The sequence below is a fragment of the Prionailurus bengalensis genome, chromosome C1 (assembly GCF_016509475.1).
Source record: "Prionailurus bengalensis isolate Pbe53 chromosome C1, Fcat_Pben_1.1_paternal_pri, whole genome shotgun sequence".
NCBI classification, from domain to species: domain Eukaryota; kingdom Metazoa; phylum Chordata; class Mammalia; order Carnivora; family Felidae; genus Prionailurus; species Prionailurus bengalensis.
In genome coordinates, this window is record NC_057345.1 from 54054878 (window position 1) to 54272173 (window position 217296).

A 217296-nucleotide genomic window follows, 5' to 3' on the forward strand; every position below is an offset into this window, starting at 1 on the left:
ACCCCTTACTACTGCTCTACATAGACATTCAAACATTTATAATTAGAACCCATAGTGAAAAATACATTTATGTCATTATTGAGGAGAAACACAAACATACTTTCACCACACAAACTGAAAACAGTAGTTCAAGAAACCATATCTTACCATATGCCAAAAACCAATGTTTTCTGACCTGTTTCATTTAATAATGGTAATGAATTGCTAAGTTTATTTTATAACCTAGTAAACCACAATGTACAGTTTTTAAAAAATCACTAGACTAGGTGACACAAATGCATTTTATTTGTTAATTTATTCACTACTTTATTAATTCAGTAGATATTTACTCAATCTCTAGTGAGTGTGAGGTGCTCCTTTAGACATCATGAGGGATACAGACATTAGAAAACATGGATTTTGTCCTCAAGGAGTCTGAAATCTAATAGGAAAGAGATGCATAAAAATATCTAAAATGTCAAGGCAGAACAATTTCTACATTATACATAACGTTTTTATATTAGCCTAATTTTACAGATGGGAAATTACAATTTTTTTTAAAAAAGTTACTTATCCTTGGGGTGCCTGGGTGGCTCAGTTGGTTGAGCATTAGACTTCGGCTCAGGTCATGATCTCACGATTCATGAGTTCGAGCCCCGTGTCGGGCTCTGTGCTGACAGCTCAGAGTCTGGAGCCTGTTTTGAATTCTGTGTCTCCCTCTGTCTCTGCCCCTCCCCCGCTCACACTCTGTCTCTGAAAAATGAATAAACGTTAAAAAAAATAAAAAAGTTACTTATCCTTATAAAAACAGTAGAATGATAGTGATAGCAGATAACATTTGTTATGCACTAACTATATGTTAGGTACTGATTTAATTCTCACTACAGCCTTATTCTGATAGTACTATTCTTATGCTCATTTTACAAAGGAGGAAAGTGAGGCAGAGAGGTTAAGTACTTTAGGAGATACAGCTAAAAGAGTCTGTAGAAATAGGGTTCAATCCTAGGAAACATGGTTCTAGAACCTCAATTTTAACCGGTATGTTATACCTGGAAATTTAAAAGCACGGATCATATTCCCAGATGGGTCATGGCATATATCATCTTCTACTCCCACCACAAAATATTGTGACATCTGTTGTGATGGGAGAGTATTTTGAGGGGGTGGACGTGATGGGCAGGAATAGGGCCTGAACATTCCTCAGTGTGGATAACCTTTACCAAGTTAGTAAAAGTGACTTACTAAGTCAGCAGTAGAAAAGGCAAAGGGAAAGAATGCTACCCCCAGATCCCTGAAGAGGGCATCTAATTCTTTGGCTCTGTTCCATATGTGAGGTAGTATTGTCGAGATAAAATAAATTGTGGAGCAATCTTGCTTTTGGAAAAGCAGGAAAGTTTGGCTCTAAATGTTCACCTTGGATTTTACCAGTGCCATCTCCCTTCCTTAAGCACAGGTCCTCATTCAGAATAACACAGACAAATTTCCATTAGTATAATCCTGGAAAAAATAATACTGTCCTTTATTGAGCATCCCCTCAGGGAAGAACTAGGACTATTGTGCACTGAGGACACAGCCGTGCCCAAGCCAGCCCAATAATAGTGATAATAGTGAATATTTGTTAAGTACTTACTCTCTTTGTGTTAGGTACTAATTTCTTACTTCAACTATACAGTGATGGTGTTTTTACTATGCTGTATTTTATGGAGTAGAAAAGTAAGCTCCTCATGCATAAGTGAACTCTTTATGAATTTAATCTTTAGGATAGTAAAGACATTTTAGTGTCAAAATTGGTGTGTATTCCAATTTAAGCCCCAAACTAGTTTTTAGACTGTTGTAAATTAACATAGTTATTGTATTTCCCTGCCTTTGTATGTTCTTTATATCCTTAATTTTGTAGGGTCATTAATAGTTACTCCTTTAAAAAAATGTTTATTTATTTATTTAGAGAGAGAGAGCAGCAGCAGAGGGGCAGAGAGAGAGAGAAAAAGAGATCAAGGGTTTGGGGGGGGGGCAGAGAGAGGGACAGAGAGAATCCCAAGCAGGTTCCATGCTGACAGCATGGAGCCTGACGTGGGGCTCATCTCACAAACCATGAGGTCATGACCTGAGCCCAAATCAAGAGTTGGGATACTTAACTGACTGAGCAACCCAGGTGCCCCAACAGTTATTCTGATTAATTTTATTTATGTTAAATTAATGTCAAGAAAAAAATTCAGTGGTCCCTTTAGCCCATTCATGTTTTTCTTTAAATTTGCAAACTGGGGAGATAGATATCCAAAAATACAATGGCATATGTTTCATCTTAATTTCTTCCAGCAGTATGTCTGGAACTCTCAAAACAGTTGAACAAAAAGAACTGAGAGAGCTCTTTTTGAAAATAATTATTTTTCACTTTTGAAAAGTGGTCATGTCTAAATTCTCTTAATCCAGTGATTATAAATCCAGAATTTGCCAAGGCATATGATGGATACTAGGTATTTACTCTCCCTGTGTCTCAGTAATGAATTAAGAGAGAAGGAAAAGTGCAGAAAAAGATGATTTAAAATGTTATTGGAAAATATGTATTTACTAGACTTCATAGAGTATTACTTTAGTCAAGTACATAAAATAGCTCAATCTGACAGATTTGGAAAATTAAAAGTATGAAATCTGTGTTTAAAATTTTATTACAGTTTTAACTGCTCTCACTCAAATTGTTTGATCTTGTAAATGAGCATTAACTGCAATTTGTGATTTGGGTCACACCAGACCTTTTTCAGGTACTGCACTTTGGAAAGCAACTGGTCAGGGAATTGAGGTCTTCCCAGAGGGACTGGAGGAATCTGCAGCATTCTTGGCCTCTACTGATTCGTCCTATTCTTCTAAGACTTTGTGTTTGGGTGGTCCTTGAATAGGCAAATGTCTTTCAATACAATTAATTTATTTTATGTAGATCCATGTAGAGCTAGAGTTTCTTGGAAACTTAGGGTCCCAAGTCATTTGGACCCAAGCCTCTTAGATGTTGTTTGATTTCATGTCCTTAAGTGATCAAAGTAACAGCAAAAGAAAGCCACGAAAGGTGAGAAGGCAAAAATGCCTTTGTGTATGGGCTTAAGCAAATTTTATATGCATGCACTTTTTTCTTGCTGATCCGTGATGAAACTCTGCCAAGTGACTTTTGAAAAGCTCTTTACTTAGTCATTGCAAGTCCTAACAGGGAAAAGTATCATTTTAAACCAGGATTTTACTTGAAATGATAAAAATGAGAGATACTTCTGCAGTATTAGTAATTCAGGTGAAAATGAACATTTGGTAATTGCATTTTGAGACTTAGAGTTATGTCCAGGTTTTGCAAGCCATGAAACATATAATGCTGGGGTTCTCTTTAAGAATAAGAATATAAAATCACAAATATAAAATTAGGTGCATAGCCTTGCAAAGGGCTTCTGCAAGAAAGGGGCTCTGACCCTTCAGCTTGATTAACTTTGTGATTAATTCTGCACTGATAATGAGTGACTGCTTTCTTTGTTTTCTGAAAATTATGAAAGAAAAAAGGGGGAGGGGCTAGAGAATGGAAAGAAAATCCTTGTCTAGCTTGCTTCCTAACCATCCCCTCAAGCCAACTGAGTGGTATAGTCCTTTCTCCAGGTCCCAAGGTAAATGATGTCAGAACTTAAATTGCACCTGATTCGACCTCCCCTCCTCCCCCAATTATTCGTTCAACAAATAGTTCCTGAGACAGTCACATCTACTCCCAAGGTGGAATGGACCCTGTCTCGTACTTAGAATATCCAGCTTTTTGAAATCTCACTTAGGGATCATTCCCATTATCCTAAATGTGCAAAATACTGCTGTTTCTTTCTGTGTTAGCATACATATAACTGGCATTTAACATGCGTTCTTTTTCCGTTCAATTAAGTTACAAGTCAGTCCTCCAGGACGATAACCTTTGATATGCCGAATCTTCCAGCAAATATAGGCTAAGTTATACAAAATGGGCGTGTCGGGATTTTACCAAGAGACCCCCTCGTCCCCAAAGCTTACCAAACACAGACACCCAGCCTCTTTCTTCTTTACCTCGCGCGCGAAAACACCCACTACCCGGGTCGTAGTAGTTCCCTCCCCCTTCCACCACGCCCCATTTTCAGCCCTCAGCCCCCCTTCTTCAGAGTCTCCCCTCCCTTACTCTGTCTCTTTTCTTCCCTCCCCGTGGGCCAGCCGCGCTTGGAGCTGCCCTGCTGCGCGGCGGGGCGACGCGGCGACACCTATAGGATTGCTTCCGGGCACTCCCCAGCCAGAGGGTGGCTGGCCCGGGTCCCGGAGCTCGGCAGGGCCGGCGGCTCCGCGGCGGCGCCGAGGACGCGCGCACCCGCTAGCCCTCCCGCCCGCGCCCTCTTTTTCAACCTCGGTCGCGCCGGGCGCCCAGAGCCTCTCTTTGCCCAGGGCGGTGGCTTTGCCGCGCGCCCCGCCAAGCTCCTCTCTGGTGGCCGCTCCCTCTTTCACTCATCTATGCGTCATGTCGGACACTTGATGGTTTTTTTTTCTTTTTCTTTCTTTCTTTCTTTTTCCTTCTTCTTTTTTTTTTTTTTAAATTCCTCCTTCGAGCCCTTTCCACCTTCCACCTCCCCTTCGTTTCCCAGGTTGATTTTTCCCCCCCTCTTCTCTGGGCTTGCCCATGAGTCTCCTCGGGAGCTACCGGAAAAAGACCAGCAACGATGGTTACGAATCCTTGCAGCTGGTGGACAGTAACCGGGACTTAAGTGCGGGAAGCGGCGCGGGTGGCGGCAAGCAGAGAGTGAACGCCGGGGCGGCGGCGACGCGGAGTCCCGCCCAGCAGCCTCAGGAACGTGCCAGCACCATGGACAGCTCAGGTAGCGCTGGCGGCGGGGTGCGCCCAGCTGAACTCCACTGGGTCCTCCAAGAGGCGGCCCACTCCACTAGCCCGAGGCTCCCAACTCAGCCTTGGCCTGGGAGGGGCCGGGATGGAGCGAAGGCATCTAATACCACCAGGGTGTCGCGTCTCTAATTTCTCTAGTTCCTGGAGCTAGGAAACGTTAGATCTGTCTTGAGGCCCAGTGACTGTAGCGAGCGCCCCTTAATCTCGCTAGGCTGCTGAATACACCAGCTGGAGGCGGGGAGAGGAGGGGAAAGGGGAGGGAAGGGGTGGAGGCGAGAAGGGAGAGGGTGGCGCGAGGAGCCACTGGGAAGGAGGGCAGGGAGAGCAGCTGCCTTCACTACCCAGCTGGATGAGGGGGAGAGGTGAAGGAGCAAGTGCGTTGAATGTTTTTGCAGCCTGCAGACGGTATTTATTCCAATTATTATTCTCGTAATGCTGATGTCATTTGCAATTCTGTAAAGCTGTGCCTCTTCTCAATTTGGCTGTCTGCTAGGGTTAATGCTGTTACCTTTCTTGAGCAATTTTTACCTTGAGCAAATTTTTATCTAGAGATCTTTTACACAGCTTTAGGCTTTGTACGATGAAATTTATTTCATCGGCTATTGACTTTGATCTTATCTTTTTTGCATTGAGTGTACTAATATATCATAAACTTTACATGTAAGGAAAATGAAAATGCCTCTAAACTTTGTATCTGGGCTTGCAACCTTCGTTTATAAAGCATTTTGACAAGTTGGATTTCTCTCTGTTGGAAATGCTCTTTTAGTGATTTCCATAGCAAAACTGTCATTTAATATATGTATGTTGGACCAGGGGTATTATTATAGCTGTTTGCTCACCTTTTCAAGGAACCAGGATCAGAGGATTGTTTACATAGAGATAATTTATAATTGAAGTGCTCAGTGTTTTGTTCTACACATGTAACTTTAATATATTGGACAACTGAGGAATCCAGAGGAAAGATTCATGTTGGGTTTTTTGGGAAGTAATGAAAAGAAACTGAATTTAATTCCTGCACTTTGGAAATAAATGCTTGTTTCTTTCAATCGTGTAATGGCTCTCCCTGGACTACCATTTTCTATTTTCCTCATCCCATAGGTGGGATAAAATATTGTTTACAGATGTTCAAGTGTCCTGGCCTGAAAACATATTTTACCCATACAAGCTCTTACTGAAGTTAAATAAGGTGTTGGTGCAGTGTTTTCTCAGGACCATTTTAAATTAAAGCTAAAGTTACCCGAAGGGACTAATGGTTCTAACAGCTTTGGTGTTGATGTTGTACACGGGTATTTAATTTATGATTTTCAAATCTTTGATAAAGTCCAGAGCATCTTTTGCCTGGATGTGATCTCTTTTAAATCTTAAAAAAAGATTCATGCATTCCAAATGATGCCATCATAATCCTTTCTGGAACATAGTGGACAAGTACACGCATGACTGAAATGGAATGAACAGTTTTCAAATGAGTGAGGGAGAGCCCCACTTCTGGAAAATGAAAGAAATATGAAATTTTGTGTAGTTTTCACTTTTCATAGGGATTTTTGTTTTAAGAATTGGAATTTGTTTTTAAAGTTTGTTACATCCTAGAATAAATTTAACACCTATTTCCTGAGTCTGTTATATGCTAGGTACTGTGCTAAGGACACTTCTGGCCTTTAGGGGGCTCATATAATAGTAGTAGTAACTCAAACACACAGCAGCCTATATAGTAAGTTCTGGATTTTTGAGGATTGTCTTTTTTACCAAATCACTTTTTCAATAGGTTTAGAGAATAAAAATGAATTGATAAACTTTTATAATGGGAAAACATTTTATTAAGAATATTGTTATCTCTAAAGCGCTTTGCTGGGAGTTGATTCTTCAATTTGATCAAACTAGCCTTGTATGAAGAGGTTGCAGGGATTCCTCCCTTTCCCCACTCCTCTTTCTGCTTAGGGGAATGTTGTGGCTGCCTTAGGTTAGTACTATTTATCTTCTGACTATTTTGATGCATAATTGCAATCGAGCGAAGTCTGGGAGGATGCTCTTTGTTCGGTTTGGATGAACGATTGGGTCCTGAGAGTGGGGTTTCTTTTAGTGGGTAGCAAGTTTCATTGACTAGTGCAACTATATCTATCTTGTCTAATTATAGTTCTTTCTATTCAGATCCTCAAAGAGTGGCCTTGTGCAGTGTAAATGTATCCATTTGTTTAAGACATTTAATTAAACTCATGGATCATTTCTAAAGCAGCAGTGATCTACCCATTTATTCAACTCATTGTACTGTGACATGCTAGATAGAATAGGTGGTTCATGGGGCTTTTGGTCTAATAGAAATGTTTATGAGTAGAAAAAGTATGTCTAGAGGATTTAAAAATAAATTTAGAGGACTTAAAGCTTAGTTTTAATAATACCCTATGCTTGTATAACTATTTATAATAGGTAGAACATTTTATCTTTATCTTTCTATCTATCCATCTATTTATATCCAAGTTAGTTGGCATATAGTGTAAAGATAGTTTCCAGAGTAGAATTTAGTGATTCATCACTTACATGTAACACTCAGTGCTCATCCCAACAAGTGCCTTCCTTAATGGCCGTCACCCATTTAGCACAATCCTCCACCCAGCACCCCTCCAGCAACCCTCGGTTTGTTCTCTGTATTTAAGAGTTTCTTGTGGTTTGCCTTTCTCTCTGTTTTAACCTTATTTTTCCTTCCTTTCTCCTGTGTTCATCTGTTTTGTTTCTTTTTTAAAATTTATTTGAAGTTTATTTATTTTTGAGAGAGAGAGCGTGAGCACATGACGGAGTAGAGGCAGAGAGAGAGGAGAGAGAGAATCCCAAGAAGGCTCTGTGTAGAGCCTGACATGGGGCTTGAACGCACAAACTATAAGATCATGACCCAAGCTGAAATCAAGAGTCTGACACTTAACTGACTGATCCACCCAGGTGCCCCATGTTTCTTAAATTTCACATATGAGTGAAATAATATATTTGTCTTTCTCTGCCTGACTTATTTCGCTTAGCATAATACATTCTAGTTCCATCCACATTGTTGCAAATGGCAAAATTTCATTATTTTTGACCACCGAGTAATATTTCATATATATATTCACACACACACACACACACACACACACACACACATCACATCACATCACATCTTCTTTATCCATTCATCAGTTGATGCACATTTGGGCTCTTTCCATACTTTGGCCATTGTTAATAGTGCTGCTATAAACGTTGAAGTGCATGTGCCCCTTTGAATCAGCATTTTTGTATCTTTTGGATAAATACCTAGTAGTGCAATTACTGGGTTGTAGGGCAGCTCTATTTTTAATTTTTTGAGGAACTTCCATGCTGTTCTCCAGAATGGGTGCACCAGTTTGCATTCTCACCAGCACTGCAAAAGTGTCCCCCTTTCTCCACATCCTTGCCAACATCTCTTGTTGCTGAGTTGTTTATTTCAGCCATTTTGACAGGTGTGGGGTGGTATCTCATGGTGGTTTTGACCTGTATTTCCCTGATAATGAGTGACATCAAACATCTTTTCATGTGTCTGTTAGCCATCTGGATGTCTTCTTTAGAAAAGGTCTGTTCATGTCTTTTGCCCATTTCTTCACTGGATTGTTTTTGGGTATCGATGAGTTGGATAAGTTCTTTACAGATTTTGGATACTAACTCTTTATCTGATATGTCATTTGCGGGTATCATCTCCCATTCTCTTGATTACCTGTTAGTTTTATTGATTGTTTCCTTCTCTGTGTGGAAGCTTTTTATCTTGATGAGATCCCAGTAGTTCATTTTGGACACTTATCTTATTTCGTTTCCCCAGAAATCTATTAGGTAGGGTAAGTGGCATATGTCTAGTCTTAGAGATTTGATATCAAACATCTGCACTATTGTTACTAGCTGTAGAACCTAGAAAAATGTTAAGCCTCTTCCCCATTTATAAAAGAATCATAATAGTTGTTCTTAAAATAGAGCTTTTAGTTTGAGGCTTAAAACAACATTAGGATACATTTGCAGTTTTTCTTCATGTTGCTGTCAGTGTCTTTCCAATTAGATGAGGAAGCTTATTCTTAGAGATGGTAGGAGACTTGTTCAAGGTAAAATAGCTACTTAGTTGACAGCAAGATTCAGGTTTTCTGACTCTGAGCTTTAAGTTTTTCTCCATTGAACGGAACTGTTTTCCTGTGTAGGTAATAATATCAACTAATTATTGAGATGGAAAAAATATTATCTCCTTGGATTTCCCCTCTGTTTTTGGATGAAAGAGTGACAGATGTTCACAGAAGTATAATGACTTTCTAAGTCAACAGACTCTCAAGTGGTAGATTCCAGAGCAGCCCCTAAGCCAGAACTGTTTCTAGAGCTGTCTGCCTGCCCTGGCTCACTTTTCTCTTCATTTGAATTATTCTTTAGAAAAGATTGTCATCCAAAGGTCATCCCAGATGGCACTGCAGCTTTCCCAGTTCATTAGCTCAGATAGCCCATATTTCTTTTGTGCAGAATCCACAAATGTAGAACTCCCAGTCTTGAGTCACTCAATTGTTCCAACATTAGGCTTACCTACCAAGTTTGTAATGACAAGCCATAAAACAGAAGTCCAATTAAAAACTGTTTCCAGATTTTAATGGGACTTAAGAGTATAAAGATAATGAAGAATGCTAAAATAAAATACTTTCCTGTTTAGTATAAATCTGATTGAAAGCAAAAATTACCTTTAAAAAATCCTATTCTGTAGGATGTAGTGTTTAAACACAGCATCTACATTTTAAATCAGGCTTTCAGGGCTCCTGGGTGGCTCAGTCAGTTAAGTGGCCAACTTCAGCTCAGGTCACGATCTTGCGGTCCATGAGTTCAAGCCCTGCGTCGGGCTCTGGGCTGATGGCTCAGAGCCTGGAGCCTGCTTCCAATTCTGTGTCTCCCTCTCTCTCTGCCCCTCGCCCGTTCATGCTCTGTCTCTCTCTGTCCCAAAAATAAATAAACGTTGAAAAATAAATAAATGTTAAAAAAAATCAGGCTTTAACATTATGAAGTATTTATTTGGATAACTTCATCCTCCGTTGAAATAATATAAGCATATATGTGCTAATATCCCTTTCTTAGGAATACCTGTGCATTTAAGGGTCTTGTAAGGTGAAGGGAAAGTGATTTACTAATTTATTTAATGTGTGGCTAAAGTTTGAATGTTTCTGGATAGCCGTTTAAGGATGCATCTGTGTCAAAGTTCAGATTTGCTTGGAGACTGCCAGGTTTCATAGACTTAAAAGGGGAATCTTTTGAATCGAGTTTTAGAAAGATGACCATATAGTCTATGATATGCACCTTCTGTGATGGAGCTATCACTGCCTTTGAGGCTATACGTTTCCACTGTTCTCATCCTTTTATTTAAGCAAAATTGGACTTTTTGCTCTCTAGATACAAAATAAACCCAATCCCTTACCCACATGGCCACCCTTAGAAAATTAGAGAACATATCCTGTTTCTCTTCTTAGTCCAGTTTATTTCTAATCATACATATATATGTGTGTATATATATACGTGTATATATGCGTGTGTGTATATGTATGCATGTATATATGTATGCATACATATATACACACATATATACATGCATACATACATATACATATATACATGCATACATATACACATATACATACATACACATATACATATATACATACATGCATACACATATGCATACACATACATGCATACATATATACACATACATACATATATAAACGTGTGTGTATATATAATATATAATTTTTTTAACTTTAGCAAGGTTTTTTAGTCAATTTTTATTATAAAAGTTTTTATTATATAGGTTTTCCATGCTCTTGTTAAAAAAAGAATTAAGAGTTACAGAAAAGAATGCAATGGAAAATATAAAAATAGGGGCACCTGGGGCGCCTGGGTGGTGCAGTCGGTTAAGCGTCCGACTTCAGCCAGGTCACGATCTCGCAGTCCGTGGGTTCGAGCCCCGCGTCGGGCTCTGGGCTGATGGCTCAGAGCTTGGAGGCTGTTTCTGATTCTGTGTCTCCCTCTCTCTCTGCCCCTCCCCCACTCATGCTCTGTCTCTCTCTGTCCCAAAAATAAATAAAAAACGTTGAAAAAAAATTAAAAAAAAAATAGGGGCACCTGGGTGGGTCAATTGGTTAAGTGTCCAACTTTGGCTCGGGTCATGATCTTGCAGTTCGTGGGTTTGAGCCCTGCATCAGGCTCTGTGCTGACAGCTCAGAGCCTGGAGCCTGCTTCAGATTCTGTCTCTCTCTCTCTCTCTGTTCCTTCCCCACTCATGCTCTGTCTCTCTCTGTCTCTCAAAAAAATAAACGTTAAAAAAATTTAAAAAAATAAAAATAAATGTCCATAGGATTGCAAATGAAGAATTTAGTGGTGAATGTTTCTGTTTGCTTCTTTCTCTGCAGTAAGGAGAAATAGGGGTGTCTGAGGTAACTGAAATGAATATAGTTGTTTTTCACTTTGAATCTTATAAATAAGATATCTCTCTTGACTTACATATAACATAAAGAATTTTAAAATGCTAGAAGTAAAGGAAAGCAGAAAAAAAAAGCAGTATTGACTAAGACTGATTACATCCTTATATGACACCAATATAGAGATTGGAGAACAATATAATTGGTACCACTTTATGACTTCATGGAATAATATCTTGCCAATGAAAATATATCCCCACTGCTCTCAGGATAAAGCCCAGAACTGGACTTTATCTTAACTGGACATCGGAAGCCCATCATGGTACCTCTGCAAGCCAGCCCAGTAGAACTTCTTGTCCTTTCTCCCCTGGTGGGTCCTCCCACCCCCATTTCTATGCTTTCATGTACACTGTTCTCTCAGGTTAGGCAAGCTTCTCCCATAGCCACCTAGATGTCCACTTTTCTAGGTTATTTTCTACTCATTCTTCAGCTCCTTTACCCCTGGAGGCTGCATGGGATGACCATTCTCCCTGCGCCTCCAGCAGCTTGTATGTCCCTGCCATACCTCTCATCACACTGGTTTGTGATATGTTGCTTGGCCTATCTTTCCCTCTAGACTGTAAGTAAAGTTCAGAACAGGGCTGCGTCTTACTCACCTTTGTCTTCTTGTCACTGCGTGGCACTGATAAATACTCGAATGAATAAAAGCATGAACTGATTTTGAATTTTTAAAAAGGGCATTTTTAATGAAATGTACCCATCCAACTCAAAAAATAAGCATACAGCTAGATTTTAATAGAAATGAGGCCAGACTTAATAGAAATGAAACTGTTGGCAGAAAGCTAGACCAACTCAGTAATGAGCATTTTTCATATGCAAGGACACTAGAGGGGAGAGAAAGATAATTAATACATAGTCCCAGACCCCCAAGAGATTTCTAATGCGGAAATGTAAAGAAATAATAAGCTTACCAAAAGACTGCTTTTTTGACCAAAAAAAAATGCATTGTATTATGCCATTCATCATTAAGATAATTTTTTAGCAGAAAAAAGACCAAAACTAAATGTGTATAATTTTTTTTAATGAACTAACAATAGATGATTTTTATCTGTAGATTTGTGTGTTTCTTCATCAGTATCACAAGTTTGGAATCTTCACTATTTTCAGGTTTATTATTAAAAATTTTTGGGGTGTCTAGGTGGCTCAGTCAGTAAGTGTCTGACTCTTGGTTTTGGCTCAGGTCATTATCTCACCATCATGAGATGGAGCCTTGTGTCGGGCTCTATGCTGACTGCGGAGTCTGCTTAAGATTCTCTCCCTCCCTTTACTTCTACCCCTCCCCTGCTTACCCTCTCACTTTGTCTCTCAAAGTAAAAATTCTTTGTTTCACCTTTGGTCATCTGCAGTTGTAGGTAAGCATTATGGTAACCTTTTATAACCTGTACTCACCATTTTGAACTCCTTTTGGAAAGAGTCTATAATTTTGAGGTGAATTAAAGAATCCTGGGGTTTATTTTTTTATGTTTATTTTATTTTTGAGAGAGAGAGCACAAGGGGCAGAGAGAGAGGAAGACAGAGCCCAATGCAGGACTTGAACTCACAAACCCATGAGCCGTGAGATCATGACCTGAGCTAAAGTCAGATGCTTAACTGACTGAGGCACCCAGGCGTGCAAGAATCCTGGAGTTTAAATTGTAAATTTCCTCATTGGCTCAGGAGAAAACTAAATTATAGTTATTGTATACTAAACAACATCTCTTGAAATTACTTAGAAGCTTTTGACAGAGCAGTTCAATGTCTGAATAATAAGTTCTTCATGGCCCAAGGAATTAGGAAATTTCATGACATGTGCCAAGAGATCTGGCAATTTCTACTTCGTTTATTGGCTTTACTTGACATCTACAGGCCATAGCCTAGTCCAAAATAGCTTTTTATTTCAGTAATACATCAAAACATAATTTAAAAAGGTACTAAGGATAAAAAATTAAAATTCAGCTGTGTGTGATGTTAACAATGCAAATAACCCCACAAGGAAGCAATCAGATGATTCAGTGCTTGCTACGCAGGTTGGGTTTGCACATGCAGAAAATTACTGTTGACATGTTCAAGTGTAGTACTATACCTGGTGGCTGGCGAGTTTGGCACATGTTACAGCCACTTTCTGATTTTAGAAATGTTATGCTGTAGCCTGGGTGGCTTGGTCAGTTAAGCGTCCGACTCTTGATTGGCTCAGCTCATGATGTCACAGTTTGTGAGTTCTAGCCCCACATTGGGCTCTGCACTGTCAGTGCAGAGCCTGCTTGGGATTCTCTCTCTCTCTGACCTTCCTCCACTCTCTCTCCCTCTCAAAAATAAATAACTAAATTAAAAAAAAGAAAGACACATTATACTGTAAAAGAAGTGCATTCCAGAATTGGGTATATTTGGCAAAAGGCAGGGCGAATAAGTGGTATAATAATAGACACATATAGTGCTATGGAGTGCAGGAGAATGATGCTTACTTTCAACCAGTGCGACTAGGGAAGGCCAGAGTAGAAAGTGCTGTTTGAGCGGGAGGTCAGTAGGTAGACAAGGAAAGGAAAATTGATTTGGGCTGAGAGCTAGGGCATAGTGGCATCATCATACATGCATGGTGTGTTGAAAGAACTACATTTAGACCTGGAAGCTGGAGCCTATATGGGTTGCAAGAGCTACAGTGGATGGCGTTGGGAATACAGATTGAATCTAGATCAGGGTGAACCAGCTGAGACGGTTGGACTTTATTCTGTAGGCAATGGGAGGATCCTGCAGATTTGGGAGAGGGGCTGAGGCAGGGCTGAGTTATCCACAGGCATAGCACCTAAGGATAAGAATAATTTTAAGGCCAAGAAAAATGTTTTAATTTCTTTTACAAAGCAGAATAAAATAAATGAGTATAACTGTAGGGAATTAAGGAATTCGTTTTCATACCAGTGCAGTGCGTGGGTGCCTGGGTGTCTCAGTTGGTTAAGCATCTCACTTCGGCTCAGGTCATGGTTTCATGGTTTGTGAGTTTGAGCCCTGTGTTGGGGTCTGTGCTGACAGCTCAGAACCTGGAACCTGCTTTGAATTCTGTGCCTCCTTCTCTTTCTGCCCCTCCCCCACCATGTTGTATGTCTGTCTCTCTCTCAAAAATAAATTAACATTAATGTATATATTTAAATATATAAACATAAATATATATTTAAATATATATATATATTTTTTTCTTTTTTTTTTTTAAATGGAGGAATGAGCACACGGGGGCAGAAGTGCCTAGGGCCCACAAAGGTCTTGCTGCAGTTCCAGATAGAAGACTATAATAAGTGAGCACTGGAGACATTCTGCAGCTGCATAAAAGATGGACCCCATCTGTGGTTCCCAAGTGTGTCCTGCCTGCATTAGATTTTCCTGAGATGCTGGTTGAAAACACAGATTCCTGGGCCCCAGGGATTTATGATTTAGGGAGGGGGCATACTGACAGAGGGGGTGCATGTACCTGGGGGACAGGGAGAATAAGTAAATGCCCATTAGGCTGATGACCTGAGAAATAATGACAGCCCAGTGAAAAAAAGAAAGAAGTAGGTCTGGAAAGCATTGCACAAAAGAATGGACAGACTGACAGCTAAAAAGTGGAAGTGGAAAATGTGACCAGGGGTATTCTATGCATCGTGAGCATACTAGAGAGAGGGCTGGATATGCTGTCAGGTTGGCACAAGGTTTCACCAGGCTTTCAGCTTTTTGGTAGGCTGCCCATTAGGCTGTGCAGATCTCCATGGGAGTGCTGTGGAGGAGGTAGGAGGCAGGAGGAGGGCCTGTGTTTGCCTAGCGGAGGAGTAAGGTAATCGGTGGAAATGCTAGAACTGAAATTCTGCGGCACTGGGCTGACTCCAGGCCAGTGGCCAGAGGCCAGGATGGTGTAAAGTAGCCAGCCTGCCCTTATGCCCATTCTCAGGGGCAAGCCCCAGGCTCTGGGCCCTTTCTTGGTGATGGAGGCACGGGAAGAAAGCTCAAACACCAGAGAAACTTGCAGGATGATTATTGAAGCAGGAATTCTTGGAAACAGACAAATGCCTGAAAAAAAACAACAACACCCTGACCCCCAGAAATTCTCAAGGACTGCCTTGTGTCAGCCTTTGGTCACTTGAGCATCACAGCAAAAATCAGCAGGCTGACATTTCTCTTTGCTGCTTATTCTCCCTTCGCTGTCTCTCTCTTCTCTGATCCTTCTTCCCAATATTCTCTTCCTTCTGCCTTCTCTTCCTCCTTCTCCTGCATCTTTAGCTTCCTTGCCCCCCTCTCTCTTCTTCCCCTCTCCTATCTGCATGTCCTCCCCTTTTCCCCAGTAAGTGAGTCAGCATATTGGGGAGACTTGGAACCCCATGCTGTACGAAGGTGTGTGGATGACTGTAGTTCGGGGGGTATTTGTGTGGGGGTGTACATGTGTGACTTAGATCCCAGGCTGCTTGCTGCTTGTGATCCAATGAGTGTGAACACTGGTGTCACTTTCCAAATTGGGTAATTGCATCTGACCTACCTAAAATTTCACTTGCTGTTTCAATTAGCCAAGTGTTCTGCACTGTGACTTGGTGATGAGAAGTTTCATAAGCCTCCATCCCAGAGGTAGCTGCATTTCATTCAGATGAAGGAAAGAATTTTACTTACTAATTTGCAGCTAGGGAGTGCAAGATAATAACACACCATTTCTCCCTCCCTGTCTCTCCTATTTCACCCCTGCAGGAAAGCAGATCTTTCTCTTCCCTTCCCCTATTGCTAAAGCCTAGATAAATGGCTGTATTTTCAACCCTTTCAAGTCCAAATTTGTGGATGCTATTGAACAGTGGGGATATTAGGGAACCATGAGTTAGAAACCCTAGATGTAAGGTCTGGCTTTGTCATTTATAAGCCAGACGTTGTTGTCATTTATACCTGTGACGTTGGGCAGGTAATTCAAATGAGAAAAATCAGACTGACCCTGCCAGTTTCATAGGCAAGGGGGAAATGTGGGAATGTGGAGGAAAACACTTTGTGGTGGGTAAATTCTGCATTCATTCATTTCATAAATGTTTTCTGACCGCCTGTTATATGCCAGCACTGTTGTAGCCATGGGGATACAGTGGAGGACGAGACAGATAAGACTTCGGTGCTTATGAGCTTATATTGTAGAGCACAAGACATACCATAAACCAGTAACCCAAGATAAAGGATTATAAGGTATGCTAAATGCCACGGAGGGGCTAGAGTGAGGGAGAGAAGAACTCAAGGTGGTGGTGGGGAGGAGGGAAGCCTAATTTACAGAGCACGATCCAGTAAGGCCTTTCTGAAGAGGTAGTATTTGAGGTGACATCTGAAGAAACAGACACAAACAGGAAAAAGAGACAGAGTGAGAGAGAGAGAGAGAGAGAGAGAGAGAGAGAGAGCGCGAGAGCTGTATGTAGAGCATTTCAAGTACTAGGTTCAGCAAATGCAAAGAACTGGAAGAGGGGCCAAGGTCTGCAAAAGGATATGTGACTGTTAAAACCAGCACTTAGTGAGCTGGGAGGGAAGGGGGACAAGTGAAGTGTGAGTTGTATTTGTAAGAGACCATTTTGTCTGCTTGCATCAAGAAAGGATTTGAGGTTCCTTCATAGCTTCATAGGTATTCGAGACTATAGACAGGATTTATATGCCAGAGATGATATCAGTGACTATTACTATTCAACATTAATGGTCAACTTTTTAAAATTCAAATGAACTAATGTTCTCATAGCATCTTAGTGTTGACAACATGTTTTTCTATACTCTATCCTACTTAGTTCTTAGAATGTTGAATGTCCCAGTGAAATCGGTGGCATTAACAAGATTTTAGAGATGGGAAGCTCTGTAGAGGTCAGTGAGCTGATGTGCATCTAAACCAGCAGCAGGCTCCAGGTCTTCTAACATACTGAAGAGTGACACATTTGCAGAGGAAGAGAGTTGAGGTCTTGGGCACCCTGTGGCCAAGATCTATCAGCTACTTTAAACGGAGACAAGTTGGAGGAATATAACGGTAAAAACTGGATTTTAACTGCTAAGAAAATTGGCTTAGGTTGCCTTGAAATGGATAGCAGTGGGGCACCTGGGTGGCTCCATTGGTTAAGCATCTGACTTTGGCTCAGGTCATGATCCCACCGTTCTGTGAGTTGGAGCCCTGCATCAGGCTCTGCACTGGTAGTGTGGAGCCTGCTTGGGATTCTTTCTCTCCCTCTCTCTTTGCCCCTTCCCCACTTGCACATGCTCTCTCTCTCTCTCAAAATAAATAAATGAACTTAAAAAAAGAGAAATGTGTAGCAGCATTTCACTTTAATTATTGGTATTAAAATCCAGCCACTAAATCCCCTAATGGGGTAGGAGCCTGGCTTTGTCTCTCAGTGTGCCAGGAGAGAACTGTCTCCATTATGCCTCATTGGCACACAGAGCCTGGGAGGCTTTCACACACTGTCTTGTTTTGTGATCATTTGCTGTTGTAACAGAGGACAGTTCTATTTCATATGTTGCTTTGTTTTCAGGCCATTGCATGAGAGCTGGGCTTCTTGTCTCTTAAAAAGCAAAACCAAACCCAAACAAAAGCTCTATTTTTGTTTACAGCAAGATACATATTTATGAAGAAAAATTATAAAACAATTTAGTAAGTCGTATAAAAATGAAAATAAAAGTTCATTTCCTTCCTTCCCACCTTTTAGTTTTACTCTCCAGGTATAATTAATATTAATGGTTTCTTCTATGTACTTACAGAACTTTCTATGCATTTTAAGCTTATACACAACCACATAGACACATGCAGATTCCTGCACACTGACACATGTTTGCATACATATTCATACATAATAAATGCCTGTATATTCTTGAACCCTTCCATACATGCTATTATAGAACTCGATGTTTACTTAACACTATGTATTGGATAATTTTGTGCAATAGTATCTAGGGATATACCTCATTTTCTCTAATGACTGCTTTTAACCCACTGTCCCAATTCTATTGGTGGGAAGCAAATATCTTTTGAGTATATATTTATGTATATGGTATATGTGGTACACCCATGGGATAAATTCTTAGAGGTAGAGCTGCTAAGAAAAAGAGCACACACACACATCACATTATGATAGATCTTGCCAGGTTACTGTCTGAAGAGCTTTGTACTAACTTAAAATTCTACTAACTTAAATTTCTACTAAACGTATATACAACTACTTGTTTCCCCAGAACCTTGTTAAAACCGAATGTTGTCATGAAACTTCTTAATCATTGGCAGTCTCATAAGTGAGAAATTGTGGTAATGGTTCATTGAAACTGGCATTACATTTTGATACTTCCTTGAGTTATTTTTGTCATTGGAATTGGGTTTTAATTACTTTTTATTACATAGGTAATACATTTTTAGAGTGAAACAATTTGGAAAATGCAGAAGAGCACCAAGGAAAAAATAACTGGTAAGCGTGTTTTCTGTAGGTGACCACTATTGACATTTTGAAATATATCCTTTTGTCTCTTATCTGTGCATAAAGTATAAATGAAACGATGGTGTTACCTTCTTTGTTCTTCACTGACTGTGGCTACTTGTTTTCTTGTGAAATATTGCAATACAGCACTGGGTTTGGAGTTAGTGCTTGTTCAGACTCAAGTTTTGACATCACTGATGAGTTTTGTGACCTTGGGCAAGGCATTTTACTTCTCTGAGCCCCTCTGCAAAACAGATAATGTCTTTCTTATCAGATTGGTAGGAAAATCAGATGGGGTAAGGAGTAGAAAAGTACCTAGTGTATTCCGTGCCCTATAGTAGATGCTTCATAAATGTTGGCTGTGTCAAGATGTTGGCGTGAAGTAAGAAAGTAAGACCATGTTGGAGTATTTTATTATCCTGGGGTTTCTCCAAGGTAGATCATGTTTCTGTCTTCATTCTACAAGGTTCTGAGCATTTTCCTCATTATATTCATATTGGGATTGTTTATAAGCTTTGAGTCAATTTTTGGTCACCATATAGTCCTCATAAATGTGTAGCGTATTTCTTACTACAACTCTTGGTTGAGGCAGTTCGCAGGCTTGATACATGATGGGGTGCTCAGAATAGCCCAGTTTAAGGAGAATTCCTTTGTTGGTGGTGGGGTAAGGATGAAATGAGGAACTTTCTAAGGATGAAAGGAAATTACCACTTATGTTCTAAGTATAACTAGGCATTGCTTATTTTTATCTTTATTTTTTCTCCCCAGTGTTTCCACAAAAGCTAATTCATATAATGACATGGTTCCCAGTGAGGGGCTAGTTTATACCTCCCCCAACATGGGACATTTGGCAATGCCTAGAGACACTTTTAGTTGTCACACTTGCAGGGGTGGGTGATGGGTTGTTACTGGCATCTAGTGGGTAGAGAGGCTGCTAGACATCATACAATGCACAGGACAGCTCCCCACAGCAAAAAATTGTCTGGCTCAAAATGCCAATAGTGCAATGACTGAGAAACCCTCATACAAAAGAAATGAATATATTGATTATGAGTTGAAGATGGTGAACTTGGTGAAGTATGTGTCCATGGACCCATCAGGTACTGTTCAGCACTACATATTAAACTGTATCTAGAAGGAATTCTTCCTGGCTTCAGGGAGATCCTTCACTTTTCAGAGAGATGGTGTGGAAAAGGTCTAAGCTGTGAAATAGTTCTTTGCCTAGGGCTATTCCCTAAAAACCCCTGAAGTCCTAGAGAGTTCAAGTTCCTGTCTCAGTTTTTTCAGAATCCAAGATACAGTTCCTTTGTTCATTCAAGCATTTATTCATTCAGAAGACACTATTAAAGTAACTATTAGCCCAAGTAGTGTGCTCTGAGATAAAAAGAAAAAGAAACAAAACCCATAGTATCTCCCCTAAAGGAGCTTAGAAGACATTATTGTGTTTAAGAACTCAGATCTGGATCTGTGATTCCTAGGTTCCTGCCTCTGCCATCTGTAATCTACGTGATTTGAGTCCTCATTTTAGGATGAGGTTAAGAATATCTACTTCATTTTATTGTTGTGATGATTAAAATGTTGATAAACTGGGTATTTTTTTCCTCAAATTTTTATTTAAATTCTGGTTAGTTAACATACAGTGCAGTACTGGTTTCAGGAGTAGAATTCAGTGATTCATCAGTTACATACAGCACCTAGTGCTCATTACAACACGTGCCCTCCTTAGTACCCATCACCCATCTAGCCCATGCCCATGGCCAACTCCCTCCATCAACCCTCAGTTTATTCTCTATCTTTAAGAGTCTCTCATGGTTTGTTTCCTTCTCTTCTCTTCTTCCCCCCCCCCCATATGTTTATCTGTTTTGTTTCTTAAATTCAACATGTAGGTGAACTCATATGGGATTTGTCTTTTTCTGATTGACTTAATTTCACTTAGCATAATACACTCTAGCTCCATCCATGTCATTGCGAATGGCAAGATTTCATTCTTTTTGGTGGCTGAGTAATATTCCATTGCATGTATACCACATCTTCTTTATCCATTCATCAATCAGTGGACATTTGGGCTGTCTCCATAGCTTGGCTATTGTTGATAATGCTGCTATAAACATTGGGATGCATGTACCCATTTGAATCTGTATTATTGTATCCTTTGGGTAATTACCTAGTAGTGCAATTGCTGGATTTTAGGGTAATTCTCTTTTTAACTTTTTAAGGAACCTCCGTACTGTTCTCCAGAGTGGCTGCACCAGTTTGCATTCCCACCAACAGTGCAAGAAGGTTCCCTTTTTTTCCACATCCTTGCCAACACCTGTTGTTTCTTGTGTTGTTAATTTTAACCATTCTGACAGGTGTGTTGTGGTATCTCATCATGCAAACTGAGTATTTAGAACAATGTCTAGCTCAATAAAATTTTAGTTGGTTTTGTTATATTTATTTTACTACTACTACTGGAATCTTGGAGCTTTATGGATTATCTAGTTTAGGATTTTCAAATTTGATTAGTACTAGATTCCTTTTCTCAATAAAGCATTACCCAGACTACCAATATATGAAATATGTGAAAACAGAGCAACTCTTTTTAAAGTAAGGATGGGAGGCTGGGACACTGCTTTCTTGGGACCACTCTCCTCTCTCTCATAACTGCCAAAGCTGAGGCTGTGGAGATTCCACTTTGACAACCACCAGTCTCAAACAGTTAACTCATTTTTAAAAATTTTTATTTAATTTTTTTTAACATTTATTTATTATTAAGAGACAGAGCGTGAATAAGGGAGGGCAGAGAGAGAGGGAGACACAGAATCCAAAGCAGGCTCCAGGCTCTGAGCTGTCAGCACAGAGCCCGACACGGGACTTGAACTCACAAATTGCAAGATCATGACCTGAGCCAAAGTTGGATGCTTAACCAACTGAACCACCCAGGCACCCCAAACAGTTCACTCATTTTAAGAGTGAGGTACCTGAAGTCTGGAGAGAAGAAATGATTTAAATGAAGCATGAGGCAAATATACGAATAACTTTCATGTACATGTGTCAAGCACAGAAACAATGTTCTAAGAGGGAGTTCAGAGAGGGCAGAGACAGGATCCTTGGTTAGGTTGTATTTAGAGTCAGTGTAAAGATTGGGTAGGATTTTTAAATTTTAGATAAGGTAGGAAATAGGGTTTCAGGGGAAAAATAGAGTGATAAAGGGATGGAAGAAAAAGCATTGGAGTTCTTACCCATATCTTAGTAAATTGTCTTTGGTTGCAAGTAATAAAAGCTTATTTCAAAACATCTAAATTGAAAACCAACGGAAGGGGGCTGTTGAAAATTCACAGGGTACCTTCTGGGTCCCAGGACCAGGATGTGAAACTCAGCTTTACTTGCTGAGAGCCTTCTGACAGCTTCTCTCTTTCTTGTGCTTCATGGTTCTTGTTTTACCCTCACCTGTACATTTGCTTCATTCTTCTTTCTCTCTCTGTAGACCAGTTTTCCTGTCTTCTTTGTGTACATGGATACCCCAAACATGACAAGTTTATACATCACTAATTCAAACAATCAGTCTCTATGGACCATCTGTCTCTGAATCTCAAGCTCTAAATTCCAAGAGGGAGAATCCAGTTGGCTTAGCAGGTGTTACTTGTGTACCTCTCATCCAGTGGTTGTAGCCACAGTAGGGGATGTGAGCAACCTGTCTTGTCATGTCAACATGGTTGGCGAAGCCCTACTCAAGGATGAAAAAGGAACAGAACTGACCCTCGCATTGTTCCTTTAACATCAGTGCAGACAGGCATCTAGGCAACTATAACTAAGTATGAGCAAGAGAGAGCAAGAGTGTGCATGCACTGGGAAGGGGCAGAGGGAGAGAGAGAGAGAGAGAGAGAGAGAGAGAGAGAGAAAGAAAGAGAGAATCCTAAGCAGGCTCCACACTCAGCACTAAGCCCAGCATGGGGCTATATCTCACGAACTGTGAGATCATGATCTGAGCCGAAATCAAGAGCTGGACGCTTAACTGATTGAGCCACCAAGGGGCCCCTAGAATGTACCAAAGTCTTAGAAACTTTTTTCCTCTATAATTTCTTCATTTATGCTTTTTCTACTTTATTCTTCAAGGTCAAAAATGATTTAGAGCAAGGTTGGTGGCTCATTTTTTTTTTCTAAGCAACTTTTGAAATTGTACTGTGTCCTTGCTTCCTAAAGTGAGAATAGGCACATAGTTTTCATAATTATAAAATGATTTATATGTGACTGTGTGTTTGTCTTAGGAGGACTGTTTGGGCAGATGATTTCTAAAATGCTTGCTGATTCCAACATTTTGGTATTTAAGGACTTGTTCTCGTTCATCTCAGTAATGTCAGCAACCAGTCAGATTTAATTTATTGTAGAATTACTTATAATAGGAGAAATCTAAAAACAGCCTAAAATGTTCCAAATAAGGGAATTGGTTCAGATAATTATGATATGCCTATATGGTATTACTAAGTAACCATCAAAACATAATTGTTAGGGGTGCCTGGGTGGCTCAGTCAGTTGAGCATCTGACTTTGGCTCAGGTCATGATCTCATGGTTTGTGGGTTCAAAACCCACATTGGGCATTGCACTGACAGCATGGAGCCTGCTTTGGATTCTCTGTCTCCCTCTCTTTCTGCCCCTTCCCACCCCTCAAAAATAAATATATAAAAAAATTTAAAAACAAAATTGCTTAAGGAATTTTTACTATAATGGGAAGATCTTTTAAATATAAAATATGTGGATTAACAAGGAGCAAACTATGTTAATTAAGCTATAAAACCACATATATATATATAAATATATATTTATATATACCTACAGGAAAATCATTGTAAGGGTGTATACTAGTCTAAAAATGAAAGAACAAGATCAAAATATTACAAAAGGATATTTGGGTCATAGGGTACCAGTAATTCCAACATTTTATTTTTTATGCATTTTGCTAAAGTTTCAATAGTAAATTGATATTTTGTAACTGCAATTTTATATAACTATATTCTTTTTCTGTTGCTACTTTCATAACTGAAATTTGTATTGAAATAATTATAGATTCACATGTAGCTGTAAGAAACAATACAAAGAGAGCCTTGCAAACTTTGCCTATTTCTCCCAACGGTAATATTTTATAAAACTGTAACATAATATCACAGCTAAGATATTGACGCTGATACATTCCATCTCATATTTCCTTGGGGCGTGTGTGTGTGTGTGTGTGTGTGTGTGTGCGCACAACAGGGAGCCCTCCTGTTGCCTTTTGTAACCACATCACACCCACTCCACTACTAGTCTCTTAAAAATGTGTGCAGAGCATGTATTTTATTTTGCTTTTTCATCTGAAGCCATAATTGTGGAACCTTAGACTAGGACAATTAGCAGTCCTGTAGTCACTCAGAATGTGGGAGCTTTGTAGGTTTGAAAGGTTTCATGATTCTCCACCCTTCTTCAAATATATTATCAACCTGAATTCTTTCTACCCTTTGCCCCAAACACCTTTTCCTCAGTAATGTCCATCTTAAGTTAGCTATAATTTTCTGTGGAACCCTTATCTGACCTCTGGGTCAGATGGTTCTCCTCCATGCCCCGATTATACTCTGTGTTTAACATCTTGTGATACTCTTACCATCTTATAATTGCTTGTAGATAATCAAGAAATTTTGGATGGGTGGATGAGGCTTGGATAAGAGTTCTTTTTCCATTTCTGATGAGTCTCCAACTGCCAGCTGCCCTTCCTCTTCTACTCTTTGCATTGCGTTTGATCCTGCTTGCATGACACATCATGTCACACCAAGTCCTGGCTAATTTGGGCTGCGCAACTATGCGCCCTGTCCACTACCCTCTACCAGCCCTCTACCTACTGGTCCTTCCACCAGGATGACTGACTCCCATCTTCTGTACTCCTCACATTTTTCTCTTTTCTTCCTCCGTTTCTAAAGCTAATGGGATACTCATGATAACTGCTATAAAGAGCTGGGGGCCTAACACAGTGCTCTGTGCTTGCCCATATTATCTCTTTTCCTACAGTATACTTTAAGTTATGTTTTACTATTCCCATTTTTTAAAATGAGGAAACTGAGACTCAAAAAAAAAAAAAAAAGGTGAATTAAGGCACCTGGGTGGCTCAGTCGCTTAAGCGGCCAACTTTTGATACTTGCTCAGGTCTCGATCTCACTGTCAGGAGATTGAGCTGCTCATAGGGCTCCACACTGGGAGGAGCCTGCTTAAGATTCTCTCTCTCCTTCTCTCTCTAACCCTCCCCCACTTGCTCGTGCACCCCCCCCATCTCTCTCTCAAAATAAATAAACTTTGAAAACAGGCAAATAACTTGTCCAGGATCATATAACCAAGTAAGTGACAGAATTGGATTGAGATACAGGACCGTCTACTATAAAGCCTACTGGCCTGACCAATCTGTAAGAAGGAGCTGAGTCTGTTTTAACTCCATGGTCCTCCCCAAACTCAGCACTTCCTCTGGAAACCTATCTACTCTCTGGTTGAATCCTTCTAGTCAGGTAACTTTGGACTTTGGAAGGCAGCCATTCTATTTCTAGATGAGGAGCATTGCTAGAAAGTTGTCTTTTTTTCTTGTTAAATACCCTTTATTTAATTTTTAAAGTTTTTTTTTTTAATTTTTTTTGGGGGGGAGGGGCATAGAGACTGGGAGAGAGAATCCCAAACAGGCTCTGCACTAACCGTACAGACCCCGATGTGAGTCTTGAACTCATGAACCATGAGATCATGACCCGAGCCCAAGTCAGACACTTAGCTGATTGAGCCACCCAGGCACCCCTAGGAAGTTGTCTTTTGATGTTCAGTGGAAATCTGTCCTTCACTTTCACAGTGTTGTGTCCAGGTGGGTTGTAGTTCTGTCCTGTGGTACAATGTAAATTCCTTTGAATCTGTAGATCCCTTGTGGGATGGCCAGAAGGTATTTTAATGATTTTCTGGTCTTATCTGTTACAGATGAGGAAACTAGAGTGCAAAGAGAGGAGCCCTGTTCAACTTACTACACTTGAGTTACTTGAAATCTAATTCTGTTGCTCTGGGTTACCTTTCTCCTTCTTGATCTTACACTCTTTCCTCTTGAGATGGGTTTTTCTGACCTTTCATTGCCCTAGTCATTGTCTTGTGGACACTCCTCAGCTGACCACTGTCCTCTTGTTTCTGGAACTGACCTCAATATTCTAAATTTGAGTTGATTGCCTAAAACCCTAAAGATTAATTCTGCAAGTAATTATGAGAACCTATTCTGTGGGTTACTTTTACATTTTCCACTGAGATCTCTGCCGCAAACATTTTTGCCACATAACTAATTGGCTATAAGGCAATTTTTCCATAAAAGACAAAAAAATTACTGGCTGACAGTTTGGTTTGACAGTTTGGCTTTTTCATCAAACTGGTTGACAGTTTGGATTCATTTCTCTATTGACACATCACTCCCATTTTCATATCATATAATTCTTAGCTCTTATAATAGTCTATATAGTGGCATAGAATTTTGGTCCTACATTTCCCATAGAGTTCTGGAATGTCTATAAATAGATTTGTGACAGTATGCCAAAACAAACAACAGTATAGAAGGCTTTCACAATGCAATAAAAAGCTTGCTTACAAATAAGCATCCTAATATTGGGAAATGGGTACCTCCCTTAATGAAGAAATTTTAGCAAAAAAAGAAAACAGTGTGATGTCAAATGAAGAGATGAGTCAACAAGCAAAAAAATGTATAAATGATGAATGAACAACTTCAAAGGCAAGTGCTTAGGTGTAGTCCACGAAATAAAATCAGTTACTTGCGCAGTATTGACATGAATCTACACACATCTTAAATTCATTCAATTCTTTTGTATTTTGCAATGAAGTCTTTTTGTTTTTCATATTTCATTATGTAATTTTAAGTGAATGTCTTTTATTTTTCATGATTTTATATTTTACAGCAGAATTGCCTTATGGCCAATTAGTTGTATGATGAAAATGTTTGCAGCAAAAGTGCTTGAGACAAAGAAATCTGTGGCAAAAATGCTTATGGTGCAAATATCATGCATATACTTTGTGCCAGGCACATTTCATAACTCTCCACCACATTCTGCCATTATTCTTCCTCTCTACAATATTTATGAGGTGACAGAGCTTTGGCTGCATGTAACAAAGGCCATCATAACTATGGCTAAAACTGATGGAAGCTTATTTCTTGCAAATATAAAAGCCTGATCTGGGATGGCAGCTCTACTCTATGAAATAATGAGGGTCACAGGCTTGTCTGTCTTACTATGTTTTTTAGGATATTACTCTTTTCCTCCTTCTCCAAGATAGCCAACCAACACGTTTGTTTTCCAGCCTACGTCTTCCCTCTAAGAAACACCCTGGAAGTTACATTCTCACTTCCATTCACATCCTGTTGGGTGGAACTTAATCACATGGTCACGCCTTGCTAAAGGGAAGCATGGGAAATGTAGTCTTATTTTGGGAGGCCCCATGACCAGCTAAAATATATTACTAAGGAAGGGGAAGGGGAAATAGATACTGGTTTAGCAGATAGCAGTCTCTGCCACCCCTTTCCTCATGTTTCAGCTCCAGGAAAACAGGCCCCAGGTTGGTACTCCAAAGCCACTACCCTTCCGGGCTTTTGAAGTTCCATTTCTAGGAAAGATGACAAAGCAGGACTCCCCCAGTGGAATTAAGAGAAATTCTCAGGATTTCATGAAAAATTGAAATTCAGTCTTTGGTGAGGAGGTCACAATGGTAAAAATGGCTATAATTATTCAAACTTACTAATTATTTGCTATGCTTGTGTCAATGCTTAACATGCATTATCTTCTTCAATTCTCAGAGGAATTTTGGGAGACAAGTACTGTTATTAATCCCTAATTTACAGATCACATTTTCAGAGAGATGAAGTAACTTCCCCAAGCTTGCATAACAAATATGTGGTAAAACTGCCACCTCTGGTGGTGTGCTGGTGGCCCGAGGTCATTGCCCTCCACTTTGATGCCCGGCAAAGCAGAGTTGCTCATTAACACTTCATAAAGCCCTCTCATGTTCTTCATAATAATCAGGTACTTCTAATTATAACCTGAGCAGGAACTGTTGTTTTAAATAGGTTATGAGCCTCATGTTGAAGGGATGGGTCTTACATCCTTTTGCTGAGTCTGAGCTCAGTAAAGAAAAAAAAATTGGTGACCAAATTGGCAAAGGCTGTTGTTCCTGTGCTCCATCTTGATGTCAGTAGTGTTCCTTGGGATATTTTCTTTTGCATGAGGAAACTGAGGTGCAGAGATTACAGGATTTATTACCTATGGTAGGGCTGGGATTTGACTCCACGTTGGTCTGAGAGGACCAATCATTTATTCCTTACAATCATTTAAAGAACCAGAAAGAGGTTCCTGAAGGAGGAATAGCAAAAGCAAATGCCCTGAGTGAGACAGAGGCAAAGAAATAAACTGGGATCTTGTTTGAGCCTTATATATTTTAGAGTTTGTTACAGAAGGGGAGATAGAAGCTAATTTTCAGTGGTACCCCCAACCCACCCCCAGGGGAGAGTCAATGGCTATTTTGGAGAGTATCCTCAGTGATGTTGGGGTAAATGCGATCGTGCTTGTCAAATTTTACTTTCCTTAGGTATCTTCGGAAGAGTGATCAGCAGTTTCCTTGATGAAGTGTTGTTCGTTTTTGCTTCATTGAACTCACCTTTGGAGGTAGTTACATTGGCAGTGTTCCTTTCTGAATTCTTTAGGGATCTCCCAGGGGCTTTGAACATAGAAAGCAGTGATGTTTTTGATACTAGCAGTGGTTCATAAAAATACTTGGATCGCCCTTTGCTTTAAAAATGCACTCAAGCCTGTAAAGGATGGAAAATCAGATGATTACACCAGAGCCTTAAACTTGTGACTTATAGAAAAGTGGAGCGTACTCAAAGGGTGTTCTATTGGCAGAGGTGCTGAGCTGCTCTGAAAACAATGGCAGATTCTTTTATTTACAGTGACTAGAGCCTCACAGATGTGCATCAACTGGCAGCAGTCCATCCATTGCTAGCAGATTTGCACATGGTTCCAGTTTGGGCACTTAGGTTCTTAACATAATGTTAATTCAGTCATTCGTATTAAGGTTTGTAACATACCGAAGAGTTCTTAAGCAAAAAAGCGAGCAAAAGCCCTCCACAATCCCAGTAATTAATTGTGGGAATTTGATAGTACATTCTAGACTTACTGTTTGCCTAGGCTCAGCAGAAATCCTTTTGATGTACTTCCAATAACAATAAAAATAACAGCTTGGTGAAATAAATGGACTCGTAGGTGGAGAACTGATGTTCTGGGAAGAGCTCTATCTTCTAATCGCATTGCTCTTTGGCATTGTCCATGAGTATAAACCATCAATGCCTTATTTTTGGTTGATGAAGGGCTTCCACAGACATCATTTTACTTTATTTTTACAACTGCCTTGTTTGCTGAGTATAATTATTTTCATTTTGTGGCTGGGGAGAATGAGGCTCAAAGGGGTAAGTGACTTGCCCAAAGTCACAGCATAGCTAGCAGGTGACAGAATCAGGACTACAAACCAGATGTTGTGTTTATAGGCACAACTTCTAAAAAAAAAATGTAGCTTTAAAATCTTAAAAAACATCAGTGCCACTTTTAGAACAATGGCTTAAGGATTTCTTTTCTCCATGAATATTGCTTCAAATGTTTTAAGGAAATAACTGCAAATTCTGTTCCATACTAACCTTGATAACACTTTCTATAATGTTCCTGGGTCTAGAATTCCTCAGGACTATATGATTTTTCCAAAGCTTCGGTCTTTAATATTGATACCACATTAAAGGCAGAGCCTGGAGAATCATTATTATGGATTTGTTGATTGTTTACATGGCATTTTATTTTTTATTTTATTTTATTTTTTTGGTAGTTTTATGGTTTTATTAATACAGTTTTTTTAATGTCTACTTATTTTTGAGAGAGAGAGAGAGAGAGAGAGAGAGAGAGAGAGAGAGAATGTGAGTGCGTGAGGGGCAGAGAAAGGGAGACACAGAATCGGAAGCAGGCTCCAGGCTCCGAGCTGCCAGCACAGAGCCTGACACCAGGCACGAACCCATGAACTGTGAGATCATGACCTAAGCGAAGTCAGGTGCTTAACCGACTGAGCCACCCAGGTGCCTGTGGTTTTATTAATATAAATACGATGTGCACATAAGCTGTCTATTCATTTTATTTGCTGTGCAGCCTGGCATTGGGGTTGGTGACTCTGATGGCCTGCTGGGCTGCTCTTTCCACAGTGGCTTTGCGGTTCTTGGAGGAAACATTGTGAGCAGTCTCTGTACTGTAAGATTTGTTGCACATCAGCAGCACTTCAAGTCCTTGATGTTGTGGACTAGGAACTTCTGGAAGCCACTGGGCAGCATGTGCTTTTTCTTCTTGTGGCTCCCATAACCAATGTTGGGCATCAAGATCCAGCCTTTGAATCTTCTGTTCACTCTATCGCCAGTGCCTCTGGGTTTCCATAGTTGCACTTAATTTTGAGATATGGGTCTGACTGGTGCCAGATGAACTTCTTGATCCTCTTGGGCTTCACCAGAGGTCTGAGGGTGGCCATGATGCTGGGTAAGACAAGGCTGCCACTTGTGCAGGCAGCACTGAGGAAGAGACGGGAACTGCATGACCTAAAAGAAGACTCCCAGATGAGATCATACTTGCAAAATTTTCTAGGCAGACAGGAAGACTGCAAGTGTAAGGTGCAATCATGTTTGACGCTAGAACTAGGAGAACATAGACTACAAAACCCTTAAGGCTGACAGCCTCTGGCAAGGTGGTAAATCATGTGAGGTCTCTTAGAATGGCTTTTTTTGGGATAAAACACAAAATGTAAAATATGCAGAGTTGTTGCCGGAGAGAAGACAGCAAAATACTCTCATGACAGCACAGGGAATCTCTAAAAGCATGTACAGTGTTCAGAAGAAAGCCAGAGAATGGGCTATTTGGAGAACCGCATGTGGATTCCTGGGACTAGAGCAAGGAGCTGGAGAATTAGGGAGGAATGTAGGAGGTGAGACTGTATGAAGCTCCCAGGTCATTCGAGCTGCTGTTTCCTGGAGCACCTACAAGTTTCTAAGAAGGGCTGTGATAAGATTAAGTTTATGTTTTAATGATGTCTCTCTGGAGAGGACTGAAAGGGTTCCAGACTGGCAGTAGGGAGACTGCTTAGTAGGACACAGGCTGGGGATGGAGGTGGCCTCAACGAAGGCGCTAGCCAGCTGTGGGTTTGTACAAGGTGGGATGGATTTGGTGTCTGCCTGTAGGAACAGGAGGAGGAGACAAGGTTCCGCTCAGATCTCTTTGTATTCACCCATTTTTGACATAAAACCTTTGTTGCCACTGGGGCTTTTGCAGTCAATCAACAGAGTTTTGTTGATTCTTGAACAGAGTCTTTCCAAATAACTACTCCCACCCCAAGCTGCTAATGCCCTTGGGGCTTTTTTAATTCACAGAACCTTGTGGGCAAATGATGGCCTTATTTGTGTATGTCCATATCTCTTTATGCAGGGACATTTTATTCTAATCCAGGAGGAAACATCTATCTTAAGTGACTAACTAGAAGTATAGTGGTTCAGCTTTAGAAGGTGATAGACCTTCTAATGTATATACCATAGAAACACCAAATCACATGTGTTTCTTTAAAGATAATAACAAAAGTGGTAAGGAGGTCTATCACTAAAATTTGAAGGCCTGTTATATATAATTTGAGGCTCCCCATCACCTACATGACAAAATTCAAGTGTCTTAAAGGGGCATACAAGCATTCCATAGCGTGTTTCCTACCTACCTCACTACCCTGTGCTCAACACTCAGTGAAATATTGCTGACTAGTTGATAGTTCAGAAATTAAAAACAAAATTAACATGTTCATTAAGCCAGACACTTTGGGAAATAACGGTGTCCCCAAAAACTATGTCTATCCTTTTATGGAGCTCCTTTTCTAGTAGGCAGAGACAGAAAAAAAAATATATATATATATACACACACACATACCAGGAGGAAAAATAAATTAGAATATGGAGATTGGGAGTGCTACTTTATTTAGGGTGATCTAGAAAGTCTCTCTGAAACAAAAGAACATTTAAGCAGAGACCTGTAGGAAGTGAGGAAGCACGCCAGGTGCATATCTGGGGGAAGAGTGGAATAGTAAGTACCCAGGCCCTGAGACAGCTCTATGTTGAACAGAGGTGCAGTGTGGCTGCAGCAAAGAGACAGGGAAAGAGACGTTGGAGATAAAGCTGGAGGGTGTGCAGAACTCCACTTACAGAGCCATGCAGGCCATTGCAAGAACTTTGATTTTTACTCTAAGTGGGGTGGGAAACCAATGGAAGATTTTAAGCAGAAGAGTAACATAATTTGCCTTATTCCTTAGAAACTTGTTGCTCTTAGTTTAGCAGACTGCAGGGGGGCGAGGGTGGAGGCAAAGACACCAGTTAAGAGGCCACTGTAGTAATTCAGGTAACAATTGATGGTGACTTAGGTCTATGGTTGGTAGCAACATAGGTAGTGAAGAAAGGTGGATTATTTCTTTTTCTTTTTTTAATTTTTTTTTTTTTTGAGAGAGACACACACAGAATGTGAGCCGGGGAGGGGCAGAGAGGGAGACACAGAATCTAAAGCAGGCTCCAGGCTCTGAGCTGTCAGCACAGAGCCCTACCTGGGGCTCGAACTCACAAACTGAGATCACGACCTGAGCCGAAGTCAGCCACTTAACTGACTGAGGTCCCCAGCAGCCCCTTTTCTGTATTCATGTGTGTCTATAAAATATTGCATTATAATTATGGCATGTAATGTATATAATACGTAAATACATACAGCTTCCTAACTGCAAATGTATATAAAAGTAGGAAGGGGAAAAAACAAAAGTAGAAAGGGAAACGCATGTCCTTGTCACTTAGCTTCAACAGTTATTGACTCATGATCAATCTCATTCTTCTCTACCTGTACCCGATTCTCTGGATTATTATGATGTAAATCCCAGCTGTAATGTCATTTCATCTTTAAACATTTCAGTGTGTCTGTAAAATATAAGGTCTTCCTTTAAAAACATTATCACAGTGTCCTCCTCAAATCTAGAATGTTAATAGTAATTCCTTAATATCATCAACTATCCATTGTGTTCAAATTTTCCCAACTCTTTTAAGTAGGAGTCTTATTTTTTCCTTTCTACACTTGAATAAGGACCCAAATAATGTCCACGCATTGAAGTTGGTTGACACATCTCTTGGTTTTCTTTACCTTCTGAAATTTCTTCTCCATCTCTTTTTTTGTAATGTCTTTGTTGAAAAAACCAGGTTATGTGCACTATAGATTTGTTTCAACACCCTGATTTTACTGGCTGCATCCGTGTGGTATACAACCTATTCCTCTGTCCCTGTGTTCCCTGATAGTTAGATCTAGAGGTTTGATCAGATTGAGATTCAGATTAGATTCTTGCAAGACTGTCTCACAGGTTGTGTTTTGTATTTCCATTGGGGGTACATAATGCGTGGTTGTTTCTGTTTTCCTGATCACTGTCTAGTTCCATTTTCTAGGAGTTGTGAAGAGTGAATTCTATCATTTCTTCTCTATTTGTTCGCTGGCATATATCTATGAAAAGAAACTCCCCTCATCAGATATTTGGTGACCCTGAAATACAGTTCATTCAGCAAAGGCAGGAAAAGGCTCAATTCTTTCCCTTTATTTTTCAAAAATAAAGAACTGGTTCCCTAGCCTTCTCCAAGGGTGATGAATGAAGTTTTTCTCTCTCTTTTCCTCTTTATCTTACTGTTATGAACTCCTGTTTGTAAACATATGATGTTTCCATCCATTACAGTTACTGTTTTTACTGATGCTCAAGTAGACCCATCTTTGGCCAAAGCCAGCCTCTTATGTTGGTGTCTGAGTCTTTTTGACACACTGTGGTAGTCATCCCCTCTTTCCTTTCTTTCTAATATCACAAATCAGGCTCATTGTGTACATTGTCCAATCCTCGTTTTTTTGTTTTTTGCTCCAATCTTTGAATCAGACATTTTTCAAAGGGCTCTAGTTCCTTTTTTTTCAGTAGGATTTCCTTTTTAAAAAATTTATTATTAAAATTTTTTTTCAGGAGTAGAATTTAGTGATTCATTACTTACATATAACACCCAGTGCTCATCCAACAAGTGCAAAGGGTCTAGTTCTATATAGAGGGAAACGATGTTTCAGGACCACGTTCTTGTAATGGATGCTCACTGCTACCCAGTTAGTCGTCGTGTCTAGCCTTCTTCAGTGGACAGAGTTAGAAACAGATTTTTTAAAAAGATAAAACACATCATGGATTACTTATGATATTTCCAACTCAAATTCAGGATTGTGGAATTTTACTTAATTCAATCAGTTTTTTACATCATTATGTCTTACGTCTGTATCTCTTTTCTCCCGTTCAAAAATCCTGGTTCTCAGTTATACCAATATAATTACCTATTTTGCCTTTTGCCATAATTTACAGTCACAGAATAACAATACCAACACTACCACCAAACCAGTTTAAGGTTGTAAATGGTTGTTTGGTTGTTTTGTCTTGTGTTTTGGTCTGGATATATTTCACTTTAAGACAGTTACTTTGTGTCTTCAAGTCATTTGAGGTAGTTTCTGTCTGTGTGGTTATTGGGCTCATTTGCCTCACTTTGCTCTCACTTTTTAGGGGTTGCTTTTAAATTCATGTTTGTAATTATATATTTACTTAGTTTCAAATTCAAATCTATCAAAAAAGTTGTATTCAAAGAACTCCAGCTTCTATCCTTGCTCCTTATACCCTGTTTTCCGCTCCATAGGTAGTTTTGAGTTTATCTTTTCCTTTGCAAATATGAGGCGTGTGTGTGTGTGTGTGTGTGTGTGTGTGTGTGTGCATGTATTCATTATACATCTATATATAGATATATAGATATATCTACATACATATCTACGTATCTCCTGTGTATAACATTGGCCTTCCCACGTGGTATATACTCTTTTTGTTTATGTGATCGGTAGACTGGCAGCAGCTTGATGGCAGAGGGATCATGCTTTCTTCTGTTTTCCCACCACCCAACACAAAGCCTTTCCCTAAGTAGCAACTTAATAAATACGCAAGTAAATGAGTAGACTGGGTGCGACACTAGGTTCTTTTATGGGTTTTGTGTCTGATTTTCAGAATAACTCCACAGGGTAGATGTTGTTATCCCCTTTTACAGATGAAGAAACTGAGGCACAGAAAGGTTCAATCAGCCTATCTAAAGGAATAGCTAGTAAATTGCTGAGCTGGAGTTTGGACCCAGGTCTGTCTGATGCCAGAGGCACGCAGCCCCACCTGTTGTCTAGGTCTGGATCTAGGTATATTCATTCAAGAAATCATTGTGAGACACTGTCAGCACTTTGCCTTTATTAACTGTGTGACCTCAGCAAGGAAGACTGCCTCTTTCTGTTTCCACATCTACAGAACACAAGATGGTAATATTATGTACCTCATAGGGTTGTAAAACTTTTAGAATAATCCCTGGCACATAGTAGGCACTCAAATGTTAGCTGATTTTGTTACTGTGTATTTTTACTAGCAGGATGCCAGAATATTCTCTGCACTGTGTATGCAGTCTTGTGTAACCCACCCAGCTGGACTTCTAGGAGCTTACAGTTAGTTAAAAAGGTGAGATGCAGATGTTTAAAGGTTACAAAAAAGGGCACCAAGGGAATGGTCAGTTTGAGATTAGTGCCAAGTGCAGGGAAAGAGCACAGAAGGAGCTAGCAGCTGGACAGTCTGTTACATAACAGCCCCCAGCAGGGCCTCCCAGACAGAAATAGAAAACAGGAGCCAGGATCCAGATTTGAATGCTTTTGTTTGACCAGTGCTGCCCCTGGTGGCAGTTAAATTTCAACTCCGTGTCCAATTTGGTAGTGCCCTACTGGTTCCTTGCCTGGTAGCGAATTGCACACTCATGTTGTATAGAGTCTGTGAATTATGGAGTCACCAGTGTTACGAGACCTTGTGGAGCAGCTGGTCCCATCTCCTGGTTTTACAGAGGAAGAGATTTTGTCCAGAGAGAGTACGCTGTCTGCTTCAGGGCACACTGGTATTTGGAACTTGAACTCCTTTGTTTCTCCTCCTGAGCCAGAAAATACAGATTCCCAAATGCCTGGGTTCAGGCCAGTGAGGGAGTGGACCCTGATGTGGACGTGCATGGGAGAGTGTTGGTTCCACCCCTGTGCTGTGCCCATCATCCTGTCCTTGGCCAGTCCAGGCTTCCACCCCTGTGACGAGCCCAGTGACAGTGGCTGCTGAGGGAACAGTTGGGAAGCCCTAGGGTGTAGCCATCTCTGGTGCCTGGTTTGTGTTGGACAAGGTCTTCCTGGGGCCCTTTCAGATGTACCTCCCCCAAGCACTGTTGGTGATGGCACTGAGACTTCTACTCTTGTGTCGAACAGGGGAAATGAAGAATGTGGTAGTAAAAGGATGTGGGATTTAGAGCCAGGTAGACCTGATGCGTGTTCTTATGCTGCTGTTTGTTCGATGTGTGACTTTTATCCAATTATTTAACTTCAGTGAGCCTCGATTTTCTCCTTTTTGTTTGTTTTTTTTTTTTAATTTTTTTAACGTTTATTTATTTTTGAGACAGAGAGAGACAGAGCATGAACGGGGGAGGGGCAGAGACAGAGGGAGACACAGAATTGGAAACAGGCTCCAGGCTCTGAGCCATCAGCCCAGAGCTCGACGCGGGGCTCGAACTCACGGACCGCGAGATCGTGACCTGGCTGAAGTTGGACGCTTAACCGATTGAGCCACCCAGGCGCCCCTATTTTCTCCTTTTTGAAATGGGTATGATAATATCCCCTTCAGCAGGTTGCTGTAAGGTTTCACATATGGTAGCCTATTTGAAGCACCTGGCAGATAAAAAATGCTCAGTAAATGATAGCTCCTTCTTCTCTCCCCTCTCCATTTCTCCCTCTTTTCCCTCCTCTCCTCCTTCCCTCCCCCCTCCTTCTCCTTCTCTCTCTTTCTCTCTCTCTGTGTCTCACTTTCTCTCCCCCTCTCTTCCTGCCTCCCTTCCTGCCTCCGTCTCCCCCAACCCACCTTCATTTAAAGCTGCTTATCCTCAGTGAGGAAGTTTGGCATACTAGGCTTCTTATGTTGGGCAGGTTATGTAACTTTTGTGAGCCTCATCTCAATACCTGTAAAGTGGGATCAACTCAGCCTTTTTTGTAGGGTCCCTGTAAGGGTGAAATGAATCGGTGTGTGTGAATCATGTGGCTTAGATCTGGGACACAGGGGGAGCCCAGTGAAGATTAGTTTCCCCCAGGGTTGCCACATTTGCATGTACCACTGTGCTATATACAGGCTTTTGCCAGTGGTCAGGTGGGGACTGAGATCAGATAACAAAAAGCTGTTATCACCCTTTTCCAACATGTAAAGGTTTTGTTTAAGCTGGCTGTAATCTCATTTCCTCCTTGGAAAGAAGGAAACCAAACCTTTCAAATGCATCCACTAACCCACTCTTTTACCATTCTTTGGGTTTTGCGGAGGACATATTATTCATGATGGAAGGCCACCTGCTTTCAGCCTCTCATGTTGTCCCTCTTTGACCAAGACTCTTTTTTTGTGGTTGTCAGTGCCTGTCTTTGAAATCTCAGAGCCTGTGAACTCTGATTATGTTATCTGGGATCTAAAAGGCACCAAGGGAGACCAGGCACCGCTAATGATTTATCCTCTCTCTCAGCCATAGCCTTCTCAAAGAAGGCTGTGACCATGGGTTTGCTAGTGCTAATGTGCTTTTATACCTCAAAGCACCTTGACAATGGGTAGTGCTAATGTGCTTTTATACCTCAAAGCACCTTGACAAAGTCTGTAGAATGGTTCTCTGGGGAAGATAGAGAGCATGTTTGCAGGTTAGCTCTTTGAGCTCTTACTCTTTCCCTTTCTGGGTGCCCTGGCTGCCATTTCTGGAACGCTTGTGCCATGTGGTTGGTGAACACAAGAAGCAAAGTCTGAGTAGCTTTTGACCCTGAACACTGTGTGTGCCTGTAGGGTGAGTAGCATTAGGCGGCTAGAAGGGGCTATTTAAGAAAGGGCATTTTTTTTCATTGAAATATATTTGACATATAACATTATGTAAATTTAAGGTATATAGTATGTTGACTTGACACATTTATATATTGTAATATGATTGCCATTATAGCCATAGCCCTTGTATCATGTCACATAATCATCATTTCTTTTTTGTGACTGAAATAATTAAGTTCTAGTCCCTTAGCAAGTTTGATTATAATAGTGTCATTGTCTATATTCACCATGCTGTGCATTAGATCTCTAGGACCCACCTACTACTTGTTGCACGTTTGTATCTTTTAAACAACAAATGGAAGCATTTCTCTACCTTCTCTACCTTCCTGCCCCTGGTAACACCATTTTACTTTCTGTTTTTATGAGTGTGGCTTTTTTTAGATTCCACATATAAGAACATCTTTTTTTTTTTAAGTTTATTTATTTATTTATTTTGAGAGAGAGAGCAAGACAGGCAGAGAGAGAGGAAGAGAGGGAATCCCAAGCAGGCTCCGTGTTGTCAGTGCAGAGCCTGATGTTAGGGCTTGAACTCACAAACGTTCAAGATCATGACCTGAGCCAAGTCAGGCACTTAACCAACTGAGCCACCCAGGTGCTCAAGAAAAGAACATCTTAAACCACTGCCAGCATCCCTTTATATGATCACCAAGGTCGCATGAGAGACCATAAGCACAGCTAGACCTTGGCTTTCCTCTCCTATCAAAGTCTCAGAAGGCAGTTTTCATTTATTTGTGCCTTTTCAGCACCTGATCTTTCTCAGTTTTTTCCTCCTGAGTATCTGGTGTTAAAAGATATCCTTCGATTATACCAGAGCACACATCAGGCCTGGATCTGGCTTCTCTATTCTCCAACAGTGTTTTCCGGTTTGACCATTTCCTTTTGTGTCTTATGCTTTTAACAAAATATCATGAGATGAACATGGGCTTTGGAGGAAGGCAGACTTGGGGAAGAGCTGTGGCTGTGTGACCGTATTTCTGTCTTGGGTCCTCAGTTTGCACATCTGTAAAAGGGGGATAGTAAGGTTTACCTGGCAACATGATGTGAGCAATAAATGAGATAATGGATATAACGCTTGTAGGACCAATTCCCAGCAATCAGAAGGTGATTAATAAATGATAGCTACTGCCATTTTTTTTACCTTGCAGAGCTTCAGAACAATTGCTACAGGTTTAAGAGTGAAGTGGAGCTCTTGATTTCTTGATAGACTTAATTCAGTTTGATTCACTGGCCTGTTTTGCACTGTTTACCCTGGTAGGTGTCTTACTGGGTGCTTGGTACAGAGATACAAGCTACGCACTGTCTATGTTTTCACTAGGCTTTTCTTGCTGACTCTCAATTAATTTGTCTTGTTGCAGCTTCAACAAAGGTATTCCCCCACCCCTCCCAGTAATTCTAAGCAACTTTGTCTGCTCCTTTGAAGGTTAATTTGACCTTCAAGCCTTTGGGGACACTTGAGGACCACTCACCTTCCAAGTCTCACCTCCCACCCTCTAACACACCCTCCACATCCTCCCACTTCCCCAAGGAAACAGCATGATATCCTGGTTCCAACACATACCACAGTTGGTGCCTTAGTTAGTCACCATCTTAGAGTCCCCTCCTTCTCTTCTATAGAGGAGACTATAATGCCCATCTCTCAGTGTTGGGTGAGGATTCATGCCTGTAAATCTTTGTCCTAAGAGCAGATGGACTCACATAGACCAGACTGCAGGAAAGAGATATACAAGAAACCGCAGCTGCCAAATGCCAAGCAGAGACAGAAGCTACTTTGAACTCAGGAAGGTCCTGGGTGTATAGTGACTTGTCTGTGATGTTTGTGGTGCCTTTTCTGCAGCCAGCCAGCAGAAGAGAAGCACATGGCTCTTTCCCGTCCCCTCCAGGCTCCTTATAGTAGTGGATGGTGGCAAAGATGGGATGATGGTGGTGGTACTTACTGAGCATTTCGTGTGTGTGTGTGTGTGTGTGTGTGTGTGTGTGTGTGTAGCAGTTAAAATTATTATCTCAAAATTAAGGTTCAGAGAGGTTACATAGCACCCTTGAGCGTGTAGAAGACAGGGAAGGTAGCTGAAATGATGCCTGTGGTTCCTCCAAACCTGACTTGAGACTCTTTTCATGGTTGGGTAGCTAGTATGCCAGGGAAATACCAATTTTATGTCTGTCTTCTAAGCAACAGCCAATGTTTGGCTTAGTTTTCACTGGTGTATTTCAATTGTCTTCCTGCGGGTAGAGAAACATGTCTTGGAAAATTTAATCTAGCTGCCAGCGCTATGCCTAGAATTCAATTAAGTCCATAATTTCCAATTAATGGGCCTTTATGCCAAGATTGAGGTCATATCATTAATCTTGCTTTTATCTTCGGCTTTCCACTGTCATGATTTATAGTGAAGTTCAGCCAATCTTGTCAGGGTTATAGGAGCATAATTAAGCCAGAAAGGCAGCCAGAACAGCTAGTTAAGTTAATAGTTAATAGTTAGTTAATAGCTAGTTAATAGAGCCAGGAGGGACCCCTTCCTTTGCTTGGTAAGCCTGTCTCGGGCAGCATGGATTTCCAACTGGATTTCCAACCATTTCCTGGATTTCTGATCTTTGTTTAGTTCAAATCCCCATGTGGTAAAATCTTCAGACAGGGAAACGATTCCACTGTCCCAGTTGGTGATCCATTGTGAGCAGTGTTCTAGTTAATTTAATGCCACCACATATACTTCCACCTTAAGTTACCATTTAAGTGTAATGAACAGTAGGCTTTTACAAATGGTGGCTTTAATCTTTGTGATGATTCTATGAGGAAGGTGTCATAGGCTTTTTCTTTGCTTAAAGTTTAGACAGATAGTAAATGGCCTTTCCACTAAATTGGTGGAAGAACTTGGCAGTTCCTACATGCAGACCATTCCTAAGTGCCTGTGTCTCTCTTTTTCTCATGGTTGTTTGCCCAGTAGGATCTTGCCCACTTTCCCCTATGGGAAAAAGAAGATAGGCATGCATGGGCAAATACTACTTACGATTGCTTTCCAAGTGACAGATGCTTTAATGACATAATGTCATTATCTCATTTAAACCTCATAACACAAATTGAAGGAAGATATTATCTGCTCCCTTTTACAGTTGAGGAAACTGGGGTTTAGAGAGATTAATTAGTCTGCCTATTGTTACACAGGAAGTAAGGAAGGTCAGTGTCATGAATCCAGATTTGCAAAAGCTTAGCTCCTTTCAGTCACATCATTTGTACCAAATGCTTCTTCATTTTTCCTTGTTCTCTAGGAGTGCTTATTGTTGGGTTGACACTCTTTGGGATAAGTAGCACATAGAGGGCCATTTTTTGAAAGCAGAAGGTCCAAAGAGAGGTTTGGAACCAACCTACTGTCTAATAGGTAAGCGTGTGCTCTTGAGATTTAACCCACATCTGCTGTGTGTCAAGTCCAGACCCAGGTCTGTCCAAGTACTGGAAGCCAAGCCCTGTCATTGCCTTTGATTGAATTTGCAGTGTTTGGTTTTCCTACACGAGAGGGGAGTGGTCAGACCTTTATGAGAATGTCTTCACAAGCCAATTCCATGCCAGGTGCTTTGTCCTTGACAGTAGTGAGACAGAAGCGTTGTGGGTTTTCTTTGCCCTTAGGTAACAGATGTTCCTCCCAATGCTTGCTGTGGTTTGGTTTTGTTTCTTTGCCTTTTTTTTTTTTGCTTTGTTTTGTTTTGTCTTTTGTTTGTCCCAGGATTCACCTTCAGAATGTTTCTGCATTCTCTATTTAGTTAGCATTTAGATGTGTCCTTACTCTGAGTTCACGTTAGCCTCATTGAGCGTCTTTATGCTTGGCACGACTTAACTACAGAGGTTCCCACTAACATATTTATTTGATAATTAGGTGCCGGAGGTACTGCTCTGAAATTTCCTTCAGGTGCCCTCAGACAGAATTATGGCTTTTGAAATATGTCCTAAAGGATGTGCTATCCCTGGGGGATTCCACTTGTCTGAGGCAATATTAATCTGCTCTGGGAACAGCTTCTTGGCCATCTGCTGATAACTATTTTTTATCATTTGTTATGTAAGTGTGAGGACCAGATTCCATAAGCAGCTATACAGAGAGCAGGTAAAAGTTCTTGCTCTTTAGCTTGACTTTCAAGTATTCTGGGATCTCAGCACCACCCCCCACCCCCCTTCCCAGTCTCTCCTCCCTCTGCCTCTGCACACCCTCCACATCCTCCCAGCTCCCTGCAGGATGTCCCCGTTCCAGGACTTGCCTCAGATACGTTACTCACCATCTCACAGTGCCCCTTGCTTCCTCACTGTTTGGTGGACCCTGGGATACCCCTGTCTTTGTGCTCTTAGTGTGGATCCCCAGGTCTGTTATAATTGGTGCCCAGATAAGATCCACTTCCTTTTTATCTATGTCCCTTTAGCCCGTTTCCACCCAAACTGCAAATCAAATACCACATCTTCCATAAAGCCTTCTTCTTTCCTACTTCCAGTGACGAGCATCCCTCTCTTCAAGCTGGGCATAAGCACTTCTGAACTCCTGTCCACTTTATATGTATATATATAAATAGTATTTGGTGAGTCTGAGCAAGAGACAAGCAGTTAACAATTCTGGTGCAACTCTATGAGAGATATTAGAGAAAAACACATTAATGACTTCAAGACTATGTTTCAGTGTTAAGTGGAAAAAATGGCGGTCCCAAAATGCAGATAGTATGAGCTTACTTCTGTGTACGTGTATACAGAACATACAATATGTATGTGTGCATGTACATAAAAATGTAGAACTAAAAATGCAAGGATACACGGTTCTCCAAAATGTTAACAGTGGTTACCTTTATTTGTTTTCTTATTTTCCCCTCTGCTTTAATTCTGTTTGTTTGGGTTTTGTTTGTTTGTTTGTTTGTTTTTGTTTTTGTTTTAGTGGACCTCGGGTGCAGAGAAGTGAATTAATCATACTGCTTTGTGGTCTTTAAACTGCACAGATGCCTCTCTGGTTTGACTCTAGATTCTAGATTTCTTTTTTTTCCCTCCCCATCCCATCCTCATTTTTTAGCCATCTGTTCTTTTTCTAATGCTCTGGATATGTGTACCTTGCGTGTACCTAAATTTTCCATGTTGACTATGACCGACCTCTGTATTACATACATCTTACATTATTATGTAATTATATATGTATATTTTGTATGCTATATAACAAAATACAATATAACATGTCTTTTATATGCTATATAAGAAAATGCAATATAACAAAAAGTTATATATATAACATATATACGATATGTATATTTAAATCTGAATGAAAAACTTCGGAAACTGAAATTCACATCCTCTGTCTCATACCTTTTTCCCCCTTTCCCTCCTTTTCTTTCCACCTCACCATCACGTACACACATGCAAAAGAAAATTTCTTGAGCAGTTGTACTTCCAGCTCTAAAACCCCAGGATTCTTTATCCTGCATATTAGTTGATCCCTCCCTTGAGCTCTGTGCTACATGGTTAGGCATAGAATTCTCACTCTGACTTGTCCTGAATAATTGAGCATGCTTCCCTCCCTACTTCTTACTACAGCACTGCCCTTGAGAAGAGAATGGCCATGGCAAGGCAGATAATCCTATGGGACCAAGGATAGTATTTTGTGGTGATTCCTTATCTTTTTCCAGACAGTCTGGATGCTATTCAAGTATATGGCAATGGGGACATAAACTTTAGAGCTAAAGGGGTGTGTGGTGTGTGTGTGTGTGTGTGTGTGTGTGTATGCATGTGTGTACATCCACACACATATACATCAAAACTTATTGAATGTTTACATTTTAAATATGTGAAGTTCATTGTATTTCAATTTTATATATGTCAGTAAAGCTGTTTTTTTTAAGTTAATTGTAATGGTGTTTGGAGAAAATCATTTTATCTTTCTGATATATCTATTTGAGGCATGGGAATACATTGCTAATATCTGAATTGAGTACTGAAATATTATGAGTGTAACTTGCTTCCTTTCATGGCCCAAGCAGGACTTCCACTTATGTTCTGATGAAATGAAAAAATCATGGGTATTGTCATTAGATAAACATTTGTATACCCTAGCTGAGTAACCCTCTGTGAATGAAAATGCCTCTTTGAGACACATTTTCTTATCTGAAAAACAAGAGCAAAAATATCTCTCAGTATTGCGTGGGATAGTGTACGTTCCTAGCCTAGCGCTTAGATTGTAGTAAGGTTCCTTTGGCTATGTGTGACATATGTGTGTGTTTTGTGTAGTGTGTAGTATATACACATCGACCCTGATTTTGTAAACAACAGACAATATCCATCTACGATAGTTGCTGTACCTCTGGAGAACAATGGTTGGATCTTTGTTTAAGAAGTCCACTTGCAGTGGGAACTCCAGGATCTCCATCCAGGGGGGGCTAAGATGAGACAGCCTCATGGGAAGGAAAGGGGTTGAGAAACTCATCTTACAGTTGCATTTGAACAGCAAACAATGCTTTTCTAAGATTCTATGAATATCTGGGGGTTATTTGGGAGGACTGTTAGAATTCTCTTAGCCACCTTTTGAGATTTCTGTTGTCTTCCCTCTTTCCAAAAGGAGAACTGAAATGTTGATTTCAGTGTTGTTTGACTTTTGCTTTGCAGTATTCTTCAAGCAGGCCATCAGTCCTTTGCTATCTCTGTCCTCCCTCACAGACAGGGTCAGATAACAGTGAGGATGTTTTCTCTGTCTCATCAAGAAGGCTAGTCATTAAGGGAAATGTCATAGTCCATTTAATGCAATTTTAGCTCTGACCTTTTGGTTAGAGAAGGGAGAAAAAAATTGATAACCCCTTACTTCCTGGAGTTGAGATGCCATGTGGTAAGCAGAACCCTTTCTATTTCTTCAGAGTTCTTTTAGAGGTTCTGATCTTGCTAAATAGATTTGATCGTTACTATTTCATAATGGTGAACCTCTTTATTTGGTTCAAGTAAGTGTTTGAGAGTAATAAAACAAAATCTTTCACATAGATCTCTTTTTCTGGCACACCGTAATTAAAATATTTGTTGAATCAAATTAAGCAATATCCACGTATCCGTTGTTTTATATGAGAGTATATAGAATTTGGACTGACAGCTGTAGCCTGATTCCAGTGATCCATGCGGAACAAAATGTGTTACATCCATTTAGCCGGAATTTCCCCAGCATCAACCCTGTGCCTTGCTTTTATTCTACACAAAGTCAATTTTGGTTTCATGGTAGTCTTCATTTTGATTGCATTTCTCATTCTTTCTTCTCTCATCATTCTTTCTTTTATATGTTGGATTTTTTCGGTAAAGAGTAGCTAGTGATGATTATTTAATTATCCCCCCTTATCTATCTGAAGATAAAAATTTCTCCTTGGCCTTTTTAAAAAAAATTTTTTTAAGTATTAGCCTTCCATACAGTAAAGCTCTTGTTGAGTTTCATGAAATTCCCATCTCTCAGGCAAGAATGCTCAGTGGGTGCTTGAAGATACGTTACTGCAATCAGAAATTCAGAGAAGTGTGAGGGGACAGTAAAAGCATTTGGTTTTATTTGCTGTCTACATTTAGTCAAAGGCCAAGTCTCTGCCAAGTTGAGCTGCTTGGTCTTTCTTGCCACCCCTTCCTTCTTCTTTCTTATTCCTGTATTCCACAGCAGCCCGGTTTCATATACATTTATTGAGTGCCTTCTGTGTATCAGGTATTGTGCCAAGATTTTAGGGGGCTGTAAAGAAGTGAAATATTGTCCATGTTATTGAAGACTCAGAATCACTGGGATTGAGTGTGGTGGGTCAGACCCACTCATAAATAATTCTTATTTAAGTCAGACTGCCTAAATTCTAGGATGGGGGTCCAAAGTGAGGTGGGAGAATGGGGCCATGAGAGACAAAGTTCTTTTAAAAAATGTCAGGATGGGAGGTATATAAGAGCAGAGGCTTTGTTTGGATCCAGCCAAACTTGGGTTCCATTTCATTCTGCCACGGCTGGGACTAAACTTCACCAAAGCCTCAGTTTCCTCAGTGGGACTCCTACCTGCCACTGTGCTTAGTGTGAAGGTCTAACTCCATAGTTTATGGAAACTGCTCAGCAGAGTGCCTGGAGTATGTGTTTAATAGACGGCCTTTTAAAAAAATTTCAGTCTAGTTAGCATACAGTGTTATATTAGTTTCAGGTGTATGTTATAGTGATTCAACACTTCTCTACATTATTCAGTGCTCATCAAGATAAATGTGCTCTTAATAGGTCTTCACCTGTTTTACCCATCCCCCCCCCCTCCACTCTAGTAACCATCAGTTCTCTATAGTTAAGAGTCTGTTTTTTGGTTTTGTCTCTTTTGTTCTTTATTCTGTTTCTTAAATTACACATATAAGTGAAACTATATGGTCTTTCTCTAACTGACATTTAATTTAGCACTACTCTCTAGATCCATGTATGTTGTTGCAGGTGGCAAGATTTCATTCTTTTTTATGGATAAGATTCTACTGTGTCTGTATACCACATCTTCCTTATCCATTCATTTATCAGTGGACACTTGGGCTGCTTCCATAATTTGGCTATTGCAGATAATGCTGCAATAAACATAAAGGTGCATGTATCCTTTTGAATTAGTGTTTTCATATTCTTTGGGTAAATATCAGTGGAATTACTGTGTCATATGGTAGTTCTATTTTTTGGGAGGCCCTTCAAACCTTTTTCCACAGTGGCTGCACCAGTTTACATTCCTACCAACAGTGAAGGAAGGTTCCTTTTTCTAATACATGACCTTTTAAAAATGATGATAGTGTCTGGGCTGTCTGGGTGGCTCAGTCAAACGTCTGACTCTTGATTTAGGCTCAGGTCATGATCTCATAGTCATGAGAACAAGCCCTGTGTTGGGCTCTGTGCTGAGCATGGAGCCTGCTTAAGATTCTCTGTCCCTCTTTCTCTGCCCATCTCCCCACATGCATGTGTGCACATGCACATGCTCTCTCTCTCTCAAAAAATGTTTTTTTTAATGATGATAGTGTTAGAGTTTTAGAATTGGGGGGGGGGAAGTATAGCTCTCTTTTATTTTCTAAACAAATATGTGCACATATAGCTATTTAGCAGGTGATAATATTTATAACACAAATCATTCTAATTTTCATTTCTTTGTTGTTGATTTTGGACATTCTCTAGAGTGTCCCTGTCGCTAAATGTTCACCGTTGCTGAGCCGCTGTTTGACATAGGGAATGGCATCAGATCCTTCCAGCGGCTTCCCAATTAATTTGATTGTCGTAAGAGCCCCAGGACCTTATTCTGGTCAACGAAGGGCTGGGTGTACCATTGATTTGTCAGGGCCGTGATGCAGGTGGATACTAGTGCTTCCTACACGGTCTGGGCCCTCAAAGCCAGAATTGTTGGCACCACCTGTTCTGTGGCCTGTGTCTGCCAGCGCTGAGCTCTCTGGAACTGCTAGTAGGTGCTGCACATGCCCAGGCCTCTGCCCCCATTCATTAAAGCAGCTGCCAGATCTGTCCATGTCTAGGATGGCTGCCGTGCAGTGACTTGTAGTTTTCTAAGTGACTTACAGTTTTAATAGTTCATACTGTGTGCCAAATAGTGTGGAAGTATTTCAGTATTTCAAAAACCAGTACCACTGAATCTGTGTGAACCTGGATATTAGCATAGCACATAGTAGTTTCCCATACCAGCCACCAGATCACTTCAAGATGAGACGAGGAAACCCCAGAACTACGAAGAAGTTCACCTCTGTTAAACATTCAGGATACCGAACCACTGCGAGTGAGGAGTTTACGTGTGCTGTAGCTGAAGCTCTGGAAAGAGGTTCTGTCCTTGTTGTCCAGTCTGGCTTTATCAACCCTGACACTGAACGGCATGATCTTTTTTTGCTGAGCCTGTGAAATTTTGCTGGAGACAGCCTTTTTCACCGCTTAATTCTTTCCATTCCCCAGAGCCGCCTGGTAGCTATCATTTACTAAGGGCATACAACACAGCAGGCAGTATGCTAAGGGCTTATAGAACTTTCTTGTATGGTCCTCACCACAATCCTATGTGATATTCTCTTAATGCTTTCCGTTTACAGATAAGGAAACCAAGACTTTTATTAGTTGCTTAACTTCTGCAGGCTACACAGCCAGCTGTAGCAGAAGTTGAATCCAAACCAGGTCTAGCTGCTTAAAGCCCATATTTGACTGTGGTGGCTTTGTTCCATTCCTAGCCTCTTGTTGGCACAAGGAATATTGTTTTTCTGTTTGTTTTTGCTTAAAGTTATTTATTTTTCTGTGAAATTGCTATATTTAATTGGATTCTTGTGTATTTTGTGGCAGGCAATCCAATGACTCATTTACATGAGAGCTGAATTTCTAAGAATTAAAATAAAAATTCCTGGTTGTTTTAGAAAATCTCACTATTTAAAAATCACATTGGGGGTGCCTGGCTGGCTCAGTCAGTAGATAATGTGCCTCTTGATCTTAGGGTCATGAGTTCGAGCCCCATGTTGGGTGTAGAGATTACTTAAATAAATAAACAAAAAAATCATGTTGACATGCATGGTCTCACTTGATCCTTTTGATGCCATGAGACATGTAGGAAAGTTTTTGTTCTCAATTTGTTCCCATTTGCAGAGGGAGAAGAGGTCTGAGAGGAGTACAGTATCATGCTTAAGGCCACAGAGTTTTTAGGTAGAAAAGTGAAGTGTTCAGTCAAGACCTGTCTCCCCAGAGTCAGGCTTTTTTCTAAGCTGTCCTGAATTAGGGTGTAAGAGGAATAAGGTGTAAGCAGCCTTTGATTCTGGAAGCCAGGGCAGTGGGCTTTTTCATGGTAGATCTAGTTATTATCCCCTATGTGATCCATTTCTCTAATTGCAGGAAGCCAAGAGCTGAAAAGTCTGCTATAAACAAGGAAGGATGAAGCCTTCTGTGATGATGACACTGGTTCTCTGCTTCTTGCTGAGTGTCCCGGAGAAGGAATAGTGTTTTCCTAGGATAGGAGCTAATAGTGCATCTCTGCAAGGTCCCAACTTTGTAGAAGGTGGGAAAGGACATTTGTGGCATTATAACAAATAAGTACAGAAAATCATGTCCCCTTAGTGAAAAGGAGCATGAACACGAACAGATAGATCATCATGTCAAAATTCAGGTTTATCAGTCACCCCTCAAATGGGCTGAACGCCATGACAACTCAACATGACTAGACCTGGATGACAAAGGTGTTCCAGAATTGAGAAGGTGATGCTCTACAGGATTGTCTTTGTGGAGGCTCAGAGGACCTAATGAGAAAGGCTGATAGCCCAAGAACTTCAATTTTGCCAAGGGTCCTTTGCCATCTCTTTCCTGTCCTGATGTATTGGATTAGCTTGAGTGTTCTCACCAGAGCTGAGACAGTTACTACCCTGATGAAGCAGGGTCTTGAGTCTTAGAAAAAAAGTCAGGTACTGAAGGATACTCCTGGCAAGTTTCCATCCCACTTGGAGAGTGAAGGCTCCACACAGGGCTCTTCGAGGGCTTGTGGACAGTGTTGGCCTCCATCTTACAGGCGGGGCTGAGAAACCGTTTTGTGGCCATGAACTCTGATGAATTGTACACGGAGGATGGAGGTCTCCACAGCCACTGAGAACTGACATACTGAAGCTTAACAGCATAGCATTTGGCTGTTGTCTTTATTTTATGTAGCTTGTTTTTTGCTGTAAAACTTATTGATGTGAATTATAGAAAATTTAGACATTCTAGTTCAACAACAACAAAACATCACTTATCATTCTCTTACTTAGATATCATTGCTGTAATTATTTTGAAAATGTAGCAGCTAAGAGCCTAGACTATGGAGCAGCCTGCCTGGGTACAGATTCTGGCTTTACTATCTCTGGGACCTGGGGTGGGTCACTGATGTGTCTTTGCTTCAGTTTCCTCATGTGGAACATAGGGACAGCAATGGTATCTCCTTCATAGGGTGGTTGTGAATATAAAGAATTTCGATTGGTGCCTGATACCTAGTAGGCATTCAGTAAGCTTGACTTGTTATTTTTATTTTATGTTCATTGAATTGTCTAAATTCTTTCTCTAAGCTCAAATAATCTTCTTTTGCAAAAATGAGATTTGACTTTGTGTGTTTTGTATCTTGCTTGTTTTTTACTTAATTCTTTGTCATGAGCCTCTGTACTTTTCTACAAAGTGGTTTCAATAGCTAATTTTGTGGCATTGTTAGAGGTGCTCACCCACTTCTCTTACTGTGGGAGAGGTACATTATTTATAGTCTCTCGCCTTTATAAACAATACCTCAGTGAATATCTGGTTTGCTAAATCTTTGCATACCATCCTTTTCTTTTGATGGCAGTACTTTATGGGGGAGCCTCCTTTCTTGGGGGTCACTAAGCAAAGTTGTATGCAGCCTAGGGTGCCATGGATACATATTTATGTGAGCAGTAGGAGCATACACGGAGAATGTTCCAGGGTTCTAACGAACAGTGCGTGCAGCCTTGGAGATGGTGAGAGTCTGATTTTTAGATGATCAAATATTTGTATCTTTTAATAGGTTGGTACCATGGAGCTCTGTTCTAGCACATAATACAGGTCTAAATTTTCTATAATTTATATTAATAAGTTTTACAACAACAAAAAAAGTTACATAGAATAAAGAAGTTCATAATACTTCTCATAATAGTATTTTCTTACAGCTGACAAATCATTAAGATGTTAATGAAAAGTAGCCACGCTTACTTATCCTATTTCATAAAGTCAGTTAAGACCAGCCTTAACGCTTGTGCTAGTCTTCTTAAAAATATATTCTATTCCAAATAAGTATTAAACCAGCTCAAATATATTTTGGAATGAAGCATGATATAAATACAGACAAATAGCTAACTCACAGTCCAGTGGGAAGCAGAGATTCTCTCCCAAGAGATACAAGCTTTGTGTCACTCACTCTCCAAGGGAAAACCACTCAGATTCTACCTGTGGTGAGTTCCCATGACTTGGGAGCAGTTGGGATGCTGTGTCTTGTCTCCTAAATTAGGAATCCTAGGAAAAACTTGTGTATCCTTAGAAATGACACGGGGACAGGGTGCAGTTTTTTTTTAGCGCTGGTCTTCGGTGGGTTTACATTTTAAAATGACAAGACAGCATAGAATAAGAATCTACTTGGAGCCTTCCAGGCACAGACCTGGATCTTTCTCTTTGGATGGCACTCTCATGCTCTATCAGCTCTAACCTTGCCACCTCCCACCCTCTAAGACCCACAAATCCCTGAGGAACCTTTAGTAAACTCAGGGTGTTTTCCCACTAGTTGCCATTTAGTCATAGCATTTAGAAGTATGTTGGAGGTGGCAAGGTTTGGGTTCCTCAGAATGCAAGTATTTTCAACCAGCTAGTGCAGGGATTAGAAAACTTTTTCTAAAAAGTGCCAGATAATAAATACTTTAACTTTGTGGACCATGAGGTCTCTGCGACAGTGACTCAACTCTGCCATAGTAGCATGAAAACAGCCATAGACAGTATGTAAAGGAATGAGTGTGGTTGTATGTATGAGTGTAATAAAACTTATCAATACTGAGATTTGACCTTCAAATAATATTCACCTTATTAAACATTTTCTCCTTTGACTTTTTCCAACCATATAAAAATGTAAAAGCCATTCTTATTTCACAGACTGTACAAAAACAGGCAGCAGACTGGATTTGACCCATGAGCTATAGTTGGTCAACCCCTGATCTGCAACAGCCGTTATTTTTCTTCTGCCTTCTGTGTATTGCTTTCTGATTTCACCATTTCCCTCTACTGTGCCTTTTTTTTTTTGAAGCCCCTCTGTGCTTTCTCTCAGCTGAGACTTACATAGCCTTTGGAGAATCTATTCTTCTGGCCCTCATGTAGCTCATCAGGGAAAGCCAGAATACCTACCTAAAAGAACCATTAGGGAAAATTCAGATAAAGTCCTTCTTCTCTTTTTTGTGTCCTAATTTGACATATAATATGGGTATATAAAGGCTACAGGTATATTCTGCCAAGTGGGTCTGGTTTCTGCAGGGCTCTAAGGTTCTAATCAACAGTGGGTGCAGCCTTAGAGATGGTGAGAGTCTGATTTTTAGATGATCAAGGATATTTATATCTTTTAATGGGTTGGTACCATGGAGTTCTGTTCCAGCACAAAACAATAAATTATATTTAAAAAGAAAAAAAAAAGAGTCCAAGAGAGGTCTGAACAATCAATTTGGTGTCATCTCTTAGAACAATGGTATATAACAAGGGTATTCAGGCTGGAGTAGAAACTTTTGATGGAAATGGGGGAATTACAAACAGTTTATACCACTCTATCCTCAATATATTTAAAATAAAAACACAGTACAGATTTTTTATGTGAGGATGTGTTTAAAGGGAAATAATATGCTCTATGTCATAGAGAAACAGAACCCAGGAGGACATTCTCTGATGTGTAGTTATAGTCCTAATCTGTGGGGCTGCCCATCAGATCAATTGCTGGCATTTTATATAGGGCCGTGAAGCAGTGGGGGCGACACAGGCTGTCTGCCTAAATAATGAGATTGGTTTGGTTGGTCTGACAGATGCCATGATTTATGGGAGTGTTTATTGTGGGGACATCTGCTGCCGAGGGCAGCCAGATGAAAGGCATACAGGCGGGAGGTGGAGGAGGGCAAGGAACAGGGGAGGGGTGGTTGTGTGTAAGGCAGGTAAAGACCACCCCAAGTACAGCTGTTAGAACGGAGCTGCTATGGAGCTGTAAAATAGTGGGAGATAGTAGAAGTAGCCTGGGCTTTGGATTGTGCAGATCTGGCTTTGAATCCCTGGCTCTGCCACTAGTCAGCTGAGATTTTAGGACAGTTGCTTCCTTTCTTTGAGAGTTCATTTCTTCATCTATTAAATGGGGATAGTAAACATTCTACCTCTTTCCCACTATGTGAAATTGTGCTAACAAAAAAGTCCAGAGTTCCTGTACATAGGGGAACTCAGTTAGTGGTAGACATCATTCATATTTGTCCATGTGTCCACTTGTTTGTTTATTCACCAGCATCGATTGTTCTTTGCAATTTCTAATAGAGCCGTATTTTCAAGCAGATGCCTAATGGTGACTTAGGCATTAATGGCTTTTGTGATGAGGATGAAAGTACACAATAGTCAGCAAGTATTTATAGGTATATGTATTGCCATTCAGATGGCACATAAGAGTTTAGTGGGAACCTGAAGTATGATTTAAAGAACAGCTGCCTGGGGCTGCCTGGGTGGCTCAGTCGGTTAAATCTGACTCTTGATTTCAGCTTAGGTCACGATCTCACCGTCCGTGAGATCGAGCGCTGCGTTGGGCTCCATGCTGGCAGTGTGGAGCCTGCTTGGGATTCTGTCTCTCCCTATCTTTCTGCCCCTCCCCAACTCACACTCTCTCTCAAAATAAGTAAATGAGCTTAAAAAAACATAAAGAACAGCTGCCTGGCCAATAAACACAGTGAAAGATACACAACTCACTAACTGGGGAAAAATCATAAAACAAGACCAAAATGAGATATTGCTTCACACTCACCAGGTTGGTAAAATTATAAAGTCAAACAATAACCAAGTGTTGTACAGCACTACTAGTAAGAGTTTAAACTGATATGACTACTCTGGGAAATAACTGGTCAATATCTAAAAATCTAAAAATGTGCATATCCTTCTTGCTAGTAAATTCTACTCCTACATATAACCTAGAGAGAATCTCCTGTATATAATCAAGGCAATGTGTTCATAACCACATTGTTTGTTATAGTAAATGACCCGACCGTCCATCAGTGGGGTAATGGATCATACTTTAAGTGAGATAAAGTTACAGGTAGCACCATCATAGAATAATTTTAAATCATAGTGAGGAAAGAAAGAAAATTGCAAACACAAAACCATTTATAAACAGCTTTAAACATGGAAAACAATATTAATATATTGCTTATGGATAACTACATATATAATAAATGTTTAAAGAAATTTGGAATGATACATATCAAAATCAGAATAGTATTAGGGAAAGAAAGAGGGATGTGATTGGAAGGGTTGCCTAAGGCTCAAATCCAAACCCTACCATTTACTCACTAGCTGTGCACCCTTGAACAAGTTTCTTAAGCTCTCTGCCTCAGTTTTCTGATCTGTGAAAGAAAATAATAATAATATCTTCTTCACAGGTATGCTTTGAGGATTAAATGAATAAATATTGGTAAAATGCTTAGAATAATACCTAGCAGATAGTTCAGTGTTACATGAGCGTTCGTAATTATGGTTCTCATTACACGAATCTTTTATCTTTTATTTATTAAAAAAACCTTAAATATTGCAATTTTTCATTTATAAATGTTTCAGTATTTATTCTGGTAAGTGAGGAATGTTGTTGAACATAACTACAGTATTATTACCCCTAAAAAAGTAACAGTAAACCTTTAATATCAAATACTCAGGAAGTGCTCAAATTCCAGTCACCCCATAAATGTGATTAATTTTTTACAGTTTGCTTGGATTAAGTTCCAAACAAGATCTGATCTGTCTTTAAAAAAAATTTTTTTTTAATGTTTATTTATTTTTGACAGAGAGAGAGAGAGAGAGAGCGAGCGAGCATGAGTAGCGGAGGGGCAGAGAGAGAGGGAGACACAGAATCTGAAACAGGCTTCAGGCTCTGAGCTATCAGCACAGAGCCCAACGCGGGGCTCGAACACACTGACAGTGAGATCACGACCTGAGCTGAAGTTGGATGCTCAACCAACCAATTGAGCCACCCAGGTGCCCCATTGGCTGATTTGTCTCTTAATATATTTTGATCTATAGATTCCTCCTCCAACTTTCCTTTTTCTTCCAATTTATTTTTTTCTAGCTTTATTGAGGTATAGTTGATATATAAAAATTACACACATTTAATGTATACATTTTGATGACTTTAAATATGTGTGTATACCCGAAAAACAAATAACCCAGTGAAGAAATGGGCAGAAAACATGAATAGACACTTCTCTAAAGAAGACATCTGGATGGCCAACAGGCACATGAAAAGATGCTCAACGTCGCTCCTTATCAGGGAAATACAGATCAAAACCACACTCAGATATCACCTCACGCCAGTCAGAGTGGCCAAAATAAACAAATCAGGAGACTATAGATGCTGGAGAGGATGTGGAGAAACGGGAACCCTCTTGCACTGTTGGTGGGAATGCAAATTGGTGCAGCCACTCTGGAAAACAGTGTGGAGGTTCCTCAGAAAATTAAAAATAGACCTACCCTATGACCCAGCAATAGCACTGCTAGGAATTTACCCAAGGGATACAGGAGTACTGATGCATAGGGGCACTTGTACCCCATTGTTTATAGCAGCGCTCTCAACAATAGCCAAATTATGGAAAGAGCCTGAATGTCCATCAACTGATGAATGGATAAAGAAATTGTGGTTTATATACACAATGGAGTACTACGTGGCAATGAGAAAGAACAAAATATGGCCCTTTATAGCAACGTGGATGGAACTGGAGAGTGTGATGCTAAGTGAAATTAGCCATACAGAGAAAGACAGATACCATATGTTTTCACTCTTATGTGGATCCTGAGAAACTTAACAGAAACCCATGGGGGAGGGGAAGGAAAAAAAAAAAAAAGAGGTTAGAGTGAGAGAGAGCCAAAGCATAAGAGACTCTTAAAAACTGAGAACAAACTGAGGGTTGATGGGGGGTGGGAGGGAGGGGAGGGTGGGTGAGGGGTATGGAGGAAGGCACCTTTTGGGATGAGCACTGGGTGTTGTATGGAAACCAATTTGACAATAAATTTCATATATTGAAAAAAAAATGTGTGTATACTTACGATACTATTACCACAATCTCCAAAAATCTCCTTGTGAAGTATTTTTTTATGCGAATACTTAACATGAAATCTGTCTTTTTGAAATATTTTATTTATTTTTTATTTGAGAGGGAGAGAGAGAGCATGAATGAAAGTGGGGGAGGGGCAAGGGAGAGGAGGAGAGAGACTCTCAAGCAGGCTCCATGCCCAGTGCAGAGCCTGAAGTGGGGCTTGGTCCTGTGACCCTGGGATCATGACCTGAGCTGAAATCAAGAATCAGAGGCTTGGGGCGCCTGGGTGGCGCAGTCGGTTAGGCGTCCGACTTCAGCCAGGTCACGATCTCGCGGTCCGTGAGTTCGAGCCCCGCGTCGGGCACTGGGCTGATGGCTCAGAGCCTGGAGCCTGTTTCCGATTCTGTGTCTCCCTCTCTCTCTGCCCCTCGCCCGTTCATGCTCTGTCTCTCTCTGTCCCAAAAATAAATAAACGTTGAAAAAAAAATTAAAAAAAAAAAAAAGAAACATCTAAGTAAAAAAAAAAAAAAAAAAAAGAATCAGAGGCTTAACTGACTGAGCCACCCAGGCACCACCCCCCTCCTTAACATATTTTAAAGTCCATTATAAATATTACAGTTTAAAATAAAGTAAATAAATATTACAATTTTTAAAAAAGAAAGATGTCATCATATAGTTGAAAAGTGAATAATGATTAAAAATAACATAAGAATTTCGGGGTGTGACATAATAATAGTTAGCTGCAGTCTGTTGGCCCCTAAATATATTAGGTTCTATGCTAATAGTTTTATATGCACTTATTTAACCTTTCCCTATGAAGAAGGCACTATTTTTATCCCAATTTTAGAGTCAGGAAGAAAGAGGCTTATAAAGACTGTTACTTCCAGGGTGTCTGGGTGGCTCAGTCAGTTAAGCCTCTGACCCTTGATTTCAGCTGAGGTCATGATCTCACAGTTTGTGAGTTCAAGCCCTGGCAGTGCAGAGCCTACTGGGGATTCTCTGTTTTCTCTCTCTCTCTCTCTCTCTCTCTCTCTGTCCCTCCCCTGCTCTCTCTCTCCAAATAAATAAATAAACTTAAAAAAAAAAAAAGACTGTTACTTCCTTCCCAAGGTCACACAGGAGTAGCAAGGCTGAGCCAGAACCCAGCTGAGAATGACTCCTGCTCTTGACTGCTAGGCTGAAGAGGCTACCTGGCCATTGTTTACATTAGCCTCCTCTATGCAGGTTCCTTCTTTCTTCCTGTATCAGCCTTTGTAAGCTAAGTTGTGTTATGATGAGGAACATTCCCAAAATGGAATGGGGGTGCTTCTAATAATAAAGGGTTGGTCATCACTCATCCTGCATGTTCATTGAAGGTCAGCTGGGAGCTCTGCCACACAGTTTCCTATTCCAGGACCTGGGAGTCCTGGACAGAGCAGCCATGATCTCAAACCTTGCCAGTCGCTAGGGCAAAGAAAGAGAGAGACAGGGACAGAAACACAGAGAGGGAATGAGAACTATGGGGAGTTTCACACTCACAGTTAAGTGCTGTATCCTGAGTGACACACAGTACCTACCTTCACTGACATATCATAGACTAGAGTGGTGGTTTCCAACCAGGGGCAGTTTTGCCTTCCAGGGGATATGTGCCAATGTCTGGAGACAATTTGGGTTGTCCCAGCTGGTGGCAGTGGGGTGCTACTGGTGCTATCTAGTGACTAGGAGCCAGGGATGCTGCTAAATACAATGTACTGGGCATCCCCACCCCCATAGCAAAGAGGTATTTGGCTCTAAATGTCAATGGTGCCAAGGTTGAGCTAACCACAAGGGACCAGAAGGTACAATTTTGTGAAGCTGTAAGGAATGAAAAACTGAAATACTTGATAAATAATACTGATGATCACCATGCATCCTAAAAACTGTTAAAAGGCCCCAGAGAGGTTATTTTCCATGATGGACGTGAAGAATGACTTAGCGGGAGAGGCATGAGATGAATCTTCTAACACATTCAACTCCCTCGCAGGGCAGAGGAGGCCCCTGCACACACTTCTAAGCTAAGCTGCTCTTCCTCTGATGTGGGCATTGTCTCAGAGAATTATAATGAAGGCCACATGGACAATTACATTTTTTCTAATATTCATGTTAAAAACTGTGAGACTTAGCAAAGCGCTTCCCTTGGTCTCCCAGGCCCAGCAGCACTGCAGTAACCCAGAGTCAGTAAGTTCTGAGAGTGAGCGTAACTTACAGGAATATCTTCCCTGGTCTGCGTATGTTATGGGAATGAAGAGAGATCGTGTAGTCTGTGTATCAGCTCCATTTCTGTTTTTCATTGGCAGGTGCCTCATCCCCAGACATGGAGCCCAGCTATGGGGGAGGTCTCTTCGACATGGTGAAAGGAGGTGCAGGGAGGCTCTTCAGTAACTTAAAGGACAACTTGAAAGACACCCTCAAAGACACATCTTCCAGAGTTATACAATCTGTTACCAGGTATGTGCATTCTTCCCAGTTAAGTTAATGGACCTCCGTGCCTCCAAAGGATCTGGTTACCTGGTTACCAGCCAACTGATTTTCTGGCTCAAGGACTGTCAATTGTGTGATATAATTGCATGGAATCTGATCAACCAAGCAATGTCACTGAAGCCATAAAGTTGAGGCCTTCGGAAGCTACAAGCACAGGCCAGGAGGACTCAGTGCATTTTTATATTAAAATATACTGGTTGCCATCCCTGTCTTTTGAATCCAGCATCCTGGGTTCTAATGCATTATCTGCCCTTGTTAACCATGTGATCTAGGCAATTTAATTAACCTCTCTGAGCTTGACTTTTATACTCTGGTAGGATTCATATCTTTGGTTGGTTTGAGAATTAAATGAGAAGTTAAATGAGATAATAATGCACATGCAATCTGAAAAATACTCATTGGATTATAATGGAAACATTTATTTTTTGTATCTTAGTAGCTCTTTGAATCTTGTTTAGTGGAAGACATTTTCTACCCTTCTGCTGTATGAAAATTCTTACAAGCAGGCCATATGAATTCTATTTTATTCTTAGGTATTAGAAAATTCTAAGATCACTTTAGGTTGTAATATGCAGTTTTGAATCATAAATTCAAATGTCAAGCCCAAAAGATTAATCAAGATTTTAATCTTTGTTCAAAGGCAAAATTTATCCCTTACCAGCAATTGCCAACCAGGGCCTGGTGGACAGAGAAAAGATATCCCTTGTTGTTTCTCCATCACTTCCTTACCTACCTTCTCACTGTTCACACTTACAGGAGATGTTCGAGTAGGCAGAGAGGCTGGAATAATCAGTGTTAATGAATAAGCACTATTTTCTATTCTGAGATTGATTCTGTTCAGGAAGTGTCACCTACAAAGGGTATTGGGGTACATCAGTTGGAGTGGTAGATTTACGCTCCTGAGGGTATGGGTTGCTTCTCTCAACAATTATCCTTTGTTAGAGAGAAGGCCTTGAGCTAAGTAAAAACGCCTATTGGATGAAGTGTCCAAGTCATGATGGGCAAGTGATCGAGAGGGGGATATCCTGGCATATTTGGATCACTTTAACGAGCACCCTTTCCTGTCTTGCTTTTAGCTACACGAAGGGAGATTTAGACTTTACTTATGTTACCTCCAGAATTATTGGTAAGTTTCTCATGTTTATTAACAGCTCAGCTTTCAGTTGCTGCTCATTGCAACCGCGTACCCATTTAACCGATATTCTCTCTCTGTGATCCCTCCTAGTGATGTCCTTTCCTCTGGACAACGTTGACATAGGATTCAGGAATCAGGTGGATGACATCCGAAGCTTTTTGGATTCCAGACATCTTGACCATTACACGGTGTACAATCTGTCACCCAAGTCTTATCGAACTGCCAAGTTTCACAGCAGGGTAAGGGGTTTTAGCACTGGGATGCCATGGTTGAAGATGTAACAGGGTATTTTTCCCTTTAAGAGATATCCTCAAAGCCTTTGTCCTCAGACACACAAAGCTGATAAACTATACACTCTGGACACTTCTAGCCACGAAGTATTTATTAGGCTGCTACAAAATATTTTGAAGATTTTCCTTGGGTGAGGACATTTGCAGGAAAAGTTTATCTGTCAATGAGATACCATATAATTTGGGGTCTCAAATCACTTGTGGCTGTTTGCTTAGTTGTTAGGGCACATTGCTCTGAGGCTCAGTTGGAGATGGAGCTGCTATGGAGGGCAATTGGTGACCCTTCTACTGTAACACTAATTATGCCCTTAACCTTCCCTTACTGCTACTTAGGCGTCATGATGCATCAGTGTCGCTAGACCAATATAGACACCACTCAGTATAATGGAAATAGCTCTCTGACATTCAGTAAAGGTGCTTTTTTCATAAGTAGAAAATAGCACACAAACAGTCCACACTGTGGGTTTGGTAATACTATTACTAATATTTGGAGCTTTTACACTGTCCTCTGAGGTGGATGGAGACCTGGGGCACAGAGAATTAAGGTGACTTGCCCAAGACCATTACCACTAGCAGGTGGTCTAAGGCTTGCTTGTGTTCTTAACCATTGCTCTGGGACGACACTATTACTTGGGAAAGCTGGCTTATCCTCCTAAGGAACTTTTTGAATAAGGCAGGGAAATATTCCTAGTTTCTGACTGGTTGAGAAGCCATGAGTGTTGGCTTAGGTTTGAATCTGATGTGAAGTCTGATCTTTCTGGCCAGAGAATTCTCGATTTATTCACTGAATTAAGGCTTTTTCTCTTTCCAGAACATTTTCAAATATTTTGATTTAGCCTTATATGTGATTGGTTTTGCAACTACATCTGGGTCTCTTCCTAAATATAAAGGGTTTTCCACACAATGGACCCTTGAAAAGTGAAAATTTATTTTAAGTAAGCAAAATTATAGCTGCCTGTCCATCCTGTGTATCTCAGCTTTGATGCTAGAACACATTTTGCTCCAATTTTAGTTGCCATTGATAATCTTTGGGTTTCAGCTTCCAGATCTGTAAAAAACACAGGAAGGTTGGTCTATATGTTCTCTAAAGCCTCACCTGCCCTAATGTTCAATGACATAAGGGACAGTTTTGCTAAGGACTCTCTTTTCCGTGAAGGTTCCCAGAATAGGCAAGAGGAAACCTGGTGGTTCTCAAATGTTAGTGAGCAGCAAACCACCTGGAGGGTTGGGCAGACACCCAGGCCCAGAGTTTCTGCTTTAGCAGCATAGGAGAGTGATGGGAATCTGCACCTGCTAACAACTTCCTGGGCGCCACTCCAACTGCTGCCCTGGGGACCACTCTAGAGAAGCACTGATAAAACCATTCTGAAGCAGTTTGGTCTAAATTGCCGCTCTATAATGGAGACTTTAAATGCAGCTCTTTTAAATTCCCTATAATTAACTACCTTTCCCACTCTTATCCCATCTATTACCTGATTCAGAGCAAGTGAATTAACATCAAACAGAATGTGGGTAGATATTCCATTTCTAACTCAGATGCAAATCTTTTGGATTGATTTTTATTGTTTGAGAGTCAATGTCATCATTTTCATAACTGAAGAACTGTGGAACACCCTTCACAATATTCCATAGAAATTTTATTTAATCATGGAAGATCTGTGATAATCTGGAAAAATTTCCCTCTGAAAGTAAATAAAGATATAATTATCATTGTAGAAACATTCATATGTATGAAGATGTCTCTTTGTGTAGTATTTGTTTTTTCTTTTTTTTTTAAAATTTTTTTAACGTTTATTTATTTTTGAGACAGAGAGAGACAGAGCATGAATGGGGTAGGGTCAGAGAGAGGGAGACACATAATCCAAAACAGGCTCCAGGCTCTGAACTGTCAGCACAGAGCCCGATGCGGGGCTCGAACTCACAGACTGCAAGATCATGACCTGAGCCGAAGTCGGCCACTTAACCGACTGAGCCACCCAGGCGCCCCTGTTTTTTCTTTTTAAGTTTATTTATTTTTGAGAGAAAAAGTTCAACTTGGGGAGGGGTAGGAAAAGAGAACGAGAGAGAGAGAGAGAGAGAGAGAGAGAGAGAGAGAGAGAGAGAGAGAATCCCAAGCAGGCTCAGCACTGCTGGCACAGTGCCTGATGCAGGGCTCAAACCCATGAGCCATGAAATCATGACCTGAGCTGAAGTCGGATGCTTAACCGACTGAGCCACCCAGGTGGCCCTTTGTGTAGTATTTGTAAAAGCAATCTCTATAAAGATATTTAAAGCAAGGCATCTATTAGTGCAACTGCATATTTTGTGACCAGTCTTAACAGTCTTACCAAAAGACCAGGACTATACATATTGAACATCTGTCCTGGGCTGCCCTCATTTGCTCTAGAAGAGCAGGAGGGATGTTTATTTTATTTGCTACCTAGGAGTGTGCTTGGCATGGCTAATACAGGTTTCTCAGAAGAATGAATGTGCCAAGAATTGTTAAACATATAGATATAAAATAAATATTTGGTTCTTGTTCTCAAGACACTTAAGCCTAGCTGAAAAAGAAGCCAAGACATGCTAAAGACAAATGCAAAATAATATTTACAATCCATACTGAGAGAGTTTGGGGAAAGGAGACAGCAGTGAGAGCTGGACCTTAAGGCATGAATAAGTCTTGCCTACTTATGAGTGTAAGTGAAAGGAATAGGGTTATTTCCTCTCTGTGCAAACCGTAGAATGTGTCTTACATAGCTCTTCATGATCTTGTCTTAGCCCTGCCTCTCCAGCTTCTTTTCCACTGTTCTCCATGGCCTAAAAAACTCTATACTCCAACTAGGGAAGACACATGCTGTCTCTTTGCATGAGCTGCTCCCTCTTCCTAAGAGGCCCCCATGCGACATCCCTCACCCATCCTAACAGCCTAACTTTGCTAAGGGGAGGGTTTCAGTATACCACAAGTCTTTTCCAATTCTTTTCTCAGAAACACAGGCTTGCACTACCTCTTTAGCCTCTCTCAGATAGTTCTAGAACTTGGCAGAATGCAACTGGACCCTCCAACCTAACTGGTTCTCTCAGCCCTCAGTTGTATCTCAGGAAGACAGCCCCCAAACCTTAGTATTTTCATCTGAGCTGTGTTTTGGATTTGGCTACATCTCTTTTCCAGGCCACAGTCCTTCCCCCCGCCAGCACTAATGCTGTGAATTGATTTGCATCTCATTACTGCATTAGGTTCTCATCTTCCAGTGCATGAGGGCTAGAACCATTTCTTCCTCCTTCCAGGATAATGGAGTTCTAGGTCTGCAACTGAATCTTATTTTATTTTTAAAATATTTTTTTAAATGTGTATTTATTTTGAGAGAGATAAAGTGTGAGTAGTGGAGTGTCAGAGAGAGAGAGAGATGTCCCAATGTCCCAAGCAGGCTCCACAGTGTCAGCACAGAGCCCAACATGGGGCTCGATCCTACAAACTATGAGATCATGACCTGAGCCAAAATCAAGAGTTGTACCCTTAACCAACATAAAGCAAATCTTATTTTATTTTATTTTATTTTATTTTATTTTATTTTATTTTATTTTATTTTATTTTTTATTTTTAAATTTACATCCAAATTAGTTAACATATAGTGCCACAATGATTTCAGGAGTAGATTCCTTAGTGGCCCTTACCCATTTAGCCCATCTCCCCTCCCACACCCTCTCCAGTAACCCTCAGTTTGTTCTCTATATTTATGAGTCTCTTCTCTTTTGTCCCCCTCCCTGTTTTTATATTCTTTTTGTTTCCCTTCCCTTATGTTCATCTGTTTTGGCTCTTAAAGTCCTCATATGAGTGAAGTCATATGATTTTTGTCTTTTTCTGACTAATTTCACTTAGCATAATACCCTCCAGTTCCATCCACGTAGTTGCAAATGGCAAGATTTCATTCTTTTTGATTGCTGAGTAATACTCCATTGTGTATATATATCACATCTTCTTTATCCATTCATTCATCGATGGACATTTGGGCTCTTTCCATGCTTTGGCTATTGTTGATAGTGCTGCTATAAACATGGGGGTGCCTGTGTCCCTTCGAAACAGCACACCTGTATCCCTTGGGTAAATGCCTAGTAGTACAATTGCTGGATCGCAGGGTAGTTCTTTTTAGTTTTTTGAGGAACCTCCATACTGTTTTCTAGAGTGGCTGCACCAGCTTGCATTCCCACCAACAATGCAAAAGAGATCCTCTTTCTCCACATCCTTGCCAACATCTGTTGTTGCCTGAGTTCTTAATGTTAGCCATTCTGACAGGTGTGAGGTGGTATCTCGTAGTTTAGATTTATATTTCCCTGATGATGAGTGATGTTGAGCATTTTTTCATGTGTCGGTTGGCCATCTGGCTGTCTTCTTTGGAGAAGTGTCTATTCATGTCTTTTGCCCATTTCTTCACTGGATTATTTGTTTTTTGGGTGTTGAGTTTGATAAGCTCTATAGATTTTGGATACTAACGCTTTATCTGATATGTCATTTGCAAATATCTTCTCCCATTCTGTCGGTTGCCTTTTAGTTTTGCTGATTGTTTCCTTCGCTGTGTAGAAGCTTTTTATTTTGATGAGGTCCCCATAGTTCATTTTTACTTTTGTTTCCCTTGCCTCCAGAGAAGTGTTGAGTAAGAAGTTATTGCGGCCAAGATCAAAGAGGTTTTTGTCTGCTTTCTCCTCAAGGATTTTGATAGCTTCCTGTCTTACATTGAGGTCTTTCATCTGTTTTGAGTTTGTTTTTGTGTATGGTGTAAGAAAGTGGTCCAGGTTCATTGTTCCGCATGTCGCTGTCCAGTTTTCCCAGCATCACTTGCTGAAGAGACTGTCTTTATTCCATTGGATATTCTTTCCTGCTTTGTCAAAGATTAGTCAGCCATACGTTTGTGGGTCCATTTCTGGGTTTTCTATTCTATTCCATTGATCTGAGTGTCTGTTTTTGTGCCAGTACCATACTGTCTTGATGATTACAGCTGTGTAGTATAGCTTGAAGTCTGGGATTGTGATGCTTCCTGCTTAGGTTTTCTTTTTCAAGATTGCTTTGGCTATTCGAGGTCTTTTCTGGTTCCATACAAATTTTAGGATTATTTGTTTTAGCTCTGTGAAGAATGCTGGTGTTATTTTGATAGGGATTGCATTGAACATGTAGATTGCTTTGGGTAGTATTGACATTTTAACAATATTTGTTCTTCCTATCCAGGAGCATGGAATCTTTTTCCATTTTTTTTGTGTCTTCTTCAATTTCTTTCATAAGCTTTCTATAGTTTTCAGTGTATAGACTTTTCACCTCTTTGGTTAGATTTATTCCTAGGTATTTTATGGTTTTTGGTGTAACTGTAAATGGGATCGATTCCTTGATTTCTCTTTCTGTTGCTTCATTGTCGGTGTATAGGAATGCAACCGATTTCTGTGCATTGATTTTTTATCCTCCAACTTTGCTGAATTCATGAATCAGTTCTAGCAGTTTTTTGGTGGAATCTTTTGGGTTTTCCATATAGAGTATCATGTCATCTGTGAAGAGTGAAAGTTTGACCTCCTCCTCGCCAATATGGATGCCTTTTATTTCTTTGTGTTGTCTGATTGCAGAGGCTAAGACTTCCAATACTATGTTGAATAACAGTGGCAAGAATGGACATCCCTGTCTTGTTCCTAACCTTAGGGGGAAAGCTCTCAGTTTTTACCCATTGAGGATGATATTAGCATTGGGTCGTTCATATATGGCTTGTATGATCTTGAGGTATGCTCCTTCTATCCCTACTTTCTTGAGAGTTTTTATCAAGAAAGCATGCTGTATTTTGTCAAATACTTTCTCTGCATCTATTGAGAGGCTGATATGGTTCTTGTCCTTTCTTTTATTGATGTGATGAATCACATTAATTGTTTTGCGGATACTGAACCAGCCCTGCATCCCAGGTATAAATCCCACTTGGTCATGGTGAATAATGTTTTCAATGTATTGTTGGAGCCGGTTGGCTTATATCTTGTTGAGGATTTTTGCATCCATGTTCATCAGGGAAATTGGTCTATAGTTCTCCTTTTTAGTGGGGTCTCTGTCTGGCTTTGGAATCAAGATAATGCTGGCTTCATAGAAAGAGTTTGGAAGTTTTCCAAATCTTATTTAAAAAATTTTTTTTTTTTTTAAAAAATTTTTTTTTCAACGTTTATTTATTTTTGGGACAGAGAGAGACAGAGTGAACGGGGGAGGGGCAGAGAGAGAGGGAGACACAGAATCGGAAACAGGCTCCAGGCTCTGAGCCATCAGACCAGAGCCCGACGCGGGGCTCGAACTCACGGACCGCGAGATCGTGACCTGGCTGAAGTCGGACACTTAACCGACTGCGCCACCCAGGTGCCCCTAAAAAAATTTTTTTTAATGTTTATTTATTTTTGAGACAGAGAGAGACAGAGCATGAACGGGGGAGGGTCAGAGAGAGGGAGACACAGAATCTGAAACAGGCTCCAGGCTCTGAGCTGTCAGCACAGAGCCCGACGCGGGGCTCGAACCCACGGACTGCGAGATCATGACCTGAGCTGAAGTCGGCCGCTTAACCGACTGAGCCACCCAGGCGCCCCTCCAAATCTTATTTTAATAAATGTAGATGGCATGGGGTGCCTGGCTGGCTCAATCACTAGAAGATACACCTCTTGATCTCAGGGTTGTAAGTTCAAGGCCCACGTTGGATGTAGAGATTACTTAAATCTTTTTTAAAAAATTTTAAAAATTAATGTAGGTGGCAGACTCTTCCATAAATACCAGTGTTGGAAAAGACAAAACATGAGACTGGTTTTATTTGTAGACTCACAGGAGTCCAGCTCTGTCTATATCCCTGTGTCTTGAACCCTGAACTAAGTCACTTTACATCTTATTGTGTGATATGTGTTTGGGAATACGGTGGTAGTGGCAGAGACAGGCTGTTTCCATGAAGATTTCACTTTGCTGAGGGGAGTCATTCTATATTTTGATTAGCTTTTATGCTTAGAAGCCACATGGTTTGACAGGAATTGGATGAAATAATCAAATAGCAGCTTTCTTAGGATTTGCATGTGTAACGGAATGTTACAATAGGATTCATATTTAGTCTCCATTTTTAGCAGAGACCCCAACTCAATATATGCCAGATTGCCCTGCTTTCAAAGCAGTGTGCTAGAGTGTCTACTCAGAACTGCACAAGAGGTATTGAACATTAGTTTTTTGTTTGTTTGTTTGTTTTTTTAGTCTTCTTAGCCAGTTTCCACCTTGAGGAAATAAAAATTACCAATATTGACAGTAAAGTCCTGGAGACCAATGAGATGCATTATCTAAAACAGGTATTCTTGATCTGAGTTAAAGAAATATGGGTCCACCTGTGTATTTAGATCCATGGATGGGCTTCAGAGAGTTTAACCATTTCTTCTAGCACCCCACTTTTTTTTTGATGGTAAACTATACATGACACAAACTTAACCATTTTGACAACCTATAAGAGTACAGTTCAATGACATTGAATACATTCACAATGTTGTGTAACCATCACCACTGTCTATACCCAAACCTTTTCCATCATCTCCCAAATAAACACTGTACCCATCCACTCTGTAGGTGCATGTAAACTGGTTCACTTTCTGCACAGGTTTTGAGCTCTGCTCAGAATATCAGGATATGTGTATCTGCTTTACACATTTCTTGCTATTTCTGTTGGTAAGAAGTAGAAAACCAGGTGAATGGCCACTGCATGTTGCCTGGTCCTAAAGTTCTTATGTTCTGATCGCACTCCAGCACCACTTGGAGTGTCCTTCCTCCTCCTCTCAACCAGGAAGAAAAGTTATGCTGAAGGAGCCCTGTTAATAGCATAAAAAAAATGAACCCAGCTGATTCCTTTAGACTTTTCCTTCATTTTGATTGTTTCTAAACTACATAATCTTGCAGGATTTCTTCCCTTTTGAGAACAAATTGATTTTTGGGAAATATGCTATCAATTTGAACTTACTTAAAGGTCCATCTTTTGTTTGTTTGCTTTCCTTTTCCTTCCAGAGCTCACCAGAGGTCACCAGAGCTCCCAGTTGTTTCTGCTGTGGTTTGCTGGTTGGTGAGAGGTGACTTTACAGGTTATACTTCATCTCTCCCTCTGCCACCATGCTTCAGTTTTAAGGAAACTGAAAATATGGCCATCACTGGAAGCCATAACCACCCACAAATGTGAGGTGGAATTGCAGTTAATAATCACCATCAGACAGTGTGATATAATAGAAAGTACATGAGTCTTATCAGTAATTTTTATTGAGATGACAATTTTAAGCTTTAAAAATTACCCTAGGTTCACATCTCAGCTGTTCCTCTTCCTGGTTAAATCTCTTCACTTCACCCGAGATACCATTTTCTCCTGTATGAAATGGGGATGACAATACGAATACCTACCTTGAAAATACTTAGAAATTCTTTTCTGTAGTTTTGCCATAACGAATAAACTTGATAGCAGTGTCTACCCTATAGTAAGCATTCGGTAAGTGGTAGTTATGATTGATGTTAGTAATACTAAAATGCCACAGTAAATGATTGACTAAAATCCCCCTGTTTTCCAAAAATGGTATAGATTCTTAAAATGTGGTATGGCTCTTGAGTCTGATTCTCTGTAGTACCTTTTGCTCTTGTGCTTGGCAGGTGGGATGCTTCTGCCATCGATGAGCCCATGCTTGTGGCAATGGAGAGAGAAAAATCAAATGGCATCCGGCTGTGGTGCTGTTTTGGCTTCTTTCCCAACTGGGTGGTATCATGGCAGCCTGTAATCCATATGGCATTTTCTGATGCTTGGCAGCTCTGGGAGGTGTTTAGAGAGACTGGAGATGGCATCATGAAGTGTCACATGCCCAAGGATTGTGCTGCTTATTGCCTGAACCTGTGAACCCCAGGGAGACACAAAAATAGCTTACAGTGATTGAATTCCTTAAAAATTTTTTTTGGTTTTGTTTATGCTTTAGTGTTTTTTTCCCTTTTAGACAGAGTACATGCTTTTAAAAAATTCTAATTGTATGTTTGCTTAATGGTGTATAATTATAGATCGAGTAAATATGTAATTATGGAGTACTTTAAATTAATATTATTTACTTGATTGATTTAATGATTCTGGAGCTTTTAGCCTTTTGTGCTGAAAACAATTTAGCCAACTTTTAGCTGAGACTCATTACAGATATTGACATTTAGTGTTTGTATGGTTGACATACAGTTTCTAAAAGGTTTAAAAATACTGTCTGGAAAAGCAATTGTTTCATACTTTTCCATGATTCCAACTTACAACAACAGCTAATTTGATTCATCTGCCCCTTCCTTGAGATATTGTACCTGTAGACAAATCTTAGTATGAGAAGCGATTACCAAATGGGGCTCATTCCTTTGTTCTTTCAATCATTCGTTCACTCAGCAAATACTGAGCATCTTCCATTCAACTAACACAACAACTCTGCGGTTACAAAACGAGTAAGTTATGGTGTCTCTTCTGGTGAGGCCTAGTGTCTAGAGGGGGCGACAGAGGTAAACAATTAATTTGAATACAGTTTGACAATATGCTGGCATTTACTGCGCTTATGTTGCTCTACTTAATTCTCATTACTCTTGTAATGCCCATTTTCACTTTACACACAAGAGATTGGGGCTCCAAGAGAGCAGAAACTTGACTACAGTTAATCAGATCATAAGTGGTAAAGCAAAGGTGAAAACCCGGCCTGTGGGTTTAACCATGGTGCTCTACTGATAAAAGCTGTAATAGAAGAAAATGGACAAGGGCATGGGTACGAAGAAGTAAGGTAACTAATTTCTGCCTCTGGGTGTTAGAGAAACTGTCAGTAACAAAAGAGCACTTGAACTTGGGTTTTAAAGGATGAATATGAATTTACTAAGGGAAGAAAAGCATTGCAGACAAGAAGCAGCTTGTACAAGTGTACATTTTGTAATTTCCCTGATGGCAGAATTTATCTTACCAACTCTTCTTTTTTTTTTTTTTTTTAAACCAATATATCATTTCTGTTCCTTGAGAACACAGCAGCAGGGAATCCATTTGGTGGTAAAGAATGGGCCAGAAACAGTCTTAATTCATGTTGGGTAGAAGGGGCAAGCTGTTCCGGAGTTTAAACTGGCAGAGGCCCAGTAGTGGGTCACCCTAGATTGTTTAGTAGCTGTGTCAAGCATTTCAACTACTTTGTTTAGTAAACCATACCTGTCATTGCCAAAGGTATAGGTAAGTGAGTACCTGGAAGCACCCCTGCCATTACCCTACAATCATTTTGTAGAAAAAGGTACAAATTAACCAAAAAAAATGGGCCCTCTTGGCATCCCCAGAGAGAGAAACTTGACTAGCGATTATCTGGTTACCAGAAAAGGGTGAACCAATAGATTGCTCCTGCCTCCCTTTGCCCACTGTTAAACATTAGGGATTTGAGATATTTGTTGTTGTTGTTGTTGTTGTTGTTGTTGTTTAGTCCAGTAGTGTTGCAGAGTACTTTCTGATGACACCATCCATATAAAATCTAGTCTTTTTTCAGAATTCCCTACATTAGCAACCAGCCTAAGCCGCCATCATTCCTGACTTGGGCTCCTCAGCAGCCTCCTGACTGCTCCCCCCGGCTACTCTCATGTCATCCACATCCATTCTCCGCACTGGCTTAAGAGGTCTTTGGAAAATACAGATGAGAGTCACTCCTTCTTAAATATTCTCCCAGCTGCTAACAGGACCTTGAATGATCTGGCCCTTCAGTCTGCTTTTTTGCCATATGGGATTTTATTCATTTTATTCAAACATAGCTGGCTTTATCTGAACTCAGGGCTTTGTACTGGCAGTTACCGGATTTGATACTGATGATAATAGCTAATATTCCTTAATCACTTTGTGCATGTCAGGTACTGGGCTGAGCCCTTGAAATACATCCTCATGTACTAACCATACCCTATGAGGCGGGTAGGTAGGTGCCACTCACCACATTTTTGAAAAAAAAAAAAAAAAGGTTAAAAGAGGTCACAGAGTTTGTTCAAGTCTAAACTTCTCATTTTTTGTTATCTAAATTAGTAAATATCTAATCATTTGGGACTCATACCTAGTATTTTGAGGCAAATGATAATCTCTACCAGTATAGTCTTGTCTCGCAATGATTTATACTCAGAGGACCTGGGTTGCTCTCCTGGTCCTGACTGGCAGCATGACTCTAGACAAGACAGACTCTGAGAGTCTGTTTTCTCATTTGCAGAATGGACATCATGTTAATACCAGTCTTGTACGATTGTGATACTGCTCAGAACCAAACAGAATTCCAGGAACATTGCCGATGCTCTGTAATGGGTTAAATGAACACGCGTGTTAGATGAGTGAAAATACTGAAGGTTGCCCCATGGTGTTGTTGATTCCTTCAGTAAGACAGAAAGAAATTAGAGCTCTGAGCAAGTGTAGTTTGGCTCACTCTGCAGCTCTTTTCATGTTCTCATGAGAGCTGGAATAAAATTAGGGATAGTGCAGGATTTATAAGATAATACTATAATTAAGTATCCAATAGGCAGGTCAAAACATTGTATTCTTAATAGAAGTTAAATGCATTGTAACCCTACAGTATTAAAAAAAGATCCAAATATGTAGTTTAAATGGTCTATTTTTAATTTAAAATATACCTCAAAATTTGTTTTTATACCTTTACTGGAATGGAATCTTTTAACTAAGAAATTGCTATATTAAACAACTCTTCTTTCTGTGTTTGAACCCTGTTCACACCTCTTCCTGGCTATATTAAAAGAGAATGTGGTATCATATTCCAGAAGTTGTTTAGTGTGATAGCTGCGTATGGAGAGGAGTCACTTGGGGAATTCATTTCCTTTTGCTCTGTTCCCTTAGGTCTCAGAATGCAGTTGGCCCATTAGGCAGGCCCCAGTCTGCACAACCTTTTTGCTGTGTGTCGGAATATGTATAATTGGCTACTACAGAATCCCAAAAACGTCTGTGTTGTCCACTGCTTGGTGAGTAACCTTTGTTGTTGTCATTTGTGGTAGTTGGGTTTGGTTTGGCCAAATACAGCTGGCTCTATAGAGGCTGGTGAACAGGCAACATTTAAGCTGAATAAGCTTTTTGAATCCCTACTTAGGAATTAGGGGATGTGAGGGATATAAAAATGAGCGAAGAATTTATTCTTCTTGCCTTAAAGCTTGAGTAATAGTGAGAGAGGCAGATACAGACACGTAATACAGGGCCTCTACAATGTGCTAAATATTATAAAAGAGGTAGAAACGAGGACTGTGGGTACACAGGCAAAAATACCATTGAGTTCTGTGTGAATGAAATTGATAAACACATTGGAATATTTATCTTTTTGTTTTTGAGTGAAAATGAAGTTAAGAAGACCCCTATGCCTTTGTAAGTAGTCACATAGATTGATTGTATTTTACAGCAATTTCTAGTGAGACTGATGAATTTTCCGACCACTGACTTCTTAGAGTCCCTTCCCCCAACTCTTCTCTGGTGGCCTCTTACCTATTGTTTAAAAGTCAACATCTGGTAAAACTCTTTCTGACTCTTGAGTATTTTCACTGTATGGACATTCCCATTGTAAATCTGAATGTCTTCTGTGGCATCTAATATACTGCATCATCATGATCTGGTGGTGTGCCTGTTTTCCTACTAGACTGTGAGCATCTCACAGGCAAGAACTGTGTCTCCTTTACCTTTGCACCCCAGGTCTGAGAGGCTTGAATAAATGATTGAATACATGGTCAAGTGAACACACAAGTGGAATCTGAGCATAAATACTGGAATTACTCGTTCTTTTTTTTTTTATTTATTTAAAAAAAAGTTTTTTTGTTAAACGTTTATTTATTTTTGAGACAGAGAGAGACAGAATGTGAACGGGGGAGGGTCGTAGAGAGAGGGAGGCACAGAATCTGAAACAGGCTCTAGGCTCTGAGCCGTCAGCACAGAGCCTGACGTGGGGCTCGAACACACAGATCACAAGATCATGACCTGAGCGGAAGTCAGACGCTTAACCAACTGAGCCACCCAGGCACCCCTACTCATTCTTCTATAAACTTCAGGGTGTATTTTTTTTTTTTTTTTGCTATGTGATTACTTGATGATCTTCTCCCTCCTTCTTGAGAGCCAGTTGGCTAAAAGAGGAGGAAAGTGAAAGAACATATTTTCTTCTTTCCATCTCACATCCCCAAACTCTTGGCAACAAAGGAAAAATTTCGTGTCCACGAACGGCCAAAGGGTTTTCCTGTCGGAGGCACAACAGATTGTGCAACAGAACAGATTCCTTTCAGGGACTAAGCAGCTTTAGGCACTTTGGTGATTTTCTCTTCACGCAAGAAATTTCTAAAAGTTCAGAGAGCCAAAGTCTGACAGCTTTGTAAGGGAAGATGGCTCAAGAGAGAGAAGAGGCTTCCAGTTCTTATGATACAATCTTGAAGAATAAAAAGCCAATGAAGAAGAAAAAGAAGCAAAGGATTATGACACCATTGCTGCTCTCTAGCTCACTGAAAAAGGGTACGCATGAGTCAGACATCTGCACCAAGTCTTTGGGAAATGGAATTGAAGCTGGAAATGGGAGCTTTTACTTTTGTCATATATATTTCTGTTTTATTAAAAATAATAAGCATATACTCATCTTTTAATAAAAAACTAATTAAACTGTTGAAAAGATTTGCATGGTAGATAAAAGGAGGGGGACACATCCAAGAACCATGAATCAGTTAAGAGTATCAGGAAGGCTAAATCTAAAAGAATTAAGATGAAGAAAAATGTCTTAAAAAAAAGGAAAAACCTGTCCTTGAAATAAGGACAATCACAAATGCTTGAGGCACATGATATAATCTTAACTCTTTTATTCTGTTTTCTTTGTCAGGGGAGCAAATGTCAGGCTAGGACAGTAGTAACAATGATCATTAAGACAGAGCTGATAGGTAATGAGATAGTAAAGGAGCCTCACAGTACTTTAAAAATAATCCACTCTCTAGACTTAAATTATGTCTCAGAATGCTGAGAGCACTTGGAAAAGCAATCATGGATTCCTTATGTAATATGAGGAAACAGGAAGAAGAGGTGCCAGGCAAACAAAGACAGGAGAGTTTTTCCAAAATACGGAGGAGGTTGATCCTGGAAAGTTACAGCTGGTGAACCTGATGGCACTTTAAGGCAAAAGTCTAATATAAATCTTTGCACAGATGATTTTAAACTCTTAGGAAAAAGGAGTCTTCATTGGTTCATTATGAATGTGCATATCAAAACAGCTGAACTTTTACAAGACCAATAGACTAGTAGGGATAACTTATTGTATTCCTGCAAGGTATTTCCCAATTTCCTATAATCAAGATAGAGAAATTTGGGCTAGGTTATTATACATCTAGTTGGATTGTGGCTCAGTACTTGCTTCCAAAGGTAGGTGATTAATGGATCAGCATCTTCCCAGGAGAAGGTTGCGTTTGGTTGCCCTTTTAATCAAAAGCAGTGATGAGGATGTGAAGATCAAGCTTCCAGTATTTCTCAGAAATGGGAGGGTCATATAATGAATCTGGATTTTAAAAGCCTTTGCAGGTTGGTTGGTTAACGGAAACTAAGAATGTGAAATTAAACACAGGATAAATGTGAAGTCCTGAATCTTGTTGTAAAAGATTAAATGTATTTGTCTCTTAGCTTAACACATCATTTGAAAAAGAACTAGGGGTTTTAGTAGATAGGAAAATCAATAAGAGCTTAAGGTGTGATTTAGCCTGCATATAAACTAATTTGGCCTAGGATTATGTTAGTAAAAGCATAGTGTCCAGAATAAAGGAGATGGTATTTCCTCTCTAGTTGGTTGGAGTGCACCTCATATTTTACATTTCACATCTGGGTAGCACATTTAAGGTTGTTGTTTTAAAATGGGTCTGTTCAGAGAAACTTCACCAAATGATGTTTCTTAAAATGGAATATAAAGTGAGGAAGAATCAAAGAAATTATATATTAGTTGGGGTCCTTTAGAGAAACAGAACCAATATACAATGCATTTATTATAGGAATTGGTTCACACAGTTACAGAAGCTGAGAAGTCCCACAATTTGTTTGCTGTCTGCAAACTAGAGAACCAGAAAAGCTGGTGATGTAATTCAGTCTGAGTCCAAGGCCTGAGAACAGGGGCTCTGATGTCCCAGGGAAGAAGGTAGACATCTCAGTTCAAGAAGATAGAAAATTCACCCTTTCTCTGCTTTTTGGTTCTATTCAGACCCTCAACAGATTAGGTGATGCCCATGCACATTGGTGAGAGTACATCTTTTTTTACTCAGAGTCAAACGCTGATCTCTTAAAAAAATTTTTTTAATGTTTATTTTATTTTTGAGTGAGAGAGTGAGAATGAGCAGGGGAGGGGCAGAGAGAGAGAATCCCACGGAGGCTCCACACTGCCAGCACAGAGCTTGTGTGGGGCTTGAACCCACAAACCTCAAGATCGTGATCCGAGCCAAAGTCAGACACTTAACTGATTGAGCCATCTAGGCACCCTGAATGCTGATCTCTTTTTGAAACACTCTCATAGACAATTCTAGAAGTAATGTTTTACCAACTGTCTGAGCATCGCTCAGCCCAGTCAAGTTGACACATAAAATTAACCGTCACAGATTGGGTGTGCCTTTAACCTGTAAAATGAAAGAGTTGGTGGAAGGGGAGGGTATTTCAGATATGTGAAAGGCTACCCCAGGAAGAAAGAAGTAGGTTTACTCCTTCCTGACAGAAGAAAAAATGAGGATCATTGAGTGGAATAGACTTCAACTCAACATATTCAGGATAAAGAAGAACTTTGTAAGCTGGGCTGGGCTTGGTTTCTTCAAGTAGCAACAAGCCTCTTGTCACTCAGAGTGCTCTAGAAGAGCCTGGGCCACCATCTGTTAGGAATGTTACATGTATTTCTCCACTGAATGTGGTTGAATCATGTGAAGCTTCTTTATTTTGTATGAATCTAGAAACATACTTTGGGTAAAATATATACATAGCATACTCCAAAGAGCAGTATTTGCCTACTCTGTGAACTCTACACCCGGCTTGCAGCCAAGAGACCTCAACTACTAGTTCTGATCCTATGAGTCCAAAGTTACTTTGAAGATTAGACTATTTTCCCATAAATATATGCAGATCAAATTTATGTTGCTTGGTTTCTTAGGTTAGTAGAGAGTCAGTTTTACCCTAAGAATAAGCCTTCCTTGCTACTTTGTGATTTAAAGTGCTTGGGACAGAGTTTGGTTTTCAAGTGAACACATTTTACTTTAAGTTTATTTATTTATTTTGAGAGAGAGTGAGGGAGAGAGAGAGAATCCCAAGGAGGCTCTGTGTTGTCAGTGCAGAGCCCAGTGCAGGGCTTGATCCCACGAACTGCGAGATCATGACCTGACCTGAAATCAGGAGTCAACACCTAAGTGACTGAGCCACCCAGGGACCCTCAGGTGAGTAATTTTGAACTGAAAATCATTCTGTTAAGAAGAATTCTCCCCATTCTCTCTTCCCTCTTTTAACTGCAAGTACAGCCATTCTCTGTGGTGAGTGGCTGACTGGGCCACGTTTGTGACAGGTTTATGTATCTTCCTTGGCAGGATGGACGGGCAGCATCGTCAATTCTAGTTGGTGCTATGTTCATTTTCTGTAATCTCTACTCTACTCCTGGCCCAGCCGTTCGATTGTTATATGCAAAGCGACCCGGAATCGGACTGTCGCCATCCCACAGGAGGTAAAGTAAGCTAGATGCAGGGTAGGCACAATTTCTAACTGATATTGTGCCCTTAAGAAAAGGGAAACCCTTTTTAGGTAATTGACTTATTATACTTCTGTTACTTGCAGTTTCTTCTTTTTTCTTATTTATTTATTTAAAAAATGTTTATTTATTTTGAGAGAAAGTGTGAGTGGGGGATGGACAGAGAAAGAGGGAGAGAGAGAATCCCAAGCAGGCTCTGCGCTATCAGCACAGAGCCCGACATGGGGCTTGATCCCAAGAACCATGAGATCATGACCTGAACCAAAATCAAGAGTCAGACGCTTAACTGACTGAGTCACCCAGGCACCCCTTCTTTTCTCTTATATAATTTCCCCTTCTTACTTTTTTGAGTTAAAAGTGCTTCTGATGATAAATTCTAAAATTTTTCCAAAGCCAGCTTTTAGCTGATAAACCTAACCTGGCAGATCAAATAGGAACAGATATGCCAGTGTGAAGTTAGTATAAAGCTCCCATAAGCCTTTTTCATTTAATAAATTACCCCTTTACCAGTTCTTTGGGGGGGAAATACAGTCATGTCACTAGATAAAAGCTTTCATAAATTGTTGGTTGCATTCTCTTTTGGTAGTTAACGTTTAAGAATTTAACACAGTAAATTGTTATTATAAGTTAGTAATTTACAAGAATAGACTTCATAGCCAAGATTGATTGCTTCTTTGGTCTGACCCACAGAATGTCAATCTTCTGTTTCAGATACCTGGGCTATATGTGTGACCTCCTAGCAGACAAGCCCTACCGCCCTCACTTCAAGCCTCTCACGATTAAGTCCATCACTGTCAGTCCAGTCCCTTTTTTTAACAAACAGAGAAATGGATGTCGTCCTTACTGTGATGTACTGATTGGAGAAACCAAAATATATACGACCTGTGCGGATTTTGAACGAATGAAGTAGGTCATGATACTTTTCTTCACTTCTTCTTAGGAATTGCTCATTTCTTATCTAGGTTGAATTATATTCTTCCTGTGAGGAATACATCATTGTGAAAAGGCTGATATTAAAAAAAAAAAAAGTTCTATGTAGGTTCAATCCTAGAAAAGCGTAAGTAAACCAAGGGATGCTATGGCTCCCTCTCAAATGGAAATATAAGCTAAGGGACTAACATGAATTATGAGGGTTAAGTCAGTGGTGGGGACAGAGGACCTACATGCTTAGTTTCTAGGTGAGCAGCTAGGCAGATGGTGATATAATGAAAGAAGTTACAGAATCCAAAATAAAAAGCAGGTGCCAGTAGGGGTTGGTAGGGGGTATGGAGAGAAGGGAGTAGATGGTGACATAAAATGAAGTTAGTTTGGAATAGGTTGAATTTGGGAATTGGTATCTAAGACCCTCACAGAGCATGGCTTTACAGTTTCTATACTGATCTTGGTTGGACATTTTTGTTCCCTCTGTCTCTGCTTTTACTATTAATTTAAAGTTAAGAAACAACAAGTATATCAGGGCTAAGTGTATTTGAGGATTATGAGATCTGCAGAGTAGGGATGGGCAGTCAATTTATCTGAAGTCCAGATGGGACAGGGGAGGGGGTCTACCATTAGACCAACACCATCCTATGGCAGAACCAGTTTGCACCCATGGCTGTGCTCCTGACTTTGCTTAAGATAGGAAATGGTTCTTGGGCCCAGTCTTGGGCAATAGGTCCTTTGGCTTGAGCCACAGAGGACTATACCTATGTGATCATACAAGATTGGACTCTTTCAATGTATATTTTTGTCTCTGTTTGTAGAGAATACCGTGTCCAAGATGGAAAAATCTTTATTCCCTTGAGCATCACTGTGCAAGGAGATGTGGTTGTTTCCATGTATCACTTGAGGTCAACCATTGGGAGCCGACTACAGGCTAAGGTATGGTTTCAGGAAGAATCATGGCATAAACTCTTCTGAGCCTTCAATAGGGTATTTTATTTTATTTTATTTTATTTTATTTTATTTTATTTTATTTTATTTTATTTATTTTAAAAATAAGCTCATAAGCCCAGCATGGAGTTTGAGCTCATGACCTCAAGACAGAGTTACATGCTCGAAGCACCTGGGTGGCTCAGTCAGTTAAGCATCTGACTCTTGATTTTGGTTCATGAGATGGAGCCCTGCGATAGGCTCTGTGCTGACAGCATCGATACTGCTTGGGATTCTCTGTCTCCCTCTCTCTTTGCCCCTCCCCTGCTCACACTCAGTCTCTCTCAAAATAAATAAATAGAAGTTAAAAACACCAGAGTTCCATGCTCTACTGACTGAGCCAGCTGGGCATCCCTTAATATGAGGAGGATTTTAGAGTATATTCTCTGTATCACTTTGGGCTTGAGTGACTTGTGGTTTTAGAATTAGAAAGAACCTTTAAAGATTATTTATGTCTGTTTCCCTCATTTTATAGGGAACGAGTCTCAGAGAGAATGTGATTTGCCCAGAGGCCTTGGCATGATGACTTTGCCAGAAACTGACAGCTCTGGAACTTGTACCAAACCTTGAGCTTTAGAAGCTCATGCCCTTTTTTATAGTGTCCCATTTGGATCAGTGTGAGAGGAGATATTTCTATTAAGGATGTAGGATTAAGTAATTATAGTTTTTCAATGTTTTATTAGAATAACATTCACATAACATAAAATTCACCCTTTCAATGTGTACAATACAGTTATGTTTAGTATTTTCAAAAGGTTATACAGCACCACCATATCATTCTAGAACATCATCATCCTCAAAAGAAACCCTATACCTATTATCGGCCATTGCCCCTCCCCTCTTCCATCCCCTGGGCAACCACTGATCTACTCCCTGTCTCTAAGGGTTTGCCTCTTTTGGACATTCATGTAAATGGAATCTCATACAATATGTGGTTCTTTGTGGCTGGTTTCTTTCACTTAGCATAATATTTCTGAAATTCATCCATGTCGTATCATGTATCTGTACTTCATTCCTTTGTATGGCCAAATAATATTCCATTGTGGCTATATCACTTTTTATTAATCTCTTCATCAGTTGATGGGCATTTTGGTCATTGCCTCTTTGGGGATATTATGAATAATGTTATAAGTAATTGTATTTTAATTCATCAAATATTTGCCAAGTGCATGCTCTGTGCCAGCCATTGCCTTAGGGGTATAGGATTGACAAGAATAAGACTGTCCCTGCCCTCAGAGAGCTCAGCCTAGCAGGAGAAATTCACCACATGTACGAAGATCCACTCACATAGTAGAGGTAGGATGAGATACTATAATGGGAATGGTCTGCTTTAGTCATTGGTGGCTACAGAGAGGATATGAACTTTCAAGGTGGCCGTTGAAGGATGAGTTCATTAGGTTGCAGCAGGGGCATCCTGAAGAGAAGGAATGGAATGAGCCAAAGTATGGCAGTATGCAAGAACATGGGACATTAGTGGAAGAGGCAATGGCTTGCCAAAGCAGAGTTCATGGAGATGAGAGGCTAGAAATGACGCTGGGCCATTTCCAAATGGGAAGGTCACTTAGTGTTCATAATAAACAGAAGCTCCAAAGTAGAAACAGTTGAAGGTGCATGGCTCCCCAAAGTATAATTTCTTGATGCAGTTAGTCCCCTTTCCCTGGTTGATTGTCACGTGCTTCTCTCATGTATTTGTAGGTGACCAACACCCAGATATTCCAGCTTCAGTTTCATACTGGATTCATACCACTGGAAACCACAGTTTTAAAGTTCACCAAGTGAGTGCTACTTGGACCAAAATCCCTTTTCAATATAAGCAGCTGGGAAATGCTGGAAGCCAAATACCCAAGGTTCCTTTGCTCTGTGCTGCAGCAACCCCTGGAATCCTGTGCTGCAGGACTGTTGAGTGTAGCTTAACAACACAGAGAGCCTGGTTGCATTTCACAGCTTGCAGTTGGGTATAATTTGTCTTGAGTGCAAATGGATCAACGACTTCAAATAGAAAGGTCTAAAATTCCATGTGAGAGAACAAGACTGAACAAAGAGGAAACAAAGTATCAATACTGTGGCCCTTTGCATCTGTGTATCCCTTTGTGTTTTTCAACAGTGATGGCAGTTTAATCAGTGGTATGATATGAGCAATGACCCTTGAGACAGGATGCCAGGCTATAGCACTAAAGCAGGGTACCCTTCTGTACCAGAGAATGAACCTTAGTTGCTTTATTATAATGTGGTTTAGGGAACTCAGAGGGATGGCTGAAGCCAGGGTGATAGGTGGGAGTTGTGGGAGTCAGGGTAAGGGTAGACATTCAAGAGCTCAGGGTGGCAGCTGGGGACTATCTCACTATGTTAACAACTAATTTAGCCTTGCCTGGGCATACTGGCTGGATCTATTGCCCTACTTCCTAACATGCTTTTATATGCAGTAATATCCAAATTCTTTAGTTGTACTTATTATTCTCCCCTTTCCTCTAGTGATATCAGAAGAGTAAAGTACCTTATCTGGTTAGTGATTGATTTTTCCCTAGAAATGAGTCTTAGGGTTAACCTGAGTCAACCTACAATGGTGTCTGTGCTGAACATCATGCTGGATCCATTGTTTTTCACTGATCTTCTTCTTTTAAATTGCTATTTAGACCTGAATTGGACGCATGTGATGTACCAGAAAAATATCCTCAGCTATTTCAGGTGACTCTAGATATAGAACTACAGCCCCACGACAAAGTGATAGACTTAACCCCACCATGGGAACATTACTGCACGAAAGATGTCAATCCCAGCATCCTCTTCTCTTCTCACCAGGAGCATCAAGAAACTCTGGTCTTAGGAGGTATGAGTCACCTGGTGGTTTTGTTTTCAGGACAAAGCCTCTGTGTTATTATCACTTTGACTTATTTCCTATTTCATTGATGCTGCATGGCCTTTTCTCTTGCAGGACAGGCTCCAATAGATATCCCTCCGGACAACCCCAGGCATTTTGGGCAAGGTGGCTTCTTTTCCTCTCTCTGTTGGCAAGGTACTTCTAAGCATTTCCCTAAGTTACATGGTTAGATACTTAAGTCATGTGGTGATTCTGTAAACATGGTTTGTTCTCAAAGCACCTTCAAAAAAAGAAACATTTAGAAGTCACCCCTGTTCTTCCTTACTTCACACTGTCCCTGCTCGTTCTTTTTTCAAATCAGGCAGTTTGAAATTACCTCTCTACTTTGAATTTCATGGATACTCTTAGACTGATGTAAAAGGCCATTTAAAGCTGAATTCTACCTTTTCTTTCTATGCTGTCTTTTGGATTACATCTTTCCTGGACTTATGAATCAATGTGATATTTTCTAGGATTTCCCTTTATGCTGCCGACACACAAATTAACAAAAGACTCTATCTCCTGCCCTTGAGTACATATTCTGAAAATATAAAATCTGGCATTTCCCCCAGAGGGATCTCGCCACTAGGAGGGCAGATCTAAGCTTCCCCTGGTGCAGAAAAGGCAAATACTTTGCCCATATGTCTCTGCTCCATGCTTTAACAGCCATGGCAAAAATTGGTCTCAATCATAGTATCCTTTTCCACCAAACCTGGACATGTTTTTAGAATCTCTCCAACATAACACTTCAGATTGCTGCCATCAGTAGACTGGCAATGGCATTCTATCCATACACATTCGCCTCCTTGCTATAGAGTTTGCTGAGGTTAACTGCAAGATTGAACGTAGAATTGAATCGTAAGGACTTTCTGTAAGAAAGGGGTAGGAAAATAGCTTTGACAACGCTCTGGTTAGAGTTTTCTTGGTTGACCTTTCTTCACTGTGCGAACATGAGACAGTATTCCTGTTGCCTATGGAATTTTCCATGTTTCGTGAAAAAAAAAAGTTCACAGAATTCCTTTGATTTAAAAGCCTTACTTTCAGAATTTCCTCCTGGGAAATGGGAACTCAGAGGGATGGCTGAAGCCAGGGTGATAGGTGGGAGTTGTGGGAGTCAGGGTAGGGGTAGACATTCAAGAGCTCAGGGAATTTCCTCCTGGGAAATGGGACCAATAACATAAAAAAATTGGAAAAACCAGTGAAATCTAGATAACAGGTTGACTCCCCAGTTTCCCCCAGTAACAAGTCCCCTACATCTTCCCTTCCTCACATAAGGGCTTTTAATTAAACTTCACTTTTTCCTCTCCACTGACATTGTAGTAATTTAGAAGTCATTCCTATTAGTAGGCTCTGAAATAGGTTTTAGCAGAAATGCACAATTTCTTTTCTGAACTTCACAGAAGTATTTCAGGAATGCAAAAGTTTTTTAATTTTAGGTGATATGGGATATAAATGATATATTACTCAGCATCCCCAGCGGCATCTCAGACAACTTGTAATGGAGCGTGTTAATGTTTCCACAGTGAAACATGTAAAAATAATCACTTTGGGTGAGATAAATGAAGAGTATACATATGTACATATCAGTTCTGGTCAGATTTTTCCACCAGCCAAATTTGTTCCAGACTTAGGGAAACCTTTCCCTTTTCATAGCTTTTTGCATTTCAGAATCGGGAATTAGGGATGTGGATCTGCCCTTGATTTAGAATGTGGGTCTACCTAACATTAAATAACCAAGTGTCCTTGAAGGATCTGTCTCAAGGAGGGCCTGGAAAGTCACCCATCAGCCTCTCCGTCCCTTCCCCAGAAAAGACCTCTTCCCTGCTGCCCACTTTATGCTGAATGTATCACCGTCCAGGATGGTATAGGGACCATCCTGAGTGGAATCTCTGTGGCTATTCACTGGTTAGGTGTGTGGTTGGCTTCTACTCCTGACTGTGGGAGGAAGGCCTTGCTTTTGGCTGCAGGCCACATGAAAAAAAAAAAAAAAGAGGAATCAGCAAAGGATTAAGAAATTATGGGACTTTTTTTCAAAGCACCTAGAAGAGTATCCGGAAGATGATAATCATAATCATAAACACTTAGTTACTACTTAATATTGATCTGAACACTTTCTGTTTATCATCTCATGTAGTTCTCACCATTGGAGTTAGGTACTATTGGTTACCCCCATTTTGCTGAGGAGGAAACCAAGGCACAGAGAAGTAAAGTAACTTTCTCAGTGTCACAGAGCCAGTAATTAGAGCTGGGATTCAAACCCACCCTGTCTGGCTCCAGACTTCCTGCTTTTCCCTGCTCCATGATACTGCCTCTCAGCTGCTCTACAAAAGGTGATTGGATGATGGGAAATACATCCAGCAGTTTTCTATTGGTAAGGGTCTGAGAGCATTGTTTGCTCAGGGCTGCCGCTTCTCTCTTTCAGAGTTATGTACCAACTCTAGCTCACAAAAATCAGTAACGCTGGGGCCAGTAACTAACTATTTATTGGCATATTGGCCTTCCTTAGATCAGAAATCGGAAAAATCATTCTGTGAGGAGGACCATGCTGCCCTAGTGAATCCAGAAAGTGAGCAGTCGGATGATGAACTTCTGACCCTTTCCAGTCCACATGGCAATGCAAGTGGTGACAAACAGCATGGAGCTAAAAAGCCCAGCAAAAAGCAGCAGGAGCCAGCTGCCCCTCCACCCCCTGAAGATGTGGACCTTCTGGGTCTAGAAGGATCTGCAGTGAGTAAGAACTTCTCTCCGCCAGTGGCTCCTCCCACTAATTCTGAACTGCTGAGTGACCTGTTTGGAGGTGGAGGTGCGGCGGGGGCTGCCCAGGCTGGACAGTCAGGGGTGGAAGACATGTTTCATCCGAGTGGACCTGCGTCTACCCAGTCGACACCACGCCGCTCTGCCCCCTCCACCTCTGCATCTCCAACCCTAAGAGTGGGAGAAGGTAATTTTTTCCATGTTATGCTAAACCTCTCAATTTTGAATTGGAACCTTTGGGTGAAGCAGGTAGAATTGAACTTTCCTAATAAGCTAGACTTTTCTGGTCTCCCTGAAAGTCCCTTAGAGGTCTCTGTTTTCAGTTAATGGGGAAATGTCCATTTTGGTAGGACAATGTAAGAGTGAATATTTGAGCTCTTTGTCCGTTCTTTGTTTTTGTTTGTTTGTTTGTTTTCCTCCAAAGTTTCAATCTCTGAGCTGCTTTAGTTACTTCTTCTTGGAGATGTAGTTTGATGAATTATTACTAATAATAACAGCTAATATTTGTGGGCTACTTACTATTTGCCAAACATGGAATTTAACACTAAACATGGATTCAGTTATAAAAATCTGGCAGTTAGGTGCTTTTATTATCCCTATTTTTTAAAGTTTATTTATTTATTTTGAGAGAGAGAGAAACAGAGCGCACAAGCTGGGGGAGGGGCAGAGAGAGAGAATCCCAAGCAGGTTCTGTGCTGTCAGTTGCGAGCCCAACGTGGAGCTGAACTCATGAACTGTGAGATCATGATGTGAGCTGAAGTCAAGAGCCAGACACTTAACCTCTGAGCTACCAGGCACCCCATCCCTATATTTATAGTTGAGGAAATGGCGGCTTAGGGTCAAATTAGTAGCATACATTTATAAGGCTAATCATTGGTGAGGCCAGGGTCCAAAACTGGGCCATTTGACTTGAGAGCTCGCTCTTAGTTTTTCTGTAATGTCTTCCTGGAACTGTAATTTTCTAAATCCACTTTGGTTATGCAAGGGAGTACTTGGTTACCTCAAGATATATTTAAGGGACTCATGCCAGCCGCACAGCTGACTGTAGCAGATGAGCCCTTGCCAGTTGGTGCCCACGTGGTTCAGTTTCACTCTGCTCATTGCTGCAGACTTGACCTTTCCTGTGACTAATCATCCGCAATTTTTTGAAATTTGCAAAACACAGTAGATGGCTAAGCATTTTAGCTGCCCCATCTTACCTGATATCACTATTAACCAAGATGACATCATATTAGGAAGAGTAAAGAGAAATGTCTCAACTCTTCACTCATATGGTAATCTGTGGGGACTTCCTTTCCCAAGCTAATCCTTCAGTCCTCAGAAGGCTCTGGGTGGTCTTGATTTGTAGTAAGTAGTTCAGTTGGAGGCATTCTTTGTAAGAGTGAGTCTTAAAATCCTGGAATGTGGTTGCTGAGGCTCAAACTCCTACATTAGTTATTGATGGAGCCACGGTGGTATCCTGGTGCCCTGAATCCCAGGCTGTTTCTTCTATATTTGGCTTCCTTTTATCCAGTTCTTACTCACCACAGTGAATTAAAGGTGTCAGGGAAGAAAAATCTGCAAGATCCAGACTATCATAGTACTCAGTCATGTTTCAAGACCATGTACCTTGTGTGACTTTATTTAATTCATCACAGTCCCATGAAGATAGTTATGTTCTGGTGTCAGAGCTAGAAGGGATCTTTGAGAGACATTAGTTAAATCTATGCCTCAGGTTGTAGATAATGAAATTGAAGCTGGATATATTGATTGACTTGGCTTTCTGAACCTCAGTTTCACTGTCTATAGAATGAAGATAATACTACTGTGTGATAGGGAGAGACTGAGAATCAGCTGAAGTATTTTTTATGAAAGGCAATGTAAACCCTAAGAAATGATACAATATTAGTTTTATTGTGTTATTGCCAGAGATCTCAGCTGCTGGCTTTGTTCTAGTCTTCTTAGTATATTCACAAACTTGTCCTCACTTCTCTAAATCTGCATCTAGTTTCTAGCAAGTTACTGAGAGGCAGTGTTTTGGGAACAGCATTTGAGTTACATAGCAACACTCATTTCTCCTCTCTTTCACTTTCAAGCGAGCCAAAGACCACTAAAAACATAATACTAAGCAAAGCCTGGTCAGTGAGGTTTTCTAATGTTCACCTTAATAGCAAACCCCTCCTGCCTGGTATTTGTCCATTAATTTATTTAATATAAGCACAGTTTATTCATTGGGCATCTCCTTTGGTCCAAACATGGTTTTGCCACTTATGGAGGGCCCAAGAAGCCCTCATTTATAGTGTTGACGGATCTTCCAATGGATAAATCTACAGTCCTCCTTCGTCCACAAAGATGGGATTCTTCCTGAGGTCAAAAATCCTTAGGTTCCATTGTTGGCCCTGGAGGAAGTTTTAAGGATAAGATGGGCCTGTGGAGCAGCCCAGAATGCAAGCTTCATCACAGTTTTTCAAATATTTGGCCTAAGGCCTGGCAATAGTGGCAGCTCTGGAATATTTATTGAATGAATGAACTCACAGGACAAAGAAACACATTTTTCCTTTTTTTTTTCCTAGGTGCCACCTTTGACCCATTTGGAGCACCTTCTAAACCATCAGGTCAGGATTTGCTGGGTTCTTTTCTGACCACATCTAGTGCTTCCAGTGACCCCTTTCTTCAGCCTACAAGAAGTCCTTCACCTACAGTGCATGGTAAGAACATATTTTATATTGTGTTCAGTGGAACATAGTTTTCCACAAAATAACAATAGGTCCTCAGATATAAAAGCATCCAGTAGGTGTTTGTTTTATTTTGTTTGGGGAAGCCTATGTAATGCATCTCTCTTTTTTTTTTCTTTAAAAAATTTTTGTAATGTTTCTTTATTTTTGAGAGAGAGAGAACACACACAAGTGGGGGGAGGGGCAGAGAGAAGGAGGCACAGAATATGAAGCAGGCTCCAGGCTCTGAGCTGTCAGCACAGAGCCCAACATGGGGCTTGAACCCACGAACCACAAGATCATGACCTGAGCCCAAGTCAGACGCTTACCCAGCTGAGGCACCCAGGCGCCCCTCTCTTTTGGAAATTAACAATTAAGTTAACATTTTATTTTATTTTTCAGAATACAATCATTCTATTTAAATTCAAAATGAAATGTGTAGGCCTATAATTTTTGCAAAAGAAAGGAGAGAAAACACATTTGTTTAAAGCAGCCTGTCAAAAGATGGTATGTTTGGGAGGGAAATATTATTGGTATCTTTAGATACCTTTACAAAGAAAACTCACAACCCTCTGAACTAAGTAGATCAAGTATTTTTATTCATTTTAGAGAAAGATACTGAGACAGATAACTATTGACTTCCTTAGGATGAAGTATCTAGTTAAAAATAGAAAATATACCAGAACTTTTATCTCTTAATTCCCAGGGTGATATATATTTTTCTCAACTCTGCTGCCTCACTCTGTGCCTATGCAAAATACCAACAACTCCTGCTTAAATTAAATCCATATGGACATTGAAGTCCAAAGTAGTATCAATAAACAGGTTAGTTTTAATAGCCTTCGAATGGTTGCAGAACATATTGTAGACACTGGATTTGAACAATTTAATCATTTTTTTTTTACCATGGATAAAAGTTTATTATTTTAATAATAATTAATCATTTTTTTTTACCATGGATAAAAGTTTATTATTTTATTTTATTTTATTTTTTAAAAATATAATTTATTGTCAGGTTGGCTAACATACAGTGTATATACAGTGTGTTCTTGGTTTTAGGGGTAGATTCCTGTGATTCATCGCTTACATACAACACCCAGTGCTTATCCCAACAAGTGCCCTCCTCAATGTCCATAACCCATTTCCCCTCTCTCCTGACCCCCCATCAACCCTCAGTTTGTTCTCTGTATTTAAGAGTCTCTTATGGTTTGCCTCCCTCCCTCTTGTTTGTAACTATTTTTTTCCCCTTCCCTTCCCCCATAAAGTAGTTACACTAATATTTTAAAAGCTCTGGGATATCTTGAGCACATGAAATGTGGCTAGTCTGATTTTAAATGCTCTCTAGGTATAAAATACACACCAGGTTTCAAAACTTAGTACAAAAAAAGAATGTAAAATATCATTAATATTTTCATATTGATCACAGAAGATAATATTTTGACTATATTGGGTTAAATAAAATGTATTAAAATTAATTCCATCAGTGTTTTTTTAAAATCTTTTTTGATGTGACCACTAGAAAATTTTGAATTCCATGTGAAGCCCACTTTATATTTCTCTGGTATCTACTTGTAAGTGCAAAAGGGTATCATTTAGGTAACTCTGATTAAAACTGGAGCTCTTTAAGTGGAGGGCAAATGACTTTGAGCTAGAGAATTGTAGCTTATACCTGATGTTGAAGGCTATGGAACAGTACTGGCCTCAACCTGGAGGGTGAGGTCCTGTGGAAGGCATCTTGTGGAAGGAGCTCGCCTGGTGAATTCAGTCTAGTCATCAGCTTGACTTCTTGGAAGCCATGCAAACGCAAACAGAAGATGAATTGTACAACTTTGGTCAAACTCTAACTTCACTAAACATGAGAACTCATTCCAGGAATAACTTTTGTGGGTGATTTCCAATTGGTCTTAAATCTCAAACTATTTGAAGTGGGTCCACCAGACAACATACAAGAAATTCACCTCTCACCCTTGAATAATTCCCACTGAAGAGAATCTCCTGATTGGAAGCTGGTTACTTTGGGATGAAAGATGCAGGGATAGAGGTTAAACCTAATGTTTTTGATCACTTATTTAAAATGTAAGTCATGTCATTGCTGTGCTGAAAATGCGTCTTTATGCCACTCAGCATGGAAGTTAGAGTCCTTAGATGGCCTTTATGGCCCTATGTGCTTTTGACCTGAGTGGTGTGACCCATATCCCCTCCCTCTTGCCCTCTCCATTCCAGCCATACTGTTTTCTTGCTGTTGTACCGGCTGTCTATTCTTCCCCAGGCATTGGTGTGATGAACTTCTTCACCTCCTTTGATCTTTCTCACCTGGCACCTTCTCAGTGGGGTCTACCCTGACTGCTCCATTTCATATCACAACTCATCCCTGTGCCCGGACTCTAGATTTTTCTTTCTGTTGTATTGATCAACTTCCAAAATCCTCAATAATTTACTTACATGTTTTGTTTCTTTTTTTGTTTCCCATCTCTCCCCACTAGAATATGAGCTCATAAAGGCAAGGAGTTTAGTTTGTTTTGTTCATTAATGCTTCACTAGTGCCTAGAAGAATTATTGGTACATAGTAGATGTTATCTATCTTACCATATAATATGTAAATATAGAATGAATTAACTCATTTTTTCCCTAAGTCTCTTTGAGACATAGTTAGTGATAGTGTTAATAAGGTTATGTATTTTCCTGACTTTAATACTTTGAACTTATTATTTTCATAAGGATACTATCTTTTGTGTCCCATAGGTATGGATGTTCATAGTTCAGCATGACAATTCTGGACTCAGTTCTCTGTTTTTTGTTAATTGGTTAGAAGATGTTTATCACCCACTCGAAGCCAGTTAGCACCTCTTTGTTTTGCTGCTATACTTCTTGTTTTGTCCTGTGTCATGCCAGACTGAAAGGAATTTTCCACTATCCTTTCTGGAAAAAACAATTATTCCACTGTTAGCGGGTCAGTTGCATATCTTCATACAGGATAACATATAGGTCAGACTCAGATGTCATATTAGGAGGTCAAATTGCCCACCTCTGACTTCTATAAGGTACCACTGATCTCTTCTGAAAATCAAGAAATACTTCCTGCCTTTGAGTTCTACAGATATTTATTGAACATCTACTCTGAAGAGAACAATCACTTGGGGCATAGTGTGGAATAGAAAGTAAATAACCATAATTAAAAGCAAAATAGAGATTGAAAGTGTTAGGTAATTACCTTTCCATTTGTATATTCCTATATCTTTAGCAGATTTTAAATTTCTTGAGGATAATGTCTTTTAGTTCTCTGTTCCCTTGTATGGTGCCTTGCATATGGTAGATGGTCATAAAGATTTGTGGGCTTGATTAGTAACAAAGTTGGGGTTCTAACAACTATTTATACATCCTAGTTGAATATAAGACTACGATCAGAAGTTAAAGAAATTAAATAGCAAGTGTTAGTGAAATTGTTTGATTTCCATCACATTTTTCATGGGTTACTATGGTAGAAGAGGAATAGAAAGGAAAGAACTCTTATGGCTGATAAGGACATGTTCTTTTTAACTTAATGATGGGAAAGTACAAGAAGTCTTGTACAGACAAATACAAGACTTGGTAGTACTAATTTTGGTGCTCTGGTGGTGGTGGGGTGTGTGTGTGCGTGCGTGTGTGTGTGTGTGTGTGTGTGTGTGTGTGTGTGTTTAGTACTATCTGCCATGTAAGTTTAATGTTTGCATTTTACCCACTGATTTTATGGACAGAACCTACAGATGCCTTAGAAATAAATTCTTTCTTATGGGACCTTGTTTCTTATTTGGATTTTATAGGTTCAGAAAAAACTTACTCTACCAATGTGTATTCCTCTAATATACCTGATTCTTTGTAGCTGAACATTTCTTTTAAATCCTGCATTTGGAATTTTGAGAGGGGCCAGTATGATTTCTTTTGAAGCTGCAGTAAATTTGTTTTGAGTGACAGTAGACTCTCTCTGACAGCAGCATGGTGGATGATGTATAGTTGCTCAGTACATGTTCTGACTGACTCATCATTCTTTGTTCAGTCACAGCAGAGGAGAAAACAAAATTTCAGTTCTAAGCTGATCATGGCTCTCCTACACTTATTAATACCAGCTTAAGGCAAATCGAGCTTAAGTTTCTTTTCATCTTTTCTTATTGGCCACTGACTTTGTGTTAAATGTAGAGGTGGGACACACAAAGGTGAATAAGATAGTTCTTGCCTTCAAGGAGCTAACAATTTAATGGAGACAGACATATGCACAGTTATAATTCGAAGTGTGGATGGAAGTAAAATATAGGTAAGCCAAAGAAGGAAGAGTAACAAAAAGTATATGGGTTCTACCAACTGTCACGTAAGTAACCATACATGGAGACCCAAAGATATCAATATTGCAAAATGTTTGGAGTGCTCAGAAGGAGATGAATCATGTGGGGCCATGGCAGGTCATGCAGGCTTCATGGAAGGGACAGTATTTATCTGTGTGAACTCCGAAAAGTGGGTTCTCAGTTATTTTGTGACGATTCTTTCTCTTCTCCCCATTTCTTCTGCAGCGTCTAGTACACCTGCTGTGAACATTCAGCCAGATGTTTCGGGAGGTTGGGATTGGCATACCAAACCAGGTATAAGTCAACAGGTTATTTTTGTGCGTATTTAGCCAACTGCTAAAGCATAATCCTTCACTGAGGCTATAATGAGTACTTATAGAGTATCATATAGCTCACCTATGTAATTTCCTAAAGACTCACATTCTCATGGAGGTTTTCACACTGCCTTTGATGGCATGACAATAGTGTGTTTTATACATTATTTATAACTATTCTCAGTTTCATTTGCTGAATGTCTGTCTTGACAATAGAATTAGACAAATCTGGGTATACAGCTAACTCAACCACTTAGCGACACTTGGATTTTTTTATAAGCCTGAACCTCTGTTTTTTAAATCCATAAAATAGGGTTTATAATTCTTGTCCCACACAGCTACATGTTTTTTCTAATATACATTTTTTTTATTTTAAAGAGAGAGAAAGAGAGAGGCTGGGGGGTCAGAGGGAGAAAGAGAGAGAATCTTAAGCAGGCTCCATGCTCAGTGCGGAGCCTGATGTGGGGCTCAATCCAACAATCCTGGGATCATGACCTAGCCAAAATCGAGAATCGGATGCACAACCAACTGAGCCACCCAGGCACCCCTGTATAAGTGAAATAGTTCATATGAAATTTTCTGGCATAGAGTAGGTACTGAATAATCTGAATAGTCTTCTTTCTTTTTTTAAAAAATTTTTATGTTTATTTTATTTTTGAGTGAGTGAGAGAGAGAGAGAGAGAGAGAGAGAGAGAGAGAGGCAGAGCATGAGTGGGGGAGGCGCAGGGAGAGAGGGAGACACAGAATCCAAAGCAGGTTCCAGGCTCCGAGCTGTCAGCACAGAGCCTGATGTAGGACTCGAACCCATGAACCGCAAGATCATGACCTGAGCCAAAGTTGGTGCTCAACCAACTGAGCCACCTAGGTGCCCCTGAATAGTCTTTCTCAACAAAGGGTTTGTTTTAGGGCTGAATTTGTCTGTAATAAATAAATTCTCTTTCTCATGGCTAGTATGGTATTTCTTGAGAGCCATCTGCATGTGATTGCATTTCCAATGCTGTGCGGGTTAACACACATACACACACACACACATACTATATGTTTACCACAGCAACTTTTTGGAGCAGTTGCTGTTTCTTTAATTTAACCAAGGAGAAAATGTTGAAGCTCAGAGAAGTTAAGCAACATGCCAAAAGTTACTCAGCTAGGAAGTGGCATTCAGAGCCAGGCCTGACTCCAAATCCCAGAGGAAATAATGGAGTCAGGTGAGATGAGAGGTTAACATTGGATGTAGTAGTTTGCAGGGATGGCTAGGAAATGACATATGCCTCCTCTGTTCCCTGTCCCTGCTCCAGGCCACTACTCACTAGCAACTTGTAACATCTTTGCAAACCCTGTCCTAATTTCCCCTAAGAGGTAAAATGAGCAGTAGCCCTGGATTTCTGAATTCCAGAATTCAGCCTCCGACAACTAACTCATTTTCAATGATTTTATTTCCTTTTCAGGAAGCTTTGGAATGGGAAGCAAGTCAGCTGCCACCAGCCCAACAGGATCCTCGCATGGCACGCCCACGCATCAAAACAAACCGCAGACTCTGGATCCTTTTGCTGACCTTGGGACTCTAGGTATGAACTCAACAGGTTAAGATATTAGTAACATTTACTTATGGCTACAAAGCCTCACATCTAAATCTTTGGTGTTACAACAAGCTGATATTGTTACCTGGGACCTAGAATAGTACGTATTCTTAAGCAACGCTCTAAAACCTGAGACTGGCTTTTTAAAAAAAGGAAACAGGCCCCAAGTACTGGGTTGGAACTAACCCCTATAAAATAGTTTGTCCAGTGCCTAATTTTGGTTTAGTAGCATGAGTACAGCCAGAACTTCCAGGAGTACCTCACAACACAGTTTGGCTACAGCAAAGGTAATGAATGTGTACGGAAATGCTGAGAGAAGAGGCCAGTCGTATAGATTTGTGACGTATAGGGCCAGCCATGCACAGGCCTTCCTGTAATGTTCCTCCTGAGATCCTCACACTGGCATCCCTCTTCTCTCCACTGACTACAGTGCTCTCTGCTTAGTTTGTAAAATTCCATACAGAAAATAGACTCTGTATAGAATTCTCAAAGTGTTTTTCATCATATGTTGATCATTTTTGAGGGATAAGTGTTCCATGAGCAAGTGATTTTGGAGGCACTAAGTTGCTAAATTTTGTGGACTTGGATTATTGCAAAAACTTCTGAGCGTACCTGTTCTTGGTGAGTTTCCCCAAAAGGATACAGTTTGTAGGGTTCTCTTCTATCTCACCAAGGAACCTTTTTTCAAGGAACAGCTTGTTGGACTAGCATATTATGAAACCTTTTCTTCGTCCTTTTTCCTTTCTTCTCCGTGCAGTGCAGAGTTGAATAAGGGGGTGGAGATAGCCCTCACACACAGTTTTGAATTGGCCATATTGATAGTTTAGATTCTCAAGAGAGCCCTTATGAGGCATTTAGAGCTAAATTGTCTTAAGGGAATAAGAACGTGACTCCATTTTTGCCAGTAATTGTATTGGAATCTTAACCTTCCATCATGCCCTCTTTAGAATTGTTTTTTCTTTTAATAACTCTTAAAATCATTTTCCTTTCTCTCCTTTTCCTTTCTCTTCCTTCTTAATGTAAGTTTCAAATTTTAAAATAATAACAGGTGAAATTCTGCTTCAAATAAAATCTTATTCACTGTTCATTTTTTTATTCATTCCACAACTATTTACTAAGTGCCTTCTGTGTGTTAACATTGTCTTAATAAAAACCAACCAAACAAGAAAAACCAAAACAACATTCCTGCTTTCCTAAAGCTTATATTCTAGAAGAGGAATGAAATAGTAAATGAATAAATATGTGATATAATGTCAAATAAAAATAACAATTAATGTTTATTGGGGCTTTACTGTGTGCCAGGCACTATTTCAAGTGTTTTACGTTTCATTTAATCTCCCCAATAATCTTTTTTTTAATGTTTATTTATTTTTGAGAGAGAGAGAGAGCGAGCAAGCAAGCACAAGTCGGGGAGGGGCAAAGAGAGAGGGGGACAGAGGGTCTGAAGCAGGCTCTGCATTGACAACATAGAACCCGATGCAGGGCTCGAACTCATGAACTATGAGATCATGACCTGAGCTGAAGTCAGACACTTAACCAACTGAGCCACCCAGGTGCCCCTATCCTGAATAATCTTTAAAACAATTGTTTTAAGTTTATTTTGAGAGAGAGAGAGAGAGAGAGAGAGAGAGAGAAGAGAGAGAGAGAAAGCACACGCATGAGAGCAAGGCAGGGGGAGGGGCAGAGAGAGAGGGAGAGAGAGAATCCCAAGCAGGCTCCATGCTGTTAGCACAAAGCCTGATGTGGGGCTTGAACTCATGAACTGTGAGATCATGTCCTGAGCTGAAATCAAGAGGTGGATGCTTAACGAGCTGAGCCACGCAGGCACCACCCCCCAATAATCTTTTGAAGTAGAGACTGTTATCCTCATTTTGCAGATGATGAGGAAACTGGGGCACAAACGATTAGGTCACACTCCCGAGTCATGGGTTTTCAGCACCATGATGTCTGGCTCTGGAGCTCACACTCCTAAGCCCTGTGCTAAGTGCTATGAAAGAAAAAAAGCAGAGAGGGATGGTGAGTGATAGATGGCCTGGGGTGTTATTTCAGGTATCAGGTGGTTAGGAAAGGCCTCTCTGAAGAGATGATCTTTATAGGAAGTTCCTTTTAAAAATCCAGCATCACATCTTGCATTTAGACATCATGTCATTTTAGGCAACTTTAATCCAGAATCATTCCTTTGCCTTTTTTTTTTTTTTTTTTTTTTTTTTTTTGCCTTTCATGACATTGATCCTTGAAGGATAGAGGCCAGTTGAGAAAGTCTCAATTTAGGTTTGGTATTAACTTTGATCACTTCCCTAAGAGGGTATCTGCCAGGCTTCTTTATCATAATGTTATTATTTTTTCCCTTTGTAATTGATGAGTTAGCTGGAGGAGATAATTTGCGACTACCCTATATGAGAATATTCTATTCTCTATCTGATTTAGCTACTGGTTTTAGCAGTCATTAATGATTCTTGCCTGAAGCAGTTATTACTGCAATGGTTGCAGAATTGTGGTTTTTCTGATTCTTCCCTTCTTTCTACATATATTAATTGGCACTGTAAAAAAAAAATTCCTTTTCTTTCTCTCTCTGTCTCTCATCAGAATGGCCTAATAGATTCTTTTTTGATTCATTACTGTCATTATTTTCTCTAATGTTCATGTCTAAGATTTGGTTTGGTTTGTGAAATCCCCTCCTTTTTTCTGGATTCTGTATTCTTTTCTTTTCTTTTTTTTTTTTTAATTTTTTTTAACGTTTATTCATTTTTGAGACAGAGAGAGACAGAGCATGAACGGGGGAGGGGCAGAGAGAGGGAGACACAGAATCCGAAACAGGCTCCAGGCTCTGAGCTGTCAGCACAGAGCCTGACGCGGGGCTCGAACTCACGGACCGCGAGATCATGACCTGAGCCGAAGTCGGCCGCTTAACCGACTGAGCCACCCAGGCGCCCCTTAATTTTTTTCTTTTTTAAATTTTTTTTAACGTGGATTCTGTGTTCTTTTCACTCAAATTCATCATTTTTTGAAAACTTTCTTTCTTAACGGCACAAGATGTTCTAGGCTTGTTGTGAAATGTTTTCTCCCCAGTCCTAGAATCAGTCATTCCCCAAGGAATCCTTATTCCTTTTTGTGGAGAATGATATTCGGAAACCAGGATCTGTGCACTAAGTGTGTTCATTGGTACTGGGGTGGGAGTCATTGCTCTGCCTTTCAGTAGCTAGATAGAGATAGGAGATGTGTGGATATAGCTACATATATAATTCCATCCAATACACGGGGGGCTCCTTTGCCTTGCCCTTTTCCACATATGTATTTTCCATTTCCCTGGATCTCAACAACATTAATTGCCACACAACAAAAATTTCAGAATAGCGACACCCATATCACTACAACAACCAACCTGTTGGGAGGAGTTCAGGAATTCTTTGTCATTTTTGAAATGTAATTAATTCTTACAGTCGCTGGGAAAACTAGTTTCCTAAATTCCTGCATGTTTCAAGTCACGTAACTTAGGAAACTTAAGGGACTTTCCTAAAGCCACACAGTGAACAGGTGTATAAGCAGGGCTACAAGCCAGAATTTTTGACACCTAGGCAGTTGCTTTGAAGATTAAAATCAAACTTCCAAATTACATAGCAGCAGTTCAGAAAAGACAAAAGACAGTGTCCTTCTCCTAAAGGTGTTTTCACATTGAACAATTCTGTTCCATACAGCAGTGCCTTAGTTCCTCCCGTAGACATTATGATCTAATTGGTCTGGCGGTGGCCTGAATATAGGGAGTTTTAAAAGCTCCCCAAGGTGATGGTAATGCCCAACCACAGCCGATAACCAACTGCTGTAGCTTTTAATGAGGATAGCAGTGGCCTCTGGGTTTAGCAGCTGCTTTGCATTTTTGTCAGTTCCCTGCTCCGGTAGCATTAAAAATTAGATTTCTGAACATGGGAAGAGAAGATTCTGGAAGAGTGGGCATCAGAAAGTCCTACAATGTTGACGAGCCCCTTGAGAACAGGATCTGCATTTGTCTTTTCACCACCGTGTCTGCAGCCTAGCGTGTGAAGGATGTTCGATAGTGTTTTATAAATGAATGAATAAATGGCAGTGTAATGGGAATAAGGAAGCTTTTTTTTAGTGTTTAGGCGTTTCCATATTTATTTAATTAAATAATGTATATATATCAGAAAGAAGATAGTAAGCATCCTTAGACTGTAAAATGAAATTCCAGTGCAGAATGAATACCCAGCCTAAGGTGTATGTTGATGTGCTATTGGCAGGAGGGCCCAGGTCCTCATGAAGAGACGCTTCATGCTAAGTTATGCACTGACAGGGGGCAATGCCAAGCCTCAGAGCTTCTGTCGTCACCTTTTCCTGTTACCAAGTATTTATTAAGCCCTTATGATGTTTCAGTGTATTCTGGGCATATGAACTTGCATTATATTATAATGTATAATGTCTCTTAATTTGCTTAATTCAGGGTTTGTGAAATATATTCATATAGCCTTTGTGTCTTTATGGTATACCTGTAACATAGATGTAGTTCTGGTTTTACAAATGAAACTGAGACTCAAGGAGGGGAAGTTTTTTCACTGAGCTTCAGAAGAGCAGGGTTTCTCCATAGACCATATTCCCAATGCCCAGTACTTTATATGGCACACAGATGCTCTGTAAATACTGATGAGTGAATGTACGAATGGATGAATAAGTGTGTGCATGAATGGGTGATAAAGCTGAGACTCAAACTCAGATTGACTCCAAGTTCCAGGGTCCATTATACAGCATTCCCACTGGGGAAAGAAGGAGGAGCCCCAGATCAAAGTAAAGGGAGAGATCTCTAGAAAGAAGAGATGGTAAGGGATAAATTGTAGTGACAGGCTCAGAGATTTGGGGAGGAATTAGGGATTATGGGTGCAGCAAATGAGCATGACATTTGGAGGAAGGATGCCTATAGTCAAGACTCAGCTCCGTTAACTAGATCATGAGCAAGTCAGGAAACTTCTCTGAACTTTGGATTTCCTCATTTTTAGAGTGGGGTCAGTAGTACTACCTACCTCCCTAAGAGTGTTGTATAGACTGAAGGAAGTAATAGACACAAAAGTATTTTGTACATGCATATTAGTTATTTTATTATCACTGTTACTTTGGGTTTGGTGCACGAAAGGCTTCCTAGAGATCACCACATTTCAGTTTCTCATTTTACCTCTTTAAACACAAGACACTGTTCGTCTTTGTGTTTTGGAAACAGCCCAGCACGAATGCAGTGAGTGCTTAAAAGTTAGGAGATTGTGGAATCAGAATTCTACTTAAATTCCTGGCACAAAGTAATAATCATTTTTTAAAGCTTGAGTAAGATCCTTTGCCCAGTTCAAAGTTGCCATAGTGCTGGCTGTGTTGAATGTGTTCTGCAATGAAATGCAAGAAGTGTGAAATTGAAACCTACTTGTGAATTTTCAAAACATCTTTGTTTACTCACGGGCACTAACCATGTTTGTACTTACAACAAACAATGATTAATCGTGATCATTGAAGTTTAAGTAGTACCTTGATGAATGAATGTATTTTCTTTTATTCTCTCTTCTTGTCAATTCAGTAGTTATTATTTTTTTTTTCCCCAGTGAGAAATAGAATGTGCTTATAAGGTAGGAAGGAGAGGAGACATGGAAGTGTGGGAAAAGACAGGGCTTTTCTGGCTTGGAGTCCAAGACTTGGATTCAAGTCCCAGTTCTGCCACTGCTGGCTGTGTGACTTAGAGAAAATCACTCAGCTGCTCTGAACTGCGGTTTGTATATCTGAAGAAAAAGATGGGGTTATTAATATACACCTAGAAACATCACTGTGGGGATTAAAGGAAATATATGCCTGCAATTCCTTTAATTATTAGGAAGGTTAATTGTGCCATCAGTCAAGGTAATTTCCACTAAAGTCACTGAAAACAAAAACTTGGGACATAGAACTAGAGGTTACTCAAAACAGCATTCCTCTCTCTCTCTCTCTCTCTCTCTCTCTCTCTCTCTCTCTATGTTTCCATAGGTAGTTCTTCCTTTGCCAGCAAACCCACCACACCAACTGGACTGGGTGGAGGATTTGCGCCTCTCAGCTCACCGCAGAAGGCATCTCCGCAGCCTATGGGTGGAGGGTGGCAGCAGGGAGGTGGCTACAACTGGCAGCAGACACAGTCCAAGCCACAGCCCAGCATGTCCCACTCCTCTCCCCAGAACCGACCCAACTACAATGTGAGCTTCTCGGCCGTGCCTGGGGGGCAGAATGAACGTGGGAAAGGATCAGCTAATTTGGGTAAGGGTGATGGCGTTGTAGCCTGACTATAGGGTAGCCTGTGTTGTCATGCTACCTATATGTATGCCTGAAGAAGGAGACAGAAAACAATTCCAGTATTTTCTGAGTCCATCTTTCATTGTAGAGATACAACAGGATCCCTCCCTCCCACTCTGTGCCTGAAGCACCTGGGTTTACCATGCTCTTGACACTCATCACATCATTTTGTGACTTAGGCTAGTGCACTCGTCTCTCTCTTTCCACACTGACCCCTGATGGAGAGCAGGTATGGTGTCATGTGATCATTAGCACCTAGCTGAGGGCTTGGCGTGCAAGAAGCACTAAACGAATACTGAATGGGTGTGAGTGGTGGAGCAGCTGGATCTTGAACTGTTATTCCTTTGGAAGAGGGGGGAGAGGAGAAGGGTTGGGAGCCTTGTAAGCTCTGTGTTCACATTTGCCCTTGGATCCTCATCAGAAGAGGGTGTATGTCTTGGGACATTTATCTTGCTTATGCTCTGGTTGGCAGATGTTTCAGATCACTGGGTTTCCTACATGGGTTTTTCCTCTCTTCTGAGAAGAAAGTTAAAAGAACACAAAATGGGCCAACAGCTAAGGCTAGAGGGTACTCTGGATAGGATTCAGTCTCTTCTTTTTTCTTTTTTTTGAATGAGATTCTTGGTAACAAGTAAAAAAAATACTGTATTTTTCATAGCAGCAATGGTTAAATTTGAGTTTGTCAAAAGTCCTGTTATATTTCCCATCTCAATTGATTTGGTCATACTCAAGAGCTGAGTCTTTAGGGGCGTGGTGAAGAAACAGGCCTTTCTCTCTGTAGAACATGGAAAAGGAAATTCTACTTTTCCTAGTAACTGTAGCTAACGTTGAGTGCTTGCTGTATGTCAGGTGCTGTTCTAAGTAGTTTCACGCATTATTTCATATAATCTTCAAAACCAACTCCATGTTGTAGATGAAGAATCTGTGACAGAGATAAATGAAGTAATTTCTTAAACCCACACAGCTGTAAGTGACAGAACCAAGATTTGAACCCAGGCAATTCAGCTCCAGAACCCCTCCTCTTAACTGCCACACTCTACTTGATACAACACAGGTACCTTCTCAAAATAATAACATGACAGGGACTCTTTTGCCGGGAATATGTAACATCACGTTTGTTCTTTGGTTCACGATGGGTATTGCTTGCACAGTTCCATAGAGTCTTGTGGCTCCCCCTCTATTTTTATTTTGAGTAGATGTAGGGTAATTGTCAGCAGTCGGCAGATACTTATGTAGCATCTTAAGTGTAGAAAACTTTGGGAATTATGGAAGTGAACAAGACAGGCAGATTCCCTCATCTCAGAGCACTTGCATTTAGTGTGTGCATGTGTGGGTGTGTGTCCAGAACGTCTTATGGTATAGAGATGGCAAGTGGCTTTCAATCCAGATGTCAACTTTGGTTGATGGGCATTGACAAGCATGGACTGCTGTGCTTCGGTTCTGTTTTGTTTTAATTTAATAAACATTTAAATAATCAGGCACTATTCTAAACTCCTGAAAATGTTAACTTCTCAATTCTTACAACAACCCTGTGAGGTAAGTAGTATTGTTAACATCATCCCTGTTTTACAGATGAGGAAATTGAGGCCGGAGGATAATAAGTAACTTGCCCCAAGGTCCCACTGCTGATAAGTGTAATTCAAGCCTGGGGAGTCCAGGCTTGTAATTCAAGCCTGGGGAGTCCAGCTATAGAGACTTTGCTCTTTGCCATCAAGCTAGGCTGCCTCTCCAAACATTGAGAAAGACTGTGAGGCCACAGCCAGACTTGGAGGAAAAGAGCGGAATGATGGGCTAGAGCTGTCAGTGGGTAGGACTAGAACTGGGCATGGTCAGGAAAGTGGTGGCATACGTGGACTTCAAGTACCAAAACCCAGTGTTAGTCCCATCACTGATACTAACTAGTTGTATAACTGGGGTGGGTGGGGTGGGGGTGCATCATGAGTATTTTCAGCTATAAAAAGATGATATGGTGGAAATGGTGTTATGGAGTTGGATTTACTGTAACAATCCAGCCTTGAGTTCTAGCTTTGCTGTGGATATGGTATATGATTCTGGAAAAATCTCTTAGGTTCTTCAAGCCTCATTTTCCTCATCTGCCAAATGGGCATGACAGTCTCATACCCTACTCATTGGGTTAAGTGTCAGAGGATTAATATATGTGAAAGCACCTTGAAGACTCTTAAGTGTTATGAGGTGATATGATTTTATGTTTAAGAGTAGAGACTGTAATGATTTCTTTTTAAAACTTATATTGCAGAAGGGAAACAAAAAGCAGCTGACTTTGAAGACCTACTTTCTGGTCAAGGTTTCAATGCACACAAAGACAAAAAGGGGCCTCGAACAATAGCTGAGATGAGAAAGGAAGAAATGGCTAAGGAAATGGATCCTGAGAAATTAAAGGTGTGTGAGCTCCTGCCCCAGGGTGATTATTCTGTGTGAAAAAGTCCTGTGACAAGGTTATGGGTATGGAGCCTTCAGTGTTCCTGGTTCCCAGCTTCTTCACTGCTTCCCTCCATCCACTTTCAGCCAGAGCAGTTCTACTTTTATCTGTTTTGATTCTAGAAGTCTAGGTAAGATTGGATTTGCAGAAAAAAGAATATTTCCCCATTAAAAAAGATTTGCCAACCAGCTACTCCCAGTTTAGCTTGGAAAGAAAAGGGTGGTTTCATTATGTGGATGTATTGTGTGAGGTAGTGGAAGAGTTTTGTAAAGATCACGAGAATTGGAATGTTCTTGACAGACGGAGAGGTTGAATTCCTATGTGACAAAATACTAAGTATGCTGATGCCAGAATGAACTGGGAGATGGGGCTCTAATCTGCTACCGCATTAAAGGGTTTCCAAAACCAGGACTAGCACAGCCAGTCCATCTTACACATTTTGAAAAAATGTAACATATTTCCAGACAGATTTGAACATTTGTGAAGGATACATAGATTCTTAGATTCTCTTTTGAATACAATATAGGATCCTTGGTTTGCATTTACTTTTTGCTTCATGTAACGCTACCGAGACTTTCTATTTCTTCCAAAGCTCTGTGCTCCATCTTGACAACATTTGTTCACTAGGCAAACTCTGACAGTTTTTTCTATGGAAGAAAATAGTTTATGTCTTTTAAATGATGCTCGGTTGTTTAGTTGGTACATGGTATTTAGTTGCTTGGGAGAGTAGGCATTATTAACCTTGGCTAAACCATTCATTCACCAACGTACACACTGAGCTCCTACTATGTGCTAAATGCTGGTGTGCTCTTATAAACCCTTCAACTTAATCACCTCATTTGTGCAACCTGAGAAGACTCAAACTGTGAACATTCATATTACTACTTGGATTAATTCATTTAACAGTTTTCGAGTTTTCTTTTAAAGCTGTATTTTGAAGCAGTCATGTTATTTGTCTCTTGAGTTATAGTCTTGGTAAGAAACAGTACCTTTTCTCAAACAGCTCTGCCTAATGGCAAGGAAAAACACACACACACGGGTGATTATGATAAAATATAGCACATATTAAGATAGAAACATGTTTAAGGGATTAGCCCAGAGAAATCCCCCCCCTCCCCCCCCCCCCCCCCCCCCACCGCACCGGGATATTTATTTAGTGTGTGTGTGCCAGATACTATACCAGACAGAGGCAGATAGCAGAGACCAAAATGGACACGGTCTGTGCCCCCATGGCGTTCATGCTTCAGGAGTGAGATTAACTCTGGGGTGGGGTAGAGAGGAAGGGATTCAAGCTCTCAAAGGCAAATGGTATGAAATTCCTGAGCAGGCTTTTAAAGGATGATGAAGGGTTAACAGGCAACCCAAGGTAGGAGGTGAAAAATTATCCTAGGTAGAGAAAACAGCTTGGAGCATGCACAGTGCCCCATGTGGTTAATGTTGTTGGGGCAGAAGCCATTTCCAGAGGCTAAGTGGAGACCTTAGGGACTTGAAAACATTTCTATTTCCTAATTCCCTCTGCATTTACAGATTCTGGAATGGATTGAAGGTAAAGAGAGAAATATCAGAGCACTTCTGTCCACGATGCACACTGTGTTGTGGGCTGGGGAGACCAAGTGGAAACCAGTTGGCATGGCTGACCTGGTAACACCTGAGCAGGTGAAAAAGGTATACAGGAAGGCTGTGCTGGTGGTGCACCCAGATAAAGTGAGTATGATCCTCCCTGGAAGAGCACTTCTCTGCTCCTTATTTCATTAGCTTATGACCATGTATTAAAACATTATACTCTCAATTTTCTGGTTATTAGTCCATTTAAATGATAAAGTCCATGGGCTAACATCAAGTATTTATTTATTTTTTTTTAATTTTTTTTTCAACGTTTATTTATTTTTGGGACAGAGAGAGACAGAGCATGAACGGGGGAGGGGCAGAGAGAGAGGGAGACACAGAATCGGAAACAGGCTCCAGGCTCTGAGCCATCAGCCCAGAGCCCGACACGGGGCTCGAACTCACGGACCGCGCGATCGTGACCTGGCTGAAGTCGGACGCTTAACCGACTGCACTACCCAGGCGCCCCTAACATCAAGTATTTAAACAAATAGTTATACTTTATGAAGCAAGAGAAGAAATTAAACTATATATTACAATAATGGAATGGGAGGGCTTTCCCTAGGTATATGATTTATCACTGACTAGTTTTTTTTTCCAATTTTTAAATAAAGTTTATTTATTTATTTTTGAGAGAGAGAGAGAGAGAGAGAGAGAGAGAGAGAGAGAGAGAATGCACACACACGAGCGAGGGAGTGGCAGAGAGGGAGAGAGAGAGCGAATCCCCGGCAAGCTCCACACTGTCAGCATAGAGCTCAATGCGGAGCTTGATCTCACGAACAATGAGGTCATGACCTGAGCTGAAATCAAGAGTCGGACGCTTAACAGACTGAGCCACCATATGTGAATTTCTAAGGGGAGAGAGTTTTGGGGAGGTTATAATAATTAGGATCACATAGAGTGAGCTATAAAATAAAAAATGGCCTAATAGAAAAACATTTCAATTACTTAGAGCCCACATATTAGCAGTGAAAATTTTAATACAAATAAAATTTCAGTCTGTAGTATCTAATGTGTTTTGCTGTTCTTTTTTCTTTTTTCTACAGGCTACTGGGCAACCCTATGAACAATATGCAAAGATGATTTTTATGGAGCTCAATGATGCCTGGTCTGAGTTTGAAAACCAAGGTCAAAAGCCCTTGTATTAGTTTTTGAGCTTTTCCATTTCTGCTGCAGACCTGTGCTAATGCTTAGTGTGTGTCACAGTTCTGAAGTTTTCACAGGTGAACCAAAAACTCCAGTAACATGTATCCAGTACTAAACTGTTAAATTACTCGTGAATTAATTACTCATTGATAAGGAATGTGGATGTTTATTTCCTCAAGTCCCCACCATAAAAGGTCCAGAGCAGGGAAGGAACTTTTAGTCAGAGGACCTTGTGGAGTTCCTACATTCCAGCCTGCCCTTTGGGGGGGCAGACTCAGCATTTTGTGGGGAAATGGAAACCAGAGGCCACCAAAGGCATAACACCCATCTCATTGTCTGAGAATAGGATTAATGAGCAAAAGCTATGATAATAGAAGTACATGGTGGATTTTAACTAATGGTTTTTAGATTTTCTTGGAAAGATGGCATTAAAGCCATGGCTTTACATTGACTTTAGGAACACAACCACCAAGTATTTTATTTTTGTGGAAATTTACAATGGTCTTTAGCATAATACTGTATACGTCTTTGGGTCAAAAGGACAATGTAAATTGTGGGAAGTGATTGTATTACAATCCAGTGATTGCCAACCCTGGATAAGCTAAAAATTAGTGCAAATGCTGACTGAAGAAAACAGGGACTCTGTGGAGAGAGAAATCTTTGTTCCTGGTCAGAAAGTTGGGCTGCTACCTTCCTCTCCCTAGAAAACTGTAGTTGCTTAAAGAAAATGTCTTAAGGACGTAACTTCAACTCTAAACCTGATTTGGAAGAAACTTATCATTTTGTCATAAGGCTTCATGCTCTTCCTTTTGCTTAGCCAAGAAAATATTTTTAGCTGGAAACAGGTTGTAAAGCAGTTTGGCACACCACAACGTATCAGGACCAGTGTCTAGTAAGGAGTCCCTGTCCTCTAGTTTTGTGAGTGGTTGTGGTAAGAGAGTAGAAAACAACACAACACCAGTGACGAGGCAGGTGCAGTTGGAGCGGGAGAGCTGTGCTCACCTTCGGACCGGACCGAGTCAGATGGCTGGTCAGGATTTGCTTGGAGGGACTATGTTCTCCTCCCCATCTTTTGAAACTGGATCCCTTGGATTATTACAGTGGGGGTTAGTGTTTTAAAAGTAGTCGGGGGTCTACAGGAACAACATTCATGCAGGGACATCTGTGAAAGCAAAGTAAGAATGAAACCTTTGCAGACTTCACACTGGTAGGATTGCACTTCAGTGTTTTGGCTGTTCCTCATTTTGAGGGATCAGCAGTTGCCATCCCGTGACTTGAGGGGGATCTCTTTTGGTGTGCACATCCATGATGTGCATAGTATATATATGCAAAGCAGATGGGCAAAAAGATTTCCATGCTAATCTTAAAAGGTTCATGCTCAATATGGTGAAAAGCTTTCAAAAGTTGTTTTTAAAAGACAATCATTTTTTTGTTCCTATTTTAATTTTCTTGTGGCAAACTGTACCAGAAAAGCAGCATGTCAAAAATACTTCATGTTCTGTATAGAAATCTCTCTCTCTTTTTTTCTTGCTTGCTTGCTTTCTTTCTCTTCCTCCCTTTCCTTTTTTTTTATTATAAATATTTATTATTTATTTTACCCTTTACTGACAATGTGAAACTCACAGAAAATGTTCTCCTTTTAAATATACAGCTGTAAACCGTCAAGGTAACCATAACAAACTAGGTGTTATTTATTAACGTATTATGAAATAATGTTTGAACCAGTATGTGCTTGTCTTATTTAAAATTGGAATGTGAGACATGTTGCTGTGACCTGGTTTTTTTTTTTTTCTCATTCACATTTGTAGATATTGTGTGAACTACAGTATATAATGATAATAATTAAAAGGATATTATGTGAATGTCACGTACATTTTGAAATGATAGAACTCTATTAGCTTTGTATCATGTTTGGATAATTCATCAATGTTCACAGTTTAAAACATCATTAAACATTATGTAATTAGCAATGAGAAAGAATCTTACCTAACTTATTAAATTTGGGATTTCCGTCATCTCTTTTCCAGATACATTATAATTCTGGACCCCTATTTATCTCAAAACTCTTAACATATGCAGACCAACAGATTTTTGCATTCCTTTTAAATATCTGGTTGTGACAAAGCTTGTTGTTGATCAGATTCACTGTTTCATTCATGTTATTGTAATATATTTTTTGTTTTGTAAATAAGTTACACACAACAAAATGTGATTGGTCTAAGATATTTGTAATGTATATTAAAAGGCTCAAAAATATTTGTAGAAACCTAAGTTATTTTTGCACTAAATATAACCTAAGTTATATTTGGGAATATAATGACAGGTTTGAGTTATACCTTCTGACATGATTCGCTTTTTAGAAAATTAACGGGAAAAGAGCATGAAAACATTTAATACATTTGCACCGAAATGTAATCTGATAGGATTTCTGGATTTATACATTAACCACCTCCATTACCACCCTTTCCCCTACACACACACACACACACACACACACACACACACACACACACACACGATCATGCTACATAAACACTACGTTTCAAAAAGAATTGGCATAGAAATCCTGGTCTCCTGGATAGAATATTAATGAATTTTCAAAGCTGCGTTTGTATGCTGAGGCAAAGAAATTGATCTTGGAAGTCTGGGACTTTGTCATAGTAAACAGGACTGACCCTTGAAAAATGCAGGGATTAGGGTTTCTGACCCCACATGTAGTAAAAAATCCATGTATAACTTTTGATTCCTCCAAAGCTTAGTTAGTAATAGCCTACTGTTGACTAGGAGCCTCAATGATAACATAAAGTTGATTGACTTCATATAAATGATAACATAAAGTTAATTGACACATATACATGTATACATATATATACTGTATACAGTATAATGTTCTGTATTCGAGAATATTGTATCCTTACAGTAAGATAACCTAGAGGAAAAAAAATGTTAAGAAAATCATAAGGAAGAGAAAATACATTTACCATACTGTACTGTATTTACTGAAAAACATCCACATATAAATGGACCTGTGTGGTTCAAACCTGTGTTGTTCGAGGGTCAACTGTATTTCAGTTCTTAAGGATAGAAGCAGCATGTTCATTTGGAAGCACATGCTGCAAATGAAAAGCATTTGAATCATTCTTTTACTGTCTCTGTCTGGAAGAATGTTCAAGTTGGATCCTAATGCCACTGATGAGACACCATTGTATAAGGACTGAACACAAACAATAAATTCCATAAACAGTTATCACAGCAACAGGACAGTTTCCCTACTGGAAACATCTATGGGGAAATTTAGGTCAAGTAAATAGGTTTTGGTTGTTCTAAAATAAACCATGATTTGGCATAATGGTATGGTATTGGTTTGAGACCAGAAAACTACATTTAAATCCTGGTTTTTTACTTCAGGGCTGTCATATTCAACAACTTTGTTAAACTAAGACTTAATCCTATCACCTGTATAATAGGGATATTGGTAGTAGCCCTACAATGGAGGCATTAGGAACTGTATATAAACTATTATCGAGTACTCATTAAATAGTAGATATTGTTAATGATCTATAGAACAAAGTGTATCCTTGCAGATCAGTATTGGGGCTGGAATTATATTGAAACCTCCAGTTGGTTGTAGGGAGTAACACAAATAGAAAAAAGCATCAAAAGAAACTTGTGCCTTGGCCCTTATTTCTATATCCTTGGAATGATAGAGTTCTGTCTCCCTAAAATGGCAGAGATTTGAATTGTAGGTTTTGTAAAGGGAATGGCTGTGTGAAAAAGGGAAGTGGTTGAGAGTTAGGGAGGGAAACTAACACTGACTAATTTCAACAGTAGCATCACCTTTGGATTTAACTTAAGCACTGATTTGAGAGCCTACCCCAGTATAGATATAATGCCACTGCATCTATCTGGCAGGCACTGCCCTAGGTGCTATTATATAGATTTGTTTTCTCATTTAATTCTCAAAAAATTCTGGGAGGCATGTTTTGTAAATCCGACCTCAGGAAACGGAAGCATGGAAACATTTATCCAGAGCTGGGGTTTGAGGCTAGATGTTAGGATAGGGAGAGATGGTACTATGGATGGTGAACTTACCTGTTAATTCAACCAATATTTTGTGTAAATTGTATGCAAGATACTAATAGAAATGTAAGGGAAAATCAAAATTAACAAATGGATTTGATTTCCCTGTTAAACATAAGAGGTTGTTGTTTTTCTAATTACTACAACAGATTTATATGGAGTAGTATACACACTGTCTGACTTTAGAGTTGAACAGTTTTGAGTTTTATCTCAGATTCTTTACTTACTAGTTCCTATTTGAGCCTCAGTTTTCCCATCTGTAAAGTGGAGATAATATAACCTACAGTGTGAGAGAACTGAATGCAGGAGAGAATATGACGATTTAAAGTAGTTCTGAGAGAATATGACGATTTAAAGAAGTCCTAGGCAGCACGGTAGAGGACATGGATCTTATACATCCAAATCAGGGGTATGTTTCAGCTTCTAAGGTTTTATGTACTTTTTTGGGGACTCTTATTCTTGATGAAACATGGAATGGGTAAGTGGAAGAATAATTTTTCAGTGCAACATCTGGCAAAAGGAAAGCAGATGTTCTCAGGAGATGGTTAGAGCTTCTGGAAAGATGTTTTCTCTTCATAGTGTTTAGTAAACTGGAAAGGACAGATGGTGTAGGCAGAAACCTTGTTGAGAACTGTGATATTGTGATTTATGTATGTGATCATTCAGATGACCAAAGTATATATATTTGGTCTTCATCCACAGTTCCTGGCTTACAGCTCCCCAAACCCTTAGAATTTCCGTAAATGTAGAGAGTGATAAAGATTTCATTATGTTTGGAAATCGCCTAAGGATCAGGGCTGGTTGCCAATTGAGCCAACCACATTTTTAGAGGATTGGTACTTTCAGTCCTACCTCATGAATTCTGGGGAGGAGAGAGGGACTGGCGGTTGGCTCAATAGCCAATGTCCAATGATTTAATCCATTGTACCTATGTAATGAAGCCTCCATGAAAACCCAAAAGGACAGCGTTCAGAGAGCTTCCAGTTGGCGAACAGCTGGGGATGTGGGTAGAGGGGACACACCTAGAGAGGGCTTGGAAGCTCAGTGCCCTCTCCCCACACCTTGCCCTCTGGCAAGTTATTACCTGTACTTCTGATGGACTGGCTATACATCAGAGGTTCCCAGGACCTCCCCTCATGTTTGATTAGTTTGCTAGAGCAGCTCACAGGCTTGGCATTATAGTGAAGGAACATAAGGCTGACAGGCAGTTCCCCCTGAATACTTTCACTGCTGTTAGAAAGGAGTAATACTCAAAAGCGGGAAAAAGACATTCTGAAGGATCTTGAGTAGATTGCAGGCTACAAAGCAGAGTACAATGTAATTCTGGATCTGCAAGGGTCTTCAATGAGCCAGGTATTAGCAACACAATATTTTTAATAACTACCTTCCATCTATGAGGAGATATGGGAGGGGCTAGAAAAATGAACTCATAGGTAAACATGTTGAGACAATAATACTTGACTGTACAGTTTTGAAAAAGTAAACTTAATGGGGATCCTGAAAGGTGGTGGTGATGAGAATTTGTACTTCTCAAGCAGCCAAAGGAACCCCTTTATCTTTCAGTCTCTTTGAAAATTAAGAAAAAGCAATAGAAAGGGGGCAGTAGTTCCTGGCTACAATGAGGCATAAGTGGCCTGTAACCCAACCTCCTCCAAAAAGCTGGCAAGCCCTACCTTTTCTGAGCCTCTTTCCATTAAGGTAAAATAAAGCACTTGGATCAAATGGCTTTTAAGATCTCCTCCAGATCGTCCCCACCAAGACAGAAACTCTATTCCCGTGAGGAAGAGTAAATACAAAATAGCCCTCTGAGGTTTAAATTGGTCTTAGTTACCTGCAGACTTTGAGGTCCCAAGGTGTAAGAATAATAACTATTTAAAGGTTCATGAAAGCTTCAGGAGCAAAAGAGATTATTGGTCTTTGTGTCTCTAAATAAACCAGGGTGTAAGAGAGAAAACGAGTGTTTGAAAGGTGCTAAAGTTCATATTAAGCAAGGCAAGTCCATCTTCGGAGAAAGATCTTCTACGGACTTGTTCTCTGGTGCTCTCACCCGCAGCTAAACCGGCTGCAGCCACAGCCATGTAAACGCAGACAGGCAGGCGCGCGCGCACACACACACACACACACGCGCATCTTGGGGCTCAGAGAAAAGTGCTGCTCAGTAAATGAGTGTCCTTTCCTTCGCTACCGGTTGTAATTACCCCCCTTCCCTCTCCCCATTTTCTCGGTCTCCACCCTAAGGCCGAGATTCCTTGCAGCCAGGAACCGCGATTGCTGGGCCTCTGTAGCTCAGGACCTGCACTGGTTTGGCTGCCTTGGAGCGTCTTGGCCCGCGGACCCAGCGGTCCCGGAGGAGCCGAGGCCCCAGCCGACGGACTGAAAAGGATGGGTGTAGGGCAGGTTAACAGATTATGTGTAGGGCTCAGGATCTGGGATAAAGGCTCCGGGAACAAGACCCGGTTTACAGGCTGAGAGTGCATTTCCGGGGCAAGCCCAGGACCAGGATCACGGGGTAGGCGGAACTCTGCGAGCCGGGGGAGGAGTTGTGGACGATCTGGGCGGGGCTTTGCGTGGCAAGGGCGGAGCTCTGCGTGGAGGGAGTGGGCTTAGGACCTAGAGGGACGGGGCTCTGAGTGGAGGGGAAAAGGCGATCGGGACCCTCAGGACGGGGTTCTGAGTGGCGTGTCAGAGAGTAATCGGGACTGGCAGTGGCGGGGCTGTGCGTGGTTGGAGTAAACTTGGAGCCCACAGGGACCCGCAAGGGCCCGGCTCCGCGTGGCTGGCTTGGACAAGCAGGGGCGGGGCTCTATGTGGCTGGGTAGGTAGGAATCGCGACAGGCAAGGGGCGGGGCTCTGCGTGGCAGGGCTGGCCGAGATGTGACAGGCAGGGGCGGGGCTCTGCCAATTGGGTCTCGGACGAGCAGGGGGCGGGGCTCTACATCGCGTGGCAGGCGGAGATGAGACCAGCAGGGGCGGGGCTATGGGGGCGGGGCTGGAGGAGCTGGAACCCGCAGGGGCGTGTTCTGTGTGGCGGGGCGGGAAGGATCGGAAACGGCAGGGGCGGGGTTCTGCGTGGAGGGGCGGGGTTCTGCGTGGAGGGGCGGGCCCGGGGCCCGTGGTGCGACCCCGGGCCGGGTCTGGGCGGCCGGCGGGCCGTGGCAGGAAGCCGGAAGCAGCCGCGGCCCCAGCTCGGGAGACATGGCGGGCGTTAAAGGTAGCTGGTCCTGCGGTGGGGTGACGCCGCCGTCCCGGGCTAAGCCTGGAGCTGCGCTCTCAGCGTGTGGGCGGGGAACGGCCTCCCCCAAGCCTGCCGCTCTCCCCTTCTCTCCGGGGGCGGAGGAGGCGCTCATCCTCTTCCTTTGCCCCGCGGGATGCGGGTGGAACCTCACTGGTCTGCACGCTCCTGCCGGTCTCTCCGGGACCTTCCAGGCGAGCCAGGAGCGGTGCCCTTCTTGGAGACCCGGGTAGACCAGGAGCATCACCTCTAGGCTCCTCAGTACTTCGGAGCGTACCCCCGCCCCCATCTCTGCTCAGTTTTAAACCGACTGGGTTTCCATTTCCCGACATGTCCACCCTGAAGCCTCTCCTCCCTCTTCCTGCCGCTCCGCAGTTTCCAGTTTCTTCTAGAGCAGCCATTGTCTTCAGTCTTCTCGGCCCCGGGGTTCTTAATTCTTTCGGTACTGATGAGTTTTCCTAGTTGGGCAGAGTTGACTGCAGGCAACAGAAAGCCCACGGAAATGCTGTATTTCTCATAATTGTATAGAATAGATTGGGTGGAATGTTATCGCTGCTTTCTTTAGTGTTTATTCATCTATGGACAGACAAGAAAGTAGTGTTTGTACAGAGAGTGTTCAACTACAGGGGCAGTAAAGGAGGTACCAAGAACGCCGCTTCCCTTATCTGTATGACTTTAGCGAAGTGGGGGATGGCAGCCGTAGGAGAGGCTATTGGAAGGCTTCCTGTTATTTTGGTAGGAAACCATTCGATTTCTGATGTTTGAATAGAGTAGTGTAACTTGTTTCTATGTTGGAGTTAACTTCCATCTTTGGAATTGGTAACCAAAGATCTTCCTAGTTAATCAACATCTGTTATAAACATGTATACGATATATTTGCATGCATGTGTGTGCACTCTGAAATTTATCTGAGTATGTGAGCTATTATCAGACACATTGTATCATTATTTCTGGCTGACTTTTATATTCACCATCAGTTTAGTAAATGTGATTTACTTGGACAGTGTCCAGTGTGTAACGTGTCCATTTGAAGACAATGCAGAAAAGGGGTGACCGATAGTATCCCAGTACTGGACTGCGCTGTGCTTAGTCATGCCCAGAAACTATCAAGTAATGATACTGTTTATGTGTGAATGTGTTAGAAATTGTGATGTAGTGAAAAGGAAGACCATGAAATGGAAAAGGACTAAGGGAAGGAAGCTACAGATAGTTCACTAAGGGGTGAACTATCTTACAGATTGAGGGACCATTGTATGCCTGTGACTTGGGATAAAAAGATAAAAGTTATTTTTGGGTGACAAAACTGGAAATGATTATATTACTGTTGAAGTGTCCAAGGTGTCCTTAGATAACAGGAGGAGCACAAAAGATGGTGTTATGGATTAAATTGTATCCCTCAAAAGGTATGTTCAAGGTTCTAACTCTCCAGTATCTGTGAATGTGACCTTATTTGGGAATAGAGTCTTGGCAGATGTTATCATTAACTTGATGATGATACTGGATTAGAGTGTGCCCTAATCCAATGACTAGGGTCTTTATAAAAGGGGGGGGGGGTGTCAGAATTTACACATGGAATCACAGGGAGAACACTGTGTGGAGACAGAGGCAAAAATCGGACTGATGCAGCTAGAAGCCAGGAAACATCAAAGATTGCCAGCAACCACCACGAGTTAGGAAAAAGCAAGGAAAGATTCTTCCTTAGAGCCTTCAGAGGAAGCATGGTCCTGCCAATACCTTGATTAGAGACGTCAAGCCCCCAGAAGTGTGAGAAAATAAACTTCTGTGGTTCTAACGGTCCAGTTTGTAGTACGTTGTTAATGGCAGCCCCAGGAAACTAACACAGATGGGATAACTTAACCCTGCTCTGGGGAGAAAAAGGCAGTTCTTGAATTGAATCTAAATCTAAATCTAAATCTAAATCTAAATCTAAATCTAAATCTATAAATCTAAATCTAAATCTAAATCTAAATCATCAGTAAGGTGTCACCTGGCTAAGGAGGGAGCAAGGACAGTTTTTCCAAGTGGGGAGAATTGTGCTGGATCAACTCGTAGGCTGTGAAAGTGGCTGTGAAGGGGTGACACCAGCGTTGTGTATTTGAGAGATCGCTCTCTGCTGTGTGGAAGATGGATTGGAAGAATCAAGGTTGGAGGCAGGCATGAGATGGTGAGGGCATGCACCAGGGCAGTAGTAGAGGGTTCAAGAGAAGAGGGTGGGTATCTTAGTCCTTTAGGGCCGCTCTAACAAAAATACCGGAAACTGGATGGCTTACAGAGCAAACATTTGTTTCTCAATTCTGGAGACTGAGAAGTCCAAGATCAAGGTGCCAACAGATGCAGGGTCTAGTGAATGTCTGCTTCCTGGTTCATAGACATCTCACTGTGTCCTCACATGGCAGACAGGGCAAGGGAGCTCTGGAGTATCATTTATGAAGGCACTAATCCCATCCATGAGGGTCCCACCTTCATGACCTAATCACCTCCCAAAAGCTTTAAGTACCATCACATTGGCAGGAGGATTTAACATGAATTTGGGGAGGGAACACGCTCATTCAGTGTATAGAGGTGGTTTTGAGTGACACCTGGGAGGTTGAGTCACCTTAACTTGGTGATCTTCTGTAAGACAGAAGGTGATGATAGTGTTGGTTGGTCTTTCAGGATAGAACTTAAAGGGAAGAATGTGTTTGGAAGGAGAGGGTGGGATGTTTGGGTTTTATACATGTCGACTTTGAGGTCCTTGTTTGCTACCTGGGCAGAGAAGTCCAGATTGGAGTTGGAGGTGCAGGCCTAGGTCCCAGGACCTGTTCTGGGCTGCAGCATCAGATGTGGCTGGGCCCTCGTGATACTAGGGAACTTTGGGTCAAACGCAATGTCTCAGCAGAAGGACAGTCTAAAGAAATGAAGTTGGATTCCTTGTTAGCTCCAACTTTAAAATATGGCAGAGGATGTTGATTCCCCCCAAAAAGAAAAAAAGAATCAATCAACCGGAGATACATTTGTGAACGTTGAGAGATGGGTGTCACAGACGGGAAAGAAGAGGTCTCTGGTTCCTAGCTTTGAAGAAGGGAGTGATACAAAAGGTCAGGCACAGGGAAGGGATAGTGCCAACCAAGAAAAGACCATCTGTAATGAAACAATATGCGAAAAGTTCCTTTTGTACATTTTTCTTTAAAAAGTGACATGTACGACATGGAAGAGTACAAAAATTAAAATTGGCAGTCTTGTGCCCTAACGTCTGTATACTTCCAGATGTTTTTAAAAAGCACCTTCGCATCTTCCTATAAAACAGTCTCCCTAAATCTCTTAAAGTAAAAGGAAGCAATCAAAATGTTAATTAATTTAGTGAATGACTAATTGTGAGTATTAGGGATTTTTTTCAGAAGAAAATTTGGCTAAATTGTGTCTGATGCTTTGAATTTATACCTTTAGCAAAGAATATTGCTAAAATGAGCAAGTACCTTCATCAGTCAGCATTTATTTATGGAACACCTTCTTTTGCCAAACACTTCACATGGATTATCTCCTTTACTTCTCATAAGCTGCATGATAAGGTGGCACCATTATTCCCATTTTATAGGTGAGAAATTTGATTGAAAGAGGTTCAGTTTCTCTCCAAGGTCACACAGCCAGTTGGTGGCAATGTTGAGATTTGAACCCGTGTTGGTGACTCAGAGCTCAGGATTTTTTTTTTAACAGCCTTGATACTCTGTCTCCCACTCAGCAGCATGACAAGGACAAATAACGTTCCTACTCCCTCAGCGATTAGTGTTGAACAGATGCAGGGAATAAATATTTTATTTGGTGGATACTACTTGGGAGTCATTTTCTATGAAAACATGAAAGTAGTCTTCAAATACTTGAAGTACTGGGGTTGGGAGAGACAGAATGATCAAAGGGCATATATATATTACAGTGAGGCAGTTTTGGATATAATTTGAAGAAAGGATTTTCAGCATTTAGATACTATCAGAAGGAAATGATATGCCTCAGGCAGTAGTGAGTTCTCTTCACTGGAGTTGTGCAGACAAGCTGGTTGGCCTCTTGTGACAAATAGAGGGAATTTATATATTAGATAGGGGTTGGAAAATGCTTGAGACCTTTCTCACCTAGTGATTTTAAAGTGGTGGACACAGGCAGTCATCTGCTAGTCAAATGTGATGTCAACTAATGAAATAAATCACTACATTTGCGTAAATTGGGAACCTTTTACTTCTTTAAGTGAATGTTTTTGTTTAAGATATAACTCACATACCATAAAATTAACCTTTTAAAAGTGGAACATTCTATGGTTTTTAGTTTATTCACAAGTTTGTGCAACTGTCGCTACCATTTAATTCCAGAACATTTCACACACACAACCCCCCCTCCCCCCCCCCCCCCCCCCCCCCCCCCCCCCCCCCCCCCCCCCCCCCCCCCCCCCCCCCCGCCCCATGCCCCAGAAGAAACTCCATACCCATTAGTAGGCACTCCCATTCCTCCCCTCTTCCCTCAGGTCCCTGGCAACCACTGATTGGGACCTTTTAACTCTTGGTTTTATTTTTCACAGCTCTTGTGGCATTATCCTTCAGTGGGGCTATTGGGCTGACTTTTCTTATGCTGGGATGTGCCTTAGAAGATTATGGGTAAGTGTTCATTTCAAAAAGAACTATTCTTGTTTTTGTGCGTTTGTCATTGTTCCTGTGAGTGTTAGCAAGTTTAGTGAATTTAGCGCCGGGCTCTAACCAATGAGTTAGTGAAGTCCAGGTCCATTCGTGGGTCAGTTATATTTGTGCAGAGAAAAGCTCTTTTTAGACTTGATGTATTCATTTAGTAAGCATTTCTTGAACACCTACTCTGGACCCGCTGGGGATATAAAAAGGAAGAGATACAGTCCTGTCCTCAAGGAGCTTGCAATTTGAGTTGTGCCTGAGAGGCAGACAGGCGTCGGTCTAGTCCGGAAGATGACAGCTGTAGTGGAGACATGTGCACAGTACACGGAGAGCTTTGAGAAGGTGTATCTGAGTTTCTCTGGGAGAGTCAGGCAGGGCTGCAGAGAAGCGGTTGTCTTTAAGCTGAGACTTTGTGTCTAAATAAGAGTTTGTGGGGCTGATGAGTTAGGGGAGGGCATTCCAGGCAGTGGGAACATTCACCAAAATGTGTTTATTCAACAACTCTTGGTTGAGTGCTTACCGCATGCCAGCCACTGTTATGGGAACTGGAGATTAAGAAATAAGAACAAAGGTCCTACTTTCTCAGAGTCTGTGTTGCAATGGGGGAGATGGACACTAAACAGATTTAAAAATGTCCATTCTATCAGAGGTAGAAATTTTATGAAGAATAAATGATAAAGGGCACAGAGACTGGGGAGAGGGTGGTCAGGGAAGGCCTCTCTGAGAGGGTGACTTGTGAGCAGAAATGCAAAGAAAATAAGGAAGCAGGCCATGCCGGAAACTGGGGAAGGAGGACTTCAGGCAGTAGGAAAGTCATATGCTCAGGCCCACAGACATTAAGGCATAGAGACTCTCCAGGAAACCACATGTGGTTCATTATGGTAGAGCATAGAGTGTAGCTGGGATGAGCAATAGAAGGGTTGGTCAAGGATGTAGAGTCAATCAGTCTTTAGGGCACTGTATGCCATGTAAAAGAGGTCAGATTTTACATTTCAAGCCATAGGAGCTGGAAAAATATCCTGAGAATAGGTTTGGAGGGTGAGGGGGTTTCTGTTTGAAAAAAGTCAGTCTGGCCAAAATGTAAGAGTGGATAGCAAGGTGCTGAGACTGCCCTCAGGACACGCAGTAGGGCACTACTGTCATAAAGCAAGCAAAATGTCAGGCTGTGGCAGTAGGAATGAAATGAAAGGAAAGAGAGAGATCTAGGTGGCAGAACTAACAGGTTTTGTTAGCTGATGTCAGGGTTCAGCAGGGGGAGAGGGTTCTGGGATGCCTCCCAGGTGATTGGTTGAGCATCTAACTGCACAGGAGATGCTGGGACTAACTTAAACCAGCTGGAGCTAGTTGTTGGGACATTTGATGAGTTCAGATCTCTCACCCCAGTCCTGGCCAGAGATTGTCTAAACACAAGAGGGAGCCGGTTGTAAGCAATAACTTCTATTTGTCCAGAGTGTTTGCAGCTGTTACCAGAGTCTGGTTTTTAAGGATATAAGGTATTATCCTCATTTCTAGCTGGGAAACAAAAGCCCAGCGTGGTCAAAGACTTAACCCAAGTCGCACAGCATTAAGTGGCAGAGATTGGACTCATGTTCTCACTCTCTTGACCATTATTCTACAACCAACTCTAAATCCAGGTGTTCTAATTCTCTAAGATCTCTATAAGGTTTTGAAAAAAATGAGCCATTTACTGGTACTACAAAGAAATTAATTTTATATTTAATGATGGTGACCCAGGATTATCCTGTACATCAGGAGTCAGCAAACTGGCCCACAGGCCAAACATGGCCTGATGCTTGTTTTTGAAATTAAATGTTTTATCAGAATACAGCCACACTCATTTATGTACCATCTCTGGCCACTTCTGCACCACAGGGGCAGAGTTATGTAGTTGAGGCAGAGACCCCGTGACTTGCAAAGTCTAAAATATTTACTATTTGGCCTTTGCAGAAAAAGTTTGCCAATCTCTGGCTTACACGTTTTCTGAATAGTGTATATTTAATACCCAAATTTTGTATGTAAACAAGGTTGCTTCTACATTAATAGTTCTCATAGTTGAATATTGATCGCTTACTATGAATGGGAACACAGTGCCTTAGATTGTTGTACAGAAAACTCTCACTATATTCTAGGAAGTTAATAATTAAGAGCTCCTGGCTGTGGGCATGTCAGGTCATAGCTGGGTCTCTTCCAGACCTCTTCTTGTCTCTGTATCTGTGTTTCCTCACTGGTAAAATAAAGGCTTTGAACTAGATAATCTCTAACAGCCCCTTCAACAATATTATTTGGTGATTCTTGAAACCCACTATAATCCCTATAGTTTAGAATTAGGAGTTAGAATTCAGTGTGTACATCTTGAGTCCTCTTGATGAAGGGCATTTCCCCTTCTTGCTTTTTGGTTGCTGTCCCGTACTCCTAGATCTGTGGCTGAAATAAGCTTTCATTACAGTCTAGCTTTGTCACAACTTCTGCTTAGAGGTGCTGACTGTCGGGGTGGCCCTCCGTGTATTACTGTGATGTGGATATTTTAAAGTGAATAGAGACTTTCCTTTTTTTTTTTCTCTCAAGGAATGAAGCATAATAAACATCTGACTGATGGAGAAAAATATTTTTGAAGTATTTATAGAGCAAATGTAATTGAAAAGCAAATGACAATTTTTAATAAATACAAAACATTAAAATTTGGGAAGAAAACTTTTTTGCATTATGGTATTATTATGTCTTACAATAAAGATTAGAGTATATCTAAAGTTTGTACTGGTAAGCATATTTAGTTTTATGATTTCCATACTTAAAATTCATTTTGTTCATTCAGTAAGTGGTAATGGAATACCTCATCTCAGCCCTGGGGATAAATGGTGATTGATTGAGACAAATTAGATTGTTGTTCTCATAAACAAGGAAATATCAAATAGGGATAAATGCTGGCAAAAAGTCAAGAGGGTGATGTGCTCAAGGGTAACTTGAAGTATTTAAAATGGATGGTCAGTCTTATTTCACTTAACATAATATCCTCTATGTCTATCCATGTTGTCTCAAGATCTTGTTCTTTTTTCTAACTGAGTAATATTCTGTATTCCATGTATATCTTCCTTATCCATTCATCTGTTGATGGACTCTTGGGTTACTTCCATATTTTGGCTATTGTAAATAATGCTGTAGTGAACATAGATGTGCATATATCTTTTTGAAATAGTGCTTTTTTGTTTTCTTTGGGTAAATATGCAGTAGAGGAATTCCTGGATCATATGGTACCTCTCATTTTGTGAGGAACCTCCATACTATTTTCCACAGTGGTTGCACCAATTTACGTTCCCACCAACAGTGAATAAAGGTTCCTTTTTCTCCACATCCTTGCCAACACTTGTTATATCTTGTCTTTTTTTTTTAAGTTTATTTATTTATTTTTGAGAGAGAGAGAGAGAGAGAGAGGAAAAGAATGAGCAGAGGAGGGGCAGAGGGAGGGAGAGAGAGAATCCCAAGCATGCTCTGCACTGTCAGTGTAGAGCCCAGCATGGGGCTCAAACTCATGAACTGTGATATCATGACTTGAGCTGAAGTCAAAAGTTAGATGCTTAACTGACAGAGCTACCCAGGTGCCCCCATGTTGTCTTTTTTTTTTTTTTTATGTTTATTTATTTTTGAGAGAGAGAGAGAGTAAGTGGAGGAGGGGCAGAGAGAGAAGGAGACACAGAATCCAAAGCAGGCTCCAGGCTCTGAGATACCAGCACAGAGCCCGATGTGGGGCTTGAACCCACGAACCGTGAGATCATGACCTGAGCTGAAGTCGGACACCCAAACAACTGAGCCACCCAGGCGCCTCGCCCCCATGTTGTCTTTTTGATACTAGCCATCTGACAGGTGTGAGATGATATCTCACTGTAGTTTTGATTTGCATTTCCCTGATGATGAGTGACGTTGAGCATCTTTTCATGTGTCTGTTGGTCATCTGTATATCTTCTTTGGAAAAATTCTATTCAGGTCCTCTGCCCTTTTTTAATTGGATTATGTAGGTGTTTTTTGGTGTTGAGTTGTGAAAGTTCTTTCTATATTTTGGATATTAGCCCCTTTTTGGATGTATCATTTGTAAATCTCTTCTCCCATTCAGTAGGTTGCCTTTTCATTTTATTGATGGTTTCCTTCACTGTGCAAAAGCTTTTTATTTTAATGTATTCCCAGTAGTTTGATTTTTCTTTTGTTTCCCTTGCCTGAGGAGACATATCTAGGAAAATGTTTCTAAGGCTGATGTTAAAGAGATTACTGCCTGTGTTTTCTTCTAGGAGTTTTATGATTTCAGGTCTCACATTTAGGTCTTTAATCCATTTTGAGTTTATTTTTGTGTACGTTGTAAGAAAGTGGTCCAGCTTCGTTCTTTTGCATGTAGCTATTCAGTTTTCCTACTACCATTTATTGAAGAGAACAAATTGAGGTTGGGCAGAATGTGAGGGCAGTGGGAGATGCAGGCTTCCAGTCATGGAATGACTAAGTCACAGGGATAAAAGGCACAGCATAGGGAATATAGTTAGTGGTATCATAATAGGAATGTATGGGGACAGATGGCAGCTACACTTGTGAATATTGCATATTGCATAGAGTTGTCGGCATCACTGTGTTGTACCCCAAAAACTAAAGCATCAACTATACTCCAATAAAAAATAAATAAAATTGAATGATCAGGGAAAGCCACTTTTAGGAGGCCTCTCAGCTTAGATTGCACAAGAAGGAGCCAGCCAACGAGAAGACAGGGAGCAGAGCGTTCCAGGCAGAGGGTTTTGCTAGTGCAGAGGCCCTAAGATGGGGATGAGCTCAGAGTGTTTCAGGAACAGAAAAAAGGCTGGCGTGGCTACTGACTGAGTATATAAAGAGAAGATGGCACAATGCAAATGGGAGAAGTTGGCCAGATCATGGAAGGCTTTGTAGACCAGGGAAAGGAATCTGGGTTTTACTAAGCCATTGAAGGGTTTCCAACGTGTATACACTCAGAAGATCTCTGTTGAGTTAGTGGGTGCTAAGTGGGTGCACTGTGTTGCGTTCTATAGGGAAAGCAAAGGTGACTGAGTGAAGATTCTGCCTTCAAGAAATTACAGCTCAGGAATAACAGAAAACAATAAAGATTCTTGATTACACATTGTGTAGTTTTTTTTTTTTTAACACAGGGTAAGGTATCGACATACTAATGGACTAGTAATTTTAAAAAATTTTTTTAAAATTTATTTATTTTGAGAAAAACAGACACAGCACGGGCAGGGGAGGGGCAGGGAGAGAGGGAGAGAATTCCAAGCAGGCTTCACGCTACCAGCACAGAGCCTGATATAGGGGCCTGAACCCACGAAACTGTGAGACCATGACCTGAGCCGAAACCGAGAGTCGGATGCTTAACTGACTGAGCCACCCAGGCATCCCTGGACTAGTAATTTTTAATCATTGCACCTTACCTGTTCCTGGTATAAATCATCTCATGTACGAGCATTGACCATTAAATTAATAATTGTTTGACCTAGACGCTGAAGATAATTCTAACTTTGAAATGGCAGCATGTCTTTACAATGTAACCGTAACTTTTCTTTTTGGGTTTCTTCTGGGTCCATCCGACAGCGTTTACTGGCCCTTGTTTGTCCTGATATTTCACGCCATCTCTCCCATCCCCCATTTCATTGCCAAAAGAGCAACATATGACTCTGATGCCACAAGTAGTGCCTGTCGGGAGCTGGCATATTTTTTCACTACTGGAATTGTTGTTTCTGCCTTTGGATTTCCTGTTATTCTTGCCCGTGTGTCTGTGGTAAGTTTTGTTTTCTATTGTTTTGCTCGGTTGTTGCTGAGTTTACTTCAGAACATCAGTTTCACTGCCATTGCTTAGGCTTAATTCTCAAATCCAGATGTGTTTGTAGTTTCTCTTTTCCATTTTAGATCTCCCTATCAGTGCCTTGGCTATGTTTTCAGAATGCTTTCTTTGTCTCTCTCACAACTTTTAGCCGGGGCATGTGATTTCTTGCTCTTTAAACTGTTTTCTGGAATTGTGCTTATCAAATCCTTGCCTCTTAGGGCGATCCACAGAGAATGTAATAGCAATGCTTTTCTGGTTCCAAAATGAACATCACATCAAATTCTTCTGCATATAGGATCGTGAACACAGTTTCCAACTCAATACTATAGGCATATTTTAAGGGACACCTACATGGTTACAAGAAGATACAGTGAATAAGATGCCATCTTCATATCCAGTATAATTGTTTTCTTTTTGTCTCCAAAACACACATTGTGGGTATAATTTATTCACTTCTTTCTTTTTTAATGTTCACTGCTTTTCATGCTACTTGCTTTTATTCCCCCTAACTACATACTGTTTCAATTTCATGAAACTCTTATTTGGGGCATTGGATCTTGGGGACATCTGCTATTTGTAAGATACCAGGAATAAGAGCCAGACATTGTCTGTGTCCCAGAGGCACAGAAACTAGCCTGATGGGTAAGTACACTATGAATGTATTATGTGTGATAATTGAAACATGATCACACCACCATAGGAGCAGCAGGAAGAGAGAAATTCCAACTGGCATTTGATGTAGGCCTCAAAGGCTAAATAAGGTTTTGATTCAAGTAGGGAAGGCTGTTCTATGGAATGGCACCCAAGTGTGAAAATGCAATATGTGGAATAAATAGCAGTTCAATATGGCGGAGTCAAAAGGACGTGATTGAGAAGGAGGCTAGAAAGGTTGGGGAAGCCCACTTGCGCAGGCTCTTGAATGCTATGCCGTTTGAACTCTGTTTAAATGAGAAGCATTGGAGCTTTTTGAATGCAAAATCTTCAAGACCTTACTCTCCTTGTGCTGTAGACTAATATTTAAGTTTGGCTGTAAAGATTTCTGTTTTATGAAGAAACTTTCATTGATGTTTTCTTTCTATTGCTTAAATTAAAACAAAATGCCCACTAGAGGGTACTCTCATCCCCTACTGCGCCTCTGTAGAACCATCTGCCACGCTGGGAAGCTGTATGCAGATTATTATTTAAAGTCTGTTCTTGCCTAGAAAAGAAACAGACCAATCCATAATTCTCTGCAACTCCTGTTTTCCTGAGAGGAGGCAATGGGTATAGATCTTTTAGTACCCGGTATTATAATTAGACCCTTTATATTCTGGGTGCTTTTATTTTACTTAAGGCAATCATTGTCTACTAAAAACATGTTGAGAAATATGTCTAATGGGGAAAATGATAAGGATGATACAGACTTAATTATCAAGCATCACGAAGTAATTAGGCTAATTACTGAATAGTTCACTGTCTCCTGCCTGTTAGGTTATTAAGCCTTTTAGCAGTTTTATGTGATATTTCATTGGATGATTCTAATGCAGAAAATAACAGATTTTCAAAGAGTATGATATGAAGAAAGTAAAGATTTAATCCTCTTTCCTTGTGTTTCAGATCAAATGGGGAGCCTGTGGCCTTGTGCTGGCAGGCAATGCAGTCATTTTCCTGACAATTCAAGGTTTTTTCCTTGTGTTTGGAAGAGGAGATGATTTTAGCTGGGAGCAGTGGTAGCACTTTATTCTGATAAATTGCATTTTATTTCTTAGAAGTCATGCTATATGTATTTGTGTGCACATGTGGCCTTTTACTATGAAATTTCCTATGCTATTTTTTTATACCTTTATATCATGTTCACTGTAAGAAGGACTACAGGAGAGAAAGCTCAGTTTTGTTTCTAGCTAATAGACCTCTCCATGTACTCAAGTTGAATTCTTTTATTTGTTTGGCTCTTCATATAGTCATGGTGCTCTCAGAAGATATATTAACACAGTCTTGTACACAGCCGTTCACTTGTGTGGATGCATTTACATATTTTGCCTGGGGATGAGTGTGGGTAAGCAGACAGCACTGGAGCAAGTCTGTTCTACTCAGGACTTCCAAGATATACTTGTGGCCCAGAGAGACAGAGCGGCTCCCTCTTTGTGTTGTAGACCTTTGCCTCTCGAAGTGTGGTCCATAGAGCACCTGGCATCTCTTAGGAGCCAGTTCATACAGAATCAGAGGTTCCCCCCCCCCCCCCCCCCCCACAGATCCAGTGCATTTTAGATGAGCTCCCAGGTGAATTACATGCACATTAAAGTTTGACAAGTGCTGTCATAGGGGAATAAGTATCACCTCTAGTGTCCTTGTCTTCCCTTTGGTCGAACCTCTTAACCTCTCTGGGTATTAGCTGCTCGTTTGTAAAAATTGTTTCACCTGCCTTCATGTTGAGGCCTACTTCAGAGTCTCTCTGGTATTTGTGAAATGTCCAAACCTGTATTGTTCCTCACATTTGTGGAATTGTTCTCAGTAGGGAACAGTTATGTCTTCACTGTCTGAAAGGCAATAGCTCTTTTCACAGAGCTGGGGAAACAGAATAACTGCAAAGTAACAGAGTAACTGGGCTGTACCGAAGGAGGCCAGGCTGGAACCAGTCCCTGCTTTAGCAGGGGGGCAAGAGCAGATAGGTAATACTTTCTAACTTCCCTTTATAATCACACACTTCTCCCCAGCTCCTTCTCTGTACTGCGTTCCACCTCCATCCCCCCTCCAAACCAACACACTCCCAGCAGTTCTGATTTGCCTTTACTTCCTCATGGCTCTGACTTTTCCTTCCTACAGGAACAGGAGCCAAGTAAGCAAACAGAGGGTGCCCAAAGACGCTACTTACTGTCTTTCATGCCTTGTAGATCTTTTTATATATATATGTATAAAACCCCCTGCCACTTTTAAGTGAATCATTGTGAGTACGTGCCACGCTAGATCCCGTAGTCAGTTTTTCTAGCTCAACTTTTGGTCCAAGATCTATAAAGAAAATATGGGAACTAGAACCACTTGATGAGAATACAATGATTTTAAAGGATTATTAATGTGTGATAACTGATACGCATTGAAAACACTAAAATTTTGAAGTTTGGAATCTGAGGAATTAGCATATCTTTTCGTATTCTGGAATGGTCTGGGACTAGGAGAAGATAAAAGTGAAACCTAAAAGGATAATGTGCAGTTATATTGTGGCCTTGTGCATAATTTTATGTTTTCTTTTTTTTTTAATATATGAAATTTATTGTCAAATTGGTTTCCATACAAAACCCAGTCCTCATCCCAAAAGATGCCCTCTTCAATACCCATCACCTGATTTTATGTTTTCAAAGTTCTTTGTACATATAGAATTGTTGACGTTATTTCCAATATTTATAATTAGAAAAATTATATAAACACTTTATAATTTTAGCCAGCGTTTTTAATAACACTTGCACTTACTTTATTGTAATAAATTTCTCTTTTAACACAAAAGAAAGTTTAATTTCAAAAGTCTTTATTCTGATGTAGCCTTGCTTAAAAGATAAAAAAAAATAAAGTAAGAATCTCTTGGTGTTCTGAAATGGGTAGTTTGAGCAATACAGGAATAGCAATACATTTTAAGATATCATTTTGAATGTCTAGTTGGCTTGTAATAGCATTTCTTTTCCTAAAACGGAAATAGTGTTTAATTTATACTCCCTTTGACAAAAGTATCTTTGTTGCTTATACATATTTCATATTTCAGATAACCAAGGTAGCCTTAATATGTAGCCTTAAATAAAGCATTGCCTCTTGATTGTACTTCCAGAATGATATAAAGTACACATAGAGAATATTGGTAGCCATTCCCTAATAATGGAATGGTTTATTGAAGTGATAGATTGTTGGATTTGCTCTGTGTCTGAAAACAAACATTTATTTTTAGTGCTTAAGTGTCATTATAAATGCCAATGGGAAGTATTGCTATGAATGTACAATATAGAAGTTTCCTTTTGATGACACACATGTTGGACATTTCTTTTTCCTTATAAAAAGTTCATTTTTTTCCCTGTATGCCATAGAAAATATTTTGGAGATTCAAAGCACATTGCTTACATTCTAAAACTAAGAATACACATAAAGAATTGCTGACAAGTAAGTAATCTTATGAAGAAGTTCTTTATCATGTTCCAAACAACTGGTTTACAGGCAGACTTTGAAACACTTTCGCACAGCAAGTGGGAGGCTGGTGATTGAGTGCCCAGGCCAAGCCTTCTGAGGGAGGCTAAACCCTGATGTAGTTGGCTTACAATGCTCAAGGTACCTGCCTGAGTTTTGGGTCTTGGAAACAGGGTAGCATGGACAGGGTGGAGAAAGGAAAGCGGAAGTTTCCACCTCTTTTCCTGAGAACAAAGGTCTTCAAGTTTTGCAGCCACTTTCCATCCCCTAATGCCCTTGGGGTCCAAGTACATTCCCTTGAGTTTTGTTGGCCTCCTCTCATGACAAGGGGCCTTCCTCCCAGCCTGCCCCACCTCCTGGGGCTCCTCATTTTCCCAGATCACCCACCTCTCTACTTCTACCCAGTCCATTTTCTTATTATAGCTGATACAGTGCAGTGTGAAGAAGAAAGCAGTCTGGTCTACCTCTTTCCCAGAAAGAAAGGAGGACTTGTGCTCATCTCCCCCTCATCTAGAGCCCTTACCAGTGCCCCCAGTGTGTAGTGACCACGCCTGTGGCAGCTGCAGTTTTGCAGGGGAATGCCTTGGAACCCAACGGCTCATTCACAGAAAATGGTAGTGTTTCCAAGTACAGTGAAAAAGCATCCCAGCAGTTTATAGAAGGGTAATATATGGGTTAGGGGCAAACCTCTCATTCCTCATCCCTTCCTCTGGGTGGGTTCTCAGCTGGTCATACTTTTTCATGGTTGTTCCTGTTCCTCCACTTGTGGACTCACAGATTTTTCTTACAGTCATCAAGAAATCTTTACCTCTGAGGTATTCCCTTCATGAAGACTCTTCTAGAGGCCACAATGTTTCATTAAGTTAATACCATTCCTTATGCTGTCAGGGAAATGCTTAGGAGATGTCACAAAAATATGACAAGTTTGCAAAAAATCCAGATTTTGCACCATAATTTGGCCAAATTTTATACGGATGCTAGCATTTTTCAAGCATAGTAATTAGTTCACAACTAGAAATTGTTATTTCTATAAATGGATGTAACTTGTGTGTTTTAATTTTTTTCCCCCATTCTGCCTCATGAAATACCTTATTTGCAAAAATCCCAGTGCATAATAGCTCATTATGCTATTACAATCACAAGGTGCTTTGTAGTGGCCATGCTACCGGAATAGAGCAGTGATACGTGTAACCCCAAACATGATGTGAACGATCTCCAGGACTGCTTTAGGTTGCATTATATATGTATGATGAGGACGATTATTTTTTAAATAAAACTTGTTATTTATACTTTCACAAAGACTTTTATGTACGTTATTAAATTAAAATGTTTAATTTTTAGCAGATTGATTTCCCCAGTGTTTTTGTTTGGATAATCTTAACGTGCATGTGACTAGTGTTGAGCCTGTACTTACTGCGGTTGAAGAGAAGCCGTCCAGGCATATGCACAAACTGGAAAGAACCCAGGCCCTAATTACACCTGTGTTGTGGCTCACAATCCTGTGGGGAGACGTGGCTGTCGGGGCGTGCTTAATAATTCGCTGTATTGGAAAAGAGAGAGCACTTGATACTTTAAAAACATGCTGTACATACCCTGAAGAGTCTTTTTTTGTGCACTACAGAAAAAGAATGAACTGATGTAAAATACTACTTAAGGAGTAATGTATCCTTTTGCACCGAACGTTTGGGGAAGAGCTGGTGTCTTTCTCACGGGGTGGGGGGGTTGGGGGTGGGGGTTAGGCAGCTAGGTGACAAACGGAGCTGGTTATTTCTTTGTTTTGCCCAACTAAGTGTAAAGCTAAAGTTTTAGTAGAAATTTAATAATACCAACATACCTATAAAATGCCAATAAAAAGAAGAACAGTTCCCAAGGAAACTTCTCTGGTTTAAGGGTTTGTACATACGCATTTTCATTTAGAAAGCACACTGGATGCATGGAGATTCCTCTGGGGCTGGGAATGGGTGCCTGGAGAAATCACGCACCTGGTATTTATCAGCATCTCCTGTTTTGAGATTAAAAAACAACAACAACAAAAAAAAACAGCACACTTTCCTATTTGTTTTTTGTTAGCTAAATGTGAATAAAAAGGTCTTGTCCGGTAATTGTAATTGGAAAGTTATCTTCTCCTTTGACTTCCTAAAATGGCTCTTAAAAATTTCCACTGAAGTTATCAGTTTTTGCAAAAAGAAGTAGAAAACAAATGTCTGTTTAAAAAAAAAGAACTAAAGTTGGTGAAGAATTTAAATTTCAAGACTTACCCCACATTTTTTAAAATGTGTAACTTTGTAGAGAATGAATTCCAATTCCTTTTAATTTCTGTGTAGTCATCAGGCATAGTGCAAAATTAATAGATGATCATTTTGAAATAATTATCCCTGTTCAATATTGTCCGTGTAGGCAAAGTGGTCCTAATCTTGAGGCTGCACAGTATCTTTATTGTTGGTGATCTTTATCAAAATTTGGGTAATTATAGATGTATCACACACTCTAATTATTAGATATTATTATATCAAAAGTTGTGCTTTCATTTTTTTTTTTTTAATCCTCGTAATAGCTTTAAACCGTCAACTCAACCTGAGCTGGATAACTATTTTACTTAATAATTTAAAGCATAAATGCATCTATGTTTCTGCTTCAGTAGTACGTCCTCGCAGTTAAGAAACACATTTTATCGCCATATTCCTCCTATCAACATTTATCTCCTATTTTTTCTATAGCTTAACAGTAAGGGGACATTGAAGGTTCTGGGGCAAATACACAGGCTCTTTGAAGGTGGGGCCCTAAGACACATCAGAGATATATGCAGGATGTCACATAAAACATATTTTTAATTTTTTTTTTTTCAACGTTTTATTTTATTATTTTTGGGACAGAGAGAGACAGAGCATGAACGGGGGAGGGGCAGAGAGAGAGGGAGACACAGAATCGGAAACAGGCTCCAGGCTCTGAGCCATCAGCCCAGAGCCCGACGCGGGGCTCGAACTCACGGACCGCGAGATCGTGACCTGGCTGAAGCCGGACGCTTAACCGACTGCGCCACCCAGGCGCCCCACATAAAACATATTTTTGAGGGCTAATTAGTGGTATGGGGAGCAACAGGATTAACACACTTCCCACAAATTTAATTTGGAAGTTTAATTTATGTATGTATAAAATACATTAAGGAGTAAACTTCATTTATGCAACAAAAACCCATCCTCTGTATCTGTACTCACTGACTTGGTGAGCTTATGCTGTCTTGTGGTTTTAAATACCTTTGTAGGCAACTGGCACACATTTTAATCTCCAGCCCAGACTTCTCTAAACCCCAGAGTTGTATAACCAACTGCCAACACAATCTCTCCACTCGGATGCCTAGCAGGCATCTCAAACCCAGCATGTCCAAAATCAAACTATAGACACCCTGGTTCAGTGTCTCAGAACAAAAGGCTTGGAAGCATTTCAGAACATATTGCACATCCCACATGCAGTCCATCAGGAAATCTTGTCACTTCTAGCTTCAGAATGTGTTCAGAATCAAAGCATTTCTTATACCATCACTGCTAGCACTGTGGTTCAAGGACACTATCATATCTTGCCTGGCTTATTGCACTAGTCTCCCGACTGCTGGGTCCCCTGCTTTTGCCTGATTTCTCCTTCAGACTAGTCTCAACACCACAGTCAGAGTGAGCCTGTAAAATGTAAAGCAGATGTCACTCCTCTGCCCCAGTGTCCTCCCATCTCACTTTAATAACAAAAAGACACATAATCCAGTTAAATGAACAAAGGATCTGAATAGGCATTTCTCCAAAGATAGGCAAGTGACGAATAGATACATGAAAAAAAAAATACTCAACATCATGAGTCATCAGGGAGATGCAAATCAAAACCACTGTGTGATATCACTTCACACTTCCCTAGGATGGCTAAAATAAAAAAGACAGACAATAACAAGTATTGGTGAAGATACAGAAAAATTGGAGCCCTCATAAATTGCTGGTGAGAATGCAAAATTGTGTAACTACTGTAGAAGATTTTGGCAGTTCTTTAAAATGTTAAATATTGAGTTACAATATGACCCAGAAATTCCATTTTCCTGGGTATATTGCCAAGAGAGATGAAAACATACATCATACAAAAGACTGTACACAAATGTTCATAGCAGCATTATTGGTAAGAGTCAAAAAGTGGAAACAATCCAGATGTTTCTCAACTGATGAGTGGATAAAGTGGTATATCCACACAGTGGAATATTTTCAGCCATAAAAAGAGATGAAATACCAATACATCCTACAACATGGATGAGCCTTGAAAACATTATGTTAAGTGGAAAAAGGCAGTTACAAAAGCCCACATATTGTATAATTCCATTTACCTGACATGTCCAGAATAAACAAATCCATAGAAATAAATTATAGGCATGTTGTTGCCAGTGACTGAGGGAAGGGAAAATGAGGAATGACTCTAGTGGTCACAGAATTTTCTGGAGGTGATGGAAATCTTCTGGAATCAGTGGTGATGGATGCACAGCTCTTTGAATATACTAAAAGTCATTAGAATGTATATATTTTTTAGTTTTTTAAATTTTATTTTAAAATTAACATAAGCAGAGGGAGAGAGAGAGAGAGAGAAAGAGAGAGAGGGAGAAAGAGAATCTTAAGCAGGCTTCCCGCTCAGCATGGAGCTTGATGTGGGGACTCAGTCCCAGACCCTAGGATCATGACCTGAGCCGAAATCAAGAGTTGAAGACTCAACGGACTCAGCCACCCAGGCGGCCCTGGACTGTGTACTTTGAAATGGTGAATTGCATGGTACTTGAATTTCATCTCAATTTACAAAAATCATAAAAAACAGTCAAACAAAGAATAAAAGGTAGGAACAACCTAAATGTCTCATCAACTGCTAGGTGCGGTACAAACTTTTCATGGGTGATGAAGTGGTTCTAAATGGATTGTGGTGATGTTTGCACAACTCTATTAAAAACTGTTGAATTGGTGAGACGTGAAACCATCAAAACTCTAGAGGAGAAAGTGGGCAGCAACCTCTTTGACCTCAGCCGCAGCAATTTCTTGCTTGACACATCTATAAAGGCGAGGAAACTAAAAGCAAAAATGAACTATTGGGACCTCACCAAAATTAAAAGCTTCTGCACTGCAAATGAAACAATCAACAAAACTAAAAGGCAACTGACGGAATGGGAAAAGATATTTGCAAATGACATATTGGATGAAGGGTTAGTATCCAAAATCGGTAAAGAACTTACCAAGCTCAACACCTGAAAACCAAATAATCCAGTGAAGAAATGGGCAGAAGACATGAATAGACACTTTTCCAAAGAATACATCCAGATGGCCAACTGACACATGAAAAGATGCTCATCACTTGTCATCAGGGAAATACAAATCAAAACCACAATGAGATACCACCTCACACTAGTCAGAATGGCTAAAATGAACAAATCAGGAAACTACAGATGCTGGCGAGGATGTGAAGAAAGGGAAACCCTCTTGCACTGCTGGTGGGAAAGCAAACTGGTGCAGCCGCTCTGGAAAATAGTGTGGAGGTGTCTCAAAAAATTAAAAATAGAACTACCCTACGACCCAGCAATAGCACTACTAGGAATTTACCTAAGGATACAGGAGTGTTAATGCATAGGGGCACATGTACCCCAATGTTTATAGCAGTGCTTCCAACAATAGCCAAGTTATGGAAAGAGCCTAAATGTCCATCAACTGATGAATGGATAAAGAAGATGTTGTTTATACATACAATGGAATACTAGTTGGCAATGAAAAATGAAATCCTGCCATTTGCAGCAACATGGATGGAACTGGAAAGTATTATGCCAAGTGAAATAAGTCAGAGAACGACAGATTATCAATGTTTTCATTCATATGTGGATCTTGAGAAACTTAACAGAAGACCATGGGGGAAGGGAAGGTGAAAAAATAGCTATAAACAGAGAGGGAGGGAGGCAAACCACAAGAGACTCTTAAATACAGAGAACTAACTAAGGATGGGTGGGGTGGGGGGGTAGGGGAAAATGGGTGATGGGCATTGAGGAGGGCAGTTGTTGGGATGAGCATGGGTGTTGTATGTAAGCCAATTTGACAATAAATTAAATAAATAAAGAGGGAAAAATAAAAACGAATTGTATACTTTAGGTGAATTTTGTGGTATGTGAAATATATCTCAATAAAGTTGCAAAATATAATGAATGAGTGAACTCTCTGAAATACAAAAATAGTATTATTCTGTTATTCCCTGGCTTTGTGGGGAAAGATCTTCAGGAATCCAGCTAACACCAGAATAATTCAATTTATGAGGGGGTTTTAATTTAAACCTGTGTTGTCACTTTTCTAGATTTTGTAGAATTTGTCTCATTTCTCAGATTGTTTTAAATTTGAAATTTTAGAATTTATTTTTATTTTTAAAACACTTCTTTTTTTTTTTTTAAAGGAGGACCCAAAATTGGGTAAGTGTCAGACCCCACCAACCTTAGGACACTCCCTGATCATAATAGTGATCAAAACAGACAAAAATACTTCCCATATAGAACTTCTATTTCAGGGGAAGAAGAATTAAAACTAGATAAAAAAATGAAATATATGGTAGGTGCTGTTGGGGAACATGATCAAAAAAGACGTGACCACAACTGACCCATAAGCTGGACCCGGATTCTTGGAGGCTCCTCACTCCCTCCCCTTCCCTTGGGATGTGGGTTCCACTTGCCTTCCTTGCTCCCAGTGGCTGCTCCAAGGACATAGCCTTGAGATGGTGATGTGATGTTGAAAACACCTACCCAGTATACATGACCGAGCCCAGTTAGGGCCTCTTTATAAGCTTTTAAGATGTGAAGGTCGGGTACAGGGATCCATTTCTCTGGCTACTGCCCAAGACAACCCTTTATGGAAGTTCCCTTTGCTATTATTAAAATTGCCACCTACTGACCTGAAGTGGCTGCCTCTTTCTTTGGTCTCTCCCTGCCCTCTGCATTAGGGGGGCTGGTTTCAGATTACACCAGGAAAACTCCTGAGAGGGTCATGAATCTACAGGTGCTATGGTGGGGAAAATATAGTAGGAAGGGCAGATAAATAGTATGTGGGGCCTTGTGGCTTTAGATAGGGTGGCGTGAAGCCATTGTAGTTCAGACCCAAAAAAGATGAGAAAGAGAGCAAGGGTTCAGAGGGCAAGTCAATCTTTGTACACATCCTTAATTAGTTCTTTAAGATGCTTTTCCAGAAACCCTAAGGTGGGTTGAAAAGTATATGCATTTTTTGGTGGTACCAAATCATCTTCTTGTTCAGCAGTTCTTTTTTTTTTTTTTTAATCTTTTGTAATGTTTACTTATTTATGAGAGAGAGAGAGAGAGAGAGAGAGAGAGAGAGAGAGAACAGCGCAAGCAGGGAAGGAGCAGAGAGAGAGGGAGACAGAATCTGAAGCAGGCTCCAGGCTCTGAGCTGTCAGCACAGAGCCTGACGTGGGGCTCAAACTCATGAGCCGAGCAGTGAGGTCATGACCTGAGCTGAAGTCGGATGCTCAACCGACTGAGCCATCCAGGCATCCCTTTTGTTTAGCAGTTCTTGAGAATATTCTCCCCCTGCCAAATATGTGTTTTCATATTTTAAAAGAATTACTAATTTATTCAGAAAAAAACCAACTTCAATGTTATTTTAAATGGAACATACATTTAAAAACTGGTGATAGTGAATTGTTTTTCATACTTATTTTTCTCTTTCTTTTGTGAATCACTTACATGTATTTTAGGGCATTTATCTTTTTATGTTTTAATTTTTGTTTAGAGAGTGAGGGTGTGATTGGGAGAGAAGGGGAGAGGGGCCGAGGGAGAGAGAGAATCCCAAACAGGCTCCACGTTCAGTGCAGAGCCCAATCTGATCCCACACCCATGAGATCATGACCTGAGCTGAATGAAATCAAGAGTGGGATGCTCCACCGACTGAGTCACACAGACGCCCCAGGGAATTTCTCTTTTTTATGGATTTGTAAGAATTCTATACATATTTAGAATCAAAGTATTGTTTTTCTTCTATTCTGCAAACGCATTTTTTAAATGACATAATCATCTAGCAAAACATGGTCCTGGGGTGCCTGGATGGCTCATTTGGCTGAGCAGCCCACTTTGGCTCAGGTCGTGATGTCACGGTTTGTGAGTTTGGTTTGTGAGTTCAAGCCCCATATTGGGCTCTGTGCTGTCCCACAGAGCCCACTGGGGATCTCCTGTCTCCATCTCTCTCTGCCCCTTCCCTGCTCACACTTTCTCTCTCTCTCTCTAAATAAGTAAGTAAATAAATAAACATTTTTTAAAAAGGTAGTTCTGTGACTTTAAACTTTATATAATTTTCCTACCCACAGAACCTTTTGAGTTTTGTGTAGCCAAATACATTAATTTCTTTCCCTAAAGATCTGAATTTGTGTGTGTTCTAAGAAAGTTCTTGTCTATTTCAAGAGAAGAAAAATACATTCCCCTAAAGCATTTATGGGTTCATTAAAGATACATTTATCTTTAACTCGCCTAGAATTTGCTTTGGTAAATGATAGGATGCAAGACTGGTATCTCTTTACCAGGTATCTTAGTTGGTTAACAAGTTGGCTAAGTAATGTGTTCAACTTCAAATATCACCTTTCATATAGAATAAAAATTTATTTCCACCTAGCTTATTTCTAGATTTTCTCTTCTGTTCTTCTTTGACTTCTATGTATTCCCGAACTGAACCGGTACCACATTTTATAAAAATGTATAGCTTCATAATATGTTTTTAAATTTGGTTGAATAAGTCTGCAGTGATTTTTCTTTTCATTAAAACAAAATTCCAGCTACCTTTGGCATTTGTAGGTGGAGAACGAAGAAGTGCCAATAAAATAGCTCTTGATCTATCTAGGAAGGGATGTGTTAGTTGGGGTTCTGACCAGGTCATGGTCAATGCTAAGGAAGGGAGTAAGCGTCCCTCTTAGATGGTTGAGGCAGTAGCAGTTTGTATCTGAACTGTAGTGACTGAATTTTGAAGACTAATGAAGGCAATGTCAGGAAGGCTTTTCTGTGTTCTCTCTTCTTTATTTTTCTACTCTTAATACATTTTTTCATTATGAGAAATTATCCTGAGGCAAGTTGGAAACTGCTGAAAACAGTTAATTGTTAGGGGCTTTTTAATTCTACACCAAATCAATCCTATTACAACCCCCATTGTGTCTGACATAACCCAGGTGATTCTGTAGGTGCCGAATCTCTTGTATTTCTGGGCGGCATTACCAATTAGAGGAACTTAAATGAACATGTTTTATCAGGTGACATTGATTTTGCTTTGGCTTTCTGTATTTGGATTGAGAAATATTTTAATCAGGACAAATACAGGTAGCACATAATAGGAACTCTGAACATGAAATAGCAATTTAATTGATAGGGAGTTTCTTAGAGAAGGAGTCATGTAGTAAGATTATTTTAGATAGCTTTAGCTAAACATAGGTTTAGGAGATTAGATTATGACCTATATGTTAGCCTCTGCTTTTCAGTCCTTGGTAATTAAGGACTATGTGGTGTCTTATTAAAGGTGTGTTTCATTGATTTTCTTTCTTTTTTTTTTTTTAATGTTTACTTATTTTTTTTTCTGAAATTTATTGACAAATTGGTTTCCATACAACCCCAGTGCTCATCCCAAAAGGTGCCCTCCTCAGTACCCATCACCCACCCTCTCCTCCCTCCCACCCCCCATCAACCCTCAGTTTGTTCTCAGTTTTTAACAGTCTCTTATGCTTTGGCTCTCTCCCATTCTAACCTCTTTTTTTTTTTTTTTCCTTCCCCTCCCCCATGGGTTCCTGTTAAGTTTCTCAGGATCCACATAAGAGTGAAACCATATGGTATCTGTCTTTCTCTGTATGGCTTATTTCACTTAGCATCACACTCTCCAGTTCCATCCACGTTGCTACAAAAGGCCGTATTTCATTTTTTCTCATTGCCACGTAATATTCCATTGTGTATATAAACCACAATTTCTTTATCCATTCATCAGTTGATGGACATTTAGGCTCTTTCCATAATTTGGCTATTGTTGAGAGTGCTGCTATGAACATTGGGGTACAAGTGGCCCTATGCATCAGTGCTCCTGTATCCCTTGGATAAATTCCTAGCAGTGCTATTGCTGGGTCATAGGGTAGGTCTATTTTTAATTTTCTGAGGAACCTCCACACTGCTTTCCAGAGCAGCTGCACCAATTTGCATTCCCACCAACAGTGCAAGAGGGTTCCCGTTTCTCCACATCCTCTCCAGCATCTACAGTCTCCTGATTTGTTCATTTTGGCCACTCTGACTGGCGTGAGGTGATACCTGAGTGTGGTTTTGATTTGTATTTCCCTGATAAGGAGCGACGCTGAACATCTTTTCATGTGCCTGTTGGCCATCCAGATGTCTTCTTTAGAGAAGTGTCTATTCATGTTTTCTGCCCATTTCTTCACTGGGTTATTTGTTTTCCGGGTGTGGAGTTTGGTGAGCTCTTTATAGATTTTGGATACTAGCCCTTTGTCCGATATGTCATTTGCGAATATCTTTTCCCATTCCGTTGGTTGCCTTTTAGTTTTGTTGGTTGTTTCCTTTGCTGTGCAGAAGCTTTTTATCTTCATAAGGTCCCAGTAATTCACTTTTGCTTTTAATTCCCTTGCCTTTGGGGATGTGTCGAGTAAGAGATTGCTACGGCTGAGGTCAGAGAGGTCTTTTCCTGCTTTCTCCTCTAAGGTTTTGATGGTTTCCTGTCTCACATTTAGGTCCTTTATCCATTTTGAGTTTATTTTTGTGAATGGTGTGAGAAAGTGGTCTAGTTTCAACCTTCTGCATGTTGCTGTCCAGTTCTCCCAGCACCATTTGTTAAAGAGGCTGTCTTTTTTCCATTGGATGTTCTTTCCTGCTTTGTCAAAGATGAGTTGGCCATACGTTTGTGGGTCTAGTTCTGGGGTTTCTATTCTATTCCATTGGTCTATGTGTCTGTTTTGGTGCCAATACCATGCTGTCTTGATGATGACAGCTTTGTAGTAGAGGCTAAAGTCTGGGATTGTGATGCCTCCTGCTTTGGTCTTCTTCTTCAAAATTCCTTTGGCTATTCGGGGCCTTTTGTGGTTCCATATGAATTTTAGGATGGCTTGTTCTAGTTTCGAGAAGAATGCTGGTGCAATTTTGATTGGGATTGCATTGAATGTGTAGATAGCTTTGGGTAGTATTGACATTTTGACAATATTTATTTTTCCAATCCATGAGCAGGGAATGTCTTTCCATTTCTTTAAATCTTCTTCAATTTCCTTCAGAAGCTTTCTATAGTTTTCAGCATACAGATCCTTTACATCTTTGGTTAGATTTATTCCTAGGTATTTGATGCTTCTTGGTGCAATTGTGAATGGGATCAGTTTCTTTATTTGTCTTTCTGTTGCTTCATTGTTAGTGTATAAGAATGCAACTGATTTCTGTACATTGATTTTGTATCCTGCAACTTTGCTGAATTCCTATATCAGTTCTAGCAGACTTTTGGTGGAGTCTATCGGATTTTCCATGTATAATATCATGTCATCTGCAAAAAGCGAAAGCTTGACTTCATCTTTGCCAATTTTGATGCCTTTGATTTCCTTTTGTTGTCTGATTGCTGATGCTAGAACTTCCAGCACTATGTTAAACAGCAGCGGTGAGAGTGGGCATCCTTGTCGTGTTCCTGATCTCAGGGAAAAAGCTTTCAGTTTTTCCCCATTGAGGATGATGTTAGCTGTGGGCTTTTCATAAATGGCTTTTATGATCTTTAAGTATGTTCCTTCTATCCCGACTTTCTCAAGGGTTTTTATTAAGAAAGGGTGCTGGATCTTGTCAAAGGCCTTTTCTGCATCGATTGACAGGATCATATGGTTCTTCTCTCTTTTTTTGTTAATGTGATGTATCACGTTGATTGATTTGCGAATGTTGAACCAGCCCTGCATCCCAGGAATGAATCCCACTTGATCATGGTGAATAATTCTTTTTATATGCCGTTGAATTCGATTTGCTAGTATCTTATTGAGAATTTTTGCATCCATATTCATCAGGGATATTGGCCTGTAGTTCTCTTTTTTTACTGGGTCTCTGTCTGGTTTAGGAATCAAAGTAATACTGGCTTCATAGAATGAGTCTGGAAGTTTTCCTTCCCTTTCTATTTCTTGGAATAGCTTGAGAAGGATAGGTATTATCTCTGCTTTAAACGTCTGGTAGAACTCCCCTGGGAAGCCATCTGGTCCTGGACTCTTATTTGTTGGGAGATTTTTGATAACCGATTCAATTTCTTCGCTGGTTATGGGTCTGTTCAAGCTTTCTATTTCCTCCTGATTGAGTTTTGGAAGAGTGTGGGTGTTCAGGAATTTGTCCATTTCTTCCAGGTTGTCCAATTTGTTGGCATATAAGTTTTCATAGTATTCCCTGATAATTGTTTGTATCTCTGAGGGATTGGTTGTAATCATTCCATTTTCATTCATGATTTTATCTATTTGGGTCATCTCCCTTTTCTTTTTGAGAAGCCTGGCTAGAGGTTTGTCAATTTTGTTTATTTTTTCAAAAAACCAACTCTTGGTTTCGTTGATCTGCTCTACAGTTTTTTTAGTTTCTATATTGTTTATTTCTGCTCTGATCTTTATTATTTCTCTTCTTCTGCTGGGCTTAGGCTGCCTTTGCTGTTCTGCTTCTCGTTCCTTTAGGTGTGCTGTTAGATTTTGTATTTGGGATTTTTCTTGTTTCTTGAGATAGTCCTGGATTGCAATGTATTTTCCTCTCAGGACTGCCTTTGCTGCGTCCCAAAGCGTTTGGATTGTTGTATTTTCATTTTCGTTTGTTTCCATATATTTTTTAATTTCTTCTCTAATTGCCTGGTTGACCCACTCATTCGTTAGTAGGGTGTTCTTTAACCTCCATGCTTTTGGAGGTTTTCCAGACTTTTTCCTGTGGTTGATTTCAAGCTTCATGGCATTGTGGTCTGAAAGTAAGCATGGTATAATTTCAATTCTTGTAAACTTATGAAGGGCTGTTTTGTGACCCAGTATATGATCTATCTTGGAGAATGTTCCATGTGCACTCGAGAAGAAAGTATATTCTGTTGCTTTGGGATGCAGAGTTCTAAATATATCTGTCAAGTCCATCTGATCCAATGTCTCATTCAGGGCCCTTGTTTCTTTATTGACCGTGTGTCTAGATGATCTATCCATTTCTGTAAGTGGTGTATTAAAGTCCCCTGCAATTACCCCATTCTTATCAATAAGGTTGCTTATGTTTATGAGTAATTGTTTTATATATTTGGGGGCTCCGGTATTCGGTGCATAGACATTTATAATTGTTAGCTCTTCCTGATGGATAGACCCTGTAACTATTATATAATGTCCTTCTTCATCTCTTGTTACAGCCTTTAATTTAAAGTCTAGTTTGTCTGATATAAGTATGGCTACTCCAGCTTTCTTTTGGCTTCCAGTAGCATGATAAATAGTTCTCCATCCCCTCACTCTCAATCTAAAGGTGTCCTCAGGTCTAAAATGAGTCTCTTGTAGACAGCAAATAGATGGGTCTTGTTTTTTTATCCATTCTGATACCCTATGTCTTTTGGTTGGCGCATTTAATCCATTTACATTCAGTGTTATTATAGAAAGATACAGGTTTAGAGTCATTGTGATGTCTGTATGTTTTATGCTTGTAGTGATGCCTCTGGTACTTTGTCTCACAGGGTCCCCCTTAGGATCTCTTGTAGGGCTGGTTTAGTGGTGACAAATTCCTTCAGTTTTTGTTTGTTTGGGAAGACCTTTATCTCTCCTTCTATTCTAAATGACAGACTTGCTGGATAAAGGATTCTTGGCTGCATATTTTTTCTGTCTAGCACCCTGAAAATCTCGTGCCAATTCTTTCTGGCCTGCCAAGTTTCAAAAGAGAGATCAGTCACGAGTCTTATAGGTCTCCCTTTATATGTGAGGGCATGTTTACCCCTTGCTGCTTTCAGAATTTTCTCTTTATCCTTGTATTTTGCCAGTTTCACTATGATATGTCATGCAGAAGATCGATTCAAGTTACGTCTGAAGGGAGTTCTCTGTGCCTCTTGGATTTCAATGCCTTTTTCCTTCCCCAGTTCAGGGAAGTTCTCAGCTATGATTTCTTCAAGTACCCCTTCAGCACCTTTCCCTCTCTCTTCCTCCTCTGGGATACCAATTATGCGTATATTATTTCTTTTTAGTGTATCACTTAATTCTCTAATTTTCCCCTCATACTCCTGGATTTTTTTATCTCTCTTTTTCTCAGCTTCCTCTTTTTCCATAACTTTATCTTCTAGTTCACCTATTCTCTCCTCTGCCTCTTCAAGCCGAGCTGTGGTGGTTTCCATTTTGTTATGCATTTCGTTTAAAGCGTTTTTCAGCTCCTCGTGACTGTTCCTTAGTCCCTTGATCTCTGTAGCAAGAGATTCTCTGCTGTCCTGTATACTGTTTTCAAGCCCAGCGATTAATTTTATGACTATTATTCTAAATTCACTTTCTGTTATATTATTTAAATCCTTTTTGATCAGCTCATTAGCTGTTGTTATTTCCTGGAGATTCTTCTGAGGGGAGTTCTTCCGCTTGGTCATTTTGGATAGTCCCTGGCGTGGTGAGGACCTGCAGGGCACTTCCCCTGTGCTGTGGTGTATACCTGGAGTTGGTGGGCGGGGCCGCAGTCAGACCTGATGTCTGCCCCCAGCCCACCGCTGGGGCCACAGTCAGACTGGTGTGTGCCTTCTCTTCCCCTCTCCTAGGAGTGGGATTCACTGTGGGGTGGTGTGGCTCGTCTGGGCTACTTGCACTCTGCCGGGCTTGTGATGCTGGGGATCTGGCGTATTAGCTGGGGTGGGTAGGCAAGGTGCTCGGGGGCAGGAGGGGCAGGCTTAGATCGCTTCTCCTTAGGTGATCCACTTCAGGAGGGGCCCTGTGGCAGCGGGAGGGAGTCAGATCCGCTGCCGGAGGTTTGGCTCCGCCGAAGCGCAGAGTTGGGTGTTTGCGCGGAGGGAGCAAGTTCCCTGGCAGGAACCGGTTCCCTTTGGGATTTCGGCTGGGGGATGGGCGGGGGAAATGGCGCTGGCGAGCGCCTTTGTTCCCCACCAAACTGAGCTCTGTTGTCAGGGGGCTCAGCAGCTCTCCCTCCCTTTGTCCTCCAGCCTTCCCGCTTTCCGAGCAGAGCTGTTAATTTATGACCTCCCAGACGCTAAGTCGCGCTTGCTGTCGGAACACAGTCCGCCCGGCCCCTCCGCTTTTGCAAGCCAGACTCGGGGGCTCTGCTTGGCCGGCGAGCCGCCCCTCCGCCCCGGCTCCCTCCCGCCAGTCCGTGGAGCGCGCACCGCCTCGCCGCCCTTCCTACCCTCTTCCGTGGGCCTCTCGTCTACGTTTGGCTCCGGCGACTCTGTTCTGCTAATCCTCTGGCGGTTTTCTGGGTTATTTAGGCAGGTGTAGATGGAATCTAAGTGATCAGCAGGACGTGCGGTGAGCCCAGCGTCCTCCTAAGCCGCCATCTTGCCGCAACTCTGTTTCATTGATTTTCAAGTTTGCCTCTCTCAACCCATTGGGAAATTCTCAAGTTCGTCCTTTTCAGTTTGTTTGGGTTTGACACGACTCTTAGCAACATGGGAATAGTGTCTGAACTGATAATTAAATTAACTCACAGGTAGTCATAATACCACACAATTTATCCATTCAAAGTGCGTAGGTCAACAGTTTTTAGTATATACACAGAGTTGTGTGACCATCATCACCATCAATTTTAGAACATTTTCATCATTCCAGATGAAATCTGTACCCAAGAGCAGTCACCCATTCCCCAACTCCCTCATGTCTGAGCCCTAAAAAACCACTCACCTGCCACTTTCTGTCTCTATGGAGTCATCTATTCTGGACATTTCACATAAATGGAATCATGTAATTTATGGTCTTTTGTGACTGGCTGTTGTCACTCAGCATGTTTTCCTTCTTTTTATTCTATGTTATTATTAAAATATAGTTGGCATTTTCTTTTTTAAAATATTTTTTATTCATTTCTTTTTGACAAAAAATTGTCAAATTGACAAATAATTTATTGAAATCACTTATTTTTGACAAATAATTGTCAGATAAGGTGAACAACACAATGTTTTGATATACGTATGAATTGTGAACTGATGACCACAAACTAATGAACACATCCACCACCTCCCGTAGTTATAATTTTTGTGTGTGTGTGGAAAGAACACTTGAGATTTATTCCATACATGAATTTTAATATACAATGCATTATTAACTATAGTCACCACACCGTACATTAGGTCTCCTGAACGTACTCATCTCGTAATAGAACACTTGTACCCCTTTGACCAGCATCTCTCTGTTTCTCTCACCGTCCCCTGCTACTCCCAGCACCTGGTAACAACCTTTCAACACACATACATACATACATACATACATACATACATACATTATATCTTCTTTATCTAGTCATCCATGGATGGACATTCAGATGGTTTTCATATCTTGGCAATTCTGAATAATACTGCAATAAACATGAGAGTGTATATTTCCTCCGGATATATATGATACAAAAGTATTGTATATGTATAAAAGTGGGATCACTAGTTCATATGGTAATTCTATTTTTGATTTTCATTTTTTTTAGAGAGGGCTAAGGAGTGGGCAGAAGGATAGGGAGAGAGAGAACCTCAGGTGTGCCTATTTTTTATTAAAAAAAAATTGAGATATAATTGGCTCAGTTGGCATCTGGCTCTTGATTTCAGCTCAGGTCATGATCTCACAGTTGATGGGATTAGGCCCCACATCGGGCTCTATGATGACAGTGTGGAGCCTGCTTGGAATTCTCTCTCTTCCTCTTAAAGCAAGGAGCAAGTTTTCTACCTCTCCAGTCATTGATCCTTATCCATCATGAGTCACTGCTGAGATACTCATTGCCTCCAGTTACATGATCTTTTTAGGATCAGTGGTTTCTGCATCTTTGGGGCCACCATTGGTGCAAGGGCATCTCTAATGAGGCTTTAAACCAGAAAGCTCCTTTCCCTTTCAGGTCTTTCCACCTTCACAGGGTACTTCCAGGGATTAGGGCATGAGTCCTTGTTGCTTAAGGGGTTGACTTAAAGGGATTGAAATTAATAGACATCCTGATTGCCAGGCCTGTAAAAGTTAGTTAAGACAGTGTGATATTGGAAAAGAGACATTCATATAGATGTCTGTATGCACAAGGATTCAGAAATAGGTCCACACATATATGGTTAAAATGATTTTTTATTAAAAAAATTCTAGGCTGAGAAGACAAGCAGTGAACAGGACAAATTCTTCTTCCTCATGGAGCTTACCTTCCAATGGGCAAGACAAATAACTAAATAAAAAAAATTTTTTTTCAACGTTTATTTATTTTTTTGGGACAGAGAGAGACAGAGCATGAACGGGGGAGGGGCAGAGAGAGAGGGAGACACAGAATTGGAAACAGGCTCCAGGTTCTGAGCCATCAGCCCAGAGCCCGACACGGGGCTCGAACTCACGGAACGCGAGATCGTGACCTGGCTGAAGTCGGACGCCCAACCGACTGCGCCACCCAGGCGCCCCTAAATAACTAAATTTTTAAAGCTACCAGATATTTGAGTAATAAACGGTGAATGCTATGAAGATATAAATCAGGATAAAGGCATAGAAAATGACTTGCAGGACGGGCTACTTAAATAGGGTGGACAGAGGACTGTTGAGCAGAGACAGGAATAATAAGGAACAAACATGATATGGCCTATCTTTAGGGCACAATTCTGTTGTTTTGTTGTTGACTCATTCTTTCAATACTTTTTTGCTGAGCATGTGCCAGATGTTATTCTAGGTGCTGGGGATATACTAGTGAATAAAATAGGCAAAACCTCCACCTCCATGCAGTTTACTTTTTTGTAGGGGAAGCAAAGAATAAACTATACAAGCAAATCAAATATATGATATGTAGTGGAAATGCTAGAGCAAAACTATAAAGGAAGTATAAAGATGATGTGTGTGAGTATGCCTGTGGGTGTGCCCTGGTGGTGCTCATTTAAGATACAGTGCCCAGGGAGGGCTTACTTCGGACAAGACATTTGAAGGAAGTGGAGAAGACATATAGTTACGGGGTGGCAGTGGGGAAAGACGACCCAAGAAGAGGAACAAACAAAGTGCAAAGGTCCTAGGGTGGGGCTCTCATTGTTGGCTAGCAAGGAGCACTCAGGGGAGGAGTGAAGGGTGCATCGGGGTTAAGATAGAGCCTACAGATTATTGCAACTTTGACTTTTACCTAGAGATGACAAGCCAAGAGAAGGATTTGAGCAGGAGTAGCATGCTATGACTTAAGTCTCAATGGGATTCCTGTGTTTCAATTAGAACTATTTTATAAAGAAGGAGAGAGAGAAAACAAAACCTAATTTGCTTTTACAAATTAACTGTGTCTGTCTTTGAAAGAAGGAAAAAAGAGACCAACAAACCACAGAAAACATAAATAAATGCATTTTGTTCAGGGACAGAGGGCTAAAGCAATGACTGGTGAATCAGAGGCATAGAATCAGTTATGTCCAAAGTACTCAGGAAATGGCTTCCTCCCTAATTAGATCCACGTTGTTAACCTCTGTGGAGATAAATTTAGCAGGCAGTAGGTGGAATGAGATGAGTTCTCCTGAAAACATGTTTCCAATGAGGTTGGCAAAGAATGTTGTGTAAAACCAAAATAACCCAAACTGTAACCTAATAGTGTTGCCTTTGGTGAGCTACATCCCCAGCAGGGACCACTTGGCTTTATCGGTTCCTGAGGCGCTAAGATTGAAGATGTTAACATTTCATGTAGCCTAAGGGGCAGGGATACAGCGGTGGGAGAGGGTTGGAAAAACCCTGAAGCATACCGACGCTTCGGTGCTATCGCCCTCTCGTGGCGACTCCAGGAATTGACTTTGGTGTAATTTAGTCATTTGCCGCCAGGACTCATATATTTGGTTAAGTTTAAACGGTCAAAGAAAGAAAAAGTGACTTCTCAGTATTACCCCTTGGATTGCATTCATTTAATTAATTAAATGAGCTGGGGGAAAGTTGCCATTTTGTAGGCCAGCAGCACAACATTTAGTTTTTGTTTACTTAAACTCAGAGGAGCCATTTGAGTATCAGGAGCCTTGGCCCACGGCTGCGGAGAGGGGTTGAAATGTTTTGCATAATAAAGCAGGAGGAATTTGGGCTTTGCCTCAGAATGTGGAAGGGCCTGTAGTTGTGGCGAGTAGGGAAATACGCGGAAGAAGTGCAGCGGGGGGGGGGGGGGGGGGGGGGGGGGAGGACAGAGAAATCCAGCTAGAAGGGCTGGGACCTGAGGCTGAAACAGTGCCCAGGAGGCGTTTCTTTGAGGCTGACAGTCCAAAGACTGCCTGCCTGCCTGCCTGACTTATTTATTTAGTTAGTTTTTATTTAGTTTTTATTTTATTTTTAAAAATCTTTAATGTTTATTTATTTTTGAGAGAGAGAGAGAGAGAGACAGAGCTTGAGCGGGTGAGGGGCAGAGAGAGGGAGACACAGAATCACAAACACAGCAGGTTCCAGGCTCTGAGCCATAAGCACAGAGCCCAATGTGGGGCTTGAACCCACGAACTGAGGGATCACAACCTGAGCAAAGTCAGACGCTTGACCCACTGAGCCACCCAGCTGCCCCAGCCCAAGGACTTTTGAGAACCAAGGCTCCATAATAACCTTTCAGTTTTTTTGCCGGGCAGCGGTGAAGCCTTCCTTGCTTCACCACGACCCCTCTCCCTTACCCAGACTCCCAAGCCTGGGATGCACACTGTTGTTGACACTGGTGTTTTGGGATATAGAGGAGAGGGGGTATTTAAGAAAACGAGAATGAATGTTGTGGCCAATGTGAGCTAAGAGAGAGGACAGCCATCACTGTGTGAGTCACTGGGTAAGATAAAGAATTCAGAACAAAATGACCAAGAGGTGAGTGGGAGAAACGTAAGCCACCCCAAATGCCTCAGAAATGTTTGTTGGGGGAGGACCCTGCTATTTGTGGGCTGAGAATCAAGCCAATTTTGTCTCATTTTGTTTTAAATTATGATTATAATGACAAATTTTAAAGTTATAACATGGAAAGATAATTCCCCAAATTTTATAGACTTTGGGACACTGAGGCGATGATCTTTTGGTTATATGGGTGTATTATTAGCTAGCGCTTTGCTATCTGCAAGGATTTGGGACTCTGCCTTGAAAATTGTTATATGAAACATATAGCTTAAAAATGTAATGAAATTCTTAGCAGCGTTATTTATAAGAACTCAAACCTGGAAATAATCAAATACCCATCAGTGGTAGAATTGATATGTAAATTGTAGAATTCTCATGTGGTAGAATGCTGCACAGCAATAAGAATGAATGGTCTCTAGCCACATGTGAAGCTCTGAATGAATCTCACAAACATAAGGTGGAGTGAAAGAAACCAGATCCAAATGGGTACATATTGAATGATTTCCTTTCGAGACAGCACAAAAACAGGCAAACTAACCCTTGCTGTTTACTCTGGGGGCTATGGGGCTATGGTAACAGCAGGAGACTGGGAAGGGGGCTCTGGGAATACTGAAATGTTCTGTTTCTTGATCTAGTGGTGGAGACAGAGCAGTTTTAAATTTGTGTAAGTTTATGAAGTTATACATTGACAATATGTACACTTTTCTGTGTGTATGTGTAAAGGCAATTTTGTTCCTCCTGTGCTCCTCTACTCTCACGGGACACCACACTCTGAATACTTCCCACACCAACCACTTCTGCCAACACCAGCTGGGTGTCCTCCAATTTAAGTCAATTCAGACACTGTCTACCCGACATAACATCAGATCCCACAGGGTAAGGGCTCAGTCCCATAAGATTGTTCCACCCCCTTCAGATGTTAATCTCAGGTCCAGGTTATTACTTCAGTTTCTGGCAGATTGACTAAAAAGCAGAGGTTCCCTTGATCTCTTCTTTGGGTTCAGTTCATTTGCCAGAGGAGGTCACAGAACTCAGGAAAAGTATATATTATCAATTTATTATAAAACGATTCAACGAAGGATAAGATGGAAGAGGTGTGTGGGGCAGGGTGTGTGGGAAGGAACATGGAGCTTCAGTGCCTTGTCTGAGTGCCACTCTCCAAGCACCTCCATGTGTTCACCAACCTGGAAACTCTCCAAACCCCGTACTTCTGGAATTTTTATGGAAGCTTCATCACGTAGGCGTGATGGATCATTAACTCCACTTGCAGCCCCTTCCCTCTCTGGAGAATGAGGGTGGGGTGTGAGACTGAAAATGCCACGCTTCTTATCATGGCTTGATCTTTTTGGTGACCAGTGCCCACCTAGGAGCCCTCCCGGAGCCCACCAAAAGTCACCTCATTAGAACAAAAGACACTTATCACCCTGGAAATTCCAAGGGATTTAGGAGCTCCATGTCAGGAACTGGGGTCAAAGGCCAAAGATTAGAATAAAAGATGCTACTTGGGGCTCGTGGGTGGCTCAGTCAGTTAAGCGTCCAACTTCTACCCAGGTCATGATAGCACAGTTTGTGAGTTCGAGCCCCGCATCGGGCTCTGTGCTGACAGCTCAGAGCCTGGAGCCTGCTTCGGATTCTGTCTCCCTCTCTCTCTCTGCCCCTCCCCAACTCATGCTTGCTCTCTCTCTCTCCCTCTCTCAACAATAAATAAACATTAAAAAAAAAAAAGATGCTGCTAGTGCTCTTACCACTTAGGACATTTCAAGGTGTTAGGAGCTCAGTGCCAGGAACCAGGGACAGAGACCAAGATACTATTTTTTCCTTTTATCTCACCAAATGATATACCTCAATAAAAAGCAAAACAAATAACAAACAAACACCTTGGGGATGCAAAGATCAAGTAAGTGTGCCCAAGGAAGCTGAGAAAAATTTCATGGAAGGGACATTCTACTCAGTTCAACACACACTATTGAGGGATTATCGTGCACGGGAGACCATGTACTAGAGACTGTGATGTATAGATGTACAAGGACTCTCTGAATCGCTGACTTACAGGGAGGAGGCATCAGCCATGATCCTGAGGCTCTCACACTATAAGACGGATAGACATGTAAACATTAATAGCAATAGTCCGATTCTGGCAGCATGGTTAATTATGCTAACTTCTATCACTTGTTCCACATTTTGCTAGACACAGAAGGGCTAGAGAGAGTGAAAAAGAATGAACAAGTCATTATTTGCAGGTTGTACTATTATTTACTTAGAAAATCCAAGAAAATCTATAGATTATTAGAAAAAATATTTATCAAGCTTATTTTATACAGATCAACATAAAAAGCAATTGCTGGGTGCCTGGGTGGCTCAGTCAGTTAAATGTCTGACTCTTGATTTTCGCCCCGGTTGTGATCTCACAGTTCATGGGATTGAGCCCCATGTCAGCTCTGTGCTGATAGTGCACAGTCTGTTTGGGATTCTCTGTCTCCCTTTCTTTCTCTAAATAAACAAACAGAGGAAAAAGCTATTTCTTTCCTATGTACCAGTTACAACTAATTAGAATACAAGTTTCTAAAATATTTTTATTAAAACAAATTTTTTAATGTTTATTTTTGAGAGAGAGAGAGAGAGAGAGAGAGAGAGAGCGAGCATGAGCAGGGAAGGGGCAGAGAGAGAGGGAGACACAGAATCCAAAGCTGACTCTTAGGCTCTGAGCTGTCAGCACAGAGCCCTGCGCAGGGCTCGAACTCACAAGCCGTGAGGTCATGACCTGAGCTGAAGTCAGGTGCTTACCTGACTGAGCCACCCAGGCATCCCCAATTTTCTAATAGGAAAATAAATCTTTCCAAAAAATGTGCAATGCCTCCTTAGAGAAATATATCAAAAATTTTGGGCAGGACATATAAGCATGACATGAATAAAAAGATATACTATGTTTAAATATTAAGGGATTAAAGAGTAAGCACTTAGTAAATATTGATATGTGGTTGAATGAGTTCATTAATGTTGGAAAGGACCATATCTTAGTCCTTTGTTTCGGTATCTTTTCTTCACATAGCACCGGAATAGTACCTGGCTCACAGTAGGGACTCAAGATTATTGAAAGGAAGAAAACAAAGGAAGGAGAGGCAAGGAGGAAAGGATGAATAACTTAAAAAAATTTTTTTAATGTTTATTTATTTTTGAGACAATGTGAGAGACAGAGTGCAAGCAGCGAAGGGGCAGACAGAGGGAGACACTGAATCTGAAGCGGGTTCCAGGCTCTGAGCTGTCAGCCCAGAGCCTGATGCAGGGCTCTAACTCATGAACGGTGAGATCATGACCTAAGCCGAAGTCGGACGCTTGACTGACTGAGCCACTCAGGTGTCCCAGGATGAATAACTTTAAATGAAAGGGTGGAATTGGGTCAAAAAAGTTAAACATTTTGAATTCTTTGTATTCTATTACAATTTACATTTGCAAACATCTACTTGCTTCACTGTGATAATGTGTGTTTGTACAGTCATCTGTAGTTTACAAAGCTGTTTCATTTCATGTTTTCATGTAGTTCACAAAGCAACTGTGAAAAACGAGCATCATCACTGGGAAATCTGGAGGTTCTCTAAGTCTTAGATCAGAAATAACCTGGCTATTACTCAGATCCAAGTTTTCTGACTTCAGGGGCCGTGACTTAGTACTATACAAATGCCAGCCTCAATGGACAGTGAGTTATATGTGTGGGTTATGGATTGTTGCCCTAACTGAGACACTTTTGAGAGTGGAAGTAGGCACCATTCATTGCCCTGGCGCAACAAGTGTAAATTAGGATGGTCTGGGCACATCTGAGATGAAGTCACCCTAACTGGATGAAAAACTGGGTGTAAGTTAATCCTCCTTCTGGGCAGCACAGGTCAAAAGATCTTTACCAAGTTACGGAGATTGTAAATGCTGCCCCTGGCTATGTTTAATGAGTTTTGATCCAAGTCAATAGTAAATAACTTAATAGAGAGCAGCTTAGAATTAAAGTTTGCTTTTTGTAAGAGGAATGCCACCTGCTTGGAGAGGTTAATATGCCGCATGTGGGGCAAAGTGAAGTGTCATTCTTCCTTTTGGCCTTCTAACCCCAAATGGCATTTCTTGTTCATATGTCCAACACAGTGTGAGTAAGCTAACATTGGGAGCTGACTGTAATTTTATCTTTCTTCTTGAAGTCTTTAATAATGTGAAGATAATGAATGGATCTGTGAGTAAACTCATTACTAGGAACAGTCAATACTTGTTTTCCTGTGAAGCTTTTGGTGATTGCATTAACTGAATAGAGGGTTTTCTTTAACTGCAAATCTTTCAATACATAGTATTAGCAATTTTAAGTTAGAGGTCACTAACTTGTAAAGATGTTGAACTTAGTTTTTTTTAAAACCACGTTCCGGGGCGCCTGGGTGGCGCAGTTGGTTAAGCGTCCGACTTCAGCTATGTCACGATCTCGCGGTCCGTGAGTTCCAGCCCCGCGTCGGGCTCTGGGCTGATGGCTTGGAGCCTGGAGCCTGTTTCCAATTCTGTGTCTCCCTCTCTCTCTGCCCCTCGCCCGTTCATGCTCTGTCTCTCTCTGTCCCAAAAATAAATAAACGTTGAAAAAAAAATTAAAAAAAAAAACCACGTTCCATTTCTGCAAATAAACAAGGAAATTTCAACTTAAAATAGAAGGCTGAATCAATTGCTCAATTACATGTTTTAAAGTAACCCTCTAGCTCTCTAACAGGTGAAACTCTTAACATTGTAAGTATATAAAGCATCCAATATGCAGATTTAATACAAAAACATTAATATTATGTGGTTGATTCTCTTCAACATTTCTATGCTTAATTTTAAATCTTTCTGAGGGTAACGTTTATTTCCAACTAAGAAAAAAATTACATCGCCTCAAGTAATTTGGGAAGATACTATTTAGTCAAATGAGATTATATATAATGACCAGAGATATTAGCTGAAGTGCTGACTGTATTCTTGTCTGAAGTACCAATGAGTAATTTCACTTGGTTAAATACTTAGAAGCAGATTTTCTGGGTTGAATGGTAAATGTGCATTTAACTTTCTAATAAACTGTCATTTTATTTTCCAAACTGGCTATATCATTTTGCATTCCCACCAGCAATGTAAGACAGTCCCAGTTCAACATGCTTAATAGTACAAGAAATTGTTAGTTTTTAAAGTTTAGCCTTTTTAATAGGTATGTAGTGATATCTCATTGTAGATTTAATATGCATTTACCCTAATGAATAATGATATTGAGAATATTTTTATAGACTTACTTATCATATCTGTGTCTTCAGTTAGGTGTTTAGCAAACCTTTGGCTCATTTCTTTATTGGGTTGTTTGACTCATTAATATTGAATTTTGAAAATAATTTTCTCCTGGGCTTGTCTTTTTATTTTTTTAAGAGCATCTTTGGAAGAACAGAAATTTTAGATTTTGATGAAGTTTAATTAATCAATTTTTTTGATAGATCATGTTTTTTGGTACCATCTCAGAAGGCTTTGCCAAACCTAAAGCTGTGAGATTTTCTCCTATGTTTTAGAAGTTTTATACTTTTAAGTTTTAGATTTAGGTGTATGGTCTATATGAATTATTATTTTGCATAGGGAATGACTTATGAATCGAGGTTCTTTTTTTATTTTTATTTTTTGTATATAGATATCCAATTGTTCCAGCACTATCTGTTGAAAAGGCTATCTTTCTCCTTGAATTGCCTTTGTGTATTTATAAAGAATAAATCAACATATGTGCGAGTCTGTTTCTGGACTCTACAATCTGTTCCATTGATTTTTTTTATGACTACCATTTCACCAATACCACACTGTCTTGACTAATGTATTTCTATGTATGATAAATGTATAATGTAATATATTTCTATGTATATATCTGAAAATCAGATAGTATGTTAGGTTTCACAAAAAGTCATGCTGGGATTTAAAAAAAATGTTTATTTATTTTTGAGAGTGGGAGAGAGAATCCCAAGAAGGCTCCATGCTGTCAGTGCAGAAGCTGAACTCAGGAACTGTAAGATCAGAACCTGAGCCAAAATCAAAAGCAGGATGTTCAGCCACCTGAGCCACCCAGGTGCCCCCATGCTGGAATTTTTATTGGAATTGCAGTGAATCTGTAGATTGGTTTGTGTAGAATTGACATCTTAACAATATGGAGTCTTCTGATCTATGAACATGGTTTGTCTCTCCATTTATTTAGGTCCTCTTTGATCTCTTTCACTAGTATTTTGTTTTCAGTGTATAAAGCTAGTACATATTATATTTATCCCTAAGTATTTTATGTTTTTTATGCTTTTAATTTTTTAAAATTTCCGTTTCCAATGTTTCATTGCTAGTATATAGAAATAGGATTTTTTAAAATCTGACTTTTGTGAGTTTGAGATGTCTTCCAGACCACAGTCAAATTTAATAGTTCACTAGAAGGACTCACAGAACTCAGCAATATTGTCACAGTTATGGTTTATTACAGCAAAAGGATATAGATTAAATTCAGCAGTGGAAAAGGCTTATAGGGCAGGGGTGAGGAGAGATGACGTGCAGAGTTTCAAGCTATCCTCTCCCAGTGGAGTTGTGTGGACAACATTTATTTTTTCCAGCCACAGTATGTTATAATATGCTTACGCAAGCCAGAATTCTTAGTGGAGATTGACCAGGTAGACACAGCTTAACCCTGTGGGGCTAATGTCGTCTCCAGCCCTTCTAGAGTTGGGGATGATTCCATGTGACTCAAGACTCCCACCAAAATTCACATTGTTAGCCCAGACCACCTGATGTGGTAGAAGGCCCTCACCGTAAGTCATAGAGTTAGTCTAGACTATCTGGCTTGACCTATGACCCCAAGTAATCAAAGACCCTTCTATCAGGCAGAACATTCCAGAGGTTTAGAGGTTACCTCCTAGGGGTCAGCCAAATTTTTCTTTAGGCAAAGTTAATTCTTGACTAGCTAATGATGTTGAGCATCTTTTCATATGTTTATCAGACATTTATATGTTTTCTTTGGAGAAATGTCTGTTGAGATCCTTTGTCCACTTATAATTGGGTTATTTATCATTTTATCATTGAGCTGTAGGAATTTAATACATTCTAGATACAGGTCTTCTCTCAGATAAATGGTTGGCATTTTGTGTGCTGGTGTTGTCTTTTTACTTTCTTGGTGATGCCCTTGAAAACATAAAAGTGTTTAATTTTGGTGAAGTCAAATTATGTTTTCTTTTATTTTTTGTATATAAAAAAATTTAAATATCATTTCTTTAATAGGTAGAGGACTCTTTGAGTAATCTGATCTTGAATGAGCTTTGTCAGTTTGTGTTTTTCAAGGAATTTTTTTGTTTCATCTAAATTTATGAATCTAGAATTGTTTGTTGGATTTCCTTATTATTTGCTTAATGCCTGTAGGGTATAGAGTGATACCCTCTTTTCTCCCCCTTTCTTTTTGTTCAGTCTGTTTAAGGTTTATCTATCTATCTATCTATCTATCTATCTATCTATCTATATTTTTTTTGCCATAAAACTAATAGGGAGTTTCCCTTTGCTTCCATATAAATTTAGCTTGGTCTTTTTGAGATAATCAGGTTTTGTTTTTCTTTTTTTTTTTTTTTTTTTTGGTATTGAATAGCAGAACAGATCCAAATTAAGAGATAAAGAACTACTCATATAGTTTCAAAACTGAAGTTGATAGTACATTTGTATCCAATCTGAGTAACTCTCCACAGCTTGAGTTTTTAGATCTCAAATGCTAGTATCTAGTGTAAATGCCTGACATTAAGCTTTTGTTTGCTGAGGCATCAAAGGATATCCGTCTTGAATAAACATGTTGTCAGCTGTATGACACAGTTACCAGCAAAACAACCAGACGAGGGAGTGGGCTCCCCGCCCCACACACCCATGAAGTTCCCTGTTACAGAAAGTCCTGGCTCACCTAGATAACTGACTTGGTGAGTCTCCTGTCCAACATCCTAATTCCTGCTCGTATGCTCTTAATGCTTTAAATTAGCCAATGAACCCATGACACCCGAGACATTCTACACTCAGACTCTAATAAAGGCTTCAGATCCATGCTCTCTTTTTCTACCCATGATCTTGGTTTGGCCTTTGGGTGTGCTGTACCCTCCAGGACTTGTAGCTACAAAATCTTCCTCAAAGTTCCGTGAAGGCTTTTGCTGATGTGTGTCTTTCAATCATAAGAATCTCAAGGGTTGGTCCAGCCACAACATTGGCTCCACTGGGGAAAATGTCTGTGGGGCTCACGAGGAGTAATACAGGTCCAGGCAAGTGCCTCAGGCATTCCTAGCCTAGAGCATCACCATCAACAGGTTAGAACAGATACAGCATTGGGTACAGCTGTATAGCATTATACAGCCTATATTATATGAATGCCTGTAGAATTCGGGCTTATAAAACTTGTATGGCAAACAAACTGAAATGGGACAACAGTGTGATACTGCTTACCTGCAGAGGGCCAGGTATAACTGCAAACATATTCTTCATGGTGATCGCTCTGATCCATGAGATTGGAACTGTGGTAGTAACAACATTCTTTCATCCAAGAAAGCACAGTGCAGAGAACAACTTTGATAACTGTACATAATCCCTAAATCTCAAATTTAGATGAAAAAATTTAAGAAATTAATCCACACTGAGGGACACATTAGGATGATACTGGAGGGAAAGTCTTTCTGTGAGCTTCTGGAGGGTGCTTTAGCTCTCTTACCTCCCAGAGTCACCACAGTAGTAGAGTTGACCCTTAAACAATGCAGGCATTAAGGGCATTGACCCCCATGTAGTTGGAAATCTGCTTATAACTTTGACTTCCCCCCAAATTAACTACTAATTAAGTAGTTAAGTAGCCTGATCTTGACCAGAAATAACATAAACAGCCAATGAACACTTATTTTTTATGTCATATATATTCTATACTGTATTATTATAATAAGGTAATGCTAAATAACAAAAATTCTGCTGAATAAATTTTAAAGATCAAATTAATCAATTCATGAATCAGGCATCATCCCATCTAGCAAGTAGAGGGGAGCTCCAAAGGGTTATAGAAAAGGAGAAGTTTTTAAAGATAGAGGAGTGGAAAAGAGGAAATTATTTGCAATGGATCTATTGTTTTTTATTTGGCAAAGTTGCCCTTTCAAGGGGAATGGCATATCAGTAAATTTCCTAGTGCTAACCAGGAAATTCCCATGTTGACTGGTTAAAGGTTACATTTCTGAGGGGTTAAAATTACAGTTAGGGTAGGGACCAGGCTAGTCTTGGTTTATGGACTTGAAGCCTTAACTTAAGTGGCATCAATTTGGGCCTGTGGTTTAAGCTAGAGAAAGGAGAATGTTGTTAAGAAAATCATAAGGAAGAAAAAATACATTTACAGTACTGTATGGTATTTTTTGAAAATAATCCACATATAAGTGGACCTTTGTAGTTCAAAACCATGTTTCAAGGGCAAACTGTACCTTCATTTATTCCTTCTTGAATGTTCTTCCTTTCTTTATGTAGATCCAAGTTTCTGGCCTACACTGTCATTTTTCTTCTCTCTGAAGAAACATTTCTTTCAAAGCAGATCTTCTGCCGACAAAATCCCTCAGTTTTTGTTGATCAGGTAAGTCTTTATGTCTCCTTCACTTTTGAAGGATAAAAATATATCTGTTTTGCTAGATACAGAATTCTAGGATGGTGATTGTTTTCACTCAACACTTCAATTAAATGTATCACCACACTTTCATCTTGTTTATGTGATTTTAAATGAAGTCAGTGTAATTCTTATCCTTGTTCTTCTAAAGGTAAAGTGTTCCCCCACCCATTCTATCTTCTTCCAAGATTTACTTTTTGTCTTTGATTTTCTGCAGTTTGGATATGATATGCCTGTGTGTAGATTTTTTTTGGTATTTATCATGCTTGGTATTCTCTGAGCTCCCTGAATCTTTGATCTCATAACCAAGAAGAGGTTAAGAAGACATGATGACTAAATTTAACATAATATTCTGGTTAGGATCTTGAGGACAGAAAAAAGGTATTAGGCAAAAAAGGAATATGAATAAAGCATGGGCTTTAGTTAATATTCAAGTATGAATAGGGGCGCCTGGGTGGCTCAGTTAAGTGTCTGACTTCGGCTCAGGTCATGATCTCGCATTTTGTGGGTTCAAGCCCTGCATAAGGCTCTGTGCAGACAGCTTGGAGCCTGAAGCCTGGAGCCTGAAGCCTACTTCTGATTCTGTGTCTCCCTCTCTCTCTTCCCCTCCCCCACCGGTGCTCTGTCTCTCAAAGATAAACATTAAAACAATTTTTTTTTAAAATCATGTATTAACATTGTTACAAATTGTCACAAATGAACCATACTAATTGTCACAAACATTAAAATTGCCACAAATGAACCATACTAATAATGTAAGATGTTAATAACAGAAAATTTGGTCTGGGGTATATGAAAACAATCTGTATTATCTTAACAAACTTTCTGTGGATCTAAAATTATTCTAAAGTAAAAAGCTTGCTAAAATAGTGGATGGCATAGGAAGAGTAATAGTTTTGTCTTGCAAACCAGGAGAAAAGAGAGTTGGAGCAAATTCACAAAGTACTAGGACCTGTATTCCTCTCTGCTATGGGAGGAAGGAGATGACATTTGTTTGAGAGAAGGGCTAAGCCAAATTGGGATATCCAGCTTGTTTCTGCTCTGCTGTCTCATGGCTCTTCCTGGGAAGAAAAATAGCTTCACAGAGCCATGTGTACCAGAAGATTAGATTTGACAGTTTCTTGGTGCAGGGGGTGGTGGTGTGCAAACTCAAATGCCCATAGCATCCAGTTAGGTGGTTTAAATGACTAAAGGAAGCTGGGTATAAGAACTGTAGGAGGGCCCGGAAATGCAGCAAATAGGAGAGACAAGCCTTACACGAAAGAGCAGCTGCTGCTCAGTGCTGGCCAACTTTTGCTCTGCAGCAAGGCCAGTTCAGATGCCTTATTTACTGATATTTCAAATGAAGCTGGGAATCCAGGTGAAAAAACATTACATGTAATAGTCTACTTTTAAAACATTGGTGACTTTTTCAGAAATTTTTTTTGTAAAGCATTATGCATACCCCAACTATACTGAAAGAAATATTTCTGTGGACATGGTCTATAACCTGAGCTCTGATGAGCCAGGTGGACCAATCTAGGGGAGCCAGAGTTTTGTGTAAAGTGCGAAGACAGTCTGGGTCCTGGGCTCTCACAAGAGCTCTGCTCTCCTTCTCGACAGTTTCAATAATATAGAGAATAGCTGTATGGCATCCCTGGCAAGTGGCATGAGCAAAAAGTCAAGGCTTAGAACATCACAGGGTATGTCTAGGAGATCGGATGATTGAAGATTCATGAAGAGGGGAAATTGTTGGCCTAGAAAGTTGGGTTGGAGCTAGATTGTGATGGTCCTGGGCATTTGGACACTATGCTATTGGCAACATGTGACTAATCTCTGGCTTCTCTTGAAAGAGCCCAAGGTGGAAATCAGAAACTAGAATGAGAAATTGGCCATCCACACCTGGACTTCCCAGCCAGAAGGAGAAAGGCAGAGTAAATGAGTGTACTGAGTCTAGTTAGAAACATTGGATTCAGGTGAAAGAGACCATTCCTAACAAGCAGCCAGAGAGTGTTTATGCATATACCCTTGTGTAGTTGTTTGATACATATACAACCTTTCTAACTGAGCTAGGTGGGCCTGTTTGGGCTCATCAGAACAGCTCCCATGGGCACCCCAGCTTTGTACCAATAAGGAGGGTTAGATTCATCCTCATTCTCTTTCCTGTCTTAGTGCCTCTTTACCCGCCCACCCCCCCGCCCCAAGGATTATTACACTGATCCAGAGCTTTTGAAATGGAGAAACCTATGCCTGACCTGTGCACACAGCACACAGCAGTGATATTTAATGTGAGATTAGATCAGAGTCAGCCAGGAAGCTTTCTTAGGTATGGGACACAGCCAGCAAAATGAAAAAGGTTTATCTAGGGGGGAGTTTTTCCCTCTCTGCCTGGCTGTCCTTTCTCACCCTTCTTTCTCACTCTCCTTTAGGCATCCTTTCCCCCCAAAAACATAGTCCATAATGTCTGTTTGAATTGCTTCAAATTCCACTAGGCCACTAGATGAACACATTCCTCCCTAAACAATAGCATTATATTTCAAACTCCTTTTGTTCTAATCCTGGCATTTTAACAACCCACAAGAGGCTGCAGTAACTACCCTCACCTTATCACCATCACCAAGGAGATCAAATATCATTTCTAGGATTTATTATAAACCCCCTGTGGTGAAAGCAGGAACCAGATTTCAAGAAACTGCCAGTTACTTATTTTAAGTAGGATGTTGCTAATGGTTGGCTGGTCCTTTTAACAATGAGTTAAAGTTGGTGTTTTTGTTACTTCTGTCCATTGGTTCTAGTTCTGTACAACGACACAAATCAGAGTAGCTTTAATATAATCATAATTATATGAAAGAGCATTTCTTAATAACAGAAACTATCAGCGACATTGAAAAAGTTGTTATATAGTGTAAATCCCTACTGGGACCCTGTCCAATCCCTGGTCCCTTCCCAACAAAGCAAACAGAGGGAAATTTCTTTTCCCTCAAATAGAGGGAAATTTGCTTATGACTTTGCCATTAAGATTTATAATGAAAACTTTTTTTATGTGTATATTGTAGGAATGAAACTTTATGTGAAAGCTTAAACAATGACCATTTTTGATATCCAAATGTGTGTTTTTTCTATCCAAACAATAGCATGGGGAAAGGTCCTACTCTTATTTCAAAAATGTCCAAAATTGTTTTATAAGTAATTTTCAACATTTATCGAGGACTATTTGAAAATTTTTAATGTTTCTTTATTTATTTTGAGAGAGGCATATAGCATGAATGGGGGAAGGGCAGAGAGAGAGAGGGAGAGAGAGAATCCCAAGCAGGCTTCACACTGTCAGCACAGAGCCCAATGTGGGGCCCAAACTTTGAGATGATGACCCAAGCTGAAACCAAGAGTTGGACTCGAGACTGAGCCAACCAGGTGTCCCAATCAAGGACTATTTGAAATCAAGCATGGTGAATAAAGTGGATGTTTGGGACACGTGATAATCATTTGGGGAGGGGGCAGTAAACAGGCCTGAGTAGCAATCAGGACAGTCTTCCTTAATGAAGTTCAAAAACAACTTCTGAAGGTAATTCACACAGGGGAGCTCCAAAGGTGTTCTTGTAAATGGCAATAAAGAAAGACAATACTCGTGATGACTGGTAATCAAGTAATGCTGGATTAATGAACTGTTTATTTTATATCAAACTTCCTTTGCTCATATAAAAGTTTCTATTTATTTATTGTTTTGGTCACCCTTGATTTGCCTCTGTGTGAGGAGAACCATGATTAAGGTAGGATCCATTCATTTATTCAGTGACTGCTTATTGAGCACCTTTTTTATGCCAGGCACTAAGGGTAAGATGAACAACACTGTGGGTTTGGTGCCTGCTTTCATGGATCTATGGTAAGAATGGGGTTTAAGATCAGGGAATGGAAAAACAAAAAACAAATCTTCAAGGCAAACCAACTGGAAACCACTGCTATCAGTTAAACATGCCCACATTTTGAGTTAAATTTTTACTTTTTCTCCAAAACATTATCTTGACAACATTATAGTCCTGGGAAGTATTAGGGAGTGCAGTAATGAGACTGTGGTAGGTCTTATGCCTTTATAATGTTTACATTTCTTGTGACCTTTGTGCACGAATGTTTTTGCCCATGTGGCCAGTCAAAAAATGATCTGGTTGACCTGTTTTTCCAAAAGACCTTTGATCAAACCTTTGATGAACAAACAGAGAATCATGTTTTCAAAAAGGACCTACCTACAAAGTTCTATAGTGTCATAATTTTTAAGTACGAAATGTGGACTAAAGTTGAAAAAAAAGCAGTAGTAAGGGACTGAGTTAAACTTTTAACTTTCAGAGGAGACTTACCAGAGTAAAAATTTAACATTGAGTTATCTTTCTTTGATTTAATGTCATAAACAGTTTGCATACACTAGGGGCGCCTGGGTGGCTCACTTGATTAAGTGTCTGACTTTGGCTTATGTCATGATCTCATGGTTTGTAAGTTCAAGCCCCACATCAGGCTCTGTGTGGACAGGCCAGAGCCTGGAGCCTGCTTTGGATTCTGTCTCTCTCTCTCTCTCTTTCTCTCTCTGCCCTTCCCTGCTCACTCTCTCTCTCTCTCAAAAATATATAGACATTAAAAAATAAAAAAAAAAAGAGTTAGAATACACTCATTCATTCACCAAATATTTATTGAGCACCTAATGTATGCCAAACACTATCCTAAATATTGAGACACAATAGAAAAGAAGATAGAACTGGTATGTTACAGTTTAATACATAACTACAAATTTTGAGGAGATACAGAAGAAAACTGGGAGAGAACACAGAGACCTAATGCAGGGTAGACAGGGAAGGCTCTCTGAGGAAGTGATGCCTTTAAGCAGAGACCTTGGATGAGTAGAAAATAATCTGGTCAAGGGTGAGGGGAAGAAATTTCCAAGCAAGAGGAGCTGCATGTAGAGCAGAGTATATTGTGACTTTAATACATTTCATATTGTGAAAATTTTCCAAAGTTCAAGATAGAAATTCAGCATCCCATGATATTAGCAAATCTCGTCACTTTACTTTAGACTGGCCAGAAATATGTCAGGAAGAAAACTTCAAAGAGGTGGATTTCATTTTTCTGGCTTGTAAACAAAATGCTTAAAAAACACTTTCCCAACACTTGAGGTTAGTTTATAATTACCCTTTTTCATCACCCTGGATAAATTTCCAGACTTTAGTAACATAATAAAACCTTTTTTTCCCCTGCCTTTGTAAATAAATAAGCTACAGTGAAATCTGGTTCAAAAGGTAAAGCAAAGAGGATCCCAGGTCTTCCAAACATCATGTAAATTTGAGCTACTATCAGACATTCATTAAAAAAAAAGAAGAAAATCAGTTCACCAATGGCATGCTATTGTGAGGAAGTAAAAGGAAGCAACTCAGACCAGACACTGTGATTCATTAACAGGGCTGTCATTTGGGAAAAGGGGTGAAGGGTACAACGTGGCCAAAGAAATTAACAATCAGTCACTCATTCTTTTTTTTTTAACTTAATTTTATTTTTTTAAATTTACATCCAAATCAGTTAGCATATAGTGCAACAATGATTTCAGGAGTAGATTCCTTAATTCCCCTTACCCATTTAGCCCATCCCCCCTCCCACACCCCCTCCAGTAACCCTCAGTTTGTTCTCCATATTTTTGAGTCTCTTCTGTTTTGTCCCCCTCCCTGATTTTATATTTTTTGTTTCCCTTCCCTTATGTTCATCTGTTTTGTCTCTTAAAGTACTCATATGAGTGAAGTCATGTGATTTTTGTCTTTTTCTGACTATTTTCACATAACATAATACCCTCCAGGTCCATCCATGTAGTTGCAAATGGCAAGATTTCATTCTTTTTGATTGCCGAGTAATACTCCATTTATATATATACCACATCTTCTTTATCCATTCATCCATTGATGGACATTTGGGCTTTTTCCATACTTTGGCTATTGTTGATAGCGCTGCTATAAACTTGGGGGTGCATGTGTTCCTTCAAAACAGCACACCTGTATCCTGTGGATAAATGCCTGGCAGTACAATTGCTGGGTCATAGGGTAGTTCTATTTTTAATTTTTTTGAGGAACTTCCATAGTGTTTTCCAGAGTGTCTGCACCAGCTTGCATTCCCACCAATAATGCAAAAGAGATCCTCTTTCTCTGCATCTTCACCAACATCTGTTGTTGCCTGAGTTGTTAATGTTAGCCATTCTGAGAGGTGTGAGGTGGTATCTCATTGTGGTTTTGATTTGTATTTCCCTGTTGATGAGTGATGTTGATGAGCATTTTTTCATGTGTCAGTTGGCCATCTGGATGTCTTCTTTGGAGAAGTGTCTATTCATGTCTTTTGCCCATTTCTTCACTGGATTATTATTTTTTTGGGGGGGGTGTTGAGTTTGATAAGTTCTTTATAGATTTTGGATACCAATGCTTTATCTGATATGTCATTTGCAAATATCTTCTCCCATTCTGTCGGTTGCCTTTTAGTTTTGCTGATTGTTTCCTTCTCTGTGCAGAAACTTTTTATTTTGATGATGTCCCAGTAGTTCATTTTTGCTTTTGTTTCCCTTGCCTCCGGAGACATATTGAGTAAGAAGTTTCTGCGGCCAAGATCAAAGAGGTTTTTGCCTGCTTTCTCCTAGAGGATTTTGATGGCTTCCTATCTTATATTTAGGTCTTTCATCCATTTTGAGTCTATTTTTGTGTGTGGTGTAAGAAAGTGGTCCAGGTTCATTGTTCTGCATGTCACTGTCCAGTTTTCCTAGCACCACTTGCTGAAGAGACTGTCTTTATTGCATTGGATATTCTTTCCTGCTTTGTCAAAGATTAGTTGGCCATACGTTTTTGGGTCCATTTCTGGGTTCTCTATTCTGTTCCATTGATCTAAGTGTCTGTTCCTGTGCCAGTACCATGCTATCTTGATGATTATAGCTGTGTAGTATAGCTTGAAGTCTGGGATTGTGATGCCTCCTGCTTTGGTTTTCTTTTTCAAGATTGCTTTGGCTATTCAGGGTCTTTTCTGGTTCCATACAAATTTTAGGATTGTTTGTTCTAGCTCTGTGAAGAGTGCTGGTGTTATTTTAGTAGGGATTGCACTGAATATGTAGATTGCTTTGGGTAGTATTGACATTTTAACAATATTTGTTCTTCCTATCCAGGAGCATGGAATCTTTCTCCATTTTTTGTGTCTTCTTCAATTTCTTTCATAAGCTTTCTATAGTTTTCAGTATATAGATTTTTCACCTCTTTGGTTAGATTTATTCCTAGGTATTTTATGGTTTTTCATGCAACTGTAAATGGCATCGATTCCTTGATTTCTCTTTCTGTCGCTTCATTGTTGGTGTATAGGAATGCAACCGATTTCTGTGTGTTGATTTTATATCCTGTGACTTTGCTGAATTCATGAATCAGTTCTAGCAGTTTTTTTGTGGAATCTTTAGGGTTTTCCATATAGAGTACCATGTCATCTGCCAAGAGTGGAAGTCTGACCTCCTCCTGGCCGATTTGGATGCCTTTTATTTCTTTGTGTTGTCTGATTGCAGAGGCTAAAACTTCAAATACTATGTTGAATAACAGCGGTGAGAGTGGACATCTCTGTCTTGTTCCTGATCTTAGGGGGAAGGCTCTCAGTTTTTCCCCGTTGAGGATGATATTAGTGTTGGGTCATTCATATATGGCTTTTATGATCTCCAGGTATGATCCTTCTATCCCTACTTTCTTGAGGGTTTTTATCAAGAAAGGATGCTGTATTTTGTAAAATGCTTTCTCTGCATCTATTGAGAGTCAGTCATTCATTCTTTCCATTTCTATTGTCCCCTGTTCAATGAACTCTACTCTTCTGGATCTTTTTGTGATGACTATAAATAAAACATGTATGGGGCACCTGGGTGGCTCAGTTGGTTAAGTGTCCAACTCTTGATTTCGGCTCAGGTCATGATCTCATGGTTTGTGAGTTCAAGCCCTGCATTGGGCTCTGCGCTGACAGCGTGGAGCCTGCTTGGGATTCTTTCTCTGCTCCTCCTCTGCTCTCTCTCTCTCTCTCTCTCTCTCTCTCTCTCTCTCTCAAAATAAGTAAACATTAAAAAAATAAAACATATATGATTACTGATGCCAAAGTCACCTGCTTAACAATATGAAGGGCCTGCCAACCTGGGATTACAAATTGTCCTTTGCTTTGATAGGCTTTTGTAAAGGGCATGTCCTTGAACCCGCTGGGGAGTGGGTAAGATGCTGAGGTGTCTCCATGCACACTCACCCACTGTTGCATTTCAACACATGGCTCCCATGGCTGGTTGGTCAGCACATTTTGTAGATGAAAGGAAGCACATAAGTTCGTATGTAGTATCTCAACTTTTAAAGGGACCTCAGAGAGCATTTAATGTTAAAACTCATCTAATGTAGTGCAGTATTTTCCTAAAGTGCATGTATAAATTTGACTAACTGCCCTCAGTTCACTATTTCACGAGGTAGCTAATTCTCTTTCCAGCAGCTGCCATTTTAAAGTTTCTCCCTAATATCAAGGTAAAGTCCATTTTCCATACTTCCATGAGGAGCAGTAATAATACTATCTCATGAACACTTCTAGATAGCAGAGCTGGGCCAAGAGGCTTCCCATACCTTGTTTCTAGTGCTCCCAGCAGTAGTGGCCGGAAGCATCCTCCTGAGCATTTTACAGATGGGGAAACATATGGTCACATGGGCAAGACAGGTGGATCCAGTCGGGCTAAATCCAGTGCCTAGGCCCCTTCCTCAACACCATGGTAGTTCTGATTTCAGAATAGTGTATTTGAAGGCATCTCATAAACTCTTTTGGCTTCCTTATTCATACTTCATGTGCTGCTTTCCATTGCTCTCAGGATAAACCATGACTAGATCTTTATAAAAGGTATGTATGGATGAATCTAAAAGTTGTACATGCCCAGAAAACTGCACATAGTACTCCAGTTGACATGTGAGTTTTGCAAAGAGACTTCTTTTATTGAGTCTTTTATTAATGGCATTTATATGTATGTATGTATGTATGTATGTATGTATATTTTTAGACAGAGTGCAAGTGGGGGAGAAGCGCAGAGGGAGAGAGAGAGAGAATCTTAAGCAGGCTCCATACTCAGTGCAGAGAATGGCATTTATTTTTAAAAGTAACAGTAGGGGCTCCTGGGTGGCTCAGTTGGTTAAACATCTGACTTTGGCTCAGGTCATGATCTCATGGCTCAAGAGTTTGAGCCCTGTATCGGGCTCTGTGCTGACAGCTCAGAGCCTGAAGCCTGCTTCAGATTCTGTCTTCCTCTCTCTCTGCCCCTCCCTCTCTCTCTCTCTCTCTCAAACATTAATAAACATTAAATTTGTTTTTAAAAACTAACAGTGGCGTATTAGTTAAGATAGAGATGGAGGTAGGTTTAACCCCTGGCTTTAATACTGACAAGCTGTTAAACTCTGGGTATTTTACTTCCCTGATTATTAGTTTTCTCAACTATATCATGAGGATGATGATGATAATGATGCTTAATTTTTATAATTGTTGTGAGAATTGATATAATGCAGCTAAAAAACTTAGTCTGAGGCTCACAGCACTATATATATTCAATAAATGATAAACATTATTATTATTATTTCTTGCTTTGCAGTAAACCAAAATCCCTGTGACTGTTATCAAGCTAGGCTTTCCCTATACCATGTTTGTAAAGTTGAATCATATATATATATATATATATATATATATATATATATATATATGTTGAATTTCATCATGGTTAAATTCTGGCCAATATTTCCAGCTTGAATCTTGTTTCTGTCATTTGATATATTAGTAATCCTTTCCAGTTTTGTGTTGCCTGAAAATTGGTAAACATATTTTCAGCATTTCGTTAAAGTTGTTGCTAGAAGTGATTACACAGTGAAATTTATGTTCCCATTTAGTTAACTTATGCTGTTCTATGTTTGTTCCCACTTACTTGCTTCCACTGTTCTCAGGATTTAATACATGTTCAACAGCTACATGTAGGATTTTCCCTGTGCCTTTTAAAAATCATACACTTGTTATATCCCCCCGTGATCCCCTGAGTTTTAAGCCGCCTCCGACCTATGATGCTGTAGGTCTCCCGATATTGACATAGCTGAATCTATTAACTAACTTCTAGAGTGGAAACCAGACACCTGGGGTTCGTACTAGCCTTTCCATCTACGCACTTTAAGCTCTCTGTGGCTCCGTTTTTATACTTATAAACCTGAGCAAATATTTGCCCTTTCCTTCCTTTCAGTGCCATGGTGAAGATGAAATAAATAGTTGTAAAAGAACATTGCGTTCTTCAAAAAGCAGTGGCATACCATTTACAGATAAATTCCTCATCTAGTCACTATCAAAATAGCTAAACCACTAACTGTGGGCAGGAGAAGCACCTGAGCAGCAAGCTAGTGTGGATGACACCAAGCCTACGTGTTTGTCATCTGCGTTTCACTTGGGGACCCGGACTCATTTAAAGCTTCCTTACACACATACGTTTGACAGGCTTGGCTCCTTCATTTCCTAGTCCATAGTCAAGTAGAGGTAGGTAAATTGAAAATAGCCGGGGGGATAAATTGAAAGTCTCAAAGGGAGGCACGTTGAAGGTAGCAAGAAACAGATAATCATTTTAAAAGAAAAAGAGAGGCAAAAGAGCTACACAAATTAGAAACTCGGAAGTACAGAAATCCAAGACCATTAAGTAAAGGGGAAAACCAGCCTTGAGCTGCTGAGTAGATTCCAAGAACATCACTGGATTATAATCTAGTACTGTCCGTGGTGTTCAACATGATCACTGATTTCTGTGTTGGACCTCTGTGTTTTCACATGCCCAGCTTTCATTCTGCTCTCTTTTGGAAGCAGCACTGTGGCCTTTGGAAAACTCCTTTCTCATGTTGTACTCTGGCTCAGAAGACCCATCACCTAAAGTGTCCTCTCCTCTCCTGGACAAGGCTGAGTGTCTGGTCTAAGCAGATCAGTAGCTTTCGGACAGGAATTTGCATGTCAAGCAGGGTAACTCATAGCTTTTGGGGGTGCTTCATCCTGGGACCCTGAATAGATACTTTATTTTTCCTTCCACACAGACCCTGGGAACTGCAATGGTTCCTGACCTTTTCAAGATTGGTTATCTAATTTTCCTTTAATTTGGGGACTACTCTGAAACATTCCAATAAAATATTTAGCTTAAAGGTACTTTTACACTGCTCACAGTTTGTGATCTCTAATCGACACAGATTCATTAAAGGAAAGGCTCAATTTTGTTCCATATGCAGTGTTTAAAAAGCCCCAGGTATTTGTAATAAAAATTTAAAATATTTCCATCTGACTCTGTTAAAATAAATTTTAAGTTATTTAGCATTAAATGGCCATTTTCATTCTAAAGAATTTTCTCATTTCCTAACCACACCAGATAAATGAGTTGTGATGGCATACAAATCCAAGAAAAGACTGCGTTTTATTGTTAAGTTTGAGTGTGTCTCGCTTAACTCTTTGTCTCAGCATGGCTCTGGTTAGCTCCTCATTAAAATGATGACTGATGTCATAAAAACAGCCTGAGGGTACATTTTAAATGGAAAACTTTCAGTTGTGGTTCAAATACTTTGAACGTTCAACAAGTATCTACAGCTACGTTCTGGGGTACAGCAGTGAGTGAGGTGGACACAGGCCCAGAGCTCATGGAGCTTGTGGTCAAATAGCCCAGTAAATGTATTCAGAATGAAAGGAAGAGTGGCCTTTGCTCCAAACAAGCTCATTGCCCAGGGCTCTGGCCATGTATTTCTCCTGCCTAGAAAATCTAATAGGTGACCTTTATCCACATCCTTTACATATCTTCTCCCCATACATCCCATTCCTTTTTCAAGGTTAAGCCTCTCACAATAACAGTGATGATAGCTAAACATTTGTTGCGCAGGATGCTAACCTCTTTATTTGGACTACATTATTTCTCATGGTGCACTATGAGATATTTATGTATGACTCCGCAGTAATCTAATTGATGGGATTTTAGGAAGACATATATATGTATATGTATATGTATATGTATATGTATATGTATGTGTATATACATATATTTAAATTTAATATATATTATATGATTATAGTATATATTATATTTTAATATTATATATGCGTGTGTATACATATATATATATATACACACACAAATTAATTAATTAAAATATTGAATTCATTGTGCTTAGTTTACTGGGATTCTTTTGACCATAGAACCTGAAATATTAGGTGCGAAGGAAACAATTTCATATCTGCTGTGCATCAGAATTGCCTGGGGAAGGTTTTTTTTTGTTTTGTTTTGGTTTGGTTTTCTTGAGAGAGAGAAAGAGAGAGAGAGAGAGCGAAAGAGCACACATGTAGGCAAGCAGGGGAGGGGCAGAGGGAGAGAGAGAGAATCTTATTTTTTCTTTCTATAATTTATTTATTTTTTATGATTTACATCCAAGTTAGCATATAGGGCAACAATGATTTCAGGAGTAGATTCCTTAAGGAATCCCCCCTCCCACAACCCCTCTAGTAACCCTCAGTTTGTTTTCCATATTTAAGAGTTTCTTATGTTTTGTCCCCCTCCCTGTTTTTATATTCTTTTTGCTTCCCTTATGTTCATCTGTTTTGTCTCTGAAAGTCCTTATATGAGTGACGTCATATGATATTTGTCTTTCTATGACTGACTAATTTCGCTTAGCACAATACCCTCTAGTTCCATTTACGTAGTTGCAAATGGCAAGATTTCATTCTTTTTGATTGCCGAGTAATACTCCACTGTGTGTGTGTGTGTGTGTGTGTGTGTGTGTGTGTGTGTATACACTACATCTTCTTTATCCATTCATCCATCAATGGACATTTGGGCTCTTTCCATATTTTGGCTATTGTTGATAGTGCTGCTATAAACATTGGGGTGCATGTGTCCCTTTGAAACAGCACACCTGTATCCCGTGGATAAATGCCTGGTAGTGCAATTGCTGGGCTGTAGGGTAGTTCTAGTTCTATTTTTAGTATTTTGAGTAACTCCATACTGTTTTCCAGAGTGGCTGCACCAGTTTGCATTCCCACCAGCCGTGCATAAGAGATCCTCTTTCTCCACATCCTGCCAACATCTGTTGTTGCCTGAGTTGTTAATGTTAGCCATTCTGAGAGGTGTGAGGTGGTTTTGATTTGTATTTCCCTGTTGATGAGTGATGGTTATGAACATTTTTTCATGTGTCGGTTGGCCATCTGGATGTCTTCTTTGGAGAAGTGTCTATTCACATCTTTTGCCTTCTTCACTGGATTATTTGTTTTTTGGGTGTTGAATTTGATAAGTTCTTTATAGATTTTGGATACTAACCATTTATCTGATATGTCGTTTGCAAATTATCTTCTCCCATTCTGTTGGTTGCCTTTTAGTTTTGCTGATTGTTTCCTTTGCTGTGAAGAAGCTTTTTATTTTGATGTGGTATCAATAGTTCATTTTTGCTTTTGTTTCCCTTGCCTCTGGAGATGTGTTGAGCAAGAAGTTGCTGCGGCTGAGGTCAAAGAGGTTGTTGCCTGCTTTCTCCTCTAGGATTTTGATGGCTTCCTGTCTTACGTTTAGGTCTTTCATCCATTTTGAGTTTATTTTTGTATGGTGTAAGAAAGTGGTCCAGGTTCATTGTTCTGCATGTCGCTGTCCGGTTTCCCCAGCATCATTTGCTGAAGAGACTGTTTTTATTGCATTGGATATTCTTTCCTGCTTTGTCAAAGATTAGTCAGCCATATGTTTGTGGGTCCATTTCTGGGTTCTCTATTCTTTTCCATTGATCTGAGTGTCTGTTTTTGTGCCAGTAGAGAGAGAGAGAATCCATGCTTAGAGCCGAAACCAACCTGGGTCTTGATCCCATGACCCTGGGATCATGACCTAAGCCAAAATCAAGAGTCGGATGCTTAACCAACTGAGCCACCCAGGTGCCCCTGGGGGAGTTTTTGAAAAATAGAAATGCCTAAGTACATCATTCTCAAAAATTACAATTAATTAAAAATACACAAGCATGCACATATAAAACACAGCACAAAAAAATGACCCCAAACCTACCTTCTTAAGATAATCACAAATAGCACTTTGTGTGTTTCCATTGGGTCTTTCTATTTTGCGGCTCTAAACTTTTAAACAAAATATTGGGGTAGACATAGCCTCATCATTGAGATCTTCTCTTTCCACCTTATTTAAAACTATAACCTACCTCCATTCCTTTCCCCATTATGCTTAAGTTTTCTCTAGAATTTCTGACCTTCTACTTGTTCATGACATCTTAATTCATTTATTTTTCTCCACCAGAGGAACCTATCTTCTTCTCCTATCCCCAACCCTCTAGAATATCAGTTTCAAAAGGACAGAGAGTTTTGTCTGCTTTGTTCATTGCAGTATCTACAGCCCTAGAAGTGTGCCTGGCACAGAGAGGATGTGGAAAATGAATGAATGAAATTGACAAAGTGCCCTTCAATAATGCTATACTATTTCCACTCCTACAAGAAATGTAAGGCAGTGTCTGTGTCAGAGAAATATTTTTGATGGGTAGGACTTAGAGGCACCACTTAAATGTTTCCTAGGATCTGTGGAGGGTATTGGGAACCAGGAGCTTACAACACGAAAACAAAGCGTGATGTCTGGGGCCACTGGGCCAACAGCAGATGCCATACACAAAGGAAATGCCATGTTGAAGATCCCACCTGCCCTCGAATGGCTCAACAGGAATATTTTTAAAAACATGTGCAGCTATTGGTTTCAGTACTTGAGCACCTAACTTGTCTACATAACAAATTTGGGAACTTGTTCAGGACTTTGTCCTGGTTCCTTTGGTTCACATCTTTCTACCATCCAGATGGCCTAATTCTTAAACTTTTTATGAGCAGAGTACTGCTTTCGATGCTATTTAGTCATTTCTCACAGCTCTCTCTCCTTTAGAAACAGCTTTTAAAGTTACTTGGGCCATTTTGGGTACAGGACATTGGATGACTTGTTTTGTGCCCCTGAATAAATGGAAGCCTTCTTGGTATTATTAATGTTCAAAAATATGCAACCCACACTCATATTCTTCAACTGGAGATTGTTTTGAAGTCATTTTTTAATCACTGAATTTCTAAATCAGAAAGTATATTTGAAAATAGAAATTTAGAACTAAATACAAAGAACAGCATGAAGGGCTTTTTTTTTTAATTTTTTTTCAATATTTTTATTTATTTTTGGGACACAGAGAGACAGAGCATGAACGGGGGAGGGGCAGAGAGAGAGGGAGACAGAATCGGAAACAGGCTCCAGGCTCCGAGCCATCAACCCAGAGCCCGACGCGGGGCTCGAACTCACGGACCGCGAGATCGTGACCTGGCTGAAGTCGGACGCTTAACCAACTGCGCCACCCAGGCGCCCCATGAAGGGCTTTTTATAAAAATTAAGAGGGGCGATGAAGTGTAGTGGCAAGGCACCAGGGCCAAGGCTCAGGAAATCTGGGTCCCATGGGCTTCTCTGCCCATCATTAGCCCTGCTAGTGCCCTACTTAGTTGGGAAATGAGGCTGCTCATCCTAATTTCCAAACTCTGTTATGGAAACTATAGATATGTGAATCACAGTGAAAACTGTAAATGTTTATTCAATTGAAAAGGCCATGCTAATCTTAAATACCGAAGAATGATGGTAGTTTAGTAGAAAGAGGGATTCTGAAGAATTCTGGAGTTTGTTTTCCCAAACTGTTTCGTATGGAACATCACTTCAGTGACGTGTTTAGTCAGCTTTTGATGACTGCTAACCTCAGTACCTCAGTGGCTTATCTCCCATACACATTTATTTTCATGCTCACTGTCTGCAGTTCAACCACAGTGAAGCTGGTCTAGGCTGGGCTCCACTGCATATTAGGCATCAAGGTTGTGGTCACCGTGTCTTGATTCCAAGCTACTGGTTGGATTCAGATCTTCTCTATGTGTCTATCATTATTCTAGTACAAGTGGCTAACCAAGACAGGTTCTCCAGGCTGAGGTAGAAGTGTAACAGAGAAACTAATCGGTGCTAGAACATGTAAGGCCTCTAATATTCCATTGACCAAAGCAAGTCACATGTCCAAGTCCAATGTCAATGGGGTTGGGAAGGATACTTTACCTACAGTGGGGGCAGAGGGAATGACTGTTTGCTAAATATTAATCCAACCTTTCACAAATGTCTTAAAAAAATAGGAACATGCTTAAAAGAGCTTAGAAATATCTTAGACGTTTCCAAAATACAATGTCGTATTAAAGGTTGTGAGGACTCTTGTTCTAAATAAAATCGTTTGATTTTGCTTAGCATAGTGATAACCAAATTTATGTGACCTTAGTAACTTTTGCCTATACTTCACAAAACCCATTCATGTTTCATGACACTGGATTTGTGCCAAATACACTTTGGTAAATGCTGTTCTCAAGTTTGCATTTGAATGATTGTCAAGCGTACCAGCTCTGGATCAGATAGACCTTCATTTGACTCTTGGCTCTGGAACTATTTTTAAGTGTCTGGAATTCTTGCAGTAGATAGTAGTTTGCTGTAAAGTTGAGTTATGCTGCTGAGAAGTGGATGGTGGTACCACCTGTGCTAAAGTAGCGAAAGGAAAGAGGTGAGCTCTGGCAGATTAGGCCAGGTAGGGTCTGGTTGAGAATTCTCATGATAGGTTCACAAACCTGGTAAAAATAAAAAAAATACTCTGCCATCATGGTCCTGACTTAGGTAATAGAGAAGATAAAGCCACATCCCGGTAGAAGAAATGATAAATATGCGATTTGTAAGATTATTTTTACCTCTTTTCATTCCCAAATATCTTTCACACCTATTTGATGATGCCTAGAATTCTGGTTGAAGCAACGTTCTACATTATAGAGCGAAGGAGAAGATTTTGATTTAATAATGAAGCATCGTATTATGTTGTAAAGTATAATTAGCCAATGAATTAGCCAACTGATTTAGGTTCCAGCTCAATTTGGAGAAGAGGAACAGAAGGTTGGTAAAGAAAAGGACCCAGTGATTTGAAAGGAGAGTGTTAGGGTCTGAGTGTTTATGTGCCCCCCAAGTTTATATGTTGAATGTCTATGTTACCCCAATGTGATGGTATTGGGAGGTGGGGCCTTTCAGAGGGGATGAGGATTAGATGGGATCATGAGGGTGGGACTCTCATGAATAGGATTGTGTCCTTATAAGTGTCACAAGAGGGTCTGTTTTCTCCCTGTCCCACATAAAGTCACAAGTAGAAGTGGCCGGTTTGTAACCCAGATGAGGGCCCTCAGCCGAACCTGACTATGCTGGCACCTGATCTCATACTCCCAGAACTGTGTGACATAAATTCCTGTTGTTCATAAGCCACCCAGTCTATGGTATTTTGTTTTAGTGCCCTGAGCTAAGACAGAGGGAAAGAACCCCAGAGAGTCAGTAAGAAGGAAAAAAAGAAGGATGCACTGCAAAGACATATTTGGTCAGAGCCACTTGAGGACAAGTAGAACTTTGTATTAAGGTCCTTGTCCCAGGCCCCGTTCTACTTGGTGAGGTTTAAAGACCTGTGTTTATTTAATACAGACTTCTTACAAAGGATCTCTTTCCCCAGAGGATGTGCAAAGCAGCGTTGCTATAGTTTCCACAGAATCTCAGTATGTCAGAGCAGGCAGGATTTTGATGATTATGTATCTGAACACTACAATTTTACAAACGAGAAAATTAAGGCACAGCAAGGAAAGTAAAGCTCAGAATTATTCAGCTGGAAGAGATAGAAATGGACCTACCTCTCAGAGCTCACAGTTCAGGACACATTTAATAACAACTGCATTATTAAATAATAAGAGTGATAATGATAATGCCTACCATTGATGAAGCGTTCATTACAGCCAGGCATAATTCTAAGTACTTTATGTGCATGGTTTCTTTTATGCCTCATAATAACCCAATGAGGTAGGTATCTCCTTTATATAATAGGAGGGGTGCCTGGGTGACCCAGTTGGTTAAGTGTCTGACTCTTGGTTTCGGCTCAGGTCATGATCTCACAGTTTTGTGAGTTCAAGCCCCACGTTGGGCTCTGTGCTGGCAGCATGGAGCCTGCTTGGGATTCTCTCTCTCCCTTTCTCTCTGCCCCTCCCCCATGCATGCTGTCTCTCTCAAAATAAATAAACTTAAAACATTTTTTAAAATAAGAGGAGAACAGAGCACAGAGGGGCTAATAAATTTGCACCCAGGGTTACCTGTAAGTAAGTGACAGAGATAGGACACATCAGAAAGTAATTTTCAAAGCAACATCTGGCATACACCAGGTCTTTTTCCAGAAACATCCACCTGATGAAAGGGCAATACTGCATACCTCTTCATTCACTCAGACAAACAGAAAATGGGCTTAAAGGACATGTTTCTTGATCTTCCCTGTGTCCACCATCAAACTCAACCATCCTCTTCTTCATGCCAGATGGACATGAAACTACAAATCCCCTGAAACAACTGGGGAGAGAGTAAAAGAAAATTAGTAGCTGCTACTGTATTCTAAACAGCTAACTCCCAGGAATATTGTCCTGAAGATTTGAGTTGAAAAGAAGAAACTCACTCTTAGTGGATGGGTACTTAATCAGTTCAGATGGCTTAAAGATAAAAAAATAAAAAATAAATAAAAAATAAAAAGCTCAGGAGAGTGGGATTGTGGAATTGTGTGAGCGGGCTATGTTCACCATGTAGAGCACGGGCAGTCCAGACAGAGGGAAGTTGACTAGGATTAGGAACTAGGCTTTGGAATGGGAGCAGTGGCAGTGAATCTGCCCTTTGGTTGCAGATGTAAGAAAGGTAGTCAGCATCCATACCAAGAGATGATAAGTAGGACCCAGGGGAGATCCACCCAGCCTATGCTATTGGAACCTGGAGCTTGAATAGGTCTTGCCTTGTTCAAAAAGAAGTAGAGAAGAGAAAATCAATTAAAATGGTTTCTTGGGTGGAAAAAACTGTGCAAACAAAGAAAAAAAAGCAGTATCAGGAAGATTTGGAGGAAAGAGTACACATCTCAAAACAAGCTACTCTAGGATCCAGAGGACTATTTAAGAGATAGTTTGTCATCCTCAGAAAAATACAGGGAGATATGGTATCTGTGTGCCAGGAACAGAAGCACTTTGGACAGTGAGCTGGATGGAGATGAATGTGTTAAGGAGGGACTGCAATAAAGCTAAATATAATGGAAATAGGATAAAACATTCAAAATTTCTAGAAACAAACTAAAAAAGAATAGTGGGCTCTGAGGAAGTCTTGCAATAAATGGTAGTTTAAAAGGAAATTACAGTGCTTCTCCAAAGAAGACATCCAGATGGCCAACCGACACATGAAAACATGCTCAACATCACTCATCATCAGGGAAATACAAATCAAAACCACAATGAGATTCTGACTCACACCTGTCAGAATGGCTAATACTCACAACTCAGGCAACAACCTCATGGAGGTTCCTCAAAAAACTAAAAATAGAACTACCCTACGACCCAGCAATTGCACTACTAGACATTTACCTGTGGAATACAGGTGTGCTGTTTCGAAGGGGCACATGCACCCCCATGTTTATAGCAGCACTATCAACAATAGCCAAAGTATGGAAAGAGCCCAAATGTCCATCGATGGATGAATGGATAAAGAAGATGTGGTATGTATATACCATGGAGTATTACTTGGCAATCAAAAAGAATGAAATCTTGCCATTTGCAACTATGTGCATGGAAGTGGAGGGTATTATGCTAAGTGAAATTAGTCAGTCAGAGAAAGACAAAAATCATATGACTTCACTCATATGAGTACTTTAAGACACAAAACGGATGAACATAGGGGAAGGGAAACAAAAAGAATATAAAAACAGGGAGGGGGACAAAGCATAAGAGACTCATAAATATGGAGAACAAACTGAGGGTTACTGGAGGGGTTGTGGGAAGGGGGATGGGCTAAATGGGTAAGGGGCACTAAGGAATCTAGTTCTGAAATCATTGTTGCACTATATGCTAATTTGGATGTAAATTTTAAAAAATTAAAAAGAAATTAAAAAAAAAAGGAAATTACAGTGGTGCCTGGGTGGCTCAGTTGGTTAAGTGTCTGACTTCAGCTCAGGTCATGATCTCTTGGATTGTGAGTTCAAGCCCCATGTTGGACTTTGTGCTGACAGCTCAGAGCCTGCTTCAGATTCTGTCTCTCTCTCTCTCTCTCTCTCAAAAATAATAAATAAACATTAAAAAAATTAAAAGGAAATTACAAAATGCCTACAGGTAAATGATAACGAAAGCATTTTGTATCAAAATTTGCTGAAAGTAGCTAAAAGCAGAGGAAATGTATAGGTTTGAGTAGATTTTCTGAACAAAAAATAGAAATACTGAAAAATAAGTTAGCAAAAGTTTTTAACTTAACCTAGAAAAAGAAGAGTAAGCTAAAAGAAAAAACACCACCGTGCAACAAAAAACAAGAACAAATAATAAAGATAATACAAAACAGAAAAGCAATAGAGAAAATGAACAATACTGAAATATGATACTTTGAATAATAACCATCACAATACTAACAAAAAGAGCTAATACTTAGCACTGACTGGTACTGTTTTAAGTGGTTTATTTATGTTAGCTCCTAATCGCCACAACAGCCCGATGAGTGGCTTGTCAAACATTCCACAACTAGTTAATGGCAGAGCCAGGATCCAAACCAGAGGGTCTGGTTTACTCTTCAGAAGACAGAAAAACTTCTAGCAAGCCTGATGAGGAGAAAAGCAAAGAGATGAAGAGGCAAAATACACAATAAAAAGGGTGAGAGAGAAAAAATAGTTTCAACAGCTAGCTTATAATTCAGTAGATTTGTATTTATTTTCCAGGGCTGCTCTAACAAAATACCACAGTCGGGGTGACTTAAAGGACAGACATTAATTTTCTCACCATTATATCGTGGACAATAAATAGAAGTCCAAAGTCAAGGTCTTTCTCAGTTTGGTTTCCCTTGCCTTCTGTCCTCAGCTTGCAGATGTCCGCCTTCTTGCTGTATCCTCATGTGTTGTTTTCTCTGTGTGAGAGCATACGTGCTGTCATATTTCTCTGTGGATCCAAATTTCTTCTTTATATAAAGACAGCAGTCAGATTGGATTAGGACCTACCCTAATGGCTTCATTTTGACTTAATCACCTCTTTGAAGGCCCTGTTCTCCCAACAGAGTCACATCCTGAGGTACTGGGTGTTAGAGCATCAACGTATGAATTTTCTGGGAACACGATTCAGCCCATAATAGCCTAGAAAAGTACATTTCTGGGTGGGGGTGGGGGACTACTAGCCTAAGGTAAAGCAGAAAATTAAATACATTAATAGCAGTATGGTTATCAACGTCCCTCTTTTACTCCCCCACTCATCAATGAGTTGAAACCTTGTTGGTTTTGCAGGTGAGTTCAAACACATTAACCAAGAAACAGAAAATCCTGGTATTATGTAGTTTTCCCAGAAAAAAAAAAGATAAGAAGAGTTGACCAACTTATTTCATTCTAAATGTAGATAAAATAAGTATAAAAAAATTATAGGCTTCATGTTCAAAACATAGCTACAAAAAACCCAAACAGTATACTTGGAAAAAAAACCCAGCAATGTCAATAAGACATTATTACATCTTTAAAAAAAATATTATTTATTTTTGAGAGCAAAGAGAGAGGGGGATCTGGGGGATGGGGAGGAGAGAATCCCAAGCAGGTTTTGTGGTGTCAGTGCAGAGCCTGACTTGGGGCTCAATCTCGTGAATGGTGAGATCATGACCTGAGATGAAATCAAAAGTCAGATGTTTAACCGACTGAACCACCCAGGCACCCGAAGACATTAATACATCTCAATCAAGTTCAATTTATTTCAGAATATAAACATGCTTTGACTTTGGAACAGTCTGTTAATAACATTCACAGCAACCAATTAGAATATAAAAATGATTTTATCATCTCAATGTATGTAGGAAAAGCATTTGATAAAATTCAGTGTCTGTTCATATGCTATCATTATTTTTTATTTTTTTAAGTAATCTCTACACCCAATGTGGGCTTGAACTGATGACCCCAAGATCAAGAATTGTATGCTTTATTGACTGAGTTGGCCAGGCACCCCCTTAGTATCTGTTCATGATTGAGGAGAAAACCTCATATAAAATTAGAAATAAAGGGAATTTCCATAACCTGAGAAAAGGTATCTCCCCCAAACTTACAGCAAACCATACTTAATGGTACAACTTTAACACATGATCTTTCAGGTATTTGTGTATGTGTTTTTCTTAATTTTTAAAAAAAGTTTTTTTAAGTTTATTTATTTTTGAGAGAGAGAGAGAGAGAGAGAGAGAGAGAGAGAGACAGTGCAAGTGGGGGAGAGGCAGAGAGAGAGGAAGACAGAGAATCTTAAGCAGACTCTGCCCTGTCAGCATGGAGCCTGATGGCGGGTGGGGGGTGGGTGGGTATTAAATTCAAGAAACTGTGAGATTATGACTTGAGTGGAAACCAAGAGCCAGATGCTTAACTGACTGAGCCACCCAGGCTCCCCTGGTATTAGTTAATGCTACAAACAAAACAAAACTAACAAGAAAACGGAAAGTATTAAGTATTACAGAGAGGAAATTACAGCTGTGAGAAATTTATATGATCATTTACATAGAATACCTGTATAATCTAGAGATACATTACTAAAATTGATAAAAAAAGTTTAGATATGTTGTTGGTAAAATGTAATATGCAAAAATCTATTGTATGTCTATGCAACAGCAACAAAAACTTAGAAAATAGTTGAAATAAAAAGATACAATTTGATTTACATTAGAAATTTTATACACATACACAGGCACGCACAAACATACTCCTGGAATAACCTAAAAAAAACCACATCTTTGTGGAGAAAATTTTAAAATTCATTAATAGAAGGTAAACCATATATATGAATTAAATAGACTATGTTGAAGATGTAACATCTACTCAAATGAAACAACATATTCAATGATATTAAAGTAAAAATCTAGGGGCATCTGGGTGGCTCAGTCAGTTAAGCGTCTGACTTCGGCTCAGGTCATGATCTCGCATTCATGGGTTTGAGCCTGCATTGGGCTCTGTGCTGACAGCTCAGAGCCTGGAGCCTGCTTTGGATTCGGTGTCCCTCTCTCTCTCTGCTCTTCCTCTGCTTGCTCTCTGTTTCTCTCTCTCTCTCAAAAATGAATAAACATTTTAAAAAATTAAAAATAAAAGTAAAAATCAAAAAATTATTTGTGCTGTCCTTGAAGGCTTGAGAGAGCAAAGTTTGAAAGCTGGTTTTAAAATTTATGTGGAACACTGAGGGCCCAAGAATGGCCAAAATAGTTCTGAAAAAGAAGAAGCAAATCTTATTATGATGTTATATTAAGTAAGAAATGTGATTGGTGCAAGAACCAAGGGACCGAGATACCAATGGAACAGAACAAATTTGATATATAACAGAAACTAGTGGAAAAATGGAATGGTCAACAAATGGATTGAAATTATTAGAAAAAATGGAATTGGACCTCTACTTCACAGTAAACAAACACTGATTCCGTATCTAGTAAAAATGTAAATGTGGAAGTCAAAGCTAAATAAAACTTTTAGAAGAAAGTATAAGAAAATGTCTATGACTTGAAATAGGAAGATACTATTTGAACAAAATCTAACGAGTACAAACCATAAAGATTGATGAATGTAATTGCCTTAATTAAGAATTTCCATTCATCAGGAGACACCATAAAGACAGCAGAAAGGAAAAGAAGTGGAGAAGGTTTCACATATCTGTGTGAGTGTGTATCTGGCAAATAAACTCCATAATTAGTATTCACAATATACAGTATTTATACAAATCAATAAGAGAAAGACAAAACCATGAACATAGACTCATGAATGATCTTGAAATGCAGATTAAAACCACGATGAGATACCATTTCAGGCAGAAGCCAGATATTCAAGATGCTGGCAGAGAGAATGAACTTGAAGTGGAGCAATATTCACTAGTTAGAAACCACTGGGGTTTAAACTCTTTATTTAAAACTTAGGCTGAAATTCCAGCCCCGTCACGCACTGTTTGACTTTGACTGATTTACTTAACTCCTCTAAGTCTTACTTTCCTGAACTATAAAACAGAGAGAGTAATAAGAAAACACACGTAAAGCAGTCAGCACATTGTCTGGCATATAGAAGGATAGTCACTGCATGTTCATTGTTATGTAAATATTATATCTAGTGTTTGTTGTATGGTCACTGTGGGCGGGGCACTGCATTGGGCTAAGTGCTTTGTGTGTACTATTATCTCTTTTAATCATACACATTGTCATTATATTCATTCTACAAATGAGGAAACAGGCATAAGTAGAGATGAGAGAGCCAGGACTCAAACCCACATCTCGTGGGCTCTGAAGTTTACATGTAAAATTCAGCTTCATTGTCTCCCACTGTTACCACAGAACGCATCTTAGGCAGATATAGATGAGCTTCAAGGTCACTTACGTAAATCCTTCATCTCCATCATATGCAGGCGCGCACACACACACACGCACACACACACACACACACACAAGCTAGACTACTTAGTTCCCTTTCTGGTTAGAAGTTGTGTCATTTTTCAGTATTGTTATAAAAACAGATCAGTAACAATAGATCCTATAGTGCTTCTATTGCCAATTTATACAGTCAGCTTACAACATTACTTATAAAAATGTTCTTTTGGAGCCACTGTGTGTCTCTGAACATTCCTGCAATGCCATCTGTACAGAGTGTATCTGAGAAGAATGAGGGTGGAAAATAACATAATGAAGCCTAGTGGGAAGCCCTTTCTCTGAGCTAAACTGGAGGTTCAGATGTGGTATTATGTTTCCGAACTCTGTTCTCTGAAGCTCCATTTTGGAGTCTTAGACTTACAAGGGACTTTAGCAAATACCTTAGTTCCATCTTTTCTTTTTTGCCAGAATCACTGACAATATTCCTGATAGTTCTCCCATGTACCATAGTTGGGGATGGAGACATAATCTCCTCGGAGTTTTAATTTCTGGACCCCACCAATGGTTAGATAGCGCATTCTTCTGTCTTCAGTTCTATAACTTTCATTCTCTGATGAGTTCTGCCTTTGAAAGCAGCATAGAATAAGTCTATATTTTATTCATGACAAGTTGTTAAAATTTGAAGACAACAATCAAGTTTCCTTTGTGAGACAGGTTTCCTATGTGAGAAAATCGGGTCATATTTTGTGCTCCATTACAACTACAGCATGTAGAACAGTGTGGGAAATAAAGTAGGTACTCCTGAAATGTCTTGATGAATGACTGAATGAGTTTTCTCTTTTCTACACTAGCAGTCTCAGAGTCCTGAATAATTCTTCTTGAGGCAGGGCTTCCAAATTTCTCATAGACTTAGTGATCCGTCCATGAACATGGTCTAGTTTCCTAATATCTTTCATAAAGTGACTGCAACAGAAGATTCTGTTTCTTTGAATATGAAACATGAAATGTGACTCTTTTCAAATGTGAGCTCATGTGGTTGGGGACCACATGTCATATGTAAAGAAATAAATGAGTGGTTGAATGAATAAATGCTTAAAGGCTACTCCAGGTGGTTATGGTGTTACATTGGACCCTGCCATGCTTGACCACAACTGGTTGGGATTAGGGTACATAATATGATTTTATTTGGGCCAATTAGATTCCTCTCCTGGGAATTTGGAAGTTCTGTCTCTAGGGAGAGAAGTTGAAAGGCCCAGCATTGAGGCTAAAGGTAGAGGCATGTGTAGGCACAGTCTCATGGAGTAGAAGCAAGAGAAATAGTGCGGGTCCATGGAGAAAAACACAGAGGGAGAGACACATTCCTTGGCTGCCTGTGAACCACATGGTTTCCCAGTGCCTGGCTCCACTTTCCACTAGGGTCAGCTGCCTTCATTCTGTGAGATCTCTGAATCCTTAGCATAATCCCTGTTCCACCTTTACAGATGGACACACACACATATGCACGCACATTGCATAGAACAGTTTATTTGACCTAATATAACACTAATTTTTGACTCACATTCTGCCTTTGGACAACTAAAATACCTAGATCTTTTCCCATGAACTGCTGTCAAACTTGTTGTGTAATAGGGTTTTTAGAACGTTTATTCATTCACCCATTCATTCTACCACAGTACATTAAGTAACTACTATATGTGAATATACTTTCTATCATTTAGCTATTGGCCTGTCAGTTGTCACTTTTTGCTGCTGACAAGGACTGTTGCCTCTAATAATCATCCCTTTCTATTTACCTCTTATCAACAGTGAAATGAAAAAACAAACAGGTTGCCAAATACCAAGCTGTGAACGGTAACAGCAAAATAAAGGTTCTTAAGCTCTTAGTGTGGGCACGTGCAGGGATGATGCAGTGCTCAAAGTACATGATGTTTACTATATCTATTTTGCCTGCAAAGAGAACATTTTGCCTGCTTTTTTGTTTTCCTTTTAGATTCTGGGTTGTTGAAGGTGTAGTAAATAAATATTGGGTAAGTCGAGTGTTATGTGTGTGTATATATATATATATATATATATATATACACACACACACACACACATTTCACGTAAGTTTCTATCTAAATATATGTACATAGCTAGGGAAAATGAAATAAGGTTTCTACCAGAATCCAACAGTGAAGAAGATTCGATGACATTTAAATAAATAAAATTGGTTAGATTTCTAGACTGGCAGATGTACTTGGGACTTTGTCTCTCTAATTATGCATCTTGAATGAAACCAGAGATTAGACGTGGCCATTCATGGCGCTCTTAATTCATCCCTTCCATTCCACTCTTACTTCAATCAAATTAACCAATCTTTAAACACGTGCTTTTAAGCTGCCTTTCTCCAATTCCAACGTGTATGCCTTCCCTTAGTCCTCGTCCCTTGTGGGTTGGTTCAGTTTTAGGGGTGAGAAGGGACATGAGGAAGAAGGCACATTTTTTTTTTTTTTTGCTGTAGTCCAAATGCCAGTGTGGTAGCCAAGTTTATACTTGGTCCATCCTCTGTTTTCATGAGGAATAAAAACGGTATGGTGCTAAACTAAGGGGTTTGAATCCTGGCTCTGCTACCTCACGCCATACTTTCCCACAGCTCTTTTAATTTCTTTGCACTTCAGTTTCTATATATCTAAAATGAGGTTAGTACTACCAACTTACAGGAATTGCCGTGAGGGTTAAAACAATCAATGTCTATAAAATGCTCATGTAGCGCCCGGCACGCAGTAAGTGTTCAATAGATGGTAGCTTTTATTGTTGTTTGTATTAACTGTGAGATTCTGCTGTCCATGACCCCAGAGAGAGATACAGAAAACAATGTGCAAGGCAGAGGACCGAGAGAAACATTTCCTAAGAGCATAGTACATTTTCTGGGAATTCAGATGTTAGTTTGAAAAATCTTAAAAATTTGTCAGTGGTAACACAACTTCTTTAAAGGCCTGTCCTGAGGATGAGTGTTCCTATGAGTCCTATCCCAGATTTCTTTCTCTGTGAGCACAAACTCCCTTGTGCTTCTTAAATTTCTGTTTTCTTGGTCGAGAAATTCTGTTTTCCCTAATGCACCGTGGGTTTTCTCAACTTTCCCCCTTCCAATCCTGGGAATTTCAATCTGGGCTGTGGTGAGAATGGTATTTCGGGGAAAGGCACATGAGAAATGACAGTTCTTCAGAGTGAACACTGTGTTTTAAGACCCAGAATAACTGTTCATCCTTCTTAGACATTTTGTGGGAAATGGCCTATCCTGTGTGTGTTTAATGCTAGAATCTAGGAAAAAGTTCTTACTAGCCATCTGCCAGGCCCTTCATGGCCGAAGTGCTTCTATTTTGCCCTCAGCCCTCTTGGATGACTTGGAAGTACCTTCCAACCTCCTTTCTGAGTGAGTTTCCTTAGACTTCAACTAAGAAGTAGAAAGGACTGTAAGCAGAGAGTTGATTCCCAAAGTGTAAATAATTGATCAGGTTTGTGGAACACTGGGCCAAACTTGCAGGGTGCCTGAGGAATCAGATGCCCATTGATTTTCAATAATAGATACAACACTATTGGGGGAGCAGGGGGTTAGATAGACCAAGTGACCACCCACCAAGTGATGACTCTAAGATAAAAACTGGGGGCACCTGGGTGGCTCAGTCGGTTAAACATTCAACTTCAGCTCAGGTCATGATCTCATGGCTCGTGACTTCGAGCCCCGCTTCGGGCTCCGTGCTGACAGTCGGAGCCTGCTTGGGATTCTTGCTCTCGCCTTTCTCTCTGCCCCTTCCCTGGTTGTGCTTTCCCTCTCTCTAAAAATAAGTAAATAAAAATCTTAAAAAAACACACACACAACACTGTTGGCTAAGCAATATACGGTTGTGCATATGGTTGTGCAAACTGTTTCCATATCCTTACCTAAAATAAGTGCTGTCGTTGGCCTTAGAAATTTGCTGTTGCTTGTTCAGGTGTGAAGTGGCTGGTGTTTGTGATATACTTAAAATCTCCTTCTTTTTTTAGATGTTTATTTATTTTGAGAGAGAGAGAACCGAGGAGGGGCAGAGAGAGAGGGAGAGAGAGAATCCCAACTCACAAACTGTGAGATCATGACCTGAGCCAAAATCAAGAGTGAGACACAACTGAGCAACCCAGGTGCCCCACTTAAAATACCTTTATTGTAAATATTATTTACAGTATATTTATTTTCCCATATATACATACTATATCAAGTGGGTTAAGGGAGTCTTAAGAAGAGGCTCCATTTCCAGCTAACAGGTTTGTGTGTCTATTTGTTGTTAGATTGTAAAACTTCAGAAAAATCTCAAATGCTCATGTTCCTCTGAAGAAAGATGAGATTTCTTAGTGAATATCCCACTAAGTAACTGACTGTTAAGTAACCAAGCATCATCTTTATGCTGTAGTTTAAGATTTCAAAGAGAAATGTAGTCAGGTATATTAATGTAATTCACTCTCTAACATTGTCTGCTAGGAGAGAGCCACTCTCTTCTCTGATTGACTGTCAGGGGAACCTCAGGATATCTCTGGTGTAAAAAGCAAACATCCTTTTTAGCAAATAGCTAGATATTATGGTAGGAAGTATGTAAATCATCTTGCTTATTTTACCGTCCATCCGGGCAGAGATGGAAACATTGTGAGCTGGGAACATTGAGTTTCCTTTTACCTGTATCTTTGCCTTTTAGAAGGTATCTGTTAGGAGTCGTTAAGGTAAATGGATTGCTTCTAAAACTGTGAGCCGAGCTATAGGGCAGCATTTCTATTTACTTAGCTTTTTTTTTTCTTTTTGTATTTGCTGTTGAGAAAAACGGAGTAGGACCTAAGCTGTTCATTCATTAAAGCATATAGTTTGCTTAGAATCCTTTTTAGTTTAGCTGAGAATACTGTTCATGGCTGTTTCAAAGTGTATAGCTAGATAATTTATAAACTCAGTTTCATGTCCGTTATAATCTACTTATTGGTGCTCCTTTCTGTACTGTATTTACCAAGCTCAACCATAGTTTATACTTCGAATGAGAAAGATTTGCATGAAAAAATCTTTTCTATGCACAGGTAGGGGTAGAAGATACATTTTCTTCTCCCTCCTTTCCCAAAGCACCCAAGCTCCAAATTTCAAGATCATATATTCTTTCCCCACTTCTAATCTAATATTAAATCCTATTGATTTTGTCTTCATATTTTTTCTGTTTATTCCCCATTTCCTGTCACCATTGTCATGATCTTAGCTCAGGTGTGTACTAGGCCTTAGCTTCTGGGAATACCAGCCATAATCAAGATGAAACTTCATATTGGGTGCAATCTTCTTACTACCTGAGTCACTGCAAAAGCCTTAAGTAGGTCTTTTATGTATTCTCTTTCTAAATTATATTAAAAACACTATTGCCAGTTTAATTTTGTTTAATGCTTCATTCTGGTTTGAAAGACCCTAATAGTGTGGCCTTAGTTCCCTGCCAACCCCTCCCCCCGCCCAGGGTTATCTCACATTAATTCTCTTAATTTTCTTTTTTCTTTCTTTCTTTCTTTCTTTCTTTCTTTCTTTCTTTCTTTCTTTCTTTCTTTCTTTCTTTCTTTCTCCTTTCCTTTCCTTTCCTTTCCTTTCCTTTCCTTTCCTTTCCCTTCAAGTAAACTCTATCTCCAACGTGGGGCTTGAACTCACAACCCTGAGATCACAAGTTGCATGTTCTATTGACTGAGCCAGCCAGGCACTCCACTCTCTTAATTTTCTTAATTCTCTAAATTTTGGATACATTCATCTATTAGATATATGACCACAATCCCTGGCCTTTCCCAGCTTCAGTGGTTATGTTGTTCATTTCATACAGAAATGCTTTTTTCCCCCTCGTCCCATATGACAAAATGTCTTCATCTTGTAAAGCTCACTTTATTATTATTTTTTAATTTAAATTTTAGTTAGTTGACATACAGTGCAATATTGGTTTCAGGAGTATAATTCAGTGATTCATCACTTACATACAACACCCGGTGCTCATCACAAGCGCCCTCCTTATACCCATCACCCATCTAGCCCATCCCCCACTCACCTCCCTCCATCAACTCTCAATTTGTTCTCTATCGTCACAAGTCTCTTACGGTCTGTTTTCCTCTCTTCTCTTTTCCCCCCACCTTTTCATATGTTCATCTGTTTTGTTTCTTAAATTCCACATATGAGTGAAATCATATGGTATTTGTCTTCTCTGATTGACTTATTTGGGTAAAGCTCATTTTAATCCTCCTTCCTCTTTGTCTGGTCCTTGGAATTTGTTCTCCAGCATTAGCCCTTACTATATAGCTATCCAGTCTCTGCCCCTACACATTCTGAATTGCTTGCCTAACAACTTAAAAAGGGAGCCAGAGGTGCCCAAAGCAGTCATCAGGAATTGGGCCAGCATACACTCTGGTACTCTGCCACTTCTTGGACCCTGTGAGTTTTCTGCCCATCTCTGTCCTCTTTTCTGTCCATCTCCACACCAATTCTGGCTCTTTGGTATTTCTACTTGTTCTCTTAGCATTTGATGATTGATTCTCCATCATAGTTTTTTTGCTAAATGGTGCTTTCCTTTTTTCCTAAAGTGGATTTTCTTTCTTTTTTTTTTTTTTTAAATTTTTTTTTTCAACGTTTATTTATTTTTGGGACAGAGAGAGACAGAGCATGAACGGGGGAGGGGCAGAGAGAGAGGGAGACACAGAATCGGAAACAGGCTCCAGGCTCTGAGCCATCAGCCCAGTGCCCGAGGCGGGGCTCGAACTCACGGACCGTGAGATCGTGACCTGAGCTGAAGTCGGACGCTCAACCGACTGCGCCACCCAGGCGCCCCCCTAAAGTGGATTTTCTTAGGCAGAATCCAGTCTTGCCCGGGGCCAAGCCAGAGGGAGGTGGTCAATCAATTATCTTTATTTACACTTTTTTTTTTCCTTTTCAAAATAAAAAAAAAGTTTCAGTTGTGTGAAAATACATGTAACATAAAATTTACCATTGTAACCATTTTCAAGTATATAGTTAAGTAGTACTAAGTATATTCACATTGTTGTACAACCAATCTCCAGAACTCTTTTCATCATGCAGTCCTTCTTTATATTTTTAAATAGCTATTTACTTGTTTGCTTTATTTACCTTGCCTATTAGACTGAAAGTTTCTTGATAGGGCAGTGTTACTGAGTTTTGTATCCCTTATCAAACTGCCTGGTATGATCAATTAATAATTGCTTCATGAAGTTGAATTGATCTGTTTCCCCTATGTTCTCACCTAACGTGCCTTCCACAAGAGCCCTACTCTGCTAACAGACCTGGATCCTGCCATCAATGAAACAACAATTTGAGAACATTTCCACTTACATAAGCAAGGGAGGTGAACGTCCACAGTTAGAAGTTGGCCTAAGGAGGTTTTGCTTTAACTGCTACAGGGTGCTGTTGTCTTTGTTCTGAGAGGTAGGATGAAGCCGTTTTATTTATTTTAAGAAGGCAGAAAGCCAGGAACACATAATTGAAAGGAAGTTTCTGTGCTGGCATATTATTATTCGAACTAAGATGGTAACAAATAAATTGCAACTTCCTTTTGTTTGAAGTGGTGGGCAGGAACTGGAGTTGAACATTTTACACTCATGAAATTGCCAAGTGACAGCTACTTTCACAATTCCTTATTTGAAAAAAGGGCTATAAATTAGCACTCTTCTAGGCATATGTTTCATTACATAATTGCCTCACAGAATTATACTGTGTATGTGACTAATGTCTCCAGGTTTAGGGGAGACCCATTGTGTTCCTGCTCCCCTTCATACCTCTGAAGACTCTCAGAGGGCTTATGTCTTTTAACTGTTTTTATACATTTATTTATTTTGGGGGGGGCAGAAAGAGAGGGAGACATAGAATTAGAGAATCCAAAGCAGGCTCTAGGTTTTGAGCTGTCAGCACAGAGCCTGACCTGGGACTCGAACCCACAAACCGTGAGATCATGACCTTAGCCGAAGTCGGATGCTCAACTGACTGCGCCACCCATGTGCCCCAGCTTATGTCTTTTCTGTTCATCTTGTTCTGATTTTCCACTTCTGAAATTCTTTTTGCTTTGCATTTTGCCTCTTGTGGCTGTTCTCTATCCTCTAGCCAACATGTGCCCCAAAGCATCCCATTTTCCTTGATTTTTCAAAAATACCACTGGTGTTGTCTAGAAGAAATACTTAAGTGGAAAAAAGGAAGTAGCAAGAAGGTGGAGCTTACTTACATCATAATGGTGGAGAAAATTTTAAATTAGATATTCGGAACACTGTTCTTAAACTTCATTAGCCATTCCTACCACTGGAAGTATTTTGGGGACTGACTTCACTCTTCACTATCCATGGTCTCCTGCTATACCACTGATTACTTCCCATTTCCTCTTCAGTCTCCTTCTGCTAGCTGGTTCTTAGAATATCACATTCCCTCCAAATTTAGTCCACTGTTTATCTTGTCCAAATTTCTATCATGCCCTAGGACTGTCATTCCATAATTATAATGACAAACATTTTTTTTTCATTTTTACTAAAAAAGATATTTATCTCCTTAAAAGTAATTTAGTTTTTCAAAAACTTTTATTTTAGAACAGTTTTATATCTGAAGAATAATTGCAAAAATTGCAAAAACAGAGTTTCCATGTACCTTGCCCCTAGTTTTCTTATTAGCATCTCACATCAGTATGGTTCATTTATCATAATCAATGAACCAATATTGACATATGACTATTAACTCAAGTCTATACTTTATTCATATTTCCTTAATATTTTCCTAATGTCCTTTTTTCCCCTAAATGCCAGGATGACATTCAGGATACCACTTTACATTTCAATGTCTTGTCTCCTTAGACTCTTCGTAGCTGTGACCATTTCTAAGACTTTCTTTGTTTTTGATGACCTTGACAGTTTTCATGAGTAATGGTTGAGTATTTTGTAGAATGTCCCTCAGCTGAGATTTGTCTGATGTTTTTCTCCTCAGTAGACTAGAGTTATATATTTTTTGGAGGAAGACCCCGGATGTAAGTAAAGAGTGATTTTTTATTAATATGGCTTATCAGTGTTGATGTTGACCTTGATCACTACTTATCGCTAATAAATGTACAAGTGAAGTAGAAATGGCATGAGAAGAACAGCATGGTAATCAGGGGTCATATATTTCGAGAAAGTGAGTCCTAATCACCCACCATTTAAGCTACCTAGACTAGTAGAGATGCTAGCTGAATAAAGGGGATTAAAAATAAGAAGTAGAATTTTTCACAGAACCAGAACAAACAATCCTAAAATTTGTATGGAACCACAAAAGATCCCAAATAGCCAAAGCAATCTTGAAAATGAAGGGGAAAAATGGAGGTATTATAATTCCAGATTTCAAGTTATAGTACAAAGCTGTAGTAACCAAAATAGTATGGCACTGGTACAAAAATAGAGACATAGATCAGTGGAACAGAATAGAGGGCTCAGAAATAAACCCATGATTATATGGTCAACTAATCTTTGAGAAAGGAGGTAAGAATATGCAGTGGGAAAAAGATAGTCTCTTCATCAAACAGTGTTGGGGAAACTAGACAGCTACATCCAAAAGAATGAGCCTGGATAACCTTCTTACACCGTACAGAAAAATAAACTCAAAATGGATTAAGGACCTAAATGTGAGACCTAAAACCATAAAAACCCTAAAAGAGAGCACAGCCAGTTATTTCTCTGACGTTGGCCATATTTCATTTTTCTAGATATGTCTCCTGAGGCAAGGAAATAAAAGCAAAAATAAACTCCTGGGACTAAATCAAAATAAAAAGCTTCTGCATAGCAAAGGAAACAATCAACAAACTGAAAAATAACTTACTGAACAGGGGAAGATATTTGCAAATGATGTATCCAATAAAGGATTAGTATCCAAAATATATAAAGAACTTGCACAATTCAACACGCAAAAGAAAAATAATTCAATTAAAAATGGGCAGGAGACATGAACAGACGTTTCTCCAAAGGAGACATCCAGACATGAAAAGATGTTCGTTATCACTTACTGTCAGAGAAATGCAAATCAAAACCACAGTAAGATATGATCTCACAACTGTCAGAATGACTAAAATGAAAAATAAAAAACAGCAAGTCTTGGTGAGGATGTGGAAAAAAAGGAGCCCTCTTGCACTGTTGGTAGGAATGCAGACTGGTGCAGCCACTGTGGAAAACAGTATGGAGGTTTCTCAAAAAGTAAAAAATAGAATTGCCGTATGGTCCAGTAATTCTACTGCTGGGTAAATACCTAAAGAATACGAAAACACTAATTCAAAAGGATATATGCGCCCCTATGTTTATAGTAGCATTATATACAATAGCCAAGATATGGAAGGAGTCCAAGGGTCAATCAATAGATGAGTGGATAAAGAAGATGTGGTGTAGATATATACAATAAAGTATTTCTGAGCCATAAAAAGAGTGAGATCTTGCCATTTGCAGTGGCATGGATCTAGAAAGTATAATGCTAAGTGAAATAAGTCAGAGAAACACAAATACCATACGATTTCACTAACGTGGAGTTTAAGAAACAAAACAAATGAACCAAGAAAAAAAAGAGACTAACAGAAGAACAGTCACTTAGCTATAGAGAACAAACAGATGGTTATCAGAAGAGAGGTGGGTGGGGATGGGTGAAATAGGTCAAGGGATCAAGAGTACAGTTAGTTGTCTTGATGAGCACCGAGCAACTTATAGAATTGTTGAATCACTCTACTGTACACCTGAAACTAATATAACACTTTATGTTAACTACACTGGAATTAAAATAATAAACAAACAAATAAATAAAAGAATAGGAAGTAGAGGAAGGTGATAAGAATCAATTGTGTTTCAGGGCGCCGGGGTGGCTCAGTCGGTTAAGCGTCCAACTTCGGCTCAGGTCATGCTCTTGCAGGTCATGGGTTGGAGCCATTGGACTCTGTGCTGCCAGCTTGGAGCCTGGAGCCTGCTTCGGATTCTGTGTCTCCCTCTCTCTCTCTGCTCCTCTCCTGCTTGTGCTCTGTCTCTCTCCTCATACATAAATAAACATTAAAAAAGAAAAAAAAGAGTCAGCTATGTTTCAAGGACCAGCTGCAGTGGCAGAAGCTATAGTTTGTTCCACCAACTTTCTTCATCTTGTAAGTTTTTCCAAGGAGGAAAGACCAATTAGAATTCTGGAAGAGTTCTTCCCAGATGAGGTAAATTCATTATGTGAAGCAAATGGATTCAGGCAGCGTGAGAAGTGGATTATAGTGGATGCTGTGTTTTGCTATTCGGACTGTTGACTAATCAATGTAGATGATACAAAGCCCTCTCCCCTGGCCTCAATTAGGGATATCTCAGAAGGGTCATCCCAGCTTCAATATTCCTTGTGAAATTGTCTTAGGCACCTGTGGCAGCTGTATTGTTTTTCTTCTTTCCCAGCTGTCCAGTCCTGCTTCTCTTACTCCCTTGGAGATGGTGTTCTGTGGAGCACTTCCCAATAAGCCACCTGCATGCAAATCTCTATCTGGAAGTCTGTTTCCTGGGAAACCCAACCTCTGACACACAATGAAGAGACCTGAGGATATACAGAATTATTTTAGCATGTCTCAACATTCTCTCTACTGTATTACCTTAAACCTTAAATGGTAGGAATAGGGGGTTGAAGAAAAGAAAATAAAGATGGCATAGGGAAAAGATGAAAGGATTGGAGCCTTGTAGTAAGAGTGAAACAGAAGTCAGAAGACATAATTCATAATGGACTGAGCAGTACTCCGAGTCTTAGAAAGAGATAAAGTATGATGGAAGTCATCCTGGAAATTATTGAGGGGATTGCAAGAGAGTAATACTGAGGTGCTGTATGGACGAGCTTGATGAAGAAAGGAATTATCAGGTTCACTTTACACTAAACTAAATGTGTAAATGCTAATCAGCACACAACGTCTTGGTGGGTTTTTATTTCCTGTGAGGTCTCAGTCTGCCTATTTTTGCGGTGTGAAAGATTCTAGATGGTCTTAATGGGAGGATTTCGGTCCCATCCTACAAAGTGGGGGTGGGGAGGTAGGTCAGCTGGTGGAGAAGTGAGTAGATGGGATTTTTAGTTTCTGTTTTGTTGCTAGAGGTTAGGATGACTTAACTGTTGCTTATATCACACTTTCTTCAAGTTAAGTGAAATGCTGTCCTGTCAAAGTGCCAGAGTCATGCTGTCCCTCCTAATAGATCCCAAACTGCTGGAAAATTCAGTGGAGCTCTTCTCTGTCACTTGAATGATGGCACTTAAAATGATGGATTCTTTTCCCCTTGGTCTCACTGTCATAGTGATCAGTTTTTCCTGATCTGAGAGTCTTTGTCTGGCAACTCAGTGTGCTAATAGCAAATGAAATTGATCACATAGATGTGTTATGTGCTATTCAGCTAGTCTGTGATCTTTGGGAGGCAGGGTTCTACTATGTTCATTGCTGGTTGTCCAGCCCTCTGCTAGATCTTGGCTAAGAGTAGGTGCTTAATAAATTCATTGTATGACAGAGTGAATTTTGAGCAAATCACTCAGTGTCTAAGATCTTCTGTTTCCACATCTATTGAAGTGGTAAGAAAAGTCTCACTTTACTTTCATTATCTATGCGAAAATGTTTTAATACTTAAAAAGAAGCAATCACATGTAAAATTAAGTCCATTATAAAAAGCCCTGAATCGAATGATTTAGATTTAAAAAGGAACATCTAGCCCACTCTCTCATGCAGCATAGATTTCCTTTCTGTTGTATGCCTGACAAATAAGCTTCTGCTTAAGTAGTTCTAGTGCCTGTAACCCAGTACATCCTCGTGAGCCCTAATGTTAGAGGTCTGTAGAGCAGCAATACATGAAATTTAATCCTAGGATCAGTAGCATCAGCCCAAACTGGGATTTTGTTAGAAATTAAAAATCCCAAGCTGTATGCCAGACCTGAATCAGAATCTACATTTAACAGGCTTTCCCAATAATTTATATGCATATTATAGTTTGAGAAGTATTGCTCTAGAGTTTTTTTGTTTCTTTGTTTTTAGTATTGATTTGAAAGCTTAGTTTTATACTATCCACTTATTAGTCTCAATTTAGTTTCTTGCAACTTTACGTGAGTCTAGTCTCTAAGTTAATTACCAGGGAACTGTTCAAATCTTTGAGGCAGAATCCAGGTTGTTTGTTGGCTGGACTCTTTCTAAATTGTGCAAGGCTGGAAACTTTCCTGTCCTGAGCTTTCCCATCGTCCCTTTGTTCTGTAGAATTGTTTCAACAAGAATATCAGAGCCTGCAACTGAAGGATTTATGAAAGCAAAGGCAGGCTACCTCATCCTTTTGCCTGTGGAATGGAAATGAACAAGAAAGAACAATTGAGCTGATTGTTTATACATTCAATCCTTAGGGCATATAAACAGGATGCAACCACTTATCTCGCCCTTATTGATTGTTTCCTATAGATTGTGGCATTTTCCTAAATTTTATATCTTCTTAGGGATAGTTCTTCAAACTCAGTGTTCTTTTTTTCTAAACTAAAAACACCCTGTTCGTTCAACTGCCTCTTGCATGGCTGGGTTGAAATGTAAACTTTTTGAGAGAAGGGGATGAAGGCTTACTCGTGTTTTGTTTGTTTGTTTGTTTTTAATTTCAGGTCAAATCACTGCTTAGCACATAATATTCTTTTAATAAGTAATCTTTGAATACACAAACGAATTAATGAGTGGGGGAATGTGGTTGCAAGACCTTGGTTGTCATCTTTACAAAACACATTAATGTGTCACTTTCTCTGACAAGATGTGGCATCATGGATTGGACAGAATACGCCACATGTTGCACGACTATCTGAGAACAGTGGTATTATTAATTCCCCTAATTTAGAATTGATGCTGAGATGAGCTCAGCCTGATCATGACAAAATAGACTATGACTGCCATCATTATGGTGGTTTGGGTTTAGAAAGCCAAAATATACATCTACAAAGTTGATTCAACTTATCAACAAGATGGAATTTGCTTTATATGACATTTTTAGAGTTCTTTCCTTTTGGACCCGCGGGGCTTTCCAACGTTAGGAAGGCTAACTGCAGAGGTCTTTTTCTCCTTCTCCCTTCCATCACTCTTTGCTTCCTCGTTCCTCTAACTGTATCTGAAGCTACTTCCCTCATCTGAAATCACTTTTTGTCTCAGTATCACTATGAAAAAGACTGTGGATAGAGTAGTAAATGCAGAGTAGATGGATAAACATAATGATCCAAGAAAGATGATAGTGAAATATGACATTTGCTGGTGTTGGATATAATAACCGGTAGAAACAGAGGAATGGGAGAAACAGACTGGCTCCTTTGCCATGGCAACGATGAGTGCATTTATTATATAAACAGAAGGAGGAAAGGCAATTATTCGGTCCCTGTGCTTTTCTCTCCTAATCCTCCAGTTCTCCTGTTTTTAGTTTAGATTCTCAAAAGATGGTAGCCAGTTATCTTGCAATGACATTGATCATTTCCTTCAATGCCTGAGATGTGCAGGAATACACTTGACTTCCCAATATTTTATTATTAAAAATAAATACATCAAGGATTTCTTTAAAAGCTCATCAAAGGGTAGCTTGTGTTCTGTTTCATCAAGCATTGAAGCATGCCCTCTTTAAAAGTTTGTATCTTTATTTTGATACAATAAACTTATAAACAGGAATCAAGGTACCATTTCCTTTCCAATTCAGTATCATTAGAACATTGTCTGATTCATTCATGTATGTCTCAGGGATAAATGGTCATCAGTGAGTGTCTGACAGGGAAACACTAAGTGATTCTAGTTTAAAAGGAAAATCAATGTGCACTGAGTAGCAGTGCTTCAAAGATAGTTCAAAAAGGTACTTTTCAAAGGTACTATGTCAAAATGCACCTGGCGTCCCAGGTACTGGTGGGAAAAGGAAAGTTATTAAATGCTTATGATAGTGAAACAGTGTGTTTTAGGAGCTAGGAAATATGGGAAAATAGATGGCAAACGATATACAATCCACACAGTGAGTTTCCCAAAGAGAATGGCTGTGTTTTCACAATATTCTTCCCTTTTTTTTTAACGTTTATTTATTTTTGAGACAGAGAGAGACAGAGCATGAATGGGGGAGGGTCAGAGAGAGGGAGACACAGAATCTGAAACAGGCTCCAGGCTCTGAGCTGTCAGCACAGAGCCCGACGTGGGGCTTGAACTAACGGACCGTAAGATCATGACCTGAGCCGAAGTTGGCCGCTTAACCGACTGAGCCACCCAGGCGCCCCTATTCTTTCCTTTTTGAAGGAGGTGTTGCTAAATTGAAGTGTGCAGAGTTTCATTTAATATGCTTTCCAAATAGTATCTAGAATTTGCAACATGAACTGTAGGATAGGTAAGTTGATGAGGCAAGAGTCCTAAAAATAAACCAGATTTCTGGGTACAAATATTAGCCCCACTATTTATTAGTTTTGTGTGACTTCGGATAAGATACCTAATGTCTCTGAGTCATAGTTTCCACAAATGTACAATCAGGACAGTAAGTCCTACCAGAGAGGGGAATTTTCAGAGTTAGCAACTAACCTATATAATGCAGCCAGCTGAGCACCTGGTATATGATAGGGCTTCAAAAATAGGAACTATATTTCCATTCTCATTGTCACTTTAGTTCAGATCTTGGGAATGTCTCTTCCGGGCATTCTAGTAGCTTCCAGTTTTCCTTGTCTATAGTCCTCTCATTTGTCCATTTTGCTTACTCATTAGTATTTATATACCATTTTCCATACAATCTTCTTTAACTTATACTTAATATTGTACCATGTCCCAATTTCCAGAGTAGAGTTCATACTTCTTAGCATAGCATTTAAGGACATCCGTGATCTGACTCCAAATAACATCTCCTTTATAAAGACCTTGTGTACTATTGTCCATTTCCTCTTCATGTCTTGAATTTTTTTCTCTCCATAATTTTATTCACTTCCCCCCTCTAACTACAACACTTTCCATTTTTACATATTGGAATCCTATTTATGCTTTAAATTCCAGCTTCAATGCCATACCATCCATGAAATTTTCCTTAATCCTTTAGCCAGAAGTGATCTCTCTACTGAAACTGCTTAACAATTCTTTATATTAATAGTAAATGCCTATGCACTTGCATAATGCTAAGCTCAACAGATACTTACAATTTGGATATTATGTAACCTGTCTAGAGTAGTTGACAATACAAACAACTCCCCATCCATTTTCTTCTTTTGACTTCCAAAAGCTGGGTTTCTTACTTCCTCTCTGGCTTCCCCTTCTCAGTCTTCTCGGTGGGTGTATTAGTTTCCTAGAAGTTGCCGTGAAAATGTACCACAAACTGGATGGCTTAAAACAACTTACATTTATTATTTCCCAGTTCTGGCTTCTAGAAGTCAAAATCAAGATGTTGCCAGGTCCATGTTCCATCTGAAGTCTCTAGGGGAGGATCTTTCTTGACTCTTCCAGCTTCTGGGAGCCCCAGGCTTTCCTTGGCTTATAGCAACATAGTTCCAGTCTCGGACTGAATCTTCACATCTTCTCTGTCTGCAACATTCTTTTCCTGTGTCTCTACTTTCTCTTCTTATAAGGGCCCCAGTCATACTGGATTAAGGCCTATCCTAGTTGAGAATGACCACATATTAATTTGATTATATCTGCAAAGACTCTATTTTCAAATAAGGTCACAAGTACAAGTATTAGGTGTTAAGACATAGTTTTCTGGGAAAAACAATTTTACTGATAACAATGGGGTTCCCATCTTTTACCTCTTTTTAAAGTATTAGGGCTCTTCAGAGTGATTTCCTAGGCTTCTCTCAGCAGTAATTTAAATAATGACAAAAACTAAAAGAAGTTTTTAGCACCCAATATGGTGACTCTCAAAACCCAAGAATCCAAGTAGGATGCTCAAGATACAGTCTTCTGATGTATTTTCCTAGACTACAGCTACTTTCCCTTAGCTTTTCCTTTCAAAGCACATTTACAATGCATTCTTTAAAAAAATTCAATGAGTGTTATTTTTAAAAAAGAGAAGAAGAGAATTTAATAAGTCAACATTGAAAATGTGAAAGTTATATGAGATAGATATGCACTGGTCCTCACCTTTTTTTCCTTCACGTAGAAAACAAGAAATGATTCCCCACTGGGAGCATAGTTGTTATGGACTACTGAATTTTTTTCTCCTCCAACATTTGTATGTTGAAGTCCTAACCTCCAATACCTCAGAATTTGATTGTGTTTGGAGATAGGGCCTTCAAAGAGGTGATTAAGTTGAAATGAGACCATTAGGGTGGACCATAATCTAATCTGACTGGTGTCCTTATAAGAAGAAATTTGTACACATTCAGAGACACCACCCAGAATGTTAATACAGAAAAGATTAGAGAGATGAAGGTGGGGTTTGATAAGGAGGGGAGGGAGAGAAGGAGAGAAGAGGAAAAGGAGAAAGAAGAATGGAAGAAAGACCAATTTGTTGGTATCATTTGTGTCATGCTGAGATTCGACTACCCCTGCACATTTCAACTACATAAGCGAATAGATACCATCCCTTCTCCCCATACCCTTTTTCTCCTTACGCTGATTTGGGATTCTGTTAACTTGAATGCAAAGCATCTGACTAACCCATCCTTCTTACCCGTTTTGGTTCTTTTGTTTACATCTTCTATTGAGGTGGCATTTCAGAGGACATCTTTAGCAGTATGGACATTTATCTGACCTCTCACAAAGGTAAGTAGGTGGGAAGGTATAGTTCCAAGATTTATCACCAGATTTACCTGTGATTTATCCACCACAAAAATTCCTGACTGCTCTTTGTGTGATCAGTATCTTGATCTTGAGTTATGTGATCAGTATCAGTATCTTGAGTTATGAGTAGCCTTGAGGAGGAGAATGCCCTGAAACTCTCTTTTTGCAGCCCTCATGGGTAGACACTCATCCTATCCCTAACTGATGCTTTTCTCAAACCTTTCGGAATAGAGCATCAGCCCCTAAACTTTATTGCACATTGAAATCATCTGGGAAGCTCTTAAAAATCCCTAAGTCAGACATCTGCTTTGCAAGAAAGTTTGGCAGTTTCTTATAAAGCTAAATATAATCTATCATATGATCCAGAAATTCCTAAGTGTTTACCCTGTTGATTTGAAAACTTATATCCACACAAAACCTCCATGTAAAATTTATAGCAGCTTTACTCATAATCAACAAAATCTGGAAACAACCGGATATCCTCCAGTAGGTGAATGGATAAACAAATTGTGGCACATACATATAATGAAATACTATTTAGTAATAAAAAAGAATAAGTTATCAAGTCATTCAAGATACAGATGAGTGATAAATGCATATGTGAAAGTAGGCAGTCTAAAAAGGCTATATACTGTATGAGTTTATAGCACATTCTTGAAAGGCAAAACTATAAAGACAATGAATGGATTAGTCATTATTGAAGGTTAGGGAGGGGGAAGGTTGAATAGGTGAAGTATCCATGAGCATAATGGTGGTGATAACTTTCTGTGTGATACCGTAATGTTGGGTACCTGATACTATGCATTTGTCAAAACCCATAGATCTCTGCAACACAAAGAGTGAACCTTAATGTATGTAAATTAAAAAAAAATCATTTGGGAGGTCAAGGGATCCCAGGACGGAATATAGAATATGACAAAACAATCTAAATATGTTACAAATGTATGAACAAAACCTCACTGCCAGGATTAGAGGAAAAGTACATTGACCTAAATAGCCTTGGAAGTGAGTGGCAGCAACTAGAAGCCCAGAGGAAAAAGGAATTGTACATAAGCACTCTAGTCTGGTTGATGAAGTTTCCCATGGGGGAATGGACTAGCAGTTCTGAAACCAATATACACGTATACCAGAATTAAACAATTAAGTAAATGGATATTAGGAGCCTACAGGTAGGCAAGAGGAGAGGCAGGAATGATCCTCTTGGTTCTTGATAAGAGTTAGAGATATTAGTATGAATTCTATGGTATAGGTGTTTATATATAGAAATATTTATAGATATGTATCTATATGGGGATTAGCTATATGCACGCATATCTTTTTGCTCTGTCAGATGAAAGGGCTTAGAAACAAGGACACAGGGGCGCCTGGGTGGCGCAGTCGGTTAAGCGTCCGACTTCAGCCAGGTCACGATCTCGCGGTCCGGGAGTTCGAGCCCCGCGTCAGGCTCTGGGCTGATGGCTCGGAGCCTGGAGCCTGGAGCCTGTTTCCGATTCTGTGTCTCCCTCTCTCTCTGCCCCTCCCCCGTTCATGCTCTGTCTCTCTCTGTCCCAAAAATAAATAAAAAAAAAACGTTGAAAAAAAAAAAAAAAGAAACAAGGACACATACATACCCATATGTTTATTTCTAATACTATTGTCCAATGAAAGGAACCAAGAATCCTTGGATAAACGGCTGACTATAGAGGAAATACACAAGATGAGCCTGGAGCATCTTATGGTGCCAGAAAGTATGGAAGTTCCAAAAAAAAAAAAAAAGAAAGAAAACCAAACAAAGGAAAACAACCACACACACAACAGTTCCCAGTGATGGGATGTACCAAAGAGAAACAAGAGCCAGTGAAAGGAGTTCCTAATGACCAAAAATGGGGCAATGTGAACAAACAAAATAAATAAAATAGCATTGGATTCTAATCCAGAATATAAATAAATATCTATGAATCTATATTGATACAAATAAATGCTTAAATCAATAAAGAATCATGGCAGAAATAGATCAATTTCCCATGCAGAACTCCAAATAATTTATGTAAATCCTTTGTCCTCAAGGAAGAGGAGCCTGGGGTGCCTGGGTGACTCAGTCGGTTAAGCGGTTCAGGTCATGATCTTGTGGTTCATGAGTTTGAGCTCTGTGTCGGGCTCTGTGCTAACAGCTCAGAGCCTTGAGCCTGCTTCGGATTCTGTGTCTCCCTCCCTCTTTGCTCCTCCCCTGCTCATTCTCTGTCTCTCAAAAATAAATAAACATTAAAAATTTTTTTTTCAAGGAGGAGGAGCCTACTTCCCACTTCTGAAGTGTGGGCTGTGCATGTGATTTTCTCCCAGAATACAGGGTGGAAAGGAAAACAAACAAGTACCTTTACAGCAGAGAAGCCTGGTAAATAAACACTGTGTCTCTCAGGTGATCAAGGTCAACATTAACAGTGATAAATCATATTGATAGTATATACTCTTGACATGATGTGATGAGAGTAACACTTTCCCTCTGTGGTCTTCCTCCCTATATAACATAGAAGCATAGTCTCATCATCAGAAAAACATTAGACAGACCCAAACTGAGAGATGTCGTACAATATACCTGACCAGTACTCCTCAGTACTATAAGGCCATCCAAAACAGGAAAATTCTGGGAAATGATCCCAGCCAAGAAGAGCCCAAGGAGACATGCTAAAATGTATTGTGCTATCCTGGATGGGATCCAGGAACAGAAAAAGAGCATAAGGTGACTAATGGAAATCTGAATAAAGTATAGATGTTAGTTTAAAATTATGTATCAGTATTTCAAGATTGAGTCATTGACTGTGACCAATACACCATACTAAAGTAAGATGTTAATTATAGGGGAGATCAAGTATGACATATATGGAAACTCTACTATCTTTTTATTTTTTAAAAAATTTTAATGTTTATTTTTGAGAGAAAGAGAGAGAGAGACAGAACATGAGCAGGGGAGGGGCAGAGAGAGAGGGAGACTCAATGTCAGCAGGGAGCCTAATGTGGGACTCAGACTCATGAACCCTGAGATTATGACCTGAGCCAAAGTTGGATGCTTAACCTAATGAGCCACCCAGATGCCCTGGGAACTCTATCTTTACGGCTTTTCTTTAAATCTAAAATTCCTAAAATAAAAACTTTTAAAAAATATCCTTTGCAAAGTTTTACCTCTACCAATTAAATCAGTATTTCTGGGGTGTAAGCCAGGCATCAGTATTTTTTTTTTAAGATCCCAGATGATATCAATGTGCGGCAAAAGTTTGGGAAACTCTCTGGTAGGAGAAGTCTCTGAGGCCGGAGGCTATTATATTTTGGCATTAATTCACTCAAAATGTTCTGAACTAAATAAAAATGTCAAGTGTTGCTTCTATTTTATAGCTTTGTGAAGTTGAATTTTTAATGAGTGTGATAAAAATAAAGTACTAGAACAAGTTGCCCATTTGAACACCACTTGACGTTACACTATTAGATACTGAGCCACTAAATGACCAGTGTATCAAGCATATAATTACAAGTAATATTACATCTTAAAATAAAATTTCTCTTGTAATTTTCCTGCAATTGAAATGAAAAATGACATTCACATGTACACACTTTGCTCTGCCTGGTCCCTGGCCCCTCCACCAGAGAATGTCTATATGCTCTAGTGGACCCACAGCCCCATCCATATTTCACCCTTTTTGATCTGTTCCGTGCCCCTAGAGGCTGTGTGTGGACTGCAACACCCAGGGCTCCTTGCCCTTGATTTCCAGTTGAGTTCAGGCAGGATGGAGGAGATAGATGTGGTCTTTTTAGCTTCACTCTCTCCATTCTTCATCATGGCAGGCCATGGCTGCCTTTGTCCCAGATCCAGCTCCTGTTGTCTCCCGCTCTCACTTGGCTCCAGAAACACTGTTCCCTTTCCCCACCCCTTCAGGCCCCAGAGAAGTAATGGCTTCCTGCTGTGGCTATTTCTGGGTAACTCATATCCCCTGTTGGAATTTTTAAAATTTTGCCCACACCTCTGTAAATAGTCACTTGACTGAAGTACTTTTCATTTAACCCCTCTAAGGGTGCCATGTGCTTCTTGTCAGAATTCTGAGTGATACAATCAGTGTATTGTCTACTCTTTCTTCTTGGGAATGATGACCGCCTCCCCCCACTTTTTTAACTTGACATAATATACTGCTTACTTCTTTGGCCTTAAAAATGCTCTTTATTTTGTAAAATGATACTGATAGTAGAGAGCATTATTTTCCCTAAATCCTTTCTTGGCAAAAGAAAAAGTTGGCAAGCCTGTGCTGGTTCACCACACATTTTTGAAATTTCATTTGTGAAATTTCATTTTTGAAATCCAGAGCCTGGGAACCATTGATCTAAGTGAGTGTTTGACTTTGAAACATGAAGGGAATTCAGCTGTATTTCATCTTACCACAAGAATCTTACAAATCTGGGGCAAGTGGCCAATGTGAACGATGTCAAGGCAGGCACTCAAGTTTAGTTGTTTACATAACAGGGTCTCAATCCTGGTAAAGAGGGAAATAGTATCAGGGGAAAATAGAAGGAGGTTTAAAAGCCAAAATGGTTGTTTTCTGCATGTTTCGGTATTGCATTTCACTGTCCCTCCAACGGGGGAAGCAAGAGAGGAGAGGGTAAGAGCGCACCTGGAAGTTTAAACAAGACGTTTACAGGACTCTTCCATGAAGTTTGAGTGACTAAGAACTTTTATGTTCACAGATCCAGAAACGTTTGTATTTGCACTAATCCAAGTCATTTTTATTATAAATAATTGCAGAAGCTCATTTATAGATGACTCCATCACTAAGCAACGGGCTTTGGATGTTTGTATTTGTTGGTGTTTTAAATTCAATGTGTTTCATAATGTCAAGTACAGACAATTTGTAATTGAAACAAAATTTCCAAAGTACCCAACGTTTGGGCAGGGTAGAAGAACATAGGGCGTTATTTATCGTAGTTCAGTCTCCTTGACTTTAAAATTGTTCTTTGTTGGGAATGTAATATCCTCTTTTGTTGTGTCATATCACATTTAATTTTGACTGCAGAGACATTAACACATGACTTTTTTAGCTTTGGTCTGTTTAAAAATATATTTTTTGTTTATGTTCTCATTACTTCTTTTCTCTGTGTTTAGCTTGAGAAAAAGACACAAAGTAGTCTTTTGAAATTCATTCTTTCCTTTATGCACTTTTAAAAAGGAATTTAAAAGGGCCAGATAGCTTAGTCATAGAGAGAATTTTTTTTATGCAGTTATAATCCAAACAGAAGCTACTGTCCATATTTCATGGAAGAAGAATTGGCGAACCCAATAATTTTCTTTCTCTTTACATTTCTACTACTGAAACAAATTAATAGAGACTTTAAACACTGACTTATTTCTTCTTTTATCTGATAGTAGAACCCACTGATGAAAAACTGGGGAACGATCAGTAGCCATGTTTCCCACCTCGGGGAGAGACATAGTAAAAAGGAATGAAACCCACTCATACTGAGCAGCAGAGAGAAGAGATGGAGAAGGCTAATGGTAGTGTTAGAGTTCATGAAGACCAGCTACGTGTCTGCTCTTCTGATTGTTTAGTTGCTCAACTCTTCCTGATTCCATGAAATAAAAATGCCCATTCTTGGCTAAGCTATTATATTGAGTCAGCCATGCATAACTTGAATTAGCTTAAGCAAAAGGAGGGAATTAAGGAAAGATCTTGAGGCAGAGTTGATCAACTAAGCTTCATGAAGGCGGGAGAAAGCTCTCTGGGAGGGACTCAGAGCCGTGGTCCAAGAGGTGGGTACCATCAGGATTCACTTTTCCCTCATGTGACCCCTGCCCGTCTTCTGCCTGGACATCATGCTCTCTGTGGAGGAATGTTTTGATATATTACTTGCTATGTTTTTCCCCAGTACTCTTCATTTATTTTCCCTATAACACTCTTTCATCGTGGGCATTTTTTTGTGTCCATTGCCACAGGAGATGTGATAATAGACTGTGTCTTGAGTCTCAGAAACACAGACTGGGAGTGAATTCAGGCTCTGAAGACTAAGAGAAGTATCCTAAATTAGGGGAAAAGAAGAAAGCCCAGGGTGAAACAAAGAGAACTAAGTGGGTACACTGTTGAGAAAGAGGCCCTGCATACTGTAGATGAATCCTTCACTAATCAACACCCTGTGAGTGTCTGTGTTGTTTGGTGTCTTAAACTGAATGTGTTTTATAATATCAATTACAGCCAATCTATAGTTGAAACAAATTTTTGAAGTATCCTATGAAGTTTATATCTGAGGACTGAGCTCGATGGGGGGAGCAACAGACACTCTCAATGTGTGGGAGAAACCTAAGAGTGGAGAGGATCCAGAGTAGAAAGAGTGGTTGCCCTTTATCCTCAATAGAACTAGGGATGGAGACAAGACCCTAATGGCTTGGCAACTTGGGATAGCATGGGGCAGCATGTCTGTGCAATGAAGGCAGTCAAATCTGAAGTAGCCTGGCAGAGTTCCAACTTGACTCAGTGAGGTGTAGGCACAGTAGCATCATTCCTGAGAATAGCATGGGTGTGCTTGTGGGTTAGAAAGCCTTGCCAAGGTGGCCATAGCCCAGGTAGTGGTTGGAGAATATTTCTCGATTCACTTCAGAAAGGCACTAGGGGCAAGCAGGGAGAGCCATTGATCCTGAAGTGACCTTTGGCATGGACCCATGTAGATCAACATCTGAAAAACAGACAGGATGAGGAGTCCCATGTGAAATTCAATACCTGACCAAGGATCAGAGCTTTTGCTTATATTGGGCCCAGCTGATGTTTCTCTTACTGTCTCCTGCTTAGAAGTTAGAAGAGAAGTTAAAGGGAAAAAAGATGAACCTGAACTCATTGAGGTTTGGTTTCTATCCATTGGTAAAACAGGATATCACTGGAGAAACGGAGTTCAGTTGCATACAAAAATTGTCACACTTGCTGAACACCTGCTTGCGTGGCCTGATTTTCAAATTATGTCTTCTCCCCCAGGCTGAGATCTTCCATGTGGCAGAGAACCTGGCTGCTGGAAGCTGCCGCTCACAGCCACACTTATTCACCACCATAGGAGGGGGAAATGCTGCTGAACCCTTTGACGCCCACCCCTTGATCCTCCCGACCCAGCTTCTGTTTGAAAAGCTTCAGAGATCAATGTTCACTACCCTTCTATTGGTGTTCCCACCCCATAGAACTGTGATATACTATGACAAATCCTCCTTGGGTTTAAGTCCCTATGGACCTTAATGGAAAGTGGCCAGTATTTCTGATAGCCTTGGTGATTGGCACACACATACTACAAATGAATTTTCACATAGCACAAAGCCATGTGCAAGGTGGCCTCTGAAGCCAGGATGCTGTAGCAGATCCATGTGCTTGGAATCCGAGGGGCAGCAGTTCGCCACCAAAGGAAATACTGTGACCAGAGGAAGAGAAAAGGGGGAGCTGGCTGGTAAAATAGTAAGTCTCCCCCACAGTCTGTACTGGGTAGCTATCTAGTAGGAGGACCACACTAATAAAGGTTTCCTGGGGATGCCTGGGTGGCTTAGTCTGTTGAGCATCCGACTCTTGATTTTGGCTCAGGTCATGATCCCCGGGCATGGGATTGAGTCCTGCATTGGGCTCTGCACTGAGCTTGGAGCCTGCTTGTGATTCTCACTCTCCCTCTCTCTGCCCTGCTCCCCCACCTTCTCTAAAATTTAAAAAAGAAAAAAATTAAGGTTTCTTAATGTCACATCGATATGATGAAGGTAAGTAAAATAATTAATAAGATACTGTGTCTTTTAAGGCCCATTGGTTCAGAACTAGAAACTGGGCCCTGAAACAGAATAGAACAAAACAACAGTGACAACAAAAACACTTAGCCTTTTCATTGTAAATGTGTATAAACTCTGTAGCAGTTCAATGATGAGATTTGGCTTATAGGCCATGAATGGGCCTGGTGGTTTTTGCGCTCAAATCTCATTATATGCCTGCAGAGAACAAAGTGCTTTGTGCTATGTGAAAATTAGTTTATAGTATGTGTGTACCAATCATCAGGATTATCAGAAATACTGGCCACTTTTCTTTAAGGTCCGTAGGGACTTAAGTCTGAAATGCATTTCTATGAAAACTTCATTTCGCAGCATAATTCTGAAATGATTCTAGCCAACTGTTTATTCATAGCAGCCTTTTCAGGCAATAGTCTAGGAGTAATTTCTCTGCATGTCTTCTTCTCCTTGTCCTTCTTCTTCTTTTTTCTAAATAGGCTCCACACCCAGTGCAGAGCCCAACATGGGGCTTGAATTCACAAACCTAAGGTCAAGACCTGAGCTGAGATCAAGAGTCAGATGCTTCACTGACTGAGCTAGCCAGGTGCGCCACAACATTTATTTTCTTAACTTGAGTTCTTATTATATTCTTTCAAATGCAAGGAAATAATAATTACTTTGGCTTAAGTATAAAGTCTGGAGAATTTTGTAATCTCTTTTACACCCTGGTACCATTTCTGATAAGGAGGTAAATAGATGATAAATATATGAATATAACACTGTGTATCCTGACAAAAATACTGACAATGCAAAAAAATAAATTCCTTGAAGAAAAGTCCTATTTTAGTCCAAGCTCTGGTACTAATTTTAACCTTGGAGTTAAGTAATTTGTATCCTTGGTACTAAATTGTAAGCAAACAATCCAATTAACTTGCCTTTCAACTCGAAACGGTTTTTTGATCACAGCTGAAATAGCTACTATGAATTTCCTTGCTGTTGTGTAGCTTTTTAGGCATTCAGGATAATAACATTTCCTCCACATTGGAGCCACTAGCATCCAAGGACAAGAAAAAGTGTTCCAACAGATTAGGAGCCTAAATGAGTTACAAACTGGGGCAACTGCCCAGTGAGCAACAGCCAACAGTAACTGGGCTGCCCTGGGCTTTAAGGTGTATCTGAAAGGATCTAGATCTTGGGAGTCATTTCCAAAGAACATGTAATCTCACACAGATATTTTCAAGTAGCTTTCTTTTGGGGGGGGGGACTATAAAGTAACATATGATTATTCTGGATCACTTGGAAAGGTAAAAATTAATGACTAAACAAACTCATCAATTTCTCAATCGAAAGATACCTCCTGGTAACATTTTGTCATATTTCTCCTCATTTTTTGTGTGAATATATATTTTAAAATTCATTGAAATTACATTACATATATAATTTCTATGATATATATTCTACAGAAATTTAGAATAAAATTTCTTTCTGGTATGCAAATTTTAAATAGTACTATAGGTAAATACTCATTGTACAGTAATTATCCATAAAATAAAACATTTTTTGCTTTTGTTCTTTTTAATGAAACAAATTGAAAATATACAATTTGTCTATTTATTTTATTTTATTTTATTTCATTTTAGTTTTTAAGTTTATTTATTTATTTTGACAGAGTGCACATGCACCCATGAGCTGGAGAGGGGCAGAGGGAGAGGATTCTTAAGCAGTCTCCACTGGTCGGCCCAGAGCCCACTGTGGGGCTCCATCTCACAACCATGAGATCATGACCTGAGCCAAAATTGAGAGTTGGACATGTAACCAACTGAGCCACTGTGGAGCCCCAAGCCTCTTCTGTTTTAGTCCAATGCATATTCATTGAGAAATCCAAGATACTGTGATGAACTTTTAGGGGATAGAAAACCAAACATTAATAATAATACATCATTTGCCCTCAAAGGCATTTATGTAGGTATATACACAACTAACTGGGTGATGATAAAATGGACACAAAATAAATTTCTAAGTGATCATGGACCATAGCTACCATAGCTCTAATTGGAGAGCTTATAGGGAAGAGTCAATTTAGTTGGATCTTGGAATATTGGCTAAGATTTCGCCCAGCAGATGGATGATGGTAATGGGTGATGGTTGAAAGAGGGGTGTTGCGGAATGGAGTAAGAACATTTAGGATAGAACAGCATGAACAAAAGCAAGAAGTGGGAAAAAAAAGCGCAAAAGTGTGTTTAGGTAACTAGGAGTTGTCTTTAATAGTGGGAGAAAATATTGGTCAATTAAATCTCAGAATGAATTTGAATACCAGAGTGAGTTTAATCTTTAAACTGTAGGCAGAGGAGAACCACAGATACTTCTGAGCAGTCCATAAAATGATGAAGTCTGTATCTTAAGAATATTATGTAAGACCTAAAATTCCTACACGGAATGATATATGGCCATTTGGGTGTAGGTAGGTGTTCAGGTAACTGTTTGGAAAATTTAGAAACTGTTTAGATATTTAGAAAAATATCTTTTTTAAAAAATGTAAATTGTAGTTATGTTTTTTTCTCACTGCACCCCAAGAATACTTGTTTAGAACTCTTAGAAGAGCATAAGGGTGGCGACAGCGGGGAGGCAGGAGGGGGAAAGGTAGCAGCCAGCAGCCGGGCCAGCGCTGCTCAAGTTTCACTTTTAGTCTGTGGGTTTGCTCCACCGCCCCGCGCGAGCTTTCCCGGGATAAGTAGCGTTAGCGGGCAGGGAAGAGCTGGGCGCTGCACGGGTGGAAATGACGGATGGGCCTCGGAAAAGAATGAGCACGGCTTCCCATCTTAGCTCCTACCACTATCCTGGAAGCTGCCAGAATTCTGGAGTGTATTTCCCATCGAAAGTGTGAAAAAAATCAATGGACACCCCAGGAATGGAAGGTGGTTTGCAGACGTGTTACCTTGGAAGCACTGTTTGAACCAGAAAGCCTTCCTGTAGAACCATACCGTGGGCCACTCAACCGACCCTTGGGTAAACTCTAACTGCTGTACCCCCACACCATCCCTTATCAGCTTGAAGAAGCCAGCAAGGTCATCATCCCTGTTCCCTAATGGCAGTAAAGGTGGCCGAGGTGGGTCCCTGGATTCACCACAGCAGAGTGAAGCCAGCATCTCAAAACTGGGAGTTCATTCCTGGTCCATCAAGGCTGTGCAAGCTGACTATACAGAAGAAGAAATCTGCAACTCCAGAGGCTCTGGGAGACTGCAGCCCTGCTTTAATCACTCCGGAAGCTGACTAATCCACGCATGGCAAAAGCCTGAGGAGTCGATGGTCTGGTGGAACTAATAGACTGTCCATATTTTCTATATCTGTTTCCTTACTGTGATGCACTGTCACCCTTTGTCTCTCACTGTTATTGTGATTCTTGCTCTACTTTTCACCACAGAATTGGCAGAGGCCACCCTGGCCAGCTGGGAGTGTGATGAGAGGTTTCTGATAGCACTCACCTTCCCTTTGTGGATAGGATGCTTCGTTGGTACCAACATGAAGAATCAATGGCCCTGGGAGGCTAGAGAATTAGTTCCCTGCAAACCTTATAGTGGAACAGAATACCCCAGTCCTACTACTGGGGTTTGGCTCCACAAAAGCTCAATTATTGGGAAAAACTGTCTTGCCCAGTGGGGCAGAAAATCTACCATCTCTGTTAGGAACTTGACATGCCTAGAGCGAAGATTTTATAACTCAACCACCTGGGAAACCCAATGGTGGGGGTCCCCAGAGCATCTTGAGCCAGATCCCCACCCCCTGCCTAACTTCTCTCATCTCTGAGAGGCCTGGGACAATGTCCACACAGCTATCAAATGGCAGGCCACAGGTGGACTATAATGTATATGTGGAAAGACAGCCTATCCAGTACTTCCTTCAGGCTGGTCAGGGTCATGTGTGCTGGGAACTATTAATCCATCTTTCTTCCTGCTCTCACTTGCCAGAGGGGAACATTTGGGAGTCCAAGTGTATGGGGACAGGGAGACTCAAAGGAAATGACATGCCCTATAGCAGTGCTAGGAATTGACCCAAGGGATACAAGAGTGCTGATGCATAGGGGCACATGTACCCCAATGTTTATGGAAGCACTTTCAACAACAGCCAAATTATGGAAAGAGCCTAAATGTCCATCAACTGACGAATGGATAAAGAAGATGTGGTTTATATATGCAATGGAATACTACTCGGCAATGAGAAAGAATAAAATCTGGCCATTTGCAGCCACATGAATGGAACTGGAAGGTATTATATTAAGTGAAATAAGTCAGTCAGAAAAAGACAGATATCATATGTTTTCACTCATAGGTGAATCTTGAGAAAATTAACAGAAGACCATTGGGGAGGAGAAGTGGGAAAAAAAGTTACAGGGAGGGAGGCAAACCATAAGAGACTCTTGGATACTGAGAACAAACTGAGGGTTGATGGGGAGTGGGGGAGAGGGGAAAGTGGGTGGTGGGCATTAAAGAGGGCACTTGTTGGGATGAGCACTGGGTATTGTATAGAAACCAATTTGTCAATAAATATATTTATATATTTAATATAATATTTCTATATAAATAAATATATTTATTTATTATTATTTTGTAATGTATATTTATTTTTGAGACAGAGAGAGACAGAGCATGAACAGGGGAGGGTCAGAGAGAGAGGGAGAAACAGAACTGAAACAGGCTCCGGGCTCCGAGCTGTCAGCACAGAGCCCGACGCGGGGCTCGAACTCACGGACTGCGAGATCATGACCTGGGCTGAAGTCGGATGCTCAACCGACTGAGCCACCCAGACGCCCCAAATTATATTAAAAAAAAAGAGAAAAACAAGAAAAAAGTAACAAAAGCACAATGGTAAGTGTACTTGGAAGAGGCACAGGAGCCAAGTGAAAGAGCCCCCAATGGCCCAAACTAGAACAATTTGAATAAAATATTAAATAATGTAGTGTATTGTATTATAACTGAAAGTATAAAATATATACCATGAACTGATACTGATATAAATAACTGACTGAATAAATTTTAAAATGGGAGAGAATAGAAAAATCTCTTGTGTGGAATTCCAAATAATTTACATAGACACACCCCTCTCAGGAAGGTGGAGAATAACTCTTCAGTTTGTAACTATGGACTAAATATACTGACTTTCTTAAAAAGAGTACAGTATGGAAATGGGGAAAAGAGTAATTTAGCAGTGGAGAAAGCTGAAAAACACCTACAGCCAGATGATCAAGGTTAAAACCAACAGTGGAAAATCATGTTCATAGCATATACCTTTCATATGATGTGATGAAAATGACACTTTAACTCTGGTTTTTTCTAAACCTCAAGCCCACAACTCCAGTTTAATCATGAGAAAAATATCAGCCAATCCAAAGTGAGACACATTCCACAAAGTACGTGACCAAAAAATATATGACTGAAAAAGTGCTCTTCAAAACTGTCAAGGTCATTAAAAGCAAGAAAAGCCTAAGAAACTTTCACAGCTAAAAGAAAGCTAAGGAGACAAGATGACTATATTAACATGGTATCCTGGATAGAATCCTGAATAGAAAAGGGACATTAAGTAAAAAATGTTAAAAATCTAAATAATGTAATGACTAGTGAATCAGTAATCCATCATATTGGGTTTCTTGGTTGTGACAAATGTACCATACTAACACAAGATGTCAACAATAGGGGAGACTGGTTATGGTGTATATGGGAACTCTCTGTGCTGTCTCTAACTTTTTTTATAAAATTAAAATCATTCTAAAATAAAAAGTTTGTTAAAGAAGTAAAAAAAAAAGAAGAGCATAAGAATTTACTGAAGTATTTTAATGTCTAAACTTCCTTATTAGGAGTATTTGTTTTCTTATCATTTATAGCTTGACAACATAATGTTCATTTGTTCTGTATATATTTGTTCCCTTTGTCTTTCATAAAATCATTTATTCACTCAAAAAACATTTATGGAGCAACTTTATGAGTAGAACATTGTATTATATAATAAGGATTATAGAAACTGTCTTCTGGATAATTTGGACTAAATTCTGGGCCTGGAGATAGCATTTTAGTAGGAGGAGTTTTGAATATCATTCCTTTCAAGATAAAATTACTAGCATTTCTAATAGCTAAACTTCACTAGTTGATACTCATTGTCCTATTTATTAATATTTGGAAACTCAGATTTTCTTTATTTGTTCTTCAGTCTCATTTCTAAATGTTTAAAGTGTTTTTTGCTTTTTACTACTAGAGTATTCCATATCTCTTTGACATTACTAATGGGATATGGAATATATAACTGATCAATATCAAGGTAAATTTGCTAAATACCCCTATACCCATAGATACTAATGGTTCCTGTAGAGCACTGGTGCCCCAAACTTAAAGGATTTATGTACAATTAATGTGAAAGTTACAGCAGAGCATATACATTATAAGCTGTCAAATTACTTAGTAGTTCTTTGGCTGCTTAACTGAACTCATTAAAGTCAAACATGCATATGTATGTTTAAATAACACTCCACATCAATTAATTTTTCTGTTTCAGATTTACTGATTCACCCCAAATTGTCTTGAAAATAAGATACAGACACACACACACACACACACACCACACACCACACACACCACACACATACACACACACACACACACAAACACACTTTCTATTTACTTGTTTATTGCAATACAAAACAGATGCAGGCATGGGTACCTGGTTGGCTCAGTCGATTAAGTGTCTGACTCTTGATTTAGGCTCAGGTCATGATCTCATGGTTTGTGGGATCAAGCCCCATGTCAGGCTCTGTGCTGACAGCATGGAGCCTGCTTGGGATTCTCTCTCTTCTCTCTCTCTCTCTCTCTCTCTGCCCCTCCCCTCCAAGCAATTCCTCTCTCTCACTCAAAATAAATAAACTTTAAAATTAAAAAAAAATAGCAGATGCAATAGGTAAAGGAATCCTCATTTTTGGAGGGATTGTTCATGCTCTGTGAATGGTGAATCAACTCCCTGGATAGTAGGTAACATTTTTACTACATAACTTGCTTTTTACAGCCCAAAACCTCTTCACATAAATACTCTGAAGTTGCAGCTCCAAGCCTTAGATTCTTTGATATGTGCAGCCCTAATTACCATAATTCTGATCTAAGGTCTTTCCTACCCAGTGTCGTCCTGCAGTATTTCTGATGGACAATCCTTTAGTCTCTATTTAAAAATACCTACTGATGAAGAGCTCATTGTCTCACTGGTAGCCCACTCTGCTTCTAATGGCTATGATAGCTGGAAGTGATTCCTTTGATTTGGTTTAAATCTGGCTACCTGTGCTTTCCACTTGCTGATTTTAGTTGGCTTACAGGGTCTATATAGAAAAATCTATCACGTCTTCATCGTTGTCTGTTCAGTGTTGGAAGTAAACTATCATTCTTGCCTTTCTCCAAAAGCTAATTATCTCTGATTTCGTTTGGCATGCCCGTTAAAGCACAGAATTCTCTTTCCCTACCCCAGAGACTTTTGTTCGTTAGGTCTACGATGGGCCCCAGGATTTTTGTCTGTTTTGTAGTACAAGCTGTGTAGTTTTATCAGCCTGTTTCCTGTACCTAGAATTTGGGGGTCCAGCAGCTTTTTCTATCTCTTTAAATATAAGCAGGCAGAATTTCCACTGTGTAAAATTCTCAAGAACCTTATAGGTGTCCTATATATGTTACAAGGAATTCACTCCAGAAAAGAAGAGGCTTATCCATAGATCTTCCCTAGATAATACCATTTCTATTTGGGGGATATGAGGGAATTTATGAGTCACATACTTAATCTCTTCAAAGAGCCACTGTGTGACTGAATACTCTGATTTTTTTATTCTTTCGGAAGTATTAGCAAAAGGTTGACCAGCCATATTTTTGGCCTTCCTGGCCACAAATCTCTCAATGTTTGTACCTTTCAGAGACTGGCTGAGCCAAGAATTTCTCAATCATCAAATCCTGGTTCCTTTTTGTTTAAGAATTCTTTTTTCAATTTATTTTTTCTTCTTAAATTTTACTGTAGATAGCAGGAAGAAGCCGGGACACACCTTCAACATTTTATTTGGATATCCCCTCTGCTATATGTCCAATTAAATTGTATCCAAGTTATGCTTTCTACAAAACTGCAGGACACAATCCTGCTAAGCTTTCTGCCACTACATAACAAGGATCTCCTTTCCTCCAATTTCCAATAACACGCTCCCTGCTTCCTTTAAGTCCTCACTAGCAGAGTTGTTAACAACTCTTTCTACTAATAGTCTAAGACAGGGTAGGCTTTTTCCATCATGTGTCTCAAAATTCTTCCAGTTTCTGCCCACTGACTAATTCTAACACCATTACCACATTTTTTGAGTTTTTGTTATAGCAGCACTCTGTTTTTAGTCACTAAAATCTTTTGGAGTTCAACTAGAGAAGCAGAACCAGTAGGAGATACATAGTAAGATACTTATTGCAGGGCATATGTGGTTGTAGGGACTAGCTAGGCAGGTCCAAAATCCAGAAAGCAGACTGTCAGGAAAGGCAAGCTGGACTAGTCATGGTCTGAGGCTTCTGTCCACAGGTGGAATATCTTCTTCAGGGAATCCTCAGCTCTGCTTTTTTAGCCTTCCAATGGACTAAACCAGGCCCTCCATGATTATTTAGGATAATCTCTCTTGCTTAAAGTCAGTTGATTATGGACTTTAATCACATCTACAAAATATCTTCATAGCAACACTTAGATTAGTGTTTGATTGCATAACTGGACACTGTAGCTGAGTCAAGTTAACAACATCAAAAAGACTATCACAGGGGCACCTGGGTGGCTCAGTTGGTTAAGCATCTGACTTCGGCTTAGGTCATGATCTCCTTGTCTGTGAGTTTGAGCCCCACATCTGGCTCTGTGCTGACAGCTCAGAACCTGGAGCCTGCTTTGGATTCTGAGTCTCCATGTCTGTCTGTCTGTCTGTCTGTCTGTCTCTCCCTCCCCTGCCTGTGCTCTGTTTCTCTCTCTCTTAAAAATAAATATTTTAAAAAAATTTAAAAAAATACCATCACAGTATCCTATAGTATACTTTTTTCACTCACCACAACTGCCTCCTCATACACACAACAAAGTAATTTTCACTTGGGCGTTCAGGCTTTAAAGGGATTTCTTCTCAGAGATATCTTAAGAATCAAGATAAAATATTTCTATTTTATTGGCTTGTGGCACACAATAGTTCTTCAATTAGTGGTGACAGCTTTATGAGCTGCAAGTTATTTCTCCATGAGGACTTAAAAGTTCAATGTACATTAGATATAAATTTCTTTTTGTTGGAAACAGCATTGGCAGTGTTTTAATAGTCTCTTGACTTGCTGGAGACCAGCAGCACTGACATCACCTGGGAGCTTATTAAACATGCAGATTCTAGGGCCCCACCCCAGCACTACTGAATCGGAATATATGTTTTAAATAGCTCTCATCTGATTCAGGTGCACGTTAAAATTTGAGAAACACTGGTCTGCTGCAATTGCCTAGTTTCTTAACTCTTACCCCTGACATTTGCCTTTTTCTGTCACACCTCACATACCCAGGATGTGCTTTCCTTCTACAAATTTGAAAATAATTCTGGAGTCTAAAAGTTTTCAATATTTCATCATACATAGAGGTTAAAGTCCAAATGACCTTCAAAATCCACATGGCCTTCAAAGTTCTTCCTATTAGACTTCTGTGTACTTTTCCAGGTACACTTTTCTGAACACACCCAGGGCTACACTACTGGGTGTGATTGTAGTACCTTGTGATGTGTAAGGTGCTATGCCTTTTCTTCTCTGTGCCTTTCTTTCCATTCTATGTTCCACTGAATGGAGTGCCCTACACCAACCTGGCTGAACTATGGGAATCCTCCCTTGACTCCTTGAGGGTATAAAGGACCCATGCTGTTTATCTTGGTAATTGTACCTGATAACATAATAGATACTGATTATTTGTTAAGAGAAAAATAAATGCTCAGAGTATGACTACCCAAAATAGTTTCCAGCGATGCTGTGAAAGATAAATGTGGTTAACAATAAATAAACATAATAGAGTACTAGGTAACAAGTCCCGTTATAAAGGCATAGTTATTGTCTCATTGCATTTCATGAGATTTCAGAGGGGGTAATTATGATCGACTCCATTTTACAAAAAAGGAAACTGAGACAGAAAGAGGGTAGAGAACTTACTCAAATTCTCATAATTAATGTGCATAAAAAATAAAACCAACTCAGGCAATTAGATTCCAGAGTCTATGTACTTGCTATATGGCCTTGGATGCATACAAAAATATTTTTCACAGTCTTTTATAAATGTAAGTGTTAAAGATTTGTGTGGTAATTACACATATAATCAATAGTTATGATTGTCACTTCAGTTTTAAAAGCTTTATAGAAACATTTAGCACACCGTAGAAAGGGTGAAGTACTGTTTTAATTAAAACTACATTCAGTTAACAGCAAACCTTTTTGAATGTCTATTGTATTGAGTATCTGTGCTTTTTTGCCTGCTTCCTCTTCAGTAAGGGCACCCTAGTTTTATTTTGGGATACCACTTTTCCCCATTCTAAGTTATTTGGTTAGGGTGAGTGAGATCAACTCTCCTCCCAATCCCTGTTTTCCAGGAGTGCACAGGTGGCTCATACCTGGATGGCCATCATATTCCAACTCATTAGCCACTATGACTGGTGCAGGGATGGGCCTATGACCCAAGGAAGCCCAAGAATAAGACTCAATTTGGTACCTATTAATATGCTGGTTGATTGTCTAAAATTATAAGAGGGGAAAAGTGAGAAGGGAAGTCAAAAAGGGAAGAGGTGAACCAGGAGAGAGTGGAGTCACTGAAATCATTGCAAGAGTTTTAAGAAGTGATGCATCAATATTATGAAATTACTAGTTGAATAATGTTTGTTTTTGAAACTATCAACCAAATACTTAGACAAAATATTTTATTCATTTTAAGTAACTATTACTTCAGTCATGATTGATTGTTCCCAGCAGGATCTGTTTCTGTGTAAATAGGCATATTATTGATTAAAAAAGAGAAAATAGGTATCTCATTATTTTCTTTTTCAAATCAAAATTTTTCCTTTAAGGACTTTTTCTTCACTCAAGAAAATGCTGAATGAGTCAGAGTGTTAATCTGTTTTCTCTAGTAAATCCTATCTTATTATAGACATGTTTTTCAGTGTGGTAATAATTGCCTAAAAGGTTGGTAGTGATTTATTTATACCCATCTACTCATTCAACAGCTCTTTATCAGGCTCCAGATATGCAGCAGGCTTTGTGCCAGAGGGAATGAGACTCAAAGTTGCCCCTTAACCTAGAATATAAGCTCCATAGGAGCCCCTGATGGAGAGCCTGCGGCCTAGTAGACATTCAGTATTGGATCACGTTATCAGAAATCCATACCTACAGATGTGGGGTGTATTTCTGTAGTAATTTAACAATGGTAGCTGCTGAGAGCCACGGTTGGCCTTTAAGTATCACCTGTGACTCAAACATGAATTTTGGGCTTGGGCCTCTGTACTTCTTTTCCTGATGGTAGTTATTCCACGTAATGCTCGGGTTTGATGATACTTATTTTCAGTAGCTTGCAATGAAAGGATAGATTATACTTAGTATAAATATGATTTTGTATAATGGTGTTGAAATGACACCCTGATACCACAGCAGACAATGAATGTGGTCCCTCTTAGTTAGTGTGTTGAATGGTGG

At 40.0% G+C, this 217296-nt stretch overlaps 2 protein-coding genes and 1 pseudogene across 3 annotated transcripts; 2 read left to right on the forward strand and 1 right to left on the reverse strand.

Annotated features, from left to right (window-relative positions):
• The first annotated feature begins 4393 nt into the window (after positions 1-4393).
• DNAJC6 (DnaJ heat shock protein family (Hsp40) member C6) lies at positions 4394-106369 on the forward strand. The gene is given in 20 exon segments (XM_043575191.1): positions 4394-4829; positions 57873-58023; positions 59133-59182; positions 59282-59430; positions 71325-71352; positions 71355-71446; positions 76037-76170; positions 76906-77100; positions 77937-78054; positions 79801-79880; positions 80739-80932; positions 81038-81118; positions 83469-83903; positions 86269-86403; positions 90951-91019; positions 92485-92604; positions 98623-98886; positions 101180-101322; positions 102890-103066; positions 104014-106369. Coding segments are annotated over 20 exon segments (2913 nt in total). The 5' UTR covers positions 4394-4633; the 3' UTR covers positions 104116-106369.
• On the reverse strand, positions 29925-32309 carry LOC122480604 (annotated as a pseudogene).
• A 4614-nt stretch (positions 106370-110983) lies between the features above and the next one.
• On the forward strand, positions 110984-127381 carry LEPROT. Of its 2 annotated transcripts, none has more exons than XM_043575193.1 (4): positions 110984-111008; positions 115969-116044; positions 121664-121850; positions 123492-127381. In XM_043575193.1, exons 1-4 carry the CDS (start codon positions 110999-111001, stop codon positions 123606-123608), a joined length of 390 nt encoding a protein of 129 aa, XP_043431128.1. In that variant the 5' UTR covers positions 110984-110998; the 3' UTR covers positions 123609-127381. The 2 variants fall into 2 exon arrangements, with proteins under 2 accessions (XP_043431128.1, XP_043431127.1); XM_043575192.1 differs by lacking the exon at positions 110984-111008 and adding an exon at positions 111275-111404.
• The last annotated feature ends 89915 nt before the right edge of the window (positions 127382-217296 follow it).

Excerpts from the sequence above, each read along its gene's own strand:
- LEPROT (XM_043575192.1), top strand. Across the intron at positions 116,045-121,663 it reads TGTGCCTTAGAAGATTATGG|CGTTTACTGGCCCTTGTTTG; the intron begins GTAAGTGTTCAT and ends TCCATCCGACAG. Across the intron at positions 121,851-123,491 it reads TTCTTGCCCGTGTGTCTGTG|ATCAAATGGGGAGCCTGTGG; the intron begins GTAAGTTTTGTT and ends CTTGTGTTTCAG.